Source organism: Camelus ferus, chromosome 27 (genome assembly GCF_009834535.1).
Source record: "Camelus ferus isolate YT-003-E chromosome 27, BCGSAC_Cfer_1.0, whole genome shotgun sequence".
Lineage (NCBI taxonomy): Eukaryota > Metazoa > Chordata > Mammalia > Artiodactyla > Camelidae > Camelus > Camelus ferus.
The window spans coordinates 20,593,125-20,881,482 of NC_045722.1; the positions used below are offsets into that span (position 1 = coordinate 20,593,125).

Below are 288,358 nucleotides of genomic sequence, written 5' to 3' on the forward strand. Positions count from 1 at the left end.
GTGGGACAGCAGAGCCCCTGGTAGAGGGAGGAGTTGAAGAATTGAAAACAAATGGCTGCAGGCTGAGTCCAAGTAACCGTGGCAACCCGCCCCACAGTGCCCCGGTGCCCCGGTGTGGCCCAGGAGAGACGCTGGTACTGATCGGACTTCCAGACAGATCTGGGAGCTGACATCACAGCAGCTATGTGTCCTGACAAGCAAGGGCCAGGTGGCGATGTGCACCTAGGTGAATGGGAGAAGGGCGGACAATAACGGAGAGACTTCCTCGGCATCCCTTCTGCGAACCCTGTCCAGCGAGCTAGCCACCCGCCCGTTATCCGACAGCCGGCCACCAGGACTCGCGACCGCCCGGGCCCTTGGAGGGACAGCCGCTCGGAGCCGCGGTCATGCCGGCAGGGGGCGCTGTCCGGCCGCAGAGGCCGCGCTGGGCCGCGCTCTGATTGGCTGGAGGACGCAACCCGCGCCAACTCCCGCCCGCCCCGTCCGCTAAGTGCTGCAGCTCGCCAGCTCCCGCCCCAGTCTGCGGGCCTCCGGAGCGGCGGTGGGGCCGGGCCGGCGCAGCGGAGGGGACAAGACCAGGGCAGGAGGGAACCAGCCGGCTAGCAGAGCTCCGCACACTATCAAGATGCTGTCCTGGCGGCTGCACACGGGCTCCGAGAAGGCCGAGCTGCAGGAGCTCAACGCCCGTCTCTACGACTATGTGTGCCGGGTGCGGGACCTGGAGCGCGAAAACCTGCTCCTTGAGGAGGAGCTGCGCAGCCGGCGCGGGCACGAGGGCCTGTGGGCCGAGGCGCAGGCCCGCTTCGCCGAGGAGGCGCGCGGCTTGCGGCAGCAGTTGGACGAGCTGAGCTGGGCCACGGCACTGGCCGAGGGCGAGCGCGAGGCGCTGCGGCGCGAGCTGAGTGAGCTGCGGCTGCTGGGCGAGGACGCGCGCGCCGCCCGCGGCCGCCTGGACGCCGAGCTGGACGCGCAGCGGCGGGCGCTGCAGGAGGAGCTGGGTGCGCGCGCCGCCCTCGAGGCACTGCTGGGCCGGCTGCAGGCGGAGCGCTCAGGCCTCGACGCGGCCCACGAACGCGACGTGCGGGAGCTGCGCGCGCGCGCCGCCGGCCCGACCCTGCACTACCGAGCCCGCGCCGCCGGCCCCGCCGCGCCTCCGCTGCGCCTGCGGGAGGTGCACGACGGCTACGCGCTGCTGGTGGCCGAGTCGTGGCGGGAGACCGTGCAGCTGTACGAGGACGAGGTGCGCGAGCTGGAGGAGGTGCTGCGGCGCGGCCAGGAGAGCCAGCGCGAGGCCGAGGAGGAGACGCGGCTGTGCGCGCAGGAGGCCGAGGGGCTGCGGCGAGAGGCGCTGGAGCTGGAGCAGCTGCAGGCGCTGCTGGAGGACGAGCTGCTGCGGATGCGCGAGGAGTACGAGCTGCAGGCCGAGGAGGGGCAGGTCCGTGCTTGGGGACGGCCCCACCCCGCCCAGGCGGCCGTGGGGGAGTAGTGGGGCTTCCCCGACCGCCCCGCGCTCACCCGCGGCGCGGCGTCGCAGGCGGGCAGGACCCGCCCCGTCCCGCGGCGGGGCCTCAGGGGCCCGGCATCTCGCCAACCCTGGAAGAAGAGCGTGGGTCCATCAGCTCAGCGGGCAAGTGCCAAGTGGCAGGTCCCGGTGAATGGCCCCTGTCCTCTTGTTAGGTTGTCATCTTTTTTAGACCTTGACATGACTGGGAGCATCCCGACAAATGACCCCCTCAGTTCTAGGTTCTCTTTCCATTTCCTGTGCTTCGAAGACCGAGTTCACATAAAAGTCAGACAAGAAGCCCCAGAAGTGACTTGCAGAGTTGACAGCTCCCTCCTCCTCAGGTCCCTGTGTGGGCGGTTCCTAGGCAATGCCAAGCCCTTAGCGGGAGCCTAGCCCTTCAAAATGGCAGCCCCATTGGCACGAGGGCTCCCCTGGGGAAAACTTAAATTGTTTTCCAAAGCGGTTTTTATTTTGCCGGGATGACTTCTCAGTTAGAGGCAGCTGGTTGTGGCTCCGTGGGTCACTGCCTTGTTTATTCTTGGGAGGGGCAGCGGCCTTAATGCAGAAAAGAGTTTGATCAGAGATGTTTTTCTCACAGGACAAGCTGATGTCAGATCTCTGGGTATTGTAAAAGTTGTGGGAACACAGGTCCCTGTGGAAGGGTGTTTCTATACGTGCAGATGATATGAACAGTTCCTGTTTCAGAGAAGCAAAGCTCAAACCTCCGACACTGACAGGCTGACACCCGTTGCTGATTTCTTGTCTGTACACCCCGTCCAGGCCTAGGTTGGCCTCGGTCCTGCGTGGTCTAGGCTAGAATTGGAAATATTCCCAACCCTACTCTCAATAGTTGTCAGGATGACATTTTAAAACAACAAATTCAAGAACATTTTGAAGGGAACAGTTTGCACCTTTGAGTTAAATTTTGTGTTAGAGTAATTTTGTGTCTTTTAAAAATTAGAAGTAAAGAGAACATGGCCGTTGTGGTCGAGAAGACTGTGGGGATGTGACAGGCAGCCACAGTAATCAGCAGATTATCTGTTAACCACACCTGGTCCTTAGCACTACCCTGGGGTTTCACTCTTCTAAGAGCTGGAGTCTGGGTGGGAAATCATAGAAAGAATACAGTACTAAATTATTTGGAATCTAATCTTTTGGATCATGGGTTTTGTTGAGACTGCCTCATAATTTTCAAAAGTGCTCTGCCAGGCTTGTAGGTGGGCAAGGACAGGGACCGTCAAAGTGTGTGCCGATGGCTATAGTTTACTCTGGACTTGAGTGCCTCCCTTTGCAGTGATGGTAGCCAGGGACACTAGTTCCACGGGGCCCCACGCTCTTGTTGAGTGAAAGTTAAAAAGTGTCTTTAATGTAGGCTTTCACAGAGCTTTTAACCAAAAAGAACTGCCTGCCAACTCACTGCCCACTGAACCCCTTTGTAGGGAACCCCTGCTGCCACCCCAAGGGTCCCTGCTATGCAAACAGGTTTGGAAAAGGCTTCTTTGAGGTGTGTTTTGTGGGCTAAGTCCTCACCATTCATGTGCAGTCATAGCTCACTTGGCTCATTTCAGACCTGGAAGCTCTGGTTTCAGTGTTCATTTTTAGCAGCAGAACCCTCTCCCCTCACCCCCATCCTCACCCCCCTACCTAGATACGAAACCGATAAAAGTAGACTTCCTCTGTTTGGAGGAGAGGTGGGAACTTGAGCAGTGTGGTTAGAAACCTTTGGCACAGGGACCACAGGACCCTTACCTGGTATCACACCTGACCTGAAACCAGGACCCTGCCCTCAACTTCCTGTCCAGTGATACCTCTCCTGTTGGAATTTGCTTCTCTCTCCTAAAAGTAAAGAGTAAGGAAAATGTCATTAAGGACTTGGATTTTTTTTTTCAGCTCCAATTTGTGGAGATTTCTTTGTACTAATAATTTCCTCATCCAGATCCTGAATCTTTCCCCATTGCGCTTAAAATAACCATATTTCAGATTGCATTCCAAAAGACTCAACACCAAGCATTAGTATTTTTTAAAGAAGTATAAAAATGCTAAAATTTTGTTAAAGAGTAAGTATTGGTTATTTAACCCCAAGCCCGTGGCGTTTTCAAATTCTATAGACGCTAACTTTGAGGAGACTGAAACTGTCATAAAACCTGATTTAACTGATACACTGGAATAAAAGTTTCATTACACAGAGTTAGCCTTTAATAAGAACTTCTCATGTGCCAGGTACCACAGGTACCCAGTCCTTCACATGTGTATTCACTCTCAGTCCTCACTCCAGTCTTAAGAGGTGGGTGCTAATATTTACCCCATTTTACAGATGACGAAACTGAGGCTCATGGGTCACTTAGTAAGTAGCTAAGCCTGGGTTAGCTACTTACACATTGCCTGAACAGCTAACCACTGGGCCATATTCCCTGTCTTCCATTTTATTAAAGATTAACTTTTAACCAGTATTCACTTTGCTTTCTTAGAATAATGACCAGTGTTCTTTCTAAGGATGAGCACAGAGGTGCCCATTAATCTTAAAATCCTTAAGTGCTTTCAGACCCTGCCTGCTTGCTGGCTGTTGTCAGAATGGTTTCAGTGTTGTTTTTCATTTAGTTTTTCCTGTGTTCCATATGGTTTAATGGGACCTCCCCACCCCCATCTGGAGGCAGGAAACCCCACCCAGTACCCAGCGTTTCCCTGGCTCCCCCTCTGCAGCTCAAGGGGGAAGGATGCTGGCTAGGGCTCTGGGAAAAACGGTCCTTCCCAGATGGCGTACGTGCCTTAGGTCTCTCTGTGAGGCCCCTTGCCTCAGATTTGCCAGAGGAAATTTGCTGAGCTGATGTCCAAGGCCCCAGCATTCTATATGTATTTTAGACCACTTGAAGCCTGACTGATACACCCTGTTGCCCAGGCTGCAGGAAGGGGCTTTGAGCCAAAGCTGTAAGACATTTGTGATTTATACCGGCCTTACCCCGTAAACATGGAGATTTTGGCTTGTGAAACTGAGCTTTTAGCCTGGAGGCTGGCTATTTTTGGGTAGCTTCTATGCCCCCAAGACCTGATTGAATAGGAACACGTTTCTCTTTCTTTCCCTCCCTCCTTCCCTCCCTCCCTTCCTTCCTTTGTTTGTTGTTGTTGAAGTATAGCTGATTTACAGTGTTGTGTTAGTTTCAGGTGTACAACATAGTGATTCAGTTATACATATGTATGTATTCTTTTTCAGATTCTTTTCCATTATGTTATTACAAGATATTGAATATAGTTCCCTGTGCTATATAGTAGGTCCTTGTTGTTTATCTATATATTTTATATGTGGCAGTGTGTATCTGTTAATCCCATATATATGGAATATATATAATCCATATATATATGGAGAGAGAGAGAGAGAGGTCAATTCAACTCCAGGGCTGGGGGCTGAGAACTGGAGGAAGGGGGTTGTTGCAAGAGGGTAGGCTTGAGTCCAGGAGATCAGAGTTCAGTTTGAAATGCCTCTGAAATATCCACCTGATGTTGTAACATAAAATGGTGAGCCTGGAGTTCAGGGTGTTGTCCGGGCTAGAGCTATAAACACGTAGTTAGCATCTAATCATTACTTGTTATTATTTACACATTTGGTTTTTGTGTCTAAATAAGGTTATCACAGCATTTAAATTCCCTCAAACTCTTAATGTTCGAGATTCTGAGTGCCGTGGCCGTGACATCTGCAAGCGCTTCCCGTTGTGTCTGGCTGCCTCGCGCAGCAAGGAGCTGCTCATATTCGGTCAAGAGAAAGTGAATTCCTTGGATACTGACGGCAGTGTGCTTTCCCTGGTGTAGGCCCACGTTTCATCATCACGGGTTGTGATGCTGCCCAGAGTTTCTCTAAATAGCATCTGAGAAAGGTGACCTCTCTCTCCCCGGCTTTTATAACGTCAGGCGAAACTGCTTCTGCCCGGATTAGAATTAGCTGCTGGGTCTCACGCCTCAGTGCCTCGGCCTGGCCCACGGTTTGAAAACTTCGGGAGAAGTGGAGGCCAAGCCTGAAGCTTTATATTCAAGCAGCAGGATCGGTTACAGTTTCTGTGGAGACTGTTGGGAGCCCATCAGTCTTACGTTCCTGCTTCCAAAAGTCAACTAATTTTCCTTTGACAGCTTAGGAAGAGTTGACGCACATGGAAATGTGGTTGAACTGTTCTTATTTTAACTCAAGTACAGTTAGATTTTTCTCTTCCCATATTGTGGGGCACAGAAATGTTCTTTGTCCCCTGGGAGGAGAGAGAATCTTCGTGCTGCCTCTTTGGTATGGCGAGGAGGTCTTGACCTGTTCAGGTGGTTTGTGGTTGGAGAGTTGAATGTGTCTGATCATTTTTTCTGAGCATTTTAATAATAACTGAACTTCTTTGTGAAGAAGACATGACTACAAATTTTCAAATTTTAATATTTAGGTCAAATTTCGTATAGTAGGAAGGAATCAATATATTTATGTTGATAGAACATGTCTATAACCTTGTACCTGTGTTTATACTCCCTTTAAAATGCTACTTAACTGTAGAATGTGAGCATGTCGTGACTAAATTCTGGCAACTCAGTTACTTAAATCAGGACCGACCAATGGTCTGCTTTAGTGAGCCTCTTTATCTACTCACAGTACCAGTTTTGGAGGGGGTTAACACGTCCCCACTGGGATACTGGCTCGCAATTCTTAAATTTATTCCTTTGCTTTAAAAGCTAAGTGGTTTCAGTCTTTGTACCTAGCATACTTTATATATACAAAAAGAACCTCACTACAATTCGCTTAAATATGTAGAACAGTTATTGGGAGCAGAATAATTTACACGCTGATCACGCATCTTTTTAGATAGTAAATCCACAGTGAGATCTTAGTTAAGTTCATTCCTTGGTTTCACAGACATTACATGTTAATTGTGGGCCATCAGCATTCTGTCAGGTGCCTTTGGTGGAGGGATTACACCAGGAATGAAAACATTCCTTTATCTGACTGTCTTCCAAGTTCTAAATTCCATACAGATAAATGTCTAAAAATGTAGCCTGTTTAGTTAATTGTGTTCAGAAAAAATGCTGTTTTTCCATTCAAACCATAAGTTAAAGTATATGAACTTACTCAATGTTTAAATATTTTCTCAATTATTTCCCAGTGTAACTATAAAAAATTACATGAAACTGACATAGAGTAGTGCAAAACTGTAAAATGGTACAAATGAAGCTGTTGTGTTTATTAACGTTGAAATATATTGTCAATTTTAAATGGTACATTTTGAGGATGGTAATATTATCTTGATCATTTCATTTTTAAAAAACTAACTTATTTTTTTGGTGGGGGGAGGTAATTAGGTTTATTTATTTATTTTTAGAGGAGGTACCAGGGATTGAACCCAGGACCTTGTGCTTGCTAAGCATGCACTCTACCGCTTGAGCTGTATCCTTGCCCCTTGATCATTTCATCTTAAGTCCAGTTCGCCAAATGTGTGCTGTGTGATTTGTCTGTAAGGGGGATTTTTCTAGAGACGGGGGATACATGAGGCGGCCGGCCGTGCCCTGCAGTGTCTCCCAGCCAGGGAGCAACAGGGACAGGGGTCATTGACCAGGCGGGAGTGGAACTGCTCACGCTGGCGATGGGAGCGGTGTGAGCCCAGGGTACTAACTACATCCTACAAGTACAATCAAAAAAGACTTATCCAGGTCTGAATTTTGACATTTATGCCTGGAATGCATTCCTGTCTCATCAGCATAGCTTTTCTCCCCAGATGATTTTGAAGTATCTTTTCTAGGTGAAACAGAGAACTCTGCTTACTTGCTTATAATTGGAGAAATTGTGACTATGGGGGAAATTCTATTTCAGATTTGAGTGACTTCTGTTTTAAATATTAAAAACCCCTGCTTTATAATCTTGGCTTATTTTCAGTAGCGTCTTACTTGACCAGTGGGATGTATTGACTCTCGTAAGCTGACTGATGTCTGAACTGCAGACTGATGTCTGTTTACAAGCACTCATTATGATTAGGGAGTAGGAACAGAGGAGCCAGAGTCCCACCCACATCTTCCATATGCAGTGAAAGAAATCTCGCAAGTGGGAAAAATGCAGTATTTAAAATCATCCTTGCAATGACTTCATTTTTAATCAACCTTGACTTTATCTCTTTTTGTGTCCCGAACTGTTGATATCTTAAGTTTGACTCAGCGAAGCTCTAGTTCTCTGATCCCCAAACCCTCTGTTCTCTTTAGAGAGTGATTGCCAGCATGGAGGATGAGAAGGCAGCCCTCACCTTGGCCATGGCTGACCGGCTGCGAGACTACCAGGAGCTCCTACAGGTGAAGACTAGCCTCAGCCTGGAGGTGGCCACCTACCGGTAAGGACGCTGTGGCAACGCACCAGATCGGAGGGATTAGGTACCCTGTTCACACATGAACGGACTTTACTCAGAGAAGTTACAGAGCTAGAAAGGGGAGAACCGGGACTCGAACCTGGGAAGTCCGAGTCCCTCTGCTCAGACATCTGTTGTCCTGACTCCATCTCCAGGGGTTTGGCCTTGAAGAACTGTCTCTCTGCCCAAAGGTCAGCATGGCGCCCCAGGTGACTGGCTTTGTGTATCAAGATGTTGACTTGAATTCAGGGTGACCAACCTAGATGAGAGAGTCACAGAGCACTCAAAGGGGCAGAGGACATGTCCTTGGAGTGGCTCATGGGTCGCAGAGCAGTGCCGAAGTGGGGGCCCTCAGTGCCCCCTTCCTGCCCCTGGGGGTACAGGGTCTCTGGTTGGGTGGCCCCTCATCTCCTGCAGCTTTTGTGACTGGTGAGGACAGCATTTTAGGGATGCAGGCTTAGAGCTTTCTCCTTAGAAATCTCATGGGGTAAACAACTGCAAAATTAAATTGGTAGGGTATTCAAACAAATGCTGAGTGAGATGAGCTAAACTTGACTAATAAGGAAAACTTCAAAATAGTTGGGTTTTATTTGGGGGAAGGAAGCATTAATTAGGATTTTTTTTCTCACTTGCAAGTGACAGAAGCTCTCTTACACTGGCTTAAGTTAAAAAAAAAAGGCATTTATTACTCATATCTCTATAAAAGTCCTTAGTTTCAGGCACAGTAGGTCCTTGTACCTGGATGAGGTTATAGGCGGGCGGTCTGTCCCTGCCACCTCTGGTCCCTTCATTCCTGGCTCTGCCCTTGCTGTGGCAGGAGGGACCCCAAGCAGCCACAGGCTTTGGCCCTTGCAGCCCCACTCCCCTGGTCAGAGGAGGGGGCTCTTTCCCACCATCCCAGCAGAACTCAGCCCCCCTCTCTACCGCCTCTGGCTCTGTTGGGTCATGTGCTGTCCTTGGCCAGGGGACAGAGTGCTCTAGAAATTGGAAGGTTCGGCCTCCCATGGGTTACAGGGGCTGAGACTGGGGTGGGAGGCACCCCAAACCAGGCACCATTCTAGAGCCCAGAAAACCCACACCTGCGCCATGTTAGGTGACACCTGGTGAGTCTTTTTCCCTCCAGACATTTGTATCTTCTGTCTCCTTTTTGTAAAAGTTCTCTCTCTGGGCTGGAATCAGGGGACTTTGATTTTCTGCCTTGCCTTTCTGGGGTTTTGAGCCCTTTCCTTCCTCGCTTTGTCCTGCCCCCAGTTCTGTGTCATGAAAAGTCAGAGGGCACAGGTGGGCATCCTGCCCAAGGGGCTGGGGCCTTACCTCTCTGGTAGGTGCTCACAGCCCGGGCAGCTTGCTTCCCTCTAGGCCCCTGGTTGTGAGCCTTTCTCGCTCATGTCAGTGGAGTGACTGTCAGCAAGGACAGTTTGCTCCTGTCTGCGGCTGGGCATTTCTCTAACCCAATTAGGGACTGGCTCGGCCATCTCCTCGGAATTTAGGAGGCGTCAGTGCTTTTGGGGCAGTGGGATTGACGTCACTGCACGTCTTCCTGAAGTCCAGGTTTGTGTAGGGAAGAGTGGAGCTCGGCCCTGCCAGCCACAGATCCCAGCCTCCGTGGTCAGAGCTGCGGCCGGACACCCCTCCCCTCCCACCCCCCAGTGCTCAGGATTTGGTCTGAGAGGTGCCCATAGGCCTACAAGACATACAGGTGGTTGAAATAACCCATTTCTTTGGACAAGCCAAAAGCCTAGCATTTTTATCACTGATTAGTGTCCCGAAGATAAGCCCTATGGTCCTCCGTGACTCTTTCAGTACTTGGTGCTGCTGCCCAAATTCCGAGGCCAGGGATGAAAATTCCTCTTCACATGTGCCCATGTGATCTTATTGACCTCGACCCATCATCTCTGTGATGTTGACCTTCCTCCCACACCCTGTCTCTCCAAGGGCGGCAGGGACAGTCAGCCTGGTGGGGACGCTGTTCCAGGGCTGCGGTGGCTGCCACCATGGTGGGCATGGCTCCCCCCTCATGGCCGGGATCACGTGGCTCAGCCCCAGGTTTGCCCTGCAGCCGCCGAGCCCCTGGCATGCTTAGCTGACAGCCAACTCCTGACCGCACTCTCACACATGGGAGAAGGGCCGTGGTTCCTGAAGGTTGAAAGCACTTTCCAGTATAGCAAGACTTTGTCGGTTGTGCTGAGGCCAGACCTCAAGTGTCGTCACCACTTCCAAACCCAGATATCTGGCCCTTTCTGGTAACCTTCCTGGTGAAGAAGAAATATTAAAGTAATAATAACAGAGCATAACTCATAATTTATAGATACAGGTATATAGTGGATAAGTAAATATATAATTTAGTAAAATAATAAAATTTTAAAAAAGCAAATGCAGAGTCTAAGACTGGAGAATTTCACCAAACCTAGTTGGCAGCTGGAAGGCCCTGGTGCCTGGCCTGGCAGGTGAATGTGACCACGAGCCCTTTCCTGCCATGTTGCAGGTGATGGTTGGCAGGAGCCATGGGGCTGGGCTGCAGCCGAGGATGCCAAGAGGAAGGGAGAGTGTGGGAGAAGGCGTCTGCCTATCACCAGTGGAGTCACGTGGGGCTGGAGAGGCTTATCTGCCTGATTCGTAACTGCGAGGTTTTTCCTGGGGTGCAGGTGTTTGTTACTTGAGGCACTGGGTGATGAGGAGAGAGGCTCAGAAACAGGATGGGGCGTGGTTCCCAGCCACACCTGCATGTGAGCATCATCCGGAGAACCTGATGAAGCATCAGCCCCTGGGCGCAGTCCTAGATACCTGGACTTGATTAGCGCAGGGTGGGCCCAGTTGTGGAGTTAGAGCTCTGAGGATGATTGTCAGGTGTATCCAGGGCAGAGAAGCACTGGTCCAGGGCCTTGCTTATGAGGGACCCGTAGACCATAGTGTCAACATTACAAGGCATGTCAAGCTTGAGAAATCTCGGGCCCACCCCAAACCTCCTGATCAGAGTTGCCTCGTCACAAGATCCCAGGTGGTTTGTGTGCTAACTGCTACTTTGCAGAGCAGCCTGGGCATCCAGAAAGCTCTAACCCTGTCTCACAGCAGCCTTGCAAAGGATGGGCAGGCTCAGTGAGGTGCTGGGTGCTATGGGGGAGTGGAGGGAGTGTGCTGTGCAGGCTTCCTGAAGGAGGCAGTGTTGAGTCTTGCAGGAAGGGAGTCCAGGAGGAGACCATGTGGGAAGGTTTTCCCAGGCAGAGAGGGCAGCCTGGGTGAGGACTTGCCAACCGAGCTAGCACGGCATCTGTGGCGGTGCCGAGCTTTTGGGTGTCCCTGGGCAGCTGGGTTTTGGGGGCCTGTGATGGAGGCCACGTGTGATGGATGGGTAAGAGCCACACCCGTGAAGCCATGTTTTGTGAGCTGAGGGCTGTGCTCTCAGGCTGCTCCACAATGCTTGGCATGCAGCGGTGATGCCGGCTCAGAGGGACTTAGAGGTGTGACCACGTGCTGAGGACCACATGCCGTGGATAAGGCTGCGTGGACCTAGGGAGCCCCCTATGCAGGGAACAAGTCCCGTCCCAAAAGACACACAAGTGCAAGGTTTCTGAAATCAGAAGAGTTGTGAGAATCAGGGGAGGCTTCTAGAGGGAGGTGAGATTGATCTGGATCTTGAAGGATGGCAGAGATTGGAACAGATGTAGGAGAAGGGGAGGGAGAAGTAGAGGGTATCGTGGGCGGAGGGAGGGACACAGTGTGCTTAGGTGAAAAGTCAAGCAAGATGTTAAAATAATAGAACGCGTGTTCCAGGAAAATACGTGGTTTACTGTCAGCTGACAGGATCAGCTGAAGATGGTTCTGAGAAGGAACCGAGAGCTTCCAGGCAGAGGTGATTAGGAGAGATTTTCAAGGGATGTGGGATTTCAGTTGGGCCTTGGAAGGGCGGGGAAAGTTGGGGGGTGGGTAGGAACTGGACCAGCAGAAAGGTGTCGGGAAGGAGCTCCAGGTGCACAAGGCAGGATTAAAAAATAAGTGGGGAAAGGAAAGTGCAGGGTGAGTGAGCAGGGCCCGGGAAGGAGGCAGACTGCGGGCCCAGATTGCCAGGAGGCAGAGGCCGCAGGGGGCTGTCCCAGGGCCGGCACCAGGGGGCGGGGAGGCGGCCGCTGGCCGGTGGAGTGTAGAGGGTCTGAGCCTGGAGTGGGAGCGGTATGTGTGTTTGGGGCGAGTGGGGCAGGGAGGCTCCTGCAGTCGCTGGAGATTTGGGTGGTGAGGACCTGAGTGTGGGCAGGGAGGGAGGGAGGGGCTGGAAGCAGGACGGCTCTGGGAGATGGGTCCTGCCCGGCACTGGAGCTTGCAGACTGGACCACCCTACACTGAGCCCTCTCCACAAGGCAGGTGCTTTTTCAGACTTAATTGGTGACCTGAAGACGGCGACTGGCAGTGTCCCGAACCCCTCCACTGCTGACATAAAGATCTGGCCCAAAGCTGTTGACTGAGAACTTGTAAAAAGCATGGTTAGAAAATAAATAGCCCCCTGCCCCCTCCCAAAAAAAAGAACAGAACCCAGTCATCAGGAGAGTAAGCTGTTAGAAAATATAATAGGAAAAAAAGATATTCACAATTGAAACAAAAAAATGCAAAAATATGGAGGAATAAACTGAGTCCAGAAACCACAAAACTGACGGTAAAGAGAAGCCCACTTTGGATTTCTGGTCTGGGGGACGGATGGTCTCCATTAAGAGTTTAAAAGCGGCTTTGTTACGTTTTTTGGGGGGTTGGGCGGGTGGAGGCTGTTAACATTTGTTCTCAGTTTCGCCTGGCAAAATGAAAAGCAGCCTCGAAGGATCTCTCAAAAAATAAAAACAAAAAAACCTGAAAGTGTAGTCTTGCTTGGCTGAATATGAAAGTGTACTGCAGAAACTTCCCACCTGGGGACCGTAAGGCAAGCCCTTTTAAAAGGTGAGACTCTGCATGTCTGTGCGGGCGGGGGACATGCAGGGCACCTGTTTCCTCTTTCTGATGGCAGTGGGTTTTAACTGAGAACATTCAGTCTCTGGGTTTAGACTGCTTATGAAGCAACACAGATAACTCCCGACGTTGGTAATTTCATCATTTTAGTGATATTTCTGGTTGCTCCATTAGTTTTTAGACCACCGGTGCCTTTTAATGTGTCTGTTCAAAGGAAAGCATTTCTTGGGAAATTCTCAAGGTCTTGGAGAAACAACACTTTGTTTTTCTTGAGTCCTACTTTTTGGAAAACTTATAAAATGTGTTAACGCTGAGACTTATCTGGTTATTGGGTGAAATATTTGAAGTTAATAAAATCTTGTAGTTTTAAGGATAGGTAATTAGGATCAACGGATACCCTTGGTTGCTAGCCTTCTCCATATGACTACATAAAGGAATTAACCCTCAGTTAACCATGCTTTTAGTTAATCCAGAATCTCTTCCTTTCATGAACTCCTCTAGTTAATGGAAAATCAGCTTTCTTCTGAGGTCAGTAGGAGGTGATGTCGACGATGAGGATGAAGATGGTGATGAAGATGATGACTGACATTTACTGAGCACATGTTCTCAGCAGCCTTTGTTGCCAGAACTTCCCAGTCACTTTATCCATTCCCACTGCCAACCTGTGGGTGCTCCCTGTTTCAGAAATGGGGAAACTGAGCCACAGAGGGCTTGAGCAGCTCACCCAGGGTCGTAGGACTAGGAAGTAGCAGGTCCAGGATTTGAATCCAGACCACCTGATTCTGGAGGTTTCTCTGTTAACCACTCCCTGTGCTTCCTCTCTCTGCTTTATCAGCAATGTTGTTCTTTCTGTCAATGGGTTTTTTTTTTTTTTTTCAGTCTCTGGAATTGACCATTGGGCTTTCTGTAGGTGGTTGCATCTGAGCACAGAGGGAGTGACCGGAGCCTCATGGCACCCGCATCTCCTTATTGTCTCTCATGGGCCAGTGGTTGGGACAGACCCTTTCTAGTTCCAGTGGTGACGCTGGTCCTGTGAATAAAATTCTACCCATCTCTCCTCCCTTCCCCCTCCAGTCTAGAGTGACAGGTGTTCCCCCACCTTCTCCTAGCCCCTTCCCTTTTTCCTCCCACAGCCCCCTACCTGTGTTTTGCCAGGAAGCACCACATAAACCCTCCCTCAACCCAGGACCAGGCAGGCTTCCCCGCTGGCGCTGCTTCTGGAAACATCCTCTGGCTCTCCACCATCCCTGACGCTGGTCCACACTTCTGGTGGGCGTGCAGGGTGGCGGCCTCGTGCCCGTGGTGCGGGGTGGCAGGGGCTGTGCCCTGAGAGTGCATCAGGATGATCTGGCCCAGCTGGGAGTCTGCTGCCTGGTGAGGCCTGTGGGGTCTATCAGGGCCTGGAGCCCGGCCAGAGGCCACATTAGCGCTTCCTTCTGCCCTCTGGGTTTGTCTGGCTGCCTTAATGAGGCTGGGGCCTGGTTTTCCCGCACTTGTTTGCTTGTTTTCCTGCCTCCTGAGAGAGGCCGCAGCCCATGGGGCTGTGTGAAGCATTGCTAATAGCCCGTGATTCAGGAGGTTGGCATTTCTCACCGGGCACCGTGGCTCAGAGGCAGCTTTCCTCCAACGCTCTCAAAATAACCAGAGTGCGCTCGACCCTGTTCTTAAAGTGGTACAAGGCTAGGCCTTCAAAACGTCCCTCCGAGAGCTTTTGAGGGAATCACCACCTTTGAATGAGTGGACATAGGACTTGGCGCTGGTCTGCCTGGCCCGCAAGTCCCCCCGTGGGCCTGGCGTCCCCCCTGTTTTCCTGCCCAGCTCTCGGCGGCCGTGTCAGCATTTCCAAGTGGGCCCGGCTTCTGGTTGCCCTTTGCCATTTACAGTGTGTTTCTTGGAACTGAAGTTGGTGACTTCACCTGTCGCTCTAGCAACCGAACAACTGTTGTGCCCGCGTCCCAGGGTCTCCGAGTGGCGGACACATGGTGCTGACCTGGTGCAGCGTGCGGGCCGTGGGCCCGACTTGTGTGCTCTCTCCTCAGGGGTCTGAGCCAGGGGCGTGAATAACAACTTAATGGAGATCCACAGTCATACACATGGCAGGTAGACAGGGCCGGAGAGACCACCTCGTTGAGTGCATTGTGCTGCTTTCTTAGAGAAGTGAGGCTCTGGGGGCGTGGTGGTGGAGTGGCGGTCTGCACCCTGTCTGCCTGCCAGCACGACTGTTTTTCATCTCTTAAGGTGTCTCCATGGAACCCAATTTGAAAACCACCATCTGCCTGCCTTATTTACAATCAAATGTCAGTCCTTGCTCTGCCCCTAGTCACCCCCTGACCTATGACTCCAGAAAGACTCCGGAGGGGTTAATACTAATTGTCCTGGGGCTCTCGCCCAGGGTGGCCTGCCAGGCATGGGCCTCTCCCCGCTTCAGGGAAGCCAGACCCCTGACCGCCCTTCCTGGGCCCACATCCTTCTGTCTCCTCCTTCTCCTTGCCCTGGGTTTGGAAGGGCTTTCTAGAAGGCCTTGGCTCTCCAGTCCTTCTGAAGCCCTGGCGCCCTCATTCTGTTCATTCGGCTGATCGATGCTCTCCCCAGCCAGGTCTGCTGGGCAGGCTGGCCTCACTGTGGTGTGGCCTCTTCAGACGCGTGACACTGACAGTGTGGCCGTTGACCAGACACATGGCCTACAGAGGCACTCCTCGTCTTTTACTTCTTAATGACTTTTAAAAATAACTATTTTTACAGAGCCTTACTGGAAGGAGAAAGTAACCCGGAGATCTTGATCTTGACTGAGCGCATTGAAAACGTGCCGCAAGGTAAATATGAGGAAAGCTCTTTGTTTCACATTAAGATGCTGTCCGTCTGGACGGGTTCATTCCATGGACAAAGAGTAAAGCATCGTTTATCTGGAATAGTCTTGGTAGATATGAATTTTTAGATAACCATCGTTCATCCCTCTCTTAAGTACCAAATAGATTTTATTTAATTGGCCATAGTTTAAATAATACTGCAAATGAGATTGTGGGAAAGGGCTTGATAAGCTCATTTGTTCATCTAGCCAGTGTTTGGGGGGTGCGTCCTGTCCCACGTGATGAGGAAGGGAAGGGCTGATGGGACGAGACCTGGGGGGTGTGAAGGGTGAGAAGGTGGACAGGGACTTGTTCGTCACACCCTTTGGAGGAAACACCCTTTACAGACCAAAGACCTACAGTCTTAACACAAGCCTGGGGAGGTATTACTCTGTGTGGCAGGCAGTCAGCAGCCTGGAACTCGAGACCCCACCAGGGCACAGGTGGGAAGGATCACACAGTTCTCACCACCCTAGGTTGGCGGGGGCAGCTCAGGGTCGGCCTCCATTCAGGCCAAAAGCTGCAGAACAAACTCGTACTTCTGTGGCTGCAGAACTGACATTAGAGTGGTCATTAGAAAGTCCCAAAGAACCTGTAAGATAACTTAAAAAAACAAAAACAAAAATAACTTCCATAGGGCTTTCTGGCCGAGCCAGGGCAGGTCACACTGCACGTGGTGTGTTCCTTGTACACCCTCCTCCGCATAGTCGCAGGCTCCGTGGGGGTTGCTGTATTCAAAATCGTGGTGTGTTGGGAACACGTGGTTGGCTGCCACGAGGGGAGACCCAGGGGTGAGAAGGCTCTGCCCAGCTCAGCAGGACGGGTGTCGCTGGGGAAGAGGGCAGCTGGTGCTCCTGGCTGCATTCCTTCCACGAGCTGCCACCCCTAAGAGCTGGTACCCAGGAGGTTTTGGACACTCCCACGGGTAGCTCTCTCTGTGCATGGTCCAGAGCAAAGCAGGAAGCCCCGTGGACCATGACATTAAAACAAATTGTAGTGTTGGTGATTGTCTTCCTGTGTTGGCAACTTCTCAAATGAGAAGTTTGGGTTTTTTTTTTAAAAAAAGTATAGAAATAGAAGAAATCAGAAAGTTTAAAAAGTTACGTTCTTCAATATTTGTTGGCTCACCATGGAAATCAAGGACGAATAAGAGCATTGTAAAGGGTGGAAGGGTAATGCCATTTAGTGTTTAGTAATTATGTCCTTTGTAGTAATTACGAAGCTCTTCTCTGCTGGAATAAGTAGAATAAAGTTACCGCAGCAGAGTGGAAATGAATGACTCCAAATGATCATCATGTTTTGAAATTTCTGCCACAAAAACTAGCACCCCTAACCTCTCTGGCACATGCGCTGTGCTTTACAGCCACATGTTTGATATATTTAAGATGGATATTTTAAGATCAGTAACTGGAGGAAAGTGTTGTGTGGAAGCTTTGTCCTGCTTTAATTTGTCATGGGATTTTTTTTTTAACTATTGGAAAAAAATAATTCAGAGGTTGAAACAATCTCATGATGACCCTTCTGTGGTCATAGTAGGTATTTATCATGATGGGACGGGACTGGACCTGTGGTGATGCTTTTAAGATGAAAACAGGTAATGATAAGTATCGTTCTAATGAACTGTTCAATTTCTACAGAATTCAGAAAAACTCCCTATCAATACAGCACCTCAGTGTTACAGAGGGAAAACGAGAGAAATCTGTTTCCAAGGCAGAAGGCACCCTCCACGACCTTCCATCACAGTGTGGCACCGCGTTCTGACCTGCTGGCTCGGCCGGGATCTCCGAAGGCCGTGGGAAGCGCTTCCAGAAGAGGCCTCCTGAGCTCCGGAGCCGCCTCCTTTACAACCACTCGCCTGGAAAACGCCTATGAAAAAACTGCCAGCCGTCAAAGCAACCTCAGAACTTTCTCTCCAACCCCTGATCTTTTAAGAAATACTGAAGCTCAAGTGAGAACCGAAGGGACAAAGGATGCCCCCGCCAGCTCAGCCAGAGAGTCCCCTCTTGCCCGAAAGCCCTACCAGGAGCGCTGGGACCACGTGACGGCAGGGGCTTCCAAAAGCACTTGGTCGAATGAGAGGACCGTCTTTTTGGGAAAGGAAACAGAAGCTGAAGCCACGAGGGGGCAGGAGAGAGGCAGACCGGGAACCATCCAAACAAAGCGAGAAGAGAAAATGTTTGATTCCAAAGAGAAGGCTTCAGAGGAAAGAAACCTAAGGTGGGAAGAACTGACAAAGTTAGATAAAGAAGCCAGAAAGCGAGAAAGCCAGCAAATGAGGGAAAGGGCCAAAGAGAAGGAGTCACTGAAGGAGAAAAGTGTGAGGGAGGGAGAGATACCGATCAGTCTGGAAGCCTCCCCGGGCGGCAGCCCGGAGGTGGCCCCGCAAGGTCCCCAGGTGCCCCTGCAGAAGGACGCTGGTGAAGGGACAGGTAGACGGGTGGAAACAAGGGAGGCTGGGTTCAGGCTGAGCACCAGCGACACCACAGGCTCTCTGAAAGGCGACTCCATGACCGAGACCATAGCCGAAAACATCGTGTCCAGTATCCTGAAGCAGTTCACCCACTCCCCCGAGACAGAAGCATCAGCCAGTGCTTTTCCAGACACAAAAGTCACTTACGTGGACCGGCAAGAGCTCCCCGGAGACGGAAAAACAAAGACTGAGATAGTCGTGGAGTCGAAACTGACTGAGGAGGTTGATGTTTTGGATGAAACGGGCCTGGACTACCTCTTAAACCAGGGTACTAAGGAGGTGGGGCTGAAAGGGAAGTCAGCTGAGCGGGTGATCGGAGATATAATCAATCTCGGGCTGAAAGGGAGAGAGGGGAGGGCGAAGGTCGTCAACGTGGAGATCATTGAAGAGCCCATGAGCTATGTCGGGGGCGAGAAGGCGGCTGAGTTTTCTACCCCATTCCAGGTGGAGGAGGTGGAAGATGCGTCTCCGGGCTCCAAGGGGCTTGTTGAGGAGGAGGAAGGTTATGAAGAAGCAGATGTCACGTTCTCAGGGAGTCGACATAAAAAGGCTCGGCCGCCCCAAGAGGACATAACTCACGTTGAAGAAGTGATGGAGGCAGGTGACTCAGAGGGAGAGCAGAGTTATTTCGTGTCGACCCCGGATGAACAGCCCGCGGGGCGCGATGGAGACGAAGGCTCCGTGTATGGGCAGATCCACATTGAAGAGGAATCCACCATCAGGTACTCCTGGCAGGATGAAATTGTACCGGGGTCTTGGAGAAGAGGCAATAAGGACGAAGCGCTGGGAGAGAAGGTTGTGAAGCCACCGGATGTTCCAGAACCATTTCTGGAGGGGGACCTGGGTTCTACTCACTGGAAAGAGCAGACTAGGAGTGGTGAATTTCATACCGAACCCATAGTCATTGAAAAGGAAATTAAGATACCACAGGAATTCCACACATCCATTAAGGAAGGCTTCAAGGAGCCCAGACACCAGCTGGTGGAGGTCATCGAGCAGCTGGAAGAAAGCCTCCCGGAGCGCATGAAGGAGGAGCTGTCTGCCCTGACCAGAGAGGACCAGGGCGGGCCCGAGGGCGTTTCAGTGGACGTAAAGAAAGTCCAGACCGCAGGTGGTGGGTCTGTGACCTTAGTTGCCGAAGTCAACCTCTTGCAGACTGTCGATGCCGACCAGTTAGACCTGGAGGAGCTGAGCAAGGATGAGGCGGGTGAGATAGAGAAGGCGGTGGAGGCGGTGGTACGGGACAGCTTGGCCAAGCGGCACAGCCCGGCACCTGGGAGCCCAGACGAGGAGGCCGGAGCGGAGGCCCCGGCTGCCGGCTTCCGCTTCAAGCGCTGGGCCACCCGGGAGCTGTACAGCCCCTCTGGTGAGGATGCCCACGCCGGCCCCGCCTCTCCTGGCCCAGAGCAGGTCGCTTCCCAGGGCCCGGTGTCGGCCACCGTGGAAGTCACCAGCCCAAGGGGCTTTGCCCAGTCACAGGTGCTAGAGGACGTCACTCAGTCTGTAAGGCACGTTAAAATAGCGCCCCCTGGAATTTGGAGGACTGAGCAAGTCTCACCCGAAGGACCCACTGCACAAGTGGTGGAGGTAAGTGGGGAAAGCGACCTGAGTCGGGCAGCGAGCTCGGCGGGAGCCAGCTGGTCTGCGAGGCACTTTCCTTTGGGTCCCGATCAAAGTCAAGTGTCCACAGAAGTCGTCTTCCAGGGGCCTGTCCCTGCCTGTCCCGAGGCAGAGGATGCAGAAGAGCCTGGCCCGTCAGAGCTTTCCACTGACGCCGACAGATCGGGGAGGCACAGCTCATTTAACTCCAAACAGTTTCATGCTAAGAGGGAGATAATTTTTCAGGCCCCCATTTCTGGGACAGGGAAGGCTGGTGATCATTTTCAAACAGAAGAGTCAGCGGGTACCCAGACCTCTGTAACGCACCTTCAGTTAGGCCCTAGAGAGGGGTTCAGTGAGCAAATCCAGCTCACAGCCCCCCTTTCAGAGCAGGTGGAGTTGGAGGTCAGAGAAGCTTCTGTGGACACTGAAGCGTGGACAGGGAGTGGCACATCCACCATGCATGTCAGAGTCGGGTCTCAGAGGCACCAAACCACCGAGCAGATAGTTCCCCCGCCCTGGGAATTTAGTGACTCAGAAAGCAGTGCCCACAGCGAGGGCGGGGCGGATGTGAGCCAGGCCACCCGCAGTTACACCGTGGGGAGGAAAATCCTGATGACTGAAAGGAGCACCTTCCAAGGGGCTGGGTCTCCTCAGGAGACCAGCGTGGGAGACACGTCTGGGGTGGAAGTGACATCGGGCATGAGCAGGTCCTTTAGGCACATTCAGCTGGGCCCCACAGAAACCCAAACCTCTGAGCACATTGTCTTCCACGGACCCGTCTCCACAGCATTTGCCCTTGCTGGCTCGGGAGACTCCCCTGAGCTAGGCGAGGTGGCAGATGGCAGCAGAACAGTAAGGCACGTTGCACTGGGGCCCAAAGAAACCTCATTTACCTTTCAGATGGACGTGAGTAATGTAGAGGCGACCCCCCGCTGGACACAAGAGGCCACGGTCCTCTTCCCCCAAGGGACGGAAGCAGAAGCTCATAGCGAGTCTGACCGTGGTACTTGGAGAGATGCTGGCAGTAGGAATGACCTGGCAGCCGGCGCGAGCTTTCAGGGCTCTGCTGGGGACAGACACCAGGCCCCTGGGGAAAAGGGCAAGGAGCAGGCTGAGTTTGATAAGACGGTGCAGCTACAGAGGATGGTAGACCAGAGGTCTGTGATTTCGGATGAAAAGAAGGTTGCCCTCCTGTATCTAGACAGTCAGGACGAGGAGAATGAGGGACACTGGTTCTGATGAACAGATGCTGTGTTTTACATGCTGTCTTACTTGGTAGCAACCAACACACAAAGGCCTTTACTTCTTTTGAGGGAAGGAGGTTCACTCTTTATTAAAACCTCCCCGTTTTTACTTTCTTCAAAGAGTGCTCCAGGCAATGTCAATTTGCTTTATAATCTGTAAAGTTTTCAAACTAATTCATGCCTTAAAAGGTGTTGGAATTTTATTGAGTTGGGACTTTGACAAAAAAAATTTTTTTTAATCTTTTTAGTCTTAAAAGTTCCTTTCTCTGGAGTCTTCTTTCTACTCCTAGAGACGATTTCTACCCCTTTTGCACCTGGTCACAGAAATGCCTCGCATTCTGTTTGAAACTATATTTAACTATCTAGGTAAGATGCCTACATGGTAACTAACGAGATTAAAGTAAAATATACATTAAATATATAAGAGTAAATTTTTTTTGCATGTGCCAATATGAAATAGTTAACTAACATCTTAAGGGAAAAATGAACACATTTTTCTCTGTCTGAAGTCTTCAAAAAGAAATTATAGGAAATAAGCAGATTAAAGAAAAAAAATCTAAGTGATTTCATCTTTAGGAAAAAGTTACTTGTCACAGAGTTAAATTCATTTTAAGACTTGAGTGAATTGCTTTCTACGTGCAGAACTTTAAAAAGTACATATAGTATTTTATTTATGGAGAGGATAGCTCCAGCCTAGCACAGGGTTTCCAGTCAGCACACTTGCTGTGTTTACACGGGCTCTTGGAAACCTATAGTGGGTCCGGAAGGGGCCAGGAGGTGGTCATTATGGAGAATCGCTTACAGTACCAGTTTTTTATGGAACTAGGTCATTAAGTAGTGCACAGTCTAAATAAATAGTTTTCTTCATTATAACCTTTAGAGTAGCCAGCTCTCGTCAGAGTATATTTGAGCTTTCCTGCACCTTAGCCCTTAGCATCGAAACAGGCAGTTGTACTGATGGGAGGCAGACCCTGAAGACAGTAAGAAGGACGTTGATGCTCAGACCACGGCTGGACTCGAGGGACGCTCACGCACAGTCAGGTTGGAAGCCCAGGAAGATGGGATGGAGGCCTTTCTGAGCTTGAAGAGTCAAGAGATGAAACAAGGCAACCAGCATCACGAAGGTTTTTACACTTTTGACAGAAGTCATTAGAGTTGGGGTGTTTTGTCCAGGAACACAAATAATACGTTAAATAGAATAAGATGTTTTGGGGAGGGAACTGGGTGCCCCTCCTGCCCCCCAGCCCTGAAGCCCCCAGGGAGGGCCCCGGGGGAGGGCAGAGGACCTCCTCTCCTGGGCTGCAGAGTGTGGACCTGCAGACACGCACCACTGAGTCTATGATAGGACAATGAGTGGCTCTGTTGGACACAAGGGTATTGTTTTTAAAGCTTCCATCTTTAAAGGTGTAGCATCACATAAAAATAGTACTTATAGCAGCACAGTGTTATTCTAACCCAGACGAGTTCCTTTCACATGTTGTCTAAACCATACTTCCTCTAACACAGTGTTGTAGAACTGCCTGGCTAGGGCACTGAGGGGTAACGATCGAGGGGTGCTGTCCTCAGGTAGGTTATGATGCTGGGCGGCGCGGCGGGTCGGGGGGAGGTATGGAATTTGAGGGTCTTCCCTCTGCGTTTCACACGATGGCCCTCACGCCTCCCCCAAGATGCGTATCTCCTCAGCGGCCAGGAGTGGTGACAGCGGGTAGTTTAGGGAGAGTGCGTTTTCCTAATCGAACGTGGAGGTTAAATGCAGCACAGCTTTCAGGATGATCTATTTTAAAAACACCGTGAAGCAGGGTAGAGAAAGAAAGTTGATCTGAACTGCGAGCGGGAACCTTTGTTACCTGCCAAATGAACTCGCTGGTGATTGTGACAAGTTGGTACAGAGGTGACGGCTTTGCCAACAAAGACTTCTCGTTTCTAATAGAAAGGTGAGCTGATTTTATGTTAGTGGTAGGTGGTGAATGGTATTTGTATAAGTGATTTATTGGTGAGAATTTGGTCAAGGTGACAGCCTACTGTTTTGATGACAAGACTGATGACGGAGAGGAGTCCGTTATGTGTGTCTAAGTGGGCTTCATTTAATGTCACTTAACGAGTGCTAATGTGAATAGGTTGTTTATTTCACGGCTCACCTCCTTTGGAAAATAAATATCTTAGATCTTAACTTTTATGTCTGTGTTGGAACTCGTATCTTCAGAAGCATCCTGCCAGGAGTACCAGTACCGAGTCATGAGCTGCCATGTTACTCAGTCCCTGGATCCCCCAGAGCAGGGTGCCCTGTGACAGTCACCCCATGGCTCCGGTTCCTTTAAAACCAGTCACTCCGGAGACAACATAGTCAGCTTGGTGGGACAGGGTGAGGACACAGCCAGTCTTCTCACGTTTATTGCTGTGTAGACGAGATGGTACTAATGGACTGTTTTTCACCTTCCCGCTGGTTGTTTTGATATTGTTTGTTTTAAAATGTATATTTAGAATGGAATCATCTAAAGAGCTGATCTTGCTAACCTCCTGTTCCCTACAAAGGGAAATGTCATATGAATGTGTAAAAATAAAACTCTAAGAAAAAAAAAAAAAACACTCCACTTGTTCCTAAAGAGAATGAATGTTTTCCAGTAGATGTTTTTGTGGTTTCTATTTAAATCCTAATGAAAGCATCTGTGTGTGTACGTGCACATTTTTATTATGGCACAGAATCACTGGGGGGCATAGAAGTGAAAAGTTCAAGTTCTTTGATTCCTCATTTGAATCAGGACTTGATATTATTAGCACAGAACTAGAAAGCAGGGCAGAGTGTAAACCCAACTGGCTTGTATTCAAATTCAGACTGCACGGTTTGTGGTAAGAATGTCATCACGACAGTCTGGAAGGCTGGTGGCAATGGGGTGACCAACCATCCTGTTTTGCCTTGAGTGGAGGGGTCTCCTGAGACATGGGACTTCCCATTGCTAAAACCAGAACAGTCCTGAGCACACCAAGATGGTTCACTACTAACCTTCGGTGCAGACTGGATGGAATGGTTCATCATGGCTGTTCCTTAGGAGCTTGAAAAAATTGCACTAGTTTGAGACAAAGGAGTCAATACCCTTACCTGTTTGTAGCCTTTTACCAAAAACAAAAACAACAACAAAAAAACGTGAACAGCTTGAGTCTTCCTTTCATTTTGAAGTTAACACATTTAATAGATGGGAGACTTTCGGTGGGACATTCCTAAATCCATTCTTTCCCAGGGTAGGGGCTAAATTTTTTTTAAAAAGTGTTCTAGTTTCTGTGCTGTCAAGGTGTTATCCTACAAGATACAGAAAAGGGAGAAGTAACATCACAAATCACATTTTGTTTTTTTTCAAAAACCCAGCATGGACTCTCTTGGTCTGCGCAGGCTGCTACAACAGAATGCCATGGGCTGGGACGCTTAAACAGTGGACGTTTATTTCTTGCAGTTCTGGAGGCTGGAAGTCCAAGATCAAGGTGTTGGTGGGTTCGTTCCTGGTGGGGGCACGCTCCCTGGCTTGCAGACGGCTGCCTTCGTGCTGTGCCCGCACATGGTGGAAAGAGATTGTTTCTCTTGTGTCTCTTCTTATACGGGCACTAATCCCGTTCGTGGGACTTCACCCTCATGTACTAATTACCTCCCAGAGGCCCCACCTTAAACACTTGGGGTTTAGGGCTTCAGCATAGGAACTTTGAAGGTACATAGAAAGCCCCTGGCAGGCTCGAGTGTGGTATGTATTTAAAACATTTATTCTACCACCCACGTCAAAACCCGTGTCTTCAACCAGATAGTCACTTGGTGAGTAGTGACCCGGTCTGACACCTTTGAATGCTGCCTTCATCCCACAGACCTGTCTGGGATGTTTGAGTACCAGCAGGAGTGGCCTGTGTGGTCAGCTGTCACACTGTTAAGGAGGACTAGGGACCCAGCCCTTCCCCACCCTGTCACGAAACTTTTTGGTTTATTTCCATCAGTTGTCAAGGTGGCGCCCAGCACAAATGGAGCCAGAGTGGTTTTGGTGTTCCTACTGGGTGTTGGAGCGGAAAGGAGCCATCTTCACACCAGCCTGCAGCCCTCCTGGGCCACAGGCCATGGGATGAGGTGGGGAGAAGAAACTGCTCCCACCCCCACCCCACCCTGTGTGTGCTCACCCCCCTCCTTCCAGCCCTGGATCTCATCGCTGACTGCATGGGCACAGGTGCTCAGACATGCCACTCTGGTCTTCTGTACTTGAATGCTGATGGCCTCTCCCCCAGGGGACTGAAGACCACTGTGGACATGAGCGCTCACTCCACCCCACCCTCCCCGCTACATGCTGAACCCAGAACACAGCTGGGAGAGCAGGGGGCCAAGGGCTGTGCCAATTCAAAAAAAAAAAAAAAAAAAGCTTCAGAGCAGCAGCCATGTTTCTGCCTGGAGTGGAGGCCACAGGAGGCAGCAGCAGGGAGTCAGCCTTCCTCCTGCTCATCTCTCGCCACTCCCTGCACCGGCCTCCTCTGACCTCTAGGCAAAGTCAGGTCTGTTCATCACCTGCCCCATCGTACCTGGTTCTTTCCCTCTGTTGTCTCCACCAGCTCCACCATCATGTGTTTAGTGACTAGCGTCTGCATTCAACAGCAAGTTCTCAGAGGATGGGGATACTGTGCCTTGTTTATTGTTGTGTCCCCAGTTCTTAGCACATGCCTGGTACATCCTGGGTGCTCCACCAGATTCAGTGAGTGAGTGACACGAGTGAGGGGGATCCTCTGTGCCCCTTGTGGGGCTCTGCGGGGCTCTGCGGGGCTCTGTGGGGCTCTGCGGGGCTCTGACACAGGCTTCATTTTAAAAGCACATACTGACCCCAGCACTCCCAGCGGTTTCCCTTTATTAGCATTTTCTTCTCAATCCCTGTTAACTTCCTAGAAGAAGGAGCTTTTTCCAGGACTTTATTGCTCCAAATCTAACTCCAGACCTGCCTGAGGGGCTACATAATATATAGAAATAAATATATAATACCAGGTGTTGGGTCTAGCCTCCTGCACAGGAAGTTTTGAACTTTTGAAGAGAAGCTTTTCGGCCACAATAGTGCTGATGGGTGAAAATTCTTACTGTCAGGAAAAACCACGAAAGTGGTAAAAAGAAAAATGTCTGATAGAAGCACCAGGTCACCCTGAAGGGCACCCATGGCCAGAATGGGGTCCACGGGAGGGGCACGGTCTCGCTGTTGCGTTTGGAGCAGAGTCAGCCTTGAAAATCTGTGCGGTGGCTGTTCCATCCTCTAGTTGGACAGACTGATACAGCACCCGAAACCCCGGCACCCAGGCCTGCCCAGCTTTCTGGGGGCGAGTCGGGGGGGGTCTCAGTCGGCTGCGCCGGGCCTGGCCTTCCCCAGCATGGTGGGCTGCGGCCCACTGGTGCAGAAGGCCGGCTTGGCTTTTGGGGCCTGCCTGGGCTTCACGGCCACCTCGGGGGCCCTGCAAACAAGCAGAGGGTGGGGTGAGTGGGCGCCCCTCGGACCTCGGCTGCTGGGAAGACGAGCCTAGCAGTTGCCAAGGTACGTTCATGAAGGTGCCTCAGGAGGGATGTAAATGGGAGGGGAATCGTGGTACAGGAGCACAAAACTCGAGGCTTTCTCTCCCACTTTCTGATTTCTCGGGGACCATTCTCGCTGAGCTGACACATCAACCCTCAGCTGCTAAAGAGCTGGGGCCCACAGGGCAGGCTCCGAGATGGTGGCCCTGCCACCGCACCCGCCCGCGGGCCTTCCCCAGCGAGGACTCGGCCGTCAGCCCACAGGCCCGGCGAGGCGGGCCTCTGCTCCGGGGCTGAGACAGCCGTAGGCCCGCCTTCACGGTGAAGTCAGGGGGCTCGCAATCTCCGCCTGGGAGGCATGGGAGGACTGAGGCCAGGCCCCAGCAGGCCGAGCTGGGCTCTATGCCCTCGCCCTCCAGCAGGTGAGATGACCTGCAGGAGAATGAATCCCAGCGTGTGTTTCGGACATTATTCAAGAGCTAATTTCTTCCTAGTATCTGGCAAGGAGATATTTTCCAGCTGGGTTTTCAAAGGAACTGGTCTGGCCTAGTGTATGAGTTAGGGGAAATCAGTTAGTGAAACTCTCCGTGGGAAGTGCCACAGACCCTTAGAGAACCGGCTCCCTCTGAGATTCTGACGTCAAAGGGCAGCGTGAGGGGAGGCCAACTCACCTGGACAGGACGTCGATGGTCTGCTGGGTGGCCAGAGTCCTCTTGTCCTGCGGTCCATACAGGAGGGTCTGAATCTGAAGACACTGCAGAAAACCAAGTAGTAATCATGAGGTTATGGAAATGTCACCAAGAGCATTTTGCAGGAAAATCAAGTCTCCCCCGAACAAGAGAAGGAATGCTTCATTCATAGACCCATGCGAGTCATGACGGAATTAGTGCATTCTCAGGGTCTCTCCTAGGGGCGGTCTGACCTTCAACTTAGAGACGCTGGGGGATCCAGGAAACAAATGGACAGTTCTAGCACTATTTTATAGAACTCTCTGTGACTACCTGTATGCAAGACTATGTTTAAAACTTGTATGTCTAGAAAATAAAGGCAAGAGGGTTTGGGGACTTCCTACTGAAGTCTATGTATTCATTCCGATCCGCCAACCATTTTTAGGTCTTTGGGAAAATTAAACAGCAGGCAGCCAAAATGTAAGCTGTGGAAAATATCAAAACCATCTGAATGTCTGGTTCAGTTGGAGGAATTGAGAATGTGGTTCTGGAATCTGAGAATGTGGTTGCCTTTTGGAGGAAAGAAATAGTATTAGACAGGAGGATGGCAGGATTTTTTTTTTAAATAACAGAAAATATTCACTGTTTCTTAGCTGAATGATATAACACAAAGAAATAGGAGACCTTTTCTGCTATTCTAGTTAATGTACAACCCAAGTTCTGTAAAGGCAGGGGTCCCAGCCACCTCCACCAGGCGAGTCCCAGGCGTTCTGAATCTGCACTGGGGCCCTGGCCTGGCTGCTGGTTCCCTGGGTTTGAGCTAGTGTTGCTTTAATCCAGAGAGATTGTTGTGACCTTGGAAGTGTAGGAACCTCGAGGAAGTTCTGTGCTGCTTTGAGGGGACGTAGAAGGGGACAGACACCCGTGACACGTGATGTAACCTCTTCCTGCGCTCCGCCTGGTCTGGCTCACAGCCGCAGGAAGCCCGGGTGCTGGCCGCACAGGGCCCGGCAGAGGAGGGCTCAGACCGGGACAGCAAGCAGGAAGCAAGAGAGCTCTCCCTTCACTTGTGTTTGTCAGGGGGCGGCCTCTCTCCAGGGCTCGCACATCTTGCCAGAACAGACTGCATTTTCTCCAGCTCGGCCAGGAATACCTTCACTCAGTGTGAAAGATCAGGTCTAATTGTAAGCCCACCCAAACTTCCCACTGACGTATGTACGCGTGCCTCCCGTGCAGCTCATTTTGAGAGGAGTTGATGTCAACATGCCTTGGTGTTGATTCACTCACTGAGGATTCAGAATTTGACCGACATTGCAATGATTATTAGAGGCACCCTGAGGTCTCAGTTCACTCTGCCTTAGGAGGTGGCCTCCAAAATCTAAAACTCAGGAGGAATTTCCATCCTGCCCCTTTGGTTACTGAAGCTCCTTCTCCTGGGCTCATCCTCTAGGGAAAGAGATATTATTAACTGAATATGCAACAGATTTCTGGGAAGAATGACGCGGCAACTGACAGTACTTAGGCGGATTCTCACTGGTTCTCGGCTAACCACCTCCAGCCCAGACCTGGGGTGTTGATGGCTTTCACAGGGCGTGTGATGTTAGTAGAGACAGTAGTTAGGAGAGAGGGTCGTGGTTGGGTAAAGCGACCCTTTTCAGTAACCAGCCCCAGAGAGAGGTGAGCCCACTCGCATCCTACCCACTTGACCCCAGCAGTCAAGGCTCTTCTCTTCCTGCTGTCACAGGTTTTGTTAAGGCTACTTAATTCTCACTCAGGAAACTTGCCCAAAACTAGAGCTGAAGTGACAAGAGATGTAAAGGGATGTTGACTAGGAGGGGGGAACAGGTCTTCAGCCCCTACCCAACCCCCTTTCTGCTGACAGTGCCCAGGGAGGCCACGCCGGGCACCGAGACGGAAAAAAACGGTTCATCCAGGAACTGAAATGGCCTTCACTCAAACAGCGAAATAATCCACTACTGACTCTTACTAGGAAATGCTTTACGTAGCTGTATGCTTATCTAAGAAACATAAATTGAATTTTTCAACGTTCCGTGGCTCTTAGCTAAATTCGCTTAAGCATTTTTTTTGTGTGAAGTAGATATTTCAATTCTTTTGCTAAAAACAGAGGCGTTGACAGAGACAAAGTCAATGAATGTTAATTGAACCTACTGGGAACCAGGCTTTGTAAACATCTCACTGAACTAGGTAAAGAGCTCCCCAGACCTCGACAGGACAACATTCTCCACCAGAAATTAAGGCATTTTGTGCTCTCCAGGTTCTTCCAAGGAGGCCACTGCACTCCGGTCTGAAATCGGCCTCCAAAGGGTGTTTCTCACTTTTCTTTGAAGTGAGCAAAAAAACTGAAATTTCGAGTATCCAGGTGAATTTTAGGAAGTTGTTACACTGCGTGTGTTCTTTTTGATTTTATCTGCAGGGGTTGGGAGGAGTCATTTCTGTTTTTATTATTCCTTAAATACCAAACAAGGAGCTTTCCTCCCCCTGCAGGAAGACAAAAGGGAGCTTTTACACCAGCCTGCGAGCTGTCCCCAAAGGGGCCATGTTTGTTTTGCTCACCTTTGTGTCCCCGGCACATAAGTAGATGCAGCATTTGCTAAATGAATGAATAACTAAATAAGTGAAGCAAAAGATCAACTGATCGACCAAATTCTTATATGCAGCCTTAAGACATGACTGGACCACAGGGCTCCTGTGATACATCAGCCACTGAAACCCCTGGTAAGGAAGCCCTGTTGTGGGTCAGGGTTCCCAGCCTCCACCATAATCCAGGCAAGTCCAATAAGAAAGAGCGCCGACCACCAGGCTGTTTTTTCCCAGGAGTAACGCATGAAGCCTGGGGAACTGACACATCCTTAAGCATTTGATGAGAATCTTAAAAATTATACGTGATACGACTTTGGGTTTTGAAAGTTAGGTTTCTAAGGCTCCCAGGAGCCAAGCAAGCTGGGATAGGAGGCATCCATTTGCTGTCCTAGCTCCGGCCTCCTCTGTGCCCCAGCTCTCACCTTCCCCGCGGGGACAGTCAGGTGGTTCAGGGGCAGCTCTGGCTGGAGGTTAGCTGACTCTACTCTGGCTTTGGAGAACCACAACAGTTAAAGACTCAAGTCATGAGGAAGCATATTTTCTGATGTGAGGGGATCTCTGAATATCAGCAGTTGGTACGCAGGGCCGTTTATTTTCACAGCAGCGCCTCTGCAGAAGTGGGTTGGGGGCCCTGAGCCCTCCTCTTCTGCCTCAACCTCCAGCCTTAAGTCCTGAAACCACATCGTCATTTCTATTGGGAAATTTCACACAATGAAGGTGCTGCCAGGACACGTCCTATTTATTAACAGAAGCCAGGGCTGCAAGCAAAGAGCCATTTCACTTGCAAGGCTATGCGACTCCATGATGGAAAATGGAGACAGACACGTTTTCATGCCTGGTAAGGGTCGGCGCCAAGCCTGTCATGCTAGTGTGTGTATTTTGTCTTTACATGAAATGAAAAACAAAGCCAGAGAAAGGAAAAGGTTTTTAAGCAACTCTAATGCTCAGGAGCTGAAATCACTCCTCTTTCTTTACACATCTTGTCTGATGCTAGAGTATTTCTTCTGGGAGGAGAAATTACCCAGGACCTCACGAGCTGTGCTTCTATTTTCATGTCAATTCTCAAGGCTACTCTTAAGACACCAGAAACCAAAATACATGGAAGTGTGAAATATCTTAAAAGTTTAGAAAAACACAAATATGCTTTCATTTACCTATCTTTACCAGGCAAGCAGAAATGATTACTTAGATGATGAACTCGGGGGAATTGAAAGGACGAAGCAAGACACAATTCACCAGACAGCATCTTCCTCTAAAAACGGGTCACACGTGTGGGGCTTGGTTTCCCCGAGCCCGTCAGCGCCAGCCTTGTGCGCTGGGCCTGCGTCTTCCACTGCCGCCACCACGCCTTTCTGCAGGTGTTTGCCAAGCACCCGCCATAGGCCAACCCTGTGTCCACCTCAGTGATGGAGCAAGGGGTGGGGGCTTTTCTGGAGTGGGGGAACCAGGTATTTAAAAATATGTAAACAAACACGTCATCACAGCTCCTGATGAGAGCTGTGGAAAAGAAAAGAGAATGTAGGCTGTGAAAGAATAAAGGAGGAGAGGGGGCAGGTTTAGTTCAAGTGGTAGAGTGTGTGCTTAGTGTGCACGAGGTCCTGGGTTCAATTCCCCAGAACCTTTGTTAAAAAAATTAAGTAAATAACCCTAATTAACTAGCACCCCCACACACAAAGGAGGGGTTTCAGTGGTGGTAGACGGTTCTTGGGTCAGTGAAGGCCTCTCTGAGGTGACCTCGGAGTTGAGACCTGCAGGATGGGGACTCAAGCACGTGAAGAGCACCAGGTAGGGGTGGGGGTGGGGTCCCAGGCAGAAGCGGGAAGTGTTTGAGGGAGCATACCCTGTTTCTCTCTTCTCTCTCTCTCTCTCACACACACACACACACACACACACACACACACACACACACACACACACGCCAGCAGCTTCCTTACCTGGAGGGCCACTAATTCTGAGACCCGATGATTACTGCACAGGTGGGTAGGAAGCCTCCCACGAGAAATGCAGGTAGGGTGGGACCCGGGGCCCTAGGACAAGGGAAACAGGAGAGGAGAACAGAACGGAGGGGGCCCAGGCACTGCCCCTCACACGGCTGCTCAGAGCGGCCCGTCTGAAAAGCTCTCCCTGAGTGTCTGAGTGCCAGTCTTGGAGGTGTGGACGTCACCCTCGCTGTCTCCCTGACGCCTCACCTCAAGTGCCGTGGGGTCTCTGTCCTCATCGACATCCCTCAACTCCCCCACGGCTTTCCTCCATCCCCTGGCCCCTGTCTTGGAGCAAGCTACTGTCATTTCTCTCCAGGACAACTGCAACACAAATATTTAGAAAACAAATGCAGCAGCAGGACTTGCTCCAGGGGACGCCCGCCGTGTGCCCACAGAGGAACGTAGCTTTTCTTTTTAAAGTGGACAGCTTGCCTATTTCTGAGCCAGACAGACAAGAAATCCAGACCTTCTTAAAACTAAGCCTTTCGAGCTACCTTTCCCTGGCCCATTTCGCTTGCCCAGCTTTCCTGAGTCAGTGCAGCAGCACCAGCCTTGCTGGCATCACTCTTTCCACGTGTTTAAGGTCACACTGAATTTATGGAGGAGGAGGTTTTGCCTTTCCCTCCATCCCTGGCCATCCACCCATAAACTCACGGTTCTCCTGCATCCAGTGAGGTTTTGACAAGTCACCAGACAGTCTCAGGCCAGGATGGTCTGCCCGGAGCCACAGTTCTGCACCCTCCACATACTGATGCTAATTTTGGAGCTTCTAAGACATCGTGCACTCACCAAGCCACGGTAAGAGTTCTGATACTGGAAGAGCTTTCCGCAGCAAATGCAGCTTATCATGGTCAGTCCCTGTACAGTGCCCATGTGTGTTCTCCAAGGAGGGCAGCAAAGGTAGGGGGCACTGTGCCTGGACTGCTATGGTGAGGGGGCCTGACCCGGAGGAGAGCACCTCTTCCTGGCAGCAGACAATGCCAGGGCGGCCTGTGGCCAAGAGACCTGGAATTCTGATTTCCATCCAGCCCGCAGCCAGCAAGGGAGGCTCCACACTTTCCCCACCGAAGGTGAGGAATGGATGACCTTGACCCCCCTCAACCATCAGCTCCCATTCTCATACCGTATCAACCAGTTTACAAACATCTCTCAGGAACTAATGAGTGCCTGAAGTGTCTCTCAGCATGCCTCTCAAACCAAGAACAGGATTTCATACATAAAATCAGTGTCATTATGACCTTTCTCTCTTTCAAAAAGGATTTGAGGGGGAGGGCTGTGGTCCAACAGTGGGTTAAGTCAAAGACGATTAGAAAAATAAGAATCAAGGACGAATGAGACTCTACCCATGCGAACAGTGTGGGCTAACACGGGGCTCCGTAGGGACTCCAAACTTGCCTCTGGGCTTCCCGGTGTCCAGGGCGACAAGGAAAACACCACCTATGTGAAAGGGAAAGTAAAACTAAGTGGGCCACTGATGGAATGATGGGACGTGAACGGTGTATGAAACATGGCCGTCCACAAGAAGGCCCTGTGTGTTTGGCTGGTGGAAGGAATGGCTGGAATAGACAGGACCTGACGGCTTGTTCAAGAGTCTTGACCCAGGACCACGTAGGACCCTTCCAGGGCTGGCTTTGTCACATACAACCTATGAATGAAAACCATTTTCCTTCGTCTTTTTTCAAATGGCTCATTACAGTGGGCTTTGAACTTCTTGGAGCAAGAGGTCACATACAGTTGTTGTTCTTTTGTGGAGATGTTTAATGTTCATGGCTGTAAAGTAATCAGGCCGTGGAATGAACCCTGATGAGGACAGCACCTAAGAGGGAGGCCAGATTCAGGTGGTACCCAACCTCGACTTCACACTGTAATCAGTGGGCCCAGGGTTAGTCCTGAGATACTTCTGACCCAGGAAACAGTCTGTGAATTCTTTTTTGTAGCCTTTCACGTGGATGAAAATCCAGGTCTCCATGTTGCAAAAACGTCAATTTTTGCTGTGGAAATTTCCATTTGGAGCCAACAGAGTTCTCCAATTTTCCCCTGCAGGCAGATGCGTTGAAAGGCAGATCAGTAGTGTGGTTTTCTTTTCAGTGATTTAATCCTGCTTTGTTTCTCATGCTTCCTGTTTTCCATGCCCACAGGACCCTGCCTGGGCCATTCAGCCCAGGAGGGCACATCTGGAAAGGCCAGTATTCAATGGATTCCTGCTCCAGAGTTGAAAACGTGGAGGAATGCAGCTGTTGCTGTGATAAAAACAAGAGAAACCCTGGGCCAGGAGCTTCAGAGAGCTGCTGCTGGCTCTGCCGAGCCCAGGGCTAAATATGGCATTTGAGAAAGCCCAGCTCAGCAGCAGATGCGACAGGCACGTTTAAAGGCCTGTGGGTGCCCTGGGGTTCCGGGAGCGGCCAGCCCCTGTCCTCAGGTGGGGACAAGGGGACAAGTGGGCATGAGGACCGCGTGTACCATGGCGGGCACAGCCCTCAGAGATACACATTTCAACCGTTTCCTCTCTGACTCTGGCAAGTGGCCAGATAGCTTTAAAATGTCAAAGTCATTGTTTTCAGGGCTGACGGTTAATGAGGCCAAACTAAGGGGGAAAAAGTCACCAACCTGTACTGCAGGCGCTGGGAGGGATGAAACCTGAGAGTTTCCTGAAGCTGAGCTGACTTTCAGTCCTGCTGGTGGGTCTGGGGCCCAGCGCAGTGATTCTCAGGCTTCCTGCAGAAGCTAAAATGCAGGTGCCTGGGCCCCTGGGCCCCTGCCCGAGACTCTGGTTCAGAAGGTGACCGTGATGCAGGAGGTTTAAGACCCATACTTGGCGAACCACTGGCATTAAGGAAAGTCTGGGCTTTACTTAACAGTAAATTGCCCACAGACAATTGACTTAACTTCTAGGAGCTTCAGGCCCCTTGTCTGCAAATCAGAGCTGCTGAGGTCGGACCTGGAGCGTTGCCGTGAGGCTTAGGAACTCGCAGGAGCCACCCCAACACCAGCCCGCCCGGCGAGCTGGCAGCAGTGGAGTGAACTGGTCCCCACTGGAGCCAGCAGGGCCGCAGGAAGGTTTGTGTGGCCCGAGTCAGATGGCTCGCGCAGCTGCTAGCATTCGCCGTCCTCTGCTATTCCTGGCTCCCTCCCCTGCCTGCAGTGAAGTGTGTGGGCAGAGCCTTGAGAGGAGTTTTTCCACATTGCAGCTCCCCTCCTCAGGGGAGAGAGGAGGCGGGAGATTCTCGAGGGTGGGTGGCACTCAGTCAGGCCAGCCCCCCACCCTGCCCCCGGGGCTCTGCACCCGGGCAGCCCCCGGAAGCCTCCAAGCCTCGCAGTATCCCAGCCTGAGAACAAATCGGGAGGGGAGGAGGGCTCAGGGCTGCTGTTATCCCCACTTTTCAGATGAGAAAACTGAGGCCTCTTGCCTCAATTCTTGGGCCACTCCATTCCATTCTCTACACTGTCCTCACTGTGATTAAAAAAAAATCCAAAGAACAAATCCTATTGTGCCCTGCTTCGAACTCCCTCAATGGCTCCCAGCCACTTAGAGCCAGGTTCAGAAAGCTTTTCCTGCAAAGGGCAGGTGGTAAATATTATCTAGACCTTGTGCGCCAAGAGATAAAAATCGTACCTATTGTGTAGGTATTTAGGGAGGAAGGGAGGAAACAAATTGCCACAAACTTTTGCCAATGAAATTTAAAATACAATAATAATGTAATCTAGTTGTACTAATGAAAAGAATGGGTTTCCTTTTTGGGGGATAACATTTCACTCAGCTGGGGTTCAAAGTCAGTCTTCTATACCATCAAGTCAATTGACGATCACCTGTAAAATGACTGCAGGTTTTATAATCACCTGTAAAAACTATTTTTAACTTAGGGGCCACACAGAAACAGGTAGTGAGCTGGATTCGACCTGCAAGCCAACATTTGGGATCCTTGTTTAAAGGACCAAGTCTCAGCCCCTTCACCTGCAAACAAGACAGCAAGGTCTTTCCCAGCTGCTCCTCGGCAGTTACCCGACGGCTTTTTGCTTCTTAAACAGGCTCCACTCTCTCGCCCCTGGGCCTCCTCTCCCACCCCATCTCCCACTTGGTAATCCCTGTCTCTGCTAGGCTGTGCTCTTTTTCAGGACTACTTATTTGGACGCCTTCCCTAAACTCCTTCCTCACACTGATCACAGGATGGACCTGTAGCAGAACTAAACACATAATGTCAGAGTTAGGGGCTTACAGTCTGTAAGTCCCTCGCCGGCCTGGGACGCTCTTAAGGGAAGGGGCTGTGGCACGCCTATTATACTCAATGCACACACCCCCAAGGAGGGAGCGGCCCTAGTGACCCTGTCCCAGGTCTGCTGACTATGGGATTGTGTTTCCTGCACCACCTCCACCGCGGGCACCATGTCCTTCCACCCCACCACGCCGCTGGTGGCTGATTTGGGGTGGGCGCTGGATTCAAGCCAGGCCTCTCAGACTTGGCCCTGAGATCCTCCAAGCTGTGCCTGAGAAACATCCCTGGCGAAAGGAAGCAAAACTCTGGTGGGCTGGCAGCCCTGATCTCCATCTTGAGGGAAGAAGCTGCCGTGAGAGAGGAGGAGGATGTGCAGAGAGAAGCAGGCAGGACTCCTAGGGAGGGAGAGCCCTGGTGGCCGGAGAATCTGGCCTTGTCACTATCTCCTGAGGCTCCGAGGTGTCCCTGCCCCGCGAATCATGCGCCTGTCAGCGCTTCCTGGGAAACCACAAGACAACAGTCGTTCTTTATACCTGAGCTAGTTGAGTTGTATTCTGTCAGTGGCAACCCAAAGGCTCCTACTTATCCTTATTTTGGCATGCTCCCCACTGTGCCACTGGTTTCCAAACTTTTTTTTTTTTTTTAAAGTATAAGAAGACCTTGTTCAAACAAAACCTTACTTGGAAGCCCAAGCTGTGAAGTAGATGACGGCGTAGAAGAGACCGCCTGGTGTTGAACCCCCACTCTGACAACCCCTCGCTTTGCAACCAAGGCTGAGACATGCTTTCAGCCTGTGTCCTTCTTTGTAAAAACTGAGAGTGGAGGCCTCCAACTCTTAGGGTTGCTCTAAGGGCTTAAGGTAATAGATCTCAATCATTTAGTGCAGTGCCAGGGGCACAATCACTCACTAAGCATGAGCTTAAAAGTGGAGGATGGAGCTTAAAACCTAGAGCAACTGCCACCCTCAGCTTCCCTTCTCACCTCTTCCCTCACCATAACGTCTTTGGCATATGCGTAATTTTTAAATTCTCTGAAATGATTTGTTTAATGTATCTTCCTGCCGAGACTAGAAAGTCTCACAAGGACAAGAAGCGTATTTGTCTTGGTTATTCATGGTCTTTCCCCAGGTCTGCCTAGCACAGTCACTGGCCCATAGAAGGTATCCAATGACTAAGCTGACTAGTTGATAATAGATACATGTGTTATCTCATTAAAAAAATGGGCACCACACATGTTACCAAGTCTGGTGCCTTGTGTAGCAGAATCAGAAGTCACAAAAAGAGAAAAGGCTTGACTTATAGAACTGCCCACTCAGAACTAAAGTTAATTCTTTTGGTTTGGGCAGTTATGATACTTAAAGGTTCCCAGGTTTTCACCATTTTAAAATGAATTAATATAATGTAAACATAACATGACAGAACTTATGAGATGCATTTAAAGCAATAATGAGGAAAATTCATAGCCTAAAACACTTACATCAATAAAAATGAAAACCCAAATGAATCAAATTGCCAATTTAAAAAGAAAGGAAAAACTCCAACAGGGTAAAACAAATCACAAGGAAAGAAAGAATAAAGATAAAATCAGAAATTAATGAAATAGAGAGTAGGAAGGCAAGTGACCTATGGAATTCAAATCCTGTTTCTTAGAAAAATTAACAAAATGGACAAACCACTAATTCAGTCAAGAAAAAAGTAAGAAAATCCAAATACAAAACTAAGAATTACAATGAGAAAATAACTATTAAAAAAGTAGAAATTTTAAAATTCATGAGACTACTTGGTAAATCTCTGTGCAAATCCATCTGAAAATGTAAGTAAAATAGATAAATTACCTAGAAAAAATAGTTTACCAAAATGACCCCATTAGAGATGGAAGAAATAGAGAAAATTGTCAAGAAAATTTCCCCCCTAGAAGCTCCATGTCTAAGGAGTTTCACAGATGGTACAAACTTTCAAAGATTAGATAGTTTTAATGTGGCACAAAATCCTTCAGTGCTTAGAAAATAAAGGTAAAATTCCAAATTATTTTTAGGAAGGAAAATAACATTGATACTTAAACAAATATCACTTACAAATATTGTTGCAAAAAGCCTAAAATAAATATTAGCAAACAGAATCAAATCATATTGAGAAAATAATTCCTCATGACTAAGGCAATTTATTCCAGGAATGCAAAGTTGGTTCAATATTATAATAAAATATACCATATTAAATGATCTAAGAAGAATCATGATCATCTCCATTGATGCTGACAAAGCCTTTGATGAAATCTAGCAATTATTTCTACTTAAAAAATATGAAAATAGAGACTGATGGATACTTCCTTATCATGATAAAATATATAAACCTTAGTACAAAGGCAGCATATATTAAATGAGGAATCACTAGAGGCATTTCCACTAAGATCAGGAGCAAGGCAAGGATGCCAATTATCTTGACCATTATTTACGATTGTACTGGAAGTATGAGCCAATACAATTAGACAAAATAAATCAACTGGATGCATAAAAAATGGAAAACAAAAAGTAAAACTATTTGCGGATGATGTAATAGTGTACCTGGAAAACTTGAGCGAACCAATGCTCAAATTAACTCAGGCAAGAAAAGAAGAAGATAAAATTAACATAGAGGAAACTATAGTCTTTGTATGCACAAAAATAACTTGTCAAAAGGTATAATAGTGGATAAAACTCCATTTCTAACAGCAGTAATGACAAAAAATGCTTAGGAATCACCTTAGTAAGAAATGTACAAAACCTATGTAAGGAACACTTTAAAATGTGCCCAAATGATACAAAGTAGACATGAACCCACATAAAGACATCCCTTGTTCTTTGGTAGAATGATTAAGCAGCATAAAGATGTCAGTTCTCCCAAAGTTCATTTACAAATAACGTAATTCTCCAAATTCTCCAACAAATACCACCAAACTTTTTATGGAGCTAGACAAGCTGATACCAAAATTCATGTGGAAAAATTAACTTGCAAGGATATCTAGAACACCTGATATTTGAGGAGGATTAAAAAACAAAAAACCGCAAAAAATCACAAGGGAAGTCTAACCCTACCAAGTGTTATATCATGCTATGAAATCTCTTTAATTAAGGCAATGAGGTCCTAGAATTCAAATAAACAATGAGGAAAGTGGAATAGAAAGAAATCCAGAAATAGACTCAAGTACATATGGAAATGTAGTATATGATGGAGGTGTTAGTTCAACTCACTGGAGTAGAGACGGGCTGTTTAATAAAATGGTGCTGGACAACTGAGCTGTCATTTGGGAAGAAGATAAAATTAGATCCATACCTCACACCATCCACACAAACTCCAAATTTAAAAAGAAATAGACACAGAAGTGCCAGAACACATAGGAGACTTACTCTATAAACTGGGCATTACAGAAAGAGTGTAATAAAATAAGATTGATCAATTACACTAGGTACAAATTTTAAATGATTTGCATAGTAAAAAAAAACTTGAAAATTCACTTAAAAATCTTTGTGCATAAAAGGATTACTATATCTTTTAACCAAAAAGTGTTAGCTGAGATCAACTGCGAAAGTGACATCATCTTCCCTTAACAAGCCACCCGTAAAGTCTCATTTGAAGAGTGTGGTGGAGGGAGAGAAAGCCACCTGCGGGGAAGGCAGGGCGGGTTTTTCTCCGCTTTCATACCTTCTTCAGTTTCTTGTGGGCACCGCTCTGGTTCCCCTGTGCCAGGTCGGCCCTGCCCAGGAGCCGGTATGTCTCGGCCACCTCGGGACTGAGATCTCCAAACACTCCCACTTTGGCTTCCAGGGACTCTCTCAGGAGGGAGGCTGCTCTCTGTGAAAGGAACAAAAATCTGTCTGGTTAAAAAGTTCAAAGGCAGATTGGGATCAGCGCCTCCTGAGAAAGTGATGTAACTGATGTGTATTTTCACTTTTTAGGGGGATGAGTTTGGCTGGAGTGTCTCATGAACTAAGCCTACTTTCCCCATAAAAAGGAGTCAGGAAATAACCTACACGGGGTGGGGGGAGGGAATGGTGCGAACTGTGAAGAGAGAAGGCATAAAGGACCCCTGGAGAAAAGGGCCACCTGGGATGCTGCAGGAATCCCTTGCAGTTGGGTAGTAGGAACAAAAGCTAACGCGTACTGTACTGTGTCCTTCACGCGTCAAAAACTGTGCTAAGAGCTTACGTGTGTGAGCTCATTTAATTCACACTGCCTCCTTCAGGCAAGTACAATTTCAATCCTTGTTTGACAGAGGAGGAAACTGAGGCACAGAGCAGTCAAGAAATTTGCTCAGAGCCAAACAGCTCATCAACCGCAGACTTAGGATCTGAGTTTGGCCGGTAATTTTAATCCTTTCCAGTTGCAGGCCCTCCTCCCTCTGTGCAGGGATGTTCTTATGTAAGTGAAAAACTACAGAGTTTCCTGGCAGTGGATCTAGTTACAGAACATCCAGAACATGTTCCAGGGTTTTCTCTTTCTCACAAGAAACAGTCCAGGAAACCAAAAGCAAAAATTCCAACATGGTGAAAATATTAAATAGATTTGACATGTTGTTTGGTTTATCTGATTGATTTATGGAATAAAAAGCATGAGCTGGTCAGAAACCACTATCTTCTCGTATTAATCTCTTCAGTCAGACACCAAGACACACAGAGGGGAAAATCCTGTTTTTCGGTCTCCCACATTTCTCCTGAAATTCTTCCACGGTCTTCTCCATGAAAGCATGATTACAGTTAGAGAACACAAGTGCCAAATTTAAGAGCCCAATAAAGCAGGAGTCAGTGAAGGAACCTTGCCCACCACAGAGCCGTGAAGCCGTCCTGCTAGCACTGCCCAGACAGAGGCACTAGCAAGGCCTTCACTCATTTGATTGGCAGGAAGATGAATTAGGTGCTGGGGGTGGGACCAGTGAACCACAGTAAAGGCACTGATAAGGCAAGAAACGATTTCTGAGGTCGAAAGATAAATCACTGCAGGGAAGAGGAACTGTGTACATTGTGAAGCATGTGGTCCAGCTCGCTACATGAGGGACCTGCCTGATGCTAAAGCCTGTCATGTCCCTGGTACCATGTCCCCTTCCAGCATCTGTGATGCAAGTGTCGGGTTTTGGCAGCTTTTCCAAGAACACTGGTTGTTGGGCTTGGAGGAGCCAGTGATGGGAAAAACAGCCAGATTCCTTTTCCTAAATGAAGCTCTCGATGCCATTTACAGCCTGACTGGGGAAACTGGACATAGATGTGCATGAACTTGAATGGTACGTCGAGATGGTTACGGAAGAGATGGACGGGGTTTACAGGAGACAGAGACCATCAGTCTCTGAAGTTGCAAAAGCTTAATGGAGAGGAGTGAAGAATAAAGAGGATTTCGGTGGGCTGAGAAGAGGGCCCGGGGACCTGGGAGCACAAGTGTGAGATGGGAGAAGCACATGGCAGGTGTGGGGCCAGGGAGGGGACTCATTTGACAGCAGCAGAGAAAGTAGGAAGGGGGCAGAGGGAGATGGGACAGGAGGCACAGCTCAGCAGGGGGTGGAAGGCCTTCAAGGAGGAGGCTGAGGAGTTTGGATTGTCTTATGGGGAAATAAGAAAGTCAGAGAAGGTTCTCGAGCAGCAGAGTAGCACAACTAGAAAAGTATCTTTACACAGAGCACCTTAACCTGTGGGACAGTGACCTTCATTTACATTTTACTGTAAAAGTCATTTTCATCCCCCAAAGGTCACCTTCCCGTTGGCAAAGGGGTCGAGCCACATGTAGGCTGTGACCACATCTGGGTGGTCTGAGCCCAGCCCTGCCGGCCGACTCGTGCCTGGGACTGTCCGTGGGCCCAGCCCTGCCGGCCGACTCCAGCTAGAACCCACAGGGAGAGGTCTGCAACCAAGGGCGAGCATAGAGCAAGGCTGCCACGTCTGGCTGGACAGGTTGTGTCACACACAAGGAGGCCTGGCAGGAGGACGAGGAGGGCCCTGCACGGGCTGCATCCACCTGAGGTAGAGGCAGCTTTGCCTGTTCTTACAGGGGCACCAGAAGGGCTGGCAGGGGCTGTAGAATGAAAAGAGCCAGTTTGCTAAAATCTCAAAGGAGTCTGCAGGGAGTGAGGTGCATCTTTAGATCCATGCCACTGGTTTGGGTGACCCGGCAAGGGCAGTGAGGTGTAGCATCGGTGACCACAGACACCAGGGCAGGAAGTTGGACAGGAATGGGGAGAGGGCGGATGCCCTGTGGCAGCCTGAGCAGTCAGACGGCCCATCGCCAAGCATCCATCTACCCATCTGCTCATCGCTCCCCTGCCACGAGTAAGAGGGTCCCTGCTCTAGACGGAATTTGGTCTAGTTTGGGGAGAGACAGCAAACGTCCACATATATACTTCCAATGCATTACTGTACTACATTACTATGCTGTATTATTATATCAAGCAGGGTTCTATGATGAAGAATCCTGGGGAGAATGTAATGAAGACTGGGAGAGAGGAGGCAGGCACGCTGGTGAGTCCTGAAGGATGGCTCTGCACCAGCCAGGAGATCAGTGAAGAAGAACCTTCCAAGAGCAGAAAACAAAAGCTAGCACTGCCCAGAAGTGGAGATTAGAAAAGGCCAGTGTGGCCAGAATAGGAGAGGGGGGCAAAAATGAGACTGAAAATGTCAGCAGAATCCAGATCGTGCAAGATACTGGGGGCCATATGGGATTCTAGTTTATCTTAAGGGCATTGAGGAGCTAGAGGAATATTTTACAAATGGAAGTCCACTGATCGGATCAACTTTTTGAAAAGATGACCAGGGCTTCCTTATTCAGGATGGATTAGAAAAGGGCGAGGGTGGAAGAGCAGCTGGAGGACCAGAGTGTGCTGGAGTGGTCCAGGCCAGAGATGACGATGGCAGAGGTGGAGCTGGCAACCAGTGGATGGATTCAAGGTGCATTTTGGAGGTAAAAGTGACTGATGAGCTGCAAGCACCGAGGTGTGATGAGGGCAGGCTTCTGCTCAGACTACTGACCTCCCCATAGAACGCCTGGAGATGTTCCAGAATCTAAGGTCCCTGGAAGGCCTCTCTCTACTTGGTTGGGTGATCCAGGAAAATAGGGAAACTCCATTTGTTACGGTTATGACAGCCCTACTTTGGCTTGAGGAACATGGGTGCATCTAGATGAAAAAATTTGTTCCTTAAGCTCCATCAGTTGAGTGAAGGGTGAAGGATTAAGGGCTAGGAGAGAGCGATCAGGGAGAAGGTCTACACAACATCAGAGAAGATGAAGTTTTTCATCTCAAAGATTCGCTTTGATAGGTGAGAACGGGGGTCGGGGGGAAGCGTACATCTGTACAAATCGAGCCACAGCGTGTGACTTTCTGGTAGCTGTTAGGCTTTGTATGGATCATGTTCCCAAGGGTTTAACTACCAATGAATGTAAACTCTGGGTCTTGTTCCATGTTTACAAGCCACGGAAAACAAGCCTGTAGGATTCCACAGGCACTGAGTGAGCTGTAACTTCTGCAAAGTGCAGTTCTTATTATGTATGTAAATTCCATCCATTACCCAAAATAAGAAGAGAGAATTAGACACACTAACTGCCACCCTCTAGGCCAGCCAGAACCACAGACTGAGATAAGCAGGGTCTGTCCACTGGGTTCTCAAGGTTCTAGTTCTTCAGGATCCTTTGCTGGTGGACATGGCATCTAAGTTCTCATAAGCTTTTTCATTTCCCAAGAGGGAGTATCTGGGAGCTGCCCAAGTGTGCCACCTGGCCTTAATTACCCCTTTCCCTGTGGAGCCTGGCACATGCCTTGCACAGAGTAGATGCTTAAAGGATGCTTGCAGAGTGAAGGGGTAACCCCATGGATATTAACCAGGTAGCTCATGTAAATAACTGGTCAACCGTGGTCTAAACTCACCTCTTGCTGTCCAGTGACTTGTAAAAAATGGCAATAATCATCTTGAATTGAAAGAAATTTGGCTTTTTCCATTCCTTCGGCATCCTTAAGATTAGCCATGCTCTCCTGAAAATACTGCTCAGCCACATCTGAAGAAAAGCATCGTAACAACATCGTAAAAGAAAAATATCGCAGATTTAAAATGGAAACAGAATAACTATGCCTTTAGTGATGGTGAATGACTTGCAAATAAGAAGTATTTGGACAAGAGAACCCAGTGAAGGAAACTCTCTTTTGTTCATCGATCTTACTGTTTTATCAGAAAAGATTTAGTTCTCAGAAAGATATGGCAATTTATTTTCCTTGGTTTTCACACAACTCAGCTCTTGCGGTGATACGGTCAGCAAAGATAACACAAACAGGGAATCTGCTGCCCAGACACGACACATCAGCAAGTTTCAGGCTGATTAACCATTAATTCTTTGTAAAATTCTGGTTGTTCCTCACTGGGGTTAGGACTCTGAGGGTCCACTGACTTTAATGGACTCAGTAATCTTGGAACGTAGAGTGTTAATACTGAAACTCTGGAAAATACGGCTGACGTGCTACTGAGGGAAAAAAAAAAAAAAACCACATTGCAAACACTTAAACATACTGTTATAACATAACAAAATTATTTTTAAATGTTTGCCCATCTTGGAAGCAAGAAAAGGAAAATCTCCGGTATGGAAAATGAGGAAGGAACTAAAAGCCAGAGCAGGAAGTGGAGCAGCAAGCTGAAGCCGAATGGCCCATGAGGGGATAAGAAAAAAGGGGTATTCCACAAGGCATGGGGTTTTATAAGCCTGAGCAGGACAGGAGATGAGGCCTGAGGCCCGTGTGTGGTAGGAAGCTGGAATGGGGCTCCCTACAAAAATCTGGGGTGATGGGCTGATTTCCAGGATGACCCCAAAGGACCTCATCCTTGTATAATGCTCTTCTCTCTGCTGGTGGGTGTAACTCGTAAATACGCTGAGATACTCCTCCCATGATAAGGCTACGTAATACGGCACCGTAGACTGTGAGAAAGTGAGATTATCATTTGATCCTAACCTAATGACATGAGCCCTTTAAAAGCAGAGTTTTCTTCAGTTGGTGGCAGAAAAAGAAAGGTGAGAGATTCAAAGCACAAGAGCGATTTGAAAAGGAGGCTCTCCATTGCTGGGATGTGAGGACCCTGGTATAAGGACCTAAGAGCGGCCCATAGGAGCTGAGAGAGGTCCCTGGCCAGTAGCCAGCAAAAAAATTGGGGACTTTAGTCCTATAACCTCAAAGAACTGAAATCTGCTAATAACAGGAATGAGCTTAGAAAAGGATCGCATGCTCCAGATGAGAATGTCAAGTTGGCTGACAACCTGATTGTAGCCTAAGCAGAGAAGCCAGCCTTACTATGCTGGACTTCTGACCAACAGCACTGTGAATGTAAACTGGGTGTTTAAACAACCATCATTTGTTAAGCTGCAAAAGAAAACCCACATATCCAGGAATTTCTCAAACTGAGGTAAGAGCAACTGCCCTGGTCCAAGGAGAGGCCTCAAGGTTGTCCCTCCACAGGCCGTGGCTAGAAAAAGAGCATCTGAAAGAAACTGGGACACCATACATGGGGCATATGCATGAGTGAGGTCTGAATTTGCACCACCTACTTAGCTTGGAAATTTTGGACCAATTAATTAACGTGGAAACTAGTCTGACACTGGAGAAATTATAGGGTTCCAGCATAGGGGTCACAAACTTATTCTGTGAAAGACTAGATGGTAAGTATTTTTGGCTTTGGGGGCCAAATGGTCTCTGTTGAAGCACGAAAGTAGCCAGAGATGATGTGTGAATGAAGGAGCCTGACTGTGTGCTGAGAAAACTATTTCCAGAAATGGGTCGAGGAACTGGGTTTGGCGCGAGGGTCGTAAGTTTGTTGACCCTGCTGTAGCAGAGGAAGATGTGATGTCTTCCTCCCCCAGAGATGTGGGACTCCTACAGTAGCGCCTGCTGGAGACCACCTCATGGTGACACACCTCAAGCACATAAAGTCTGCTGGGGAAGATTAGGACCCATGTATGGTCTCCCTGCATTTCCACTTGGACATCTCACATGTCCTATGTAGCCCAAATACATATAAGCAAAAAGATACAGTGTTATCTTTTGCTTCTTTGGACATCCTCTGCATTTGGTTACTTCCCCTGCATCCCTTCTAATCTTGTGTCTGGGTTTTCTCCCCATTTTCTTGATTGGGCAGAACAGAGTCTTATCTATTTCAGTATTTTTCCAAAGAGTGGGCCCTAGAGTTAATTTTTCTAATACTGTGATGCGAATGCCTGGTGTTTCCAAAGAGGCCTCCATGAACCCAGTGCTCCAGAATTCAGGGAAAAGCAAGAACGGGGCCAGCCTGTGCGGCAAGGGAGGTGGGGTGTCCCTGGAGGCAGAAGAGTGAGTGGTCAGGAGGGCAGGCTCCAGAGGTCAGCGGCTGCCTGGGCTCGGCTTCCAGCTGTGTGCCTCCCATCATTGGGCTCGGTTTCCTCATCTGAAAGGGGGACCATCATACCAGCTCCTCCACTACAGGGTCGTAGTAAGGAGTAAACGGGTTAACGCACACAAATATCGATGACGTGCCTGACACCTTGTCAGTGCTCAGTACACATGAAACGTTTTAGTTTTAGTTTTGATCAGTGTGGTCCTGGGCCTCCGTCATCCATTCTAGACCCTGGAGCAGGCTCACCGGAAGCAGGGATGGACACAGAGAGGACAGAAACACTATGGAAACAGACAGAGTGGTCAAAAGGTACAGAAGTCTGGGATTACGTGCAGGTAAACAGCTCCACATGCCTCAAAAGCTCTGAGAACACTCCTGAAATTCACAATGAGAAGGATGGGTCTCTAGAATTGACTCAAGTGCATCCCATGTGATCTGTTTTAGGAAGGAGAGCAGGAAACACTGGAGAAACATGTCTGTCAGACCTAGCCAACCTAAAGAAAACTCAGGTCTGAAAATAAGTAAGTTTCATTTATTTGCAACATTTACTTTGCTTAGGATCTAGGCAGTTGTCAGAAGGAAGCAAGAATTCAACTGGAAGGTCTTGGCACTGGCTGGCCCCAGAGCTTGTAGCTAGACAGAAGTCTATTGAACTGGAGTCCCTGTTCCTCTCTTTCAATGGGGGTCTGTCTACTGCCAGACCAGCAGATGGATTTCTAGAGTATTACTCAAATTTTTCTCTTGGTAGGAGAAAATTCTACCACATGGAAAGTGTTACATCTCTTTAACCATAGCTAGGAGAAAACATTACAGATTAAATGTTCAAACTAAGCATTAACTTTGGCTACTTTGATAATCTGATAACAGCAAATGTGGGGATGATGTGGCATTTATTTTGTTGACTCTAAAAGCATTACAGAGATGCACGTTCCATCTCTAAAAATTAACGAGGATATTCAGGAATGGAGTACTGTTGATAGTTTAATCAGCTGTCAAATTGAGGATTAACCAAAGAATGTAACTGAGCCCTTCTTGAAGAGTAGAAATCTTTCCAAGTCTCAGCCCTGTTCCCTTGGAGATGAGCCCTGACTTTATAGACCGGTGGATGTAAGACATGGAAGCAACTTAAATGTCCATCGACAGATGATTGGATAAAGAAGATGTGGTATATATATACAATGGAATACTACTCGGCTGTAAAAAAAAATAGTAAAATAATGCCATTTGCAGCAACATGGATGGACCCTGAAATCATCATTCTAAGTGTAGTAAGCCAGAAAGAGAAAGAAAAATACCATATGATATCACTTTAACGTGGAATCTAAAAAAAAAAAAGACATAAATGAACTTATTTACAAAACAGACTCACAGACATAAAAAACAAACCTATGGTTACCAGGGGAGAAAAGGGGTGGTAAGGGATAAATTGGGAATTCCAGATTTTCAGGTACTAACTACTATATATAAAATAGATAAACAACAAAATCCTACTGTACAGCACAGGGAACTATATTCAGTCTGTTGTAGTAACCTATAATGAAAAAGAATATGAAAAGGAATAGATGTAAGTACATGTATGACTGAAACATTATGCTGCACATCAGAAATTGATACAACATTATAAACTGAATATACTTCAACTAAAAAAAATTTTTTTTAAATTAAAATTAAAGACAGCAGATGTAACAGCTGCCTAGGAAGGGTGTTGGGGACAAGAAGGCAGGGCCTGAGTTTCTGACCCTGGGCTTTGGCAGAAGAAGTGGTGCCATGCTCAGAAAAAGGAGGAGGTCAAAAGGGATGGGGAGCATTTCCCTTCCTTCCTGGATAAGGAGCTGGTCTCCCAGACACAGGTGGACACAGAGGTGCTTCGTATCTTTCAAGCCCCTTTCTTGTAAAGTTCTGCCATCTCTTAGTATTCTTTTCCCTGGCAGTTCCATGCTGACCAACTGCCCCCCACCCCAGTCATCCCATTTAGGCTGGTCCCCTAGACCTGAGTGCCCCATGCTCCTTTCCTTAGTATGGCTGATCTCACAGGGTGCTGGGAGAAAGCAAGCTACTTGGCCTAATTCATACTAGTGTGTAAATGACTCACAACCTCTATCTCAGGGAGGCCTATTCACATTTTCCCAAGAGGATGCTTGTTAGCACAAATGGAAGTGAGGGAGGAAGGAAGAGAGTGGAGGAGGAAGGAATTTGTTACTCAAACTAAGGCTGCATGGCTACTGACCTGGAAGAAAGTTAGGCTTTGTGGTGAGACATCAGAGACGAGCCTTGCCTGGGAATTTGCCCTCTGGGGTCAGCATCTCCTAAAGATGCTGCTTCCCTTCTCCCATTTCAGCATCCTCAGCTTCTCAAAAGGGCCTGGTTTCTCACATTTCTGTTCCTGGGAGGTCTGTAGTCAGTGTGAGGCAAGGCCAGGTAGGGGAGGGCTCTCTGACAGCCGTCGTCATGGGCAAGTTGACCAGAAGTCAGGTATCATGTCAGGACCCTTGTGGGTGAGGACCTAGAGCTTGGAAACAGCAGGCAGTCTAGGGCGTCCACTATGGACACCTTCTCTATGAATTTGAAACCACTTTGATTTTAACTGGGGATATAGGAATACTCCTTTATTCCAAGACCCTGACTTATTTCCCCCCGTCTCTTCAACCCCCTAAATTAGCGTTCTGAACTGTGAACCACATGCTGAGCCTTTGAGGGGAGAGCGAATTTGTTCTAACACCACAGCTGAGAAGCGACCCACTAGTAAGCAGATTCTCTGGGACAAGTGACAACAGGATTTCCAGAAGGACAGGAGGTCACAACCCCTGAGGTGTGATGCCACTTCTTGGCACAGACCTTGTGCCTGAAGCTGTGTGTGAGCTCACCCAGAGCCACCAGTTTCAGGGGTCTTACCAGTGGCGATTACTAACTTAAAAAATCTCTTCTAGAATCCTCAGCAACCTGATGCTGGTGGCCTTGGCAAAAGATGAGGTCATTTACTAAAGCACAAGAGCATGATTGAGCTTGTACGTCTGAGCCCCAGTGGCACAGGTGTCCCAAGGCCATGAATCTCCACTCCCGCAGAATATTGGGGCTGTCTGCAAGCCAGGGTGACCGGGGAGCGTAGCCCCGGGGGCAGGGCAGCTTAACGTCTCTGCGAGGCCCCTTCAAACTCTTTTCCATCTGTATGTTCATATACAGGCAAAAGAAAACAGCACCCCACTCAAAGAGCAAGAGGAATCTGGGGTTATGATTTGCTACCCTGGAGGTCAGGAAGCTTTTCATTAAAATAAATTCCAGTAACCCTGGGCTCATTTTCTTGAGGCTGTGCTCAAGCCAGAGTTGCAACAGTGAGGACAGCTTCCATTATGAGGGAGGCCTGCATGTACAATGTGACAATTATCCTTTGTAACAGTCTTGGGAAACTGTACTCTGTACTAAGTGCAAACACATTAAGGACCCCAGGGAATTTGAAAATGGGAAGTCTCAAATCCCAGCCTCACATTAACCCAGAGGCATGCTATCACCCAGCAGACAAATAGATTGAACCTATTTAGGCCCTGCTGGGAGCTCCCTGAGGCTCTGCATGGGCAGCTGCCCTGAGGCCACCTGCCAGCCTTGGGGAGAGGGGCTGGTTGGGATGGGGAACAGGGTAGTTTAAGGACAGATGAAGCCCAGGACAGGCTGTCTCCTCGCCTCAGTGGTGTGGACCACCTTCAAGAGGAATGCTTTCACAGGGTCCGGGCAAGGCTTCCAGGAGCAGCAGACCTGCTGTTCACTAGCTGTGTGGTCCCCCAGAAGTCCACGGCCATGTCTCGTGGGTAGCTTTGGATCAGTAGGGTGAGGTGAACAAGATGGTGGCAGGCCCGGTGAGGCTCACGGGGAAAGCACACAAGAAGTGCCTGCTCAGTGCCTGGCGCTCACAGGCCCGGGCAGGTCTGTCTCCATGGGGAACAACTTGCTCATAGGTCCTCCCTACTGGGAAGCTGGCCAGGGCCCACCCCACCCCCCATCACTCAGAGTCCCCCAGTAGTGGTCAGGCGTCCAGCGGCCTCGGGCCTGCTGCCACAGTTGGTTGTCTTGGTGAAGTGTATATGATTTCCATAAGCTGCCCTAAAAATATGTTTTGAAGCCAAGTCAGGGTATAAATAACATAGGCTTTTCTGAGAAGTTCTGAATATAAGTTATTAGTCAGCACAAAAGTGAAAAACCAGAGCCTCATAAACGTGGTTACCACAGAGCGCATGCCCGTCACCCCTCCAGGAGAGGAATGAAGATACAGACTGTTCTCAGACACAAAGATGAAAGGCCTTTGTGAACACAGCTCCACAAGGTTTCAGCTCTGCCCCAGGTTGTCCCTCTGTGAAGAGGGACCCACAGCACAGACTCGTGGAGGGAAAGTCCGCCCCTTCTACTCCTCTGCGGGGCCCGAGAGCTGCCAAGCCTGCAGCTCCGAGCTGCCCCCTCCTTCAGGGCTTCCGGGCTCCCTGGAACTCTGGGGGCAGGGCACCCACAGTGCCACCCACTCTCCGGTTCTGGAATGTGGCAAGTGGGCAGCGCCTGGCTTCTGTCTAAGGCCTTGCTTTGCCTCTAATGGGCAGAGTGACCCTGGACACACCTTGGAACCCAGTCCTCTAGGTGGGATATGCCCTAAGGTGCCTTCCAGAGGTTTCTGAGGCAGGGTCCCACTAACTAACAATGGTGGGAAACAGGGTAAGAGGCTGCCCTTTTCTCCTCTGGCCTCACCCTCCGCTCACTCTCCGCAGCTTCCCCTTTCCTATCTGGCCTGTGGGCACAGAGCAGGCATGGATGCCAACCTCTCCGGGGGGAGCTCAGAGGCACCAGGCCCAGGCTGGCTGAGGAAGGGTCTCTCAGGGCTTAGCAGGGTGGGAAGGCTGAGGAGGAAGGAAGATGGAGAGGGAGGAGTGACAGGGAAGGGAGAGAGGCAGTGGATGTGGCCAGCAGTGCTCACCCTCATTTCCACTGCAGGCCTGCACCACACACAGGCCCCACCTGGAGGTCTCAGGTTGGAGGTGGGGCGAGGGAGGCAGCAGGGGCTGCCAAGGAGGGCCCTGGGGAAGGTGACAGCCACCCCGGCGGCCACGTTACCTGTCAGGGGCCCACAGGAGTCGGGTGCGGGTGTGCGCCAGAGGCTGTCTGATTTCCGGTCTCCCTGGGACACACAGGGCCCAAGGAGCAACAGTAACCCCATGAGTGGGGACTGGGCTGGGTGGGGTGGGGCAGGGCTCAGCACGGGGGCAAGCTGAGAAGCAGGCCACAGGAGGGAGAGTCGAGGAGAGGGATGATGTGTAGGGTGAAGAGGAGGCTGCATCCAGATACAGTGCCTACGTTCAGAAACTCACGAATCTCATATCTACTGCGTAAAACATAGGGAAGAGGCCGGGACAAGTGGGGGCCTTAGAGACAAACATTTGTGCAGAGGGGATTATATCTTAGGAGTACGTCCCTCGCCTGTGAGTCTGTCTGTAGAGCCAGGGATCCCACCCCCTGCCCTCAAGGTGAAGGCCTGTTTTCTCCTGCTGTCTCCAGAGCTGCAGGGCTCCCTGGCCTAATGGAGCCCAGGCCACACGGGGCCACTTCCAAACAAGGCCGCCCATGCTCAGTGGGCTCTGCCTCTCAAAGGTTTACACTGAAATGTACTTGGCTTCAGCCCATTGCATTTTCATATCCTTTAGGAGAAGAGTTATAAACACAAGGCCAGTGTCCTGACACTTAGCGGGGTTGGGAGAGCTGTTAATACCAAGTTTGTCTATGGCTGCTCTGGGAAGCTGGCCAGGCTCAGGTTAGTGACATTCCGCAAGCCTGAATCGGGAGTCCTTATGCAATCACAATCCTTCGTGACTTCTAGGGCAGTTTTGTCTGCATAAGGAATGCAGGAAGGCACAGAGCGAAGGGATTAGCTTGAGTGTGGAGCCTGAAACATACTGGCTTCTTGGCCAGTAGCGTTGTGTTTGTCAGAGGGCAATGCCTTCAATGGGCATCCAGCAGGCAGGCTATGGAGAATCCCCTAATGAGAAATTTTTCTCATTAACGATTCTTTAAAACGAACAAACAAACAAACAAAACAACTAACTGTACTTGGCACAGACAGGTTTAAGCACAGGAGAGCAGAGATTCCCATGCATGTGGATTTTCTTGGCGCGCAGTGGAACATACAGATTTGCTCCCAGGGGATCTGGCTGGGGCTCCTGAACCAGAAGTGATCAAAGTCCAGGCTATAGAGTCCTGCCTGGGTGAGAGCTGTGGGAATGCCAGTCCCTCCTTAGTTATCAGACAAAGACAAATTCCAGATTACCCCCCTTTCCTTTCCCCTTGATGGAGGTAGCAGAGGTCTGGAGAACCCTCAGCCCTGGGCGAGATTCTTTTGTTCCCGCATGGGCCATGCTTGAGGGGTTAGCAGAGACGTGAAAACCAGGATCCCTCAAAGATGGTGGGGACGCGCCTGCCAGCTGCCACTGCAGCTCTGGCTACAGGACTGGCTCATTTGTGCTTTGGGGGGAAGCTGATTCCACCCCCTTGGACCACACCACTCTTAGGCACTTGCGGGTAAGAGCAGAACAAACTCAGCCTCAAAACACCAGCCGGCCAGCTTGTCATCCACAGCCTTTCCCATGTTTGCCACCAAGGGAACAAAGGTTCCCATGGCAGCATTTTCAAGCCAGATAACACAGTAGAACAGTCTGCGGTTTCTCTTTGCTCTTCATTCGTTTCTTCGACGGTTTGATTGTGCTCCAGGGCTTCGTGCTGCGGCTGGACAGGCACTGATCCTACAGCATCTCTGCCCGGCCTCCTCCCTTTGGGTCCACTCGCCTTCAAGCCTTCAGTAAACTCTTCTTATCGGCGTCATCGGCATCAGGGCGATAAACATTTCAAGTGTCTTCTGACTAGGAGAAGTTGAGTCTGGGAAGGGAGCATCCTAGACGGACCAGGGCTTTGTCCTGGGTAGAGCACTGAGTAGAGAGGACACAGACTGGTAGTACTTGTGGTACGGAGAGCTGGCGGTGCTAGCGCACACGACAGATGGGAGGTCGGGTCCTGCCTCCAAGGCGTGTTAGGAGTAAACGGGCACGTTTGTGAAGGTGCTGGCACCTGCACACACACGACAGGCGTGCCTGCCCTGCTGCTGCTGTCACTGTTGTTCATGGTACTGTGACTGTGATGCCCGCTGGCTCCCAGTTCCTGAGTCCACAGTTCTGATGTTTCAAGCAACCGAGCCTGCAGGCCTCAGGCAGAAGGGACCCCCTTCCTAGCCTATTAGCAAAGCCAGTTGCAGCTGCCCAACTCCCTGCTCGGGGGAAGCTTTCTTCTTATCCTTCCCTCTTCACACTCCTCCTGTATTTCAGATGCTTCTGGCAAGCCAGCTTTTTGGGTGTAGGTCACCGAACAGCCTGGGCCGCCATGAGACATGGGGCAGAGGGTGGGCTGAGAGCCTGGGCGCACTCCTGGGCTGGCCCCTCCCCACTGGCATGTGAAAGCGGCTTCCTTGGGCTGCCTTGGCTCTTATTCATGTCCCTTTCTCTCCCAAAAGCCACAGACTCTTTGGCAGACGTAAGCAGGGAGACGTAAGCAAGGAAGGGAAAAGGGCTTGTGCAGCACCAGGCCTTACAGGATAGCATGGAGGCCACGAGCCTAGATTCAAATGTACCACTCCCTGGCTCTGGGCTCTTGGTGAAATTTCCTATCCCTCTGGGCCTCAGTGTCTCTATCTGGAAACTGAGAATACTTGAACCAGCCTCACAGATCTGCTGTGAGGATTAAGTGAGTTAACAAACGTAACGCAGTTAGAACCATGCCAGTTTACACTGTGTGAGAATTAGCTATTACTGTGTGAGGTCATTAAATTCTCACAGACCACATTATCTGTAACAAGTAGGTCTCAGTGACATCCTCAATTTTCAGGGGAGGCTATACCAACACCATATTTAGACTGGAAAACTTAGAAAAAAAATTTACATAAATATGTAACTGGATTGTTTCTGAGTTGATAATTACATGAATCAGAGTGGCCTAACTTGGCAGCGACAGGAAAAACCTCATGTAGGACACGATTTCTGTTGGTCCCCATCTAATCCATTAGGTGTGAACACTGAACATTAGCTGAGGTGGTGACAAGCCGGAACCCCTCTAGGCAAAGACGGTCTTTGGCCTTGGCCTCCTCTAGCTGTTTGGTCTTCTCTGGGGAACAGACCCCCTCCCTGACATCCCACCAGTTTAAATGCTCAGAACCCTCCAGTTCTCAACCCAAGAGCCCCTGAGAAAAACAGGAAGGAGCTGACAACCACTCGTTCTTCTCCTGCTCCCCAGCTCAGAAGTTAGGGGTCTGGCCCCCAACTTGTTTTGCCTCACTCAGAGCCTGAAACATATCTGACTGAGTTACCAGCAATTATACATTGATTTCACATAAAAATCTACATTTCCGCCTTCTCTTGAAAAGGCAGTTCTGCCAGTGTAAGCCTGCTTTGACGTGGCAGTCATGGGCTGGAGTGGAGGAACACTGGTCACTTCCGCCGGGGGATGGTCTCCTCCAGTTTGCCCGTGCGCACCGCCCCATGTTGTACCTCTCGTATCACAGCCAACACATGCATCCACGCCTCCTGCTGTGGCAGTTTCCCAATGACCACCCGCTTTACTCACATTGCTTACTTGGTTCCTATAGACATTCAGATTTGTGACTCCTGCCAGTTAGGGGTTTCCGTCATATTTGCATTTTAAGTATCCTATTAATAGCTGCGGCATAAAAGTTCTTTTCCCCTACCAAGGGAATTTTAGCCACCGATAAGTTGGTTAAAATGTTGGCTCTCTGAAGGTTTTGAAGTGGACTATTGTGTATGGAGTGTTCTAGGGAGTGAGGGTAAGAAAGGTCGCCTGTCTTCTCTCTCCTCCAGTTCTGGAAAGGTGCTCAAAGCTACAGTAAAGCAGAATGAAGGATCCGCAAGATGGGATGGACAGATGGATAAACACTGGTATCTCGTTCCCCAGCTCCTCCCTAGACTGGAGCCCCTGCCTGGCCCAGGGACCTCTGCAGACCAGGCTGCTCACTGGCATATCCCCTTCCTCTTCTCCGCCACTGGCCTCCTCATCTTAGCCCAACTCCTGCTCCCTGAACACTGACCCCACACCTTCCAGACATTGATTTTCAGCTTGATGGCACCTTGGTCCTTATTTTACTATAATGCATAACTATTTTTACCTGACAGCTTGCAGTATACCTCTAGGTCTTCTTTCTGAGTTATGCTCTGTTTCTAATATTCTGACCAACAACAGCAACAAAAAAGTCATGAGGATGTATGTTCTCCATCAACAGAGGCAGCTCTGTATGCTCTGAGCCCCAGATGGAGGATTACAGAACTCCCAAGCTCACTGCTCTACCTATTACGTGGGGCTAAGAAAAACTATCTGACTCATAAATGGCAACTTCCTTTTGGAATCCTGACGCCGTGTAAGTTCATCCTGATTGAAAGCTCAGTGCTGTGAGAGTCTGGAGGCTGGAGTTCCAGCAGGTCAGATCTGTTGCCACAGTAGCTCCACAACATTCTTTAAAAATAGATCGCCTTTGAAAGCAGAACAGATTTCCCTGTAAGCCCAGCACGAGTTCTCTGGCACTCTTATAGCTATGTTTGGACGAAGTTTTGCTGTATTTGAAAGGAGAAGATTAGAGGAAGGCTGAACAGGGATAGAAACCAAAGGACTCTGGTGAAACTAACAGAGAAGGCTCCGTCCACCTGTTCCCCATTCCAGAGGCAGTCAGCCCACAGACCCGGATGCGTATGGGACAGGCAGGGAGCAGGCAGGGCCTGTCCCCCATGGAAGGCTCGCTCTCACCATGGTGCTCTGGCTTCCCGGAAGCCACGGCAGCGCGGGCGACAAAGTGTGCAGAGACGGCTGCCTCCTCTTGAGAGGGGTTTCTGCTCAGGATGATGAGATGCGCCTGTCACCATGGAAAGAAGAAACACGTTTGTTTACATGCTTGGCAGCGGCCATGGAGAACTAACTGTTCTTGCAGCAATAAGCAGAAAGCCAAGGAAATTTCTAGCAAGCTGGACAATATGATTTATGCAGAAGCAAATCAACTCTTGGGAGGGCTGGATTTTAAAAGCATTGTGTAGTGGAGAGAGAGCACCAAGCACCGGACGTTGAGTCCAGATGGCCTGATGCTGTGGCCAGGGCCTATCGCTAAGTGAATCATTTAAAAGCCTCCACTCCCATGAGTGCAGTGTCAGTGGAAGAGGCGAGGAGGGTTTCCAGAAGGCAGGAGATGGGTTAAAAGTGCCAGTGCTGTGCCGGGCAAGTGGACAAGCACAACCCCCTCCCCACCAGTCAGCCCAGAGAAGGGGACCCACCCCCCAGTGTCACAGCCTCACCCACAGAAACCCAGACCCCTCCCCCATGCCTGGTCCACCAAGCCCATCTGCCTACATCCTCAGCGAACTGACCCCTGAGAGCTGCCTGAGCACGATAACAGCTCAGTTTCTTGAAAATATAGCCTTGAAAATTTTAAAAATTCCTTAAGGGAAAAAAACAAACACCCACCATGACCCTATGAAAATAAAATAATAATAATCCTTTCAAATAAAATACAAAATACATACCTTCAAATAAAAAGATATTAAACAAACAAACAAACAAGTAAATAAATAAATAAAAAGATAAAGTTACGACTCAGCCGCCTGTCACCATTTGGAATTTAAAACTGCTTTAGTATTATGTTTACAGTCGCCCAATTAACAGGTACTGTCACAGCACCTACTACTGGAGGGGCATGGGCTGGAAGGTGTGGGCAGCACAGAAAGCAACAGGAAGTCACACAATGCAATGATGTGAGGTGGTAGGTAGCTTGCAATTAATTGCCAGAAGAGTGACAAAAATACTAAAATATGGGGAGTTTCAAGGAGAGAAGCACTAGGTTGGGATATAGGCCAAAAAACCAAACCAAAACAAAACACTCCTAAGATTTAAGCTGCATTTTAATTCTTCTTCATTTGTGACACCAGTCTTAATATTTTTTGACAAGTTTCATTACCCTCATTTTACAGATGGGAAAACTGAGGTTGCTTGAATAGGTGATTTGCCTGAGATCTCTCACAGCTAATAGGGGTGGAGATAGGCCTCTGAGCTCGATGCTCTGTCTTCAAATTTGCTGCTTCTACCCTGTCCTGAATGCTGACCCTCCTCACGCCCTGGCCTGTGGCGGCGGCAGACATCACTAATTGATGCCCGCACACTGCCCAGAGCACCCTGATGCATTCAGCCTCCAGGAGCTATGACTAATCCACGGGAACTGGCCTAGATAAATCCATACCACTAGAACCCTCTAGTCCAGCCCAAGCAGAGAGACGGCAAGGACAGAGGCTTGCTCCTCTTGATGACCAGCTAAATGTGTTTCTGAGATGATAATCAGGGTAGACTCTAGACCATCGCCTCATTTGTCATATGTTAAAATCCACTGAATTACTAGCTCTAGACTTTTCATGATAGGGGCTATTCCAAATCAAGACTGCTGGTAATAATTTTGATTGCTGTTGTCAGAACAATCGGGATTTCATATTTGTAAATGCTAACAATTTCCTTTGTTTTAAAACTATTTTTCTTATTACAGGATATACATAAATGGGGTAAGTGATTTTGGCAACCCCCAAGTGAGTCATTATCCTCAATTTGGCCTGAAGTTCTGGCTTGAAATGCTTTTCAACAAGGAGCCACCGGGACAGAGTGGATCAGTGCTTGGGGAAAGAGAAAAGAGAGAAGGGAAAAGGCCTGCCCCACCCCAAGTGCAAATGAATCATGTTTGCTTTGTGCCCCCTTCCCCCCCCCCCCGCCCCCAGCTCCCCGGGGTTAATTGTCTCCACAATGCACTATTGAGGTGAGCACCCTCTGATGCCAGAAGAGATTTAACTCATATTGTTACAAAGATTTTTTTACATGCAGTATTAATTTAGATTGATTAAAACTCAAATTCAAATTGAAAAAGATTTCATATTTGGTTCCCCTCAATAAAGGCAATGTAATTCAAGGCAATGTAAAAAGCTACATGTCTACCAAAATTACTTTCAAATGAATAATTACGTGTTCTGAGAGTTCTTTAAGTTGCCTCTTGTCTTGGAGACAGGAAGCAAAGTTTTCCATGAGCAGAAATGCTCACAATATCAGGAAAGTGGATCCTGAAATCTTAAGGGAATCTGAATTTATCACAAAATCTTCATAACCTCAACATTTTTCTGTGTAAGATGCTACCAGAAGCAAACATTTATTATTCATTATTCACTTCAGAAACTCAGTCTCTGATCTAATTTGTTATTTGATGTTCATGAAGCTTCTAAAAGCCATACGCTGGAGGAGGGGTAGTGGTGAGGGTGGTGGAGAAGGGAACCTAGGATGTTTAAAATGTGCAAGATTAGCATCTCATTTATTCAGAAAAATTCAATTCAGTATAATTTAATTCAGTCCTATTCAATTTATCTTAATTTTTAAATGCTTTCTGCATGCCAGATATTATTAAAACACTAGGAATGCACAGCAAAATTAGGCAGGGCTTTTGTTTTTAAAGGAGCTCACAGACGAACTACAAAAATGTGGGGTAGTCTGACTCTATCTAAGCTCACAGACACTGCCTGTCACTGGGTTTTAGCACCCCTGCTCACCACGTTCCTCTCCACTCCACCTCCTGTCCATTTTCAGTGATTTCAGTATCCCTAGGATTGGTCTACACCTCGTGGGCAAGAAAGAGATGGCACAGTTTAACAGAATAATAGAGGAAAAGAAGTCAATAAAAATGATCCTTTGCATGGAGGAAACCCAAGGAGGAGCGTGCAGGACCCCCAAACAGGGTGCTTTACCATCAGAGGCAGAGTGAGAGTGGCAGTACTCGCTGGAATTGGAAAGATGAATTATAGGGGAGGAAGCTGTGGCTTTCAGTAGAGGGATGCAGACGCCCTGCGGTGACCCTGCAGGGAAGTGCAGAGGGGATAAATAAGCTGTCCTCTCTCTCTTTCCAAGGACAAGGCTGTGTGCCTGCCAGCCAGAGGGCAAGGCGGCCCACTGACATTGTACTTAAGCCAATCAGAGAGGGATGCAGAGTGGAGTTGAAAGAACAAACAAAAATATCTAGCAAATGGCCCAGCCCCTTGGGCTCTCGGGTTTGGACAGGCTCATGTTCCTCCCCACCTTCAGCTACCCAGTCCCCATCACGTTCTGGGCTTTATCATGGCTTGTCTGTGCCACCTCTGGATCCTGCAGCTCTCAGACCCTGTTTGGCTGGTCGGGTGTCCTGGCTCTTTAATGTCCATGCAGCTTCCAGTCCTCTGTCCACTCTCCACATCTCACCCTCCATCCACCCCTCCTGATGTCCCTTCCCTTCTTGTCCAGCTTAGATGGCACTGTCCATCAGTGTCTATATCAAAAATGACCTGAACCCCTCTGAAGCATTATTTGAGATGATGAAAAATGGGGAACCATCTAAACACCCAGTAGCAGGGGAATGGATATATTGTGGTTTATTCAAACAAGGATTGAACACTATCTATGTACATTATCATAGTTACATTTCAAACACATATCGCTGAGTGGAAAAGCAACTTACAAAAGGATGCGAACATCATGACACCACTGATTTTAGAGCTTCTATTTTTAAGTCAACAGAAGCCCTTTTATTCCAAACAGAATCTTCTCTGGTTCTCTCCTATACAAAGCATGTAAGAGTGGAGCTGCTCTCACTGAAGCAGGTGGAGAGGGCCTGGAAGCCCACCCAGCTGCCCCTCAAAAGACCCTCCTCGGAACATGAGTGTTCAGAGTGACATGGTGTGATAACCACAGCACCACACTGTGCAGGAGGCCTCCTTAGGGACTGAGTACAAAGGAAGTTGGCAAAGCCAGCGATGAGATTGCCCAATCTTTCCAAACGAAACCACCGTTCATAATTCTGGAACAACACTTTGTTTGCTAAGATAATATAAATATCCCTGTTGCATACATCTGAGAGCATTTAAGGGCTCGTTAGAGTTAAGAGAGTTACAGGAGTCGAGCTGGCCTCTTTGGTTTCAGGCAGCAACCCCAAGTAATGGGCCCTGCTGGGGATTCATGGCTTGATTGCACTCACTCCTCCTTATTTATTCATCTCCCCAGGGCTTGCATTTCTCCTCCCACCCTTTGATGTGTTTCCTATTTCATGGTTACATGTTTATCAACTGTCATCTTGAAGCTGAGGAGGAACGTTCAGTATTCCTAAATCTCTTCAGCTGCTAGCATGCTGCACTGGATTTAAAACAAAAACAGAAACACCTTTAATATCCCACATTGAGCAAGGGCATTAATTGCAAAAACTCATTCATAAGACCAATCACCTCAAGCCTTGGCAAGGCACAGAGCAGCTGCTGCAGTCTGGTCCTCGTGTGTGTTTCTGAGGGAAACCACGGATTCCTCAGCGCCAATCCAGCTGTCAGTAGACAAGGTCAGAGCCAGGGCTGGCAGACTCTTATCTAACTGAGCCTGTCCCCTTGGATTTGTAAAATGTGTAATAGTTCCTGAAGAGAAAACTTGATGACTAGTAAAAAGGATGTTTCTATTTATGCAGGCAGACCTCATCCTATGATCATTCAACTTAAAACCAGGGGGTGAGTTTTGAGTGTGGAACCCAGCTCCTGGAGGGGAAGGGAGAGAGAGTTTTTTTCCCCGTTTGGTAATGATTTAGGGGGATCACTGACTCAGACGGCAACTGCTCCCATAGCAAAGTGAAGAGTACGCAAGTGCATCAAGGTACATTTGTGGACTTAAACTGGATCTATTTACCCTGGAGATGAGAACACTCACAGAGAAGGCAATAGCGATTGCTGGGATCTCTTTGTGAAGCCGAGGGCTAGGACGGGGAGGGACCGAGGGAATGAGGGTGCTAACAGTGATATGTATCAGCTTGCTTACTCTCAAAATGACCAGTGAGGGCGATGTTAACTGCCTAATTTACATATGGGGAGATGAGCCTTGAGATTAGGGGACTGTCTGAAGGTCACATGGTAGAACAGGGATTCCAACTAAAGCCTGTGATTCTAAATCGCATGCTTTTCTCGTCTAACACCTAGTTATCAAGAGGGTAGAAGTGACAGAGAGGTGATTTTCAAGTCAATGGAATGGAGAACTATTTAAGAGTCAGAGAAGCAGTTGCTAAGTGGTAAACTCAGCCCAGACTGCATAGATTGGCCAGGGGAAGAGTGAGCTGCCAGTATAAGGAATCCCGAGAACTAACTGTCGAGGGACACCACAGAGGGGGTCAGGCAGCGGACGGTGGATGGAGCCAACACTGAAGTGCCTTCTACCCAGGGTCTCTGTTTCGCTTTGATTCAACGTTGTGCCTTAATTCCACAGCAGCTCAAGTCCACTTGTCACTGGGAGGTGCGAGTTTGCTGGGCTTGCTGGGTTCCTTTTATAACTGACCAGCTGTGAAGCTGCATGGCTTTCTCTCCCAGCTCTGCCAGAGCTGGCCATTCCACCCTGCAGTTTTGAGCAAACATCCCTGTGCCAAACAGGGTCTCATGTTGCAGCCCAAGGCTGCCACTTCCTTTCCACTTCCATCTCTGCCCGGTAGGGAAGTCTCCCATGGCCACGCACACCACAGGGGACTGGGGCGGCCGGAGGGCTGTGGCTAAGAAAAAGATGGAGCTGGGAATCCCTGGGGAGAGTAGATGGTAGGGAAGTAACTGAGGGCGGAGGGCATGCAAAAAATGAGTTCTGAGGGCCCCAGACTAAGCCAGTTTCTTTAAATAGTCAGAGAAAGTCTCAGTGGCAGCTTTCCAGTTGTCAATTTTAGCTCCTCCAAAGGGCTGGGGGGAGAAGGCCCTGCTCTCTGTAAGAGTTAGTACCAAAATAGACGTGTCAGGGTATATTTTTGTCTTTTGGCTGTGTGTGTTTTCTTAAAGCTTAATTAGATTTTTAGATTATAAGAGCAGTACTTGCATACAATTTTTCAAAAATCCTAAGTGGTAGGAAAGATTAAACAATTAAAAATGTTAACGCCCCCTCCTTTGTGTCTATAAGCCCTCTTTCCCCAATTTCCAGGCTGAATTCTTATGATTACCACAATCAACAGTTTCCTGTGTATCGTCTCAGAAACACTGATATGCTATACATACACACTTAGGCACATGTTCTTAAACACACAGCACGTACACACACACACACACACACACACACACACACACACACACAGATACACACACGAGATCATAGCCTGGCCCTGCCCCGGTCTCAGCTCAGCTTCTCCTGCGCCTAATGTAGTTTCACATTCAACTGTGTGATTCTTCCCTGAGGACTACCTCACTTGTTAGGATGCAGCTTGAGGACCTTTGGCATCTGAACCCTCCATCATCACATTTAATTAGTCACTGACTGAAAGAACTTGCTGGCTTTTTATTACACTTTGGACACCCTTCATGTCAGAACTTATAAATCCATCTCATTCTCTTTAGTGGCTCTACAACACTCTATCACATGGATAGATCACAGCTTTATGATCATAGATCTATACCATAGTCCCCTACTAACAGATTTCTAAGGATATTTCTAAATTTTTTCTATTGCCAACAACATTGTTTCTTTGCACACTGGTGCACATCAATCTGTTAGGTAAGTGTCTAGAAGTGAAATTTCTGGGTCAAAGGGTCGTATGTTATAAAAAGAGGGAAGGCCAGTTGCTTTCCCCAAACGTGGTGCCAATTCCCACTCCAACTGGCAGTGCACGAGGGTGCCTGCCTCCCTGCACCCTTGCCAACGGGGACTGTCACCGAACTTTTTTGGCATCTTCTTGGTTAAACTGCATCTTAAAAATAATAGGTGAGGCTGGGGATTATTTTTGGATGGTTATTGGCCATTGGTATTCCCTCTTTTGTAACTGCTTTGTTCCTGTCTTTTGTCTACATGTCTGTTCAGTTGTCTTTTTCATCTAGATTTTATAAGAACTCTTTCTATACTGTCCCTTCCTTATTTCTTGACTTTATGATATGTTGTCACAGAGAGGTTTTTCATCTTTATGCTGTTAAGTTTATCAATCTTTCCTTCTCTTTTTTCCCCTTGTCCCTCTGTTTCTCAAGCTACACTCACCTATCTATGTATATACAGAGGAAAAAACACTCAGCAAGTATCAACACTGGGTACTTTTTTGGGGAGTGGGTGGGATAACTTGTAGCCCATTCCTCTGTATTTTTCTGTATGGCCGGATTTTTTTAAAAAATAAAAAGCATTATCGTTTTTATAAAAAACAGTTCTTATTTAAAAAGAAGCAGTATGGTACCTGGATTTATGTCATTCTTAGAAAAGATTTATAATGTATAAAATTATAATTAAATTCTGCACATCTTTTCTGATTTTAAACAAAATAGGCTAGTGTTGTCAGAGGTTTTTAAAATGAAAAATAGCCCTCGTCTGACTGTTTATAATAAATGAATTGCACTTCATAGCAAATACGAAGCAAGTAACAAGAGCCTGTAAGAAGCCCTGCCATTTGCTGAGAAGTCTGCACCTGCCAGGAGCCACGTGTGAGTTCCTACCAGACATCACCCAGGCCAGACTGAGGCCAATAACGGGCCCAGAGCAGGACCCCGGACCCAGATTTTCTGATCTCAAAGTCTTTGGTAGAGTAACCGATAAATTTTTTCATTCTACTTTGAAAACCCAACTTCTCTAAACATGGGGACTATGAGCGGCAGAGCTGCCTTGCAAACTGAAGAGACAGATGCAGTTCAAGGGTCAGGCGATGTGAAAAAGCAATTCAAGCCAGGGCCGTGTTAATTTTTTTTTGGAACTGAAAGGTCTGTAATTAATTAATTAATTATGACTGAAGTACAGTCAGTTACAATGTGTCAATTCTGGCATATAGAACAATGTCCCAGTCTTGCTGGGCCATGTTAATTTATACATCTGGAAAACACACACCCACCAAACACTCTCTTGCTCACATAAATGAAATCCTGTGATTTTTCTTCTGGAAAGGAAAATAGGGTTCTACTGCCAAAATCTGCCACGAGGAATTTCAGAAACAACCACGTTTTCGTGGTTTTCCCCCAGAACCCCGCTGCAGAGGAGCCACGGGGCCGTCCCTGGGACTGCTGCCTTCCCTGGGTGGTGGCTCCGTGAGGCTTGCTCTATTTTTCTCCATTTTAATGGGTTTGTTCCTAAAGCACGTTGGAACTTCTCTACATTCTACAGAAAATAAAGGGTCTTTCTCCCTGGGTGTTTCTCTCACTCCAAAGGAATGAAGAGTGAAAACACAAAAGGGGAAATAACAAAATCCCTTTTCTTTGTGTGTAATTAATAAATGGCTTTTAGACATGGTCTCCCTTGGAGAGCTGTGGCCACAAGGTACCTTTCTGTATTTTAGGTAAAGTTGCTAAAGAAAAGGGGAGCCTTGATAAATGTTTAACTGTTTTATTTATTCAACTACTGTTAATAAATAAAAGTAGCTTATACTGGCAACATGCCAAATAGTTCAACAAAGCATTTTCCATTTTGAATCTTTGAGAAGTTCTGTGAAGTGGATAAGGGCTTTTGTAGTTGTGTTTCTTTTCCTTTCTTTCTCTCTTTCTTTCTCCCTTTCTTTCTCCCTTTCTTCCTTCCTTTCTTCCTTCCTTTCTTCCTTCCTTCCTTCCTTCCTTCCTTCCTTCCTTCCTTCCTTCCTTCCTTTCTTTCTTTCTTTCTTCTTTCTTTCTTTCTTTCTTTCTTTCTTTCTTTCTTTCTTTCTTTCCTTCCTTCCCCTTCCTTCCTTCCTTCCTTCCTTCCTTCCTTCCTTCTTTTTTTTTTTTGAGAAGTTAAATGACCTGTATAATCAAACAACTGGTAATCAGACCAGTCTGGACTCTAACTCAGGTCTTCTGATTTCAAATCCAATGCTATTTTGATGTTACAAAGCTTTCTCTTTAATAATCTTAGTTGAATATTTATTTAAACACTGTCTAATCTTTATTAACGTCAAGTACATAACAATAAAAGTCACTTATCAAACTTCGGGAGTATTACAAAAATGAGTGAATTCCTCCATAACCTGGATATAGAGAAATCCTCCCTAGACATAAAATGTAAGTATAATAAAAGACTGAACACTTGAAACCAAATTCATTAATCAGCTGAAGGTCAAAAGAGCAAATGCCTGAGGTTTCTGGAGAAGGAGTTCTGTTTCAAGACTGGAAAATAGAGATCTTACCTGTTTTTAGCTGGCCTGCTTACCCAATGGATTTTGGATTTGTCAGGCCCCACAATTGTGTGAGCCAGTTGATCTCTTTCTACGTATGTATATATCCTATTGTTTCTGCTTCTCTGGAGAACACTGACTGACACATTCACAGAGGAATCTTTTAATGATAAAGTAGAACAGCAGCTAATGGATGCCAACTCTAGGTGACTTCAGGTAAAGACGGTAGAGTGTGCAATGGTGAAAAGCTGAAAGCATCTCCTCCAAGATCAGGAAGGAGACAAAAATGCCACTTTTATTCAACATAGTTTCAGAAGTCCTAGCCACAGCAATCAGAGAAGAAAAAGAAATAAAAGGAATCCAAATTGGAAACGAAGAACTAAAAGTGTCACTGTTTGCAGATGATATGATACTATACATAGAAAATCCTAAGGACGCCACCAGAAAACTACTAGAGCTCATCGATGAATTGGTAAAGTTGTAAGATACAATATTAATATACAGAAATCTTACATTTCTATTCACTAACAAAGAAATATCATAAAGAGAAATTAAGGAAACAATCCCATTTACCATCGCATCAGAGAGAATAAAGTTCCTAGGAACAAATCTACCTAGGGAGGCAAAAGACCTGTACTCCAAAAACTACAAGACACTGATGAAAGAAATTGAAGATGACATAAATAGACGGAAAGATATATTATGTTCCTGAACTGGACAAATTAGTATCATTAAAATGGCCATACTATCCGAGGCAATATACAGATTCAATGCAATTCTTATCAAGTTACCAATGGCATTTTTCACAGAACAGGAACAAAAAAACCTTTTAATCTGTGTGGAAACGCAAAAGACCCTGAATAGCCAAAACAATCTGGAGAAAGAATAACGAAGCTGGAGCAATCATGCTCCCTGACTTCAGATTATACCACAAAGCTACAGTAATCAAAACAGTATGGTACTGGCACAAAAAGAGACACACAGATCATTGGGACAGGATTGAAAGCCCAGAAATAAACCCATGCACTTAAGGTCAATTAATCTACAACAAAGACAGTAAAGCTATATAATGGAGAAAAGATAGTTGCTGCAATAAGTGGTGCTAGAAAAACTAGACAGTTACATGTAAAAGAATGAAATTAGAACATTCTCTAACCATATACAAAAATAAACTTAAAATGGATTAAAGACCTAAATATAAGACCAGATATTATAAAATTCCTAGAGGAAAACATAGGCAGAACACTCTTTGACATGAATCACAGCAATATTTTTTGGCTCCATCTCCTAGAGTAAAGGAAATAAAAGCAAAAATAAGCAAATGGGACCTGATTAGACTTTTAAAGCTTTTGCACAGAAAAGGAAACCATAAACAAAATGAAAAGACAACCTACAGGATGGGAGAAAATATTTGCAAATGAAAAGACCAACAAGGGATTAATTTCCAAAATATATAAACAGTTCATATAGCTCAATTTAAACAAACAAACAAACAATTTAAAAATGGGAAGAAGACCTAAAATTTCATTTCTCCAAAGAAGACACAGATAGCCAACTGGCACGTTGAAAGATGCTCAGCATTGCTAGTTATTAGAGAAATGCAAATCAAAACTACAATGAGGTATCACCTCACACCAGTCAGAATGGCCATCATTAAAAAGTCTACAAATAACAAATGCTGGAGAGGGTATGGAGAAAAGGGAACCCTTCTACACTGTTTGTGGGAGTGTAAATTGGTGCAGCCACTATGGAGAACAGTAGGGAGGTTCTTTAAAAAAACTAAAAATAGAGTTACCCTATGATCCAACAATCCCACTTCTGGTATATATCCATACAACTATAAGTTGAAAAGATACATGAACCCCAATGTTCATAGCAGCCAATTTACAATAGCCAAGACATGGAAGCAACCTAAATGTCCATCAAAAGATGAATGGATAAATAAGATATGGTATATATACCCAATGGAATATTACTCAACTATAAAGAAGAATGAAATAATGGCATTTGCAGCAACATGGATGTGCTTAGAGGTCATCATATGAAGTGAAGTAAGTCAGACAGAGAAAGACATATATCATATGATATCATTTATATGTGGGATCTTAAAAAATGATACAAATGAACTTATTTGCAAACAGAAATAGACTCACAGACATAGAAAACAAACCTATAGTTAGCAGAGGGAAAGAGGGGGGAGGGATAAATCAGAGGAGTTTGGGATTAACATATACACACTATTATATATAAAATAGATAAACAACAAGGACCTAACTGTATAGAACAGGGAACTATTTTCAATATCTTGTAATAACCTATAATGGAAAAGAATCTGAAAAAGAATATTTATATATATGTATATGTATAATTGAAACACTTTGCTGTACACTTAAAACTAACAGAATGTTGTAAGTCAACTATACTCCAGTTTTAAAAAAACAATAAAACAAAACCAAAAACTAGTTTTAAAAAAAAGATTGTCGAGTGTGATAGAAAAGAACCCTAATCAATTTGATAACATAAACTCTAAACAGATAAACATTAAAGAATAAAGAAATATTGTCTGGGAAACAAGACTTAAATTATGAACCTCCTATGAGAAAAGCTACCCTCAGGGAATCTTAGCTGTCTGTGGAACATGCACCAGTAACAGGGACCAGTATCCCGCACTCACCCACCTTGGCCAGCTATATGGAGATATCTGCTGACCTTCTACTCCAGGCCAAGGGTCCCACTTACCTAAAGCAAATAACAAAGCCAGGTATTCTCAGAGCTGCTATTCCACTTGTATCTGTGAAAAGCAGTGGCTCACAACAGCTTTGGTGGCCAGTACGTTGCCAGCTTACCTGTACAAAGTGGTTGATGGCTGCTTCGTGAAATCCCAGGGCTTGTTCTACGCCTGCCAGTTCCCTCAATACTGGTACACACTCAAGACTTTTTTTGCCTTTACTGATCTCAGTATATTCTAAAGCTTCTTGGTAGTGGGGCAGAGCTTCTTTGGATTTCTTCTGACCTTGATATACCCTAAAAAAACCAAGGGGATTATTTTAAAAATAATTAAAATAGAAAATACTCAAAATATAGATGGTCTGGTAGTTAGGCCAGTTGTGCAGTTTCGTTTCCTAGTCAGCTAAGCCTTTCTTTCCTCCAAGGAGCAGCAGGGCACAGTGGTCAAGAGGATAGATTTTGGGATAATCAAGAAGGTTCAAATCCTGGCTCCACCACTTACTAGATGTATGATCTTCAAGTCGCTTGACAGCTTTTCCACTTGTAAGTTAAAAGTAATAACAGTGCCTAGTTCACTGGGTTATTATAAAGATTTAAATTCGTTAATATTCATAAAAAGCACCTAGAACCGTCTCTGATTCATAGTAAGTGCTGCATAGGTGTTGGTTCAAAAAATATAAAATACTGAAACAACAGTAATAAGAAAAGAGGCCAAGATGCTGATAACTGATCTGTTGAGAAATTATAGAAATTTCCCAGTTTGGTGAGGGTGTGACGCACTCTCCTTAACTGTTGGGAAAAGTATAATTTGGGCACAAACTTTTCTATATCAAAATTATATGTATATATGTACACACATATTTTTGCTAATTGTAATTTTAGTAGTTTATCTTGAAGAAATACTCTGGCAAGGAAATAAGATAAAATATATATATAAGAATGTTTACCTTAGCATGCTTTGTATTAGTGGAGAATATAAAGCACCAATATGTGATCATCCAAGCCGGTTACAGTAAGTATGTCTACACTTGTGGAAGGCCGTGTAGCCATTAAGGTGAATGTTGATTTGTATTTATCAACATAGAAGCATATCCACTATATTTTCTTCAGCAAAAAAAGGCAGACTACAAAAATACTTTGTATAATCTTATGTATATGAAAATTTTATAACCTAATCTATATGTACACATATGCATACTGAGATATCTAAATGTCACTAAAATGTTAGCAATAGTTAACAACAGCAATAGTTAAGGAGTTGGTTCTGAATGATTTTACTCTTCTTGTTCATGCTTTATAAATTGCCCAAACTTTCTTCTATAAAAATATACTACTTTTACCTTAGAAAAATGTTAATTTAAAAATTATAAGTGAAGGTGGCCATGGGAAAATATTCTTGTATCTTCTTGGAATAAGACTCTCTCATATAGAAAAAGTATCTCTATATATTATTCAGCAAACACAAAGCAGACATGTAAAAACAATTTTCTCCAAAATACTTGTGAAGACTATTAGAAACTTTTTTTGCATGGAAAATTTTTATGTACAAAATTCATGATGGAAGATATCAACCCTTCCTAAGTTGCCCTCCACCTCAGAATCTTTACTACAAAAAGCCCTTACAATCCCCAAATTACCCAAAAGCTGAGACACAAATTACCCAATAACTGGGACACCACAAAAATAGGTCTTGTTTTCAACTCAATTGTAAAAAACGAATAAGCAGACACTTCAATTAGGTAGAGTCGGAAGACCAGAAGGGGGCACTCTCCTGCCCTGCGATGACAACAGAGCCCAACAGGAAGAAGAAAGACTCCTCTTCTTTCCTGTAACTCAGCCAATGAAAAGCCAGGGACTCTGTGTACTATTGCTCTCCCAAATCCTTTTCCCCTCTATAAAAGCATTCTCTTTCCCTTGCTGTGTGGGCACTTGCACGTGGCTCACCTTGGTTGCAGACCCCAAGCTGAAATTTTCTGCTGACCTGAAATGAACCTATTTATTTACTCGTCTGGAGAAATAACTGGCAGCCTATTTGTTTTAGGTCAACATAATCATTGGATATTTTTCACAACCATCTTTGCTCTCTAATAAATTTCAAAGGAATTGACTGATAGAAGTAGACATACTTTTCAGAACTGTGGTTCAGATGGTCATAATGAAATAAAATGCTCACTTAGATGAATAGGTTATGAACTGGGACATCTTCTATAATTGTAAAGAGGTTTAAAAACACAAGAAGAGGTCAGGGATATGTTCCTGGATCAAGCAGGATCCAGGCTGTAACTTACAGCAACTCTAATCTTAGAAAGGAAGAGAATTATTAGGTGACCTAGTAATACCAAACTTGCCTTCTAACTCTTAATGAACTTAGAATGCAGTGGGCAATGGTCAGCTTTGTATGATAATATGTTTTTTTTGAAGAGAAAACCCACTAGCATCTTTAGTGATAGAAAGAAGGTTTGAAACGTCTGGTTAGTAGCAAATCACTTTGACAAAGAATTAGATTCCTGGTAGACAAAGATTACATAATTGAACAAAGGCCTATGGCCTGTGGGCCAAATCTACTCACTGTCTGTTTTTGTAAATAAAGTTTTATTGACCCAGGCAGGGCCACTTGTTTACACATTGTCTCTGGCTGCTTTTGCACTACAATGGCAGACCTGCAACAGATCCTACAGAGCCTGAAATATTTACTGTCTGGATGTTTACAGAAAAAGTTTGTAAACCAACGTCTTGTCTAGGATCTAGAGGCAGTCACATACTTTCAAAATGACTTCAGATTTTTTTCTACCTAATTTAGCCTAGAGAACACAGATAGTACCATAGACATTTGAGCAAAGGAAAAAAGAATTCATCTTCTTCCTTTCTCATGTTCATAATGATGAAGAGTGTGCCAAGGAAGCTAAAGAAAAGGTCCTTTGTTTCCCAGGCTGCTTGAAAAAGTCATAGAAGAGTAATAAAGCCAATACAAATGCCAAGATGATTTCATTTGGGCAATAACTTTAAAAGAAAGCAATATTCAAAGCTTAGTAATCAAGTTCATAAATGAGAAAAAATAGAAAAGTAAACAACAACAGGCATAAGTGAATTCATCTATCAACAGTGCTTCCTTTCCTGAGACAGGACACTAAAGGAAAGAATTTGGGGGTGGGGGGTGGGTTGTGATGATGGATACGAGGGCTAACCTGTAACCATCTACCAACCATCTTAGCCAGAAGCACAGCATCTCTCTCCAAGCTAAGACCACAGCATCTTTTTAGGTGTCAAAAAGTCATCCTTCAAATACCTGACTCTCAGAGAAAATTTTATAGGAAAGACGACAGTATGAGAGGCAAGGCACTCAGTTACAAGAACTACAACAGAAGTAGAAAACCCAAACTGTGGCTTGAGCATCCTTACTTATTAGGCCACACAACCTTGGGCAAGAACAAAATGTCTCTGAACCTTGGTTTCCTCATCTGAAAACTGGTGTCCAATAGGGTTGCTGTGAGAACCAATTAAGATGTCTGAAAGTGCTTTGCAAACTGAAGTGAGCCACACAGATTGATGTTAAACGCCTATACAGTCATAACTTTTACTCCTTCCCCTCCCAGCCTGTAGTCCCTCTGGAACTGAGCAGCACCGTTTCAGGCTGTTCTCATGTTGAAATGGGCTCAGCTGTGGTTTCAGCTTCTTCCCACCCACCCACATAAGATTTTGGCAAATCCAAATAATAGGCAGAATCAGTCAAACTCATGTGCAGTTGAGGTAGGCATTTTCTTATACTACTGGGCTTTTTAAAGAACTGAGAATAATTTATTATAAGATCAATACATATTCATCATTAAAAGTAAGAAAAGATAGATATAAAAAAGTTAAAATATATAATTACAATATCCAAAGATGACTGCTATACACCTTGATATGTACCCTTCCAGATGATTTTCTGTGCAGGTTTTAAAATGATCATAATGTTGTTTTTTTTTTAAAATAATGTTTTAGAACCTGCTACTTCCAGTTAATCATATGTTCAAATGTGGCAGTGAATGCTATAATATCACTTTTAGTGACTGAGTGGTGTCATATAAGGTTTGATTGACCACTCGTCTTCAAAAATATTATTTAGGATGCATAAAAAATGGTTTGTGGAAAATTTTGACAAACCATTTCTGATGAGGGACTTGTATCCAGAATACATAAAGAACTACAACAATAATAAAAAGATAAATAACACAATTTAAAAATGAGCAAAGGATCTGATCAGTCATTTCTCTGAAGAGGACGCACAAGTGGTTGATAAGGACGTAGAGACATTCATCAGCTTAGTCATCGAGGAAACGCAAATCAAAACTGCAGTGAGATACTACTTCACAGCCACTAGGATGGTGGCTAAAACAATAATGATTTTTAAAAAGATAATGAAAGGGTTGGCAAGGATGTGGAGAAACTGGAACCCTTATACACTGCTGGTGGGAATGTAAAATGGTGCAGCTACTTTGGAAAACAGTGTCAGTTTCTCAGAATTTTAAACATAGAATTACTAAGTGACCTAGCAATTCCACTCTTAGGTGTATACCTGAAAGAAATGACAACGTACATCCACATAAAGCCTTGTGCATGTTCATAACAGCACTATTCATAAGAGCCAAAAAGTGGAAAGAATCCAAATGTCCACCAACCGAAAAGTGAACGAATAAAATGTGGTATACCCGCACAATACAATGCTATTCAGTCATAAAAAAGAAGGAAGGATTGATAAATGTTGCAACATGGATGAATCTTGAAAAAGGTATGTTAAGTGAAAGAGGCCAGCCACAAAAGACCACACATTCTATGGTTCCATTTACACGAAGTGTCTCTAACAGGCAAATCCACACAGACAGAAAGTAGACTAGTAGTTGTTAGGGGCTGGGAGAACTTGAGAGTGGGGAGAGATTGTTAATGGAATGAAAATGGTGTAAAATCTATTGTGGTGATAGTTGCATACTAAAACCCATCAAACTGTATAATTTAATGGGTGAACCGTATGGTATGTGAATTATATACCTAAATAAATCTGTTATTTATATATATATACAAATATATACATATTTACAGACTTTTATATATATATATTTAACTCTGTAAACATTTAGAAGCAAAAGTAAATATAGATGAGACTAAGTAATAGCCATTAACTTAATCGTTTTTGTTTAAACACATAACTGCAATAATAATTATTAAACAAAAATCAAAATATTTTTAATGTCAATATCATCTGCGAGCCAATTATACTTCCTAACTTACTCATTTAAAGCAGGTCAGAAAAAGACGTGTGCTTTGGCTCTAAATTGGTCCTGCATCATTGGATGATCCCACTCATCTGTTTTAGGGAAGGAGCTTAGGAGAGCAGAAAACGTTGTGGGTCCTCCTGCATCTGACACTCAACACAGTGGGCATTCCCAACAGGGTGTCATAAATCAGGCTGGGACACTGAGCCACTGGTCTCTCACCTCCCAGAGCTGTGGGGATGTCTCCTGATGAGCTCTGAGGCCTGCAACTCTCCCAGGGAATGCCTAGGTCTATGAAAAGTGTAATCTGAATGAGAAAGCAGGAAATTCATAGCGCGAAAAGCCATCCAAAGATACTTTCAATGGAATATTCAGGCAAATCATCTACACTATAAATTTAAATGTTGATATATCTCGTATCATGACCCCTGGAGAACACAGATGTGGAAGCACCTAGAAATGGGCAATAAACCCAGTCTTTTCCCTTCAGCTGATTAATTCAAGTCAATACACTGTGGTTAAGGAAATTAGCCCGAGGACTAGTGAGTTACAGAAGAAAGGTAAATTCAGTGCAGTTCCCAATTTTACCCAGACTGACAGAATTAACAGTGTGACAAAGAGGGGCTGGAACAGAAGGGCCAACCCTCCAGCCCAGAGCTGAGTGACACACACGAGGCCATCTGGGGGATGGTTTCGGAGTCCTGGTCCAACACTAAACACCTCAAACTCTTGCCTGCAGGACCTGACTCTGTACCAGACGTCTGCTCCTTCCTCGGTGCCTAAATCCTGGTGGACACCTGCCCAAGGGGCAAGTGGAAGTTTCAGTCCAGCCCATGCTCTGCTGATCGAACTCTGACTGGATACAAGGCTGTGTCCACCTGGAGGAAGGGAGCCATCTTTCTAATTCTCACAAAGGATCCGTCCACTCACCCAGCTGTGTGCAAGGTGAGAGGTGGCAGTGGCCCTGCTGGGACCCTAGTTTCCCTGGACTTGATGATTTCAGATGGAAACCTTCCCATTTGGCTCCTCTGATACCAATTCCCCTTCAGCCCAATTGTGTCACGTCTACCTTTCCTCTGGTCCTTCGATCAGGAATGTTCTTTCTCTCTTCCATCTCTGCCTGGCAAACTGCCATTTATCGTTCTAGCATTCCTCTTCTAGTTTTAACTTAGCCAGCTCCTCCTTTATGGAGCCTTCCCTAAGAGGGCTGGGACTAGAGTGGGACCAGTGAGACATCCAGGACACACCATTTAAGGAGGCACTCACTCTCAGGCAAGTGCAGGGTTGGCACCCAAGAGGAAGCACCTCCTTAAATGGGGTGGCCTGGGCACCTGGTGTCTTCATCCTAATGCTGGCTCTGTTCCCTGACATCCCAGGCTGGGATGAACACCTGACTATGCTCCCACAGAACTGTGAACCTCCCTGCTCAGGAAGCATCTCTCATATTGACTATAACTGTCTGGGGACTTGGCACCAATCCCTCCAGTATGGGGCTCAGGGAAGGCAGGGTCCAAGGCTACTGCATTCACTGTGGCATCTCCAGCGCCGTGCAGTGTCCGACACATAGTGGGAGCTTGGTGTCTTATGGAAGGAGGGAGATGGGGGAGGTGAGGAGGGAGGAAGGAAGGGACGACCTGCAGATCCATCGGCCTTAAGACTTTGAAGCTATGGTTTATACCTTAATTTTCATAGATTGCAGAATAAATTTTAGGGAAAGAAATTCTTTAAGAGAGGAACATATTTTCACATTGATTTGGTAGCAAAGAAATTACAGACTACTGCTCTAAGGGTTGGAGAAATTATTGAAATTTTATAAAAGGTGGAATAAAAGAAACCTTGTTAGAATCTTTTAGAGGTTGAATTGTGTCCACCCCCCATCCCAAATTCATAAGTTCTCCCACTCAGTACCTCAACAAGTGACTTTATTTGGAAATAGCATTACAGATGTAATTAGTAATATTAAGAAAATGTCATACTGGACAATATGACTGGTATCCTTAGGAGAAATTTGGACACAGAGACACACATGGGGAGAATGTCACATGAACATCAAGGCAGAGGTTGGGGTGATGCAGCTATAGGACAAGGAACACCCAAGGTTGCCAGTACACCACCGGAAGCTAGGAGAGAGGCTGTGGGACATTGTCCCCTCATTGCCCCCAGAAGGGACCAACACCGCCTGCACATTCACCTCAGACATCCAGCCTCCAGAACTGTGAGAGAATAACTCTGTTGTTTAAGCTGCCCAATTGGTAGTACTTTGTTAGGGCAGCCCTAAAAAACTAGGGCACAACTCCTGCTCGCTGACTCTGGGCTCAGAGATTTTCCATCCATCAGCACCCTACCAGAGGAACACTGGCTGTATTCACCCAGGACAGCTATTCAGATATAGAAGCACCGATTTTTCTTTTTTAAATCACACTTGGTAGCTGTCCATTACTTCCCTGCCTGGAAATTTAATTGGAGTATCTGCTAAGACGGAGCCCTGGAAGCAGACAAGTTTAGCAGGAACAAACACGTGGCTTTCACGGACCATAGTTTTGCCCTTGCTACAAAAATGGCTGCTTGAGGGCATAGACCTCATGAAACCAGTGATACCCAACAAGCTGTCGGCAGGAAGCCCAGCCCCGAAGGGAGGCAGTCACACGGAAAGCATCCATACATGATGGTGACCTGGTACCGTTCTGAACTCTCTAAATTTAAAAAATTTTTGTCAGCCTATTATTGGCCTCACCTTTCAAACCCTACTGAATTCTTCAGACTGAGTCTTTCCCCTGTGGCTGAAACTATTTACTTCTTCATTTAAGTTATCCAAAGGAAAAAAAAATTAGATCTCTTACACTCTGTACACAAAATTTGCAAGTGACTCAGAGACCTAAATTTAAAAAGCAAAACTTTGATATGTTTGAGAGAAAATGTAAGGAAAAATAACTGTTGGGATAGGGAGGAACTTCTTAAATAAGATATAAAAAGTACAAATCAGAATGAAAGAGGCAGGTTAATTTGGGTCACATTAGAAATAAAAACTCCTGTGCATCAAAATTCATCATAAAGAAAGTGAAAAGGCAAACTACACATTGGGGATACATATGATATATGTAACCAGACATAACCTGTTGCCAGAAATACCAAAAATGTCTATAAGTTAGTAAGAGAAATACAAACAGCCCAGTTAAAAAATAAGTAAAAGATATGAATAGACATTTCACAGAACAGGATTTCCGAATGTCCAGCAGATGGATGAAAAGATGTCAAACTTCAGTATCAAGGAAATGCAATTATAGAAACTATACGATTGGCAAAGATAAAAAATTTGACAACATTGGGTATTGACAAGGGAGTGGAGTAATGGGAATTTACATATCCTGCTGGTGAGAGTATAAACTGGTGGAAAGCATTTGGCCAGCCCAGTAAAGCTGACGATGTGGATACTTGTCAATCAAGCAATTCTGCTCCTGGGCATATGCCTCAGAGATAATCTTGCACATGTGCCTGAAGAGACAGTACCAAAATGATCATGCAGTGTTTATAATAGTGAAAAATTGGAAGCGATTTACAAGTTCACCCTCATGAGAATATAATTAAATAAAATTAAAGTCAGGCAGATTAAACATAATTTGGAGGTTTAAAATGCAGAGACTAGAGCTACATGTATCAGCTGACGTGGATACATCTCAAAAATAGAAAGGCAATGGGGGAAAAAGCAAGCTAAGGAAACATACATATGGGATTAAAAAATGAAAAATAATACTGTGTATTTTTAAACGGCTACATATGTATACATTCAGAGGAATGAAAACCGTTAAACTCAAGACAACAATTGCTTGTAACATGCGGAGAAGAAAACAGGATTGGGAAGAATGCATTAACAGGCTTCCATTGGTCTGAAATGCTCTGTTTTGAAGCCTGGTAGTGTGTCTGCATAACAGTATCTACAGTTTCATGTGAGATAGTTGGTTAAAGAGATGAACAAACACACCACCCTATTGTTTAGTGTGGGCAGAGAATGGGGAGCTTCCCCCCTCATCCTTTGAAGCTGCTGTTGCGTGCTATTCCAGGGTCCTGGCACTAACCAGCCAGAAATGGAGACGGTGAAGCTAACACAATCTACAGCGAGACTCCCAGAGCTCAATGAGGGTACACGGTTCACATAAAAGAAGAGCCAAAACAGAAAATACGATTACTTTAGCTTCACAATATATTTAATAAAAAGGGAACCGAGGGAGAACTACATCAGGAAATAACTCAATTACAGCCTTACCTCCATTTCCAACTCATTTCGAGCATCACTCAATTTCAGGCAATCTTGTCTGTCTCCATTTGCTCGTAAGTAATATGTGGGAGAGCAGCGTTTTCTCTGTTCCCCTCCCACCCACCTGCCGGGGACGCTCTGAGGATTGATTATCTAGTGTGCCCATAATGTGTTCGCGTAGCTCTAGGAAACACACTAGACAGATGAAAAGATAAGAGAATTCTGAACAACACAATGTGGCAGTACGTTGATTTGGCAGGTCCACAGCTTAAACCACAGCATATTTTATTGAATGAAAATACATCCACAGTAATTCTACAGAGCACAAGACAAGAAACTATCTCATTTCAGATGAGCTTCAGAAGATCCCGCAGGGATGGAGACTCATTCTAACCTGCAACAAACAAATGCAGTCTCCCCCGGCATCACTAAGGCAGTAGAGGGCTTCCTTTTGAAAGCTCTAGAATTTGGCATGAATATTGAGAACCAGTAAAAAAAAGCAGAGGCTTTGTGGGAATGTTGCTGGTGAGACATCAAAACCTGAAAGGTGACAAGTAGGATTGTCTAGAGTCAAAGTGAGAAAAGGTTTACATCTGGGCGTGTCTCCACCACGCAGCACAGACAGGTAAAGGCTGCGCTCTGCAGAGTGAGCGCTCGATTCCGCCCTAGCCAGTGCGATCCGTGCCACGCTGAGGAGCGTGGGCACCAGAGGGTGACAGACCTGGCTCTGCTCTGTCACTTCCCAGCTGTGCGACCCTGGGAAACGACCTCACTTCTCTCAGCCTCAGTTGCTTTGTTTGAAAACGGGAATACAAAGTCCTCCCCACCTCACAGGGAGGACTGCAGATTAAATGGTGAGATGAGGTCTGAAAAACACGTAGCAAGAGCCTGACACAGAAGGGGTCAAGGATTGCTAGCTAGTGCGGTTGTTTAAAATCACTATTATTATGGACAGCTGTTCAAGGGAAATGTGTATTATAAGGATAGAGCGCTAAAAAAGGGAAAGACAAAAACGCAGTGTTCTAAAATAGTAAATCTCTATGAAGAAAATGAAAACACTAATTCAGAATGACACATGCACCCCAACGTTCTTAGCAGCACTATTTACAACAGCCAAGACATGGAAACAACCTAAGGGCCCATGAACAGATAAACGGATAAAGAAGATGTGGTGTACGTATATGATGGGATATTACTCAGCCATAAAAAGAATGAAATTCTGCCATTTGTAAGAACGTGGATGTACCTAGAGATTATTGCACTTAGTGAAATAAGTCAGACAGAGCAAGACGAATGCTCTGTGTTATCACTTACATGTGGAATCTAAAAAAATAAAATAATCGAATGACTATAATAAAACAGAAAAGAGTCACAGATACAGAGATCAGACTAGTGATTACCAGTGGAGAGAGGGAAGTGGGGAGGAGAAAGATAGGGGTATGGGATTAAGAGCTACATGTGTATAAAATAAATAAGCAACAAAGACATATTGTACAGCACAGGGAAAGATAGCCATTATTTTGCAATAACTTTAAATGGAGTACAATCTACAAAAATATTGAATCACTACATTGTACACTTGAAACTAATATAATGTTGTAAATCAACTATATTTCAATAAAAATAAAACAAAAATAGTAAAGCTTTAGAGGATTCAAGCAATAGAAAGCAAAGTATATGGAAGTTATCTGTGCCATGTGGTTTTCTGCTTCCCTGCATTAAAAAAAATTATTTAAAAAATCCAACTTTGTATAAGTTAAGGGAAGCTCTTCAATCACAGGAGGCTGAGATGAGGAAGAGTGTCAGGAAGAAACCACATGATCTCCTTCTTCTTTTAATAAGCATAAAGCCCTGCAGGCACCCCATGGGAGGAGCTGACATCTCCTCTGGAGAGCAGGGGGGCCTTTCCTGGGAACAGGAAAGGAAGAAGCTGGGCTTTGAGCACAGGAGCATCTGTCAGAGCCTTTACGCCCAAAGGAGAAAGGCAGAGAAAGGGATTCTTTAAAGAAACACGTCCACAGAGGTGCGACTAAGACACCAAGGACCTCCAGGTGATGGCATGAACTAGACAAATAAAATCTGAGTAGGGCAAGCAAAAGTTAGATTTATAGATTACCGACTGGACCAATTTAGGAAGAACTGGGGTAAAAGCAAAGGCTATTACTGAAGTATCAGAAATTCATAGTAAAAGCCACTGGGAATGCTGTATGGGGGAGCATACCAACTACGTAGAATTCCACCACCCTGATGTGGGGATGGCAGATGGATACAGACACTGTCCCACTTGCCACAGCTTTCTCCACTGTCTCTAGCCTCATCCACGAAATATGGGCTAAGAGACAAACCTCCCCCGTGTTCTTTCCTCTTTAGAAATCTTGCATTAGAATCACTTTCCAAGTCTTGTGAGTATAATGAATCTAGAGAAAGCAAGACAAAGAAACAAACTCAAGTTTAAAACATACATGTATATGTATTCATATACACATATATTCACATGCAGATAGGGATACACACATATCTACATACAGATACACATATATCTGATTTTTAGCTTAGGTGGCTCATAAGAGCAAAGACAGAAAACAAGACAAAACAAAACAGCCTTCTCAGGTCATAGGAAAAAAAAGGATAGGAAAGAATATTGCAAGCCAGGGACAGCCTTGAAGTAGAGAATCTTAATCTGTGATGTAGGTATTACATGCTTGAAAAATCAAACCATTTCCAGCATGAAATGGCAGAAAGGAAAATGCTCAATTAGATAGTAACAGTACTAACAGTCACTTTTTTATAGGCCTACCACGTACCCAGATGCTTTAATGTAGGGTCCACTGCATCATCACAATAGCCCTCTGGGGGCTGACTGTCCCGACCTTAACAGGAGAGGAGAGTGTGGGCCAGGCCCCAGGTCCTGCAGCTGGGAAGACTGGCTGCTGACGTGAACCCGGGGCTACCTAACTCTAAGGCCATATTGTCATATTCCTTAGAGATACCTGAAAGGTGTCCTGTTGCTGCTCCGAGGAGATTTTCCATGTCACAGGTGCACTCTAGAGTTAGTTCAGCAGAGCAAGTAAGGCCAGGCAAAGAGCTCTCTGGACAAGCTGTGGAGGACTCCAAAGATGACAAATCAAGCAGTTACAGAGAAAGCAGGGGCCCGGTCACATGTTCCAAAGCTGCAGTCTCCATAAGCCAACATCACATGCCCCATAGAAAGATTATTTTTTAAAATGTGTGTGTTCACGTGTGTGTGTGTGTGTATGTATACAATGGTGTACACCTGCATATAAGGAAAAAGACACCACCTGGCTCTGGTAATCTATTAGTAACCAAGCTAGAAAATAATCCTTAATACTAGAAAAAATTCACAGTGACTTTCTTGGCTACATTATTAAAAAAAAACAACTGCGCACATAGGAACACATGATTTGGACTCACTCTCCAAAGTTAATAAATAATTACTGAATGAAGTAGTGCTGGAACAAAGAAGGGCAGGTAGAAGGAATGAAACTTCAGGCCACAGTCAGGGATGGAAGGCACAGAGCATGAGTCACCCTGCAGCCGAAGGAGAAAAGAACTGGCCTGGCCTGATGGGCACCATAAAAGGCGAGGCAGGAGGAGGAAGAGGATGCAGTGAAAGATACCCTTTTAAGAGAAACATAAGCCCCGCGAGAGCTGCCTGAGAAATTATTCTGGCCTTCCACTTCCAAGACTTGGCAAAAGAAAAAGCCCTTGTGGTTGTGAGCATAACTGAAGAAAGGTACAAAACCAGAGCCTTGTTGCTTTCTAAAGCAGGTTGGTTTGGGCAACACAGTCACACTTCAACGAGGAAACAAAGTGACCGAATGAAAACCATGCAGTTTAAACATGAACGTTCCAATGACTATGTGACAGTGAAGAATCAGGATGGAAAGAAGCAGTAAAGTTTAAAGCAACTCCCTTAAACACAAAAGTAACTTTGTAGGACAGCTTGGAACATTTAACTTAAAGGCTTCTTAGATAGTCAGCGCATACGTGTACAAGGCCCGCCATCTGCTGGCAAGGCTTGGTACTGCTAATTTGGAAAGCACTCAGAGGAGGTGCTGGATTTTGGCAGAGGATAATTTACTCAATTTTGCAGCAAGTGCTCAACATTAAGAACTAGTAACATTAGTCAGGTCTCAACATATGCAACAAATATTAGATCCTGGACTTCATCTTTGTATATTTTCTGTTTTACAATATAAGATAGAATACCTACTTCTGGGCAGGAAGAAATTCTGGACTTGGTAGGCCCTGCCAGTCACTACTCTCTTCCTCCTCTGTTACATAAATGGGATTCTACAGTATGAATTCTTTTCAGCCTGGCTTCTTTCACAAACATTATATTTGTAGGAGTCATCCACCATGTTAAGCATAGGAGTAGTCTGATCATTTTGTTTGTGTGAACAGATCACAATTTTATCTACTCTACCTCTGAACAGTTGGATTGTTTCCATTCCTTGGCTATCAGAAATAATGTAGCTTTAGACACTCTTGGCTGTGTCTTTTGGTGAATATATGTATGCATTTCTGTTGAGTGTATATTTGGGAGCCATACTGCTAGGTCACAGAGTACTCAAACATTCAAACTTAGTAATTAAGCCAAACAATTTTCTAAAGTAGTTATACCAAATATATTCTAAACAACCACATACGAGAGTACTATATCCTTGCCAACTTGATATTATCAGTCTTTTAAAACCTTTTAGCAATATTAGTGGAAATTCAGTAGTATCTCACGATTTTAATTTTCATTTCCCTGATGACTGACGGGTGGAACACCATTTGATATGTTTATTAGCTATGTGGGTCTCCTTTTTTGTGAAAAGTCTCTTACCCACTTTTCTATTCAGTTGTTTGTATTTGTTTTGTTGATATATAGGAGTTCTTTACAGATTCTATTTATTTATTAGAAAAAATTTTTTTACTGATGTGCAGTCAGTTACAATGTGTCAATTTCTGGTGTGCAGCACAAAGACCGATTTATGCATATACATTCATATATTCGTTTTCATTTTTTTTCATTAAAGGTTCTTTACAGATTCTAGACATGAACCCTTTGTCAGCTATATATATTATAAATATCTTCCTCTCCTCTTCGCTTGTCTGTGGCATGAAACATATGGTGATTTAAATACAGAACAACATAGCACCAAGCAGAAGGGGATAAAGAGAATCAACATACTCAAAGGTCCTTTCATCGTCTGGGAAGTGATTAACTGACTAGTTACACTAGAGCATAATAAGTCAGAGATATGAGTGACAAACTCTATGGTAATCACCAGAAGAAAAATAAAATAACGCATAACTTACCAGTTAATAGATGAGAAAATGGAGTGATTAAAATATCTGACTAAAGGAAGGCAAGAAAGGAGAAAGAAAAGAACATAAAACTGGTAGAATAAGAGGAAATTTAAACTCAAATATACCAGTAATTAATACCAAAAAAAAAGATTGAAATTCAAGAGACATAAAAACATATTATAGGAAAATTGATACCAAGAGAGCTAAAGCATCAATTTAAATATCAGGCAAAATAGATGCAGGGGACAAAGAACAATATATACTGACAAGGAGAATTAGACAGCAAAAAGATACACTGTTTAACTCTCCTTTGACCCAACAGGACTCACCAGAATGTATGAAACAATGACTGGCAGAACAATGGGAGGCTATAGATGGATCAATAATTGTAGTTTAAAGTTTAAGCACACTCATTTAAAAAATTAATATATCAAATTGGCAAAAAAGTATATATATATATAAAGTTGAATAACATAATAAAGTCACCCTAATACAGATTTATTAGAACCTTAAGCACAACAAGTAAAGAACACAATTTCCTTTTGGAGCATACTTGGAACACTCACAAAAAACTGACCATGGACTAAGTCACAAAGGGAGCTTCAGTCAATCCCAAAGAGTTGATACTATATAAATATGTTTCAGCCCATAATGCAGCAAAATTAGAAATCAATAACATCAGAATACATTGAAAAAAATCCCTACGTGTGTAAACTAGAACATGTATCACCTGAATAATCTATGGATTAAAGAGTAATTTACAAACTAAGTTATGAACTTACTAAGAACTTCACATGGTGGATTCAGGTATCTTTAAGATCTTTCTCCTTTGAGGACACACTCATGAGAGAAATGTATTGAAATATTACAGACTAGAGCATTTAGGGGTTGGTGCAGAGGAGGAAGAGAGCCAGGAAGGGAAGGGAACAGAGGCAGGAGGAATGGGGCAGAGAGAGCAGACAAGGGATAGAAAGCCAAGAGAATGTCATCAGAACTCTAGGGCCCAGGGGTGGACATGAGCCCGCTACACATTTAGCGAAGTGTCACTGATGTACGTGTCTCGGTTGTGGCTGCTCTGACATGACCACGATCCTCCCTCTTTTCCTTTGGGACAATGGCCATGGAGAAGCCCTGGACGCAGCATCATGGAGAAGCTCTTCCTGCCCAAAGACAGATTCTTGTAGGAAAGAACCTCCAGCCATCACATACACAAAAAGTCCTAAACTGGAAACTTACTGTGCAAATGACAATTTGATCCGCGATTGAATTTCCATCCATTCTTCCTTTATAATCCTTCCACATTGCAGCAGCTCCTTTGAGAGCCTCTCTGCTTTTGTCAGGTTCTCTGATGCTTCCTTAAATCTGAGTTGCATTCAGGAAACTTGACACTTGGTGCTACATTCTGGGGCTCCAGTTCCTGGACAGCCTTGGCTGTCATACTTCCCCCCACCCTTGGCTTGGGAGTCACCTTTCGGCTTTCGATTTGGCCTTGAAAATTAAATATAAGTATTATGAATCATATTACTATTTGTAAAGATTAGAGGCAAAAGGATACTTTTGAAGGGAGAGTAAGGCTCTCCCCATGGTGTGGAACAGCTCCACCGAACACTTGAAAACGTCTGTGTTGTCATTGTAAGGGGGCACGATGGAGCTGGTGAGGATTTCTTTGGCTTTTTCTGCATGTTGTTTTGCTTGCAGTGACAGTCCTGTGGACGAGGAAAAAGGAGCCTCAGTTTCTCTTTCATTTCAGCTGGACAAGAATATAGTTATCTATGGCCAGGAGATCTGAGGTCTCCTTCGTCTATTGTTAAGTGGCACAGGGAGATACAGTGGGGCAGTATGAGATACTGTCATGACTGTAAGAAACAAAGAAGAGTTTTGCACCTAGTACTCAAGATAAATTTTATCCCCAAATGGTCTTTTTAGGGATAAGATACACAGAATGAGCAGGAATTGAACAGCTTTGAAATCTCACCAATATCAGACGTAAAACATGTTATAAATAATTATGAAATACAAATGGAATACAAGGACTATAGCATTCTGGGCAGGAAATGAAATATTCATGAATTGTAATCCTGGCTTTGTGACAGCAATCTTAATGAAATACTAAAAATTCTGAATCTTGTGCTCAACCACCCGTAGTCATAACTCTAAAGGGTTATTTTAACATAATACAAATATGATGATATCTACAAAAGCTGACAATCACAATTCCAAAGAGGTAAGGAGCTAGTGTGCTATAATCTCTTATTTCTACGTGGTAATAGATGAATATGAAACAAATGGAGCTAAAAGAAAAGTTACTACCAGGAACTAATTCCCAGTGCATTCCGGTGTTCTTCCAGTGGTGTGTTCATTTGTGGTAAGGGTGCAACTGGGGATCACTATTCAGGTCTCAGGGCTTTTCATTTCCCCAGAATGACACCCCTCTTCCACACATATCCATAGACTCCTGGTCTTATGTTGTTCATTATGTGGAATTGTATCTCAAATCTCTAAAAAAAAAAAAAGCTGTCAAAATACAAAATTCATTCTGTTCCTCTGCCTATTAAGACAGAAAGAATATATTTTCTTCTGGAGAAAATCCAAGGTAAGCTATTCTTTTAGGAACCCTTACAGAATCCTGTCTTATTTTTTTAAAGCATACAATCGACCTACTAGAAATTTGTTAGTGCCAACAATGTATGCAATATTATAAAAGGCATGATGAACGCTGGCCCATTTCCTCAAGGAGCCTGAACACAATCTACTGGAGGCAGCATGGGTTGAGGTTCACGAACACCAGCTCTGAAATCAGGCTGCCCAGAATGAATTCTGTGCACCACCACTTACCCTGAAATGTTAGCTTCAGCTTCTTCCACCGTAAATAGGGGTAATGACGTTACGCACCTCCTAGTATTATACTGAAGACTGAATGAAATTATTCATGGAAAAACAGCATGGTGCCTGGCACTCAATAAGGCTTTAATAAATAGTAGGTGTTGCTTTTACTTTAAATTGAGAAAGACTGTCATGCAGAAAGGTAGCAAGGTAGACTGTGGAAGCAAAGCATCATTTGAAATCCCAGATGCCAGGACCCTGGTACTGGCATCCAAAATCCTGGGTCTTAGTCTCAGATCAGCAATCTATTAACTGTGTTACCTGGGGCAAGCTGTTTCAACTCAAACTAGTTGTTTCCTCTGAATCCAGAAAATGGGGGGTTGCAGGGGTGAGGGTTTGAACTAGATGACCTCCAAGGCCCCTCTGGCTCTAACAGTCTGCAATCTAACAGGCAGGACCAGTCTGCAACCAGATTTGGCTAAATTTATTGGGTAGCTATTACACACCTAGCATGTGGTGTTTTCCACTTCTATGCATTTATTCCACTGGACCAATCCTGGGAAGTCAGAACTATCATCATCATCATTATTCAGTTGAAGAAACAGAGTACAGAGATGTGCTGTTCTTGTACATCTTGTCCTGGGTTACCAGTCCATGTTTTTGCCTTCTCTGCATCCATTCTCCCTTTCTCTGTTCTTTATTGTTTGTTTGGTTTTGGGTGTGTGTTTGTTTTCTTGAGGACACAGGGCCACTGCACACCCAATCCATGTGATTTAGCCAAGGCCAGCCTCTCCCCCAGCATCCACTGGAGCCAGAAGGCAGGTCTAGTCAGACTATTTCTTGTCTTTGGCACACAACCCAAGTCAGCCCAATAAGAATCCCCAAGTCCTGAGATTTTGATATAGGGACATTCTTCTTTTCCAGGGAATGCTGAGGAGGCAAACTTAATGCTGCTGGCAACCTTGCTGCCACCATGTGTGCGATGTTTGGCTAAGAATGGAGCCAATACAGAGAAAAACAGAGCCAAGAGGTGGGAGAAGAGAGGAATGGAAATCTGATCATGTTGTTTGAACACGTGGATCTGGCTAAGCCTACAGTAAGTTTTACCCTTGGATTTTTAAATAGTATGAGCAGATAAATTACCTCTTATTTATTGTCAGCTTGATTTAGCCTTCGATTTATTTTTTGGGAGTGGGGGTGTCACTTTACAGGCAAGAGACTTTCCATTAAAACAAATGTGAATGGATCCTCTTTTAGGCCCCTACTCTATGGGCTGCTTCTACGATGCCTTCCTTCAAAGCTAACTAATTATCTCCTAAGAATCCTTCTTTTAAGATCATAAAGACAAGGCTCTGAAAGGGCTAAAAATCTTCCTTCTCTTTTCTATGTATTATATAAAAAATCTTATTGACTCTTTGTGAAAGGAAATGGCTTTCAATGTGTGGAGAGGACAATACCCAAGGAAACTCACTCCTTCTAGTTAAGTTGAGTCAGATTTAGGGGGAAAGAGCAGAGACCGCCCGACCGGTGCTCCTCATTCTGAGATGAACTCACCCTTCAGCTGGAGGTAGCCCTGAGCCAGGTTAACGTGTGCCTCGGCTAGTTTCCAGTGTGAGTCACCGTAGCAGATCCTTGTCAGGGCCACGCAGCGCACAAGCTCATGGATCGCCTGCTTATACTGGAGGAAGGGGAAATGGGCTTAACAGGTAGGCAACGGAAAACTTCAAGTCACAAAGGACAAAATCAACTTGCACTTTTACCCAGTCAATATATATTTATTGAGTGCCTACTATGTGCCAGGCATGGTCTTAAGCACTTGTGATGTATCAGAGAACAAAACAAAGATCTGTTTTGGGTGGCAGGGTATTCATCTGGTAGGGTGAGATGGACAATATACATAAAAAAAAAAAACAAACAAGTAACAGTGATAGCACATTGAAATTTATAGTATGTCGTGGAAAATGTCATAGAATAAAGAGGTTGCCCATCAATAAACAGCTACGACATAGTCCAGGGCAAGTGGTGGTAGTTTTCAAACAACACTCTCTAGTTCTCAGTTCAAACACCTTCGTCAGCAGCCTAGGATACTAGCATAACAAGTGAGGGCAGCATTTACACATAGATTTCATTAAAAGACTAAGAAACACATTTTCATTCAATGCCAAGACAAAGAGAAAAGCGAACTGTGGGTTCCAGCTCCAGGACAGCTTGGAGCAGCAATACACTCAAAGCGAGGCTGGTAGTTTTAAAACACAGCTCCACAATTCTTTGACACTCCTTCCAACCAGAGATGGGGGTCTATGGGTCCTTCTCTTTGAATCTGGGTTTTGTAACTGTTTGGCCAAAAGAATACGGAGGAAGTGATGCAGTGCCATTTTTCGGGCCCAGGTCTTAAAGAATGAGCCGCTTCCACTTTCTGTCTCTTCTTAGGTACTCACTCTCTGAACTTGTTATGGGATGAATTGTCCCCCACCCCCACATTCATAAGTTGAAGTCCTGAGTACCTCGGAGTAAAACTGTGTTTGGAGAGACGGTCTTTAAAGAGATGAATAAGTTAAAATGAGGCTGTCAGAATGGGGCCCTAATTGAACAAGACTGATGTTCTTATAGGAAGAGGAAGGGACACTGGGAGTGGGCACACACAGAGAAACACCTTGTGAGGGCATCGCAAGAGGGCAGGCATCTGCAAGCCAGGGAGAGAGGCCTCTCAAGGCCAGCACCACTTGACCTTAGACTTCTGGGCTACAGAACCGTGAGAAAATAAACTTCTGTTGTTTAAGCCACTCAGTCTGAGGCATTCTGCCACGTCAGCCCTAGTGGCCTAATAATCACTGTTCCACACCCCCTGGTAGTTCACTTGTGCCTCTCCATCCCCCGAGCCCTCTCAGTTACCAGGTTTCACTGACTTATATATCCAAATTCTTATCAAAAGATCTCAGCATTTCTACTGACTCCGTCATAATGCAGGCTCTCATAATCTCTCACCAGGATTATTGCAAATATCTTCTGAACTGGGCCCCCTCCTCCAGTTCCCCTCCCTTCTTTTCCTCCTCTACCAGCTATGTGACGTCTGAGTGATGATTCCAGAAACTCAGACATGCTCATGGCACTCTCCTGCTTATAATCCTATGATAATCACCAGCACCCTACGGAGAAAATCTAAACTTTTCCTGGGTGTTGAACCCCCTCTGGGCCCCAGCTCCTGTCCATAAACCAGTCTCAATTCCTGCCCTATGTAATGACTGAAATAAAATCACACAACGTGAGAGTTGTAGTTTAGGTTTTATTTGGGGGCAAAATGAGGACTATAGCCCAGGAGACAGCATCCCAGAAAGCTCTGAGGAACTGCTCCAAAAAGGCAGGGGAAACTCAGTATTATATATGATTTTAGCAAAGTGGGGGGGACATGCAGTCAAGCACACATTTAGGCAGAGGCTGCTGCGAGTCATGAGGAGCAGATGTCACCATTAATGATTTCAGTGCTTCTTTAGATGTGAGGAGACACAAGAATTTGGGTCATAAAATCTTCCTCTGAAAACATCTAACTATCTGGAGGCCTGTTCTGCCAGTTTTCTCAGGACACAGAGCGCCTCATTCCTGATCTCCACCCTGAACTCCTATCAGGGAGGGTTGGAAGTCAGTGGCTACAGCGGCTCGTGATTTAATCCAAGCAGAATTAGATGGCAAGTGCCAACGTGATTCAACCCTTGTAGAGGCAGGCGGCAAGTGTCAATTTTTAGTTGGCAGTAACTAAAGCCTACATCCCAGATAGCTCGCCATAGTTCCCCAAATCGGCTTCATGCCCTCAGACCCTCAGCTCTTGCCCAACTGCTAAGCCGTCCCGGAACACCGCTGTCCTCTCTCTCACCCCGCAAACTCCTAAGCACTGTTATCAGTGGCGTCCAAGGAACTCCCACCCAAGAAGCAGGCCTTAATTGCTGTCGCTACACCAGCTCCAGGCTCCCCTCACTCTCTACGTTTTGCATCTATATCCCCGGAGCGTGTGTCTGTCATGGAACTTATTATGCTGGCTACCATTCTTTGTCCCCCTGTCTGTCCTCCCAGCCTGACCCTGAGTCCCTCTGAGGCTGAGGCTGGAGCTTTCCCAGCTCCTGCACAGGCACCTGGCACTACTAGGTGTCCAGGAAATCTTTGTGAAATAAATAGACAAATGGGGCCTGACACATAGGAGGTGGTAGAGAAATGCATAAGGAATGAATGAGTAATATATAAAAGTTTGAAGAGAGATGGGAAAGAAGTACACGGAGAACAAGAAGATTAAGAACCTAAGACATGTAAGCTCCCTGAGAGCTCCATCTGCTTTGTGTTGTATCCCAGGGCCCAGACCTGGCACGAGGAGGAGCTCGGTAAATAGTCACTGATTGATGGAAAGTGACTGTAGTAGGTCAAAGCAACAACCAGTCAGTCTAGTACACATTTGTCAGAGGTCAGGGCAGGCCTGTCTGTTCCTTTGTGCATTCACTCAGCAAGCACAATGCTGACCGTGCCCAGCACTGGGCTTGGACCCCTGAGGCACTACACCCACTCATGCTATGATAAAGGCACTCTCTTATATACTCTCTTGTACCAAGCTTCTGAGAGTAGGAACGTAACCTAAAATAGCCTACTTCTCAATTGCCAGAGCACATGTATAAAAAGAAAGGTTCCTTACCTCGTGACTGCTGGAATAGGACCTTGCTTTCTCTTCGCAGAGGTGCAGTTTCTCTCGAGGAGGCTGGAAGAGCGCTGTCTGAGGCAGCTTGTTTTGGATCTTCTTTCCAGGTGTCACGCTGACAGCAGCAACAATCTCATCCAGGTGGTTGGGTATGTGGGTTTCCTGTGATTCTTGCATATTCTTATATATATTATCCTCTAATTTTTAAATAAGAAAACAAAGGCATTAAGTGACAATTTCCATAGTTACTTTTAGAAATACACATTTTTCCTAGAAATTGAAGCTAGACACTAAGAAAATTTCAACACTCCCTATGACTTCTTTGAAATGAGTTACATTCTATCCAAAAAGATTCTAGTGGCTAGTACTGACCTCTTTCAGGCTGATTTCGAGTTTTAAGCAAATCAGACATTCTTTATTTAATATATATATGTGTGTATGTGTGTGTGTATATACACACATACACACATACACACACTGACACATTTTATATATGATATATATAACATATATACGTATATATCAGAAGAAATCAGTTAAGCCCAAACGACTCTCAAAAAGCCCAGATTAGGTCACATGTACCCCCAAATGACCTTCAAGCAAGAAAAAAATGACATGTTAAACTTTCACTTCCAGTCAAGATGGAGTAAATAGGGATGAGATTTACCCTCTTGCCTGAAATAACCAACAAATCAACAAAAGAAACAAACAAGAAAGCCTCACAGGCAAAAAAGGTTTTCAGAGACAGGACTTCAGACTTGAGAGATGGAAAAAAGATACAAAGCAAGATCCCCGATTGTCTCAGCTTACTGCTTTGAGAAAGTTCCTAGAACATGCAGAACATGAAGGGAGGGGGCACCTAGAAGTTACCCTGTGGACTATCTGAGCTGAGGATACAGAATTGAGGGCTTGGGGAGACCAAGGTGCCTGGAGTTCACAGGACAGATTACTAGAGAGGATGGAGCTGCAGACAGGACCCCAGAGATTAGCACCCCTCAAGCATGGGGAGAGAACACTGATCAGTATATGCATAAGAAAACCACTTGAGTCTGGAGAAAGACTCCTCTAATAAGACTGAAAGGAACCGTGTCTAGTGCTCACCAAAGCTGGCAGTGCCTGTTCCCACTGACCAGACTGGAAAAACTCACAATTCATGAGGCACAGGGTGAAGTACTCAGAAGAGTTTTGTCTCAGGAGTTGGGAATAATTAGCTCCAGAGTGAGCACTGCTCAGCTCCACTTAATAAATCATAAAAGTAAGACCTAAAATGTTAAAACTGTTTCCAAGTAAATTGTAAAACTCAAGGATATTCATAGGAATACAAAAATAGCCAGCACCCAACAGGGTGAAATTCACAAAGTTTGACATCCAATCGAAGATCACCAGGCATGCAAATGGGCAAGAAAACATGGCCCATAAAGAGAAAAATAATCAATCAAAACTGATCCAGAACTGACCCAAATATTAAAATAGCAGAGAATAATATTTAAAGTTATTTTAATTGTATTCCATGTGTTTAAAAAGTTAAGCAAAGACATGGAATAGAAAAAGACCCAAGTTGAACTTCTAGATATGAAAATTATGTGTGAGATGAAAAATACACTGGATGGGATTAATGGCAGATTAGATATTACAGATAAAAAGATGAATGAACTTGCAGACATAGCCATAGAAAGCTCTCCCCCTCCTCTGCCTGCCTTGGATTGGAATCTCTGACAAATACAAGCAGTGGTGGGGGTGGCAGACTGACTCTCTTCTCATGGGAGTGATCTTTATAGAGGTGATGAGTTCAGAAAACACATAAAAACACTCAGAATAATACCCATGCGTATTAATATGGAAGGGAAAAAAGCACATGAGAAGAGAGTGAAGCAACATATTTAAAGTATGGAAAGAAAAAGTGGTCAAGATAAAATCCTGTACCAGTGGAAATTATCTTTCAAAAACAAAATCTGAAAGAATTCATCACCAACAGATTTGCATTCCAGCGACCTCAAAGAACGATTAAGGGAAATCTTTCAAAAGGAAAAAAAAAATAACAAATGGAAATCTAGATCCACACAAAGGAAGTAAGAGCAATGGAAATGATACACGGGGAACTATTTTTATATTATCTGAATCTCTTTCAAAGATAATAAACCATTAACAAAAAATAATGGACTGTGAGGGTTATAACATATGTGTAAGTAAAATATATGGCAATAGTTGCATAAAGACTAGGAGGTGAGAATGGAATTGTGAAGTTCTTATACTGTAGGGGGAGCGGTATAATATATTACTCGAGGGTAGACTGAGATAAGTTAAAAATGTATAGTATAAACCCTACAGCAACTATTAAAATGAAAAAAAAAAAAACAAATAAAGTGTTACAGGAAACAAGCCAATAAAGGAGATAAAAATAATCCAACAGAAAAAAAGAGGGAAAAGGGAACAAAGAACAGCTGGGACAAATAGGAAATAAATAACAAGGTGATAAACTTAAATATAACTATATCAATAATAACATTAAATGTAAATGATCTCAACACCCCAGGTAAGAGACAGATATTCAGACTAGGTGAAAGTGCAAAACCCAATCATATGTTGCCTATAAGAAATTCAAAGGCAATCAGATCAAAAGTGAAAAGATGGAAAATAATATCCTAAAATTAGTCAAAAACAAACATGGAATATCCATATTAGTATCAAAGTAGATTGTACAGCAAAGAATATTAACATAAGGAATGTCATTTCATAATGATAAAGGATCAACTATTCAAGAAGACATAACCATCTTAGTGTTTATATATCTAATAACAGGTTCAAATATAAGAACCCAAACTGATGAAATATCAAGGAGAAATAAACAGATCCTCAATTATATATAGTCAGAGATTTAAATATCTTGTTGTCAATAATTGATACACCAAGTAGGCAGAAAATCGGTAAAGGATGTAGAAGACTTGAATTAAATCATCAACCAACTTGATTTGGCATATACCAGGACACTCTACCCAAAAAGCACAGAATATTCATTCTTTTCAAGTGCACGTATACATTAAGACAGAGTCTATCCTGGGTTATAAAACAAGTTTCAATAAATTTATAAGGATTCAAGTCATACAAAGTATATTCTCTGATCACAAAGGGATTAAGTTATAAATCAACAACAGAAAGAAAATGGAAAATGTCCAAATATTTGGAAACTAAATAACATATTTCTAAAACAAAACAAAACAAAACAAAACAAAAAAACCCATAAAACAACAAACCACAGGTCAAAACAGAAATCAAAAAGGATATTTGAAAGTAGTTTTAACTGAGTGAATATAAAAACGTAACATACAAGAAACTGAGAATGTCACTAAAGCAGTCCTTATGGGGAAATACACGGCATTAAATGCCTGTATCAGAAAAGTAAAAAGGTCTCAAAATCATGGTTAACCTTTACCTTCAGCAACTAGAAAAGGAAGGGCAAATTAAACTCAAAGTAAGCAGAAGAAAATAATTAATAAAATAAATAATAAAGCTAAATTCACAAATCAATTAAATAAAAATAGAAAAACAGTAGAGAGAAATCAATGAAGTTAAAATTTGGTTCTTTGAGACCAATAACCTCTAACTTGACTAATCAGTAAAAAAGGAGAGAAGACACAAATCACCGGTATCAGCAATGAGAGAGATGACATCACTATAGATTTTACAAATACTAAAAGATAAGTATGAGAATGTTATGAACACCTGTGCCAATAAATTTGAAAACTTAGATAAATGGAAAAATTCACTCAAGAAGAAAGATACCTGAATAGCCCTATACCTATGAAAGAAACTGAATTTGTATTTTTAAAACCTTACCAAGAAAACCCCCAAACAAGCAAGCAAACAAACAAAACCTCCAGGCCTAGATGGCTTCAATAATGAATTCTACCACATATTTAAAGAAGATATAATACCACTTCATCCAAAAAATTCAAAAAGAGAACATTTCTTAAACTCATTCAATGAGATCTTGATACCAAAACAAGATAAATACATTATAAGAAAAGAAAATTTCAGATCAATACGCCTCAGGAACATAGATGCAAAAATTTAAAACAGAATTTTAGCAAATTAAATACAGTAATCCATAAAAGGGAAACCATATCATGACCAAGTAGAGTTTACCTGAGGAATGCAAGACTGGTTTAACATTCACAAAGCAGTGAATATAATTCATAACATCAATAAATTAAAAAAGAAAAGCTGTACGATCATCTTGATCAATATACAAGAAGAATTTGCCAAAATCTAATATAATTTCTGACTTTTAAAAATCTTAACAAAGTAGGAATAGAATTGTACTTCCTCAGTCTGAAAGGGCATCTAGGAAAAACTCACAGCCAAATTAGTAAAAGACTGAATGCTCTTCCTCTAAGATCAGAGACAAGACAAAAGAGGTTTACTCTCAATTTCTATTTAACATTGTACTGGAGGTTCTAGTCAGTGCAATCAACTAAGAAAAAGAAATAAAAGGCAATCAGATCAGAAAGGAAGAAGTAAAACTGCCTTTAGTCACAGGAAGTATATCTCTAGCATCATCTATGCTGAAAATCTGATGCAACATGCAGGAAAATCTCCTAGAATAAGTGAGTTGAACATGGTTGTAGAATATAAAAGCACCATACAAAAATTATACTTCTATACATTAGCCGACAATCAAATTGAAATTAAAATACAATATTATGTTCAGTAGCATCAAAATATGAAATAAAGAATAAATCTGCATTATTTATTTCAAGATGAACATGACTTATCTAATTAAAACAGCAAAACATAGATGACAGAAATTAAAGAAGACCTAAACATTCACCTTGTTCATAAGTTGGAAGACTCAACATTGTTAAGATAATTCTCCACAAATTGATTTATAGAGTCAAAGCCTTACCAATTCAAATCCTTGCATGTTTTTCTTTTTAAATAGGAATCAACAAACTGTTTTTAGTGTTCATATAAAGATGCAAAGGACCTAGAACATCCAAAACAACTTTGTAAAAGAAAAACAGGACAAACCCAACTTTTTAATCAAGATTTATTATAAAGCTACAGTAACCACGGCAATTTGGTATTGCTGTCAAGATAGACAAATGGATGAATGCAACAGAATGGAGAGCCCAGAAATGGACACTGACATGTAAAAACAACTGATTGTTGACAAAGCTGCAAAGGCAATTCATTGGAGAAAGAATAATCTGTTCAATGAATGGTACTATAACAACTGGATGTTCTACATGTAAAACCAAACCAAAACAAAATAAAAATCTTTGATCCATACCTCACAGCATGTACAAGAACTAACTCAAAATGGAACATAGACCTCTATAAGAATAACTTTGTGACCTTGGATTAGGAAATTATTTCATAGCTATGGCATAAAAAAAGATTCATAGAAAGAATAAAATGACAAATTGGACTTCATCAAAATTAAAAATGTCTGCTCTTCATAAGAAATAGTGAAGAGTATGAAAAGACAAGCCACATGTTAGGAGAAAATACTTGCAAAATATGTATCTAATACAGAACTTGTACCTTGAATATATAAAGAATTCTCAAAACTCAACAATACGAAAGCAAACAGCTCACTATAAAAATAGGCAAAATATTTTAACAGACATATCAAAGAAGCTATATCGATGACAAATAGGCACATGAAAAAATGCTCAACATCATTAGTCACTAGGGAAATGCTAGTTAGAACCCCAATGAGATGTCACTCATAACAATTAGAATAACTAAAATGTAAAAGACTGACTATACTAAGTATTGATGTGAAGGTGGAGCAACTGGACACTGTTGGTAGGAATATAAAATGGTACAACCACTTTGGTAAACAGCTTGGCAGTTTCTTTATAAGTTAAACATACACCTAACATATGATCTGCCAATTTCACTCCTAGGAATTTACACAAAAGAAGCAAGCATATATCCATACAAAGACATGTGTACAAATGTTCATAGGAAATTTATTCTAATAGCCCAAAACTGGAAACATCCCAAATTCCCATCAATATAGTTAAGTGGATAAACAAACTGTGGTACAGCTATATAATGAAATACTACTTAGCAATACAAAGGAATGGATATGCTACAACATGAAAGTATCTCAAAATAGTTATGCTAATTGCAAGAAGCCAGTTCAAAAAGAGTACACACTGTATGAGTCTATTTATATAAATTCTAGGAAATGAAAATCAATACTTAGTGACCAGATCAGTGGTTGTCTCAACCTGGAGGGGGTGGGATGGGGGAGCTGTGGGCCAAGGAGGAGATGTGGGAGGGGTGGGGTGAAGAGATTACCAAGGTACATGAGGATATTTTGGGGGGTGATGGGTATGTTTCATTATCTTGACTGTGGCAGTAGTTTCATGTCAGTATAAATTCATGCGTGTTTATCAGATTGTACACTTGTATGTCAATTAATAAAGATGTTTTTTAAAAAAAATGTATATGTATCAGGCTTTCAGAGATCCCTCTCCATCCATTCCACTCCCCATATGGATCTTTCAAACTCCAATTCTATTATTTACTATAGACAACTTATTTTACATTTCACCCTGTTGTCATTCATTTATTTATTCATTCAACAAATTATCTATTGCACTCCTATTCTAAGCAACGCATGAGACTGCTATGAGGAAAACAGTTACTCCAAGAAACAGAAAAGCTAGCAGGAGAAAAGATCAAGTATGCAATTACCACAGTACTGGGTGGTACAAATGCTGGGAAAGTGGGAAGTGGTAAGACTCCAGAAACATGAACCTTTTCTGTTGTGGCAACTGAGCCTGTTTGATTGAAAAGATTTCAGAGAGCAAGGACAGAGAAGGGAAAGCATACCAAGTAGAGTGAATAATTAGTGAAGGCTCAGAAGTGTTACGTGAATGGGTATACGACTCACTGCTGGTGGTTCAGTTTGGCTGGTATGTTCGGGGCTTAGAGGACATGGACGTAGAAGAGTGTTTTTCCAAACCAACCTCTGTGGTTCACTAGAGTCACAACACATTAGTGCATAATCTGTGAGGGAAGGTTACTGACAAAGATGATCAAATAAACTGGGAAACACAAATACTGGTTCCACAAAAGGAGGATTCTAGGATCAAGTAAACAGATAACCATGACCAGATTTCTTTACATTTTCTCAAAAGCTTTAACGTGGTATAATTCCTTGAGAATATACCACAGAGGGACATGGTATGCAATAGTCTCCCAAACTTTATGACCATGAAATCCTCTTTCTCTTGAGCATCTATTAAATCTTATGTGACTACATTTTTGAGTATCGCTTGGGAGACCTTTGAGGTAGAGAAAAAGTCGAAGGCTGAAGCTACATTGAGAAGAAGACATTGATTTCAGGCTAAGAGTCTGATTGACTATTTGGCAGGTAGTGGTGAGTCCCTGAAGGTTTTCATTAGGGAAAAAGAAAATGAAAATGCTCCTATGAGATGATCTGTAATTAGTAGACAAATATTATTATAACGGAAACCACATGAGACAAAGTGATTTTCAAACTTCAGGTATTCTAGTACCATCTTGACTTTTATCACACCTGTATTCTGCCTGCAATATTGTTAACTTTGTCTTTAAATCCACACACTTTTTAAAAACCTACTTACTTACTTCAGCTTCATCCTAATAAACAATAAATGACAGCATAAGTTTGATGTTATATTGTCTCCTAATACACATTAAAATAAAAACATATGTGCTAATATTTAAAGAGTTTGTGTTCCAGCTAATATCACAAAGTGCAAGGCTGACATAAAAGGATGTGATTTTCCTGGCCCATGCCACTTGCCACTCATTTCCTGAATTTAAATTAATCTAAAACATCTGATTATAAGACAACCACTAAGACACAACACTGCCATTAAACAATTACTTATCATCGGTTGTAACATGCATTTCAATTTCAGAGATGTTTAAATGCCAAAAGAAATGTGTATCTCTGAATCAATGAAATGAGGACTGTTACTTGCCTGACCTTTGGAAGCATTTGAATCAGTGACCTTGCTTTAAATATGTGCCTGTTTCAATGTGTGTGGCACCATATAGTAATACCTTCAGCACAAAGACACATTCTTCAGTTCACTTACTTTGAGCTACATGCTTGTCATCAGACACTTTATTTTTCTTTGTAATAGCCATAGCTGGAATCAGCCCAGGCCCTACACACTATCCTCTTGGTTTCAGCTTCCCAGCCTCTCAGTCAGTGCCCACAACTGCCAGTCAGACATACCAATCAATTGATGCTATTCCTTCTGCCAGACCTGCCCAGTAGAATGCTGAAGCACATGATCAGCACCAGATTAAAGCGGGAGGAAGTTGAGGTTTGAAGTGGGGTCTCAGTCTTCCATATTCAAGAGTTGATGTTCAAAAATGTAATAACTGGTATAGCAGGAGGGTCAACCAATCTGTATGGATGGCAACTATGCTGGGGTTGGATTCTGAAGGTCCCCTGCTGTTCCAGGTGTTAGCTTTTGGGTGCTGACGTGTGGGGAGCTGTAGTGAGGCTTGAGGAGGGGCAGGAACCCTCAGAATACTGGATCCTAGGAAATCACAACCATTATGACTGTATGAGAGTGTACTAGTTAAAAACCAACTTTGCCCATCGGTAAGCTGAGGCATCAAAAAGCTGTGAAATGGAAAAACATCCTAGAAAGACACAAAACACCAAAACTGAACAAAAAGGAAATAGAAAATCTGAAATCACTTAAATAAGTTAGTTTTGAAGATCAAAAACAAAAAAAATTATAAAATCAATTATAACTACAATAATCAGTAAAGGGATAAAAATAAAGATGTAAAATATGACACCAAAACCCCCAAATTTGGGGGGGGGGTGAAGTAAAAAATGTAAATCTTGTAGAATGAATTTGAACTTCGAGGACTAACTATTTAAAACAAGTAGACATAGTTATAGGACAACATATATGAACACCATGGTAACCACAAATTAAAAACCTATGATAGATACACAAAAACTAGAGAGAAAGGAACACAAGCATACCTTTAAGGAAAATCATCACACCACAAGGAAAGAAACAAAAAAGAAGAAGAAATGAACAGAGAAGAACTACAAAAGCAACTGGAAAACAAGTAATAAAAGGGGAATAAGTACAATGATTACTTTAAAATGTCAATGGACTAAATGCTCCAATCAAAATACATAGGGTGGCTGACTGGATAATAAAATAAGATCCACCTATACACTGCTCACAAGAGACTCACTTCAGAAATGAAATCAAATTAACAATTAAAAAAAAAAAAACCTCCCTAAAAATGAAAGTCCAGGAACGGGTGGCTTCACCAGGGAATTCTACCAAACATACAAAGAAGAACTCATACCAGTCCTTCTCAAACTCTTCCAGAAGATTGAAAAGGAGGGAATACTCTCAAACTCATTCTATGAAGCCACCATCACCCTGATACCAAAACCAGGCAAAGATACTACCAAAAAAGAGAATTACAGACCAGTATCACTGATGAACATAGATGCAAAAATCCTTACCAGAATATTAGCAAATAGAATCCAACAGCACATAAAAAGGATCATACACCATGATCATGTGGGATTTATTCCAGGGGCATAAGGATGGTTCAGTATTTACATACCAATCAGTCTGATACACCACATTAATAAAAGAAAGGATAAAAATCACACAATCATCTCAACAGACATAGAAAAAAGCATGTGAAAATTCAATATCCATTCATGGTAAAAACTCTCATCAAGGTTGTTACAGCAAAGGGGAGGGTGTAGCTCAAGTGGAAGAGCGCATGCTTAGCATGCAGGAAGTCCTGGGTTCAATCCCCAGTACCTCCTCTAAAGATAAATAACCTCCCCCCACCACCGGAAAAAAAAAAAGGCTGTTATGGGGGAACATGATCTCAACAAAATAAAGGTCATATATATGACAAACTCATAGCTAACATTGTACTCACTGGTGAAGAGCTAAAAGCCTTTCCTCTAAAATCAGGAACAAGACAAAGATGCCCACTCATACCTCTTCTACTTAACATAGTATTGGAAGTCCTAGGCACAGTAGTCAGAGAGGAAAAAGAAATAAAAGGCCTCTAACTTGGAAGGGAAGAAGTAAAACTGTCACTATTTGCAGATGATATGATACTATATACAGAAAACTCTAAAGTCTCCACCAAAAAACTTTTAGAACTAATAAAGGAATTCAGCAGAGTTGCAGATACATAATTAATAAATGAAATATGTTGCTTTACTATATGCTAATAATGAAATATCAGAAAGAGAAAGCAAAAAAAAAAAAATCCCATTTACAGTCACATCAAAAAGAACAAAATACCTAGGAATAAACTTAACCAAAGAGGTGAAAAATTTAAATCCTGAAAACTATAAAACATTGATGAAAGAATTTAAACATGATACAATGAAATGGAAAGATATCTTGTGCTCCTGGATTCCAAGGATTAATATTGTTAAAATGTCCATACTACCCAAACCAATCTCCATATTTAATGTAATCCCTAACAAAATAGCCATGAAATTTTTCACAGAACTAGAACAAATAAACTTAAACTTCACATGGAACCACAAAATACCCTGAACTGTCAAAGCAATCTTGAGAAAAAAGAAGAATGAAGGTGGAGGTATCACACTTCAGACTACTACAAAACTACAGTAATCAAAATAGCACGGCACTGGCACAAAAACAGAGACATAGATTAACAGAATAAAATAGGGAGCCCAGAAATAAACCCACACTCTTATGGTCAATTAATCTACAACAAAGGAGACAAGAATATACAGTGGAGAAAAGACAGTCTCTTCAATAAGTGGTACTGGGAAAACTGGACAGTTACATGTAAACAAATGAGATTAGAACATTTCCTCACACCATATACAAAACTAAACTTATAATGGATTGAAGACCTAAATATAAGACCAGAAACCATATAACTCCTAAAAGAGAACATAGGCAGAACACTCTTTGACATAAATCATAGCAATATTTTTTGGATCTGTCTCCCCAGGTAAAAGAAATAAAAATAAAAATAAAAATAAAAATAAATAAATGGGGCCTGATTAAACTTAAAAGCTTTTGTACAGCAAAGAAAACCACTGACAAAATGAAAACAACCTACTGAATGGGAGAAAATATTTGCAAATTATATGATCAATAACTGGTTAATACCCAAAATATATAATTAGCTCATACTCAGTATCAAAAAACCCCAAACAACTGAACTAAGAAATAGGCAGAAGACCTGAATAGATATTTTTCCAAAGAAGATACCAGATGGCCAACAGACACAAGAAAAGATGCTCAACATTGGTAATGTTATTGGTAATAAAATGTTATTGGTAATTGGTTATCAGAGAAATGCAAATCAAATCCACAATGAGATATTACCTCACATGTCAGAATGGCTATCATCAAAAAAGACCACAAATAATAAATGTTGGCAAGGATGCAGAGAAAAAGGAACCCTTGCACAATGTTGGTGAGAATATAAATTTGTGCAGCAATTATGAAGAATGGTATGGAGATCCTCTAATTAAAACACTAAAAATATAACTACCATATGATCTAGCAATCCCACTCTTACATATTGAAAGAAAATAAAGCAAAAGATATATGCACCTGTTGTTCATAGCAGCAATATTTACAATAGCCAAGATTTAGAAGCAACCATCAGCAGATGAACAGATGAAGAATATGTGGTATATATACACAGTGGAGTATTACTCGGCCATAAAAAATAATGAAATTCTGCCATTTGCAACAACATGGATGGACCTAGAGGGTACTATGCTTAGTGTAATAAGTCAGACAGAGAAAGACAAATACTGTATGTCATCACTTACACGTGGAATCTAAAAATTAAAAGAATCAAATGACTATAACAAAACGGAAACAGACTCACAGATATGGAAAACAAACTAGTGGTTACCAGTGGAGAGGGGGAAGTGGGGAGGGGTGAGATAGGGGTAGGAAATTAAGAGATACAAACTACTATGTATAAAATAAGCACAGAGAAATATAGCCATTACTTTATAATAACTTTAAGTGTAGAACAATTTATCAAAATATTGAATCATTATGTTGTATGCCTGAAATTAATAATATTCTAAATCAACTGTACTTCAAAAAAGAGGAATGAAGTACTAACACACACTATAACATGGATAAACCTGAAAAACATTATGCTAAGTGAAAGCCAGATGCAAAATACCATACATTGTATGTTTCCACTTATATTAAATGTCCAGAAAAGGCAAATCTACAGAGACAGAAAATTTATTATTTATTTCCCAGGCTGAGAGTGCTTATAAATGGCACATGGTATCCTTTTACAGTGATGGACATTTTCTAAAATTGGAATGTGGTGACAGTTATACAACTCTGTACACTTTCTTAAAAAATCAATGAGTTGTATGCTTAAAATGAGTGAATTTTATAGCATATAAATTATACCTCTCTAAAGCTGTCGAAAAATAGCTATGAAACCACAATGCAGTTTGATATGTAATTCTGGCTTTTATACATCTTATAACTACAGGACTTTTATAAGATAAGACAGCTCTGATTCCCAAGAACAATGTGGCAGAGGCCCCCAAAATTTTGAAAACCAATCTTAAGTTAATATTCTGGCCCTACAAATAGATAGGTCACATGTCATTAGTGTCCGGCACTAATAGGCCTCAATAAATGTTACTGGTTGAACAACTAAACCATCTTCATAGTGTGATTTCCCCCCAAATATCTCATCTACCTGATATATGAAACTCAGTTGATTAGGGCATTTTTTTTTAATTAAAAAAACTTAAATGAAATGCCAATATCCCCAGGAGAAAAGCAGTTAACAGATGAGATAGTTGGGATCAGATAGGCTATGATGAGGTAAAAAACTAACTCTTAGATGCTTTACGCCCACCTGGTTTAGGAGTAGGGGCTGGAGATGGGGGTGGGGAGTGGGAATGTCTGATTCACAGTCTTTCAGAGACTCAGGTGGACCAAGGTTTAACTGTACATCAACAGGAGTCACAGTTGACTAACAGAGACTGAACAACTGTGGATGGACTTTTCACTAACACCGCCCATGGGTGACACACCTCACGTCCGCTAACATTTCATCTGCTCCCTAACTGCAAAATTAGCTGGGTATCCAGGGCAGTAAATGGAATATCTGGTGAGCGCTGCAGGCTGCCATGTTTGTCATCAGGGGCCCTGGTCTCTGGATTCTTTTCCACAGCTAGAGATAGCCTCCTTCTCCATCTATCTGATTAAAAATCACTTAACAAGAATTTAGGATAGATGACCTTCAGATTCTTTGAAGCAAGTTTTGAAGCAGGGCAAACAAACACTCTGCTTGTATCCCTGAAACACTTGCTTTTTTGGGAAGAGATGGTTCTTGATTCAGCTCTGTTTGCCCAATACTGAGGATAGTACCTGATACATGGTAGCAGATCACTGAGTGTATGGAATTGAGTTTTGTTTGAGATAAACAAGTCAGATGAAAGCCTATAGTCTCAGAAAGAATATCTCTCGTCTCCACATGCTGTTCTTTCATTTTTTAAAATTTTTCGGGGGGAGGTAATTAGGTTGATTTATATTTATATTTTTTAAAATGGAGGTACTGAGGATTGAACCCAGGACCTCACATGTGCTAAGCATGTGCTCAACCACTGAGCTATACCCTTTCCCCCCATGGTGTTCTTCAGTCACAGCTTTTTTGTTGTTGTTGTTGAAATTTCTTCAGTTCAGTTAAATACAACTAAGAAACACACTTAAATTCTGAGGGAAAAGAAGCAAGAACCGATGCAATGTAAACAACAATCACTTTTACTATTTTATTGCACTATTGTCACATCTAATAAAATTTATATCTGTAGTGCTGCACAAAAAAAATAAGCTCAATGCTTTAGAAGAATAGAAAGAAATGCATCAAGATTTATGCTATTCAACCATGTGAAGGTATTTGGATAAAATGTCTTAAGAGGCTGCTACCAACATGCACTCCATTACTTACAGTATTTAGACCCTTAGCTTCCAGTCTTTTCCTTGGAGTTATCTTAAGTTGCAATGTCAGCTTTATCCTTTTCAAATATTACTTTTAAAACCTAGGAACAAACTCCATAATTCTGGGAATTCTGACTCTTCTCTAACTTTTCATGCTTTTTTTTTTTTTAAACCAAGGTCACCAAATGAACCTTTGCTATGTGAGAGCTAATTATTCTTTAGTCGCACATATTTGCTAACAACTCACCCACTACCCTGGGATGCGGTTTCCTTATTTTCCACCTGCAGAAATTCTGCCCATTGCTCAAGCCCAGAATGGATCTTAACCTTATGAAACTCTCCTTGAATGTTCCTGCCATACTGATCTGAGTATCTGAAGCACCTATGGTCTATTAACAGTCATCTATTCACCAAAAACCATCCAGAGGTTTTCATTTAAATCTTTTGAGTCTCATTCTTCTAGCTAGAGTATGAACTTCTTCAGAGACTGTTTTATTTTTTTATATCCCCATATATGGATCAACAGAGAATCCTCAAGAAATATTTATTGCATACCTACTCTTAGGCCTTGTAGAGGTACAGACGTGCCATTAAGTATTATATTTATTAGTTGAATTAACATTTGAAGAATCTTTAAGATGCTATATTTTGGAATTACATATTGGACTTTGATCCTTAATCAATGTTGCTATTTCAAATATAAGTTTTAAAATACATTATTCTCATTTGTCAGTATTTTCCTAAACTTATATTTTAGTTTTAGTGAAAATATCATTTTTGAAAATATAAATGCTGGAATTCATTTTTTGAGAATTTATCCTTACATTCATTACTTACTGATTGTTTCATATACCAATATTATGTTGCCCTTGGTCATTAGCAGATCTGTCCCTGGATCTCCAAATTTATAGATACACACAAAACATGGGGCTAAAGGTGATAATAATTTTCCATTATATCTTTTAATAGATGGCTTGTCAATTATGCTAGGTATGATAATACACATAAAAAATCCTTTTCACTTGATAATTACAATAACATAGTAAGTGTTCCTTTAAAACCATATTAAAGCAACAACAAACCACAGCTTCTTGGAGTATAAAATAATCTATAATTAATCTTGTAAGTGTGCTCTCTTTACCATTCAAAAATCCACTGCTAATCTGGGAATAATGTTCTTCCTAAAGAGAAAAACACCCTCTGAAAATCTCTCTTTCTGCCACTCTTATGTTATGCTTGAATTTTGTCTGCTTTTCCTTTGACACTTACTCCTTTAAAACTAGCAAAAAAAATCAGAAAAGTCTAACTCTCACATCTCTCACTGTGTCGTAAAATCTTTTTGTCAGTTACCCTGCGTGCTTGAGAGGTGGTCCGTTTCTTTTTCCATCGAATTACACAGTTGTCTCCGCAGCCTGATTTGCCAGTTTGGTCCACGCTGTATCGGTTTGGTGATTCTTTGTACCGACTGATGACCATGAAAAAGTCGAAAGCGGAGCAGTTCCAGACTAAATTGGATCAGCCTTTTCCCGTAAAGCAACCTGGTACCTCACAGAATTCCAGGGAGAAAGAATGATAGAGCATGCACCAATAAGGAGTGGAGAAGAGGATTTTGTCGAAGTTTGCAACCCAATCCTTGGGAGCCAGAGGCGGGAATTTTAAAATGGGGTTGTCCTTTCCTTGGAATTTTCTTAAAGTGGTATCGCTGACTGTTGATGTTAAAGTTTGCCAAAGATTGCCAATCGCTAATTTAAACCAGAGGACTTTCCCCCTTTGCTCCGAGTGAGGAAAAATCTGAAAGTGATGCTAGACAAATTGAGAGAAGAGTGGTCGTAAGATAATACACTAATACAAAGAATCACATGGCTACTTTTGTGTCAATTTTAGAAGGCAGAAGTTATTTTAAGATGATTTATTTTTCATGATCAAATATCGGACGTTAAATTAATACATTAAAGTATTTCCTTTTTTAAGAAATGAAAACTAAGAGGCTAACGTTGATTACTTTTTAAGAAATTGTCCTGTCTATAGTTAATTCTTTTTTTGTGTGACTATTCAACATTAGGAGCGAATCGTATTGTTTGGGTTGATCTATAATACCGTAGTGATTTTTGTTTTTACACAAACTGTAGGTTTCCTCGTTTTAAGTCTAGCAAAAAAGTTCTAAGTACCACAAAATTTTAAGTATTTAGAAACCTGTATAAAAGGTCTTAGAAGTACATGACATACATCATGCCATATACTTCAGTAACTTCTGAAGACCAGGTTTACTGGATAATTGGTAAGTATTCTATTACAATTCATACCTTGTTTTGGGGTATTATTTTTATTTAATGTAACTCTGCTTTCTAGGTTATTTATCTCTAACAGTAATTAAATAACCAACATAGATCTATAAAGGTTGCGTGACAATGAACCCCTGGATTAATCAACATCAAGTTTTTCAAAGAGCAATAAACATTAGTTTCACGAGGAATTTTTTTTAAACTTCACTTCAGAAGAAAAGTTGTCACATTAACAAAGCATTATATATGTATTATGTATTATTTATGCTGTTCCCTAGCAATACTTGGCTTTTTTTTTTAACATAAAGATGTTTTTCTTTGATGACTCTTTCTGCTGACGTAGGAATTTTGGTCTTGAAGAAAGATTTATTGACGGCTTACTCAGTCATGCCAGGAACTGACAGAATATTTAATTTATTAAGTTGTTATTGTCCTTTTAACGCTCGTTTCTCACAGCAGACCTTCCCGAATGTCAAGAACAGACGAGGGTACCGCCTTACGTTTGGACCTAACCTGCCAGCGCACAGCGACCGCTTTTACATCGTGCTTAATAACTAACCTACCAGATAACTAACCTTGGCATACTATATAAACCCACCGGACCTCAGTTTTTCATCCGTCAAACGAGTATAATAGTAGTAGTACCTGTGTCATAGGATTTCTGTGAGGGTTAAGCGAGATAATCTATGCACAGCTCTTAGAACGCTGCATGGTACACAGTAAGTGGCTGGGTGCTATTGTTGTAACTCCTCAGCGTATGCACTGAATGAGCGGACGAGTGCAACGGCGAACATATGAATGAAAGAACAGATCAATTACTGGAGGTCTCTGAGGCTGGAGCCTGCTAAATTTCCGCCTCAAAACTCTTAAGCAAAAAGCCACTCTGGACAACAAACTCCGAAGTCGGAGCCGGAAGCAAGAGCTGAGCATAAGGCGGGGCCAGTCGCGGCGAAGCCTCATTCTCGGCCAATAGGCACGTCGCTTGGAAAACGAGCATCTCATCCGACCTATCGTATAACCGCGAGAACAGAGGCACATTATCGCGAGGTTCGATCTTCCTCTCCTCGGCTTCGTCCTCCCCCAACTCCCTCAAGTGAGGGTTCCGCCCCGCTCCGCCCCGCGTCGCCCGCGCCCCTCCCCGTCCCCCGCCCGGCGCCCCGCCCCATTCGCCGAGCCTCGGCTTGCCGTCCAGCGCCCCTGCACTCGGGAGCGCTGGCTCTGCCGGCGCCGAGGTGAGTGTGGCACTTCGCCTCGTCGGGTGGCTCACTTAGCAGGGCGCTCTGGCCCGGGCCCGGGCCCGGGCCCCAGACCGGATCTGGCAAAAGCGTCCGGCCTGCGGCGAGTGGACCCCGGCCCGAGCGGGCCCGTCCGGGCCTCGGGTCGCCACAGCGGCAGGGACCACCTCGCCCTCCTCGCCCTCCTCGCCCTCCTCGCCCTCCTCGCCCTCCTCGCCCGGAGAATCCCAATACGGGGTCTGTGAAATCCTTGCCATTGGGCTCGCTGCTTCCAGACTCTAACGACCTTAGTGTTTGGTTAACTCGGGCTGTGTTTTGCCTAAGACTGCTGCCAACCTTTTTAGTACTGAGAAAATAATCTTTACAAACGCTTTTAATGTACAGTTTTTAATTCCCTAATCGCCAATATTAGGAAATTGGAGTGGGTATTCTACTGAATTAAGTACGGAAGTCAACCTAAGGGACTCCTTTCCTTTAAAACACATCTGCTTAAAAATGTGTGGAATTTTCTTAAGATGGAAAGGTTTATTTGCTTTAAATAATAATAAAGTGGGTTGGTGTTTACCTGTGAGAAAACTATTGTGGAGGTGCAGTTGTATACAGCTAATATTAAGTGTCCTATTTGCTCTTAACTACAGTTAAGAGGCAGTGAAGGGAATATATGTAAGAAGATGATCCTGGTAAAGGCTGTGTGTTGCTTAAGAATGCATATTAGAAAACCATTGCCATTATTTATTATTGGCAGCTTTTAGTTTTCATTTGTGTAGGTTTTATCTCCCGAACTGCCTTCCTAGCAAGATGCATTTTAACAGGGTGTAATGACGTTTTAAAGGCAGCCAGTCCCACACATCAGGATTCAGCGGGATTAGAAGGAAACTTACCAGGTTACACTGTATTTTCTTATTGGATCTTCCATCAGTGAGTGTGGGTTTTGCTTTGTAGTCTTAGATTTATATAAGCTTTGCCTACCACTTAATAGGAAATTGACGTTCAAGAAAGGCCACATTGTAGAGCAGTGTACAGGCTTTGGAGCCAGTCCACCTGGGTTGGAATTCTGGCAAGTTATCCCCCGAGAAACTCAGCTTCCTCATCTATAAAATGGACTAAATAATGTCTGTTGCAATGCAGAGTTTTAAGGATTAGAAATCTTTGTGGCACATAGCAAGCACTCAGCATATAGTATCTACAAGTCAACCTTAGATCAGAGAATAAAAAAAAATACCTTACAATATTACTGACATGCCCTACTTTCACCCTTTCATCAGCTATTTGAGGGCCTGCTTTGTGCTAGATACTGATCTAGAGACAGGTATACAACAGTGAAGAAAACAGCAAAGCTCTCTGCCCTCAGGAGCTTACAGTGCAGTCTCTTGGCCAGATTGACAATAAACACATACACCAATAAATATGTAGATTACAAATTGAGAGAGTCCTACGAAGAAAGAGTAAGAGATAATACTTTAGTTTGGGACAAGGAAGAGATTTTTTCCATTGAAACCTGAAGAGTGTTGGGACAGTGCTTTTAAGGCTAAGACAAGAGCAGCAAGGGGTGTGAAGATTTTGGTACTTTCAAGCACTCGAAAAGTCCAGGAGTTTGATGAGAAGCCAGAGATGGTGCTGCCAGGCTGGAGAGGTGGATGGGACCAGAGCCTTCAAGACTTGTAGGTCTGCTTTTCTAAATAAAGTTTTGAGGGGTTTATTTGGAATGCATGTGACTAGGGAGCCAGTTTACCTGAGAAAGAGGGGGAGACATAATTGGATTCACTTTTTATAAAGATTCCCCGCTAAGTGATTAATGTATTGCAAAGTGACTAGAATGACACAGGGAGAGCAGTAATACAGATGGCCAGGCAGGAGATGACAGTGGCTTTCGTCTTGGCAGATGGAGAGATATGGATAGATTTGAGGTATATTTTGGAGACGGCAACCATAGTCCTTGTGATAGATTGTTAGAGGGGTGGATGAATGACTGGATGGAATAATTCATGACTTCCGGCTTTCTGGGTGGCTGGAAAGGGTGCGGAAGATTTGAATTGGTAATGAAAATCAAAAGCTCTCTTTTGAATGTGAAGTTTGAGATACTTGTGAGACATCTAAACTGCTTCCAGTTTACCACTTAAGTGAATAATCAAATTACCCAGAAAGCCTCCCTTTCCACATAGCATCATCAATATTTCTAGTCTAGTTCACCTTGCTTTACAGAGAGAGAATTAAGTTGTGGAAAGATTGAATATCTTGTTCAGAGCCACATAATAATGTCTCATAAAAATAGGTAAGTAGGTAGAATAAATATGGGGAGGTATTGGACTCATGATGCATTGGAATATTATTGAATATTCCATACTCTCTGCCCTTTTGTATAAAATGGCAGGTGCTTTCTTATTAGGAATTAGAGTTTGGAAATAACAGAAAATAACCAAAAAGTTACAAAACTGGTTATTGAAAGCTTATGTTGCTACATTTTGCACTAAGTTGGTGTTAATTGCCAGGGAAAATAGTTTTTCTTAAGAAAAACAGTTTTCTTTGAAAGGTACGTTCCTTTGGAGAGTTTGAGAAAGGGTGCCCAGGAAAAACAGAGTAGAATCTTTAAACAAAGCTCAACTTCTTTTTAGTGTTTCAGCATTTCCTTAGTATCCTGTGGGACCTTGTGAGACTGTATGTAAAGACTTCAGGCTTTGAAATCCACTGGGCACCCTTCCCCAGCCCAAGAAAAAAATCCTTGTTCCCTTTTGAGCTGTTTGACCTTGGACAAATTATGGAAGCTCAGGGTTTGTTTCTTCTTACAGCAAGTGATTGTGAAGTTAGTTTCTGCTCTGTGCCTAGTGGATAAGATGACCAGCGTTATTTCTCTTCATATCCTTGTCAATTCAGAGCTAGAAGGGAAGTTAATCTGTTCTGGGTTCTGGCCCTTCTGTCTCCATTTTGTATGTTAGGCAACTAAGGCCAAGGGAGATTGTAGTAGAAAAGAACAGGATTCTAATTTCCTGGTATAGTATTTCTCTGAAAGAATAAAGTAAAACTGTATGTTCCCAGGCCTGTTTCATTGCTACTTCTGATCATCTGCAGAGCTAAGGAGAAAGAAAGAAAATATTAGAATATAGGACAATATTTAGAAAGTAAGAAGTGAAGGAAATGAAGTTGTAAGTGATCTAGTTATATTTTATGTGTATTTAAATATTTTTGAAATATCTTAAGCGAAAGACAAGATGAAGTAGTTCAAGAAGGAAATGGGTTTATTGTGTCTGATTTTTAAGCTCTTCCTTTGGTTGCATGTTATGAAACTGGTCTCTTCTCTTAGATAGGAATTCATATCTCAAGTTCAAGAACTGTTTTTTCAAATAGGACTATTCCTACTAAGTAGTAAATATTGCTTAAATAGCGAGAGTATTTTTATTAAATAATTACTCATTTTAATCTCCTCAATATGTGTGAAAATATAGTTGTTATGAGAGAAAAATACAGAAATTGATGTATAACTCTCTTTCGAATGTCTGCAGATAGCTGTATATGCTAACTGGTTTCTTTCGCAGCATTTGTTAGCAATATTATAATTTTAAGTTCTTTTGTTTTGTTTAGAAATTAATCAAGTGGATTTTAAGAAGATGTAGTGCCGCAGCTTGCCTGATGGGATATTTTCAGTCATGGCATCCGAACTTTGTAAGACGATCTCTGTGGCAAGGCTGGAAAAGCACAAGAATTTGTTCTTAAATTATAGGAATCTGCAGCATTTCCCATTGGAGTTACTGAAAGATGAGGGACTACAGTACTTGGAGAGACTCTATATGAAAAGGAACTCCCTTACAACCTTGGTACAGTATTATATTGCATTTTTTTAAAAAGCCATTTATAATGTGATCCTGACCAAGATACATTTTACATATGCTAAGGTATTCAGATCAAGATATATATTACCTCTTGTTGTGTGTAAACAGGTAATAAAAATACACATAAAGGGCATTCTCATTAGGTGAGAATTCACTACCCAAGTTCCTGCAGTTATGAGGTTGCAGGAGTTGTGTAGGAAAGCAAAATACTCAGTAGTGTGCCACTTACAAAATTTGTTCCCATTCAGAAACCTCTCTTCACTTAGCCTGTGCATCTGTCTGGGCCTGTGCTTTCTTTGTATGTTGGATTCCTAGATGGTTTATGGATGTTAACAATACCCAGTAAACCAGTTAAAAAGTAAAGAAGAGAAAGACCAATAAGGATGATTTAGAGGTATTTAAAAAGAGGATGATTTAAAGATTAAAATATTAAGACAGGCATTAGGATGCTTGATGTAGCTTTTGAGTGTTTTGAAAAAAACCCCAAACCAAAAACCAGAAAACCTTCTTTATAATTGTACTTTGAAAATCAAATGACTTTGAATTGAGCTGTCATCCAATTTGTTGGAAAAGTTTTTGCCAAAAAAAGCCAACATTTGATTCACTTTTTAATATTCTAAGAATAAGCACATAGTTACCATTGTAACCTAAATTTTATTACATATAGATTAAAAAAACAAATATTTTTCAAGAGACTGTCCCTATAAAACTTTTTATTCCCACTATTTACTGTGAAATTTGGTCTCTGTTTTAAATGGATTTGCTTTATGTGGCCTTTTTTGGTTATCACTTAGTTTCATTTGAGTCTTACACTGAATTCTAGTTTTTACTCATTTAGATGATTTATAATATCTTGTTTCTTTGTGAATGGACCCATTCTTCTCTCCCTTCTCTATAATGGACTTGCTAAATATCTGAATATATACCTTTCTGGCTTCATTTTATATATGGAGTATTTTCCTGGAAAATTTTATTTAATCTGTGTAAAATACCTGCAATCGGTAGAAGGCATTATAAAATTTGTTTATCTTTGCTGTGTCTGAAAGTAAGCGGAAGTATATCTTTCATTTTTACTGTTTGGCATATTGGTATATATGTTATTTTGCAAGCCTAGTTAGATTTTTAAATTAGATTTTTCACTTTTCAAACTTTAATAGTCTGTATACAGTTATATTAATCTTTTTGCAAAATCATCATTGCATGAGGTGAAACCGTATTTATCTAATGTTTTCCCCACCTTTGGAGAAGAAGTGGTGTAAGAAATAATTTATCTAGGACTATTGCCCAGGTTTTCTCGTGCTTGTTTTTGACATACAAAGAAAAAGCTGTGAATGAATTACTTCTTAACTATCAGTCATAGTCCACTGTGTAGACTTTGCTCAGAGAAATTGACCTTTGCTTTTAAAAGTTACAATAAACTTTTGGTTTTGTGGCAGTTTCTCAGCTGCAGTTTTCTCTTTATGAAAATATTTAAGTATCTACTACACAATTTTAACTGCTATAATGGTATACTTTTTAAGTTCATAGTTTGCCATCTTTTTCACTGAAGATTAAATTGTTGCATATGTTTATAATGATAGGTGTATGTATTTTATTTTAATGCTTTCTTTTAGCTGGAACATTTGATGCATGTGTATCAAGGAGCTTTATAAACTGTAAAATGCCATACAGATATTGGGATGGTGGGAATGGTAGCAGTCATCCCATTCTCTGACTATACCGAGTATAAGACAGCTTACTTTTAATGAGTATATTCAGGGAATGGCTTACTGCACAGGTTTTGAAAGCAGATGAAATAGTACTTGCCCTAGAGTGCTGTAAACCAGTGACTTCAGGCTTTTAAATGTTGCTGGTGTTACTGATAAAGTACATTTCCTATAGCAATATAGAGATTTAGTATGTGAAGTTTGTATTTTAAGAAACTGCAATACTGTCCAAAGGGAAAAAATACATTATTGGAAGCATATAGTACCTCAAACTCAAACATATTATAGGTTAATTGACCTTTTTTTTTTTTTTTTTTTCGAAAAGAAGCTTGGGAACCTGCCAACCATTTCCATTTCCACATTGTTTAATTATTTCTTATTAACATTGTTTTATTTGTTTAAATGCCCTCTCTTAACATTCCTCTTCTTTCTTTCCTGCCCCTCATCATATGAAGCCTCTTGGCGAGAAGAGAAGTCACTAATGCCTGACCTCTGTCCTTCCTTTTTCCTTTCAAGTTGCTTGGTGTTGCACGGTGGTTTGTATTTGTAGGATGATTGTATGTCAGATACTCAGAACTTGGGGAAAGCCCGTATCAAAACTAAAGCAGAGGGAAAAACCTTTTTTAAATACTAATAGGAATAAACTTTTCATATTTTACATACAAAAGTGATATAAAATTTTACAATGATATATACGTGTAAAAATGATACATACAAGAATGATGCCCTTATATCAAACAACATAGAAGAATATATGGAAAATAGGAGTCTCATTTCTGTTTATTCTGTTCTGTACTTTGGAATAACAGTGTTAGCAGTTTGGTTGTGTCCTTTTTCATTCCTTTGCTGTATTTATGTAATTATATACTGTATATTTTTTCCCTTTTTAAACAACAGAAGAAAATCATCCTGTACATATTTCTCTGCATATTTCTCTCTTCACTCTCATTGTACAAGGGTTCCAATTTCTCCACATCCTGGTCAACACTTGTTACTTTACATTTTGCAAAAACTATGGCCATCCTGGTGGTTTTGAAGTGGTATCTCATTATGCTTTTGATTTACATTTCCCTAATGCTAGTGAAGTTGAGTGTCTTTGTTGAAATATCCTTTTATGCATAAAAAATTTTAATTTTGAAGGAGTCTAATTTACCATTTTTTTTCTATTGTTGCTCCTGCTTTTGGTTTCATATCTATGAATCCATTGCCAAATCTATGATCATGAAGATTTACCCATATGTTTTCTTCTATGAATTTTATGGTTTTAGCTCTTAGGTATAAGTCATTGATCCATTTTTAGTTAATTTTTAGTTAACTTTTGTATATGGTGTGAGGTAGAGGTCTGACTTCATTCTGCTTTTTATAATTGCTATAAGAACTCTGCATTTAATTTGTGACTTCTTTGAAATGTGTTGTTAGAGGTAGGATGCAGCAGGGTTTGCTGAACCCTGCATCCTAGTGGTTTGTAACAGTACAATGATTTCTAGCTCACACTGCACTACTCTGTTAGATCTCTTGGGGACTTCAGTTCATAGTATCTTTACTCAGGGATAAAGACTGACAAAGGTCACTGCAGACCTCTTGTGCTCAGTTTCTCTAAGGCCTCCACTTTGACATATTTCCACTGGCCAAAGCAAGTTGCATAGCTATGTCCAGCTTGAAGAGAGAAATGTAATCCTACCAGGTGCCCAGAGGAGAAGGAAAGAAAGTAAGTGGTGCAGAGTGACTACAAGAGAACACAATTGAACATTTGTTTGCAAAGTATTTGAAATATTTCTTTCAAGATACATAATTCTAAAATATCCCCATTTAAGGGAATTGAAAGTTTCTGTAAAAGGATACAGGAGACCATGATTGATTCAAGATTTGAGGCAAGTTTTATACTAACTGTGCTTGCTTAAGTTTACTTTTACATTATTTGTAAAGAAAAATTGTTTAAGTGATAGTGTGAAATTTAATGAAGAGAATTTTGGCTTAATTCATAAAACAATTTTCAAGTAGTTTACTAGGAAGTATTCATACTCAAGGAGTTTAGGTACAGGTTGTTTACTAAAATTTTTGTAAGTCAAAGTTGTGAAAAAGAAGGAAATAAAAAGAGCAGTTTTGCAAGGCATTTTAATATTATTGCTTTCATCTATCAGGATTTTAAAATTTAAAAACATTTGAAAACTTAGTGGACTAAATTCTGTGGATCAAGATAAACTAGTTTGTGTGGCATCTGTAATCCCGCATTAGGGCTTAGTTACGCACAGAATAACAAAAATGTTGGTGTTAACATATCGTTGTCCAGTCTTGTACTCACTTCACATAAACTATGGAAGTAAAAAAATTAAAATGTATGAAGTTTCTCTTACATTATTTAGTTACATTGCTAAAATATGATGCCGGAAAGCAGAGCGTGATACTATAGAACACCAGTAGGTGTCAGCCACAGCCTGTGCAGCAAGCTGATGATTTGCCAGGCTTTGGGGGCAGGTGCCAACAAGCGTGTGTTTTTTAAAAAAAAACCCAGTGTTGAAATGAACTGCAATCTTCTCAAGGTTGGTGTGCTTATTTTTAAATTAAAACACAGTGTACTTACTCATTAATAAGGAAGTATTGGCACACTATTGGCAGCCGAAACATTATTTAGTGCTTAATAGTGTGTATAGCTAAATAGCTCAAAAGAGCTAACTAGTTTGTCATGGAAAAATTATAATACTTTCTGAGAGAGCCAAGTGGGCATCTGGAAAGAGTGACCATGGGACCTTTAGCTGGCCAGATATATTGATACTGTAACAGATAAAACTAAAGAGAGTCTAAAATCATTTCTTTTCTGGACAAGTCTTTCCTTTTTTAGAAGAAAAGCTATTAAGCCTCTTACCTCTCCTCCCCCCACCCCACCAGAGTGCTTTAGTTTGCCTGGGATGCTTTGTAAGTATGCCCGTAAGTGGGAGTGTTTATTCCTCTTACTCAGGAAGATACTGCTACTAAAAGAAACATTTTGGGGATTTGGACAGATACAAGAGCAATATTTGAGGAAAGACTTGTCATGAAGGACCTCATTGCAGATACTGATGTGAAAACATGGAGGAAAAGGAATCACAGCTTTCAGCATTTGAAAACTAAAAATGGTTTTATCAAAAGTGGCATCTCAATAAATGCTTCAGTGACTTTATAACAATATTCATATTCAATGCTAGTTGGTTATTATAAAAGGGCAAGGATATTATATATGTCAGTAGCTTCGGATACTGTTGCTAAGTATTTAAATACATCAATATGCCAATAAAATTTCATTTCCTTGTTTGAAATAAACCAGTGGATTTCCATTGTGTTCAAGATTTTTTAAAAAAGTTTTTCCTTAGCATATTATATAAGCCCTCAGTGATCTGTTCCTTGCTACTCTCTGCAAAATCATGTACTTTCATATCCTATGGCTCAGGAATACCAAACTAATGGCATTTTTCTTATTCAGCGTTTAGAACCCCAATTGCATGTAATTGATTACTCAATTATGTAGCAATTTATCCTGTGCATTGTATATTACATTTTAAAACTTAATTTTTTTTTAATTATAGAGGACATAACATGCTCATTGTTAAAAATTCAAATGATACAACTGTTGATGGCAAATCACAACATTAGTCCTTTTCTTAATGATAATCGCTGTTTCTAAGTTTCTGTGTAAAAAATTACTTATTACAAACCCAAAACTTTATACTCCCCCAAACTTTTTTCTACTTACACAATTGTTTTTATAACGGATTTTTGAAACTACAACATTTCATCATGAGTACTGTTGGGGAGTTAGAGCAGAACAGATTCTATTTGCAGTTTCCCAAGCATCCCTGTTTCTCTTTTGCGTTTTCACATGTTGCTTCTTGTGCCTAGAAAGCTAACCAGGGATGTCCTCCTCCCCGCTCCATGGCAACCTCTGCTAGTTTATATTTGTCTTTCAGGACTCAAGTCAAACCTAACTTCTTTTAAAAAGCCATTCTTGATTCTTTGTAACTGATACCTAGCCTACTCTGCAGTATGTTTTTAATGTAGAATAAAAAAAAAATTACTCCTGATTCAGTGTGCTTCTTCAGTTTTAACAACTCCTGTCTTTGTGTTTGTATAAATTTGAACCCTGTGTGTGTGTGTGTGTGTGTGTGCATATGTCTGTGTGAGCTATGCAGGCTGGCTTTCAGTTATTAACAGGCTTTTCCTCCTACCCAGTGCCTCCAGCAGAAAGCAGTCTGCTTTCAATCTGTGAATGGAATTTTTCTAGGATTCTTCTCATGGAATAGCCAAGTCTTTCAGGGCTGTGACTCTGCAAGGGACTTAGATCCGTAAGGGAGCTTCCTCTCCTCCCAATAGCCAGTTTCCTGTCCCTGCCGCACTGCGCCCCTCCTGTGAACTTGGAACCTGGGCCTGATGTGACACCCACCCCCTTAGACCACCTGAGCTCCAGCCTAATCTGTTTGTCCTGAGCTAGGTGAGGTCTTGGTTTCTGGCCCCTCAGGTTTTCCACTACTTTCTTCTGAGGAGCAGAGTTTGGGATTTTGGTGAGGTAGGGGGTAGGTATTAGTTTCCTAGGGCTGCTGTAATAAATTACATGGGCTAGGTGGCCTTAAGACAACAGAAGTTTATTCTCTCACAGTTCTGAAGGCAAGATGCTCAAAATCAGCGTGTTGGCAGGGCTGGTTCCTTCTCGTGGCTCTGAAGAAGAAGCTGTCCCTTTCCCTGAGCTTCTGTGGGTTGCCAGTGGTATTTTTTGGCTCTGCAATTGCATGACTCCAATCTCTGGCTCTGGCATCACACGGTGTTATTCCCTCTGTTAGAAACAGTTTCATTTCTTCTGTCACCGTGGAATATGAGGTCTGGTTTCTCCAAGGGACATAGATTTTAAGTGTTCAAATATATAAATTTAAATTGTAGTATGGTCTGTGTAAACATTAACCCAGACCTACTGACATAGTATTTTCACATTTTCTCACATAGTATTTTCGTATTTTCCCAAACTTTACACCCTTCAAAAAGGTAGTTTTTTTTTTGTGTTTAAGCTATTTAGAAATGTTTATACATTTTTCAAAAATAAAATTTAATTCTGAGTTTTTAATTTTCAGCCAGAAAACCTTGCTCAGAAGCTCCCAAACCTTGTGGAACTGTGAGTCTGTTTATTCATTTTTTTTAAACAAGAATGAGATAATTTTAAGTTATTTGAAATAATAGGAAATATAATTTTAATGTGTTAATTATTTTTTATTATCATGATCATGCTGTTCATGTAGGCAGACCTATGGCCACAGGGTGGGAAGACAGTTGCTTGAGGTCAGTTGAAGTTGTTTATAGAAGTACATTGTTGGATGGGTAGAGTGTGGCCTGAGGGTAGCAGCCAGAGCTGCTTCAAAAGTGCCTTCTGCGCGGGGAGTTCATAGTTTTAAGCATGTGGCTTAAGGTTGTTCAAAAGGGCTGCTGAGATGAGTGCCACTGGACTTTGGCTCTTTGCTGAATAAAGATTTGAAAGGGGACTGGATGCAGAAGGGGAGTGCCGTCCTCCTACTATCATCTTGCACAGTCACTCCAGTACCCTCTTTTGATAACATTAGGCCTAACATTAGAACAGTTGGCAAAGGAGAAGTTTTCATAGGGTCCATTTCCAGTATGGCATAGCTGGTAGGTTTGGAGCTGAGAGACAAAATTGATAACTGGCAAAATGCACTATTACAATTTTGCATTTAAATTGTTAATTTAAAGGCTAGAAAATGTCTTTTATATTAGTTCCTCTATTATTCTCTCAGATTTCCCTGAATAAAGTCTTTATTTCTCGTTTTTTAAAGATTAAGCTTTTTACTTGAGATAATGGTAGATTCACATGTAATTGTAAGGAATAATACAGAAGCATCCCTGTGTACTCTTCGAGAGTCCATCAGTGTTCATGTCTTGCTTAACTATAGTATAAGATCACCACCAGGAAATTGATGTTGCTACAATCCATTGATCTTACTCAGTTTTCATCATAGTCTACCCTTTTATAATCACACTCCCCCTTTTACAATCACAGTCCCCTTGTCTCCCAAATCCTGGCAACTACTACTCTGTTCTCCATCTCTGTAATTTTGTTGTTTTAACTTGTGTTATATAAATCATATAGTATGTAACCTTTCAGGACTGGCTTTTTCTTCATTCAGCATAAATCCCTTGAAATCTATTTAAGTTGTTGCATGTACCAATAGTTCCTTTTTGTTGCTGAGTTATATTTCATGATATGGATGTAATAGAGTTTGTTTGTCCATTCAACCGTTGAAGGACATATTGGTTATTTCCAATTTTTAGCTATTATGAATAAAGCTGCTATGAACATTCGTGTACATGGTTTTGTTGGGTTTTTGTGTATGTGAATAAGTTTTCATTTTTCTGAGATAAATGCCTAAGAGTGCAATTGCTGAGTCATATGGTAATTGCATGTTTCATTTTTTAAATTGAGATATAACTTACCTACCATAAAATTCACCCTTTTAAAGTGTATGATTCAATGATTTTGAAATATTCATAAGGTGGAACAACCATTACTGCTGTCTAATCCAGAACATTTTCAACACTCCAAAAGAAACCCATTAGCAGTCATTCCCCCTTCCCCAATCCCTAGTAACTCCCTGGTGACCAACAATCTACTTTCTATTTCTATGAATGTACCTATTCTGGACATTTGATATAAATGGAATCCTACAATATGTGAACATTTATGCCTGGCTGCTTTAACACAGCATGTGACATCTATGTTGTAGAATGTTTCCAAATTCACTCCTTTTTATGACTGAATAATACTCCACCGTGTATATACACCACATTTTGTTTATCCATTCTTCAGTCGATGGACATTTGGGTTATTTCCACATTTTGGCTATGCTGAATAATGCAACTGTTAATGTTTATGTAGGAGTTTGTGTATGAACATATGTTCTCAGTTCTCTGGAGTTTATACCCAGGAATGGAATATTGCAGTGGTAACCCTATGTTTAACCTTTTGATGAACTGCCACCCTGTTTTCCACAGAGGCTGCACCACTTTACAATTCCACCAACAATGTGGGAGGATTCAGATTTCTCCACATTGTCATCAGCACTTGTTGTTTTCTGTCCTTTCGGTTATAGCTATCCTAGTAGATGTGAATTGGTATCTTGTGTAGTTTTCTTTTGTATTTTTTTAATGACTAATGATGTCTTTTCATTTGCTTATTGGTCATTTGTTTATATTCTTTGGAGAAATGTCTGTTCAAATCTGTTGTCCATTTTAAAATTATTTGTCTTTTATTGTTTAGTTCTAAGAGTGTTTTCTATATTTGGGGTAATAGACCCTTATCATATAGGTGATTTGCAGATAGTTTCCCCCATTCTGTGATTTATCTTTCACTTTCTTGATAATTTTTTCTTTGGTTGCTTGTGTTTCATTATCATATCTGAGAAACTGTTTCTAATCCAATGTCATGAAGATTTACCTGTTTTCTTATTTGAGTTGTATAGTTTTACCTCTTACATTTAGGTCTTTGATCCATTCTGAGTTAATTTTTGCATAGGATGTGATACAGAGGAAATGACATGGGCACATTACTATTAAGTAAATTCTATATTTCATTTTGATGATAAACTGCCAAACTATTTTCCAAAGTGAATGTACTACCTTGTGTTCCCACCAGCAATGAATGAGAATTCCTGCATTCTTTGAGTAGAAGTACAACGTGACGAAAACCAGTTACACTGAACACCAACATTGTAACTACTCTGATATTATAAAAATTAAGTAAAGAGAAGTGGCTTAAAATTGCTGAGCCTTTGATTACAAATGACTCATGATAACAGTAATGGTTATAACAATAACAGTGGCATTCACGGAGCTCTGACTGTTCAAAGGGCTTTACACTTACTGATTCACTTAATCCTCACAACATCCCTGTGTTGTTGGTGCTGTTATCCTCCACTTCTGTAGAATAAGAAAGTGAGAAGTTTAGTCATTTTCCCTGAGTCACGTGGCTGTTAAAGTACAGGCGGCCTGGCTCCAGAGCACGCTTTCTGATATGCTCTAGCAGTGATGATTCTCCATCGGCCGCGTGTCAGAATAACTTGAGTTGATGTTTCACTTGGTGTGGGATGGCTGTGGACACCTACATTTTGAAGACAACTGGTGATTCTAACGTTTAGTCAGGATTGAGAACATTGTATACTACTGTCTATTACTGCTTCTTTACTATAGTGTAGATACATTTAATGTGTTGAAATATACCTTTTGATTTTAATGATAATTTTAATGAGTACTTTAGTTTGTATTTTGACTTGGACATTTTAAGATCCTTTTTTATGGGTAGAATTTGAGTTGAGGCAATTATTTTGTGGATTACTGAAAAATCAGTTATCTTTATTTTGGTATCTAGACACTGCCTTTTGTTTAACAGGTGCAAATGTGTGCATATGTCTATGTCTATGTGTGTATACTTATTTATGTGTGTGTGTGTGTGTGTATATATATATATATATATATATTTGTGTATAGTGTTTGACATAAAGAATTTGGTAAAGTAGGCATTCCTTCCTAAAAGTAATGTTTAAAGAATATTGATTTTAAAATATGGAACCATTTCATGTACACAAAGCAAGGAATAAAATATATCATAGAATGGTATGATTATTTAAATTTCATCAGGCCCAGCGTTAATACCTACACCAAATTGATTTAATCCAGCATAGGAAAATCTTAAATTTATTAACTTTGTACCTTTTTTATTCTATGTCATTGTTATTTTAACACTTGACATTAGGCTTAGAAATATAGAAGGACAAATTCTATTTAAAAAGTACTGTATTGATTATAAGATATAGTAAATAAGACAATAGGTTTGAAAATAGTTTATCAAAATCTAGTTCTTTGGTCTCAAAATAAATGATACAAATTTAATTTTTAAACTTTTTACTATATGATTTTCATTGGTCGCAATTTTACTCTGAAAGAGTTGCTGCTGATTGCATGAAGTCTCCACCAGAGAGTGCTAAAGACGCTTCAGTGGAAAAAGTGTTATTTACTTAGGCTTGCCTGGACTTGTCAGCCGGGTAGACTTCCCCTTCCCCCAACCCCGAAAGAATTTGTTTTTTTATTTACAGAATTCCTTTTGCTGTGAAATAAATTCTGTTCCTTGACAGTTGAGTATTTCTACAAATTCTATAAATGATGAGTATTTAATCTCTCCATTCTTGGTTCTCCATGCTGGCTTGAAATATCTTCGATTTGATTATTTTTTAAAGTTATCCTTTAGAAACGAAAAGTTGCACTTTCCTTTACACAATATTTATTTTTTGGAAAACCCAAAATAACTAAAAATTAACTAGAGAAACTAGTAATTTGTTTTACAAGGTTGAAAAAATATCTAATAATTTATTTACTGTACATGCTTTTATTTTAAAATGGCAACTAAATCCGCAAATAGTTTTAGTATTTGCAATTCCATCACACAGTATTATTCTCAAAGTATTATTAATTATCTGTGACGACCATATATTTTGTGTTATGCATTAAGAGTAGGGTATGAAAGAAATTCTGGTCCCCGTATATTTGATCAATCACTAAGTAAGCATTTTACAAAGTGATTATGTAGCAGAAGTATTGAATGAAAATAGCTATTTTTTCCCTTCTTTTCCTCTAGGTATCTTCACTCAAATAACATAGTTGTTGTTCCAGAAGGTAAGTGTACTTCCAGTTTTTAGTTAGGAGTTGCTATAGTTTAATAATAGTAGGACAAATTGTCTCTTTAAACCTTTTTTTGTTTGGTGTATTAGCGAATTTTAATTATAAAGCATCTTTATTAGTTTCAAAGCTTTTTCCCCTCTAATTAGTAAATTCAGTTAACAATTACGATTAAATAATAAGTCTAAAATGGTTATAATACTTACCTGATAAATTATTATCAGATAAATTGTCATTAGGTAAATAATGATAACAACTTAAGTTTCATAAGTTCAGTTAAGCATTTTGGTTAGATAAAAAAGACCTTGTGTATCATTTCATGAATTATTTATTCAAGCAAATTTTTTTACATTGTTTTAACATTTTTATTTGTGCTCTTTTAGAGTTGCTATATATTATATCGAAGTAGAAGTGTTATCACTTTACAAAATTTAGTTTGGTATATGTTTTTACTATTGTGTGAGCACTTAATAGGGATATTAAGTATTAAAATATTTAAACTTTGAATACTTAAATTAAAGATTTCTCTTAACACTTGCATCGAATTAATTTTGCCTTCATCCTTCTTTTCTCTTTGAAGCCATTGGGTCCCTTGTAAAACTGCAGTGTTTGGATCTTAGTGACAATGCCTTAGAAATTGTTTGCCCAGAAATCGGTCGTCTGAGAGCTTTACGTCATCTTCGATTAGCTAATAACCAACTGCAATTCCTACCTCCAGGTAATCAAAGTCTGTAGCACACAAGTTTCTAGTCTACTGCAAATCTGCTTTTATTAATATTTTCACTTTGTGTCTAGGCAGTGGGCTTTGGATACATTTCTAAGTTTTTGTCTATTTGTTTGAAGATGACACTAAGGAATGTGGATAAAACATGACTAAGAAGAGTCTTTTCCCTGATGCAAACATAAGAAGGTGGCATTTATGTTTTTGAGCTACAATTACTGCAGTTGTGCTTTGCAGTCAGTGCCCCTTCAAATCACTGCTCTGGTGAAATATTTGTACAAAAATCTACTTCTGTTCTGAATTTCACATAAGAAAATTTATATGAACTTTGCATGATGTAATCATTTTAGTATCCAAAAAGCAGATACATACAGTGTTTTCTCTCATTCTTTAGTAAGGTAACTGATGTACATTAACTTTGATTTAATGTGAAATCATACTAGAATTTAGTAGCAGAATTTAAGTTTGAGTCCTAGAATTGTCAGTTTTGCCTACTGATGATCCTATTAGATTATAATGTACCTATAGACAGTACCAAAACCCTGCATTCTCCTGAGCTGGCATCAAACCCTTTGACTTTCTTACCAGGGTTATTCAGAGATGTTCCTTTGTGACCCACACATTTGCAGATTACAGATTCCACTGCCCTGTGTCATTTCCCATATTAAAAAAAAAAGTGGAGAATGATTTTTAAAAAGCACAACAACTTGTGCTTCACGTATTCCATAAAAGTTACTCTGCATTCAAAAATGAGCAGGAAAAAATGTCACTCACATTGGTTGGGTTATTTCTACCTAGTAACTCAGGAAAACCAACTAGTCTTTCAGTGTATCTAAGTGAAATATGTGACTCAACCAAAATTACAAATTACTACCTGTCCTAGAACTTCAGAGTCACATGAAAATGTTAAAAAACTATTCATGTTAAATCCATGAATGAATTTATGCTTTAAAAAAAACTTTCTCCAAAGTTTTTCAAGTACAGAAATTTCTAAATGAAGCATAGTAGCTGGTTAATTTTTAGACTTTATGTGCTAACTTTAACATATAGGTTCAATATTATTTACAAAAATGGTACTAGTATAGCAGTTGGCTCAGCTTAAAAATATTTTTCAGTCTCATATAATAAGTGTATTACTTTTTCTGACTATTCTTAATACAAAAATTTTCAATATGGCTAGGAACATGATCTTTCTTTTAAATTTTATTGGATGTAATCAGGCTCAATGGTATTTTATCATCCTAGCTTTCATCAAGTTTATATATTTACATACTCAGGAAATTAGATTCTCTTTCAGAGATTGTCTAAAAATGTATCAGCAAACATAATACTTTACAGTTCCATAGTATTTGCATATATGAAACTTATACACGAGATATTGTAGAATCAAAATGCTTGGCTATAATACTGTATTCATAAGCCCCTTTATCTATACAGTTAAAAAACATATGAGTAATACAACTTTCTATTAAAACATTGTTCTTTGTGTTCTGTTATTCTGTCTTTGCCTGTAATGTAAGAATATTTTGTGGTAAAATGTGGCCATTTCCTTCCATTAAATACTCTCGAATGTTTAAGGGATGTACTACTAATGTCATTGACTGCTTCTGAATAACCAGTGAAGGGCACAGGTTTCCTGACTACTTTCATATAATTTTTAATTTATTTATCACCTGTTTCATAATAGATTTGAGGCATTTACATCCGATTTTATTCCCCTAGCTTGTTTCTGTTGTCTGTGTTTGGTTTTACTTGTTTTGAGTAAAATTACATACAGTAATAGTGATTATATATTTTAAGTAGAAACTTTTGATTAAGCTGAGTATTGATTTTTTTTCTAGGCCATCATGAGTAGCAATGAATAGATCTTATTAATTTTTTGATTTACTTTATATCTCTCTTTTTGAGGTTATTTCAAGTGTTATGATTTGAATGGGAGAGGGCTAGCTACACATCCCCCAAATGTTTGACTGTGTTTGGGGACATACTATGGAAAAATATTCTAACTGTAGTAAAAAATGTGAAGGACTGTCATTTTGTCTCCATTTGATGACTGTGGACACCAGCTGATATCTGACTGTTAGCATCTTCTAAGTAGTCGATGCTATCAGTATAGACTTCTTACGTGTTATATTCCTGTGAAAGATGTAACATTTTATGTGCATTAAAAACCTTTGAATGTAATTTCACATTCAATATTTAAAATTTGAAAATTTAAGAGCAATATTTGAAAATTTTGAAGCACTTAAAATACCTAGATGGATAATAGAGAGTTTAAAAATTAGGATCTAAGAATGGATTTCAGGGGTTTCCTGAACACCCTCAAATTGTACCAACAGTCTGTTGTTTGTGAGTATGTACATATGGCTGTGAAGAAGGTCCAGTGTTTTTGTCCAATTCTTAAACAGATCCATGACTCATGGTTGATTCTCTTGGGTTGTTTGTCAATACCCATTGTTTGGGAATGTCCCTTCCCTCATTCTGTTGGGTTGCGGAGTACTGCCATCTTCCTACCTTGTGACATTGCTTTTTCTTTCTCTCTCCATTGATTGGTCCAAGTGTTGGTACCTGACCCAAGCAGGACCAGTCCTCTTCCTGGGAATTTTGAAGGACGCTGGTAGGGGAGAAGGAGAGAGAGCAGAGGAGGCCGAAACACAAAATCAGGCTCTCTTTCTCTCGAGGCTTCTGCACAGTACTATGTAATCTTGTGAGGTCTGGTAGTAACCATATGGACTGGGAAACAAAGAGAAAAAGGTGAAGCAGATACATAGAAAGAAGATGGAAGCAGAGACTTTCTAAGTTTTCTGTCATTTCCCAATCACTGATTCTGTTCCGAAGGCCCTTAGACTCTGCTTAAGCCAGCTCTAGTTGGCTTCTACGAACTGTCACTGAAAGATATCCATGTAACATAGCTGCTCCAAAGGCTTAAAACAGCTGTCTAGGGTACAGGATTAATTTATATTGAATCTCCTATCTATTTAACTGTTACTCTTTGAAATTGCAAAAGCTCTTATTAATAGTAAGAAGTCTGGGGTAAGCAACAGTGTGATCAGCAGTATGTCTGTGAAGTGGATACATTAAAAGTGGTCTCTTTGTCTTGGGTGTTAGCATTTGTCTATGATGTGCCACAGTGTCAGATTTTTATGTTTATCCTGTGTGGGCTTTTCCTGATTCCCAAATTGGGAAGTTTTCTGCCATTATTTCTTTATATATTTTTCCACTCTGGTTACACACATTAGATCATTTGATAAAGTTTCGCAGATCACTGAGGCTTTGTTCTTTTTTTTTTTTTAAATCTTTATTTCCTCCTCATCTGAAGCTTGAATGATATCCATCTGTCTTCTGCTCCAGTAACAGCTTTTGTACTCCTGTGTGCTCTCCAGTATGTTGTTTATTTAGCCGCTCTTTACAACTCTCAGCTTTTTCCTCTTTGGTACCTTGTCCTGCATTTTCCAGCTGTTTCAGCCACCCACACTGTGATCACTGGCTCTTCAGCACTGTGAGACTGCAGGGTTCTGCTTAGGTTCCACTTCCCTGTGCTGTGGCCCAGAAAGCTTTGTCCAACTCGGGATACAATGGGTGTTTCCCTTATTTCAGTGATAAAAGTTCTTTGTTTCCTGTCCATTGCTTGAAAACAGTTGCCTCATACATTTTTAACTAGTTTTATTGCTGTATTTTGGTGGGAGGCAAGTCTGGTGTCAGTAAGCCTGTCATAACTGAAAGTGCTTTGATTTATCATCTGATTGCTTACCTGCATTCTTTTATATACATAACTTACATACCGCTTAAACATTTGTATGTTGCCTTCTGTGTCCAGTATCAAAACTATAGCATTATTTGTTACAGAATAAATTTAAACTCATTTTCTTCCAAAGGCTTTTTCTAACTTGATTAAGTAGTATTACGTGATCTATTATGGTGAGAAATGCCAGGCACGTACAAATAAAGGATTACTGAAGAAAGATTTCCCTCAGCACAGAGCTACTTGCCAAACACTTTGTGATTCACCCTTAGTGAAGACCAAAAGCACCAATGGATATTAGAACAATCAGAAAAACCAGCTAACCCTGATAGTTTAGAATCCTGATACTTTTGTGATTCACTATAAACTCTCTATGAACTCCAATGAGAGAAGGTTTATGGTAACAAACAACAAAATGTAACTAGGAGAGAAGCAGTGTTGCTTACATCTGGCATATAAATCAGCCTGTTTTTTGGAAATGCTTTTATCCTTAAAAAGTTGTTTTGCGTACCAAAAAAGGAAAGGTTTTTAGCCCAAACTGACGGCATTAAAGCACTCCATGTTGTACTTTAATGGATAAAAGCACGCACAAACCAAAATAGAAATACATATGTATGTAACTAGCACGAACTGTTTCTAAAACTCAAGCTTCAAGTATGGCCAAGTCTATTGTTTTTTTCTTAAAATTTATTTTTCTTCCGTTTGAGCCTCTGTTGCTTTATTGAAATGAAATCTAATATCTCTCCTTCGAGCTGTCCTTTTGCCCTCTGAATTATTCTGAAATCTCTGCGCTCATGGGTCTAATGTGGAGGTAGGGAGGTGCAGGTCAGCGCTCTGTCTACAGAGGACGGGCTTCCTCTGGGGCCTGATCACTCTGGAGCTTCTGCTGTTGCTTACTGTCCCATCTGTTGAGACGTCATTGGCGTAATCTGACAGTATTGGAAGCTGCTGTGACTCTTCAGAGGTGCTGACCCTGCTCCTGTAGGTTCAAGCCTGGTATGAAGTGCTCCACATTTGCATTTTGTGGGTTTCAGTTTCTAGGATGGTAAGTGGCCCCAGCAACACTGGGTCAGCCCTGGCTTCATTGTTCTCTCTTCTACTGTGCCTGTGTTATCCCTTCCTTCCTAGTGATCAACTCAAAGGGAGGCTACAGCAGCTCTCCTTTTGAATCCTCAAAGCACAGTGGGTCTTACTGTGCCACCTGCCACCAAATAATCAAGGCTGTTCATCCCCGTAGTACCTTCCTTGGGTGGATACCATAGTAATTCAGGTGATTTACCCTCCTAGGGGGACAGCTTTTCACTGATTCCACGTCAGTACTGGTAAAATAGCTAGCTAGCTCTTTTCTCACTAAAAAATATAAGTAATTTCTGCCAGAGTCCCCTCTGGTGTCACCAGGCTATGTATGTATAGTCAACAATATACGTAGATAGACTTTCTTTATTTTGGGGGGTTATCTACATGACCCGGGCCACTTAGTATTTCATTTGCTTAACAAAAAAGTGTTTGTTGGTTCAAAATACCATGCTATGTACTAGAGAAAGTAGGGACAATGATGGTGAACAAAATCTAAATCCAGGCTTCAAAGGAGCTTCTGATATTTTATTGTCTAATAGTTTAAACTGTGAACTTCCAAAGAAGAGACTAGGCAGAGAAGAGAGAAAGGAGAATTGGGTGTCTTAGTCATTATCTTGGTATAGTGCCAAGTGGTTAAGATAGTCAGTTGACAACTAATGGATAGAAATATAAAATCTGACAGTCCGCCTGCCCTCAGCTTGCTAGGTGACCACTGAATAAGTGAATAAACTGCTGACCAGAATCCTAAACTAATGCACAGAACCTGTCCTTTCAGTGTCTCTCATAGACCTAAAAGCCACTTTTTTAGTCTCTTTGTAGCACATTTAGTACTTCATTTTTAAAGTAACTTTACATTATATAGTTAAAAACATATTAGTAATTTTATAGTAACAGATTTTTAAGTCGTATTTCTATATAAAATTATCTTGGTATGCTAGATTAGATAAAACATTTCTCAGAAAAAACTTTTCTGTCAGTACTATTACATATTGTAAAATCTGGTTACAAATAGAGCTAAAACTTTAAAATTGTACTTAAAAACTTCTACAAGTTTTGAAAATTGGGCAAAAGCCTTAGAATAAGAAAGACCATTAAAATTCTTCTAAAGGAAAAAAATTTGTTTTCTGGGCTATGCATCCTTCTCAGTGCAAATAAATACAGAAGATTCTCCTTTTTAGGAAAGATGTGAGGGAAACTGGTGGAAAACTGGCTAAATATCTGAAAAACAACAGTTCATTGTGATTATAATTTTTAAAAAAAGCAAAAGGAGAAAAGGTGGTCCCTCAGACTTGGAAAGTCTCTCCCATCAATCATATTACTGGCTACGGCATGTTGAATTCCTCTCCATGGACTATTTCTTTGTGAAAAGATTTCAAAGCAGCTAACATCATAACAGCAGTCATCTAACTTGAAATCTTAAGAGGCATACTTCAAAGTTCTCTTCACATGTAATGTTGCTTCTCTTCCCTTTTTGTACATAATTTTGTACACCATAGTCTTTTACAAGCTTGGTGCTGTGTGGGAACCTTGAAGATGGTACTCAGGTCAGTGAAGAGAATTTAGAGAAGTAATGCATGATGTGAGGGACTGAGCTGATATTTAAGTGGTGTGCAGGAGCAAATGATTTGGAGTTGGATATTTTCCATTATTTTATCTTTGAAATGTGTCTGTCTCATAGTCTACCATACACACTGCTTCCAGGATTATCTTTCTGAAATGAAATAAAATAAAATAAATAAAATAAGCTACTTCCCCAATTAAAATCTTTTATTGAAATAATTTGTCAAAAGTGTGTGGTTGCCGGGATAGAATCCCATGTTGGATTCATAATCATTTGTTTATTATGAATACCAGGAATTAAGAATATTAAAAGAAAAAAATATGAATATAGAAGTCTTCTTAATCTTTTGGAATAAACTTTCTTTAGAACTTATAAAATGTATTTTCTTAGATACAAAGTATTAATGGGAATTCAGAGACTTAATTGTTATTTTTTAAAATTTATATCAACTTGCAGTACTTTTAAGGTGGCATGGAGTAATTTCTATTATACTTTTTGATATCTTGGCAAAATTGGGCTCATAGTTCATTTTTACTAAAGAGCTTTCAAGTATTAAGCATTTTTTCCTTGTATTAATAGAATGATCTGGTATATTGCATTTATTAAGCAGTCTTTAGGAAAGGCAAGTATTAAATAGATACAGAAACAAAAATTATATTTTCATAGTTATTTTATGGCTTTAGTTGATTTTTCTACCTTGATTTAAGTATATTATTTTGTGACATAATCAGAAAATTGTTTCATGTCAGTGTAATTGTGGAGGAAATTTACTGGCAGAATATAAGTGATCTGCTGAAATAGGTACTTCTTAAACAGTAATGTCTTCAATATGTTAAATATTTTGTTTTATTTTTTCATGTATTATTTGAACATGCTTATTGCTTACTTCATCTGTAAATTATGTTTTATCTTGTTAAAGATTTTGATTAAATCAGATTATAAGTTAATGATTGTTTTAATGAATGAAAAGCTTTATGATTTGCCAAGATTTGGTGTAATGAGACGTAATTGAATGAAATTTAGTTTGTTGCCAGACTCCCCCTGCCCTTCCACAATTGGCATCACAGTTCTTTGTTTAATCCTTTTTACTGTTTCTTTTTTTAAAAAAAATCAACATTTTGAGCACATACATTGATATTTTTAAGCAGTTCCTTTTAGTTTTCATTGGGTATTTATTTATAAGGTGTTGAGAAAACTTGAAGTAAAAATATGGCTGTGGAAGTGATGAAGGGTTGAGAAAAATGAATGTCCTTATATGCTTATAACCTATGTCATTAGTTGGTTGTGTGTCTCCTCTACTTCTTGGCTGGTTCTGCTGACATTCCTGCTCCTGACAAAGTTTGGCACGTCTGTTTTGATGATTTGTTTCTTTTTAATTTTTAAAGTTTGGTATTCATCACTTTAGTGTGAACTTACACCAAGTACAAATGTTAGTGTCTTATTGATTTTTTTTAGGAATAGCAGCAGGTTTTGTAGAAGTCATATTATTTACTTATACATGTAGGTCCTAACACAAATCCATTTTCCTTAAATGAGTTAGCTTTTACTGTAGTTTTATAGTCACTATCAAAAGTTTGTTGGGAAAAATAGCTGAAAGATATGTAGATGTTTAGAGTAATAGATCTCAGAATTTTTCTTTTCTTTGTCCATTTTTGTCTTTTTGAAATATAAATAAACATTTTTATGAAGGAAAATATAAATTTATTACTCGTAAGAAAAATAAGATTAAAATTCTAACTATTAAATCTTTAGTCAAGTAACCAAAGAAATAATCTTAAAAATTTCTCTTCATATGCTTTGAAAAAGATATTTTTCAAATATCTAAAGCAAAGCAAATAGATACTGAAAAACATTTTTAAAAATACGCACAATCATGCATGTTGTATATATCCCAAACCCAAATTGTGATTTTTGTGGTACAGTTCTTCTGTTACCTAATGTCACTAGGAGGCTGCATACACTTGAAAATGCGGGACAATTTTTCTGTACCAGTGAATAACCAATGAAGGAGTAATCATTAACATTAGCTTGTGTTCATGGAGTGCTGTCTAGCAGTCTTTATATTATCCACAAGAAGGGTCTACAGAGATAAATTTCCATGACTTATTCACTTAAAGTGAACTGATCCAGTGGCATAATTGAATGTATATTTCACACATATCAAATCCCTAAATTATTTAGCAATTTAAGAAACAAATAATTTATTTTTTTATTTATTGAGTGATATATTAAATATAGGCTATAGAATACTGTTAATTTTAAATAGAAAAATGAAAGTTTTAATCTGTTTGTCTTTTGAGATTCTTAATACAGTAGATCAAATCAGATAGATCCATAAATCAGCAATTAGTAATAAATTTACCTATTCTGTACTTTTTAATAATTTTTTTCTAAAGTGCCAATCACTGTATATATTTTATTTGAATGTTCTTGTTTTGCCTGTGGTATCCTGTGAAATTGCTTTTGAACTTAATAGATGAAGCTATTTAAGTCTTCCACACCTAGAATTCTATGGAACTTTAAGAACTATGACTTTCAATAAAACAAAAGCCTGTAAAGTTAATGTTATTTGATCCCTATTTCTCCATTTTCTTATCCAATTTAGTAGATAGGTTTTAACTTGATGGGTTCTGATATTCCTTCTCTCACTAACACCCAACATTCTTAATTTACACTGACTCTGACAGGTTTGATTTTATAAAAGATGTAGAATGACAGTCTTGAAAATTTGTTCCTACTGCTGAAAGACACAGCATAATAGGGTATAAGGATTTATATACTAAGTCTGTTTATTTCCTATCCTAATACCATCACTTTGGGAGTCAGGATTTTAATATACGAATTTTGTTAGGAAACAAACAGATGCTTAATCTTTAGATATGAGGGAAAATCAAAATAAAACCACAATGAGCTGTCTAGAGAAGCCACAATAAAAAGAGTGAGTATACCAAGTGTTGGCAAGGACATGGAGGAACTGGAACTCTCATACATTGCCAGTGGTAACATAAACGGTTCAGCCACTTTGGAAAACAGTTTAGCAGTTTCTCTCAAAGTTAAAAATATAGTTACCATGCAGTCCAGCAATTCTACTTGTAGTTATTTACCTAAGAGAAAGGAAAACATAAGCCCACAAAAAGCTTGTATGCAAACCATAGCAATATTATTCATAATAGCCCAAGCTGTTACAAAACAATCTAAATGGCCAATTAACTAGTGAATAGACAAAATATGGCATACCCATACTATAAAATATTACTCAACAATAAAAAGAAACAACTTACTAAAACATAAAACAACATACATGCAAAAAAAAATGCTCAGTATAAAATAAGCCAGTCAGAAAAGGCTGCATAGTACATGATTCCATTTATATGAAACTTCTAGAAAAGGGAAAACTAGTTATAGAAATAGAAACAAGATTAATGGTTGGATGAGGGTGAGAACGGGCTGGCAACAAGCAGACACTAGAGAATTTTCTAGGATGATGGACATATTCTAACACTAGATTGTAATAAGAGTTCCTCTACTGTGTACATTTAATAAAATTCATCAAACTGTACATGTAAAATAATAAATTTTATGCTATGTAAATTGTACCTCAATAAAGCTATTTTTTAAAAAATCAGTGGAAAGTAGTTAAAATAAATTATTAACTCATGCCTGCCAGGAACAAAATTACTGACACTGTCATAAAGTTTCAAAAGATATTGTTTAGAAGACTTTAAAAAGTGATACGGAGGGAAACAAATTACGTATACATCACACTTTGTAAATCTGTTATAGATAATGCCCTGGCGATTAGGAAATCAAAGTTCTGTTCCTTGTTTTACCATTTATATATCATAACTTAACATGTGTTTCTGACTTAGAAGTAGAAATATGTATTTGTAAATAATGATTATTTTACACTGCTATCAGATTGTAATCTGGAACTTACAGAGTTGTGAAATAGCTCTCATAGGTGAGAATCAGATCACCAGCAGGACTCAGCAAACTGACCTGTGGGTCAAATCTGGCCCTCCACCTGATTTTATAAATAAAGTTTTATTGGAAGACAGCCACCCCGTTCATTTACAGATTGCCTGTGGCTGCTTTTGTGCCACAGTGGCAGAGCTGAGTAGTTGTGACAGAGACTGTATGGCTTGCAAGACCTATTTACTAAATGACCTTTTACAGCAAGGTTGCTGACCCCTGCTCTTGCCTGGATACAAGTTCTTTATCAGATATGTTATTTATAAATATGTTCCCCTAGTCTGTAACTTGTCTTTTCATTTCTTAAAGTTATCTCTTGAGGAGCAAAAGTTTTACATTTTGATGAAGCCCAATTAATCAGTTTTATATTTTATGGATTGTGCTGTCAATGTCATATTTAAGAACTATTTTTCCAAACCTAGGGTTATACTTTCTTGTATAAATTGTATACAAAATTTTCTGTTACATTTATGTGTATGTCTAATTCAAGGTAATTATTGTGTATGATGTGAGGTAAGGGTTGAGATATTTTTACATGTGAGATACTCACTTGTTTGAGCACAATTTGTTGAAAAGACTATCCTTTCTTTGTTGAAGTTACCTTGGTATCTTTGTTAAAAATCAATTGACCATAGAATTATGGGTTTATTTCTGGAGACTCAGTTCTGTTCTTCTTTATGTTTGTCCTTATGGCAATGCCACATTGTCTTGATTACTGTAGCTTTATAGGAAGCTTTGAAATTAGGCCATTCAAGTTCTCTAGCTTTTTTCTTCTTTTTCAAATTCCTTTCAAAAAAATTAAATTTTAATGATTTATTTTAAACCAAAGAAAATTCATTTTTCCTCTTTTTTGGGCATTTCATCTGTATACTTATTTTTTTATGTATATACAGATAGCAATACAAAGATAAAGATGGGGCTCTGGAGGATGTTTTATCCAAGTGATCTATGGGGGTCATTGTACTATTCAGTATAATTTCTAATCACCAGTCTATTTCTTGCTTTCATTTTTATTTATGCAACTTGTGACTTTCAGCTTGCTTCCCTAATTTGATAGTGCCTCTAACAACAGTATGCCTCTTATTAATAGCATAGGGACAGCACAGGGCCAGACAGGTGGGCCAGATGATGTGGTCTGCATTGTGACTCCAGTAGGATGGATAGTTGAAGGACAGACAGTCTTGAGACTAAGGGAAACTGTTTCTCCTTGTCCCCTCACCCCCTGTAGACCTGCTTCTGCTCTTCACTGATGACCGAATCTTGGTGATGGGAGTTGGGCAAGAGAAGACAAAGGCTCTGGGTTTTGACTCACACTTGATCACCAAAATGCATTTTGTCATCCTATAGAGATTGTGTAAATATATATAAAGAGATTAGATGAAAGGACACCAGATGATTAGGATGGTTACTAGAAGAGTTCTTCTCTCTGTGGCTTCTTTATAAATATGAATGAATTTCTGTATTGCTACAGGTTGAGAAGTAAATAATTGTGAAATCTTTTTTTTAATGCCATATCTGAGAAACCATTCTGGGCCTATCATAACACTCAAACTTTGTTATTTAATTTTTCTATAATTTCTAAAGTGTGGTATTTAAATAGCTTTCATCCATATAAAAATACAGATTTTGCAGCAAAGAAATACATTTTAAAATTCTTTCATAGAAATAAAGCAAAATAAATACTACTTTGAAATTTATCAGTAGTTAACAAAATGTTTAGAAGAAAAAAGCTCAGCTGTTTTTAGAACTGAAATTCTCCCAACACCTTTAGGTTTCAAGCTTTAGCTCTTGGTAAAGTAGTAGGTATATTTAAAATACTTTATATAATATTAATTAACGACTCCTTTTTAAACCCCTTTGATATGCCAATTAGAAGCAAATTAGGATTTGGAAAGTGGAAAATTATGTATTTTTCCTTTTATATTTTTATGCCATTTAAAAATTACTTTGCAAATAAACACAGTGGCTTTGTTCTCTTCAAATCCTTCTTTTTGATTCTCCATTTAAGTCTCTGAATGCTTTTCACTAAACAGTGCTCTAATGAAGTATGTTAGTAAAATCTTTGTAAAAAATTGTGATAAATAACTTCCCATTTCTTCCTCACTGCTTAGAAAAAGATAGCAGTATTTTAGTATCAGTCATTGAGACATAAAGCTTTGAGTGGTAGTAGTTAATTTATTTTCAACATCATGATTAAGGCTATTCAGAAGAATGCTTTTGTTAAATGTTTGTATTTCTCCCTTTGTCTTCATTTAATTATTTCTTAGTATTGCTCCTTATTAGGCTAAGTTACTTTAGTATCTCTAATTAGAAATTTAATATCTTATAATGAGCTGGCTTTTAAGAAGACATGCAGACTAATGATGCTGAGCCTCTTCTCTTTGCTGTTGGCCCAGACATTGCCCGTTTTGGTTTCCTAATTTAGTAACAGAAATAAAACTATGCACGACTGGGCAGGTTTGGTATGCTGGCCAGCAGCCAGGAAGCATGGGTTTCTTAAGTAAATGGACCAGTGGGGATTTGCAGAAAACACAGATTAAGTTACATGAGCTTTGCACTTAGCAAATCCCTAACTATTTAAAGGAACTTGGCTAACCCACTGCCACCTAAATAAAAGTCACTTTTGTTTAAATACGCAGATGCACGAAATGATGTACTGTTTCCTTTTCCAAAATTACCCTTCATCTTTGTGCATTTAATTTCATATTTTTGTAAACTTTTAAAAAGCACTTTCTCTTTTAATAAATAATGCATCAAAATTAGTTGTTAAGTCTATTCAATTATTTTGTGCATTTGTAATACCTTTCAAAATAGCATAAAAGAGTCGATAATATACATATATAACGTGTGTTTCTGTGTTTGGAAATGAAAGAGAGTTCTGACAGAGATAAAGAAAAATAAAAAGCCTGGTTTTACACACTGCCTCTGGCACCTGCCTGACTGGGGAGTGTTGAGTCCTACTGTCTCTTCCTCCACCGCGAGCATTGTTAGTGCCCTACATCGTGCAGCACCCACTGGGCTCGTGGGTTTGCAGTGGTTGCTTCCCTGGAATGTCTGAGCACAGGCTGCCTTCCTGTCTGCTGATGCTGTTCCTTTTTGTTGCTGCTTCTTGTCTGGCATATTCCTGGTCTTCTTTCCTTTTTCTCCCTCCTTAGTCTTGTTAAGATCTATCGCCTCTAAATTTGGGGAAGAGCCTTGAGGCCCAAGGATTAAGTCCACTTCTTTTCTCCTTCAATTCTATATGTATTTCTTCTGGGCTCTGCTTTTCATTATCAGATGAGGGCCAGCTGCCACCCTGGTGATCTTTTTTTTTTTTAATTGCTTTTTAGACTGTATGTAAACACTGGAGGCATATTCTGAAGTGTAATTTCATTGAGAGAGAATATGAATGAATGAGATTCTCTCATTTCTTACAAGATTTTGACAAATGGAAACAGTTAATTCCAATACTTTGGCTAGTATAGGTGCCGTATAGAGGAGAATACAAGGTGTGTTGTAATCATACTTAGAGCAGTATTACTTCACAATTAAAACAAAATGGATTTAATATAAACTTAAATAGTCAAATTATATTGACCTTAGGATTAATATGATTTCCCATTGTACAAATGCAATCCAAAACTGGGAGTTCGAATTTGTAGATACTGACAGGCATATGTAGAATAGATAAACAAGATTATACTGTATAGCACAGGGAAATATATACAAGATCTTGTGGTAGCTCACAGTGAAAAAGAATGTGGCAATGAATATATGTATGTTCATGTATAACTGAAAAATTGTGCTCTACACTGGAAATTGACACAACATTGTAAAATGATTATAACTCAATAAAAAACATTTTTTTTAATTTAAAAAAAAATGTAAGAAAGAATACCAAACCCAAAATTCTTGACCAGTAGTTGTCAGAAGGTTACTTACCTGTAAAAATAGTCAGTTTTTAAAATGATATTCCTTAACTCATGAGCATCTGAGTAAGGCTGATAGGCGCCTGTTCCTAGCATCAGGATTCCTCCCTCTTGACTCCCTTCCTTACCTCATTCCTCTCCCTTCCTGTGCTCTTAGAATTCACACCCAAGGGAAACAGGCTCATAGTTCCTCTGCCGTTGGCCTTTCCTTTGCTATCCTGAGAGAGAGAAGGCACTGTTCTAACAAGGTTTCCCTGACTAAGGGATGGGCAGAGGGGAGGTCTCTGTTATCAGAGACTTAAAGTGACATCTCTTGGTTACTGTGTAATTCTGAGCATTAGTGAAGAATCTAGTATTTAGATATTTTTGCTGTGTCTTAAAACTTTAATTTCTTAAGTGTATTATATTCATGCTGTTTTTATTGCTAGCAATAATAATCGTATCTTAACAGTTACTCTAAAAAGTGGTAACTCTCCAGATAATTATTATTTTTGTTAGTACATTTATTGTTTGAAGTAGGCCAAGCATGCTAAATGCTTAACTCTTTTTTCCTCTAATAATTGTCACAATAATGAGATGGAATAGGTATTATTGTTTTTCACTTTTTTTTTTTTTAAAGATGAGGAACTTAAAGCTTGGGAAGAGTAACTGTCTTGCCAGGGGTTATGTACCTATTAAATGGGGGATCAAAGATTTTAATCCTGTTCATTCATGTTTTTAAAATATAAAAGTTGTTACATGTAGGAAAGTACACAGATTTAAAGTAGTACTTAATGAACTCTCACAAAATAAATACACTCTGTAACCAGAACCCTAGAAGCCTCCTTGTTCTTCTTTCTCGTCACTCTCACCCCTCTTCTAAGGGTAACCACTATCCTAACCTCCATCACCCATTCAGTTTTAAAAGTAAAGATACTACAATTGAGATTTTTGCTAAGGTACATTATGCAGATTTTTCTCAATGGGGTTAACCCTAATAAACCCATTGTAAGTTGAAAATATCCTAAGTCGAAAATGCATTTAATACACCTAACCTACTGAACATCAGAACTTAGCCTCCCATGTCAGACATGCTCAGAACACTTATGCTGGCCTGTAGTTGGGCAGACATAAAGCCTGTTTTATAAGAAAGAGTTGAATATCTCACGTGATGTGTTGAATACTGTACTAAAAGTGAGAAGCAGAATGTTTGTAGAGGTACAGAATGGTTGTAAGTATACCAGTTATCTACCCTCAAGATTGCGTGGCTGACTGAGAGCTGCAGCTCTCTGCCACTGCCCAGCATGACAAGAGGCTGTTCCGGAAAAGATCAAAATTCAAAATTTGAGGTATAGTTTCTACTAAATGAATCTTGCTTTTGAGCATGTAAAGTTGAAATATTGTAAGTTGAATTGTCATAAATTGGGGACCAGATATCTATACTGTACAGTTGGCCCTCTGTATCCATGGGCTCCTCAACTAACCGTGGGTTGAAACTACTTGGGAAAAAAAAAATTTCAGAAAGTTCCAGAAAGCAAAACTTGAATTTGAAGCACTGGCAACTATTTACATTGCATTTACATTGTATTGGGTATTGTAAGTCATCTGGAGGTCGGTCTATTAAAGTATGTGGGAGGTTATGTATAGGTTATCTGCCAATTCTAGTCCATTTTACATAAGGGACTTAAGCATCCAAAGATTTTGTTGTCTGTGGGGGTCCTGGAAGCAGTCCCTCCGGTAAACCAAAACATGACTGTACTGGTTAAAGACTTGGTCATTATGGACTTTATTCCAGATGTGATGGAGCATTTTGAGCAGAAGAGTGATACAGTCTGGCTTAGGTTTAAATGGATCACCCAGGCAGCAGGGGAAAGAAGGAGCCAAGGACAACAACCAGGAGATGAGTCAGGAATCTACTGAAATAACCCAGGCAAGAGCCGATGCGGGCTTACACTAGAGTGGTAGCAGAACTCTTGATGAGAAGCAGTTGGATTTTGTTTTATTTAGTGCTTTGTAACTCTCACAATGTTGCACTCATCTTCTTTTATCCTCAGAGCCAGTTTTGTCCCTGATTATAAATAAGGAATCTTGAGGCTCTGAGAGGTTATGAACCTTACCCAAGGTTACTTAGTAAGGTGGAATCATGACTTCACATGTCTTTTGAGTCTCAGTCCATTGCTTTTGCTAAACAGTTACCAGAAATACATAGTCTTTTTGAAAAAGATCTAATTCAAATATTTTATATGATTGAGGAAATTAAAATCATATACTAGCTTTTGATTCTCTATTAATTACCTCTTGCTGGATAACAAATTACCACAAACATAGCAGCTTTCAAAAACATATCTCAATGTCTATGGATCAGGAGTCTAGGCACAGCTTAGCTAGATCATCTGCATAGGGTCGCACAAGGTTGCAGCCAGGGTTGGGTTGGCCCAGGGCTGTGGTCTCATCTGAGGCCTGACTCATTGTTACTGTCAAGATCTTTCTGTTTTGTTTTGTTTTGTTTTTGTTTTTTAAATAGTGCTGCTATGAACATTGGGGTGCATGTATCTTTTTCTTTGTGTTATTGAAGTATAGTTGATTTACAATGTTGTGTTAGTTTCTGGTATACAGCACATATATACATATATATTCCTTTTCATATTCTTTTTCATTATAGGCTATTACAAGGTATTGAATATAGTTCCCTGTTTTATACAATAGGACCTTGAGACAAAAATAGTTAAAGTCCTGTAATGAAACTTAGTATGTTTTAGTATGTTGGCCATCTAACAAAAGGAATTTTTGACTATGTTTGCTGCCCAAAGGAAAGAATTCTATTAAAGAATGGTGCCCTTGTCTTTTTTTTCCCTTTAGGATCTCTCCCTTTTAACCTCAACTTTGGATATATATGCTTAGCATTTGGAGTGTTAAAAACATGTTCATTCCATTCTATAAGAATCTTGATATCCAGACTGTGTGTTGGTGGGTGTTATCTGGCTTCTCATCTGCCACTGGTAAACATGATAATTAAGCCTGTTAATGGTTAGTTTCCATTTAACTTTTACTTTTACTCTTAGTCTAGTGCCAGTGTGATATTTTGCAGGTTCTTTGGCTGCTGAATTAAGAGAATTAGTTTTGGAACCAACCTCTGAGTTCAGGAACAGAACCACTCTGAACCATGATCTGAATCTCCAGCCCTGTAGCTTTCTGAATTCTACCACAATTTAGTTGATTATTCTGAACTGGTCTTCCATTTTATAATAGACAGCCGAGGGAAGCTGTCTTTAAAATGCTGTTTTTGGTACTCTCTTGCACTACTTTTCTGTTAGTCTGTTTCCTTGTGCTTTCTGCTTTACTTATTTAGGACTTCTGCTTAAATTGGCAGACTGGATAATTCCCTTAAGGACAGTTAGAAAAACTGAAGGGAAAAAAAAAATCTGTTTTGTAGGCACGGGTGAGCTAACAAGGTAGTGAAGAATTCCCAGGCCAAAGAGAATACAGTCATTACACACCATTTTCCACTAAAACAAATCTGAGTTGCTTGGTTGAGGTACAGCATGTAAGAGATGCACCTGGGGCATCTTGTGCCAGAGGACAGAAAACCAAAGACTACTGTGGTCATGTGAGAATAATAGAAGAGTCAGTGTGGATGATTTGACCCTCAAAAAGAATAATGATTGAGATGGATTAAAAATATATCAGATATATAAACTTCTATGAGATCATAGTGATACTCTTTAAAAAAAAAGTATTGGTAAATTCTGGAGGTTGATAGGGTAACAACTTGTTCTTTGAAAAAATTATTGTGAAAATTATAATGAAAATATTATTATGCCTTTTCTAAACCAGTTATATTTCAGGGTAACTAAATAATGGATGAAGGGCAGTTTTTCTATATGGAATTATTATAGCTAATAAATATAGAAGGAATGATGCAATTAGAAAAATCAACACTTTTTAGTATCTAATGAAATAATGGATTGCAGCAAAGTTTATTAATAGGTTCTTGAACAATTAGGTAAAAAATTGATAGGGAACTTTGCACTGGATGGGTCAGCCTGATAACACTGAATCCACTGATTTATCTTAACATTACTAAAAGTGGGTCAAGCAGACATTGTATCCTTCCCAGTGTGATGCAATCAGAAGCCCTACCCATAAGATATAATCTTACCAAAGAGAATTGAACCTGAAACTATTTAAGCTTTTCTAACCCAGTTTATAAGGAATACAAGGGATAAATAAACATTTTAAATGACCATGAAGATACAATAAGTCAAATTTAGAATGCTGGAAATTCTGCAACAAATATCCACTTTTTAAAATAAATGAAAATGTGAAAAAAGGGAGGGGGAACCGTTACAATTTTTAAAGACATAAGAATCCTATCAGGCAAATGTAGTTGTTGGACCTTTAGATTTTAACTCAGGTAAACTGGTTATAAAAACACAATTTTTATGAATATCTGGGAAAATTGAACATGGATAGGGTTTTAGATAGTATTAAGTTCTTGATTTTATTAGGTATAATAATGGTATGGTGGATTTGTTTTAAAAGTCCTTATCTGTAAGGGTATGTATACTGAAGTATTTTGGCATGTAAAATACTTCATAAGGTGAATGTGAAATAAAGCCACCCTTGCATAAATTACAGGCTTTCAGTCATGTGGGCAGCCAAAACCATGAAAATTTCTGACATTGCATTTTAGGTTGCTTATGTCCCAGGTGCCTGGAAGAAGCAAATAGAAATGTTCTCAAGCAGAAGATAACATTATTCTAGGTCTCAAATTATCTGTATAACCTGTTTTTCAAATGTAGTTAACCTGATGAAATTTACAGAATAACATACTCTACAACTGAACCATATGCCAACAAACTGGGCAACCTAGAAGAAATGGAAAAATTCTTAGACACATTCAACTTTCCAAGACTGAGTCAGGAAGAAATAGAAAATGTGAATGGACCAATTACTAGTAAGGAGACTAAATCAGTAATCAAAAATCTCCCAATAAAGAAAAGCCCAGGACTAGATGGCTTCCCTGGTGAATTTTACCAAATGTGTGAAGAAGAATTAACACCAATCCTTCTCAAACTCTCCCAAAATATCAAAGAGGTGGGAGGACTCTCAAACTTATTTTATGGGGCTAGCATCATCCTTGATGCCAAAACCAGAAAAGGACACTATTAGAGAAGAAAACTATCCTTGATGAATATAGATGCAAAAATTCTCAGCAAAATACTAGCAAACCAAGTTCAGCAGCACATTGAAAGGATCATTCACTATGATCAAGTGGGATTTATCCCTGGGATGCAAGGATGTTTCAACATACCCAAATCAATCAATGTGATACATCACTTTACTAAAATGAAAGAAAAGAAAAATCGTATGATCATCTCAACAGACACAGAAAAAGCATTTGAGAAAATTCAAAATCCATTCATGATAAAAAAAAAAACAACTCTTAACATATTAGGCATAAAAGAAACATTTTAACATAATAAGGGCTTTGCAAGCCCACAGCTAAAATCATATCCAGTGGTGAAAGATTGAAAAACTTTTCCTCTAAGATTAGGAACAAGCCAAGGTTGCTCACTCTCACCACTCATATTCACATTGTATGAGAAGTCCTAGTTAGAGCAACCAGGCAAGAAAAAGAAAATCAGAATTGGAAAAAGAAAAGTAAAATTGTATTTGCAGATGACATGAATTTATATGTGAAAAATCCTAAACACTCAACTAAGAAACTGTTAGATATAATCAATGAATTCAGTAATGTTGCAGGATACCAAATTAACATATAAAAAATCGATGCCTTCATATACACCAACAACAAAATTTCTGGGAGAAAAATAAATTGATCTTATTTACAATAGCATCAGAAAAATACCTAAGAATAAGTTAAACTAAGGAGGTGAAAGATTTCTACACTGAAAACTAGAAGCCTTTGATTAAAATAATCTAAGAAGACACATATAAATGGAAAGGTATCCTGAATTCATAGATTGGAGATTTAATATTGTTAAAATGTCAGTACTACCAAAAGCCATCTATAGATTCAGTGCAATCTTTGTTAAGATTCCAGTGGCATTCTTTTACAGAAGTAGAAAACAAAAACACTCCTAAAATTTATATGAAACCACAGAAGACCCTGAACAGCTGAAGTAATCCTGAGGAACAACAAAACAAAGGTCACCACCCTTCCTGATTTCAAGCTATACTAAAAAGCTATAGCCATCAAAACAGTATAAAGTCAGAGAAATAGACCAAGCCCAGAAATAAACTCAAGCTTACATGGTCAACTAATATTTGACAAGGAAGCCAAGAACACTCAATAGATATTGAAGATAGTCTCTTCAATAAATGGTGCTGGGGTAATTGGATATTCACATGTAAAAGAATGAAACTGAACTCATATGTTAACTTGAAGTGGGTTAAAGCCTTAAATGTAAACCAGAAACTGTGAAACTCCTAGATGAAAACATAGGAATAAAACTTTTTGAGATGGGTCCTGGTAATGATTTTTTAAGATAACAACAAAAGCACAAGCAACATAATAAAAAATCACCAAGTGAAACTACATTAAACTAAGAAGCTTCTGCACGGTCAAAGAAACCATTAACAAAGTGAAAAGACAACCTATGGAATGGGAAAAAATATTTGCAAACCATATACTGATAAAGGGTTATATCCAAAATACATGAAGAACTCATGTAACTCAATAGCAAAAAAAAAAAAAAAAAAAAACCCAAAAAACAAATATCTTAATTTTTACAAATGGGCGAACAATCTGAATAGGCATTTCTCCAAAGAAGATAATGTGAAAAGTCAACAAGTACGTTAAAAGATGTTAAATGGGGAAATGAAAATTAAAACACAGTGAGATACCTCAAACTTGTCAAAATGGCCATCATGAAAAAGACAAGGGATAACAAATGCTGGCAGGGATGTGGAGAAAAGGGAATCCCTCTGCACTCTTGGTGTAGTTATAAATTGGTACAGTCACTATGGAAAGCAGTATGAAAGATCCTCAAAAAATTGAAATTAGAACTACGATATGATCCAGCAGTTTCACTTCTGACAATATATCCAAAGGAAAGGTCAACAGTAACTTAAAAAGATATCTGCACCCCCATGTTTATATTGGCATTATTTACAATAGCCAAAACGTGGAAATAGCCTAAGTGTACATTGATGGATGAATGGATAAAGAAGTTGTAATGTATATAAATTCAGCCATAGAAAATGAGGAATTAGTAATATTTTAAACAACATGGATGGAACTGAGGCATTATGCTATGTGATATTAAGTCAAACAGAGAAAGACAAATACTGTATGATTTCAATTATACGTGGAATATAGGAGAAAAAAAAGAGTAAACTCATAGAAGCAGAGATCAGACTTGTGTTTAACAGAGGCAGAGTGTGGTAGGAGAGGGAAATAAAGAAAGGTGGCCAAAAGGTACAAAATTCTTTTTATAAGTTAAATAAGTACTAAGGATGGAATGTACAACATGATGACTATAGCTAACATTGCTATACAATATATGGGAAAATTATTAAGAGAGTAAATCACACAAGGGATATTTCCCCCTTTTTCTTCTTTCTTTTCTCTTTATTGTATCTGTGTGAGATGATGGATGTTAGTTGAACTTACTGTGGTAATCATTTTACAATATATGTAAGTCAAACCATCATGGTGTATGCCTTAAACGCATACAATAATGTATGTCAATTATTTTTCAGTGAAACTAGGGGGAAAAAGAAACAAGAATATGCAACAGAGACTGTATGTGATCTGTAGAGCCTAAAATATTTACTCTCTGACCCTTTACCAAAATGGTTTTCCAAACCCTTCCCTAATAGACATGTTAATTGCATGGGAAATATGAAAAGCTTGATGTATATTTCTTAATTTCTTTAGGAAAACATGAAGTTTACTTAAAGCAGTAATCATAACAGGGAGAAAGGTGGGAATGGAGCTGTATTGGAACAAAATTGCTGTATTTTACCAAAATTAAGTATAACCTGAAATATATTGTTATTAGTGATATATATTGTAGAACAACCACTAAGAAAATAACTCAAGAAGTACAGTTAAAAAATTAACAAACGAAATTAAAATAGTATATAAAAATAACTTTATATAAGACAGCGATATTAACAAAAGAAAAAAATAAGGTATGAGACATAATAAAAATAGTAAAATCACAGATATAAAAGTAACCTTATCAATAATTGCATTAAATGTGAATGGTCTAAACAGCATAATCAAAAGACAGAAATTTTCCAACTTGATAAAAAAGTAAGATCCAACTATATCCTGTCAAAAAAGACACACTTTAGAGCCAAAGAGGTTGAAAGAGGTTGAATAGGTTCAAATAAGTTGAAAATAAAAAAGAAAAAGATGTATCTTGCTAACAGTATTAGCTGCATTAGCTATTTAGAGAATATACAAAATAGACTTTAAGACAAAAAGTGTTATTGGAGTTAAAGAGGGAAAATTCATAATGATAAAAAGATCAATACATCAAGAAGATGTAACATATAAGTGTATATCTCCTTAATTGCTGAGGCCCAAAATACATGAAGCGGAAAATGAAACAATTAAAAGGGGAGATAGACACCAATTATAGTTGAGGATTTTAGTACTCCTCTCTACCTCTGATTAGAAGAAATAAGGATATAGAAAACTTGTAACACTGATGACCAACTTGAGCTAACTAAATATATTTATCTCTCTACTCAACAAGAGCAGAATATACACTCTTTTCTAGCACACATAGATCATCCTCCAGTACAGATCATATGATGTCCCATAAAAGGAGTCTCAATCCATTTAAAAGAGCTTTCCTTCCTATTGATCTGAGTTAACCATCTGGTATCATTTCCTTTCAGCCCTACAAAATTCCTTTAATATTTATTACACGGTAGGTCTACTAGCAACTTATTTTCTCATTTCTTGTTCACCTGGGAATGTCTTTACTGTGACTTTATTTCTGAAGGGTAGTTTTGCCCCACATATAATTCTTGATTAACATTTTTTTTCTTTTAGCATTTTAAACATGTCATTTCAGTGTCTTCTGACTTCTGTGATTGCTGATGAGAAGTTAGGTTTTCAATGTATTGTTATTCTCCTCTGTGAATGAGTCATTTTTCTCTGATGGCTTTCAAGATTTTTTGTTTGTATATATCTTTCAGCAGTTTGCCTGTGGTATGTCTAGGTGCTGATCTCTGTGTTTATCCTACTTGGAATTTATTTAACTTCTTAGATCTGTAGATTAATGTTTCTCATCAAATATGAGACATCTTTGGTCATTGTTTTTTCTCGTATTTTTCCTGCCACTTTCTTTCCTCTTCTAGTACTCCTATTATGCATATGATGGTATCCCACGTGCTCTCAGGCGCTGTTCATTTTCCCTTGATTTTTTTTTTTCTTTTACTCTTCAAATTTGATGATTTCTGTTGATATGTCTTTGAGTTTACTGATTCTTTTCTTTACCACCTCAAATCTGTTCCTGAGTCCATCTAATAAATATTTCATTTCAATTATTGTATTCTCTGCTTTAGAATTATTCTTTGGTTCTTTTTATGGCTTGTATTTTTCTGTTTAGATTCTCTATTTGTTGAGTCGTTGTCATCATATTTTTGTTTAATTTTTTAACATAGTTTCCTTAGCTTCTTTAAACACATTTATGACAGCTTCTTTGAAATCTTTGCCAAGTTCAACATCTGGACCTATTCAGAGTCAGTTTCTGTTGACTGCTTTTTCTCTCCACCTCTCCTGGCTGTGGGTCACACTTTTCTGTTTCTTTGCATGTCTTGTGTTTTTTGTCATTTTTGAAAACTGTAAATTTAGGTAATATATTGTGGCAACTTTGGATTTTGATTTATTTTTATGAGAATTATTTTTATTTGTTTTTTGTTACTTTTCTGGGCTTAAAATGGAGAATCTTCCCTGGCTGTGGTGTGTAGCCTCTGATGGCTCTGCTCAGATTTTATTCTTATTTTTGTTTTTTTACCTGGCTTCCTAGTGGTTGTCACTGTGTCTGTATAGCTTGGGTAGCCATTGATTTGAAAAGAGATTTGCTCAAACACGTCAAGCCTGTAAGGCTTCTGTCGTCTGCTGTTTGAAATGTGTTTGCATTGAGTAGTGCGTTCAACATCAGTCAGTTACTACGTCTGCCTTGGCTTTTTCCATGGACTCCCTTGGGTCTCCCCTGCACATCCACATGGTTTCCCAGTTGTCTGAGGATTTGTGGAGAGCATATCTAGCACTTATTTGGCTCTCTCATTCCCGTAATCTCCCAGTTACTTTCTGACTATTCAACTTCTCATTCCAACTGGATCTGCAGTCCCAGGCTAGCAAGCAGATGCCGTGTATTTTTTTCATTCTTTTCCTACAGAGTTTGCCACTTTTAGCTGAAAAAGATGTGGGGTTTTGTCCCGTCACAAATCAAGGATGCCCTCTCTGAATGCCACGCCTGCCTTGGTAAACTTAACATTCTTGAGTTTGAACTTGGAGATAAGATGGAAAAGGGACCACCCCAAGCCAGAAAAGGTTGTAGACTCCCACTGTGAGTGAAACTTTAACAGGTTTTCAAGAATATACATTTCTGAACTTACTGTCTTCCCTTGATTGATTTCTACAGCTCTGAGTTGTGTTTTTTCAGTTTTGTCCAATGTTATGCTTACTTTTGGTGGAGAAACTTCACCAAGCTCTTCACACCACCTCAGGCCCCCACTCTTAAAATATTCTCAAGCCATTTATTTAATTAACTATTTAAAATGTTGAAGGGACTCATAGAGCTTCAGAATCCCTATTTTTATCATAATTTTTTTGAACAGTATTTTCCTATTCCTGGTTCTCAGGCACTTCTAAAGTTTTTGGACAAGGTCCTGTGTCCATAGTTTTTGATTAAAAGCACTGAGAATATGCTTGTTAGGTTATTTCAGTATCTTGGGATGCTATTTCTCTGGGTTTGTAAAGTACTTTAAAGTGTGTGAAAGTCTTTTTAGTCATTTCACCTAATCTGGGCTTTAAGTTCCTATCTAAGATGTTTGAAAATCATTTTCTTTGACAGAGAAATTGGAAGCGTTTTGTTTGTCTTTTGTTAGCTAATTAATCTTGCTTTAAGCATAGCTTGAGAAATCTTTTTGGTATCCTTAGCATTTTTCTGAAGATGGCTCATTCAGGACAGCAGAGTTACCTCCATTCTTGCAGATTCATTTCTAAAACTTTAATCAAAACCAAATGTAAATCTTTTATTATAGTTTTCTCAGAAAGCAATAATATGTATATGTAAATCAGACCTTGGATTTTATTTACTGAAAGCATTGTTTAACATGTTTTTATTTTCTTTACTCTAAAGGAATAAAATAACAAAAGCTAGAAAATGGTTTTTATAGATTTTCAACTCCTCAGACAATGAAAAATTGAGATTTTATCATAAGATGGATTTAAACAATAAGTATGCAATTCATGTGATAATTCTCAGAAGAGCACAGTATGATTTCAATATTGACTATTTATTTAAAATATTAAACATTATTGAGTTATCAAGAACAAGAGCAGATCAACAGACAATAATATCCTGACAACAGAAAAGTAAATTTGTTCATTTTACTCTTTTAGGTGCTACTGTTTCTGTATTAATTTTTTTTGTGATGTCAAGGATGTCTTGGTGTTTTGAATCAGTAATCTTAATAACTTTCTTACTGTCTTAATTATAGACTTAAAATGAACTTCCAGTGGAAAGTTGCTACTACCCTAAAATTTTTATAGTGGGAAATAGAATTCCAGGATCACATGCCAGCAGTGCCATTGGCAGTCCATGTGTTTGTTTATTAAACTTTTAATTTTGAGGTAATTATAGATTCCCATGCAGTTATGTGTCCATATAATTTGACCCAATCATAGTTTTTTTTTTCTTTTTGATCTTTTCCAACCATTACCTAGTTTTACAAAAATTAGCTATTGCTACTTTGTGGATAATGAAAGGAGCCATGTAGAAAGGCTTGAAGTTTTCTGAAACTCTGTGACACTAATTTGGCTAAGTACCAACTATGACAGTGATCATGATTAAGATAAAGTTTTAGAAACACAAGTAGTTACTAGTCTGCTAGTAACCTGTCTCTCACTCATGAAACATTTATTTTAAAATATAAATTTGTAACAAAAAGTATTTCATTTGGAAAAATTAAGTAGAACATCGTCAAATTTTCAACTTTCCTGTGCCATTAAAGCAATAAGCTCATGCGTTCTGCAAATTTTAACACCATATAAATGTAATCAGTTCTAATGCCATATTTGCTCAACCTGTAAGCCTTTTATAAAGTTTGTGGTGACTGTGTTTAGTCACTCATAAAATATAATTTATGTCATAAACAGTGTTGTTGTCTGTTAATGAAAGTGAATACAAAGAAATATCAATAATTGAACAGTAATTGTACCCATATTTTTGTTGAGTCATTTCAAACCAGAGTGGCCTTTTTTCCTATTTAGTATCATTTCTGAGTTTTCTGTTTGGTACCTTTCTCTGAAAAATTTCCATGGTAGACACCATTTGTCTGGCAATAATGAAAGTCATATCTTTTGGAAGGATTTGAAGGGATTATGGATATGGCTTGTTCCATATATTATAAGAAACTTAAAAAATACTAGTGCTGAATTGGCAGCATGGGACTTAAGGGGCTGAATGCCTGTTTACCTGGAAGAAAGAAAGTGTGAAGTTGATAGGTGATGGGACAAGGTCATAAAGATAGATCAGGCAAGATTTAATTTAAAAATTCCCTGAGCATTCTTCAGAAGGGCTGCAAGAATAAAATTAAAATATTTACAAAATTATGTTGAAAAGACCATGGCTGATACAAGCTTGGACCTCAGGGAAGCTTTTCATTTCATTTTGTTTTTTTGTTTTAACTTTTTTTATTGAGTTATAGTCAGTTTACAATGTTGTGTCAAATTCCAGTGTAGAGCACAATTTTTCATTTACACATGAACATACATACATTCATTGTCACATTTTTTTTCGCTGTGAGCTACCACAAGATCTTGTGTATATTTTCCTGTGCTACACAGTATAATCTTGTTTATCTATTCTGCATATGCCTGTCAGTATCTACACATTTTGAAATCCCAGTCTGCCCCTTCCCACCCCCTGCCCCCTTGGCAACCACAAGTTTGTTTCTGTTTCTGTTTTGTATTTATGTTCTTTTTTTTTTTTAGATTCCACATATGAGCAATCTCATATGGTATTTTTCTTTCTCTTTTTGGCTTACTTCACTTAGAATGACATTCTCCAGGGACATCCATGTTGCTGCAAATGGCGTCATGTTGTCATTTTTATGGCTGAATAGTATTCTATTGTATAAATATACCACATCTTCTTTATCCAGTCATCTGTTGATGGACATTTAGGCTGTTTCCATGTCTTGGCTATTGTAAATAGTGCTGCTATGAACACTGGGGTGCAGATGTCTTTTTGAAGTAGGATTCCTTCTGGACATATGCCCAGGAGCGGGATTCCTGGGTCATACGGTTAGTCTATTCCTAGTCTTTTGAGGAATCTCCATACTGTTTTCCACAGTGACTGCACCAAACTGCATTCCCACCAGCAGTGTAGGAGGGTTCCCTTTTCTCCACAGCCTCTCCAGCATTTGTCATTTGTGGACTTTTGAATGATAGCCATTCTGACTGGTGTGAGGTGATACCTCATTGTAGTTTTGATTTGCATTTCTCTGATAATTAGTGATATTGAGCATTTTTTCATGTGCCTATTGATCATTTATATTTCTTCCTTGGAGAATTGCTTGTTTAGGTCTTCTGCCCATTTTTGGATTGAGTTGTTTGTTTTTTTCTTATTATGTCATATGAGCTGCTTATATATTCTGGAGATCAAGCCTTTGTCGGTTTCATCATTTGCAAAAATTTTCTCCCATTCCATAGGTTGTCTTTTTGTTTTACTTATGGTTTCCTTTGCTGTGCAGAAGCTTGTAAGTTAATTAGGTCCCATTTGTTTATTCTTGCTTTTATTTCTATCGCTTGGGTAGACTGCCCTAGGAGAACATTTTTGAGATGTATGTGAGATAATGTTTTGCCTAAATTTTCTTCTAGGAGGTTTATTGTATCTTGTCTTATGTTTAAGTCTTTGATCCATTTTGAGTTGATTTTTGTATATGGTGTAAGGGAGTGTTCTAGCTTCATTGATTTACATGCTGCTGTCCAGTTTAGGGAAGCTTTTTTTAAGTTGACAGCCTAAATTTATGGTAATCAGGGTCTCACAAATGTCATATATACACGTGTTACAATGACCACAAGTACTAAGCCAGAATTTAGTATCACATTTTAATTTTCTTTCTCATGAGCAGAGTTCAACATAATTATTTTTTGCTTTTCCTATACAAAAGTTAAAAAAAAAAAGCTTACTACTACCGTTTAGACTATTGGACCTTTCTAATGGAGTCCATAGGGGCAATCATGCCTTAAATGTTGATTATTAGCATTTTCCAAACTTTATATGCTCTGTGAATAAAGTATAGCATGGCCAGGTGATTGGGAATCACAATTAAATGAGTTTCCTGGCTGGGTAACTGTTCTTTAACTAGCTAATGTGTATTATGGTAATCAGTATAGCGTAGTGTTTTTTTCTAAGCATATTTGACCATAGGAATGTGGCTCCAAACTAGTGTTCTTGTGAACATAGTTGGACTAAACACTGCCCTCGGTGGGTGGTGTTCTAAAGCTCTGTCACAGCTGTTATTGCAAACATGTGTTTTTGATAAAATTAATATAAAAATTAAATATGGGATTTTTTTTAGTTTTTTTTTTTTTTTGAGTTGCCCCTGTTTGATTCCTATCCTTGTTATAAATCACTATTGAGTACTTTTTGCTTTCATTCTGCTGGTGTTTTACTCTATAACTTTAAACAGTAGCAAGTAATAAATCCAGAGACCTATTGCTTTTATATTAATATCGAGAATCAATATGTACAAATTAAAATTTCTATAATGTAAAATTTCTTATGTTAATAATGGTAATGTGAGTTTCTTTTAAATAGTACATATTTATAAATTATAGTTGTATTTTTAATTTAATGTGTAATTCTTTTAATTAATGGAGAGTTTTTTAAAAACTATGGTTCATATGTTAAGAATGGTATGTTTCTCCATTGGTTTCTGACTGTTCTGTTAGGGGAGGTCATTCTGTTATCATCCACTTTCTATTTTTCAAGATGATTAATTTTCTTATGGGAATTTCAAAGAAATAAAATAGAATGGATCACTTTGAAATGTATAACTGAAAGTGTAACTAAAAATTATCTCTTTAAAATTTCTCCTTGTTTTGAGTTTAGAAAGTGAGGTGAAAGCAATCATTATAAAGATATTATTCTTTTCAGATAGTGAATATGGATTGCTTGTAGCTATTCTCTGCAAAGTCGTAAAATTTAAAAAATAATTTTTTATTCTGGGCTATGGTATTTCTTGAGGCAGTGATTATAATAGTTTTATCCAACAATGGACACCTGGTGGTCTCGTTCAGGTTAAAGCTAAAAAATCCATTGTGCTACCTTAGTAAAGAGGGAAAAAGCCCACCTAGAGGAAATCTGTGAAATAGACAATCACTAAAATATAACATAAAATGAAAATCTGCGTTTGTTGTCTCCATAAATCATACAGAATGAGGAAGATAAAGGACTTTTCCAAGTAGTAATCCATGTACTGACACAAAGCAATAATAAAGATACAGAGTTTTAGAATAAAGGCTTTTACATTTCTAAGACGGAATATATCTAAAGACAAGATGTATGTCATTGCTCTCTGGCAGTAGTTATATTGTAACTGCCACTTAGCAAGAATACTTTCTTAGATACTTTTTTCTTATTTTCTGCAATATTCTCAGTGGCATTTTGCTAGGTATGGTACCTCAAATGTCATATTGACTATTTGGTTAGATAAGTAATAAACACCGGGTAAATAACTTATTTTGGAGGACTTTCGGTGAGAGTCTAATGCGTAATTTAATCATATACAAAGCACCAGGTAAAATGTCAAAACAATGTGATTTTATTCTTTAAAGCAATGTCTTTAACATTTTAAAATCTCTGTTGGGAACCAATTGGCAAGCTTGATAACCCAGACATAAATATTTAAGTCAAATCAGTTTCTGTTGTTTCTTGATGTCAAATGTTTTGGAGCATTTTATTTTAAAGTTACCAAATAATATTTAATTATCTTTCATAATTAAGAGGACCTCTTAATTGCTAGTTTGATGTTCTTTAAAAACTTCTTTTTGTATGTTGCTTATGATAGACAAATGCATAAATAGATTTTCTCAGTGAGTTTTCTTGTATTGTCAGTTTTATTCTCCATTGTGATTATCTGTTATTAAACATAACCTGCCACACATTCAGTTATGAATATATAGCAAGCCCCCCTTATGATTGTGAACAGTTTTGTCTTATACTAGAAGACTCTGCATAGTTTATTACTAAGGGTATTAAAATTTTTATTTGTGAGTCCATGTTTCATTCACAAACCATTATCCCTTGGAAACAGTATAATTGGTGAATAAATTCCAGAGCAAGTCTCCTAATACCCATTTAATTCATGGTGCCCTTGAAATACGTTATGGTCCTGCTATCATAGCAGGATACAGGTGCAAGTAAGTATGAAACTGCAATGGAATATGGTAAGAGTGAAGGTGGGAGAAGTATGCTGGCACTGTTTGAGCCCCACAAATTATCAGTCCTTATTGTGTCATGATGTGAACCAAATTCAAGCTATTTCTGAACCATCAGTTGGACCAATTAAAGAAAGGATTTGTTTTTTCCAAACTGGATAGACATGGTTATACCTTCCCAGATATGAAAAGGCTGTAATACCTAAACAAATATACCCAGATTCTAAAATCATTAAGTCAAATCATTGTTAATTTCTTCAAAATTATAAGCATATCTTAAAGGCATACTTATTCCAACAGTACTCTGTGGTTTATCTCCTGATAGAGTTTATAAATAGTCCCAAAACCAAGAAAGCATCATTGCTTTACGAGTGCCCCTGAACTGTCATCGAACATATTCAACATATGTTATTCTGAGGATGCCAATCTTGTTTAAACCTTTACAAATTTTTCTCTTTTTGACTTGCCTTCAGAGTTTGAGACATGTTGTTCTCAATAAAATTGGTGGTGGCAAATCCTTATCCTTTTTAGGGTGGATATAATTTCTAGTATCCATGAAGTACTTCTGTATCAAGATCTTAAGGCAATTCCAAAACAGGAATTTCAGATAATATGAAGGAAAACATATCACTGGATTTGCTTTGCTGGATGACAACCTTGAAGGACAGTATTTATTTGCTTGTCTAACTTCTGAATTTCTTGCTGAAATTTTAGGCACATTATTTTATAGTCATTCTTTGTAAGTTATGTATATTGTATATATTTCTCTGAAATTTTATCAACTCTAGCAAATCATACACAAGAGTTTGAAAATAGTAACAGACAGGGGCCTATTAAGTGTGTGACTAGCTGGTCTTCTGTCAGTAATCTCTTTTATCTCATAGAATACTCTCATCAGGTTTACAGAGATAATTGTAAGGATGCGGGGAAACTTAAATTACTTTCAGTATGCAACAAACTTCTGGCAGTCTTGGATTTCACATTTCCTTTTTCAGCAATTTGTGAGTTGTCTCAATGTTCCACGACAGATTTGAGTCATAAATTGTGAGGCTTTTGTGCAGCTGCAAGTCCGGTCTGTGGTTGCTTAACAAGTGAGACAATTTAAGAGTTTAAGGGGTTAATTAATTAATTCAAAGAGTATTTACTGAGCACCTACCATGAGTCAGACGCTGCTCGGTGCTAGGGGTATAGCAGTAAGGAAGACAGTTGAAGCCCCTGCTCTTATTGACATTTATTTTCTAGTGGGAGGCACAGGCTATGCTTCAAAGGTCAATAAATTTAAAAAATAATTAAAGATTGCAATAAATGCAGGGAAGTAAATAAAGGAGATGCTATCATAGAGAAAGAAGGATCCTGTTTAATTAGAAAGTCCGAAAAGGTAATTGTGAAAATGTGATAGTGAATTTCTGGAAGACAAGAACGAGCGCACAGTCTGAGGAACTAGGCAGAGAACATTGCTGGCAGAGGCAACAGCAGCTTCAAAGGCTCTGCAGGAAGGAGTTACTTGACACTTTCTTGGGCCAGAAAGGAGGACGGAGTAACTGGATTGCAGTGAGTGGATCAGCAGGCCAGGGCTGATCAGGGGACCTTGTCTGCTAGTAAGATGATGTTTAAGATTTTATTCATGTGCAGAGTTTGGTACAGGAAAGGAATACGATCTGTGTTTTAGTATCACTTTGGCCTGTGTGTAGGAAATGGACTGGAGGGGGCCAGAATGGAAGTAAGAAGACCTGTTAGAGAGGCTATTGAGTGAGTTCAGGCAGGAGAGGATAGTGGTGCTTAGCTCAGTGTGGTAACAGTGGAGGAGAGAGAAGACAGATTTGGTACGTATTTTGCAGTGTGGCCTGTCATGGGGCACTCAACAGCCTTTGTTCTCTGTTTGTCTCTACCTGTAGAGGAAATGACAAGTTACAGTGGTGTTGTCAGCTTTGATCATTACCCAGTCCAAAAAATATCATTCATAAAATAAGAGGGTTTATTACATACTTTTTTTAATTTAATAGAAAATTATTTTAAAGGTTTTGAGGGGTGAACTTTCCTCACCTGCTCTGTGAGCGTGTTTCAACCCACATGTGGAAACCATACCATTTCTTGGCAGGCTGTTTATTTGCAGAGTGTAGTTTGGATTGAAAAAGACAAGTAAATAATTCAGTGTTACAGGATTTTAATTCTCACATCAGATAAACAGGATAAACTGCTTCTTAAGGAGATATTAATTTAGCTGTTTTTTTATTAGTTTAGCTAGGATTTGAGCCCGGTTGTCACAAGTAGTACCTTAGAGGTTGCATTGTTTGATAATTGCAGTTAACTCAAGGGTACGAGACATCTGTGTGCTGCTGTGGTCTCGTCTTCAAAATGGACTGATTCAGTTGAATCTGAGTTGGTTTTAATTTTTTATTTGACCAAGAAAGGTAGTCCTTATTTTTTGAAAGATACCTGTCTCGTAAGAACACCTTTTTCTATGTTAGACATATATGTAATGTGTTCTTAATTGTTTGTGATAAAAACTACATCAAGTAAAAAGATACTTATATTTAGAATTTATGTTTAGAATATTATATAGTATGATGAGCTGAAAAATTAGAAATAAATACTTACTGATTTTCTGCCATGTACTGTTGAATGATATGAGGTATTTCATTTAATCACTTGAGACGTGTTATTCTGTTTTTTTTACAGATGATTTTTTAATTAACATCAAACCAACGATCTTAATATTTGAGTAAATAACCCAGAGTTGCACAGCTGATGGTTTGAACCTATTTCTACATATACCAGAATATGTACCTTCCACAGCCCAATCAAGAGAAAGAGAATGAATATAGAGACACTTACTGTATATAGAATGGGACTTGTCTGGCATTGAAACAGTGTCTTTTATTTCTCTATATGCTCTCCCTAACCCAGTGTGCTTTGGAGCTCAAATTAGAGCTGTTTTTAGCGGTACCGGAAAAAGCCAGTACTTGAAAATATCAAGCCTTGTTATTGACTCTCTGTGGTCACTGGCTTGGCATGGAGTGGGTGGCTTCCTTCCCATTCCCATTTAAATTCTAGGTTAGGTCAGTGTGCATCAGCAGAGAATGATGATTTAAAGGGGACTTACTGTTTTTTCATTTGAAATTGGCACTCTACTGTTATTTTTATGCTTAGTCTAAGTACTTGCTATGTGGCAGTAATGAAATCATTTTCAGGATATTCTATAAGTAGCTGAAAAGTTAAGGTATTGTATATTTAGCATAAAAGTAAACGATGCAAACAGCTGGAAGTTAGGATTATTCTAGGCACAGTAAGGAAATAAAGCATCCCAGCTGATGTTTACTCCCTGGGAAGTAGTGTGGTGACCCAGAGACCAGCTGAAAAGAGTAGGATTCTACTAGTATTCCAAAAAGAATGCATTGTAACTTTACATCAGTTACATTAATTTTAAGATGGCATAACAATAAATATTTTTTGAAGGTGTCAGTAAGCTAATTAATAAAATTAATTATAAATAATTTTATTAAAAAGAAACATAATACCATCTTGAAAAAGACTTCAAAAATGCAAGTAACACATTATTAGAATTAAAAACAATTAAGAACTGATTAAATTATATGAATTTATACCAAGAATAATTATTCAGATTTACAATGTTCAGATAATCAGTATATGGAGGTTTTAAATATACATGTTTAATTTATATGTTATATTTAATAGAAATGTTATTTTTAGCTTTTAGAAAGAATTTTTTTGGAAATAATTTTTGTGCTACTGCTTTTATTTTTTAACATACAGGACAGTTCATCCTTTCAAGTTACGTAACCTCCATCACAATCAAATATAGAAGAGTTCCAGCACCCCCCACAATTCCTTTATGCCCTTACGCCAGCCTTCGTACACACCCTGCCAGGCCCTGAAACTATTATTCTATTTTCTTTCTATAGTTTTGCCTTTTCCAGAATAGCATATAAATGGAACCATACATTTGAGTCTGGCTTCTTCCACTTAGCATAATGCATTTGAGATTAAACTGTGTTGTTATGTGCGTATATAGTTTATTCCTTTTTATTACTCAGTCACAGTTGTTGTGAATTCCTTAGGATTTTCTACTAAGGAATATGTCATCCGTGAATAAAGAAAGCTTTACTTCTTTTCCAATCTTGATGCTTTTTGTTAGTTTGTTTTGCCTTACTGCATTTGCTAGAACCTCGAGTAGAGAGAGTGGACCTTCCTGTCATGTTCCTGATCTAACAGGGAAAGCAGTCAGTCAGTCACCATTAAATATGATCTCAGCTCTAGGTATTTTGTAGATGCTCATTATTGGATTGAGGAAGCTACCTTTTGTTCCTAGTTTATTGAAATTTTTTATCATTAGTGGGTTTTTGGATTTTTGTGAAATGGTTTTTCTGATCTGTTGAGATGATCGTGTAGTTTTCGTCCTTCTTCTGCAACCATGTATACTGCATTGATTTTTCAGATTTTAAACAAGCCTTAATAACAAGCATGCATCCCACTTGTTCATGTTGTATAATTACTTTTATATGTTACTACCTTTTGTTTGCTAATATTTTAAGAATTTTTACATTTATGTTCATGATGAATACTGGTTTATAGAATTCTTTATATTGTGATGTTTTTTTGTGTGACTTTAGTATCAGGGTAGTATTGCCTCAGAGAATGAGTTGGGATGTTTCCCCTCCTGTTTTCTAAAAGAGCTTATGAAGAACTGGTATATTATTGTTTCTTTAAATATATAATGGAATTCACCAGTAAAGCCATTTGGGCCTGGGCTTTTCTTTGTGGGAAGCTTTTAAATTTCTAATTAAATTTTTCTACTTCTAATACATTTATTCAGATTTTTAATGACTGTGAATTAGGTTTGGTAATTTTGTGTCTTTCTAAGAATATGTTCATTTCATCTAAGTTGCTAATTTGTTGGAATAAATTTGTTCATAGTACACCCTTATAGTCTTCTAAATTTCTGTATAGTTGATGGTGATGTCCCACCTTTTTATTCCCAATTTTGGTAATTTATGTCTTCATTCTCTGATTGTGTGTAAATGAAAGAATGAATGTGTATATGTATGTATATATGTACATATTTAGGTCAGTCTAGCCAAAGTCTTATAAATTTTCTTGATCTCTTTAAAGAACCAAGTTTTGTTTTTCCTTTTTTTCTGTTCTTTTTCTGGTTTCTGTTTCATTGATCTCCACTATACTTTTTATTATTTCTTTTCTTGTGCTTACTTTGGATTTAATTTTTGCTACTTTTTCTCATTTCTTAAGGTGGAAGCTTAGGTAAGGAATTGGAGAACTTTCTTTTCTTATATAGATATTTAAAGCTTTAAATTTTGCATTACATACTTTCTTACCTATTTCTCATAAATAAATTTTGATATATTGTACAATTGTTTTCATTTGATCTTATATAAATCTTTGACTCTATTGTTTTCTAAAAATGTACTTTCCATCAGCTGAACTTAACAAGTATATTTTTAAATTTTGTTGGAATAAAGATACCATATATAGTCTTATATTTGTGGCCTGTTATAAAATGGTCATGAAAATTATGTTTAATTCACTACACCTGAGAAGCTATTTAATTTTATTTCTCTTTCCCAAGTACTTTCATAGGATGACAAAATCATTAATTTTCCAACCATATTATATATAGTATTCCATTCAGTATTGTAACTAGAATAATAATTAGCTCAGATTTTTTTCTAACAAATGAAAAGGCCTATATATTAAGCTACTTAGGCAAAATGTCCTTTTGTTACTTTTGTTCATTTAATATATGCAGTCCTACATGTTTCAGATTTAATAAAATGGTTTTTTATTCATCACATATAAGAAATAAGAAATGTCAGCTGTTCTTTCCTCTTCCCATTCCTTAGTACTTTGGCCTTTGGTACTGACAATATGTGTTCTCCTTTTCTTTGTCAAAAGTGTTATTAATTTTAATATCTGAAAATGTGTATGTATCTGTCAAAGCACAGTGTGAATATCGATCTGTTAAAAAGTAAATCATCAAGTTATAGAAAGTTCAAATTCATAACATGTTATTTCCCCATTTCATAATACAATGATGCAATACGGAATTAAAATGGTGGTCAATGCATTAGTAATTTTTGCAGCCAAGTCAAAACACTTCTTTACACATTTAATTATTTTTGAAATAAAGATGAAAATAATTTATTTTGCTTACTCCCATGAGATTTTGATGGATTTTTCAAATTCCTTTAAGTAAGTGGCTTATAGATACTATAATTCAGAAGTATTGATGTAATTTAAATTTTTTTCTACAAATAGATACGTGCTTAGCACTGACGTCACCATACTTAGAGTATAAGGGTGTAGAAACTTTTAAGTTATCTTTGATTGTTTTCCTCTTTCACCATTTTCCATTTTCAATCAAACATACCCTCTTTTTTTCTTAAAATATCTCTGGAATTTACCGTCAAACTGTCACACCTCACACTGGCTCTGTTTTCATCAAATGTCTACTTGTTTTTCCAGCCTACAGTCTCTTTCCATTTCATTGCTTTCTGCACATTTACCATTCTGATATTTCCAAAAAGAGTCCTTTCATTCTTTGAGAATCTTCAGGAAGTGTTACACTCTCACTGTAGTGATCCCAGACTTCTCTACCCAGTGTTCTCATACCCAGACATCCATGTCTCCACCAGACCCTCTGTATTGAACTTATTTTCTGCTCTTTCCCATCAGTATCTTTGGTACTTGTTGGGTCTCAAATAGTCCATTGTGCATGCTGTATTTATTTTTTCACTTACATACCTTTCCTCATGCTTTCAACTGCATCCCCAGGCCTGGCTTGAAATGCTATATCCATTTTCCTTTTGACCTATTTGAGTTCTCATCTCCTTCAATAAATTTTGCGAAAGCTTCTCCAGCTCTTCATCTTACTCTTCTTTTTCTAAGCTCCTATCACTCAATGTCTCTTATATGTAATTCTCAACGACAGAGACCTTGCCACATTCTTCTCTCAACACCTGACCCCATGGTGTGTAAGCTGATTGGCTGCATTTCTGTCCCATTTTACTCCCATAATAACTTTACAGAGTGAGATCAGAAAGATTTCTTGTTTCTTTTTATTCAATTCTAAAACATGGTTTTTCTCTCAGCTCCCTTACCCTGACACACTCCAAATCAGAAGCAATTTTTTATCTAAAATAGATAGGCAGGCAGTCTTAGCTAGAGGAAATACTGTGCTAATAGAGCCAAGAGAGAGACCGACTCCCATGTACATCACTAGGCGCGCACAGAACAAAACTTCTTTGCAGAGTCACATACTGTTCACTGAATCCTGCCTACTGTCTTCAAATATATATTTGCTCAGTATTGGGGAAATTAGAAAATACAGTGTGAGCTTCCTACCACAAATCCCTTCTAAATATTAGACAAATAACTAAAAATTAATATATTTTTGCACTTATATTACTTTTATTGAAAATTGTTATTAAAAATGCTTCTGTTAAGAGTAAGTCTATAACAAAGACTGGCAAACTTTTTCTGTAAATTGTGAGATACTAAATATTTTTAGGCTTTGCAGGCCACATATGGTCTCTGTCACATATATATCTTTTTGCTCTAATTGTTGTTGTTGGGTTTTACCACCCTTTCAAAATAAAAAACTAGTCTTAGCTTGTGGTTAGTACAAAAGTGGGCCATCAGCCAGATTTTGCCTGTAAGCCATAGTTTGCCAAGCCGTTTGCTCTTAAGAAAAGCTAATCTGTGTAATTGGATATCCAAGAGGGCAGATTTTCTCTCCAGTAGGGAAGACATTGCTCATGCTCATTCTAATTCAAAGCCTGAACAAACTGGAATGTGCCCAGCAGGGTGCGTTCATGTGGCAGGAGTATGAAAAACCCTAATCTAAGAGGAGTGGCTTGTGGAGTAGGGTCAGGTTAGAGAAGGCTGAGAGATGACATTACAGTGGGCTTCAACACGGAAGGTCTGTGATATGAGAGAAGTCGACTTGTCCTACAGAGTGCTCCCTGTAGAGCCTTGAGTGCAGTGTGCTGTCCTGGGACAGAGTAATGGCCTCCTCTAGAGACTGGTTAGCAGGACTTCCTCTGCTCTGAGAGGCTTCATGGTGATTTTCCTTTAGAAGAATAGAGTACCTTATAAAGAACTTCCCCACCTTCAGACTTGGTGATTTGGTGTATGAGACAGGGACATAATTGTACTCACCGTGGAACAGTTTACAACTATGGACATCAACAATGGGGGAATATTGGAGTAAATGGAAGGATTTCATTTGGGTGGAATTAAAGTAAATCTTCACAGGATATGTACAGTTTGAGTGGGTTTTTAAAGAAGGAACCACATGGCTGGACAACATCTAAAAATACTACCTTACCATAATTTTATTTTATTATTATGATCTTTACCATGGTGAGAATTCCAAAAGACATCCTAATTCTTCATCCAGAGATTTCCTATTTAGTTCACATGAATAAAGTATGCTTACCTTGATACTATAATTTATATTTTCAAGTCTCCTACCATCTACTTAGAAAGTAAAACCACCAAAGTAGCAAGAACTAGGTGCCATGAAGTGACTGTAATTGTTCTTCTGTCACCTTTGCAACAACTTTCAGTTCATCAGACAGCAGAAGCCATAATAACAGACCTCTAGCTCAGAGTCACTGCTTGATGTTTCTCCTTTTTCCAGGCCAGCACTTTTCTTCTTTTAAAAAAATTCAGGCAGGCTAATTTAAAGATACCTACCTAGATTGCATTATTTGCATATTAGACTTGAATTTTGCACTTCAGCATTCATGTCTATGGAAAGAGCTGCAGCTACTATTTTTATTTGGTTGAACTGTTACAGTATTGATTAATTTTATTTAATTTATTTAATTAATTCATTTAATCAGGATGCAATTTATCTTAATTTTGATTTTGGTTGTAGAGGTTGGCGATTTGAAGGAGCTGCAGACACTAGACATTTCTACCAATCGTTTGCTAACTTTACCCGAGAGGCTTCACCTGTGCCTTTCTCTGCAGTACCTCACCGTGGACCGAAATCGTCTATGGTGTGTGCCCCGCCATCTTTGCCAGCTGCCCAGCCTCAATGAGCTCTCCATGGCTGGAAACCGTCTTGCATTTTTGCCACTTGGTAAGTAATCATGTGTAAATGGTAAAGCAAAACAGCTAGAGAACAAGATGGGAAGCCTTTCTTTCCTTGACTAGGAAGGATTAGTTTCCTTCATTCTCTTTATCTTGATGCTTCTCTAAATCCATTTTTGCAGTCAACAAAGCATCATTCCCAGTTAACAAAGTTTGTTTCAGTTAGGGATTTCATATTTTAAAAAAGAAATCTGTGCTAAAAGTTTGTTTAGAGACATGAGATACATAAGCGATATGAGGTGATTTACTCAGAGAAAGGAATTAAAATATATGTATATATAATATATAAGCATATATTAACATATATATAACTGTAAAATTGACAGTGGGTATTGAGCAATATGAAAGAATAGCTACTGTACAAACATATCTGCTTAGATGTTGACTTCCGTGTAGAAACAATTTTATTCGGTATCCTAATGATTAGTATTGCCAGATAACCAGAGTAGAAAATTTGAAGACTTTAAAATTGGCTGAACTGCCTCCTGAGCTAGAAACGTCACTCTGGACAATAAATAACATACTATGCACTATAGATTTCTGTAGCTGGCCCATTTTAATATAAGATGTTAAAGAACATAGGCCTGTGATAAAACAATGCATTTATTTGCACTGAGATTGAATTATTTTGTTAACTTATAAGAAACAAAACTGCCATTAAAAAAAAATAAAATTGAAGCCCCACAGAACTCTAAACTGTCCAAAAAAGCATATATGCTTTTATTCATAAAAGCATTTTTATAATGAATAATTTATCTCTGAGGGCAATGAAGTGAATAATTTACTAGTCCCTGAAAGGAAACATTTTCCAACATAATACAGTTCACATATTATTTGCAGTTAAAAATCTCTTCAAGAAAACTTGAAAATCCTGGGAGGCATGAAAATCAATTTGATCAATAATAAATAATTATCCAGTTTAAGAAGATTACTTTTCTATAAATATAATTAAATTCTATACTTAAAAAATCAAGAAAATAAAGTAAAACCATTTCAGAAGCAAGCTACATTTCTAAGAAATCAGAGCTTTCTTTCAAGTGAGGAAATGATCAAATAAAAATAGATTTTAGAAAATAAATATACCTGCTGCATTAACCACAGGTTGTAGAACAATCAGCGTGGACAAGCGTCAGGTTACAGGTCTGAAGATACAGGTTCTAGACTGATTCCACCACTTTATAGAGCATTACCTGGAGTAAATCACCAAAACGTCTCTGAGCTTCATTTTCCTTATCTGTAAACTGGAAATAAGAACATTTATCCTGCTTACTTTAGAGTCATTTTGAAGTTGAATAAGATAGCTTTTTTTTTTTTTCAGTCTTGGGCCGTCTCACTCCCCTGGTCATTTGCCGCTCATCCCTACCTGTTGTTTCGCCAGTGACATAGCCAAGCTCGTGCTGTTGTGGCAGTAGTGTTGGGGGAAGAGGGGTAGCCGTTCCAGTAGGAGCCTGACCACTGTTCACATTTGGGGTGTCCAGGAGTGACATCATGTGTCACGCCTGATGATTACAGCAGCAGATGGCCTGAGTGGCAGTGGTGGTCCTGGTGGTAGCAGTGGCTGTTGGGTAGAGGGTGGATCCACCACACCTCGCCTGGCTGCCCCTCTTCTTTGGGCCCTCACTTACGCAGTGGAGAGTCTTCTCTGCGCACTGTGCTAAGTGCTGGTGTGCCTGGGAGGTGGGCTTCTCTTCTAAAGCACTCAGTGTTCAATGGTGAGGAGAGCCTTAGAGATTAGTTTCTGTCTCCAGGTCTCTTGTCAGCCACAAAGTCTTGCCTCTGTGTTAGGAGAGGCTTTCCTTTGTGAACTGGTTAATATATTATCAAAGGGTGTGAGAGGCAAGAGGGCCTGTGCTGGGCTCTGAGGAGGGTCCCTCCCACCATTCAAGGTGACCACAGCTCTCAAGCCTGAGGCCATGGGCCGCCCAGGATATGGAAACAGCTCCCACACACCCCTTGGTGCCACCTCAGCTCACAAGGTTCACAACCCTGGCAGGACGCAGGCCTGTGGGCAGGTTTTACTTCACTACAGAAAGACACACGAACAAGAGGATGCCGAGGCCGATCATGCAGTGAGAAGGAGACAGGCTGCCTGAAGCAGTGCTTGGCTCTGGTCTCGGACTAGATTCCTTGAGAAGAGCAGGAGCAAAGACAAGCGCTGGTGGCTTAGCTGAGCTTTGTAAAGAAATGGATAAGACAAGCAGAGGGCTGCAGTGTGAGGTTGCCCAAAGAGGGCTTCAGGAGATCAGAGACAGCATTTTCTGTGGAGACAAAGAAATTGAAGCTGACAGAAATATCAACAATCTTCCCAGTCTCATTTTGGTTTATGATTTTTGGATTTTGATGCCACCGAAGGTGGATTTGGAAAGGGAATTCAGTTAAGTCTTTAGGAAGAAAATAATTAAATCCATAGCTCTCCTTCCGTGGAGTTTGTGTACTTGAAACCTTTCCTTGAACTCCTTTCTGATACACCACAGCCATCTAATGCTAAGAACTGTGCCGGACAGAGTCAAGTGAGGCCTGCAGCTGCTGGCACAGCCTTTCCTCAGAGAAGTGAACTGTTCTTGGAAACTTAGCAAGTAGGGATGTCTCTTGACAGCAGTTAGGAGATGCGATGTATATACACATACACACAGCTGAAGTTTTCAAATAGAAGGTTCCTGTGTTTAACCATGATTCTACCGCACGATGTAGGAACTTGAAAGTTTATGAAATGGATGCTTTAATATCTCTGCCTGTGATTGGGAGGTAGGAATCTTATTTTAGGGAGCTACTTACTGAATTCAGTTTCTTGCTAGGGAAGTTTGACTTAGGAGAGAAGCAGCTTTTAATGGGGCTCCTTAAAGGAATGTCAGATTACAGCCTCTTCAGAAATCAACTGCAGAAGCTATAGTAAGGATGACTTAAATCACCTGTAATGCTATCTAAATCATCAACAGTCTTGAAGTGTGTTCTTTTTAAGATGAAAAGATGTATCAAGAAAGGAGGATGCTCCTTTTACAGCTGTACCATGACAGCTGAGTGACAGATTAGTCTACACACAGAAATTTGTTCCCACCAGTGACTATCAGTGAGGAGGAGGGGAAATTAATCGCTTGAGCCTCGTGCTGTGAGATTTAATAGAGGCCTTAAAATGTGAGTATTTGTTGTCGATTCAGTATAGCTCTGTGGACTGAATAGCTCATAGAGCTGTGACTCACCTCTGGGCTTCTGAAAATTTGGAAAATACAAAGAAAAGGTTTTTCTTTAAGGCTTTTTTACTAGGTATTCCTGGTTTCCCTTGCATAGTTAGTTAATAAGCCATTATTCACTACTGTTTGCAACTTATTTAATGTTAAATAATAGATGTAAGTCCTATGAGGCTGCCCATCTACAAGTTGACTATGAAAGCATTCTTTAGCCCCCAGGAAGTGCTGTGTCAGCTAAACTCAGTGTCAGTAACTTCTGTAGTTTAAGAGAATGAGAAAACAAAAGTTGTCCCCACGTTAACAGGGGGATTTTTTGAGTGTTCATTCAGAAAACAGTGAATGAATTCTTGGCATATGACTTTGAGATTTACAGAATCTCCTGGTGCGTAAACTACCACGTAGTAAATCCAGGGGTTAGTGAGAAAATAGCTTCCTACTAATGGGAAATTATTTTGTTTCTAAATCAGTCCCAGAGTTGTTGTTCCTTGGACATTCTAGTAGTAAAGTATTTATTTTCTCAGGAGGAGTTATTCTGTGTGCCAGGGACTTGTACTGTGAGTGAAATGAGAGCTCCTTTATTGCTGTGGGTTATATGCTGTAACTTTGATAAGGATTTAAAACTTTCCCTTTTGTCACTTAACAGGAGATCACTCCAGTTTTTTAGAGTAGGAATTTGATACCTTGTGTAGGAAAAATAAAGTTTATGCCAAGTATTGGTGCAGTTTTAGAAACTAGTTAGTAGGCATTTTCAAAACCCATGCTGAAATCCCCTCTCTTGATGCAAATGGCATATAAAAGACACAAATCTTTAACTGCATTTTTTTTTTCTATTGCTTCTTGTTCCTGCTTTCTCTGTATCTGCTTAGAAAGTCAGGAGAAGGATTGCTGTTTACTATTTTTTAAGAAAATATTTGTGTGCACACAGTGAAACTATTCGAACTTCAACTCCAGTAAGAAAACCAGATGGAAACCAGTTAATAATTCCTTAATCTCTGACTTAGAGATGAATGTAAACTGTATTTTACTGAACCATGGAATGTGTTTGATCTGCAGTTGGAAGGAGTACTGCCTTGAGGTCATTGTTTGATGGGAATAATTTGCAAAGTTTACAGCTTTAAATACATCTCAGTGCTAAAAAGTTTGTTCTAGTACAGACCAGAAGTCCCAGAGGCTGGAATTAGTCCTGTGTTTCCGCAGAAGGTATCTCGACTGCTTTTCAAGGAGGGACCCAAATGTGCCACTAATATCGTGTTCTGTAGGGATGGTCGGGCAGATCTCTAATCAAAGACATAATGAAAAAGGAGAAAAGAAAGGCTTGAAAACAAGGTTCAAAAGCTAGTAGTGGGAAGAAATGGGAGAGAATTACTCTGTTATTAAAGTTCATATAGACCCTGTTTCAGGAGCAAAGTTATAACTCCGGAATGCATATTTCTTCAAGAAAAATAGAGCTGCTTTCTGAGCTCTGTCTTTTTGCAAGTATTTGTAACTTGGTGCTGCTTACCCATCTAACTTTTTTCCGCTGTCTTAATGACTACCTCTGCTTGAATTTTAATCTTTTCATCATATCAGGCCTTAAGGTTTTCTTAGGGCATTAACAGGATTATTTATTATGACTGAGTTAACTGGGTTACTTAATATGGCCTGTGCAGTGTGGGCAAACATTAACCGTACCGTGCTAATGTGTGAAGAGAAAAGCTCACCTAAAGTGAGCTTTAAAGGGAGAAATACATTTTTCTCTAAGTTTTGGAGTATGATTTAGGGGTAGGGAGTGATTAATAGGAGAAAGTGAACCCTGTTTTCCTCAAATATCAGTTATTTTAGAAAAGAACTGCTGCTCATTCTTAAAAAGGTACAGATGTGAAACCTAAAAAAAATAAGTAGTGTGAGGGCTAGATTCATGAGCAGAATCTTTGCCAGCAAAGTTTTTGTTAATTTCGTTTCTTAATTTATTTATGTGACAACAATGTGCAGTGCAAGGGAAGTCTGGAAGATGTTGTCAGTTGACTTTAAAGCAAGAATCTGGAATTTCTGTCAGTCATAGTTTTTTAAAAAGCCCTTAAATTTAGGGGAAGGGAGAACAGGTCCAAGTCCAGCTGAGCAAGAGCTGAAGGTAAGATGCAGAGTGAAGACATTGTGCTGGCTGCTGTGGTGCTGGAAGGGTTGCTGCCGTAATCCCCAAGTCTGTGCCAGACAGTCAGCATGAAGCCTCCTCCTCTAGGATCTTCCCTGAAGGATTTCTTGGTATTTTTTGAAATTGCTGCCCTAAATCTGTAAGTCAGAACTACCTCACCAGTTATCTGATCTTTTAAAAGAAGCAAAAGGATATTTTGTTCATCGTTTGTCTCCTTGGCAGCATCTCCTGACATCACACCTGGATGTTTGGGCACATTATCAGTCCTCAGGTACCCACTGCACCCATGCAACCTGCTAGGTAGGATCACTTCCTACATTATGTGGGAGTGCCCTGCTTATATGGAAGTGATCTGTTAAGGGAGGTTGTCTAACTAAGATGGTGGTGAAGCAGGCAGGCATGCTTTTTAATTCCAGCTCAGCCATTTAATAGCTGGTGATCTTGGGCTTGGAAAGGCTGTTACATTCACCTAAGTCTCAGCAGTGGGGTAATACTAATTAATACCTACTTCATAGCACTATTGTAAGAATTAAATAAGAGCTGTTTAAAATACTTATATCACTCATAAATACTACATAAGTATGCAGTCAATACAAACTACTTTTATTGTTTCACTGGACTGTGAAAGAGGGTTGGGACAGAGTTTGTCTTCACTTTTGTACCTTAAGCACCTGGCACAGTGTCTAGCCCATTGCTTGTAATAATTTCTTTGTTACCTGAATTGTGCAACACAAATAGAGATGCTGATGTTTGAATATTTAAACCAGCTGTGGAGGAAGCCTTCAGCCATTCAAATTCATTAAAATCAGTTTATTTTAATTTAATAGTTGCTGATGATCTCCTTTGTGTAAAGTATCTTAATAAATTATAGTTCACTGTGAAATTTTATTTGGTAAAAGTTGAATAGATCAGAAAGAATATGCTGTAAAATATTTAATGGAGTGTGAATGTGTATATGTGTGTATTTAGAGAAGCTAGCACTTCAAAAATTTTATTTTTCTGAAAAAATAGTCTAAAAGTTTTGTTTGCTTAAAAAACTAAAAATAGACTTAACCATATGATCCAGCAATCCCACTTCTGGGCATATATCCAGAGGAAACTCTAATTTGAAAAGATATGTGCACCCCAATATTCATAGCAGCACTGTTTACAATAGCCAAAACATAGAAGCAACCAAAATGTCCATCAACAGATGAGTGGATAAAGATGTGGTTATATATACCGTGCAATGTTACTCAGCAATAAAAAAGAATGAAATAATGCCATTTGCAGCAACATGGATGGACCTGGAGATTGTCATACTAAGTGAAATAAACCAGAAAGAAAAAGAAAAATACCATATGGTACCATTTATATGTGAAATCTTAAAAAAAAAAAAAATGAGACAAGTGAACTTATTTACAAAACAGAAACACTCACAGACATAGAAAACAAAATTGTGGTTACCGGGGCGGGGGAGGGGAGGGGTAGAAGGATAAATTGGAAGTTTGGGATTTGCAGATATTAACTACTATATATAAAATAGATAAACAATAAGATTCTTCTATATAGCACAGGAAGCTATATTTAATACCTTGTAATAGCCTCTAATGAAAAAGAATATGGAAAGGGATGTATGTGTGTGTGTGTGTGTGTGTGTGTGTGTGTATGCATAATTGAATCACTATGCTGAACACCAGAAATTAATACAACATTGTAAACTGACTATACTTCAATAAAATAAATATGTAAATAAAATAAAAGTTTTCTTTATAAAGTGCATCATGTAAGTAATTTAATTAGTTTTAAACATTATTTTGGAATACATTGTAAATTATTCTGACTTCAGTGTGAAGAAACCCAGACTTTATAGTAATTAAAAATATAATTATGATTAATAATATATCAGATTTATTGAACTATGATATTGGTATAACATTGATAGAGCATTCCAAACAGCCTACTTTGGTCTGCTGCTTTCATGTTGTGGGTTCCATTGCCCTATCATTTTGTTAAAGAGAATATACATCATTCACCTTTTGGTAAAATAAATGAGTTTCGTGCTGGTCATTGTGCAGTAAACAGATCCTATCTGGTCCGGCCCATGCTATCATTCTATGCTTGCTTCTACAGTATGGTAAAAGAGCAACAGCCTAGACACACAGGAGCTTTTTGTTCCATCCTTACTGTGTGCACTGCATATGCCAGGGCCTTGAAGTTAAAAAAAAAAAAAAGAAGAAGAATTGGAGTTTGTGCAGGGCTGCTAGCTTTCACTAATTTTTAAGTAACAATACTTTGATCTGGAGTCTGGAAGGAAAAAAAAAGGGAAGCATTTTAGGCACAGTACAGCACTTTAAAAAGCCACATGAAAAAGTTTTTTGTTGCTTTAGCATCTATGCAGATGGACAACTTCCTTACTTTATAAAGTTCACATACTGAGCAATTTTTTTCACAGGAACTTTAAAAAATATTACTACATGATATATTTATTGAAAAGTATCAGTATGTTAAAATTAATAGAAGGAAGAAAAGAAACCAGCTCATTAGCTAGTAGATGAATTGTCTCTTCCAAAGTTAGTTATTGAGTGAAGATTTTCTGTTTTAAGAGTAAAAGAAATATCTCAAAGCTTTTCTCATGCAGAAAGTACTTGTATTTCAGCCTCATTGTGATTAAAAATGCCATTCCATCGTGCCTGGGGGTTTCCCAGCCAATGGCTTTTTGGCCACGAGCACACTTCAGGAGGCTGTCACAGCACTGCCTGTACAGTGTGTGACCTTGTGGGTGTTTAGGTGTGTCAGCCTGGCCAGCAGGTTGTGCTGTGTCAGCTAAAGCAAGAGTTTCCTGGTGCTCTTTAGAATCCTACACTCTCTTTTGTGATCTTCTCTTTATATTCAGAAGAGAGAAGTAAAAGACTAAGATGTATTGAGTACCAATTACTATACAACAGATCAAGCTTGGCATTATATACATTGTTAAATCTTCATAACAAGCCTATGACATTGGCATTGTTACCTTCATTTCACAGACGCAGTTAACAGGCTTGGAGCATTTAGTTCAGGGAGCCAGGATTCAGACTCACTTCTGACTCCAAAGCCCACTACATCATGTAATTTCAGTACTGCTTTTACTCTGTATGTGAAATTGTGTTATTTGCAAAGTTTAAAGGTCTGTATTAAATACTCATGTCTGTGTGGTATTTTACTAGCTAATGTATAATAGATTTGAGCATAGCCGATTCATGTTTTTTTTCAGCGTCCGTAGGAAATAGTCGATTCCATCATGGGCATATATAAAAAGTTACATTCCCCAGGGGAGAGTATAGCTCAAGTGGTAGAGTGCATGCTCAGCATGCACAAGGTCCTGGGTTCAGTCCCCATACCTCCTCTAAAAATAAAGAAACAAACCTAATTCTCTCCCTCCCCCCACAAAAAATAAATAAATAAATTTTTAGAAAATTACATTCCGCATACAAAGTAATCAGGAGGTACAGTCAGAAATCCCTGGAATATTGAAAACCAGAGATGAGATCTAAAACAAATAGCATTTTAAAATCATCAACTCTTTATTTTCTTCCCTATAAAACTCGGATAGGAAAGGAAACTAAACCAACTTTAACTTTGTATTATGATCTTTGCACGTAGCCTCATTGACTTTGCACAAGCTCTTCTGTGTATATTAGAGGAGAGAGGCGTTTCCTCTGTCATGTCCCATTTTGTGTCCTTGGCTCGAAGAGATGAATCATTGTCTCTAGAGGCTATTGCCTCCAACTCTTTTCTGTGCAATTAAAGTATAGAAAAGAGTACCTTTTGCTGCATGCCAAAGAGCAATTGGCCTTCTACTGTAGGCCACACTTCCAAAAATGTCACTAGTAATGAGAATAGTAATAACTGCCATATATTGGAGAAGGCTGTGTGCCAAGAATTGTGCTTGATAATTTATAAACTTTGTAGGTAGTTCTCACTAAAATTAAGGGACAGCATTATTTCCCCCTTTATACAGATGAGGAAACTGAGGAACACATTTAGTAAATAGAAGAACAAGAATTCAAATCCAAGTCTTCTTACTCTAAGACGGTATTCCTGCTCCATTAATTGGTATCCTACACTCCTTACTGCTGCATAAACTCAAGTAAAGAAATCTTCCCTCGAGACCCCTGTGGGCTCTGACAAGCAGACTCTGGGACGAGAGCTCATTTGTACTTTATCAATGTAGTATCCTTTTTTTTTTTTAATTCCAGACTTTTCTATATGCTTTTAAAGTCTGAAGATTTCTATATGTGATGAAAGGATTTGTCTGTATATCAAAGGAGTTGTGAGGGAGTAGGACTCCCATAGTATGAGCACATCCAGCGCTCAGATCCTGGTTTCCAAACACCGTATCCCATTAAAAGGAATTAAGGCACCTTGTAGAAGTAATTGATTTCAGGGCTAGAGCAGGGAAAAATACAAGCTGATCTTGGAATATCTTGTGGTGCCAGAAAGTAGAGAGATACTTTAAAAAGGATAAAAACTTGTTGAAAGAACATAAGGGCCAACCTTAAGTGCTCCTAATTGCCAGAACTGGGAGATTTTAACCAACACAGTAAACAATAATGGTATTGGGTTTTAGTCTTTAAAATAAAATAAATATTCATGAATGCATACTGATAAAAAGATCAAATAAATAAATGGGGAAGAAGGGATGGCTCTTCCTTACAGTAGAATTTTGTTGGAGCAGGCAGATAGATAACTAGATATGAGCAGAGAAAGGGGCATGGGCCAAATGGCAGGAAACCATACATCTTATAAACAGTGGGGGGCTTTGGGCAGATGAAAAAAAGCAGGAACCTCCAAACTGATAGGAAACTACACATTTTAGGGTGATAAATAAGGGTCCTGGAGGCAGACAAAAGTAGGAAAAGGTGGAAATCTCTCGTGTCCAAAATAAAATCTTTTGCTCATTATGCCTTCATTACAATAAAATTAGCTTTGCAGATAAGAAGTACCCATTGTGCACTGACGTCATTGACACTTCTGATCCAGACTAAATAAGGACAAAACTCCCTCCTCCCCTGGGGAAGGTGGAGCTGGGATAAAAATCAGGAAATAGGACCCCAAACCCCTCACTCCCCAGTGAATATTCTGCCCATTCATTTTTATACCCCATATAACCAGCATGCCAAATAAACTCAGGGCAGCTACTCATCTGATTCTGCCTGCTCTCCCCTTGAGAGTGTACTATCACATAATAAATTCTCACTTAGCATCCGTCTCTGAATTTTTTCTGTGATGAGACAAGAACCCACTCTCTGGTAACAATTTCAGTTAATAAGTGTAGGCAGAACGAATAAATACCATGTAATAGTTGTTGCAAACGATGCATTGGTGCATGCTAAAATTAACGGGAGGAACAGTCTTGGGCCAGTAGGGATCTGAAGACTTCACTTGGGGCTTGGAGGAGCTGCTTCCAAAATGTTTCACATGGCTGTTGGCTGGAGGCCTCATTTCCCCTCCAGTAAAGCTGCTGGAGGGCCCTCATTACAAAGGAGTTGTCTTTGGAAAGAGTAATCAAGGGAGAGAGCAAAGAGGAAGCCACAATGCCTTGTGTGACTTACTGTTTGAAATCCTAACAGCATTCCTGCCTATTCTGTTTCTTATTAGATACCTTAAAACCACCACACTGGGAAAGGGTATCTCTAGCCAGTAGCCCAGTAATTTTTTTTCTCCCTAAGAGTTGCCACTTCCCCTTCTGTTGCTTGTTCCCAGTGCTCCCAATTTTGGTTCCTCTTTTTGTAACTTGCTCCAGTGCTAGTCCTGGGCAAGATAATTGTGATAGGACTTGCAGTGGAAAAGAGGAGGTAATGTTAACCCTTCCCTACCGTCTTCTATGATGAACCCTTCCTTACCTCAGCTATGTATTACCCATCTCCCTCTTAATGTAACCAATTGTCAAAAACCCATTTGTGAAACCATACAACTTTATACAAGCCTCTCTAATAGCAGTGATCATATTGTATTACAGTTATCATTTTTCATGTCTGTCCTCAGTATCATATTCACATCTATATCCCCAGGGCCTACTGTAGTGCCTAAAAGGTTCTTAATGGGTAAATGGGTTTTCTTTTGAAATGTAGATATGCTTCAGAACCTCCTAATTTAGTTCTCTGGGCCTTTGTCTTTCCTAAACCATAGAAGGAGGGGAGAAAAGATATCTTCCAGCCTATTGCCTATTTCCTATTTTCACAAGCAGAACTATAGAAAACTGTTCAAAAATTATGTTCTTGCTTCAGGGGGCAGAGAGTTGGCAGGGCTACTGAGGACTCTGTTGTGCACCTCCGTGACAATGAAGACAAATAGTCCTACCCTGTGAATGACAGGACTGGAAAGGAAAGCTGGTCAAACATATCCTGGGCAGCACGCAGTGGACGGGAGGGGATGACCTTGACAGTTGGAAGTGTCTCTGCTGCCTGTGTCGGTCAGACATCACCTCCAGTACTTTGTGCCATTGTTTCCTTATTGAATCCTCCTCCGGTCTTTGCTCCACCTCACCACTTGCCCAGTTACTTCTGGGAAACATCTAGATTCAACCTCTTGCTAGCAGCTTGCTCCTCTTGCAGACTCTTCATTTTGGTCCCCCTTTCTCACCTCTTCCCATTCCTAGTACAAACCCATTCCAGCCCTACTCCCTGTCCTATAGGTCTTATCCATCCACTTGTACCTTCATACCTCACTGGGGACTGGGACTCGGGGTTCCCTTTGCTTCTTCCTCCTACTGCAGCCATGGGCAGTTCCATCCATTCCCACATCCACCTGGCTGCTGAGGTCCCAGCCTAACCAGGGCCTGATCCCCAGGCCTCCCTCACCTCTCCTCCCATCTTTCTGCCCAGGGGAGGTGAGACACAGTGAATCTCGATATAAGAGCAGAACTAGGCTTTTGTAGACTGAGCTGCCAACTTAGTTTGTGTAACACTTTTTCCTGGAAAAATATGAAACTAAATGACCTATAACAAACTTTATTCTTAAATAAAAATTGTTTATTAAAAGTCATAGAATATTTATGTGGTGAGGAAATTTAATAATATTCCCAATGTTCATTTTATAGTTTAAATAATCAAGGTTCAGTTGGGTTGAGTAATTCTGCAGCACTCATGTTTTCTGATGTAGAATCTCATATTGCAACTGACATAATTTCACACCTAGCGTTAAATCTACAACGTTTTTTGCTTCCAGAGCAGAAATTTTGAATTATTCTAATATTGTGTATTAATGTTTACATTTCACATTATATTGGTGCATTATAGGAGTTACAGCGCTTTTCTTTCTAATCCAGATTTAGGTCGATCTCGAGAACTACAGTATGTGTACGTGGATAACAACATTCACCTGAAAGGCTTGCCGTCCTATCTGTACAACAAAGTCATCGGGTGCAGTGGGTAAGGCTGCTTTCACATTTCACACTATCACTCAGTGCTTTTGCTGGTTTTGTTTCTGCTCCATTATTGATCCTGGTAAAGCTCATATACACTACTTTTAATAATCCTGTTCAACTTTGCCTTTCGTCTTAGTGTGCTAAACCAAATACCCTTAGAAGCCAAGAATGTTGAGCAAGCAATTGAGAGTATCGTACTTGAGTTCAGTGAGTAAGCTGTGCGTTCGGTCAGTAAGTTGTTTATTATTTTCCAGTCAAAAGAAAAATTAATCCATGCATACTGTTATAAACTCAGTAGTATCACTCACAGAAACTGGAGGAATCAGCATTAATTTCAAAGCTTTTCTTTCTCTGTGCTCCATTGCAGTGACAATTTTACTACACTGTCAGCCCTAGTATCTAGGACTTCAATGGAAATATTTAGAACTCAACATTTGAAATAATCCCTCAATACAGATCATGATTCTAGCCACCAAAACAGATGTTTCAGTTAATAGGAAATGTTAGGCTATTATTTTCAGAGCAGCGATAATCTTTCCTTCTCAGTCAGGCTTTTAGAAAGATGGCCTCAGCATCTCCTTCCACAGCAGTGAGACAGGACCACCTGAAAGAGGTTCCCAGAGTGGTGTGAGCTTCATACAGGACAACTCAGCTGCCAGAACCTGCTTTTGACGGGCCTGACTTTCCTCACTTAAGCAGCCAAAGGATACTTGTAACACCTTTGACGCTGCTTAGCCAGCATGTTGACTCTCTCCTTGTAATTTCAAACATCCTACACAACCTGGCTCATACTAGATGTAGTTCTGGCAAGAAAAGGGATGACAGCAAGCTTGTACGTAGATGCAGCCATTCCCCTGTTGGCCTGGTGCCAGGGGACGGGCACTGAGCGGTGATTGCTCCGGAGAGGGTAATCCTAGGAGTTGTGGCCATCCCCTAGGAAAAATTATGCAGTTGTTATCTTGGAAGAGCCCTGGATGAATTCAGTGCCTGTATGGGCTGATGAAATACAAGCCCAGAGATGTATTCCAGAACCTTCTGTGAAGCATAGATAATAGAGTATGTGGTGGAGTTTTTAGCTCAGTGACTTTTCTGCGGCTGATTATGTGACAGCTGTGATACTACTCACTCATTAATCCTAATGAGTTCTTAAAGCATCTATAATATAGCCTCATTTTTCCAAGTGGTAAGTAAAATGCACTCAATCACCAAGATACATGGAATGATGCAAGCAGGCTCCAAGGCTGAAGGCAGTTTTCCCCACGCCAGAGCCTTGAGAGGCTGCGTTGAAATGTGATTTAAGTCTCTACCACAACTAAGAAATAGCTTTTACTTGAGATAAAGAGCCTTCTACTTTAGATGTTTAGATGTGGATGTTACTGACTGTCAGAAAGTTCTATTTGTGCAGGGCAGAGGGACAGATATATTTTCATCGTAGACTTGGTATCTGGTAGCAGAAGTTGTGAGACTTATGAGAGCTGCGAATCTTTGAGAAAATAAATAGTAAGGCAAAATGTGCAAATTATTAGCAGATAGTGTACACTTTTTATTATTATTAGCATCTTCCTTTGGTAATCGTAGTAAGAAGATAAATAAAATTATTAAAAGGACAGTTATCAAACAATCAGTTTTCTAATATTAGTAGTTTTTGGAGTATAGGCCATCCCACATACAAATGAACTATGATACGAAGGTATTTTTCATCTGTTGGTTTAACTCAGAATGCCTTTCTTATGGATGCAGTCCTGGTGGTTATACTCCTAGCCAGCTCATTAAAAGGTTATTTAACCCATTTTACACCCCCAAAATTATGGTTACTTATACAATATTTCTATGGCAAAAATGTATTCAAAATTCCAGTTCAGTACCTGCTTTCATGGGCCTCATAATCTAGCCAGGGATCCAGTCAGTAATTAAACAAACTTGCTGCTAATTCTCTCTAAAGAGATGATATTAAGCTGAGAACCAAAGGATCAGCACATTTGGCTCTCCACTGCCATCACAGGTTCCTTCTAGCCCAGAGGTAGGCCTGGATCATAGGAACACACTAGCTTCTGCCATACTGTACTATCTGAAACACTTATATTACCCTTTTCTGATTAAGCCTAAGAGAATTAGAGCAAAATGAATACAGCTTTAGGGACCTGTGGCACAGTATTAAAAAGTCTGATATGTGTATGATTCATATCTCAGAAGGAAAATAGAGAATCGGGTATACAACATATAAATGGATATAAAAATAGCAAATAACAAATGTTGCAGTTTCAAAAAATCTCAGAAGTCTCACAAAATTATCTTTGATATTCATAGAAATGTGAAGTTAGCTCCTCCTTATTATATGTTCATTTATTTGTCAAATAATTATTGAGCATTAACTAGCAAGTCAGCACTGTGCTAAGAATTGTGGAAAAGATAATTTAGATGTTTATTCTAATGTATAAAAATAACTGTAATACAAAAAATAAATACTCTAAGAGAAAAGTAGAGTAATGAAAATTTACAGCATGGGATTATCTTTTTATGACCTGGCCTTGAAGGCACACACTGCCATTTGTATTATATCCTATTGATTACACAGGTTAACCCTATTCATTGTGGGAGGAGACTGCATAAGGGAGTGAATACCAGGAGGGGAGGATCGTGGGAGCCATCTTGGAGGATGGCTACTGTTTCCTTGCATCCATGCTCTTTGCTGACTTCTTGGAAAAGTATGGTTTTTGTTTTGTCTGGATTTTTCTTATTGTTACTATGGGAGTAAATGTCTTCAGTTCTTCTATATTTTACCCAGATAAAGAAGTCCCTCCCATGTTAGAATTTTGAAGGGTGGTAATTGGCACATTTGCTTACCCAGGAGAACTTAGTAGTAAAAGTGGTCCTGTAGCAGAGTTATTTTCTCAGTTGTCTGATTATATGAGAAAAAGAAAACCAAGCCACTGCTTTGCTTTTTCTTATGTAAATCAGCAATTATAGCTGGATTTGGGTACAAACTGGTTAAATGGTTTGTTAAGATAACCATTCAAGGTAACAAATGAGAAATGCATTCCAAGTTCTGAGTTAGATAAATATACCAAAAAATATCCTTTGAATCATAGTCCATTTGTGTGTGTGGGCTGCCCACACACCTCAAACAAGCAATACTGGATACCTGAATCACCACCATGGGGCAAGCATAAAGCAGCCTAGCTACAGATTAAAAAAAAATAATACTAAAGTGTGATTTGAGCTGTCACTCAAGAGACAGTCTGTAGTTTGATTCCAATGCAGTAATTAATTGCTTATTAAAACAAAAATATTAATACTCCTTTTAAGTTTTAGAGGAATATAACAGAATCCAGAGTGTTTACAATATACCTTTCAAAATGTCCAAGATACAACTCCAAATTATATAACATTTGAAGAATAAAGAAAATATGACCTAGTATCAAGGAAAAAGATAATCAGCAGAGACCAACCTGAGATGACCCAAAATGTTAGAATTGACAGACAAGGGTTTTAAAGCACCTACTCTCAATGAAGTAAAGAAAAGTAAGTTTTCAGTGAATGAATAGACTGGAAAAATAGGAACTCTATAAAAGAAACAAATGAAAATTCTAAAGTTGAAAAATACAGTATCTAAATAAAAACTTTACTCAATGGGCTTAACAACAGAATGGTGTAACAGAGAAAAGTCAGTGAACTTGGAGGTAGATCAAAAGAAATGATTCAGTCTGAAGAACATAGAGGAAAAAAAAGATCAAAAACAAGAATAACCGTCAGCATCATGGACCTGCCAGACAGTACAAAGAAGCCTGACGTGTGTATAATTGGCATCCCCAAACGGGAATACTAAAAGATGGGGCAACAACAAAATTGCTTGAAGAAATAATGTCCAAAAATTTCCCAAATATGGTAAAAGACATAAATTTACATTTTCAAGAAACTCAGTGAACCCTGAGCAGTATAGATTACAAAGAAAACCATACACAGGGAAAGCTGCTGAAAACCAAAGATAAATAGAAAATCTTGAAAGCAACCAGAGAAAAATGACAAACTACATGCAAAGGAATGATTCAAAAGACCGTTGCCTTCTCATCAGAAATTCTGAAGGCCAGAAAACAGTGGAACTCTATTTTTAAAGTGCCAAAGAAGAAAACAGTAACCCTAGCAACCAGCAAAAATACCTTTCAAGAATGAAAATAGAATAAATGCATTCTCAGATGGAACAAAACTAAGCCTTAAAGGAGGCCCTGCCAAGATGACAGTAAGACCCTTTGTCTAAACCAAGGCTTATTCTATCTGCATGGCATAACTTCTTTCCTTCTCCAGAACCACTTTCCTTTTCCTCCTATTTTAAGCTGAAAAAAAAATATTTTTTTTTCTTTCTGAAAAGGAGGGTTAATCTGGTAGCAGTTTCCACAGTAGTGAGCATGTGGATGACAGTTTATTATCTGAAGTTTAAAAGAGATTAATTTGGGTTCTTTTGGTAAGGGAATTTAAACATTCTTGACTTTTAACACTTTGGTAGGTGGAATGGTAAGTTTGAAAATGCATAAGAATTAATTTGCTAAATCACATACATGTTTTGGAGCATAATCTCGGTGGCAAAATGATGTCACTGTACATTTAGTTTGATTAGTATTAAATGTTGAATGGCAGCTCTGAAAACGTTGAGTTGAGAGGGAATTGTGTGATAATTGTTACGAAGTATCTGCATACCTAAGCTGACGGTCCTGACATTTGTAACAAATTTCAACTCATTTTAATAACCCATTTAAGAGTTGGAATGTTTAATCATTTCTGTAACCATTTCACCATTTATTCTAAAATAATAAAAACTATTGAGTTAGAAATCAAAGATACTAAGGCTTAATAATTGTCAACTAGATAAACAATAAGTTTCTACTGTATAGCACAGGGAACTATATTCAATATCTTTTAGTAACCTACAATGAAAAAGAATACGAAGTGGAATATATGTATATATATGTATGACTGAAACATTATGCTGTACACCAGAAATTGACACGATGTAGACTGACTATACTTCAATAAAAAAAAATAAAAATTTTTTAAAAATTTAAATTGCCAACTAATAAGCATTTCATTTTATTGCATACTGAACATATCATGGAGCTTCCGTCTCTCTTTACTGACAGTTCATTTCACGATGATGTCTTACTGAGATGAGTGACTCTAGCTTTCAAGAGACGGACCTTTCCAGCCTTCTTGCCCATTTGCTATTCTCTTCCATGTACTGACACTCTGGCCAGTGGGAACTGTTTGTTTAATCCCATCTGCCCCGTGCATTCACAGAATTGAATCCCTGTTCCCTTTCCCTGGAATATCATCATGCTAATCTTAAGTTTTGAACAGTAGATACCTTCATAGCAACATCTAGACTGGTGTTTGAGCAAATATCTGGGTACCATGGCCTAGCCAAGTTAATACAAATATTTAACTATCACATCATGTATTGTAGTGTATTATCCAAAAAAAAAAATTATTATAATGATAAAAGGAGAGCACAGCTGTGAACATTGCTTAACCTTTACTGTGGTGCCAGGCAATGTACTCATTGACTTATCTGCAAATGCACATAATCCTCCCAGCAACCCTTGTGATATCTCTGTCTTAGAAGTGAAGAAATTGAAGCTCAGAGAGATTAAGTGAAGTGTCCCAGGTCACAAAGCTTGGTGGGGGTAGAGTTATTATCTGCTTCATTGTCCATACTGCTAACCTCTGCACTGCATACACTGCCTCCCTCTTCTCCTTGGTCTAGAATCACCTCTGTATGTTTGAGCCCCTCTACTAGCTTCTTGAGAACAGGGATGGAAAATACCTTTCTCGCTCCTGCATCATTTCACATAGTGGGGTGGATATGTAGTCTCTGAGAAGGTTAAGGAAGGTTGGCCATGGCCAGCAGAAAGGTTCCTAACTCGTGTGAATTCCTCCCTTGCAACCTGCATTCTGCATAGCTGCAGCTCTTCTCCAGGGTTAAGTAGAGGAGGCATTTAATAGAAGTATCATAAAATGAATTTAATTAGCTGTTTATAGCCAGTAGAAAAGAGTGGAACTTCTGCTAAAAGAATTATCAAAGGGAAATGAGGCCTTACATAAAATGAGGATCCACTTACTTGTTAATGTGAGTCTTTTCCGTGGTTTCTCTCATAAACATATCCTTTTAATTATTGGAGATGAGGAAGGCATTAGGAAAAGTCTGACTTTCAGTTTTCTGAACCTTTATTTATTACCCAATATTGTTAACTTCTTTGGACAGTGTCCTTGTAGAGTTCATCAACAATTGTAAGGTTAAGAAGCAGCAGCTGTTAAGGCAGTAACGGTATAAAGTAAATATTCATGAATGACTTGCTTGCTTTTTACCTCGTATTTTTATTGTTTCATGGTTTTGCTCAGGAATTCTCATACTAAAGTATAGCTATAACATTTGGAAACAAATAATATTGTTTTACCACATGTATTAATCAGGCTTCTCCATAGCAACAGAACCAACAGGGTGCGTGTGTGTGTGTGTGTGTGTGTGTGTAGGTAGGGGGCCGGGGGGCACTGAGAGGGAGAGGGAGATTGATTTATTTTAAGGAATTGACTCATATGTTTGTGGGGGCTGGCAAGTCTGAAATCTGCAGAGCAGTCTGGAGACCCAGGGAAGAGCTGATGTGGCAGCATGAGTCTGAAGGCAGTCTGCAAGCAGAGCTTCTCCTTGGGGGACCTCAGTCTTTTTCTCTTAAAGGCCTTCAACTCCTTGGATAAGGCCCAATCAGCATTGTAGAAGGTAATCAGCTTTATTCAGAATGTACTGATTTAAATGTTAATCTCATCTTTAAAAATACCTTCACAGAAACATCTGGACTGGTGTTTGACCAAATATCTGGGTGCCATAGCCAAGTTGATACAAAAATTTAATCATCACACCACATACTGTAGTATATCATTCAAAAGAATCATGTGTTGTGTGTTTGCTGGTGTTTCCAGACTTAGTGGACGTACTGCATAACAGCATTTTGGATATGATCCCCTCATCCTAATTTTCTCCATATTAAGAATCAAATAATAATTATAAAGTAAAATTTAAATTTATTTCCTCATCTTCACAAAATGGTTCAAGGATGGTACCTTTCTAACCCACAGAAATACTCAAAGTCACAACCGTACTGCTACAGACTCTCACATTTATGTGATTCCTTAGGGTCAAGAAAGGTTTCGAAAGTAAGAGGGAGAAAGGCAAAGTAGCAGATCAAAGAAAAATACTGAGAAAGTTTTCGTATAAATTTTGGCACCAGTTGATAGGCCAGTGTGCAGCTGGTTTGCCCGAGTGTACCCATACTAGCTGTTAAATTATTGGCAGTTTTGAAGTATTTCTACACAAGTTAGTGGATAGCTGTTGAACTAAAAGCCCCTGAGATCCCCCACTACTGTGTCTGCTTTTCCCTTAAGATCTCCCCATAACCCAGCAACTCAAAGGGCAGAGGGCTCCAGGACTGTGCTTTAGCACCATTAATATTGACAAATGCATACAGTCATATAGCCACCATTGTAATCATGGTTTAGAATGGTCATTCACCCCCAAAACGTCCCCATCTCCCTTTGAAATGAATCTTTCCTCTCCAGGAGACACCCTCGCTCCGTGGAAACAGTGGTCCGTTTTGTACCCCTATAATTTACCTTTTCCAGAGTGTCATATAAATAAGACGATATGGGCTGCTGCAAATGTTCATGTATGGAGTTTTACGTGAACATAATTTTATTTCACTTGGGTAAATAAGAATGCATTTGTTGGATTGTGTGGTAAGTGTGTATTTAACTTTATGAAAAACTGTCAAACTTTTCCAACATGGCTGTGCTATTTAGTATTTCATGAATGTTCTTGTCAGGTTTTTTTTTTCCCTTTCAGAAATTCTAATAAGTTGGTAATACCTCTTGGTTTTAATTTGCATTTCTCTAATGACTGTTGATGTTGAACAGCTTTTCATGTGCTTATTTGCCATCCATATACAGTTGACCCTTGAACAGCACAGGGGTTTGGGGCAGACTTCCCACTCAGTCTAAAATCCGTGCATACCTTATAGTCAGTGTACCATTTTACATCCCCACCTGCAATATGAGAGATTTTTGGTTCTTACATATTTTTGTGAACACTTGGGATGATCAGTCTTTTAAATTTTATCCCAAGTATGTAGTGTATATTTCCATTAAGTTTTTAAATTTCATTTCTCTTGTAAATAAGGGTGTGTCTCTTTTTATTTCTTATTTGCCATCCATATATCTGCTTTGATATAGTGTCTTTCTCCCATTTTTCCCTTGGTTGCTTGTGTTCTTATTAATGAGTTTTGAAAGTTCTCTGTAGATCTGGATACAAGTCCTTTATCCTGTATATTCTTTGCAAATATCTTCTCCTAGACCATGGCTTACCATTTCATTCTCTTTTAACAGGGCCTTTTGACGAGCAGACATTTTTTTATTCTGATAAAGTCCAGTCTATCAATTTGTTCCAAATCACAAAGGTTTTCTCCTATGTTCTCTTCTAGAATTTTTAAGGGTTTAGGTTTACATTTAAATCTATGATTCATTTTGAGTTTATTTTTGTATATGGTACAAGGTATGATTAAAGTTCCTTTTTTTGCATATGGATATACAATTGTTCAAGCACAATTTGTTAAAAAATAATATCCTTTCTCCACTGTATTGCCTTTGTACCTTAGTTGAAAATAGTTGTCCATATATATGAGGGTCTGTTTTTAGATACTCCATCTGTTCCATTGATCTGTCTATTTTGACAATATCTTAATTATCATAATTTTACAATAAGTATTAAATTTTTTTCAAAAACTTTTGACTATTCTTGCTGTTTTCCATTTCTATATAAATTTTATAATCAGACTCTGTACAAGTTTTAGAATTGTATTTTCAATTTATATTTTTTAAAAAAACTGTGATTTTGATTGCATTGAATCTATAGATCAATTTGAGGAGAATTAACATTTTAACAATATTGAGTCTTCCAACCCATGATCACAATAAATGTCTTAATTACTTGGCTTTTTTTTGTAGGGTTCAGTGTACAGGTCTTGGACATCTTTTGCTAGATTTGTCTCTAAGTATTTTATATTTTTCGTGGTATTGTGTATGGTATTTAAAGTTTTAAAAATTTCCAATTGATTATTGCTGCCATATAGAAGTACAGATGATTCTGTATATTAATCTTGTATCCTCCAAACTTGCCAAACTCGCTTATTAGTTCCAGTAGGTTTTCTGTAGATTTTATTGGACTTTCTACATACACAGTCATATCTTTTGGGAAGAAAGACAGTTTTGCTTCTTCCTTTCAAATCTAGTCACCTTCTATTTCTTTTTCTTTCTTTATTGCACTGGTCAGAAGCTCTAGTACAATGTTAAATAGAAGTAGTGAGAGCAGACATGTTTGTTTTGCTGAACTTATGGGGAAAACAGTCTTTCAACATTAAGTATAATATTGACTGTTGTTTTTTCATACATATCCTTTATCAGATGAATAAATTCCCTTCTATTCCTAGTTTACTGAGAGTTTTTAAAAATTAGAGATAGGTATTGAATTTTGTTAGACCTTTTTTCTGCATCTTTTGATATGATTATATAGTTTTTTAGGTTTTAAAATAGTGAATTACATTGATTTTCTAAGGTTAATACAATCTTGATTAATAAGATAAACTTCATTTGGTCATAGTGACTTTATACATTGTTGAATTCAACTTGCTAAAGTTTTGTTTAGATATTTTCTATCTACATTCATGAGTGATACTGTTTTTTGTCTCTCTTTTCTTGTTATGTCTTCATCTGGCTTTGATATCAGGATGATGCTGGCTTCATAGAATGAGTTGGGAAGTATTCCAACCTTTTAACTACAATTTCAACTTCATTAGTAAATGTAGGGCTGTTGAACTTCTCTGTATCTTGAGTGAGCTTTGGTGCTTTTTGTCCTTCAAGGACTTTGTATTAGCGTAACATTACTTCTTACCTTTCTATTATCTGCAGAAACGGGGCATTTCTGATATTGGTAATTTGTGTCTTCTCTCTGATTAATCTGGTTAGAGACTTACCAATTTTATTGATCTTCTCAAATATCCAGCTGATATTTTAATTGATTTTTCTCTATCCTGTTTTCTGTGTCATTGATTTTCTTGAATCTCTTTATTATTTCTTTTATTTTACTTACTTAGGGTTTAATTCACTCTCTTATTTCTGGTGTCTTCAGGTGAGAGCTATGTATGTAACATGACCTTCTTCTATGCAGTAATTATAATCATTGTTGTAATGACCTTTTCTGCCAGTTTTAACACCTGTCAGTTCCTGGTCGGTTTCAGTTGCATGATTTTTTTTTTCTTTATTACAGGTCATATTTTCTTGCTTATTGGAAAGCCCAGTAATTTGGGGTTGTATGCCAGACAGTGTGAATTTTACGATGTTGAGTGCTGGATATTTTTATATTCATATAGCTATTCTTGATATATGTTTTGAGACACAACTAAGTTAATTGGAAATAATTGAATCTTTTCAGATATGGCTTTTAGATTTGTTAGGTGAGAATGGAATGGTGTTCAGTCTAGTGCTCATTATTCACCACTACTGAGATAAGACCCCTTCTGTGCACTCTACTCAGTGTCCCTTTAATTATGAGGTTCATGTCTGACTGTTAAGAACAGGCACTGTTTCCTACCCTGTGTGACCGCTGGGCACTGTTACCTTTAATCCTTTGAGCTCATCCTTTCTCCAGCCTCAGGTAGTTTCCTCATGTGCTTGTGCTGATCAGTACTCATCTGAATACTCAAGGGGGACCTTGTGCAGATCTCCTGAGTTCTCTCTCTCTGCATCTCCCTCCTCTGAGGTTCTCTGTCCTGTGAATTGCTGCTTTGGACTCCCTGAACTCTTAGTTCCTTGTCCTCAGTTTAAGGTGCCTGCCAGGCTGTGACTGAGCTCCGCTTCCCTGAGTGCACTCTTCTCTTCCATTAAGTCTCTGCTGAAATGTCACCTTCTCAGAAAGGCTTTCTTTGATTATGTTGTCTAAGGTGATACAGCTCTCACTCCCCTCTCACTCTATTAGCATATATTTATCTTTTAATTGTCCGTCTTTCCTCACTATAATAAGCTCGATTCTGATCTTAAGTGTGTACCTAACAGAATTTTATGCTCATATGTATCCAATAATATATACAAAACTGTTCATAATAGCCCCACACCGGAAACAGCCCATACACTTGTCAATTACTGCACAGCGATGAAAATGAATAAACTACAGTAACACACAGCAGCGTGGATGCACCATAGAAATATAATGTTAACGAAAGGAGCCAGACACAGAATACTTCATGCTGTTGAAGAAGGCAAACCAAACTCTAATGTTAGAACTTGGAAAAACTGATTCCCTTTGGGATATAGGTTTTGCCTAGGTTCGGGGGACCCAGCATGGCCGTATGAAGTTCTTTTTCTTGAGCCCAGTGGAGAAATTGATTGAGTAGAATTAATTGAGTTCTAGGTCAGATACTGTCTTCTCTGTAAAATCTTCCCTAGTTCCCTGGACAGAGTCAGTTCCTCTATTTTTTCTGATCCAATATTAGAAAAATTATATTGTAATTTTTACATTTTTCAAAGGGATCATCTTTTTTTTAACTTAAGTATTTTAACTGACTGGTGTATAGCAGTTGCTCTAGAAACATTTTCTGATGAAAGGAGTGAGCAAATGAAGGAACATCTGATAAACAAGTAAGCCAAGGACTTCTGCCTTCTAGTCCTGTTTCCAGTTGCGGGTAGAGAGATTATCTCATGTTGTGTCTGGAGAGCCAAGGTTTGTTGGCACCTGTTTATCTTTAGAGAAGAAAAGTGTTGAGACTCCTAGATAACTTCGTGGTGTCAGACAGGAGGTAGAATGAGGTCGGACACCTGAGTTTTGATAACCCTGTAGCTAAAGTAACAAGAACCTCTCTGCCTTCTGGTTAAGAGTGGCTACAGGGAATATGACGTGACTTGGCTTATTCAGTAGACTTTGCCAAGAATATTTTCTCCACAAGTTTATGGAAGGACCCAGTAAAGTTATCTGCTAAGATTAAAAATCTATTTGCTTTGCAGGGCTTTTTTCCCACACAAAAATTCTATTAAACCAAGTTACTATAACTTAACAGAGTACTCTTTTTTCCTCTTAATTTTGAAAATTTCAATAACATAAACTTGGAAAGGTTAAGAAAATGAAGATAAATACAGCTTACAAAGCAAATTGTGTAGCTCCTGTGAAGGGAAGTTCCTTCCAAGTTTGTCCTTCCTGGAAGTGCCTGGACCTCAGCAATGATTTAGGTGAGCTCCAAATGATGAGTTTAAATTTCTGTGCCAGGTTTTATTAAGGAACCCAGGATAGCATCTGTTCACTTTGAAAAGAATTCTGGTAAGTCAGCAGTGCCTTAAAATTTTAAATGTATATTTTGATTAGCACATTTTTATTGGCACGCATATTGTTTCCTCTTGGCTAATACTACTGTGAACATGTGTGTTTCTGTAGCTGCGGTGCTCCCATTCAAGTTTCCGAGGTGAAGCTGCTTTCCTTTTCATCAGGGCAACTCACCGTTTTCCTCCCTGCTGAAGTGAAGGCCATCGGGACGGAGAACGATCATGTCCTGCCTCTGCAAGAGCTGGCCATGCGGAGTCTGCATCACACCTACCACAGCTTTCTGAAAGGTACAGGGGACCTTTCTTTTCTTTTTTCATTTTTTTCTTTTTTTGTTTTTCCTGCCTTTTATTCAGTGAGCTCAGAAATGATGTTTTATGCTATTCTGGTGTTCGTTTTTTAAAATTGTGGTAAAAATATACTTGACATAAAATTGGCCATTTTAACCATTTTTAAGTATTCAGTTAGTTCAGTGGCGTTAAGTACATGAATGTTGTGGTGCAATGGGACTTTTTTTTAAAAGAGCAAACTTTTAATACTTTATCAACACTGATCTCTTCAGCATCCCCTACAGACAGAGAAGCATTCACTAAATATGGTCTTCAGTGACAAAGGACAGAGGTTAAACGTTAAACTGTGTGGTTTAAATGAAAGAAATTGGTGTTTGGGAACATATATTTGTGGAAGTGAGAAGGCTGGCAGGAGCACTTTCTTTAGTAGAAAAAAATCTGCAAAGATCTTATCCTTAAAACAAAGTTGGGTACTTCTTCTAACAGAGCAGGCTTTTGCCTTGTAGCCTCCTCACATCTGAGAAATTTATCTACCTTAGGGGAGAATAATCAGGAGCCTTAGGCAGTATTACCACAGCATTCCGGCTCTTGGTTTGGGAAGGATTTGGCAGTATGTAGATGTCGTAGGTGGTGGAGTGGATCTCTGAGCTGCTTTAAGATAGCACTAGGCAATACTAATAAGAAAATACATTTCACGTGTTTTTAAAACTGCTAAATGTTTTGTTTTGCTTAAAAAAATAGGTCCATACATAAACATCTAACGTTAACCTTCCAGGAATGTCCAGTACAAAATTAAGTTGTTTTTTTAAAACCGAACACAAAACTGAAATTATTCACCTATGAGCAAACCACATTTTTCTCAATGGTTATTGACAAGTCTTGACAGATATAAAAGATGATAAAATCATTTGTATTTCCTTCCCAAAGATGATTCAGTGATTTTTAGGTTTTACCTCATTATAACCATTTCTCTCTCTACTGGATATTAGCTATCAGAGCAACTCAGTGTTCATTTGTGCTCAAGATTGCTTGGGCCACTGGGATGTTTTGCTTGAAACATTTCTTTTTTGCAGCTCAGACTAAACTGAAAAGAAGCACGCTGTTTTTGTTTTTAATTAATGACAGCTCATCGGAGTGAGATGAGGAAAAGCTTGGTTTCATTATTTTTCATTTTCTTTGATTTTTTTGTTTCCCTTTTGCATTCTTTTCAGTAAATATAATTTAGCTTGATAGATTCTGAATGCCAGGTAGATTTAGGAAGAACTTAATGAAAGTCAGTTTTAGTCTTCATTCCCAGTCCTTTTTTTTTTATTCTCTGTCTCTTATAGAAGGTTACAGACCCTCTTGAGGTAAACAATGCCTTTTCAGCCTTTGTTCTTAAAGAATATTTGGTCTTATTCTTTACTTGCATCTACATCAGGACAGCTTCTGGTTGCTCTTCAAAGAGTAGAAGTAGGTTTTCTTTTAGTATCAAAAATGTTAAAAAAAATTCTTTCATTTCCAAATAATGTTATGTTTTTATTCAGTGCCTGTCAGATCACAGAATCTTCAGCATACAGTACTTTTAACTAACTGGACTTGCTTGGTAACAAAGAGAAATATTTTAAGAAGCCTAGTTCAAGGAAATCTCATTTTTTATTTGTGCGTGATTTTCTCTTGTGTTCCAGATTTGAACTTTCTGTCTCCAGTCTCATTACCCAGAAGTCTCCTGGAGCTGCTGCACTGCCCCCTGGGGCACTGTCACCGGTGTAGTGAGCCCATGTTCACCATCGTCTACCCTAAGCTCTTTCCCCTGAGAGAGACGCCAATGGCAGGGCTGCACCAGGGGTAATCATGCCTAAGTGGGCACCACAGCTTACATCTGGGTGAGGGGCGGGGCCGTGGGGAGGGGTGGAGGACACGCACAGAAGTGTCATTAGGTCAGTAGTTTCAAAGGGGCATGGAGTGCTTCCTGCGGCACAGCTAAGTGAAACAAATGCATTTTCAGCATCACAGGAAAGCTGGATTTCCCTTTGTTCCATTTTTGGTCACACACAGAACGGTTTTACTGTATGTATTATTTAGAGTAGCTCACTCTTTTAGGAGTATTTTCCTGCTATTCCCCTATTCACAATAGTCTTTAGGCAATAAGGAATGTAAGAGCGAAGTATTTGTTATATAACAGGTCCAGCCCAGCCCTTCCATTTAGTTCACACTGCTGGCTGAAGCTGTGTGGCTGAACATTGCATGTGTGTGTGTGCGCGTGCGCGCAAGCGTGTGTTTCTGTTCTGAGTTTCTAACCCTTCCAAATGGCATTCTCTTGCCGCTCTCTGTTTCTTGGCACAGTGCCTTGAATTTGCTAAGAATGTTCACTAAGTAAAAACCCCCATACTGGTAGTTTAAAAAAAGAATACCAGACAATTAAAAATAGGACATGAAATGAAAAATCTCCTATTAGCACAACCTCAGCTTATAGATTTTCTAAATTTAGGATCTTCTAAGTTCACATTTTTCAAAGTTGAAAAAAAAAGTACTATTATACCTCACTTATCCATCAAATGTGGTATTTTGGGTTAGTACATTTTCCAGATAACTTGTTACCCCTATTCATTGCCAAGAAGCGTTTCCTTTGTAATCATTTTTTTAGAATGAGAGCGAGCGTGGGCAGGGTGCAGAACCTCTCTGAGCCCGAAAATGGGGATAGAACAGCCTGCTGGGCAGGGCCATCTGAGGATTAGCAGATGATGAAGGCAAACGCCTGGCACATAATGGGTGTTCAGTAAATGGTAGTTACCTTTTCCATCTCTCTACCCATTCCCCCCCAAACTGCATTTATCTCTTCTTGCCCTGAATAATCCTATTTTGCTATACTTTCAGTTCCCTGTTTCAACTTTATGTATTTTTTTTTAACGTTCCTGCTTTACCATGCCTGCCTACAGAAGCCCTCCTCCAAACCTTTCTAATTTGCTACTTCCGATCATAGGTGATCAGATCACCAAGTTTAGTGAAATTCCATTTAAATTAGAGTTAAAAGGACTGAATCAGAATTTGAGTGTGTTACTGCATGAGTAAAAGTGACAAATGAAATAGACACACCAATGAGATGCAGTAGTGAGTAGAGATCAAGTGCACAGCCCCTGATCCTGACTCCTCCCCTGAGAGATCTTGGGCAAATTACTTCACATCTCTGAGCTTCATCTTTTTGTCAATAAAATGAACATAGTAATAAAATCTATTTAATAAGGTCATTGTGAGGATTAAGTGAGCTCATTCATAAAGAGCCCAGGATGGTTAAGTAAATGTTAACTACTATCTATTTTTATAGCTCAGAGTCTTTTAAAACTTCCTTTCATGTGTGTGTCTTTAGCAAATAATCTTCTTATTAGTAAGATATCGTCATAGTAAAATCTTAACTAATTCATCAAACTATAGTAAAATCCTTATGCATTGTTGTTGCACAATTTCCTACAGAAGACTTTTCCTTACTGAAAATACGAAAATGAAAACAATTCAGTATGGTCAGCATGGCTCTGCCAGTAGCTGATAAAATTCTAAATACCTGTTTAAAAAGATAAAGTTTCTTTTTATCGTGATTATTAACTTGTGAAAATAAAGTAGATCCTTCAAATGAAGTCACTTTTGTGTTATCGGTAAATGAGATTTGAGGAACTTATTGTTTACATACTCTCTTTACCGTTACTTATTCCCCTGCTTCAACCCAGAAATCAGTGTGAATATCTTACATTGTTTTAGAACATTGATATAATAGTATTAGTTTAATAAAATGAGTGTATTAGATACATAGGACTTAGGCAACACCCTTTTGTTGTGCAAAGCCAGAAGTGCCTGTGTTTATAGCAAAAATGAAAAGCCAAGATGTAAACACGGCCTTCTGTGGTGAGTTAATGCTAAGGTCTGAAACTGAGAGTTTGTGGCTTTCATCTGGTCCACCAGGCTCTGCTCCTTCCCGTGTTGCTGTGGAGACTGCATTATAAGCTTTGACTTTAGTTTCTACCATAGTCTTTAAAGTACTTTCTTTTGTAACTGAAAACCAAATACTTGAATCAGTAGTTTATTGCTGAAAATAAAATCAATATTTTAAAATCAAAAACTCTAAAAGGTCTTAATAATATTACTTTTAAATTTTCTAATACATTGAGTTTAGGGGGGAAGGTATAGCTCAGTGGTAGAGCACGTGCCCAGCATGCACTAGGTCCTGGGTTCAGTGCTCAGTACCTTTATTAAAAAAATAAACCTAATCACCTCCCCCTGCGTGTGGGTGGGTATTCAGTTTACATTGCTTGTCATAAAATAGTACATTGTATCAGCCAATAGTTAAATTAATGTGGACATGTGGCATTATTCTAGAAAAACATATTGAATATTCTTCTAAAACACCAAGTCCCATACAAGTGTTAGTTCCAACCTGAATTTAATACAGAGTAAGGTAAAAAGAAATTACAGTATTTTGCATAAACAATAAATACCCAAACCTTCAACTATCTACAGCAGAGTGGCTAGAATGTTCATGACTTTTGATAGTTATAGGCATAGCAAATGTTCATTCTCCAACATAACTGTTCATTTATTAAAATGGAGAATATCAGCTTTGAGGGTATTTATTAGTATAGCAACACATCTGGTTTTTCCCACGCAGGTATGAGTCTCACAAGTTCTGTATTTCCCAACAGGAAATCAGGCTTCCCAAGATTTTTCAGGGGTGTTTTATTAGTTTCCTAGGGATGCTGCAGCAAAATGCCACAAAACTGGGTGGTTTAAACAATAGAAATCTATTGTCCCAAAGCTCTGAAGGCTAGAAATCTGAAATCAAGATGCTGGCAGGATTGGTTCCTTCAGAGGGCTGTGGTAGAAGGATCTGTTCCAGCCCCTCTCCTTGCCTGGTAGATGGCCATCTTCTCCCTTCATCTCTTCATATCATCTGTGTGTGTGTGTCTGTCTCAGTGTCCGAATCTCCCTTTTTAATAAGGACACCAGAGACATTGCCCTTAGGACACACCCTAAGACCTCATCCTAACTTCACTAATTACACCTGCAATGATCCTGTTTCCAAATAAGATTATTGTATTACTTCACTAGGGCCACCAAAACAAAATACCATAGGCTGGGTGACTTAAACAACAGAAACTTGATCTCTCACAGTTCTAGAAGCTGGAAATCCAAGATCAGGGTGCGCTAGGGCAGGCTGCACTGAGGGCTCTCTTGCTGGTTTGAAGATGGCTGCTTTCTTGCTGCCTCACTTGGCAGAGAGAACGTGAGCACACCTGTGCACAAGCTGACTGGTGTCTCTTCTTATAAGGGCACAAATCCCATGATGAAGACCCCACCCTCATGATTTCATCTAAACCTGGTATATCTGAGAGGCCTCATCTCCAGAAACTATCACATTGAAGGTTCAGACTTAAACATATAAATTAGTGTGGACACAGTTCAGTCCATAACAGTCCCATCCTGGGGTAATGGGGATTAGAATGTCAACATATGAATTTGGAGGAGGGGATACAGTTCAACCCGTAACAGTCTGTCCTCTGACTCCAAAAATTCATGTCCTTCTCACATGCAAAATAAATTCACCCCATCTCAACACTCCCAAAATCCTAACCCATTCCAGTATCAAGTCTTAAGCTCAAAATCTCATCTTAAATATCTAAGTCAGGTATGGATAAAACTCAGGTATAACTCATCCTGGGACAAAACTCCTCTCCATCTGTGAACCTGTAAAACTGGATGAGTTTTCTGTTTTCAGTATTAATGCTGGGACAGGCATAAGATAGGCATTCCCTTTACAAAAGGGCAAATTCTGTTAGAATTAGATTTTAATGCTTGAGATTAATCCTCTGGCCAGATGCTGTGTCCTTTAGGCCCACTGGGGTGGTGACCCCACCCCCTCAGCCCTGGGTGGGGCCCTGCCCTCTAACACCAAGGAAGTTGCCCCACCCTCTGGAATTGAAGAAGTGGCCCCATCCCAGGGGTTGTTACTCTCTACCTGAGAGCCCTATTGCCTGTTCCCTGCCTGTAGAATCCCAGAAGCCTGACAGCCTTTCTCCACCCTGTCCCATCTCTGTGCAGGCTGTCAGCCTTTCTGTGGAAATGGTTAATGGGCTCCACAAGCAACATGCCTCATCTCTTCACAAATGGTTATCCAGCCACACCCTGGGAGTTCTCTCCAGAGCATGCTTTCTCATTTTTTTACAACATAAATGGGTTGAAAATTTTCCAAATCCTCAAGTTCTGGTTTCTTTTTGCCAAACAATTCCCTCAGTTGATCTCTCTCCTCTCACACTTGACTGTAAGCAGCAAAGAGAAGCCAGGCCATGCCTTCAGTGCTTTGCTTAGACATCGCCCCAGCTACATCCAGGCAAAACCTCATCTTACTGTGCTTCACTTTAAATTGCACTTTGCAGATATTGCATTTTCTTTACAAATTGAAGGTTTGTGGCAACCCTGCGTCAAGCAAGTCTGGTGCCGTCTTTTCCAGCAGCATTGGCTCACTTCATGTCTCTGTCACGTTTTGGTAATTCTCACAGTATTTCAGACTTCTTCATTATTATTGTACTTGTTATGGTGATCCATCATCAGTGATCTTTGATGTTTCTACTATGACTAACTGAAGGCTCAGGTGATACATTTTTCAGCAATAAAATATTTTTAATTAAGGTGTGTACTTTTTTCTAGACATAATGCTATTGCACACTTAAAAGGCTATAATATAGTGTAAACATAACTTTTATATGCACTGGGAAACCAAAAACTTTGTGTGACTCGCTTTATTGCCATGTTTGCTTTATTGCAGCGGTCTGGAACTGAACCCACACTATCCGAGGTATGCCTACATCCAAGTTCACCAGTTGCAATTTCTGTTTTCCACCCAACAGAACACAGTTCAGTCGACTCCTCTGTGCTTTATAACAAAGATCATCTTTCTTTCCTTTTCCAATAACACAGTCCTCATTTTTGTCTGAGATCTCACAGGAAACACCTTTAACGCTCGTATTTCCAGCAGCATTCTCTTCATGACAGTGTCTGTATTCTCTAAGGCCATAGAAGCTTTTTCCATAGCTCTCCTCTTTCCTTTGAAAGCCCTCACTAGATCCTTCTTCTACCAGCAGTCTCCTCAAGGCAGGACTCTTCCAGCCTCCACTGCTCAATTTCAAAGCCACTTGTAAGTTTTTTTTTTTAATACTTGTTACAGCAGCATCTCACTGACCAGTAGCTGAATCTGTATTAGTTATGGATCTCCAGAGAAACAGAACATATATCTGTACCTATATCTGTAAATAGTAAGTATAGAAAGAGAGAGATTGATTGATTTTAAGGAATTGGCTCACACAGTTTGGGAGCTGGGAAGTCCAAAACCACAGAGCAGACTGGAAGGCTAGAAATTCAGAAAAGAATTGATGTTGCATTATAATTGTGGGTCTGACTTTCACAGGGCAGCAGGCTGGACACTCAGGTAGGGTTTCTATGTGGCTGTCTTAAGCAAAATCCTTCTACTTCTTTGCTCTTGAGGCCTTTAGCTGATTGGGTGAGGCCCACCTACATTATGGCGAATAATCTGCTTTACTCAGAGCCTACTGATTTAAATGTTAATCACATCTTAAAAACACCTTCACAGCAACATCTAGACTGGTACTTAACCAGACAACTGGGTACCATAGTCTAGTCAAGTTGACACAAAAAATTAACTATCACAGACATTCAGAAGGTCTCTCTTAAATCACCAGGGCATTTTGAGACCGAAACTGCAAATGGCCTAGAATCCCAATGGTTCTTCCCATATCTCTGGGTTAATTTACAATGCTGTGTTAGTTTCTGGTATACAGCATAGGGATTCATATATATATGTGTGTGTGTGTGTGTGTATATATATATATATAGTCTTTTTTATATTCTTTTTCATTATAGGTCATTGCAAGCTATTGAATATAGTTCCCTGTGCTATACAGTAGTACTTTGTTGTTTATCTGTTTTGTGTATAGTGTTTGTATCTGTTAATCTTGTTGGCACACTCTTAAGGTGACTTAGGAAGAAATTTTGCACAGGTAAAATATTCTTCAACAAATTTAAATAAATTGTTCTCAACTGTTTCTTCCTCATTGTATCACTCGGCAATTATGTGCTGACCATCTGCTGTGTGCCAGACTCTGTACTAGGTGCTAGGAGTTCAGATCTAACCAAATCACCGGATACTACTTTTCCCATACATATCTCACTCCTAAAGTTCTAGGGCATGGACTGATCTAGGAGAGAAGCAAGTAAATATTTAAGCCTCCGGTTATACACACAGAATCTTTTTCCCATGAGAGATAATCACTATTAACATAAATGTAACAAGCAGACACAGTATGTTATTAGATGATTCTCCCGTAAGTAATAAGTACACAGACTTGGGATTTCATCTGATCAACTCTGTCTAATACTATTTTTCTTCTGGCTTGAATTTCTGTATGAGTCAACAATATGTTTTTGTTTCTAATCGGGAAACAGGTTTGCGAAGAAAACACCACATTTCTTATGATTTTTGTGGGCTCCAATATGTGCAACAACATTGTGATTTTTTTCTTAAGAATAGTGGTATTTTGTATCTTAAAACTAAACTGAGATGCTCTGTCTTCTGCCTTGCCTATAAATATGCTCAGAGATTCTAAAGCAACAAATGTCATGTCTGATGTTCTTTGTAGAATTTATCAGCATCTTCTTCCTAATTATAGAGTTTATTGCTTAGCTAAAAGTTTCTCTCTAAACCTATCATGTCTCTGGTGCTACAGTTCTGTAATTGTAAAGGTCTTAACCAACACAAATCCATTAAGGCTTAGGCTGTTGGTGTACTTGTAACAACTTAAATCATTCATGCAACAGTGAGATACAATATGTTGTTAAATGTCTCTTGAAAATAAATATGTACACAGAGTTGAGATTTCTTTGCACCACAAATATGACACCTCCAGGTTACCCACTGTACCCTCCTGAGCATCATAAGGGGTTAATGTTGGTCCAGTGGGCATTATGCCTCAGTGAATAACAATCCCATATCTTTATGAAATTGAGTTCTTTTGCTTAGAACCTTTATTTTAAAAATTAGTTGGTTGTGGTATGAAGTGTATCACGTCTATGCGTGATTTTCACTTAACATAATTATCTTTTTTTTTTTTAAAGGAAGAACTGAGTTTAGTTAGCTGATCCTCAAAAATGCACTTGGGCATTTAAGATCGTTTTGTATCTGAGTTTCATTCCAGTTGTTACTTATACAAATATGTACATTCTGATGTAGCAAATTATCTGAACTAGGGTTCTAACTAACTTTACTTATTTTTTTAAATTAAGGCAATACAAAGTACCTAATAACTTAAAATTTACATAACTTCCTGAGTTAAGAAAATCTCAAAAGAGATCTTTTAATTTTCTTATGAGTGTGATTTGCAAAGCAGAAGGTTTAAATTTTGATCAAGTCAAATTTATCCATTTTAATTTTATAGTTCATGTCCTAAGAAATCTTTACCTACTCCCAAGGTTATGAAGCTGTTTTCCTGTGTTTTCTTCCATTTCATTGATCTGTGTCTCTCTCAGCTGTCAAACTATGTTGATTACTATAGTTACACGGTAAGCCCTACTATCTGGTATTGTGGTGCTTTCATTTTATTCTTTTCTTTCAGGCTTGTTTTAACTATTCTAAGACCTCTGCTTTTCCATATAAGATAAGATTTAGAATAAGCTTTTCTTGGTTCCAAAAAAACTTTGTGCTGGATTTTGATCAGAATTGCATTTAATCTGTAGATCAGTTTGGAGAGTATTGACATCTGTACTATTCTGAGTTTTCCAGTGTATGAACACAGTGTATCTCTCCATTCATTTGGATATTCTTTTATTTCTTTCATCATCATTTAATAATTTTCAGCATGCAGGTCCTTAAATATTTTAAGTTTATACCCAAGTATTTCACTTCCTTTGTGTGTTTATAAATAATATATTTTAAAATTTCAATTTCCATGTGTTTATTGTTAGTATACAGGAATATGATTGATTTGTCTATTTTGATTTTATGTGCTTGCAACCATGGTGAACTTTCTTAGGAGTGTAGGAGTGATTTTGCAGATTCCTTGGCATATTCTACGTAGACATGTCATCTGAAAGTAGGAATAGTTTTTATTTCTTCCTTTCCAATATGTATGCCTTTTATTTCTTTTTCTTGCTTTATTGCAGTTTATTACTTCCAGTATGTACTGTCATGACTAAGGTGGTAAAAATGGACATCACTGTAAAATATAAAATAGCAGCAGGTTTTAACAAATCTTTATCAAATTGAGAAAGATCCTCTATTCCTGGTTTGCTGAGAGTTTTTATTATGAATGGATGTTGTATTTTGTCAAATACTTCTTGAATCCATTGATAGGCAAATTTTTCTTTGCTAACCTATTGATATACATTGGTTGACACTGATTTTCAAATATGGAACCAGCCAGTCTTACATACCCCAAATAACTCCCAATTGATTATGGTGTATAGTTCTTTTTATACATTTCTGTATTTGATTTGCTAATACTCTGTTGAGGATTTTTGTGTCTGTGTTCATGAGAAATATTGGTCTGCAGTTTTCTGGTTTTGAACTCTTTTTCTGACTTTAGAGTCACATAAAATGAGCTGGGAAGTTTTCCTCCTCTTCTATTTTTCTGAAAAAGATCATGTAAAAATTCTTCTTAGTTCTTTTTTAAGTGCTTGATAGAATTCTCCAGTGAAACCATCTGGGCCTGGAAATTTCTTTTCTTTCTTTCTTTTTTTTAATTACAGATTCAATTTCTTTAATAGTTACAGGACTATTCAGGTTGGCTATTTCTTGGTTGAGTTTTGTTAGTTTGTAGTTTCCAAGGAGTTCATTTATTTCTTCTCAGTTTGCAAATTTATAAGTGTGTAGCTGTTTACAGTATTCCCTTATATCTTTTAATGGCTGCAGGATATGTACTAAGGTCACCTCTTTCATTTCTTGTATTAGTTTGTGTTTTCTTTGTTTGTGTAAATCATGCTAAAGATTTATAAGTTTTATTGACATCCTTAATCCTAGCAAAGTTTTCAACTTCATTTATTTCTCTTCTTTATTATTTCCTTTTTTCTGTTAGCTTTGGGTTTATTTCTCTCACTCTCTCTTTTTTTTTTTTTTTTTGGTTTGGTTTGGTTTTTTTAGATTTTTTAGGGTAGAAGCTTAGATTATTGATTTGAGACCTTTCAAATTTGTGTATGTTTATTTTTATTTTCATTAAGTTCATGAAAGTGTTTATATCCTTTGAGACTATCTCTTTAATCCATGGGGAAGATTTCCACATTTGGAGATTTTCCTGTTCTGTTGTTGGTATCTAGTTTGATTCCATAATGGACAATGTAATGGACATAGAACATGCCTTATAGTTTTTACCTGCTTTAGACTTAAATTGCTTTAGTTTCTCTGACTTCCTGGTGGAAGCTTAGGTTATTGATTTTTGAGATTTCTTCTTTTCTAATATTTGTTTTTAGTGCTATAAATTCCCCTTTAGTACTTCTGCTGCTGCATCCAAGAATTTTTTGATCAGTTGTATTTCATTTTCATTCAGTCCAAAATATTTAAATTTCTCTGGAATTTGAGAAGAGTGTGTATTTTTCTGTTGTTGGATAGAATGTCTGTAAACATCAGTTGATTAATCATGTTGTTGAGTTCAACTATATTCTCTCTGATGTTCTGCTTTCTAGATCTATCAATTACTCAAAAGAGGGTGTTGGAATCGCCAACTCTCATAGCGGGTTTGTCTTTTCTCCTTGAAGGTCTATCAGTTTTTGCATCACGTGTTTTGATGCTCTGTTATTAGGTTCGTTCACCTTTCACCTTGTTATGCCTTCTTGGAGAATTGACCCCTTTATTACTATGTAATGCTCCTCTTTATGATAATTTTGCTTGTCCTGAAGTCTGCTGTATCTGTAACAAAACAACTATTCCATCTTTGTTTTGTTTAGCATTAATACAGTATATCTTTCACCATCCCTTTACTTTTAACCAATCTGCATTTATATGTTTAAAGTGGGTTTCTTGTACACAATATATAATTAGGTCTTGTTTTTCATCCATTCAGACAATCTCTGTCTTTTCCTTGCTGTTTAGACATTCACATTTAAAGTGATTATTGATTTAGCTGGATTAATAACTACTGATTTTAACTATTTTCTATTTTTTATCTCTGTTCTTTCTCCCTTCCCCCTTTTTTGTCTTCTCTGATTTTTAACTGAGCATTTTATGTAATTCCATTTTATCTCCTTTCATACCATATCAATTAAACTTCTTTTCTAAAAATTTGTAGTGGTTTCCTTAGAGTTTACAGTATACATTTTAAGTAATCTAACTCCATCTTCAAATGGCACACTATACTTCTCCACATGTAGTACAGGTACCTAGTATTCCTAACTTCTCCCTCCCAATTGTTATAACATTGCTGTCTTTCATTTCACTATTCATCTGCTGTAATCATACAATACATTGTTACTCTTATTATTTCAAACAAGGTAATTTTTAGATCAACTGAAAATTACAAAAATGAAGTATTTTATTTACCTTTATTCCTTCTCCAACAACCTTTCTATTTGATTTAATTAACTTATTTATTCTGAAAATGTTTTTATTTTAAAAATTTTTATTGAAGTGTAGTTGACTTACAATATCATATTACTTTCAGGTTTAATATTCCATTGTGTGTATATATATGCCACGTCTTCTGCATCCATTCTTCTGTTGATGTACACTTAGGTTACTTCATATCTTGGCCATTGTAAATAAGCCTGCTGTGAACATTGGGGTGTATGTATCTTTTTGAATTAGTGTTTTGTTTTCTTCAGATATATATCCAGAAGTGGAATTGCTAGATCATATGGTAGTTCTATTTTTGTTTTTTTAGGAACCTCTATACTGTTTTCCATAGTGGCTACACCAATTTACATTCCCACCAACCGTGTGCTAGAGTTCCCTTTTCTCCATATCCTTACCAACATTTCTTATTTGTAGGTTTTTTTATGATAGCCATTCTGACAGTGAGGTGACTTCTCATTGTGGTTTTCATTTGCATTTCTCTGATGATAGCACTGTTGAACATCTTTTCATATGCTTGTTGGACATCTATCTGTATGTCTTCTTTGGAAAAATATCTATTTGTGATTTCTGCCCACTTTTTTATTGGGTTGTGTGTTTTTTGATACTGAATTATATGAGCTATTTTTATATATTTTGGATATTAATCCCTTATCAGTCACATCATTTGCAAATATTTTCTCCCATTCAGTAGGTTGTCTTTTTGTTATGTTGATGGTTTCCTTTTCTGTGCAGAAGTTTTTAAGTTGTTTATTTTTGCTTTTGTTTCTTTGCCTTAGGAGACAGATCAAAAAACAATATTGCTGTGATTTACGTCAGAAAATGTTCTGCCTATGTTTACTTCTAGGAGTTTTATGGTTTCCAGTCTTACATTTAGGTCTTTAATCTGTTTTTAGTATATTTCTGTATGTGGTGTGAGAAAATGTTCTAATTTCATTCTTTTACAGGTAGCTGCCCTGTTTTCCCAGCACCACTTACTGAAGAGACCATCTTTTCTCTATTGTATATTCTTGCCTCCCTTGGCGTAGATTAATTGACCGTAACTTCATGGTTTATTTCTGGGCTCTATATTCTATTCCATTGATCTGTATGTCTGTTTTTGTGCCGGTACCATGCTGTTTTGACGACTGTAGCTTTGTAGTACAGTTTGACATCAGGGAGCATGATCCTTCCAGCTTTGTTCTTTTTTCTCAAGACTGCTTTGGCAACTCAGGGTCTTTTAGTTCCATATAAATTTTAGGATTACTTGTTAAATATGATCCTTAGGGATCACATAAATCTGTAGACTTAGGTAATATGGACATTTTAATGATATAAATTCTTCCAATCCTTGAACATCTTTCCATATATTTGTATTGTGTTCAGTTTCCTTTGTCAGTGTCTTACAGTTTTCAGAGTACAGGTTTTTCACCTCCTTGGTTAAATTTACTTCCAGGTATTTTATTCTTTTTGATGCAATAATAAGAAGTATTGTTTTGTTGAATTCTCCTTCTGATAGTTCATTATTACTGTAGAAAAGTAATATACTTCTGTATATTAATCTTGCATCTTTTAACTTTACTGAATTAATTTATTAGTTCTAATAGTTTTTGGTGGACACCTTAGGGTCATCCCTATCCCTGTTTTTATGTAGATCTGAATTTCTGGCCTCTATCCTTTTTCCTCTCCCTGAAGAACTCCTTTCAACCTGTCTCAGAAGGCAAGTCTGGTGGCAGTGAACTTCCTCAGTTCTCAGTTTCTCTGAAAAATTCTTTATACTCCTGTACTTTTGAAGGATAATTTCACTGCATTATAGAATTCTGAGTTAGTGATTTCTTTTCTTTGAGCACAGCGAGTGTTTCACTCCATTCTCTTCTCGCTTGCATGATTCTAATAAGAGGTCTACTGTAATTCTTATGATTGTTCCTCTATAGATAAAGGGGTTTTTCTCTCTGGCTTTTTTTTTTTTTTAAGATTTCCCTTTTCTTTGGTTTTCTCCAGTTTAAATATGATATGCTTATGTGTAATTTTTGGGGGGTTGTTTTTGTTTTTTATTTTTATCCTGCTTGGTACTGTTAAGCTTCTGGATTTGTCATTAATTTTGTAAAGTTCTTAACCACTAATACTTCAAATATTTCTTCTGTTCTTTTTCTCTCCTTCTCTTTCTAGCATTCTAATTATGTATATGTTGTACCTTTAAAAGTTGTCTCACAGGTCTAGATTTTCTGTTCTATTTTTTTTTTAATTCCCTGTAAGAATTCTAACATCTCTGTCACATCTGAGTCTGGTTCTGAGGTTTTCCTTGACTCTTCAGCATGTACTTTTTTGTGCCCTTTGACATCTCTTGTAATTTTTTGTTGAAAGTCAGACATATTTTACTGGGTAATAAGAACTGAAATAAATTGGCATTTAGTGTGAAATTGTACCTTAATCTCTCTAGGAGATGAGCTGTGTTTAATGTTTGCTATAGTAAGTACTAGAAGCTTAGAATTCAAATTCAGATTCTTTTAATGTCCTTTAATTCTCTTCGCTTGACTTTGGGCTTCCACATATACTCCTCCTCAGAGAGCCTGCATCTTACAGCTGTTTTATCTGCAAGCCACTGTCCTTATGCTGGAGCCCATTTACTCTGGTGGTAAGTGAGGGAGGGAAGTATTCTGAGATTTTATGATTATGTCTCAGTATTTTAATGGGCCTGTGTTTCTGGGCTGTGACCTTCACAGAGGGGGCCGCAGTGGGAAGAGTGCCCTTCCCCAGCTGGGATCAGGCTCTGGTGAACTCTCTTCCTCTGGGAGCAGCCCTTTGTTGTGGAGGGTGCTCTGGGCATGTTACACAGTGTCTACTCTTTTCTTCCTCCTGACTGAGCAGCAAGGAGGTCTTTTTTGACTTTTCACCATGACAGCCTATAGTGTTCCTACAGGAAAATTCCCAAGAATATGGGCAGGTCACCATAATTTTGCAGTCCCAGGAGTATCTCACTCTCAGGCTTGTCCACACTCAGCCCACAGCAATTCTAGCATCTTCTGTCCACATAAGCAGTTCTTAGCCATGACTCCCTGGATTCACTTGTCTCACTAAAGTTTGAGGTTGCAGTTTGCCCTACAACCTCAATTCTCTAGTTAGAGTGGAAGGAGTTACTGATTTTCAATTTATTCAGCTTGTTCTTGTAAGAACAAGAGTGAGGACTTCTAGGCTCTTCATATGTGAAAAATGAAACCAGACATGTTCTCTGTATTTCAGTTCTTTCAAATTTATGAGATTTGTTTTATGGCACAGAATATAGTCTATCTTGGTGAATGTTCCAAGGGCATTTTGGGGAAAAAAGTGTAATTTGCTGCTGTTGAGTGGAGCGTTTTGTATATATCAGTTTGATTCTCTGGCTCATTGTTTGCTTCTATACCTGTGCTGATTTCTGTCTAGTGGGTCTGTCAGCTGCTGAGAGGAAGATGTTGAAGTCCCCACTCTAACCGTGAACTTACCTACTTCTCCTTTCAGTGCTGTTGTTTTTTAACAGCTTTATTGAGATAATTTACATGACAATTCACCCATTTAAAGTATACAGTTCATTAGTTTTTACTATATTCACAGATAGGTGCAACCAGCACCACAAGTCTAGAACATGTTTCTCGTCCTAAAAGAAACCTTGGACTCTTCAGCTATTGCTTCTCTGTTCCCCCACACCCAGCCCAAGCAACTGCTTATTTACTTTCCATAGAATTTGGTAGATTTCTTTGTCCCCATTCTTTGGATAGGGAGAACAGACTTTTCTTGGCTTTTTTTTTTTTCTCTTGGTCTCTGCTTGCTGGTGGTTCGGGTTGTAAGTGTCTACAGCATCCTATCTGAATATATGAGAGATAATAAGGAAACCTAGGGCATTCACCATTACTGTGTTTATTCTCAAATCCCAGGGTCCTAGGCTGTCTACCTTCATTCTATCTTTCAGAATCTTCCAGTGCTTGTTTATTATGTTCTGACCATGGTGTTTTAGTTGTAAGAGAAAAGATCTTGGAGGACTGGGGCTACTCCATCTTGGGAGAACCAGTAGTTCCCACCAAAATGTATTTTGCTTCCAGAATCCAAAGGGACCCACCCACAAGTGTGGATCTGTTTCTTCATAGTGGGCAGTTCTGGATGCAATTCTTCTTTCTCGTTTGAAACTTTACCAATGTAGCAGATGCCTGAACTTTTGCAAGCTTTCTCTTTCGCCTCTAGTAGGCATGTGTTGTAATAAGTATTAAGTGCGCTTGCTACTTCCAGTTTGTATTCCCCTCACCAAGACATATCTTAATGTCTTAGTGAAGGGACTGTCTTCCTGACCCTCCCAGAAGTTTCCAGGAGGTGACTGAGCAAGTTACGCCACACTGGATCCATTTCAACATTTCGCTAAGCCTTTGATCTCCTCCCTCTAGACTGTGCAGTGGGAGTTCCAGCATCTCTGTTTCCTTGACTGTAAGCCTGTACTGAGTCCAGACTTCTATTAACCATTACAGGTACTCGAGCTAACACGTTGAATCCTAAGGCCTCTGTGAAGCACCCTTCTTGGCTTAATCCAATCTTAGAATTATTCTTACTGGCTAATATACTTAGAATCCATTTCCATGCTTGCTTTCCAGATTCCTGCTAATAAAACTTGGCAAGATTCTACAACTCCTTCATGTACATAATCTCTCCCAGGAGCAGGCCTTGCAATTAACTCTCTGAATCATGCTGAGATTTTACTCTCTGTGGGTCTAGAGGCAGTAAGTATTGTTGGTGTGGGTCCTGAAGAGAGTAGGTGTTTCTTTTTTCATATAACCACCCCCAGATGAAGCCAGTGATATATTTTTATTCAAACAAATGCTTATTTTCTTCGAAGGTAAGAAGGATTGATTCTGATGTGAGGAAACGTTTAGAGATATTAGACGCTCTGGGTTCTTAGATTTGTGTCTGGACAAACAAAGGTTTCCATCTCAAGTCTCCACCCCTTCCCAACCATCTTCTTTGCCTTAGCGTAAGAGACTGAGCATAAACACACCTTTAGCTGACATGTGATTCTGCAGCCTGTACATTCAGGCCTCAGGCATGTTCCTCCCACAGCTTCATAAAATAAGAATTCCTTTAAGGCCACCGTAGAAACTTTCTGATTCTCTCTCTACCTATGCCTTGAGGTGAGAATTTTGTTTTTTGGGTTTTTTTTTTGGTTTTTTTTTTTTTGGTTTTTTTTTTGGAGGGGTTTGGGATTTGGGGGAGTATCTTCAGCAGTCAAAAGAAGCCATCACCCTCCCAATCTTTGAATTCAACATGATGCCACAGCTATCAAATGCCAGAGCCACGCTATCTCCCAGTGCCTTACCCTCACTGGCAATCTCAGTGATGCTTCGAGTAATCGTGATGCTGTAACTGACTAAAGATTAGCAGTGTCCCATTTTCCCCTAGAAAGGAGACCATTCATGCGTTTACCAACCCAATCCCAGAATCCCACTTTAATGGACTGTTTCTTTAGACCACTTCCTTTAACGTATACTAAATCAGTCAGGGTACTGGCTGGAAAACACACATAAGCTGGGATTTTGAAGTGAAATTAATGGAGAGGGATGATTTACAGAAGTACAGGCAGGGTTCAGAGCACCCACAAGGGTGATGAAGTACCTGAGAACTTACAGCAGTGGGAAGCTTTACCATTCTTAATCTTTAGGCATGAAGGACAAAGGGAGATCTGGAGGCTGTTGAGAACTAGAGCCATCAGAGAGGACCTGCTTAATAGGAGTTCTGGTCAGAAGGGTAGAGATGGGCCGGGGTAGAAATAGTCAACCTTTCCATAAAAGCAATGAGAAAACTGGCAAAAAAAATGGTGAGAATAGAATTTTTCAGAACTCTGGAAATTAACAAAAGGCTTACAGTAACCCAGAGCGCCTTTATTCAAGAAAAGTGGCTGCATCTCAGTAAGAATAGAGAGCTTTGTGATATTTTAACTTACAGTCCCATTTTCTAGTCTTAACCTTGAAAACCAAGACTCTGCAATCACAGTAAAAACCAGCAGCCCAGCAGCAAGTGGAAAGGGGTAGAGGGGAGAGGGAGTGTCTTCAAAGGCCCATTGCCAGAGCACCGTCACTGTTTGGTGATTCCTTGAAAAACCCCACCTGCAGTCTGTCTTTATTTGACTTCAGTTAGACCTTACCAGTGCAAAAAGCCTCTTCTCTGAGGGTATCAAAATATTGAGAGTCAACAGTTTTGCTCGTGTGTAACTGAAAGCAAACAACCCCCCCCCCAAATCTAATAACTGAAATTGTGTTTTATTCTATTAAACTATAAATATTGCCATTAAGTTAAACAATGTTAAAAGGAATCTTGGACTTTTTAATGATGGCCACTCTGACTGGTCTGAGGTGATAACCTCATTGTAGTTGTGATTTGCATTTCTCTGATAATTAGCGATGTTGAGCATCTTTCCATGTGCCTGTTGACCATCTGTATGTCTTCATTGGACAAATGTCTGTTTAGGTCTTCTGCCCATTTTTTGAATGGGTTACTTGTTGTTTGTTGGTGGTGGTGGTGGTGAGTTGTATGAACTGTTTGTATAGTCTGGAAAAAAAAAATTGTCAAAACAATTACAGGCAATTGGTTAACTTCACAGATGCCTGAGGCAGTGGATAACTGCTGGGCAAACAGTAGGCTAACCATAAAGCTAAAGAGGAAAATTGGGGGAATGAGGTCTCCATTGGGGCTTGGAAAGCGCTAACGTCCTCCTGGGAGTATGTAAGGCTGTGTGCATGCATAAGGATGTGAGCATGCTCAGAAGAAACCCAAGAAGGCCCTGAGCTCCCACCTCTGGTTGATATTGAGACTCTGGGTGAGCAGGACGTGAAGGCTAAGGCAGAGCTGTCCACTGTCTGGTTGCGTGTTGAAAAGTGTTACCGAAGCCAAGTGAGAACTGGAGCCAGGCAGGAGGGTCCATCCAGGGAAGCTTTATCCTCACATCAGCCAAACAGCTGGAACCAGTTGGAAAGGGAATCCAAGATTAGTCCAAAAATCTAAGACAAGAGAACCTGTAGAAGCAGGTCTAGCTCTCACCTCGAGGGTTTTTATTATCCAAGATGGAATAATGACAAAGCTTCTTTTGGAGGATTTGGTGCCCAGGGGAAATAATGCCAAAGAGAAATAAATTGATCAAATGGTTGCTGGAGACTTGGCAGGGAGTTGGGGCTGGGGCGTGGGGCTACAAGTAGAATTTGTGGGGATACAAGAAATGTTTTATTACTTGACTGTGGTATTAGTTCAATAATAGTATATATCTCAAAGCCCATTCAACTGTACACTTAAAATGGGTGAATTTTATTGTATGCTTGTATGTAACTATACCTCAACTAACTAGACTTTGAAAAAAAGAAAAGAAGAAATCTGCTCAATTCTGCTGTGAACCGAAAACTGCCCTAAAAGAAGAAAGTCTATTAAAAAAAAAAAAGAAGAAGAAAAGAAATATTCAGCTTTTCTCTCTTCCTGCCCTTCAGCTTCCCTGCTATGCCTCCCGCTGGCCTAATTCTGCTAGAAACCAGCAGTCAGGCAGTTTTGGTGGTAGGGTCTGTCGAGGTCACCTCCTTGGACTACAGAGAAAGGTAAAAACTAGGGTGGGGAAAATAGAAGACAGTCGGCCCAGGGGCGTCCCATGAAAATGCCAGTGGATTGTTCTCTCCTTACCAAAGGATAGCACTTCTGGTAGGAAAACAAGGCGTCTAACAGCGGGAGCCACCCAGGGTGCGTCAGAGGGCTCATGACTCACTGCAGGAAGGTGCCGAACAGGAGTTTAAGATGGAATTTCTCTGCTTTGTGGGAAAAGACCCTCAAACCCCACTATTCAGATTCTGAAATTACCTCTATAAGCAATCTGTGGGAATGCATTTGTAGGATACATTCCTGAAAATTATGTTGTTTAAGTTCTTTGGTATATGTAAGTTTTCTAGCTAAATTGGTGACATTTTCTGTTAGATGATTTTTATAATGTATTTCAAATTCTTTCATTGCACTATTGGTTCTACTAAGCACAATTCAAACCATAAGATGCAAAAAGCTTATTTTTCCTTCACTGCTAACACAGGGATGTTATGTCATTTGAAAACGTCTAGTAAAGTAAGCATGCACATGCCTCACTGATTCCAGTGCTCAATTTTAAAAGGAATTTACATTTCTGTTGTGCACTTCATTGACCGTTCCTCATCTCATATTTTAACAAAGAAAAAGACTGTCTCTGATGGAAAGAATCCTGAGACTTTAACTTGAACTCACAGTGTCCTTGTCTCCCTTTTTCCCCTTCCAGGAGGACGACTGTGAGTTTTGTGGCTTACTGCTGCTCCACCCAGTGTCTGCAGACTTTTGACCTACTGAGCTGATAAACACTCAAGAGCCTCAGGAGTGTGGCCAGCTTGACACCGAAGTCGCCTGCACGTCGCACACCATTTGTGCAGCAGAGAGAGGGGACAGTCCAGCCAGGCCCAACTGGCCCCTCCCTACAGCCTGTCCTGTCAGACTCGGGGACTGCAGAGCTCTGGAAATGTCCTGACAGAGCTTCACAGCTGAAATGCCTTCACCCTCCCCCCAAGTTGGAATATATCCTTCCCCAAATTGAAGACCGTCTGTCTTCTGTGTTTTTCTTTTTATGTGAGTGTGTCTCATACGCAGAGTATTTACGCGGATTTATACACGCGGACTGATGCGCGTCCCCAAGTCTAATTTAGAACAGGTTTCAGTTCCCTGAAGAACTATAATTTGGTGATACAACCAAATTAACTTTTGAACACACGAACCTTCAATGATACTTGTAACCTTCTCCTTTCTCATTCTTTCCCCGGAGAATTATTTCCCTCAGAGGTTTTCCTCCATGTTTTTAACGAATTTCAGCAAACCCTATGGGCTCAGTAGTATTGAGCAGCAGTGTGTGTGTTGGTTGGGGTTGGGATTGGGGGCCTTGGGGGGTGGTGCGTGAGATGGCAGCCAAGTTAGACTCCAGTAGAGGCGTCAGAGGGGTCCTAACACACATATGTAGATATAAAGTTTTGCAATGTATTAAGAGACTTTTGTGAGGGATTTTAAAAATTAAAATGTAGATTATAAATGAAGCACACTTATTTTGAAAGGCTATTTACAGAAAAATAATTTTTGAATTCCTTTGTTTCCTGGTAAGTTTTTTTTTCTTAATATGAGAAGAGTTTGAGGGACTATTTGAGGCTTTAAAAGATCTGATCCTTATCTTCCCAGATTTAAACACTTTCTAGCTACTGAAAAGGGGAGAGAAAAAGACACATCAAAATATGACCTCTGGTGTTTCTTGTTAGATGGACTTATGGTTAAATTTATATTGACTTTGAAATATTTTTGTTATATGTGGTAAACTGGCTTTAGCTACTTCTAACTAGTTTTTACACAAGGTGATTCTAACTACAGCCTGGGCACATTCATTTAAATACCTGGTGCATTAGATAATCTTCATTTTTGACCCTAGATTTCTTATGTACTTGACACACTGTTGTCCAGATACCACTGAGAAGACACAGGAAAAGCAGGTCCAAATTCAGCCTTGGACTTTTGCAAAAAGGCCATAGATGGAAAGTGTGAGCTTGTGCTTTGACAGGAGATAAAGCTCTTAATGGAGCACTCACATATTTGCTCTTCCTTTGAAAGGATGGCATTTTAGTGCTGCTTTGCCACCAGATGTTCATCTGGTTGCTGCGAAGTGATTCTTTTTTTACTTTGTTTAAAAAAAAATTCAATTATATGGAGTTTTTTGTAAGGCAAGATTAAAAGGGAACCAAGGTTTACTTGGTAGGAAAATTTATTTTAAAAAAATTTCAGACTTGTCAAAATTTTGGTTTACGGCATTTTATTAGCTGCCCTAAATCTGTGATGCTAGGCTCTAACTGCTAAAAATCCTACATAGTTACTGACAAATGTGTGATCTTTTCACAGTCACACCACCTGCTGCCCGGAAAACAGACTATCTGTATAGAATGGTGAAGGCAGAACATCACCAACTGTATTTCCACTGTTCTCACTTCCTCTTGTCCCTTTCATAGCTGGCCTGCTCAGCCTTAACACTTCAAAGGCTTACAGGATAATAGGAACTGAAGATCTGTATCAAAATGTAACACTTCTTTCATCCTTTGGAATAATTGAAGTTTTAGCGTAACCTCTACATGTACATAAACTGCGAGGTGAAAAATGTGGAATGAAACTTCACAAATGAGGTTCAGGCCTAAGTGGATGCTGCCTATCATTTAAGTGACAGTAAATATTTTTCAGTATCTTTCCACTTAACCCTCTGTGATCATATGTCTTAAAATGGAGCTATGAAATTTGCTAACCTGATATTCAGGATTCTTGTCAGACAAGGATATGTAATACTTTTAACTTGTCTGAAATTTTACGTAGATCCTTACAATCCAAGCAGCCTCTCTGTACCTGTACCTGTTATAAACAATGTATGTTGAACTCCAGCAGAGGGCTGGGCAGGCAACCTTCGGCCAGTCTCAACTTTAATCTTTGGTGCAGCACCCAGCTTAATTAGTGAGAAGTGGAATTTTTTATTTGGCTTCTTTGGTGCTGTTCATTATAAAAATTTTATACTGGATTCACTGATGTCATTCTTAACATTTTGATATTATAAAAGAGTGTTATAGATTGGAGAAAAACATTTTAAGTATTTGAATAGTGTCCAGGGTCTTGCAGAAAATTCTGAGTTTATTATATATGTGTTTTCTTTAGCAGCAGTTATCATACAGAGAGAAATATTTCATGCAGTTATAATAATGCAAAAAATGTGAATTACTTGGAAAATATGGTCTGTTCAGGTAAGTTTACATCAATAGTCTGACATGTGGTTAACAGTAAATTTTAAAATCCAGGATACCCTGTTGGGCATAGGTCCTCTTATGATACAGTAGAAAGGGGGTCCATTTTAAGTGGATTACCTTATCTGTGTTCTTCAAAATACCTAATGGTTATCATACCAAAATCTTTAATTACATAGCATTGTGTAGATGAAATGTTGCATCTTCAATGAATAAAATATATATTTTTAGCACACTTTAACATTTTTTTAAATGATCAATACACAAAAGAGCCCTGACTAGTGGAGGATCAACTCTGGTTAATAGAAAAGAATGATGAACTCCTTTGTTATCTTGTTATCTGGCCCTCCTTTTCTGGAAAAGTGAAGTCTGCATTAAACATCTTTTGGTCAATGTACTGAATACTCACTAAAACCTTTCACATTCTGGCTTGCCTGCATGGGTTAATGTACATCGCACTTCCATTTTTAGCATTAGGAATTAAAATGTTCACAGTCTAAGAAAAAAAGGCTTCAATACCAGTTGGCTCATGAGGCTTTGCATATAGTTTTCCCTAAAATATGTATCTACTTTGTAATCTCTTTCAAAGCCAGTTTTAGAAATTATTGTAGTAAAATTAAGTTTATGTTTCCTGAATTGAAAAATCAAACATGTCTATCTTTACCGTAAAAAGCTTAAACACAATACATTGCTTCAGCAGAAAGCAAAACGTTTTTATTCAGATGATTTATGAACGTGAATTCCTAACGGCCAACGCTAATGCAACCTGATGTAATTAAATATTGAGATTAAATTCATTTCATAGGCTTGTAATCTGATTTAAAAATAAGGAATCTTATTTTTGGCCATTTTACTATGCGTTTATTATCTTTGGATTTTCCACCAACTCTTTCTTACTCCTAATGAGGCTCTTCTACATTTCCCCAGGAATCAAGTGACTATTTTGCTTTCTCTTAAACTGAGGGGATTTTTATGAAGCCTGTATTCTTGAAAATAGCCAAATGTCTGTCTAAAAATCATTCAAGTCTCACTGTCCCTACCCAGGAAGTACCTCTCTGTGCTATTAGCTGATAGATCCAAAAGTGATGCAGGTGTGTCTAGGAACAGGATTGACCATAGCTGACTGACTGTTATGCTTGGTCAGGAAAAGGGATTGCTTCACGGTCTAGGTTGTTCTCTTTAAAGCATGACTATATGGTCCCTTGTACATCAGAGACAGAAAAGTACTGGCAGCCCAATGTGGTGGCTGGGCAGAGGTGGAGCATTTGGAGGTTATTTTTATATGTAATTAAGAGACTTGGCAAGAGTTGGCCCAGTTTGTTTCTTCATTCACCTTACAGCAAAGTGTGGATTATGCTTGCTGCCTGTGATAAAAAATTTCAGATTTTGTTTCTCATAGCAATTTTGAGACTATAATATTCCAAGATTCATTCTTTCCTTCTTTCTTTCTTTCTCTTTCTTTCTTTCTTTCTTTCTTTCTTTCTTTCTTTCTTTCTTTCTTTCTTTCTTTCTTTCTTTCTTTCTTCTTTTCTTTTCTTTTCTTTTCTTTTCTTTTTCTTTCTTTCTTTATTTCTTTCTCCCTTTTTCCCTTTCTTTCTTTCATATTTATTGTATAAGGAAAAAATTTTCTAAAACTCTTTGAATCTGCATACTGAAAAATTTTGGCAACATTCATTTGGAGTGTGGACATTTTCTATAATTCATACTGTATCCAGTTTGGTTTTTGTCACAGATACGGAACCATGTGAATGCCTAGAAATGTCCATAGTGATGGCTTTATTGTTTCAACCAGATTCATCCTGTTAAGAAAAATAAAAAGACATTATACTTAAAGCCAGCCAGAATGGTGGATTAAGGACCTCCAAAAATTCTCCCCTCCATAAAAACAAGGAGAAAATTCACAGAAATTGTCAGAATTAACTTTTTTCAGAACTCTGGAAATTAACCTTGCAGTATTCCAAGGAATATTTATTTGAGAGAAATAGCTGAATCTCAGAACAGTAAGCCTTGTGGCATTTTAACTTGCTCTATTTCTATTCCCCCTGCCCATTTCCAGCTCTGCTGTATCCTTGAAAACCAACAGTCCACAATCAAGATAGAAGCAGCAGCACAGAAGCCACTGGAGGGAGCAGAATGGGGTTGGACCCCTTCAAAGTCTCATTCCCAGAGAATTATCTGGTGATTCCCTGGAAGACCTCACTTACAAGGCCTCACTGTCTTTATTTTTCCTGATCAGAGCTTGCCAGGTATGACAAGCCTTTTCCACAGGAACATCTACTGAAAAAAATTAAAGGCAGTTGTTGCTGCCTGAAGCAGTAGATAACCATTGGAGCAAACAATAGAGGAAAACTTAAACTTAAGAGGAAAAGTTGAGGAATGAGATATTCATAGGGGCTTTGAAAAGCTGTAACATTTCCTGGGAAGTTAGATGGTCATGTGCATGCGTAGGACTTTTCACAGGCCAAGGGTTGCTACTCCAGCTCAGGAAGAACCTGAGGACATCCTAAGTTCTCACTTTAGGTTAACCTTGATGATCTGCACAAGCAGAAAGTGAAGGTTAAGACAGAACTGTCAACTTTCCGACTGAGTGTTGAAGGGTATCCCAACGTTCACACAAAGTGCACAACAAAGACTGGGAGAATTTTTGGTTTCAGTTGTTTAAGGAAATCTGTCCAGTGTAGCTCACCATGAAACTACCTAATCAAGACTTCAGGATCTATGCACTACAAAGAATATAGACTTTACAGAATTAGTTCAGATGAGTCACTAAACAAACAAAAACCAGTCACAACATCAAACCTTTGGAAAAGGGTTAAATAAATCTAATTTCCAAAGTTACCCATTATTTAAAATGTCCAGTTTCCCTCAAAAAATTATGAGACATGCAAAGAAACAAGTATGTCCCATACACACTGCAAAAAGTCACTAAATTGTACTTGCGGGAGTCCAAACATTGGACTCTGCAGGCAAAGACTTGAAATCAGCTATTTTAAATAATATTCAAAGAAATGAAGTATGAAAATTATGTCTCACCAAGTAGATATAAATTATAAAAATAACCAAATATAAGTTCTAGAGTTTAAATAAAATAACTGAAATTTAAAATTTCCCAGAAGCGCTCAACATCAGACTTGAGCAGACAGAAGAAAGAATCAGCAAACTTAACTGTAGGTCAATTGAGATGATCCAGTCTGAGGAACAGAAAGAAAAGAGAGTGAAGAAAAGTTAATAGAGCCCCAGAGACCTATGGGACACCATCAGATTTACCAACATATGCATAATGGGAGTCACATAAGGGAACAAGAGAAAAAGAGTATTTGAAAAAAAACTGATGACCAAAGACTATAAAATTTGATGAAAAATATTAACTTATATACCCTAGAAGTTCAATGAAACCCAAGTAGGATAAACTCTAAGAGATCCATTCCTGGACATATAATCATACTGTCAAAAAAGTAAAGACAAGGAGAAAATCTTGAAAGCAGCAAGAGAGAAGTGACTGGTGCAAGGGATGCTCATCAGAAACCATGGAAGCCAGAAGGCAGTGAGATGACGTATTCAAAGTGCTAAAGTACATGACTATCAAACAAGAATTCTATATCTAGCAAAATAATTCTTCAAAAATGAAGGAGAAAGTAAGACATTTCCAGATAAAACAGAATTCATTATTAGCAAGCCTGCCCAACAAGAAATAATAAACAGTCCCTTTGGTCTGCAGTAAAAGGACAATAGACAGTACCTTGAATTCACATGAAGAAATAAAGAACACTGATAAGAGTAATGACATAGGTAAATATAAAAGAGCACAGACGCATTTTTGTTCATAACTTTTTTACTGCTATCTGATTTAGAGGCAACTGCATTTAAAAAAATTGTAAATCTGTATTGATGGGCACAAAGTGAAAAAACACAAAACTTATATGACAATAACAGTACAAAGGAAGGAGGAAGGAACAAACTACATGGGATCAAAATTTTTGTATACTACTGAAATTAAGTTGGTATTAATCCAAACTAGTCTCATATACATTAATATATTAATTGTAATCCTCAGTGAAATCACTAAGAAAATAACTAAAGAATATATAGTAAAAGATACAAATAGAGAATTAAAATGGCACACTAGAAAATACTAACACAACACAAGGCATGGAGGTAATGGAGGAATAGAGGAACAAAAATGTATTAGACACTGAAAACAAACAGCAGCAAAATGGCAGACCAAACCCTACCTTACCAGTAACTACATTAAATGTAAATGAATTAAACACTCCAGTTAAAAGGTAGAAATGCCAGAATGGTTATAAGTCATGATCCAACTATATGCTGCCTTATAGGTGACACACTAGTCAATGACATAAACAGGTTGAAAGTAAAAAGCTGTAAAAAGATATACCATGTGAACTTAACACAAAGAGAGCTGAGGTCGATAAACAAATCTCAAACAGAACAGACTTTAAGGCAAAATTTGTTACTGGAGACAAAGACATCACATAATGATAAAAGGATCAGTCCATCAAGAAGACATAAGTATGCACATATGCCTGACAACAGAACTCCGAAAACATGAAGCAAAAACTGATACAACTGAAGGGAGACATAGAATAGTCAATCATAGCCGTTGGAGACTTCAGTACCTCATTTGCAATCATGGGTAGAACAACTAGAGAGGTCAACAGAAGACTTAGACCTTAGACGGAAATAGAAGACTTGAACAACACTTTAAGCCAAGTAGCCCTAACAGACATGCATGGAACAGTCCACCCAACAACCATAAATGCATATTCTTTTAAAGTGCACGTAGAAACATTCTCTGGGATAAATCATATATTAGGTCATTTTTAAAGTCTTAATATTTTCAATAGGATTTAAATTATACAACATATGTTCTCTGACCACAATAGAATGAAATTAGAAATAATAACAGAAGGAAATTTGGGGGAATTCATAAATATATGGAAATTAAACACTATATTTCTAATTAACAGATGGGTGAAAGAAGAAATCACAAGGGAAATTAGAAAATTTCTTGAGATTAATGCAAATGAAGACACTATGTATCAAAACTTATGGATGCAGCTAAAGCAGTACTTAATGGGTAATATGTAGTCAAAATGCCTATGTTTTAAAAATACAGGTCTTAGACCAATTACCTAAACTTCAACCTCAAGAAACTAGGGGGAAAACCCCACAAACTAAACCTAAAGCAAGCAGAACAAAGGAACAATACAGATTAGAGTCAAAATAAATGAAAAACTAGAGGAAAATGAATAAGAAAAATTGAAAGCAAAGGTTGAGTTTTGGAGAAAAAAAAATTAACAAAATAGAAATGCCCTTAGCTAGACCAGAAAAAAGAGAGAAGATTCAAATTACTAAAATCAGAAATGAAAGGTTACTACCAGCATTATAGAAATAAAAGAATAAGGGAATGTGTATGCCAACAAGTTAGAAAACCTAGATAAAATCAACCAGTTTATAGAAAGATACAAACTACCAAGACTGACTCAAGAAGAAGTAAAAAATTTAAATAGATCTAAACAAGAAATCAAAGTAGTAATCAAAAAAAATTCCCACAAAGAAAAGTCCAGGAATGAATATCTTCACTGGTGAATTCTACACAAAATTTGAAGACTAATTAGCACCAGTCATTCACAAACTCCTCTGAAAAAAAATAATGTAATACGTTATTAGAATGAAGGATAAAAATAACATCTTAATAGATGCAGAACTTTTGATAGTTTGCAAATATTTTAAAATTAAGATATTTAACAAACTAAAAATGGAAGGAAACTTTCTCAACCTGGTAACACCTATGAAAAACCTACAGTAGCTAATATCATATTGGTAGCAAAAGATTGTAAGCTTTCCCCTGAGATCAGGATCAAAACAAAGATGTCCCCTTATCCCTTCCACTAAACTTTGTACTAGAGGTTATATCCCAGGAAATTGGCAAAAAGAATAAGAAATATAAAACATCCTGATTGGAAAAAAGAAATAAAACTATAATGTCAGATGACATGATCTTGTATATAGAAAATCCTAAGGAATACACACATACACACACACAGACACACACAGACACACACACACACTATTAGAACTAATAAAAGTTCAACAAGATTGCAAGATACAGGATTAATATACAAAAATTAATTAATTTTATACATTATCCAAGAAGAAAATTAAGGAAACAATTCCATTTACAATATCAAAAAGAATAAAATACTTTGGAATACATTTAACAAAAAAGTTTAAAATTTATACACTGAAAATTATGATCCATCCTTGAAAAAAGTCAAGATAACCTGAATAACTGTAAGAAATCCCATGTTCATAGATTGGGAGACTTAATATTGTTAAGATGGCAATACTCCCCAAATTGATATTCAGATTCAATGCAAATTCCTATCAAAATGCCAGCTCGGTTTTTTTTTACAGATATGGACAAGCTGATCCTAAAATTCATGTGGAAATGCAAGGGACAAAAACAACCAAAATAATCTTGAAGAGAGGAATAAAGTTCTAGGACTCAATGCTTCTCAATTTCAAAACTTGCTACAAAGCTACATTACTTAAGACTGTATAAGGATAGACATGTAAATCAGTAGAATAAAATTGAGAGTCTAAAAGAAATCATTACATTTATGGTTAATTTTTTTATGAGAATGCCAAAAAACTCAATGAGGGAATGAATAATAATCTTTTTAACAAATGGCACTTGAACAATTGGATATCTACATGCAGCAGAATTAAACTGGGCATCTACTTCATTCCACTTGCAAACATTAACTGAAGGATCATAGACCTAAATGTAATGACTAAAATAATAAAATTCTTAGAAGAAAATATAGATATAAATCTTCATGACTTTAGACTAAACAAAAGCACAAGCAACTAAAGAAACTATAGAAACTAAAGAAAAATAGATAAAAATACTTAATAGAAGTATACTTTATCAAAATTAACAACTTTTGTGTCCCAAAGACTTATCAATAATGAGAAAGGACAACCCACCAAATAGGAAAAATTATTTCCAATCATATATCTGATAAGGTCTAATATCCAGAATATATAAGGAACTCTTACAACACAAAAAGAAAAAGAAAAAACTCCGAATAAAAATTAGGCAAAGGATTTGAATAAGCATTTCTCCAAAGAAGATAAATGAATGTCCCATAAGCACATGAAATGCTCAGAATCATAGGTCATTAGGTAAATGCAAATCAAAATCACAGAAAGATTCACACCCTCTAGGATGGCTATAAACAAAATGGTAGACAATAACAAGTGTTGAGAAGTACATGGAGAAATTGAAACACAATTGCTGCTGGGAATGTATGAACTATACAACACTGGCTGTGCTGTTCCAAAATATTTAGTTTCAAATATATTTGGAAAACAGATTGGCAGTTCCTCAGAAGATTAAATCTAGAAAGGCCACATGACCCAGCAATTCCACTCCTAGGTACCTAAAAGAATTGAAACGATAAGTCCACAGAACAAGTTGTACACAAATGTTCATATTCATAATAGCCAAAACGTAGAAATGATTCAGATGCCCCTCAGTGGATGAACGGATGAGCACAATGTGGTGTATTCATATGAGGGAATATTGCCAACCATAAAAAGGAATGAACTACGCACACATGCTACAACCTGGATGAACCTTGAAAACATGACAGAAGCCAGACACAAGAGGCCACATGTTGTATGTTTCCATTGATATAAAATGTCTAGAATAAGCAAATCCATTGAAACAAAAAATTGGCTAATGGTTGTCAGGGGCCAGGGGGAAAGGAAAATGGGAGGGGACTACTAATGGGTGTGGAGTTTCTTTTGGGGGTGATGAAAATGTTCTGGAGTTATGGTGATGATTGCACGACCTTATTAATATGCTAACAATCACTGAACTGCACTCATCAAAGTGGTGACTGTTACAGTACGTCTCAATTTTAAACTCAAAACCACTGATGCAACTTAGTTTACATATCTGTTAAACTATTTTTGGATAGACCAACAGTCCTTCCAGAAGCCATGAATGGAACTGCAGTCACTGTGACTGTGAAGTGGATGGAAACTCAGTGTTAACAGCTCATCTGGTTTCAGAGTCTGCTCTCACTGGTCAACACCAGCGTCAGGCCAGCCAGTACTGCAGTAATTAAAAAACCCCAATTGGTGAGCATTCCAACTCACTTAATCCATTGAGCAAACAGTCACCATTCCAGTGAGGGCCCCTAAAAGACCAAAGACCACTGAAAAGAAAACACCATGAAATGAATGTGTTTGAAAATATAATCAAGTGGAAAATTCCATAAACTGCTTGGAAGTCATATTTGCTTTTTTCCTAGTTTGCAACACTATGTTTGGTACCATTCTTTATCTAGAACAAAGATTTACAGGGAAGTATTATTTACTAAAGGTCCTATCTTTTCAGCATAATTATTAAATATATGTGTTTATTTCATCAAGTATTTAAAGGTTTAGCCAATCCAAGGCTTTTTCAAATCTTAATTCAAGGCTGTTCATAATTCTTTGATACTGATCAAAGTCTCTGTTAAATTTATTGACCAATCAATTACACCCAAGTTGAGGATATGCAGATTAATTCAGTAGACCAAAACGATGTCTAGATTTTAAATTAAAAGATAGGAATTTTTAAATTGTGTGTAAGAAACAGTAGTGATATCTTGCTCTCTTCAGGTTTATGTTCTTTATTTTTAGCCGATTGGGCTGGTAAAGAATTTTAAGAGAAAAAATATAATCCAGTTGTAACATTATTAGTATGATCTTGGTATTTGAAACAATCCAGGTAAAGTGTGTTTGAGCTATGACTAACGAGTCTTGTACATTGATGGTGTAACTCAATCATGCCTGAAAGCACTTGGTAGACAACCCTAAAAGGGAAATCTGTTCTTTTTTAATTGGATCTCAGCCTGTCTGTAAGAATTCCCTATTCACGTAACTTTTTTATAGTTTATAATTCATATTAAAGTGGCCTTCTTCTGATTACTTGAGCAACACTGCAGGCTAGAGAAAAGCGTGAAGAAAAATTTATCATCCCAACAATCCCCACAGCTTTTGGTGAGTATTTGTCTATCTTTTTACTCTTTTCTATGAATATTATGTATATACTGTGGATTTACTTAAATAGCATCTTAGTATACATACTATTTTATAACTTGCTTTCTTCAACTTTAAATTGCATTTCTACCAATACTAAGTAATAAAGTCTATATATTTAACGTATTTTTAAACCAAAAAAAGTGTTTCTATTGCATTTGAAAATATCAATTTCTTTCAGTTTCTTTGTATAGTACCAATTTAGTTGGGAAGGCAGATGGGAGAGTCTTTTATAAGCAAGTATTAGATTGCTACTACTTTTATAAATATACGTCATCAGTTTAGCTCTTTTTAAGTAGAGCAATCTTGGAGAACTTTATCCTTTTATTTAATGTCGAATTCACTATGACTAGAGCCCTGAAATAGGATTTAATTCAAAATGTACTTTTACTTGTGTAACAGTCTAGCATGTCACGACCCGTTACAGTTTTCAGTTAAGAGATTTCCCCCCAAATATTTCCATTCGACGTATTTTTTTAGAACAACAACCAAAAATGAGCTGGGATTTGATCAATTAAGCTTTTGTTTAATATTAAATTCACAGCATTGATTTACATCAGATTCATGGCCAAAATATTTATGGTTAGCGTAATAATCTGGGATAACTGCAAAAATAAGATATGAAATCCAGCTTTAGTTACCACAAGCAGCTCACAGAAAGAGCTGTGTTAACGCCAACGAGAAAAAGGCATAGAAAAAGACAAGGTTTTGCAGAGGGGCAAACCACACCCTTTGGGGAAGTTTTCATGGCTCACATCCCAGTAGCCGAGGAACTCTGCAGACTTAGGAAGTGTGCAGAGCGACGAGATGGGAGTCAAGGAGAAGAGAATGAGGGGGAAATGATGAAAATACCACCACTTCAGGAAAAAGGCATTACTTAAAAATGAACGTAACTTTACCACTACCCATATTTTCTTTCTACCCTCTTTTACTTTAACAATAAGTACTTTACTTAGGGAAATAGCATCCAAATTTAAGGAAAGAAATTGAATTTGGTACTATTGGCATGATACAGGAGAATGGGGCCCGAGAGGATGGTTGTGTCCCAGGTCTTTGCCGAATCCCTGGGATGTGCCCTGCCAAGGGAGGGTCCTTGGCTCCGGGTAGGAAGGGATTCAAGATCGAGCCACAGTAGAGTGAAGCTAGATTTATTCAGAGGGATACATACTCCATAGACAGAGCGTAGGCAGTCTCAGAAGGCCAGAGAGGCCACGAGTGTGGGGGTGGGTGTTTAAAGTAAAAGTAGATACACACTCCATGGAGAGAGTGTGGGCCATCTCAAAAAGCAAGAGAAAGGCCACATGGTGCAGGATTGTTGGTTTTTATGGGGCTGGTAGCTTCATATGCTAATAAGTGGGCTACTTTGGGGAAGGGGCTGGAATTCCTAGGTACTGGGCCATCACCTACCCTTTGACCTTTTCTGGTCAGCCTTGAAACTGTCCTGCGGGAGTGCCATTTGACATGCTATTGTATTATAATGAGCATATAATGAAGTTTAAGGTCTACTGGGAGTTGAATCTTCTGCCATCTTGGTGCTAATTGCTGTGTCCTTCTTTTAATGGCTGTGCCCTGCCCTCTTCCCTCCTGTCTCAGGTGTTCTTCCCTGCCTCTAGCAAACCAGTCCTACTACAACATGATACTCAGAACCCTGATTCCGCTGGTGTGAGATTGCTCATAGGTGAGGAGGTGAGTGGCCTGCAACATGTCTTGATGGCTATGGTGGTCATGGTTCCTTCACTTAAAGATTTGAAGATGAAGGGAAGGCCTGAAGTTCTGCAGGACTTTAAAGAAGATATGATGCCTGATCTTTTACAAAAGATCCCCAGATTTGTAGTGTTTGGCAGAGGAAGAGAGGTGGGGAAATACTGAAACTCATTCTAAAGGTAAACATGGAAATGTCAGATTAAAGGGCAGAATCATCTGATACTGCAAATATCAAAAAGAAAGCAAGAAATGACTTGATTTTTGCCTGTGCCTGTGGCCACCTCAAGGAGTTGTCTTCACACGCCACCTTCCTTTGGGACAGTCCTGCCCAGTCCCATATCTTTGTGTAGATCTCACTGATGTGTCTGAATTGGCAAGCTCATCTCAGAGGATGTGGAAAATTCCTTAAATAGAATTCATCACGTCCCACCCCACCTCACCCTCAGGTTTCTCACAGGTTCCTTCTCAGCCTCTTTGCAGAGCTTGTAGACAATTTGTGCAAATGTGGATAATTTCTACTTCAGTTCAGTTACTCTGTTTCTTTTAAATGATTCCCATTATTTGTATATAAATATTTTAATGATCTTAACCGGGAGTTGTAGTGGCCATAATTTGCAAATGGCATTTTCCACGTTACTGGTATTAAAATCACCTTTATTCTACTTGTATACAAAGAACCTTCTAGAAAAGTCTGGAAGTTCATTTTGGACCATTTTTAGGTCATGTTTTTCACTGAAGTCTTAAAAGATGCAATGTAGCCAGAGCCTTCATTTAAAAACATGCCATCTAGTATGTCATCACGGTAAGTTGCTGAGACACTACACATTTCATAGTTCTAGTTAAATGGCTCTTTCTTTTTTAAACTGCAGCTTTCTCATAACAACTATTTTAATGTTATTTTTACTGTTTGAAGTAATATACAACCTCTAAGTGATATCCTGGTACCTCTCAGTAAAAGAAAAGAATCCAAATGAGATCAAAATCTAGGAAGGGAGCCCACCTAGACCAGCAACACCAGAGGGATTGGACAAAAAGACATTTAATGCCCACCAACTTTGTAAAGCATTAAAAAAAAATATTCTCCTTTCAATCCCAGCCCACCTTCTACTTAGAAGGAAAGAACGCAGGGTATAAACAATGAATGAATAGAATAAAGAGCTAAGATGGTGATGATGTGTGTAAAAACAACAAGTCATACTTTTAGACTTGTGAAGTCAATTCTTTAGCTATGTTTTGCCCTATATAGAGGTTTAAGAATATTCCGACATGTATCTGTTACACAAAATAATCACTTCAGTTCTAAAAATATTCCCCTGCTACTAACTCAATTTTTTTTAAAAAAGTGCAGCGGAAAAGCTTAATTAAACTTTCTGGTTGTTAAAACTCTGCTTCCTGAAAAAATATACTATTCTTAGAGTCCCACAGTCCAATTGCGAGAAACAACTAATACATTATCAGTCAAGAAACAGTCCCTTTCTTAATGCTTAGCCCTGAGACCATTGGATGGGATTTTAAATGAGTAAACCCGAGAACGTCCCAGGCAGCTGAAGAGAACTTTGTTCTGCTACTAACGTCAGCCTCAGGAGAAGGGAACTGACAAGAGGCCAAATTCCTCCAGGAAGTTTGGGACTAGTTGAAACCATCCTACCCTACCTTGCTTTGATGATGGCGATTGATGATAAGTTTTAATTTTTCAGCACCTGGTGTTAACAGCACATGCTTTACAGCTCCAAAACAACAACAAAGAAAGAATTAATACATCATTTACAGATTGGCAACATGTCCCACAGCCCACAGAGAAAGCAGAGAACAGCAGCGTGAGGGGAGAAACTTGATTCCCTCTTCCAGATACTATAAATGAGAAAAGTCACACAAGACAGGAAAGAAGCCTGTTATTTGGGGCTCCGAGGGGAAAGAGACTGACAGGCATGGCCCGCTGGCTTTGAGTAGATTCAAAGATTGTGCCCCTGGAGATGCAGCCTGGGGACAGCACCTTGTCCCCTAGGCACAGAGTGTGGCTAAGACACTAACAAACCCCACTGGGTTTCAGGCCCTTCCTCTGTCAGGCCCTGTGCCATGCAGGGCACAACTTGGTATAGGAATGTGCACAGGACCGCGTCTGCAGTGAGAAACAGCTCCAACGTCAGAAGAAAACCAAGCCTTTCCGGTGGTCTAAATAGCCAGCCTGAGCTACACTACAGCAAAGAACTACCGTCTGTCCTTCAGTCCTGAGAGATTGGGAGGGTGGATATTCCTGCCCACATTTGTCAAAATGGGAGAACAGTGCCAAAGGAAAATTAGGAGACAGAACTAAGTTTTCTCAGTCTACTTGTGAAAGGGGTTAAAGTTAAAACTCCACCCATTCATTCACTTGCAGGAAACACCTTCAGAGTGGCAGGTCCTGGTCTAGGCTCTGGGGATTCAAGGGTGAATGGGACAGAGCTGAGGCCTGCCTTCAGGGAGCTGATATTCCAGTGAAGAAAATAAACAGTAAACATAAGCATACCCAAATACAAAGATCAGCAAGTGCCAGGACAGGGGCCTCATGGGGCAGATGTGGCTGGGAGTCTGAAAGACTTGAAGCAGCCAGTCAGTTGTGGGAGGAGCTGAGGGCACAAGGTCCAGGCAGAAGTCCATGGGGCCCGTGGCTCTGTAGTGGGGAAGTGGAACCCTAGGATCTGGTGTCTGCAGTTAGCTGCTAAAGCCATTAGGTTTTCTCCCCAGGGACAAAGAAGCTGTGAAGCATTTGGGGCAGGTTGACATTTCATCCCGCTTCTCGCTGCGATGCCCTGGACGATGGGTTGGAGGAGGCTGGCAGTGGAGATGGACAGAGGCGCACTGTAATTGGGTGTGGCCTGGGGGACAGGTGGCTGTGGCTTGAATTCCCCCAGACTGGAGAAGGGAGAAACTGACAGAGAGCACAGAGGAGAAGGCAAACCGGACAAGACTGGAGACGAGGAGTGAGGAGGGAGAGACAAGTGCCCAAGTTTCTATGAAATCTTCCAGTTCCTGTTGTATCCATGTTGCTGTCCACACCTTTTTGGTGTTGGTCTGTCCCTTAGTTCTCTTCAGCCAAAAAGTGGTCTCCCTCACTGCTCCCACCTCTTCCTTGTCCCCGTCTCCATCTTGCTTCCACCACCTTCTGACACTGCTCTCACCGTCGGCCCTCCTCCTCCGCTGCAGCCACCCACCCTCCCATCCTTTTCTGCATCACCAGGGGTCTTCACCTCATTGACCCTCCTCTCCTAGAACTTGGCCCGACAGGCTCCTCCTCCTACCTTTCTAAGCCTTTGGCTCCTCCTTTCCTCCTACCCCTTAAGTCAGTACAGTCCCCAGGTGGCGCGTGGCTCTCACCATCACCTTGAAATAGGGGCCTCCTTAATGACAAGAGGGCATGACCACGCCCTCTAGCTGGCTTCACCACGCCCTGAAGTGGCCTGACCACGCCCCTAGCCTGGCTTGACCACGCCCCCCAGGCCTGGCATGCCGCCTCAGCGTCACGAAGGTGCCACAGCTCATTAAAACAAGATTGTGGTGATGGCCGCACAGCTGTGTAAGTACACCAATAACCACTGAATTTTACACTGAAGAGGGTGAGTTTTATGGTAAGTAAATTATACTTTCATGAAACTTTAAGAAACGGACGAAGGAACAAGCGTGACGGCACTCTTCTGCAGCCCCCAGCCCTAACCTCCACATCCGTGACTTGTCACCAGGGAGCCACCGCTGCCTCCAGCACGAGTCGTGCTTGACTCCTCCCTTTAATTTCCCAAGTCCAGAAAGTCACCAGAGTGGCCAACTCACGTCCACCAGTATTTCTCAACCCAGGCGGTGCCTCATCACCATCCTGCCTGATCCCCACCGTCACTCCACAGGGCCCTTCCAGGGCTCTCCAGCAGGGGTTCCCAGCCCAGGCACCACAACCTAGGGTGCATTTGCTCTTTGAGAGGGTGCTTTGGGCTGGCACATGGGTCCAAGGCACTTGGCACTGGTGGGTGGGGGAAAGGATGCATGGCGGCTTCATATAACAAACTGTCCCCTGTCCTACAGGACTTTACAATGAATGTCCCATCCACATTCTCCTAAGGTACAGGTAAGTCTTGCCTGCTGTTGCTTAGCCTAATACTAAGTCATTCTTGTATCCACCTGTTCTTCTGCTCTTTGTTTTCCTGGATTTTTCACCCAGAGTGGCTGCTGATTCTCTTATTTCCTTAAATTCAGAATGACTTGCTCTATCTAGAGGACAGCAGCTGGTGACCTCACTGCGCCTTTATGATTTGGGAGCAGGGCAATTTCTGCAAACCTGGGGGGTCACTCTGTGTGGCTGCAACCTGGAGTCCACTGGGACCTGGACCTCCTTCTTCCAGTAAGAGGGGCCACCCCAGGCTGGTTTATCCCAGGTCTCTGGTTGCCAGGCAGCTGGCGTTTCCAGCCTAGTCCTGCAAATAGCTGGCACCAGACTTGCTGGCACCAAGTGGTCCTGGTATTCCCCCTGTGACAGGGCTGCCTTCTCACAGGGGCCCTATAAAAAGGGAGAGTAACAGAAGCAGGGAGCCTTCACCAGGTCGTCAACCTGCCAGGCCCGCCCTGCCCTGCTCTGTGCGATGCAGGAGGGTGAGTGGTGCCTCCCCCTCTCTTGGACTCTGACTTTGTAAGAGCCCACATCCCCTGGTAAGGACAGTGACAGTGACAGTGTGGAGTCCAATCTGAGCCCTAGGACACACCCGGCCTCCCTGTCCTTACTCTTTGCTGTCTGGGTCAGATGCCTTTGGACCTCTTTACTTTCCTCTCCTTGGGGTTAGCATGCCTGCCCATCACGGCTGGTTAGCAGGCTCTTACGAGGTTTTATTAGTTCTCTGATGCTGTCAGTGACTTCCTTCTCCATGTATGAGGGTCCCATTCCTCCCAGGGCAGGACTTCCCGTGCAGTCTATGATGAGTGACCACATGAGTGACACTCAGGTCCTATCATTCTAGAAATTACTGAGTATCTGTGACATTTAAGATACTAGTCTAGCAGAGATACATACATAGCATAGCCAGGGCCTTTGAGAATTTCACAATATGTTCATTTACAGCCACTGGAATGAAAAAACATTAGTAGAAAAGGGAAATGGAGAGATGGAAGGGACCACATTTATAATCAGATAAGGATAAACATCACTCTGTTCACATCCACTGTTTGTTCCAGGTAGGGACACTGTGAGGTGGTGACTGGGGTCAGGACATTGGGCGCTGGCCACCACCATCCTCCCTGGGAGCCCGCTCCAAGCTCAACAAAGACAAAGTCCCATCCCAGAACATCCCCTCAATACTTCCCTCTGCCGCTGGACCAGTTCACTTGGGGAGGAAGGGGTGGGCTTCCTGAGAGTCTCTGGGGTCCCCACTTCCTTCTTTCTAAGACAGGGAGCTGCTTCTGGCCACGGCAGAGGTAAGCCCAACTGCCACTGTTCTGGGGACCCATATGGTCCCCATCATAATGAGGAGAAGAGAGATGCTCTTCCAGGACACAGAGCCTTGGGGAAGGGAACCCATGAGACCACACTCCTGGGAGGCTCCAAAGATCAGACAAGTCTCGTCCAGTGTGAATGAATGAATGAAAGGATTGGATGGGAACCTAAGCATAATGAGATGAAATGATGCCCTGGTGGTGGGCCTGGGCTCTGGCTTCTGGCTCTTCACCCTCCCCCTATCCCACAGGGTCACCTCTGACAGAGCAAGAGGCAGGCCCAGGAGAAGGGAGGAGATTCTCCAGGAGCCTTGTGCTCTGTTCTGCTTTGGCAAACATCACCATCCCAGCCAAGGCAGCTGGGCAGGCTGTGGCTGGAGTAATTTATCATGACATAGTCAGGGGGCACATTTCTGAGAAGTGAGCAATATAGACGTGCCTCCTGGGCCAAGTGACTCTTGCAGATATGAAATAGTGACATCAACACTTCTTCTTAAAATAAATAATTCTTGGGCCTAAAAATGTTTCAATCAAAAAATGTTTTGTTTGTTCTCAGGCATTCAATTGGCATGACAGGGAGAGGGGTTTGTGGCAAGAATGTCCATCCTTGCTCTGAAAGCAATGGCCAGCCTTCCAGGCACGGGGCAGGGCCCTCCCTGGTCTTCCCAGGCCCCTGGCCCCTCTGCGCTCAGATGTGCCGGGGTGAGCATCTTAAAAATAAAGACTCCTTCCAACTGAAGGATAGAACAGATATGGTGATATTTCTGCAGACAAGGAAGAGATTAAGAGGAGAATCTCTTAAAAAAAAGTGAGTCCTGATTCTTACCCAAACCCAAGCTAGACAGCGGGGTGAGTCTCTGAGCTCAGATTGCCCTCCTCAGCCTCTTCACTTAACCTGTAGCCTCAAATTGGGCGTATCCTCACCTTGTGCCCAGTATGTTGCTCGGAGGAAGTTCTCAGTCCCTCCAGGGGGACAGTTGGGACCAGATAGACAAAGAAACACACGCAGTCGGAGGCACAGGACTAGGAGACAAGGCACAGACCTGGGCACGTGCTGTACTCCCATCCCAGCTGTGCTGTCTGGGGCCTTGCTTGTGCTGGCCCCTTGTCACACCCCTCCCAACATCGGAGCCAGCCGGTCAGCAGGTCTGTGTGGAAGTCCATCCCTGGCTGGGATCTTGCTGGGACCTCGGGTGGCCCAAGGGCCCACAGTGAGCAGCTAGAAAGTGGGTGCTTCCAGCCACAGGTCAGCAAGAATTCAGAGAGACCCTTTGATGTTCACCCCACAAGACCCATCCTGGGCCTCACATGCCTGACAGATTTTATCTGCCCTGGAAACCTGCCTTTATTGGGTAACAGCTATTTTATTGTCCATTTTTCTTGATAATCTTCTAACAGAGTCTCAGTTCAGGCGGAGCCTCTGGGTTAATGTAAATCCCTCATAAAGCAGGTCCACATGGCCTGTGATGGGGGCGCGTGTTTGCTCCGTGTGATGCTTCCTAAGCCTCTGCCTCCCCTTTGCTGAGCTCTCCGTTCTGGACCCAGTTTAGAAGGGCTCCTCTGGGCTCCAAGGATCTGGCCCTGGAGCCCAAGAGCCGAGGAAGCCGCTAAAAGGAGGTGGAGTCATCCTGCAGGCCAGGCTGGCTCTGGAGGTGGCCGTCCCCAAGTGCTGTCCACCAGCACCTCCACCTTCTGTGGTCCCCAGCATCTAGAGGCATCCTTTGCCTTGGCTGGAGAGGACGTGGCTCTGCAGGCAGGCAGCATGTGTTCAACCAGCCCAGATGCGCCCCTCAGCCTCCCCAAGCCACCTCTCCTTGTCCAGTGAAGGGGGTGATGAAGACCTGCTCCAAGGATTTTTCCCAGGAATAATGAATTTCCCTGGTATGTCTCTGGGGCTAAAAAGGAAACCTTCTTCCCCGAACTCCTCAGCTCCGCTCTCCTCCCGCCCACTTGCTCCCTCTCTTGGGCTGAGCTCAGTGTTTATCTCTGTGTCCCTGGAGCTGAGTTAGGTTGGGAAGGGGTGGCAGAGGAAAGCCCTTCTCCTGTCTCCAGGGGGATTACACTCTTGAGGCTTGATTCCAGCCTCCACTCAGCTCACATTGGCGCCGCGCCTGCCTCCGCCTTTCCTCTCCTCTTGGCTCCAGGCCCAGTTGCAGACACTTGGCTCTGACGCACTCCTAACTGCTGACACACGTTACTTGGATGCCTTTAAACCCAAAACAAGGTCAGACATCAAACCACATCTCCCTCTGCAACCAGGCCTCCAACTCGCCAACCTCACGAAGGTCTTGGAGACGATAAAAATGTTAGTGGCGGAGTTCATATCATGCCCACTCAAGACTCGGCCCCCGCAACGGAGGCAGCTTCTCTTGGGAACGTGTTCTGGAGTTTCTTTGTTAGTTAACAACTTTTTTTCTTTCTTTTTTTAATGGAGGTACTGGGGATTGAACCTTGTGCATGTATTCTACTGCTGAGCTATACTCAACCCCCTGGAGTTTCTCTGTTTATTTGTTGTGTATTTACATACAGAGGAGTTCCACATACAGTATGGTAGGGTAAGTCTTCAATGTGTATTTCATCAAAGCTGCATTTCTGGGATGGAGCCTGTTGATCTGATTTGCACATGGTTCTGAGCTCCTGGCCCATTGCCTGCAACCCAGAAAGGACCAGCATTTGCTGACTCTAAGGCTGTGTGTCTGGCCAAGGACCCCTTCTCTTTCCACACCACAACGTGGTCACTTTGGTGATAATGTCCCTTAAAGAAATGGAAACCAAGGCACATCTGCCCAATTTCAGTTGAGAGTGGGTTCTATGTGCAGCCTTACACAGCAGAAAGGCATTTGGTGGCAGCTGACACTGAAATGACACTCTTCCCCAATCTGGGTTGTGGTGATGGCCCTGGCACCCTGAATAGCACCCCATGCCTGATCCTGGCAAGGAGCAGAGGGAGCCTGGGAGCCCAGGGTGGGCTGGAGACGGTGCTGCACCTGCCCCCCACCCCTGCTGCTGCATTGTTGTTGAGACACAGCTGTAACTTGTGCTCATCAGAATCACCACTGAGAACACAGGGGTTCCATGGCTTCGGCCTCCGGATAAGCAGGGCCCCACTTAAAGGGAAATCCTTCTATGCAGCTCTGCTGTAAATACCCCTCCAGGCTGGGAGATACTGGCAGCCAGGCCCTAGGTCCTGCCCCAGGGCTTTGTGAGAGAGGCCTCCAAAGCCACTTTCTGTCTCTCTGACCCTCTCTCTGTCTGTCTCTGGCTTTGGCCTTCAGGCTGGTGAGGACACACCACACAGGAAGGCTCTATGTCAGGACACCAGCCAGCCCAGTTGCCCAGCCTCTGAGGCAGAGGACGGACCTGTGCTGGAGAATCTGATTTTCCCTGGCATGCCCTCTTTTTGAATGACCACCACTTTTAGACTGGGGTCCGTCTGCCCATTGCTCACCAGCCTCTACCAACCCCCGTTCCCCAGGCCTGGCCCAGGCAGTCCTGCCCCAGTGCTCAGCCCAATGGATCCAAGTGTCAGCCCATTGTCTTGAGCACTGTGATTGGTTGAGGCATCCAGATCTAAGCCAATCAGCACATGGCATTAACCTGGGTCCCAGGGCTAGTCCTCACATGGCTGGGTGGTAGGCGGGTGACCCAGCTGGAGACAGTGAGATGTGAAAACCGTTCTGTCCTCTTCAGAGCCAGTAGAAAAAGAAACATCTTCCCTTTCTCTGGACACCTGGCCATGTGAGTGTGAGGCTTGGGACTACTGCCACCATGAAGGAAGCTGGACTGAGGAGGAAGCCAACACAGTTTAGGGAGGGGAGAGCAGAGAGAACCACTGACAGATGGGGCCAGAGTCCCTGGATTAAGCCAGCTCTGAAGCCCACCCTAGCACTGGGCATCTACTTGTGTGAGGACAAACTTCCTGTGGTTTGGTTTGGTATGTTAATGGAGAAAGTTTCCTTTGAACTTAAGTAAGCAAGAGCTGGGGTTTAGGGGGGACCTCCCCCACAGCTCACTTTCTGGCAAACGCACCTTCTCTGAGACTGGTCCACGTGGCTGGAGGATCACTGTTGCACAGTGATGCCACAGGATGATTTGCCTGAAATAACTGGTGTGTCAAAGATACCTTTGGCCTTGACTCTGCCCTGGATCCCTTCCCAGGTGCTCCTCTCTGGCTACTGTGAAAACCCTCAGCAGAAGGACTGAGGGCCATGGGCTTTGAGACCAGAGATGAGGGCAAAACTGCTTGGTGACCTCCAAGAACAAGATTCCACTCCCTGGTGAGAGGGATCCTGGGTTCTCCGCTTGGCAGTCCTCTGCAGGCTGTGCTTTCGAGTGCTTCTTTAGAGAGATCAGAGGGCAGAGGGGTCAAGAGAGTGCCAGGCTACCTGGGTTCAGATCCTAGGCCTGCCACTTGTTAGCTGTTTGACCTTGGGCAAATGACTAAACACTGCTGTGCCTCAGTTTCCTTATCTGTAAAATGGGAGTAATTCCAACCTCATATGGTCGTTGTGAGGATCAAGTGAGTTTATTATTAGTAAGAAACTTAGAACAATGCTGGACACATATACGCAGGCAGTCAGACTTAGCTATTATTTGTAATATGGTTTTGATGTGTGTGATATTAATTTTCTTTTTATCCTTGGGGAGAAGTGTCTGAGGGTCCTGGGCAGTAGACATCTGACCCTTCCTGGTTGCACTTGGAGATACAAGGCCTCCAGAACTCCTAGACTCGTCAAGCATCTTATGTCCACATGGCACAGAGAGGAAGGCAGGGCAGACTAGGGGCCACTCCAGGGCAAGTCAAGGATGGAAAGCCTGGGCTCCTGCTCTTTGGAAGTCCAAGTATAACTGAGGTCAAATTCCCTCCAGCCCAGTGTGATGAAGCTAAGAGCTCAAGGTAAATGAATCAACAACAACTAAATAAATGAACATTCTTTCCCCCTAAATTCCCGCCCAGCACACGTGCATGAATCCCACCACCCATAACCGTGGAGAACCTGAGTGCCCCGAGGGCCTGTGTTTGTTCCATGTCCTGTATCCCCTTGGGAGACACCCCGTGTGGCATCTGGTCTCATTCCAGCACGAAGGTGAGGAGAAGTCCCCTGAGAAGAGGAAAGCATGGCAGGGAAGGTAGGAGGGCCCTCACCCTGAAAAACATCCCAGGGAATTACCACCCGTGGGCACTGGGTTGTTTACCCCTCTGGTGTGTTCCCACACGCTGCACCGCCTCCTACCCACCAGCAGCCACGTTGGGAAAGGCCCACTGTCCCTCTCCTCCTCACGCCACCTGTGTACTCTCCCCTCCCTGGCCACGGGGTCCAGGCCAGCCCATGCAGCTGTGATCATGTCATCGTGCTGGAGTCGAGTGCCCGTCAGCTCCAAGCAGACCCCAGCCTCAGCCCACCCACACCCAGCTCCCAGGAAGTCACCTCCATTCAGGGCTAAGCAGTACCCTTCAGCATGTTCCTTGCTCTGGACTCCAGGAGGGGCACAGTGATGCTGTCATGGCCACTCTGGTCTGGCCCATGGAAGTTCTCAGGGTCCTGACTATTTGCTGTAATGTCAGAATTACGTTATGATTGTGACTCAGAGCCTCTCGGTCTGCCTTTCCTCTCCTGCTGGACAGCGTATGGGGCAGGGGGGCTGTCAGCTCTCAGCCTCCTTGCGCCGATGCCTGTCTGCCTCTGCCATCAGCCCCCTTGTAGGCCTTCCCTGTATGGCCCCGTGGCAGGCATTTGACTGCTTTGGCCAACAGGCTGTTAGCAAGTGTGATACAAGTAAATGCTTGAAAAATGCTGCCAAACAGGGCTCATTCCTCCTGCTTCTCTGCCACAGTCACGAGAACGCCCTTGACTGGCCTACTGGTCGACGAGACCCATGGAACGGAGCAAGCATCCCCAGTTCCCCAGTCAAGGCCACCCCAGACTGGCCAACAGCAAGCGACTCTCTAGGCAGGGAGTGAGCCCAGCCAACATCAGGCCACCTGCTCAGGTGAGCCCAGAGTAAGTCACCAACCTGCAGACTTGTGAGAGGGGTAAATGCTTCTGGCTTTAAGCCCCTGAGTTTGGAGGCAATCTGTCTCACACCAGCCGTGACACCAGTAACTGATACGCAGGCAAGGTGGGGCTCCTGCCGGGGCCACGAGCTGTCAGCCTTGTCAGAGAGGAGCTAGGGAGTGGCCATTGCGGAGGCAGGAAGTGGGTGGCCCTTAAAATAAGAGTCTCCGGGCACCCTCACCCCCTCCCCCGGCCCCAGGCTGATCCTCGCAAGCCCACAGGAAGGGCAGAGACATGAGCTCCAGCAGTTTTACTGAGCACCTGTGATGAGTTACTCAGTCTTGGAGCCACGGGCCCCCAGGGGTGGGTCAGACTTGAGTGGCGCTGCTTGAACTCGGCTCCCCAAGGTCCCGGCCAGGCAGTGGGGGTTGACGGGATAGTGTGCAATCCCTTCCTTCCCTCCTTGGGCCCCACACTATGAGTGTGTTCACTTGCCACCCTCCACCTCCAAGGCTGAGCCATGAGGCTTACGGTCCAAAGAAGGAAGCACTTAGGACCTCGAGGTCTGTGTCTCAGCCGCCAGCCTGCTGGGCTGCAGAGGGCTGCCTTGCCCCAGGGCACACCCATTGCCAAGGGCAGGCCACAGCCAGCAGCTGATCAGCTTGGGATGTAAGCTTCAGCATCCCCCACCCCAACTTGGGATACCCCCAGCTCCAGGGCTCCCTGAGCCCTTGTTGAGACCACCTTCCTCTGCCTAATCCCGCTCAGCCCCTTCCCTTCCTCCCACTGGGCTGACCCCCAGAGGACAGACTGACCAACTTCTGTATGCTGGGCTCCACCTCAGAGGTTGCTTCCCTGGGAACCCAATTGCAGGAGGTTTTCAGGGGAGGGAGGGACTCAGTTCCTGTCTCAGGTGCCCTGTCAGTCCCTGTAGAGTTGAGAAGAAGCCTGGCAGATCTGTGTTTCCCAGGGTCTCAGGACAGCACCCAAAGGAGGTGATCAGGGCCAAGCCTGCAGGGGAGCACCAGCACTGATGGAGCCAAAGCAGACACACCCCGAGGTCCCCAGGGCTCAGCAGAGGATGCAGAATCCTGGGTTCAGGACAGACACACCACACCTCAGCTGCCACCCTCCCAGGGGTGGGACATTTGTCTTTGCTACGGGGTATAGGAAATAAATCATCTCTGTAATCTTCATCCACCTGAGGGGACTGTTTTTCAATTGCCCCAACACCAGAATAGGACTGGGGTGAGGGCTGTCATTGTCAGAGAAAGTAGGTCTGGAATGGAGGGTGTTATAGACTGAATGTTTGTGTCCCCCCAAAATTCATATGTTGGGATCCTAACCCCTATTGTGATGGTGTTAGGAGGCAGGGGGGTACCTTTGGAAGGTGATTAAGTCATTAGGGTGCAGCCCTTATGAATGGGTTTAGTGCCTTTATATAAGGGACCTAGTGAGGTCTCTCACCACTTCTGCCAGGTGAAGGCACTGGGAGGAGACCGCCACCTGTGAGCCAGGATGCAGGCCTTCACCAGACACCGAATCTGCTGGCAACTTGATCTTGGACTTCCAGCCTCCAGAACTGTGAGAAGGCAGTTTTTGTTGTTTATAAGCAACCAGTCTCTGGCAACTCATTATAGCATCCTGGAAGAACTAAGGTGGAGGGTAAGAGGGAGATCCTGGAGAAATTCTCTGAGGTCCCTGATGGCTTGATCATGCTTAGGGAGCCATCATTTCAGATGCTGAGTTTCAAAAACCTATTATGTATTAGAGGAGACAAGATTTAGACACACCAAGTGTGATTCCATCTCTGGACACCCACTGGGGCGATGCCAGCCAGACCTGCTCCAGGAGCTCTCAGGTAGCCGAAATACGCACACATCACAGCAATGTGTTGGTGTGTGGTGTCTCAGCAACTACACACCAGTACGTGGAAGAGAAACACGAAGACTATACTGTGCAAGGGAAGGCAAGATGCCACCCAGCTGGAGGATGTGGGCAAAGCGGCACACGTGGGGGCAATCATGTAAGAACAGGTCTATAAGAATGCTCACGGAGTTCTGAGGAGGAGCCCACGTGATCACAGGCAAGGTCACAATCTTCAACACAGGCCACGCTTGCTTGTCTCTGTGAGGCAGGGACCACAGGAGCCATGTCTTCTTCTCATCTCTGTAATGTCGGCACAATATCTGTATGTGGGAGGGATGAACAGGTAAGAGGTGGACAGGTGTATTCATTACCTCTTACTGCATAACAAGTTACTCTAAATTTTAGCAGCTTTAAACAACAACCCTTCCTGAGCTCACTCAGTTTCTGTCGGTCAAGAATCTGGTGCAGCTTAGCTCAGAGCCTCTCAAGGCCACAATCAAGTCTCCCTAGGCTAGACTGGGGTGGGAGAATCTGCTTCCACACTGCCTCAGGGCCTCGCTGGCTGTTGGCTGGATACATCCTTCAGTTCTTTGCCACACAGCCTCTCCACAGGGCTGCTGCCAACATGGCAGCTGGGTTTTCCCAGAGCAGAGAAAGGAGAGATCGCTAAAAGAGAGAGAAGGCAGACACGATGGAAGTCACAGTCCTTTTGTTGTCAGATAATCTCGAAAGTGACATCCCATCACCTTTGCTCTATCGTATTTAGTAGAAGCAACTCACTAGGTCCAGCCCACAGTTAAGAGGGAAGGATTGCCCAGAGATGGGAAAACCAGGGGACAGAGATCTTTTTGGACCAGCTGAGATGGGGGACGAGGCATAGCCAAGGCTGGAAAAGGCAGAGCAAGAAAGACTAAAGTCCCATCATTCCTTCCCTGTCACTGGCGGGGGGGGGGGGGGGACCAGCAGCCAGCTGTGCCCACCTCTTCGCAGTGCTAGGTCCCCACTTCCTGGGGGCCCTCAGTCCCGGGTTTTAATCAGCCCACCCTCACCTCTTCATCCCCAGCCCTCTCCCTGCATCTGCTCTCCTACTGTGTTGCCTCAATTTCCCTTCTTCCTTTTCATGCACCGAGTTAGCAATTCTTTATGGTAAATTCCCTCTGTTTAAAGAGCTGGTGGGGTGTCTTCCTCCAGCTGGACCCTGAGTAACACAGCAAGGCTGGGGTCAGTGTGGTAGGAGAGCTGCCCGCATCCGAGCCTCACACACAGTTGAACTTCAGCCCTGGGAACCCTGGGGTAGGCGCCATCACCCCTAGGCTCTCAGGTGGCCCACAGGGCGAACCCCCTTGCTCAAGGCCCCAAACTGCAAGTGGTCCCCACTGCCCAGTGCTGCCCTGTGAGGAGGAGAAACCCAGCCCCATTTCTAGGGGAAGGCAGGGACCTGAAGCACCAGAGTCGAGTTGCTCCCACATATGAGAGGTTTTTTTTTTTTTTATTAAAGTATAATTGGTTTACAGTGTTATGTTAGTTTCTGGTGTACAGCATGATTCAGGTGGATATATATGTATATATTCCTTCTCATTATAGTTTATTACAGGAAGATATTGAATATAGTTCCCTGCGCTATACAGTAGGTCCTTGTTGTTCATCTGTTTTATATATAGTAATTAGTATCTGCTAATCCCAAACTCCTAGTTCATTCCTCTCACCCTGACTTTCCTCTTTGGTAACCCTAAATTTGTTTTCTATGTCTTTGAGTCTCTTTCTGTTTTGTAAATAAGTTCATTTTTATCATTTTTTGAGGTTCCACATATAAGTGGTATCACAGGATATTTGTCTTTGTCTGACTTACTTCACTTAGTATGATAATCTCTAGGTCTATCCATATTGCTGCAAATGGCATTATTTTAGTCTTTTTTATGGCTGAGTAATATATATATATATATGCCATGACTTCTTTACCCAGTCATCTGTCAATGGACATTTAGGCTGTTTCCATGTCTTGGCTATTGTAAATAGTGCTGCTATGAATACTGGGGTGCACGTGTCTTTTGGAATTAAGGTTCCTTCTGGATATACGCCCAGGAGTGGGATTTCTGGGTTGTATGGTTGCTCTATTTTCAGTCTGTTGCGGACTCTCCATGCTGTTTTCCATAGTGGCTGCACCAAACTGCATTCCCGCCAATGGTGTAGGAGGGTTCACACATTTGGGAGTGTTTTCTTCAATTTCTGGGGACGTGGTGCTGGGAATTATTTGAGGTGCTGAGACCTTGAACTTCTTGGCTGGGACTGGGAAGGGGCAGTAGTCTGTCCTGTGCCCTCAGGGCCCTCCGCATACCCTTGCAGGCCAGCTCCGGCCCCTTCACACGCTGCACGCGGCACCTCCTGTGAACGCCCCGCTCAGGTCACTGGCGGGAGCCCCCAGGGCCGTGAGCTGGATGCTGCAGGACACCTGTGTGGTGGAGAAGGCCCCGGACTATTCTTACATTTCAATCCACCCTGCAAATTAGGAACATGTTTACCTGCATAACACAACTTGATTATATTTACACAGTTAAACCATAGCCCCTGGGTTCACCGAACACACAGAAATGTTATGAAAGGATCGGCCGTTTCTGGGCTTTTCCGTGAGGATTAATTTGCCGCCTGTTCATTGCCTTTGTCATCTGCTAGCATTTACCAGCAGGCAAGACTCTGCTCACAGGCATTGAAGGCTTAAGAATAACTCAGCAGGGGAACTTAAATTTGAGGAAAAAGAGTCTCACGGACACTGGTTTTTCAGCCAGGTTCACTGCCCCATCCTCCATCTCGAGGACCAAGTTGTTCACTGTGACCACCCCAGTCCTCTCTCTTGTTGGAGGCCCCAGGATGAGCCCCCAGGGGCTCTGTCTTTGTTTGAGTGTCCCCCAAAGCAGAGCCCATGACAAAGACTTTTGTTGTGGGTGATGACAGGAAACACGTGGTGTGGGTGGCGGAGGAGGCAGGGAGGGAGGCGCATGAATGAGGGCTTTCCCCTGCCAGCAACGCGCTCGACCCACTGGGCCCCAGAGGGACATGGGGAACAGGCTTCCAGTGGGCATTTGTCCACAAGCCCCCGTCCTCCCGGGGTAAGAGGCCCCTGGGGGCTTGAACTCCCCTGGCACCTCCAGGCTGTGCCTGCAGGTGAGGAAGTAATTTCCCAAGATGGTAGAGAAGAAAAGGAAAGAAAAGCCAACCAGAGGTGTCTCCTGCCGGGTGGGAGAGCTGGACAGGCATCGCGGTCTCTGCTCAATCACTGAAACCTCGATTTCTTTATCTTTATAAAATGGGGCTAGTGGTACTCACATGGCAGGGCCAACGTGAGAAGCAGTAACAAATGTGCTTCCTGGCATACAGTAGGGGCTCAGTGCTGGCTCTGTAAGTGGTGGCTCCTTCAGTGAAGAACCTCTCTGCCTTATTAACTTGTGAGTGCTGGGTGCGACCTGCCTTCCTTCCTGCCACTTCCACTCCACTCCCACTCCCTGAACCCACACACAAGGTGGGGCTCGAGGCAAATCGGACTTGAACGCACAGAGTGGGCTCCAGCTGAGAGGCCAGGCCCTGTCCTGAGGTGTCCCAGCCAGGCTGGGCTGCCATCTGCTCAGACTCAGCAGCTCGGGGCCCAGGCTGATCTGCGGGGTCACTGCCACCCACCTGTGTCCCCAGGCCATGAAGCTGGCTCTCCAGCCTGAGCAGTCACCTGCTCCCAACCACGGGAGGCCCAGTGCCTTACCTTTCCCTCCCAAAGTCTTTTTCCATTCTGCTGCCTTTCTGGCCAGGCCTGAAACACTTCTCCAGGGGGAGCAGGAAGGATTGTTCTAAGGTTTGTCATTGTTTCAGCATCAGGTTGCCTGAGCCTCAAGAATCCGACAGAAACCAGAACCTCCTGTGAGTCACCGACGCCCACAATGAGGCCTTGACTGGACAGTGTGGGCCAGGCTGGAGGGCGGTGGCTCCCTTGCCTCCTTTTGGGCCCAGAATGCTTTAGCGGTGCCCTCCCCACCTTCAACGGAGCTCTGTTTTTTGTAGCTCAGGCTCAGTGCCAAACTGGCACAATGGTCTGGCCCCCAGCCTAGGCCTCACTCTGCCTTCGCCAAGTCAGAGGAGTAGGTGGCGGCCCCTCTCCGGCAGGGAGAATGCCACCTGCCCCCCAGGAGGAAGGAGGTTTCTGGGCCTGAGGTTAATGCTGCAAGGCCCACGGAAGCACTTTCAGATCTGGAAGCCTTTCAGATCTGCGCGGCCTCAGCATGAAAACAGAGGACCCAGGCCCCACTGCTGCTCCGTTCCCAGGTCTCCATCCATCATCCAAGACAGCGCAGCTCGTCACTTGGGCTGTCTCTAAACCATCTTTTTTTGGGGGGGGGGGGCGCGGGTTATTTGGTTTATTTATGTATGCATTTCTTTTAATGGAGGTTTTGGGAATTAAACCCAAGCCCTCAGGCATGCTAAGCATGTGCTCTACCACTGAGCTCTACCCTTCCCCCTAAGCCATCTTCTTGACACCTGCATCCCCCAAGTACTTTGAGGGGGGGGGAAGCCATCCACTGGAGGTTCTCAGCCCCTCATCCTCTCCACCTCCCTTGGAAGAAGTTAGCTCATGGTCAGTGGTCAACAAATGAAAGCCATTCAGTAGCCCCACATTCCCTCAGGAACCAGGTGAACAGCCACGGCTCCAGGTGTGGGCTGTCAGGGGCCCAGTCCAGTCCAGCTCAGGCTGCTTGTCTGATTATTTCACACCAAGACAGCCCCAGCGCATCACAGCCATTGGGAGGCTGAGCACCGCTTTCAGGACCCACCAGAGCCCCGCTGGCCTCCTGTCCTCTGGGAAGGGTCCTCAGGTGGGGAGTGTAGGCTATACCTCCTGGTGCTTCCGGCCTCCTCACTAAGGAGCAGGCAAAGAAGGGGCTCTGGTTTGGAGCCAAGTCCCCCGGGAGCAGGACCAGCTGTTCTGTCTCTGCCACTCCCTTGGCCTTTCCCCCAGTGCAGCCTTTTACACCTCAGCGGAATATGACTTGTCACAGCCCTGCTTCATGGTCACCTGCACTGATTAAGCACCTAATGTATGCCCAGGGCTGTTCCCATGAAACAGCAGATGGAAGAGACTTTTGGTCACAGCACTGGCATCTGAAAAGCATTTGCAGTTTGAGATCCATTCTTTTGATCCTCATAGGCCACCTCTGTGTGCACAGGGTCTACGAAGTGTCCCATTTTCCAGATGAGGAAAGGGATGCTTGTGTGAGGTCACGTCATTGTGGAATCAGAAGCTAGCTGTTTTGAAGTCATCATCTCTTTTATGACGGTGAGTGGCCTCCTTCTTTTTGAGAGGAGTTTATCACTGAGTTTTGGAGACAAAGTGGCCCAGGTAAGACCCCTCTTGAGCCATTGAAGCCAGCCAATAATTATGCAAGCATAATCATAACCACCCTTCTTAAGGACTCTTTGGGGAGGGTCCTTGTCACAGGGCCCCAAGGAGCAGCAGGTGCAACTGAGGGGACAGCAGGGGCAGGACCCCACTGTGAACAGAGCAGATGTGCCAGAGGGTCCCATCCTGCAGCAGATCAGGCTGGGCTGTGGTAGAGGCTAAGGAGTGTGGTCTGAGGGAGGGATAACGACACCACAGTGGGGTTTGACCTGGGAAGTGGCCCTCTGCACGTGTTCTGTCTGGAGTAGCCTGGGGAGGTGGTGGAGGAAAGGGTCTCAAATCAGAGCAGCTGGACTGGCCATATGGAAGGTGACAAGAGCCTGGAAATTGCATTTTAAATGAGGAGTCAACAGGTCTGAATTGTAGTCTGGCACATCTGAACTGTAGTCAACATGTTTTTTGACTGAAAGGCTGGATGGATAGGTAGATGGATGGATGAGTGGGTAGGTTGGTGGTTGGATGGATGGATACGCGGGTGAATGGGTGTGGATGTGTAAAGACGCCCTTAGGCAGAAAACCAACTGAAAGTGTCCCCTTGAGTTGGAGATGGCTGGGGAGAGGGTCTTGTTGGCTGCTTCACCTGTCCCCCCAACCCCGGTATGACTCTTTGGGTTCTCTGGGCTGTGAGTGGCAGGAAAGTAAGTTGATTAAAGTGAACACTCACAGGGCCAGGAAGTAACGTGTGGTCTGGGGCAGGGTGGTTCCAGGTGAGGCTGAGCCGGGCGTAGCAATCTCAGGGGGACCTGATGTGAAAGGTGGCTGGAGAACAAAGCCTCAGATGTCACTTTGCAGCGGCCCAAATCCCCCAAAATGGAATGGCCGTCCGTACCTCCCTGTTCTAGCTGCTGGCGCCAGACATCTTTCACCTCCTGGGACCCGACTTTGTTCTCTGATCATCTGCCTGTTGAGGCGTAAAGTGAAGCAAGATGGTTCCCAGGGCAACTTTGCGATAAACTGCCTGTCCTTAGGTCTCATGGGCTTCATTGGTGAAGGTACTTGGGACCCAGGTTTTCTCACTCAAGAGCTGCAAGCCAGCCTCCAAGGAAAGCCTCCGGAAGGTCTCACACAGCACGTATGTATATGTGTATAATCATCTCTGCAGCTGTCCTTTGAGGAAAGGACTATTTCATACATATATGTGTATAATTTCAGGTCTTTGGAGAACTATACTGTGTGTGTGTGTGTGTGTGTGTGTGTGTATAACGTATGTATACATTATATATATGCATGTATAATTTTTATACATGCATATATATATATTATTTAAAGAATAAGAAAGTGCATTCATCCCTGGAAACCTGAGTTCATGCTCAGAAGCTCAAAAGTGAATGTCTGAAACATGAAATTCACAGTGGTGGCCCAGCCAGGGGGCTTGGAGCAGGCCTGCCCCTGAGCTCCGTAAACATATCAGGTTGTGGCTGTCTCATGGCTTTGGTGGCAGGAGGGGTTTAAGCCAGTGAGGACGGGGTTTCCAGAGCAGGCCAGTGGTGGTTATCAGTGATGTTGACCCTCCAGTAATTGGACACCCAGTGGGACTCCCTTCCCGGCCCCTAGCCTTCAGGCAGGGCCATGGAATTAGTTCTGCCCAGTGAGCAGAAGTGACACTTTCAGGCTGGAGCATCCGGGTGCTGGTGTGAGGCCTTCCAGAGATCTCCCTGAAACAGAAGCTGGCAAGTTCAAGAAGGTGGCTGCCCCATCCACCTGGACCTGGGGAGACAACGACGCTCAGCTCTCTGCCCACGTGATGCGCATGTGCCATGAGCAAGAAGGAAAGCCTTGTTGGTTTTGGCCACCAAGTACTCTCAGTAATCCTAGAAAAATCACTTGCTTTTCCTTCCAGCCTCATCCAGGACATGCTGGTTCTCAGGGCCTCAATATGTGTGACCTAGGCTTTCTGGCCAATTCTTTCAGCAACACTGTGGATGGCCTGGCCCCCAACTTGGAAAGCTCCCCGACAGCCTCTCACTGTGGGAGCCAGCCCCAGCTGTAACAGTTCACTTCACAGGGCTATGATTTCCAGCCAGGCTGAGGAATTGTAGTGAGCAAGTGGCCTCCAGGGAAGGCTTCTCCTGGATGTGTGGGCCCCAGTTGGCATAAAAAGCTGTTTTCACACTTGCCTTATTTTTTTGCTGTGAGCTGATGGTCTCCTCTGGAAGTGAAGCAGGCGGGGAGAAGTCTGTCTCCCCAGGAGGGCACGTGTGACACAGGGAGCGGAGAGGCCCGTGCATAACCTTGCAGGCCCAGCCCTGTCTCCTCATCTGTCCGAGCCCCTTACGCGAGCCGCACGCACACGGTGTGGACGGGCCTTAAGTGCCCTGGGGCTGGGCAGGCCTCGGAACGGCCAGCGGCGGGCTCGGTGGGGACGTGGTTTTTAACAGCCTCCTGCTATCGATTTCCGCGCGGTGAGGTCAGCCTCAGCCACTCTCCTCTGGAGAGAGGCTGGAAACCAGCGCTGCTTTGTCCCCGTCTATTTCCTGCAGGCTCTCGGCAGTGTGACCAGCTCCCTGCTGGCTGTGTGACCTTGGACACATCACCTTGCCCGAGTCTCAATTGCTCCCATATCCCCGTCCCCTGGCAACGACAAGTACCAAATGACACTCCCTCAGCGACCAGCCTGCAGAAGCACCTGCCCTCTTCAGCCAGCCTCCCACACAGGTGCAATTCTTACCCATTTCTGTTTTTTCAAATGAGGATGTCGAGGCACAAAGGGTAAGTAACGTAACCGAGGTCACGTAGCTGGTGGCTTTGGAGCTTAGCACCGTCCCCGCCCCTGTGCTGCCTGGGCATCCGACTGCTCAGCCGAAGACGCCCCCCCCCCTTACTGGGGGCACCGCTGTTTCCTGTTTTTCATGCCCTGGGCCAGTTTGCCCTCAGCCTTTATTGTCACAGCCCCTCATCTCGTTCCCTGACGGGAAACCACACCGTGGAGACCTGCTGGGCTGGCCTTCCTGTGGGTTTCAGGACCTCACCTGGGGGTGCACAGGGGCCACCAAGGGCAGGCTGTGGCTGCAGGTGACAGGGCATGGGTAGGAAGACCTGTTGGCCCACCTGAGGAGGCACGGGACCAGACTGAGATCTAGACTTTTCTCCAATGACCACACCTATAGCCCACACCGAATCCCAGAACTGACCTGACCCCAAACAGCGGCTCCCTGGGAGTGTAGTAAACACCCACTGGGTGACACCCCCAGCTAGTGCTAGGGACAGAAGTTCAGGCCCTCCAGTAGCCTGGCTCAAGCGGGGTGACAAACTGGGAGGGTCCAGCCCTCCTGGAAGACATCAGGGAGAGGGTCTGTGGCCTGGTGGGTATGAGGAAGAGAAGCAGCCATGGGAGGCCCTGGACCCGTCCTCAGGACCCATGGAGGTGAGTGGCGCTCTGCCCAGGACAGTGTGGTGGGGATGGGGCCCTGCCCAGCTCCTCGGGGTCCGCCTCTCTTTCCCCTAGAGTCACTCTATTGGCTAATAACAGGACACAAGCAAGGATTCTGGCAGCACTGGTTTGGCGCAGGGTGGGCCATCACTGAGGGAGGGCCCTTCCAGGGTCTCTTCCCTTGGAAGTGGACTGGGGGTTGTAACTGGGAGGGTGCCAGGTAAGTGGTGGCTGCCTGGCAGAGGTTGAAGAAGGTGGGGGGGCACAGGTGTCTGACACGCCCTGCTAACCCCCCACCTGCAGGAAGGAGCCCAGCTACAGATTGGGGTGCTGAGAGTGGAACACCCCCACCGTCCCTCAACCCCAGGCTGGCTGCTCCTTGGCGGATTCCCAGGCTTTGCCTCTGCCAGCTCCGCACTCACTGTGGTCCCGGCTCCTCCAAGGCTGCCCAGCCCCCAGCCCCACTGACTGCCGCCCTGTCCACCGCGGGGTCCTCCTCCTCCAGGCCACCCAGGGTTGGGCCCCCAGCACCTCCTGCAGCCTCAGTTCATAGGGAGTCCTGTGTAGGTAGGGATGGCCCCTCGTGGGTGAGCCCAGGCCATGAAAATACCATCAAGACACAGAAGGGACACCAGAGACAGAGGTCACCTCAGCCACACTCATGCCTGCAGCTGGCTTATGCCCCATAGGTTGGGGGTGGGAGGTGATCAGACAGAGCCTGGACACTGGCTGGGGAGCCCAGGGGGACATGTGACAGGCACAGGGACACTCTGGTTAGTTTCCCCTTCTCAAAGGCCCACGGACAGCAGGACCTTGCTGTCCCCTCCCTGCTGTTAAGTGGAGAACAGCGAGAGGAAACAGAGCTGGCAGGACGGGTAAGGCATCACTGGGTGCAGCCCTGTGTCTGAGAAATCCCCTGGGCCCTGAGGGTGGAGAAACGCCACCCAGCACCCAGCGTGGTTGCTCGGCTGCAGGAGACCACGCCCTCCACCCCCGGAAGCTATTTCTGCAGCTTCCTGCTTCGGTTCCTCTCACTCCCATCCCACCTCCGTCCTGGCTTAGACCTGGCTGGGGGCAGAGGCCGCACGCAGGGCAGGGCCTGTAGGAGGGGAGGCCCCCACCTTGTGGAACAGCATGGCTGGGGAGTAGGCTCCTTTGCTACAAGATGGCCAGATTTATCCCCTAGGACTCCAGCTGAAATGGAAAGTTTGGAAAATAGCACTGTTGTGGCTCAGTCTCCCTCTTCTTCGTGAGCAGCACATGCTGGGCTCCGCCTGGCTCCTAGGTGGGCTCTGGGAGGGTTCTTGGTAACGTCTCCCACGGCAGGGACTCCACAGAACTGGGGGCAGGTGGCCATGTGCGGCTGCTCCTCCATCCTTCCCCTAGAGCAGGTGGAGAACCAGGAAGGCACCCCATTGCTAAGGGGACAGGCCTCCCCAGAATGTGGAGGGCACTAAATAACACGCAGATTCAAAGCACCCAGCCCATAGCTGGTCCCCTATCCCTGCCCCTGCCAGCATCCCGATGCCCAGTCAGCCAGCCCTGGGACAGCCTGGCCACTGCCCGCTCCACCGCACCCCACCGTGATTGCCATGCAGACCCCGGTGGCTGAGCATGGGAAGAAGGAGCTCTGTCCCAGAGGGTTCATGTTCTTAGAAGACACTCAGAAATTACTCTTTTCAATTTTTTCAGGAACTAATATCTTTGGCTCTCACAAACAATACATCTTCTAAAAGTCCACCCGGGGTCCCTGGACAGCCTCGTGGCCAGCCTGGTTGAAGGTACCACCCCCAACCCCTGCACCTGCCTGGATCCACGCGCTCTCTCTCTGCTTTGTTTTGCTTATACATTTATTGCCAGAAGCGCATGTCGTATTTTACTTATTTATCTTATTTAGCATGTCTCCTACTCACAAGAGGACAGAAGCAACACGAGAGAGTCACATGGTCTCTTCTGTTTACTTTACATCCTCAGAACTTAACCTGTGCCTGGAACACCTTAGACACTTAGTAAATATTTCTGGAAACATTTGTCAAAAGGACCTGTTTCTCAGAAGAGGTTGATACTTTCTCAGCAGGGAGGGGAGGACCTTGGGGACCCCATCACTCCTAGGAACCCTCCTGGCAGCACCTGCCCTGGGCTAGAATCAAGGGCACCCCCTTCCTGGTCCTTACTGAAACCCCGGAGGCCCGGACCCCCAGCCTGGTGGGGGGGGGGATCTGCTCCAAGCACCTGCTGGGTCCTAGCTTCCCGCCTCCCACTGTGCTCTTCCTGGCACCTTGGTCCTCACACCCAGGCCTGCAGACCATCAGCCGGCAGCTTGTCAGGTATCCAAAGTCCACATTTTAACAAAATCCCCAGGTCACACAAGTACCAGTTCCAGTTTGAGAAGTGCTGCTAGCCTGCCCACAAATGCTCCCTCCTCCCAGTCTAAGGGAAATGCTTTGCTGAAACCATCTTGGTTTCTTTTCTTCTCTGCAGCTACTGAAACAGACCGCGTGTGCACACGCGGCCGAGGGGGACGGGACTTAGCGTTGCTGTGCGGAAATGGTGAAGGGCAAACCCAGCAATTAGCTGCCGAGAGTGGGGAGGCGAGCCAGGCAGGATGAAGAGCCAGGGGAAGGCAGCCGTAATTGCAGGGTGTGCCAGCCACGGGACGTGTGGTGGGGTGGGGGAAGGCGGCATTAAGACAGCAGCCACCTATGTGTGGGGGGATGACGGGGCGAGACCCAGTGACAGGGATGCAGAGAACGTGTGAAGCCAGGAGCCCAGGCACCTCCTCACGGCTGGACCCAGCCCTCCTCAGGTTGGCCCAGGCCTGCTGGGCCTTTGTCCCCGCTATGCTGGACCCCTTACTGCCCTACCCTCTGTGGATGACACCCAAGGGACGCTGCCCTGGTTGCCTGCAGAGGCCTGTACAAGGCTTCCTGGCAGCTCGAGGGTCAGGCTTCCTGCTGAAAGCTCCGTTGGCACATCTGAATTTGTTCCAGAGAGGTCTAGCCCTTCACAGTGATATTTAAACTGGGGTCCTGGCACCCTGGGGCTCCACGGAGGGCTGTGGGCACGGCCACCAGGGTAAAGTGGAGGCCCAGTCCCCGTCCCGCACACCCCAACTTCAACCAGGCAGCTCTGCCCTTGTCTGTTTTACATATTGGAATTCTGAATGAGAAGTCACTGTGCTCTCGCTGCTTTAAAAAGAGAGAGAAGGGAAATGCATGACCCCGCATTGTCTCGTTTTACAGATTAGTGGTGAGCCCAGAACGTCTCGGGGAGAAGTACGCTCCGTTCCGGTCGTCCTCCGCATCGTGGCCTCCAAGAAGGAAGCCCACGTCCAGTCTCCACATGCAGACGACCAGGGCCTGCTCATCTCTATTGCCTGAAAGAGGACGAGGAAGCTGAGTGTCAGGGTTTTAACTCCCCCAGAAACATGCAGAGGTTGGAGGGCAAGCAAGGCTTGGCACTGAGATCTGCAAGGAGCATCAGGACACAGAAGCACCTCTGGGCCACTTAAAGTGTGACAAGTGACACCCCCCACACCTCTTCTGGTGCTTTTTCGATTCAGCTTTGCTCCATCCGCTGTGGGCAGGCACCGCACACTGGGCACTGGGGACCAGGCCCTGGGAGGCCCAGATGCTGCCCTCCTGGGACTTAGAGTCCTGCCGACGGGGGAGCCAGACAGGAAACGACAGCAGCTTTGATTTCACCCATGACCAGTGCTTCTGAAAAAAGGGAACTGGTTGGGGCCAGTAGGGGTTAATCACAGGCAGCTCAGGCTGCCCTCACTTTCTGTGGGTCTGCCCCTATCTGGGACCCCTCTGCCATCTCAAGCTGATAAAACCCGACCCATCCTTCACATCCCAGGCAAGGCCCACTGCTTCTGGGAGCACCCCCTCCCTGTGCCCCCCGCCACAGGATGCTGCCTGCCAAGAGCCCCCAGCACCGGTGCCCCTCCCACGAGGAGGGCCCAATTCCGACACCCCTTCACTTTGCAGACTCCCTCTGCCACGCACAGGGAGGGCCCCGCAGACCCTCGGCCACGTTGAGCTGCAGCAGGATGAGCCTCTGAGACCAATTTGAGTGTGACCTTGGGGAGACGTATAACTTCTCTGGGTCCCCCTTTCCTTGGGTGTAAAACAGGAAGATAGTAGCAGAAGGTCTCAGTGACCCCCAGCCTGACCTCTGTGGCCCCATGCTCTCCCTCCTGCCAAGGCCCATTAGCATTTTCTCAGTGACAAGTGGGCAGCGCTGCACTGGGCCCCGGGGAGTGGGGAGAGGGGCTGTGCTGGTGGCCTTGATTGTCGGGACTGCATACTGGGGCCTCTTTCATGGAGGTTGTCAAGTCATAGGCTGCGTGGGGACACTGGTTTTTAGGCCAGCTCAGCTCCCCTGTCTTTGGGGACTGCCTTCTGCCTCCCCAGTGTGGTTCTGTGGTTCTGCCAACCCAGGCACCCTCTCTGCCTGCAGTGTGGGTTCATGTGAACAGAGTCCTTTCCTGGTATCTTACACTTGGCACTGGGCTGGGGCAGTGGGGCTGGAGGCTGAGAGCAGTCTGCCTCTCAAGTCTCCCCTGCCCTCTGCTCCTGGGAAGGGTTACCGGCAGCAGGAGAGTGAGGTCCACACGCAGGCAGGAGTGGTGAGTCCGGGAGCCCTGTGGGGCCGAGCCAGTTCTTAGCCAAAGGGCTCTGGCCCTCCTTGCTGCCCACCAGCTAGGCTCCCCAACCCTCTGGCCCCGGCCCCTCCCTACATCTGCCTTCTCTGCATCTTCTCAGGGTGGCTGACTGCCTGGTTCTGAGACAACACCCACTGGTTTCTCGGTGTTGCCCACCTCATGTGCCCAGCCCGTGCCAGGGTTCTGCTTTGGACCCATCTGGAGTGGGGCCGGGATATCAGGCAGCAAGGTGAGACCATGGTCCATGGGAGGGGAGCATCTCAGGAAACAGAGCTGGAGGAAGAGTTCAGCTCCATTGCTGCCTGGGGAGCCCCTGGGCCCCGGACCAGGATGACCAGGGAGGGAGACGAGATCAGCACAACGGCAGGCAAGTGTCCTCAGGGGCAGAGACCCCACAGAGCCATCAGGGTGGCCCCTTCCCCTGCACCCCTCTGTGCACCACCTCTGGTCGCTGGTGCCCGGGCCCCTCCGGATGTACCCACTCTGATCACACGTTCTGCCTCCTGTCCCCCGTGGCATCTGCTCCATGCTGGTGGAGCAGGACGCAGCCAGCCTGGAGGCCGGGCTCTCACCACGCCGGGGCTTGCCCGCCTCCTCCAGCTGCGATGACTTTCTGCAGGGAAGGTTTCCCAAGGTCTGGAGTCAGGAGGTGAGGAGGCCTGGATGAGGAGTGGGCTGAGCACTGGGTCCCGGAGGCCAGGGGCCACAATGGTCTGTCCATCCATCCTTGGTTACAAAGGCTTGTTCCCAAGGACACAGCAACATTGTACCAGAAACCTGGACTTGGCTTCCTGTCGCCTCTCAGAACACATTTAGCTGAGTGTGAGCGCTTTCCAGTGGCTGGGGTGACCAGCATCATCTGACCCTGAACCCCCGAGCCTCTCCCTGAGTCATCCTGGGCCTCTGGGTCGCCAGGAAGGGCTGAGGAGCTGATATAGCCTTCACTGCCACCCTCCTGCTGCATCTGCTCCACACGCTGTGCAGGGACCCAGAGTCGCTGCATGACAGCTTTTTACTTTACCATCCAGATTTCCACCCAGCTGCGCCAGCTGTGTGATGACCCTCCCTGTGAACATACATTGCAAAGTAGATGGCAGGGTGGCTCCCCGCTCTGGGGATGGAGAGGGTCTCCACACTATTATCTCCCTGGACTTACTCCCGACTGCCCAGCTATAAAGGCAGACCCGTCATTATCCCCCCAGACCTGAGCTGGCCCAAAACCAAGTGTCCCCAGACCCAGGCCATGGGTCCCCACCTGGGGCGGGTTGCAGGCTCCTGTCCACCTCCCCCGCCCCCACCTCAGCCTCTAAGAAGTTCTGAAATAAAAAAAGGAGGTAAGTGGTGGGAGGTACCCAAAATAAAGGCCTCTGAGGATGAAAGCTCAAATCCAGTCTTTCCACTGAAAAAAGACTTCCATTTGTTCTTGGGTAGAGTTTAAAGAAGAACAGAGTATTGTCCCTGTGAAATGGTTTCATTTTAAGCCTTTACTTTGGGGGGGTTTGTTCTGATTTTGTGCTTTCTCTCCTCCCTGTGGCTGCCATGCATGAAAGGCTGGGGTCAGGCCAGGCTTGTCGGGGGCAGGAGCTGCCCAGTTCTCTTTGATTTACCCACGAACAGCAGGAAGCTCGTTCTACCTGGAGATGTCTGGCTGTCTCCTTCGGGCCAATCCCAGACTTTGCTGAGAATAATTCCTCCTTGAAAAAAAAATATAACAATTCCCATTAAACGTTTCACATCGTCCACGCCAAACTCAAAGCTCAGAGAGAGCGCTTTGAAGACTTTTCACCGAACAAAAATAAAGCCCTTCGCAGACGCTGGAGAAACGTTGCTGAAATAACTCCCAGGTCTGGGAAAGAGATGAGGTATGCGAGCGGCGGGACCACAGCCCGGGTGCCCGAGGTGGGGAAGGTTTGATGAACAGATGGAAGAAATGAGGAATGTGGTGGGAGAGAGGCTGCTTTCTGGGAGATTTGGGGGATTTTTTGTGATTCCAACCAACACTGGGCTGGTGTTGTCACTGCTGATGATCCCTGCTGGTGATGGAAGTAGATAATCCCAAATGATGTGTAATTGTCACACTGGGGGCACCTTCCACCCCCATCCCAACAAGATGGCCGGGGAAGGAGGGGTCCCAGCCATGGCAGAAACCCCGTGGCAATACAGGGGAAGGTCTTAGAGGTAGCTCTAAGCCTGGAACCTAAACCTGACGTATCCAAATTCAGCTCATTCATTCATTCATTCATTCACTCAGGAAACATTTACTGAGTGTCTACTATACATGCCAGACATTGTTCTCGGTAGGAAATACAGCAAATACAGCATTAAGCACAAAGACTTCCTGCCAGCTGTGCTCCTGACATTGGCTAAATGATCCAATAAACCCAGACGGAACCTATGACAGTTCTCTGGGGCGCACTTCTCAAACTGAAATGTGCAGGCAAACCACCTGGGACTTTGTTAGAAGCAGAAGGTGATCAAGGAGTCAAGGAGGGGCCCGAAGCTCTGCATTTCTGACAGGCTCCCAGGTGGTGGCATGGCTGCCGGCCGGTGAGCAGAGCGCCAAGCCGGCTGGGTTCTACCCCAGCTCTTCCATCTGCTGGTGAGCTTGGGCAAGCATTTCAACCACATTCTGCCTCAATTTTCTCATCTATAAAAGAGAAGTTGAAATAGTCCCCAGTGCATAGAAATGTATTATGGAAATAAATTTTCCCTTTTTTTTCCCTGAAGTCTGCTCCAAGTGGATTTTTCCATCACTTGCACAGCATCTCAGCAATGCATCTTTATAGCTTGCTCTTATTCTGAATCCCTCTGTCTTTCCTGCCATACAGCCATATCTGCTTGGTTCAGAAGGCTCCTTCCAGACCTGAGAAAGTGGAAGGGTGCACAGCTTTGTCCCGCCACTTGGGACAGCTGGGCATGGGGAGGGAAAGGTTTCTCCACAACACTGCTGCGGGGAATCGCATCCGGGGCAGCTGGGAGACCAGAGCAGTCAGCCATGCACTGCGGCATCACATGGGGGCCATTGGGATCATCCAGAAAGACGGAAGAGCAAAGAGTTACTCAGCACCCAAGACCTGGAGTCAGACTGCCTCTGTGCAACTCGTGGCTCCCGGGTGACCTTAGGCAGGAGGCAGGGTACTTAACGTCTCAATGGCTCCTTTTACTCATGGGTAAAATGGAGTCATCCTGGTGCCCAGTCCCAGGCTTGGTTCTTCCTCCATTTCTCTGCTTTCTTGAGACCCAATTTGGAAGCAGGCCCCTAAGGGATATGTCAGGCAGCATCTGTCCTGCAGGTGGCATGTTGACTTGGGGTTTTGTTTCCTTGAGCAAAATGAGGACATTGGGATGGTGGTTTCTAATGCCAGGGAAGTCCACCTCCTATGAACAAGGGTCTAGAACATCATTGCAGCTGGGAGGTGGAGGACCACCTTGGTCTAGTCCCACACAACCTGTGTGGAGGCTTCCTTGTCTGCAGCAACACCATGCAACATTTGAAACATACTTGTACTTAAGTATTCATCGTCTATCTGAAATTCAGTTTTAACCAGCTTCCTATATTTTATCCAGTGACCCTACCTCAGATCCCCTGCTTCTTCTCCATTCTTGGTCCCCTGTCCCCAGCCACCCCGAAACCTCCTGCAGCCTGCTCCACCCTCTCCCCCAGCCCACATGCCCCTTCTCTTTAGGGGAAGGGGATGTTCTGTCTCCCCTCTATGCAAGTATTAAAACACAAACTCTGTGCTTATCTTGGGCTTCCTTTTTGATTGCAAAAAGCGATCTTGGATTTTTTTTTAAAGCCAGTTGCCTGTATCTTGCTTTTTTCATTCCCACTGTCACTTTCCTTCTTCTAAAAGCAATGAGGGGGCGGCAGCCTCTGACCAACCACTGGGAAAAAGGTTGGGTGTGAGGACTTGCGAAAAGGAAAAGTTCAGGGACAAATCTTTTGAGACACTGTCTGCCCGTGCAATGAAGCATGGATGGATGGAGCTGCCATTACTGCGGTGGCTGGGGTGGGGGTGAGGGTGGGGGGAGTGGTGTGGAAAGGAATCAGGCTGGGAACCCAAGGCAGGTGGATGAGGTGTAAACGTTCTAAGGGCATCGTGTTTGGAGTCTGGCTGTGTACACTGACAAGGCCCATTTAAATATTTAAAATAATAAGTTCGTTTTGGGGATCAGAAATGCTGGCATGTGTTTTTTTTCTCAAGCTGTACAAAGTAGATTTGGGTGAAGCCTCACTCCCACCCTATCTGGATCCAAGCCCTTTGTTTACTCCCTGGAGGTCAACATGAAGGCTGGTGCCTTTTGTCCAGGTCGAGGGCACAGGTTGTGTACCCTTGGGCATATTTGTCCCCTCCACTTGGGTGTGTCTGTGCACTGGTTGTAGCTTACATCGTGCCCTGTTCTGCTTCGTTCTCTCACCCTCCTATCTTGGAGAGCATTCCAAACTCACATCATCTGTGGTCACTTTCAGATGGCTCACTGAAGACAGGAGGGAAGGTGGCCTCTGTGTCTGTCCTGGGAGAGAGTCTGGCAACAGAAGTCCATGAAACACTTGGATAGCCCTTGAGAATGCCACCCTCTTCCTGGAACTATGGGTCCAGATCACTAATTAATATTCACAAGAGCAATTTAAAACTTAACTTTGCATTCAGAAGAGAGTCCAGCCAGTGGCATAAATTTGAGATTCTGTCTGATCCTTGTTGATGTACTTAGAGCCGTTTCTACCCACTTTTAATCAGTGTATACATGCCAACTTTTGGTTTGCACCCCCCCTTAATATCACTGCTCAAAAACATTTCCCTGTACTAACATAAGATCATATCTTTTTGATTTGCAATGGAAAAACTGTGTCACTATTTTTTCCATCACTCAAGCATCTATGGCGTTGATCTTTTTGCCAGGAGTTCTCTCACTGGTGTTTGAATACAAAAAGGAATGTGAAATATGTCATCTGAATCTGCTGATTAACTATTAAAATGGCTCAGCTCTCACATGTAAAGATGAAAATCCCTAAGAGTTATGTGTCCCCTCTTCTGCCAAAAATGGCAAGTGGAGGAACAAACCACCCCCCACCCCAGCTTCATCACACATGCCCTTCCTCCCAGGCTCCTGGCGTGGAAAGGATTCATAAACTATGTCAAAGGCCAGGAGCCAAAAATCACGCCCCATGCTAGCCAGGAAAACATTCTCCTCCACAGGCAGTGCCTTCATCCCACAGGCTCCAGTAACCCAGGTGCCTGAAATCAGAAGCAGGATGGCGGGTCCTTTGGTGGCTAAGTCTCCCCTTCATGATGTTTGCTTAAATATTTACTGGATCAAGTTGGAAGAGAGTGCATCTGGTTCTTTCTTGGAGGAAAATGAGGCTGAATCTCCTCCAAGACAGATGTCATCAGAAATTTTACTTTAAAGATGAATCTTGAGCTTGGTGCAGACGTAGGCAATAAGAGATGTGATATCACCTGGGGGCTGGAGGGGCATCACCCAATCAGAAGACATGGCAGAGGTGGGCTGGTGTTGGATCCTGGAGCCCACCCCCTAGGAATGGCAGATGTTAATCTTTCAGATGTTGGGTACCCAGGAGGGGCCCTGGAAAAGGGCTGGGGCGGCCAACAGTGGGAGAACCAGCAGTGGTTACTGGGTCGTGGTTTGGAAGGATGACTGCATGTTAACGCCCAGAACAGCCATCACTGGGGGTACTAACTGAACATGAGGTGCAGGTGTAACCAAAGGGGTGGGCTCCCTCATCTTCCATCCACATCCCCTCCCTGGGGCCATCCTCAGCCATCCTCTTATCCACAGCAGGTTAATAAAAGAAGGGTAACCTACTGAAGACTTTGAAGGGGTTCAGGGAGATCGCCACCCATCATTCAGCAGAAACGTAACCTGGTACCTCAGGAACCATTTCCCCTTCTCTCCCCATCAGCAGCCTCTCTTATCCTGTCCTTCTCTCCCAGACAGGCTTTAAGGACTCTCAGGTGTCCTGAGCAACTCAGCCCCAACACAGTGACTGTATATGGTTCAAACTGGGGTGCTCCAGGAGTGAAAAGGGGGCTGTCAGCACACCAGTTTCCAACCCAGTGAACCACTAGCTCCGACTTATGCACCCCACTTGGTGCAACACAAGCCAGCGGTGTGCTAAGGAGCTTTGCCACTTCCCCTACTCTCCTTGGAGACAAGAACAGATTTCTCCCTGTGGGTCAATTTTGCTGCTAAGAAAAGATTTTTTCCCTAGTCTTCCATGTAGGTTGTCAGAGGGAAGAAAGGAAATTTTTAAATGAACATTTTATGTGCAGTTTGGGTACCAGGAGCTCCGTGTTCAGTCTGATTTAACCTAAGCCTCACAGGCCTCTGGGGAAGGTGGGATTTCCCCCCATTTTATAGATGAGGAGATTGAGACCCCAGGAGGTCCCAGCTGCTTGGTGGCAGAGCCAGGATCCTAACCAGCTGACCAGTATTTCTAAACAGGAAGACGTGAGGTCTATTCAGAGGGCCATTTGCCCCTAAAATGAGTGTTCTTCATAAAGGACTCAAGTTCACACTGGGAACACTTAACCTTTCCCTTCACAGGCACCTTCCTTTTTCACGTGGAACCCTTTTGAGATTTTTCATCAGTGGGCTGTTTCTGGCTGGTTTTGATAACCACATTTTTATTTACATGCAAATTCACAGCGAGCAGCTCGCATTGTAAATACTATACTAATTATTAAACATCTTTGGCTCATCAGAATGCTGTATCCTAATTGGTGGCAAGATTGCCGATAACTCCAATAGCCTGATTTGGAGCCGGACTGGTTTTTGCATCTGCATAATAAAAGGAAACAGGAGGCTGGGAGAGTGTACACCTATTTTATATGTGTTTCTTCAAGGTCACGTAGTCTTTTATTCCCTTCCCAATCTACATATTCATAAAGACCTTTGTACAACTGAGACAGAAGATTAAATGGTTGCAGATTAAGAACAAACTCTACTGTTCTAATTAGAGTAAAAGTTACCTAGTCAATCAGATTAGAATTCCAAATTCAAACTAGCTAATACAGATTAGAATTCCAAATTCAAACTAGCTAATACAGAGGCATAATAATGCCCACACACACTCTCCCAACTGGCAGCTTGCTGTGTAGCCTCTGGATCCTGGGCGGGAAAGCCAGGAGCCCTGGTCATAATTTCTACCTGGAGATGGACCGTGGCGGCCCAGCGCCCCCAGTGGTAGAAGAAGGGAGGACAGAGGATGAAACCCTGTCATACCACAACTAGGTAATGTTTCTTGACCCCATTGGTGATAGAAGAAGAAACAGAGTCTCCCCACATTGAATGAGTTGTAGATTTCCCCAGAATCCTCCTTGGGGAACCTTAAGGAGTTTTGACAATCAATGAGACCCTAACCAATGCGCTCTCAGGGCACTGGGGCTGGATGCAGAGAGATTTAAGACGCTGTCCCTTCTGTCAGGGGGCTTGCAGCTTCCTTTGGGTTGTCAAGATCTGTGCATCTGGAACGGCAGCCAGTGGAGATGGGTTTGGAGCAAGGTCCTCACCTGGGGTCCCCGGACTCTCCCAGCAGTATTTTTCAAACTGCAGTTCTAGAACCTGCATCCAAACAACCTGGGACCAGGGCCAAAGTGTAGATTCCTCACTCATGCCCCAGCTGAGCAGTTAGGACCTGGACGTCTGCATTTCTGACATGCCCCACACGATTCTGATGTTCACTATGGAAACCACTGGCTTGGAAGATCCACAAGTAGGCTTCAGAGAAGCCATGAACCCAGAGATACTGAAAACAACATTTCATTTGCATATATATGTAGGAAGAGGTCCATAGCTTCCACCAGGTTCTCAAAAACGGCCATGCTTCAGAAAAAAAGGGTAGTAAACCCAGGAATAAAGGAAAGAGATTAGGAGAGCAGAATTCAGCCAAGCAGCAGATGCTGGCCACAGTATAACCTGGGACAGACCACAAAACCCAGTTTGGAGGCTTCCCCCTGCCGTGAGTTATCGGCAGTTCTTTCCTTCCCACCCCAGTGGTGCAGGCGACTGCCCCACAGGAGCTCAGGGGAAAGAGAAAGGGTGATGAGATGGCCTGGATGAGCGCTCTGCCTGGCAGAGGAGGGCATTGCTGGTGGGGGCGCAGTCTGAGTGCTGGCACACAGGTGGAAGTAAGCATGGCTGGGGAGGAGCCAGTCTCCTCCTTTCTTGTGAAGCAGGCTGTCTCCTCGCCAACCTTTCCATCACTTCCCTGAAACTTGGAGGTTGGTCCCATTTGCACCTGGAGCAGATGGTGTTTCTTCTCTGACTTTGAGCACCTCCCCCAGCCCCAGGGAGCACGGAGCCCTCCCCCAACCCACTGTATGATTGCTAATGAGATCACGTCTGCCTCCCGAGAAGAAGCGTTTACGCCGCTGCACTGGGTTATTACCCTTTACAAGTGGCGCTCAGTCCAGCTGTCTGCCCGCCCCGGGCCACACACACCTGGCCAGGCCAGGGAAGCTGCTGGGAGCCACTTGTTGGCAGCTGGCTCCTTAGCAGATGTGGCCTCCACGGCGGGCAGAGCTGGGTGGGGGACAGCATCCTGCCTGGGCCTCAGGGCCAAATCATAGGAATGGTGCATTCGGGCGGGCACTCTGCAGGCCCTCGAGGCCAGGGGAGGATTCCTACCTGTGCTGAGGTCCAGGTGTCTCAGAGGAGAAGGGCCCTCATGCTGTGGAAGCCCATGACCATCCCACACAGGGCTGTCTCCTGCCTTGACCAGCAGGTCTGTGCTCTGCTCTGGTCTGTCACTCCTCCAGCATGGGGACTCCAGTCACCATTCCCCAAGCCACAACCCAGTCTTCCCAGATTCCCCTGCCAGTCCCTGCCTTTCCCTGGAGTTGGTTCTCTCCCAGTCTGGGGTCAGGGTGGGAGACAGAGGAAGGGGAGCCCAGGACACACCCAACGTCTACAGGAGCCCGCAGGCCCGAAGGACTGGAAATCTCAGTGCCAGGGACCAGGCTGTCTCTTCCCCATTACCCCTTCCCCATGTGAACCTCTGTCCACCCTTCCACGCTGTCCACCCAGCACGGGGCCCGAGGGGCTGCTAGCTTCCTGCACCTGCACGCCTGTTTTTGTGCAGCTGTCCTCAGGCCTCTGGGGGTCTGTGGGGCCTTTTGGGAGGTCCATGTGGATGTCCCCATCCTGCTCAGAGAAGGACGGGCCTTCACACTATGCCAGAGCACCTGTCCTTTGGCTTTGATCTTAGTCCAAATCCATAGCCTCACATACTGTCTTTCAGATTATCCAGTAGGGGGACGAGAGAGCAGAGAGGACAGTTGTCTACATCTGGGTCCTGGTCTTTAGCAGCAGGTAAGCGGTAATAAAGAGTCCCAGGTGACCCCCCCCCCCACGTGTGGCCCAGAGAGTCAGAGGCCTGAACTGGGCTGCCCAGAGCATGCCTTTCATGGCCCCTGCATTCACGGGCTGGGGCTGCCGTCACCACACACCTCTGGGGTCTCAAACAGCATAAGTCTGTCTTCTGACAGCTCAAGAGCCTAAAAGTCCCTGCTCAAAGTATCAGCAGGGTTGGCTCCTTCTGAGGGCTGTGAGGGAAGGATCTGCTCCAGGCCTCTCTCCTTGGCTTATAGACGGCTGTCTTCTCCTTGTGTCTTCACCTTGTCTCCCTTTTGTCTGTGTCTGTGTCCAAATTTCCTCTTCTGAGAAGGACACCAGCCATATCAGATTAGGAACCACTTGACGACCTCATTTAAATTTAATTACCTCTTTAAAGAGTCTACCTCCAAATATGGTTACATTCAGAGGTCCTGGGGGTTAGGACTTCAACATATGAATTTTGAAGGGGACACAGTTTAGCCCCTCGCAGGATCCCAGGGGCTCACAGTTCCTCTGGGGCTCGCCCACAGAGGAGAAGGTGGGGCTCTCACCTTCTTTGGGTTGAGAATGCGAGGAGGTACCCGAGAGGGAAGCACACCCCTGGCCTGACTCTATGAAGCAGGCGCCCTTACCCCTACTTTACGGAGTAGACAAGTGAGGCACAAGGTCACCCAGGAAGCAGGAATGCTGGGATTTGAGCCCAGGTGGTCATGTCCTGGAGCTCATGCCTTTATCCAAGAACTAGAAGAAAACATAGGGGATATTTTCAAATCTCAAAATAAGAAAGGCTTTTTAAAGCATGACACAAATCCAGAAGTATTAAAGGAAAAGACTGATATATTTAACATCCTACAAAGAAATTCCTTCATGGCCAACAATAATAATAATAATAATAGTAACAATAACCACAAAAACTCAGACAAAAGACAAAGGAAATACCAGGGAAAACCATGTGTAATATAGACAGTTACCACTTTCCTTAACATATAATGAGCTCTTCCAAATCAATAAGAAAAAGTCCAATACCCAAAGGAAAATTGTGGGCGGCGGGGAAAGAAAAGCTGCAAGTAGATAATTCACAGAAAAAAACAGAAGTGACTACTAACACATGAAGAATCATCCAAGGAAACTAACAGTTAAGAAAGGCAAATCAGACTCTGAATCTTCATTTTTTCACCTGTCAGAGTGGCAAAATGGAAAAGTCTTCTATGTCCAGTACTGATGAAAGAGTAGGGGAGGGAAATTCTTCTGTATTTTGGAAGGGGGCATAAACTGATGGAACCTGTTTTATAGGCATCTAGGATCTGGAAGGATCTAAGAAAATTGGCATTGCAAATCTCATTCCGCACAGCAATGCCACCACTAGGTATCTGCCCACAGATTCCCCAAGAGATCCCATGGTACCAGCCTTTGAAATAGTGAAAACCTAGAAACAGCCTAAATGCCTCTGATAGGGCAATGATTGAATGAATGACACCCACTCTCCTGCAACAGAGTTATACACCACCGTTAAAAGGAACGAGTTTGATTCATAAGTTCTAGCATTGGGTTTGGAGGGAAAAGGTGAAGTCCTGGGATGGTGTGGAGGAAGATGTGCTCCCATTTGTGTGAGAACATAGACTGAGAAAGATTCCCAGGGGAAGGAGCATGGAGATGGAGAAGTTTTCCTTCCACGGTCTCCTTCTCTGTGCCTTGGGATCCCCTAGAGGGTCTTGTTTAAACAGAGGCTGCGGGCCTGCTCCCAGAGTTTCTGATTCAGCAGGTCTGGGGCGGGCCCTGAATTTCCAACAAGTTTGCAGGTACCGCTGCTGCTGGCCCAGGGACCACATGCACATACTACTACAGTGTTTAAATTGTGGTACCACGTAGGGTATTGGTTTTATGATTTTTAGAAATGCTTTATAAAAATAATCCTTGTTCCAGGACAGGCTAGCCCAGTTCCTTGTCTCTGCATCCCGTGCCAATGGTTAGTCATTTTCACCTTGTGGTCAGAAACGACCCTCTGTGTCTAAACCCAGTCTCTGCTGCTGTAGTCTGCACGTCCCCTCCCCCAATGAGGTCAGCAGCTCACAGGAAGGACAAGCCACATTCAGAACAAACCTGCCACCACCTGCTGGATGACAAGGAGCAGTTGCTGCCCCTTGAGCCGTCTCCTCTCTAAGATCAAAGCCCTGAAGCCCCTCATAGTTGAAGCAGCCCTTTTTTGGTTGTGTGATCGTAGATCACAGGCTTAGCTTGCCCTTGCATCCCATGTTGGAGGTATGCAAAGAAGGAAGGTTGACCCCTGTCCTTGCGGTATTGTGCTGACTTCCCTGTGACAAGTGGGAAAATTTTAGAGAGAATTGGTGTAAAACCCACAGGCTGGGAAGAGAGGTAGGTGCTTGCTAGGGAGATGGGGTCCTCCTTCAGAAGGTTTGTTCTGTCTGATGAATGCCATCTGGAACATCTCTGCTGCACTGGTGAGGTCAGGGTCCCCAGGACGGCCCCCAAGTCACCCCCAGGAGTGGGTGCCAGCAGCGGTGACCCAGATTCCCTGCCCAGATGTTGTGGGTGCCCTTTGCCCTCCTGGCAGCTAAGCAAGTGGGATCACATCTCGCCCATAGCCTCTCCCTTCATGCACCCCTTTGAGGCTGGCGGCCACTGAGCAGGGATGCCCTGAAGAGCTCTGGGGACACTCGCTCGACCACACACCCATTGAATGGAGTGGCCGGGTCCCTCAGCCACCCCTTCCCCTCGGACGTCCCCCGCAGGCCCCGCCCACATGCCTTTAGGGACCGCCCTCCTTTCCTCCTCACCGCCCCTCCCCCCTGCCCCCAAGCTATGACCTTGTTCCCTCCCTTGGCCTTTCCATCCTGGCTCCATTCTTGTTTTCAAATTGGGGGAATTATGAAAGCATTTTGATTATGAAGCATTTCGAGGGCTGGTGAGGTTTGCCGAGCGCTGGGCCTTTTGTTTGCCTTCCCTCCGCTACTATCTCCTCCTGACAGGTGAGGAAGTGCTGACGGAGGAGCAAAGCCCGCCCCTGGCCAAGGTCAGAGCCAGGGTCCCAGGGCACGGCCGCCACCGGGAGGCTGGGGCGAGGCTGCAGCGACAAGACCCCCGGCCAGGGGCCAGGCTGCCAGGCTCCAGAGCCAGGACTGTGACAGGGAGACCCCCGCAGCTGCTAGGAGCCAGGATGAGGTGAGGAGGATGTGAGAGCAGGTCCCACCTGAGCAGGGAACTGAGAGACGATGAGAAAGTCTGGAGGAGGGAAGTGATGAGTTAGGGTTTGTTTACCAGACTTTTCACCCTATCACTGATCCTACAATCATGTCCTCATGTGATTCTTAGAAGCACCAATGGCCTGTCAGGGAACGTCATGGAAATCCAGGCTCCAGGACACAGAGACCTGTCCCAGGACACGCAGCTCATCCTCCATGGCCCGAGGGAGCTGTTCCCATTCGGTGTCTTTCTCCCTATTCCTCGGGATGTGTCCTGGGCTTTAGGGGGCCAGGCATGGGGTAGGGAGGAGCAGGAAGCCCCGCTGTGCCTGTGGGGGTCTGAGGGACCCCCCTCTGTGGAGTGGCTAAGGAGAGGCAGACCTGGCAAGTGTCAGAGTCCACAGTGACCAGCCAAGAGCCCACACTCTTCCCTCTCCAGCCTCACCCCTGGATTTTGTTCCCGGCAGCCCCTCTCCCCAGCTTCCCAGGCAGCTGGGCCCCCACCTGTGAGCAAGTTCACCAATGAGTTGCACGTGGCCGCGGGCTGGCAGGCGGGGGAAGGTCTGGTTCCAGACACAGTCACCACTCTGTCTCCCGGCTGCTTCCGGCTCTTCCTGTCTGAATGCAGAAGCAAAGTCCGGCTGGGGGCGGCTGTCTGGTGACCCTGAGGATGGCAGAGCCCTGATTTCAAAGGAGCCTGGATCCCAGTGCCCCCTCACCCAGCTCCACCAGCCCTATCTGCTTCTGGCCTTGTGCTGGGAGAAAACGAAAGTCCTATCAGGCTGAGTGGACAGCTGAACACAAGAGCCCCAAGTCCCAGTGGTGGTGGAGCCCATCAGAAAAGAGGGAACCCCTGGTCACCCATGGCCTTTTGGTTTTAACTCTGGCTCCCAGAACCTCAGGACCTGCCTACTACACCCCCCAAAGCCTGGTTCTGACCCACCACCCATTCTGAGGCTGCTGGGAGCTGGGAGTGACACCCACCCACCCTGATTCTGCTCTTCCAGCCACGGCTCCATCCACCCCTGTTGGGCACCCTGACTGAGCTCAATTATCACCCACACTAGCTCAATTATCAGGCAGATGGGGTGACAATCCAGTGATTCTTCCCTTGTCCTGCCACCCACAAAGGTCAGTCTTGACCATCTCTGTGTGGTCTCAGAACCACCCTGAGTTGACCAGGGCAGTCATAGGTGAGGCAACAATTGATGAAGTGACCTGCTGGGGACATGTGGCTGGTGAACGGTGGAGATGGAAATAGAACCAGGTGTTTTCCTGAGCTGTGGTTCTCAGAGGGGGATTCCTCAACCCCACATCCAAATCGCCAGGGACAGACCTGCTGAACTGGGGTCTCCGGGGAAGGTGCCCAGGGAATCTGCATCATCCAGCATCCCCCACAACCCTGGCGGGATTCTGATGCACCCCAAAGCCCAAGGACCTCTCCCTCAGCTGAGTAGCACCCACAGTTGTGAGGGTCAGACCTGTGAAACATCAGATGCAGCCTCCACCCACGGACTGACCTCTGGTGTCAGACAGTGACACCGAGCCAAGTGCTTCAGAAAACAGGTGCTCAGCTGGCAAGCAGTTGAAAATCCTGATCCCTAGGCTGAACTTCAGGCTGGTGAAATCCGAATATCTTAGGGCGGGACACAGGCACAGGCATGTTTAAAGTTCCCCCGGTGATTCTAAGGTGGAGAACCACCTGTTCCTGTGCTGTGAGGGTCCCCCTCAAATTAGCAGGCACCAGAATCCCCTGGAGAACTATTAAACACAGATGGCTGGGCCCCAACCCCAGAATTTCTGATTCAGCAGATCTTGGGAGGGCCCAAGAATTTCTGTTTTCAAGCTCCCAGGTGGTGTCGCTGTTGCTGGACTGGAGACCACAGTGTGAGAACCACGGGAGTAGAAGAAAGGAGGGGCAGAAGAAAAGCAAAGAGTGGTTCCATTTGGTCATTGTCAGGGAGTGACTTGGTTTCGTGAGTGGGGCCCACATGGTCCTCTTAAATGTTATATGTGCTCCCCAGGGATGGGTTCTCCCAAATGCACCTGCTGAGGATGAGAACCTATCTCCTGTAACATAATTACAACCATATAGATGGAGAGTTGGGATCTTGCATCCAAGGCCCCCAGGGATGGTTGGGCGGGTTGTGCACTACACAAATCCAGGGGCTGCCGTACACATGGATGTGAGCTGTGCTTCCCTGTATTGTCAGACCTAGAGGACTTCCCACTGAAAGCTCAGAGTGTCACCATGGAGATTTTCACACAGTGCCTCAGAAATTCTGTGCCTATATTTGCTTTACCTTGTCTCCCCTCTGCCCCTCAGTATTTCCACAGGAGTCCCCCATTCTTCATGGCCACTAACCGCAGGCCAACTCAAGCTGGGACTGATCTGGCTTTTGAGGTGTGGGGGCCTCTCCCCTACATGGAGCCACCCGAGGCCTCCATCCTGGGAGCAGGTGCTCCTGGACCCCCTGGGACCCTGGCACAGGCCGCTGGGCTGAGGCAGGAACGCATGGCCTCCCTTCTCTGCCACTTCATGCTGCTGATTATTCCTCCTCCACAGGAGATAAACCTGCGTGAGGAATTTGTTTTCTCTGGCAACACACGCTGCGCTTCCAACAGAACTGCAGGCTGAGTCACCAGCGCTGGTTTCCTCTGAGCCCACCCATCCCCCACCCCACCCTGTCCCTCCCCCACCCTCCCCTCCCCCACCCCACCCCCACACCCCACGGCCTATCCAGGCTTCTCCCTTTCAGGAAGCACTTCCTGGCCTGACATACGTGTCCTGGGTGTTTCTGTCTTGTGATTCGGCCCCAGCTGCCACCACATTCCTTCCGTGACACTTGGCCGGTGTGGGTGGGCACCCGGGAGTGGGCTGGGGGATCTTATCAGAGGGTATTGTGTTTGGGGCCCAAACTCAGAGCTTGTCAGCCCAGGAGCCCGGCTGGTAGGAGCCAAGTTCCACATCCTGCCCACCAGCTTGCTTCTCTGCAGGGAGAGAGGGCAGGTGGCTGGGGACCCAGAGAGAGAGCCTCCAGCACACCAGGGGGGAGCGGGGCCTCTGCCAGGTATGAAGTAGTTGGGGAAAGAATGTCTGAACCAGCTGATGCCTCCCACATTTGTATCTTCAGCCTGGCCCTCTCCCCCGAACTCCAGGCTCGTAAATCCAGCTGCCTCCTCCCCAAACTATCACTCCTGATTTCCACTCCCAAAAGTTAATACCTCAGCAACTCCATCCTGTCTTAGCTCAGGCCCAAACCCATGATGACAGCCTTGGCTTCTTTATTTTTCTCACAGCTTATACCTAAAGCTTCAACAAATGTAACCTGCCTAATTTTTGCACACCTGAGTTTGTCCACGAGGCTGTGAAATGTCACCAGTGACACTGGCCAGGGCCACATGGGCGCCGTGAGAAACCCTCTCTCCTGTTTACCTTCTCCCTGGAGGCAGAGAGAAGAACATAGAGTCAATAGGTTTTCTCAGCCCCATCCACCAGGGTGGAGGCAGCTCACGGGGGCTCTCGGGGTCCTGCTGGGACAGAGGGCTGGCACCATTCTTCTCCAAGCCCTGCACTCAGGGCAAGGCCTGGGGAAGCCCCTGGCTGGGCCAGTGCCAGAAAAGGCGGCTCTGGGAGCTGTGCTCTGGCTGGGAGGACCTTGTCTGGAGAGGCCAGACCCCATCATGGCCTGGCCTGGGCAAGGCTACAGCGGGACGGCTCACTCGGCCTTAGCTAACCCACCTAGCCAAGCACTGACAGTGATGTCAGTCTCATTTTTGTGAAAAAGCCAAGTCCCACAATTTGCTCAATCCCAGGATGGGAGGAGGGAGTGACAGAGGGGAGGTGGCACACAGACCGGGTTCCCTGGCAGCAGCTGAAGCTTGTGAGCTGCCACCAACTTCAATTACTTGCTGCTGCCTTTAATTTCATGTGGAACAGCCACGGGTGATGGAAAAAGAAATTGGTCCCCATGGGCAGAATGCTTTTCCGATATGCATTTATTAGCAGAGCTTCTGAAGGTGTCATGAACTGAACGTGAGGCAGCTGCCTCTGGAAGTGAGACCCACGTGCAGGGTGGGAACGGTGGATGGAGGGGGTCAGGAGGAGAGATGCCTAGGAAAAAACTTCTGCTAACAAGGGAAATTTCTTCGAAAGTTTTGAATATTTTTGCAACTATCTTCCTCCCCTGGCAACCTCCTGACCTGTCCCTCCTTTCAAATCTATCAGCGCTGTTTGAGAACCCATCCAAACAGCTGTTAACCTCCAAACTTGTGAGCCTGGGAATTTAGGTGCACCTCGCCTCACAGAATTGATGTGTGTCTAAAGAATTTTGTGTTAAATTAGCCTTGTTATCAATCAGATGCTGTTTTAAATGCACCAAGATGATTTGCATTTTGAGATCATTCTACAGTCTGTTCTTTGTTTTAAAAGGCCCTCATTGCCAGTTATACTCAAGCTCATGTCTCCTTTCCTGAATAGCCTTGAAAACATGGCTGGGAAAAAACAAACCCTCCCATGGGTGCCTCATTTTGCAAGCATCACTCTCATAGTGCCATGAACATCCCTCCTACCTGCAGTTCTGCCTCCAAGACTCTAAATACTCCTATTTGAGCACAAATGTTCGGTACTTTATGACAGCAATTTTTTAAAAAGGAAAATAATTTTGCTCCCTGCCCCCTGCATTGTCAGTGGAGAATGTAGGGAGAACCTAGATTTTTCACCCCTACTTGGCAGTAATGGGGCTTTCTCATTGTATTTCTAATATAATATAAGAAAGTAGTATTGTATTAGAATTCAGAATATAAAATAAATATCTTTGAGTCTGTATTGCTATAAAAATGATTGAATACATAAATAAATGGAGAACACAGACAAATCTCCCATGCAGAAGAATTCCAAATAATTTATATAGATACTCTGCCCTCAAGGAGATGGAACATAGCTCCCCATCTTGTTGGTGTAGGCTATGCGTAGTGACTTCCTTTCCACAGAGAACAATATGGAAGAGGAGAGGTTTGGGGAGGGTAACTTCAGAGTGGAGAAAGCTGACAAACACCATCTCATCCGGGTGATCAAGGTTAACATCAACAATGATACATCGTGCTGCTAGTATGTACTATTGATATGATGCGATGAGAATGGCACTTTGCCTTTGTGTTCTTCCTCCCCAAAACCCATAACCCCAGGGGGTTATAACCCCAGGTTAATTATAAGAAAAAACATCAGGCAAATCTCATTTGAGGGACATCCTACAAAATGTTTTACCTGTACTCCTCAAAATTGTCAAAGTCCTCAAAAACAAAGAAAGTCTGAGAAATTGTCACATCTAAGAGAATTCTAAGGAGATAGTATGACTAAATGTAATGTGGTAACCTGAATGGCATCTCAGACAGAAAAAAGACATTAGGTAAAAACTAAGGAAATCTGAATAAAGTGTAGATTTGAGTTACTAATAGTATATCAATATCAGTTCATTATCTGTGACAAACATAGCATGCTAATGTAAGGTGTTGATAATAAGGGAACCTGGGCATGGGGTACATGAGAATTCTCTTCACAACTTTTCTGTAACTGTAAATCTATCCTAAAATGAAAGGTTTATTTTAAAAGAAGAAAACAGCAATGGTTATATTAATATCAGATGGAGGATACCACAAAGAAAAGAAAACTACCAGACACACAGAGGGACATTATGTAATGACAAAAATGTCAATCTGCCAAAAAGACATAACAGTCCTAAATGTGTATGCACCAAACAACAGAGCTACAGACATGTGAAGCAAAAATGGACAGAACTGAGTGGAAAAACAGACAAATCTGTAGTTATAGTTGGGGACTTTAGCACTCCTCTCTCAACAATTGATTGAGCAACTAGCCAGAAATCCAGCAAGAATATGAAAGAACTCACCAGCATCAACCAACAGGATCTCATTGACACTTAGAAAGCATTCAATTCCAACAGAATATGCATTCTTTATTTCAGTGGCATCGGGTGAGCTCTCGCTGGCCCTTGAAAATCCGGGGGAGAGGGTGTAAATCTCGCGCCGGGCCGTACCCATATCCGCAGCAGGTCTCCAAGGTGAACAGAATATACATTCTTTACAATAGCCCAAGGGACATATACCAAGATGGGCTATATTCTGGGCCATAAAATAAACCCCAACAAAATTCAAAGAACTGAACCTATACAGAGCGTGCATTCTGACCATAATGGAGCTGAACTCTAAACCAACAACAGAAAGATAACAGGAAAATTACTGAACACTTGAAAATTAAACACACTTTTAAGTAATCCATGTGTTAAAGCAGAAGTCTTAAGGAAAATTTAAAAACATATTAAACTAAATAAAATAAAAATACAATGTGTCAAAATCTGTGGGATATAGCTAAGGCAATGCTGAGAGGGAAATTTATAGCATTAAATACTTATATTAGAGAAAATGAAAAGTCTCAAATCAATAATCTAACTTTTTTCCTAGAAAGAATATATAAGAAGTATAAAAATAAACAAAAAGAATAGCAGATCAAACCCAAGCCAAGCAGAAGAAAGGAAATAGGTTAAGAGCACTGATCAATGACATTGAAAACAGAAAAACAAAAGAGAAAATACAATAAAATAAAAAAGCTGATTCTTTGAAAAGATAAATGAAATTGACCAATTTCTAGCAAGACAGAAAAAGGAAAAAAAGACAAGACACAAATTAACAATACAAAGAACAAAACAGGGAACATCACTACAGACGCTGCAGACATCAAAAGGATAAGAAGGATACCACAAAAAACTCAACAGACATAAATTTGACAACTTAGATGAAAAGGACCAATTTCTTGAAAAGTACAAATGACAACAATTCATCCAGTGTGAAATGAATCACTTTAATAACCCTGTAACTATTAAGAAAAATGAACTCATAGTTTTAAAATTCTCAAAAGAAATCTCCATGACCAGATGGTTTCACATGGAATTTTGTCAGACCTTTAAAGAAGCATTAACACTAATTCAACACAATCTCTTCCAGAAAACAGAAGAGGGAACACTTCCCAATTCATTTTGTGAGGCCAGGATTACCCTACTACCAAAATTAGACCAAAACAGCATAAAAATAAAACTGCAAACTACATCACTCATGAAAAAAGATGCAAAAATTCCTAACAAAATTTTAGCATACAGAATTCAGTAATATAGGAATAGAATTATATCCCATGACTGAGGGAAATTTATTCTAGATATGTAAGGCTGGCTCAATAATTCAAATATCAATCAATGTAATTCATCATGTCATCAGGTTAAAGGAGAAAAATCACAATCATATCAATGGACTCATAAAAAGTATTTGACCTAATAAAATATTCATTCACTCTATCTAAGAATAGAGGAAACCGCCTGAGTTTGATAAAAAAAAAAATCTACGGAAAACCTAGAACTAACATTAATACTTAATTGTGAAAGAATTAATGCTTTCTCTCTAAGATTGGGAACAAAGTAAGGATGTCCACTCTCATCACTCTTATTCAGCTTAGTACTGGAAGTTCTATCCACTGCAATAAGGCAAGAAAAGGAAATAAATGGCATATAGTTTATAAAAGGAGAAATGAAAGTGTCCCTGATCTGAGTATGAAATAAAAATGACACAGCTTAATAATCACAAGAAAAAAGAACTTAAAATGTCCCTATTTGCAAATGACATAATTTACTACATAGAAAAATCTCAAGGAACCTACAAAGAAATCTTCCTGGAACTAATAAGTGAGTTTGGCAAGGTTGCAGGGTCCAAGATAATCCTACAAAAATTAGTTGTATTTCTATATACTAGCAATGATCACTAGCAATTAAAAATAAAATACAATTTACAAGTGCTCAAAAAATGAGATACTTACAGGTAAATTTAACAAAACATAAGGACTTATTTACCAAAAACTACAAAACTCTAATGAAAGAAATGAACGATCTAAAAAATGGAGAGAAAGACTACATCTGTGGATTAAAAGATTCAAAAAAGTAAAGATGTCAGTTCTCCCCAATGTGATATACAAGTTGAACAAAATTTCTACCAAACCCTTGTCACGATTTTTTGCAGATACTGACAAAATTATTCTAAAATTTATATGGAAAAGCAAATTAACTAGAATAGCTAAAGCAATTATGAAAAAGAAGACTAAGGTGGGAAGATCAATCTACCTGATTTCCAGACTCATTATATACCTATGGTAATCAAGACTGTGCTGGATTGGCAGACAGATAGACACAGATCAACAGAACAGAGAACCCAGAAATAGACTCACACTAAAGTGCCCAACTGGTTTCTGACAAATGTGCAAAGGCAATTCAGTGGACAGCCTTTTCAACAAAGGTGCTGGAGTGACTGGACATTTACAGGCAAAAAGTGAATCTGGACCTAAACTTCACACCTAATTTAAAGTGGATCATGGACTTAAATGTAAAATGTAAAACTATAAGTCTTTCAGGGAAAAAAAAAAAAACCAGGAAGAAATTCTCAGGATTTAGGGTTAAGGCAAGAGTTTCTTAACTTGACACCAAAAGCACAATCTATGTAAAAGGAAAAACTGTTAAGTTAGACTTAGTCAAAATTTAAAATTTTGCTATGTTAAAGACTCTGTTAAGAGGATGAAAAGGTAAGTTAAAGACTGGGGAAAAATATCTACAAACCACATAGCTGAGAAAGAATTTGTATCTAGAATAATACATAAAGAACTCTTAACACAGCAGTAAAACAAAACAAAGCAAAAGCCAGATAGGAAGAGGCAGGATGAGGCATTTCAGCAAAGATGTCCGGCATCATTAGGCATTAGGGAAATGTGAATTAAAACTACTGTGAGATGTTACTACATACCTGATAAAATGACTGAAATAAAAAGTAGGTACAGCACTAAATGTTAATAGAAAAGGGGTATCACGCACATGTTGTTGGTAGGAATGGAAAACAGCATAGCCCTTCTGGAAATCAGTTTGGCAGTTTCTTATAAAACTAAACATACAACCGCTATATGACATTTGCATTCCAGGGCATTTATCCTAAAGAAGTTAAATTTATATTCCCACAAAAAACAAACAAACAAACAAAAAAAAAAACTGTGCAGAAATGTTTACAACAACTTTATTGGTAAAATCCCCAAACTGCAGATGTCCTTCAATGGTGAACGATTAAACAAACAGTAGCAGATACATCCCACGGAACGGTACTCAGCAATAAAAAGGAGCGAACTACTGATACCGCCGAGAACCTGAATGAATCTTCAGAGAATTATGCTAAATGGGGGAAAACAAAATCCCAAAGGCTATGTTCTGTATGCTTCCATTTATATTACATTCTTGAAGTGACAAAATTATAGAAATGGAGAATAGATTAGCGATTGCCAGGGGTAAAGGATGGGGCAGGGGAAGGGAGTGGTGGGGAGGATGGGCGGGAAGTGGGCGTGGCTTAAAAGCGCCACATGGGGGACCCTTGAGGTGATGGAAACGCTCTGCATCTTGGTTATAAGGATGCCAATATCCTGGTAGTGATATTGTACTGACTGTAGTTTTGAAAGACGTCACCCATTGGGAAAACTGGGTAGAGGGTACATGGTATTTCTCTGTATTATTTCTACAACTGCACGTGACTCTACAATTATCACAAAATAGAAGCTTTAATAACACATTTTTTTAAGGAGAGCAATTTAAATGTCTCATTAAATGAACTATAGATAATTCATATGCTGTAAGGTAAGCAGCTAGTTACAAAGAATAAGGGAGTTCTGACAAAGGGACGTCGGATTAGTTAGTTAAAAACAACAGGGCACAGAAGTGTGTGTATATGGGAATCTTTTTCTAAAAAACACGATAAAATTTCAGTACATGTATAAAGGCACAGAAAAAAGTTAGGGCAGGTAAGCTATAAAGTGTTAACTGTGATTCTTCATGGGGAAAGGGATCGGTTGGGAGACTCACTTTTACTTTTGACAAACACTTCGTGCTAAACAAACAAGAAAACACTTCATTTTATAAACAAAGAGACCAGGGCTTGGCAGAGGTGAAAGCAATGGCCAAGGTCACCAAGCTGGGAAGAGGTGGAGAGCTTGGCTCCAAACTCAGACTTCTGACTCAAATCCAGAGTGGCCAAGGCAGGAAGTCAGCAGGACGGCTCCTCCAAGCCTGCCGCTGTGCACTGGACTGTCCTCAGATAAGGAGCTCTCTGGAGAGGAAGAACCTGGGACAAGGAAGATCTGTGAGGATGTGAGAACAGGAAATGGCGCCAGTTGGGATTTTCCCTGCCTCTTGGGGCAGGCAGCACCAGGAACCCAGCAGAGGGGGCAAGAGGAGCCAGCGAGCCTCTGGATTTCAGGAGACGCCCGGCCACTGTGCCAGGCTCTGGAATGGGCACTGGGCAGCCAAAGTCCCTGCGTGCCTGGATCTCACCATCCTGGCTGGAGACTGATGGCAGTCAAGTCATCAGGGTGCAGTGAGATCCTGCAATCATAGCTGCTGGAGGCCTGAGGGAGCCTCAGAGAAGAGACCATATTGGACCAGGGCCCTGAGAAAGGATGAGTAAGAAGGAGCTGGGGAAAGCTGGAACAGGTGGTTTTCTCAGTGAAAGAATAGGCACGGACCACGGCGTGGAGGCAGGTGGTAACCTGTGGCTGAAACCGCAAGTAGGGGCATGAAGCCAGGCAGCAAGCATGGGGTCCGTGGTGACATTCTCTTGTTTTGAAGGCAGTTGGGAGCCATGCAAAGTTTGTGCATGGGAGAGTTTGTGCAACAGGTTGGTGTGCGTTTCCAGAAGTGAGTTCTGGCAGCTGGGGGGAGGGGAAAGAGAAAAGTTGGGGGATGTTACTGCTGCAGCTAAGGCACCATGTGATAAGGTAGAGGCCAGGGAATCAGAAAGGCACAAGTGGTTTTGAGAAATATATTTGAAATATATCTGAAAAACCTTTGTAGGCAGAATGAACAGCATGTGGCGTGGGGTGCATTTGTTGATTTTTGGTTACGTAGCATCCTTGGCCCCCTTTCTGGTCACAGGACCAGGATTTCCTTTGGTGACATCTTGGAGAGGTTCTCAGTCAAGAGGCCCTGCCCACAACCCAGGTTCCACCATCTTTACTTTGTGTCCTGAGACTTTGAATCTTGAGAAGGGCAGACAAACATGAACAGAGCTGGCGGAATCTACCGTCCATCCTCCAACTCCCTTACAGGAGCCCTAAGTGTTTCTCCAGTCCTCCCGTCAAGCCCATGGCTTTCCCTCTCTCTGCAGCCCCTTCCCAAAGGCTTGGTGCTGGGTGGGCTGGGGCCATGTTGGAGACAGGATGGAATCCCCTTTGCTCTCAGTTCTAAACACTCTTAGAAGATTCTTTAGAAACTCCCCTGGGCCTTGTGGGCTTCTTTCTTCATTCTCTCTGTGTGGTCTGATTTCTGCTAGGTTCAAATTATCTATTTGATGCTTTCACTCAACACACATAACTCAAAAATTAAAGAATTTCCATGGTCCAACCTCCCAGAATCTGTCTCAGATGGTGGTTTCCAGGGAAGTGTTGTATCCATTCCACTCTCTGAGGCACTGGGTCAAGGTGTCCTTGTGACTATAAATGAGTGGGCCTGGGTAAATATTTATGACACTCAGTTCTCCCCAGGTATCCCACCTGAGTGGTAATGCCTTGGTCTACATGTGGGTGGCAGTAACTGCTATTAGGATTTGGGCTCAAAGTTGCCCTGGTCGGGAAGGGGTTAGGAAGAACACACTGTTGCCCTTGGAGGACCTCACGTGGGTGGGAGAGGATCTAAGGGGACTGAGCTGTGTTGAGCTCCTTCTACAAGCCAGGAATGGAGCTAAGTGAACTAAGGCTCTGACATACATGATCTCAAGTTTTACAACCACCTTGAGGGATACACGTCACTTACTATCCCCATTTTACAGACGAGAAGACCAAGATTTAAAAAGGTCAGGTGTTAGGAAGTGGCAGAGTGTGGGTAAGAATCCAGGAAAGTTCATCAAATTATGGGCCACATAGATCCCCAATGAAGGGAGGATTCAAGAGGAGAGAGGGTGATCTCAGGGCTCCAAGTCCTGCTGCCCAGCCCAGGCAGTGGATATCTGAAGCCCAAGTGGGAGAACCAAGCTTTGCATTGCATGAGAAAATGATTAGGCTGAAAACGGCCACATCCAGATGGTTTACTAAAGCAAGCTATAATAAAGAGAGAGAGAGAGAGAACCTGAGAGTGTGGGGGTGGGCAAGCCAGGCCTCCTGCCTCCCCGGATTCCGTCACGCTGTTCCTGGCATCAGGAAAGCCTGGGAGTGCCATTTAGGTCTCTAGAACAGGGCTGTCTCCTTTCAGAGTGTCTTCCCTGTTCACAATGATGCTGTTTTCTGAACACTAAGCCCTTCCCCCCAACCCACCTACAGACGAGGGCCCCTGGCACCTGTATCCACACACACAACCCTGTCCGCCTGACGCCAGATGGCTGGACCAATTAGTGCTTGGGTGAATCTGGCCTGTCCTGTAAAGAGAGGGAATATAAACTTAGAAGCTGTGCAACAACCGTCTTCCACCCACCACATGCACAGGGCATCACAGAGGACGGGTTGGTAGAAAGAAGCAGAGGCAAGTGAGACAGAGACAGAGCAGCTTCCTGCCTTCTTGGCACCTTCTAGGCCTGGTGCTCATCTCTCTTGAGGCCCAGTTGTTCAGTTTCATCTTGGATTCCAAGACAGTGGAATTTCCTCCCAATAAATTTCATAGGCTTCTGTCAATACATTTCATAACCTGGGCTTCTGTCACTTTCAATCCAAAGTGTCCTGATGATCCCAAGTGAGGGAGATGTATCTTTTTGAAATACTAGACCTTTAGTCCTCAAGGATCCCAGAGGGGCTGGGAAGAGAAAGGACCAGGCTTCTTCCACCCAGTTGAGGTTGAGACCCTCACTCCAACTAGATGTAAGTGAAATGAAAGAGTTAAACTGCAAGGATGTTTATCACAATAATTAAGCCCTATCAGAATGAAGCAGGCATCATTTTTCCCGTGAGAACTGAAACTTTCAATGTCAACTCCAAGGACTCGCACACAGCTTCTGGGCATAATTCATCTGCCAGGACTGTTCTGTATTACCCCATAATCTACGTCTGGCTAATGACTCAGGGCTGTGTGTTGACCTTGAGCTCACATAAAGGTTTTCCTCATGCTGCCCTCCCAAACGGAGCAAGGACTGCAGGTGAGTGCCTTGTCATCACACATTTCCCTCCACAGCTTGACTCAAGTAGGTAAAGCCTTCTGTGTCATCTTTGGCCAGTTTCCACCATCCTTCCTGGGATCTTTCCCCCAACTCAGGGAACCCACTGTCTCTAGCGCCAGCCCTGTCAAGCCCTCCTCTGTGAGAGCACGGCACATCTTACCGTCCTCCTACAGGGTCACCGACTCTCCACGGCCCCATCACTTCTAGAACCGAGTGCCCAGCAAGGAGACAGCAAACCAGCCTTCACCAGGCTTCATGGAGAGGAGGCCTCCCAGGAGCCTTGACTCCCCAGCACTGTCAGACCTCTGCTGTGTAAAGAGGGAAGACTCGGGAAGACCATGGCAGCAAAAATCCAAGGGTGGAGGGTTAGGAGGGAGGACAGGGTTGTTCTGCGTCACCCTCCCCTGCCCTTTTTTCTGGAGGATTGATCAAGGGGGCACATACAGTGATGGCTGCAGCAAGGAGCTTCCCCCTTTCTTGCCAAGTCCCAGAGGCGGCCATGGCGCAAATGGCCCCAACAGCTGTAAGCGCCAGGCCACACCAGCGCTTCCCAGGCTGTGACCAGAGGACCACCCCTGGTTCAGTGTGTGTAACCTCGAAGCAGAGACCTTGTCTTTTATTGGAAGCCCCATGCAAATCACAAGCCTCCAAAGGCATTTATCAAGTGCCTCTTTCTTCTTCGTCCACTTCAATGCGAGACCAAAGAGGTCGGTTTTAAAATTTCCCGGACTGGTTGATACCCTGCCCATTTCCAAAGCAGATGACGAGAAAACCAGAGGGACGAGTACAGCCAGGAACATTTACCCAAGACAAAGCAGGGGGACAAAGGCAGAGAATTAGGCTGAGCCTCAGGCTCTCAGGAAGGTAAATTCTAAGATTTCATTCTCTGGGTGTCTTTAGACTTCCCCAAGATGTAATGGCTACTTTCATTTCTTTCTGTAAAACTCAGTCCACCCCCATCAGAGAGGCAGCCCCCGCTTCGTGGCTGTGCTCCAGTCCCACTTAGAGGAATTGCTCTGTGGCAGGGGGCCGGCGGCCACCGCAGAGGCCAAGCAGGCCTTCTGCCTGTCATGTGCCAGCCTTCTGCACGGCTGCCTCTGCCCTCTTGGCCAGGGCAGCTGAAAGCCTGGATAGACTTGTGTTTCTCATCTGAGTCTCCACGCTGCTGACAGGTCTTCTAAGCTGTGCCCTGGCCTGGTTTGCAGTGCATTCCGATTTCACTAATGGAAATAAAGGTGAAGAGATGAGAGGGGCCCCACCCACCCAGCACCACCACCCACCCCTGGCATTTCACGGTGCTGGGTGCCGGGCGCCGTGGGATGAGTGCCACGTGCTGTGCCCTTGGGGGAGGCAGATGTAGACCAGAGAGTGTCTGGAAAGTGAAAGGGGAAGAGGAAGGCGGTGGAAAGCACTGAGTGTGGGCTTTGGATGGAGCCCACCCCCAACTGCAGAGCTCCTGCGGGAGCCTGAGTGTGAGGTCACACTGGCCAGGGCTGTGCCGGCCTCACTGATGCAGGCAGTGAGACCAGAAGGGGCCTCGTTTAAATTTCATTCCCTTCTGTTGACTTTCAACTTCCTTTTGTGTCTCTCCATGGAACGTAATGGAATCCGTGATCAGAAGAGGGGCCAGTGTAATCAAGAGATGGCCAGTTTCGTGGCCATCACCTGAAGGCACACAGAACATGGGGTTTGAACTTCTGTCCTGCTGCCTGCTTATTGGGCCTCCCTGAGTCTCGGACTTATCAAATGGAGACAGACAATAACCACCAACCAGGATCTTAAAAAATTAAACTAAATAAAATTTTTTTAAATATATAAGTAAAATAAAGCACATATATATATATATGTATATTCATGCATATAATTTGTATATACACATATATGCACTCAGCGTCCCCTCCGTGCAGGGACTGGAGAGTCCCTGAGTGGGGCTCCCCGGCCCCACGTGTCTCAGGTTCTGATGGTGAGGACAGCTGCCCTGGGGCCGGCTTCTCCCTCCCTCGCCCACCCCACCCCTGCCTGGCAGCAGCTGCCTCAGCACCCCTGAGGCCAACTGGGATGGGTCAAAACTCCGGCAGCTGGTCCTGGACGGGAACTTGGAGGCCTGACCGTGGGCAGACTGCTCCCTGCGCGGGCCCCAGGCCTGGAATGCCTGCCTGTGAAACCCTAGCCAGCTGACCTTTGGGGCAGGGTGTGAAGTGAAGCCCGCCTGTGCTTTGGAGGCTGGAACTGAGGGAGTGTGGCGTGGCGGGAAATGACAGTACGCCCAGCGCCGTGCGCCAGTGTTACCTGGCTTTGAATCCATCGTCCTCCCGGTTTTCTGCATCCTCCCTTCAGCATCTTCACCCCAAGCACATTGCTGTGCTAACTGCCAGCTGTCGAATAACAATACCGACAGCAGTGACATTTACCGAGCTCCCACTGTGTGCAGCAATCAGTTCGCTTCTGACTCACGGTCACTCACTCTGGTCCCTCCTGCCTCGCTACCTGCACCTTCTCAGGCTCCTCAGCTGGACACCCTCACCTTCTCAGCCTCAGCCCAACACAACAGTGCCCGAGGGCTCAATGACCTGCATCTCACTCATCTTTTGCTTAGTATTTATCACCACCTGACATGGTACCTATGCACGTGGTTGTGTAGTGTCTAGAATGTAAGTGACAGGGCGGTGGGCTCTGCCTGACGTAGAGAGAGCGCTCAGGAAATAGTCATTGAATGAATAGATGGAGGAGGAAACAGGCTCAGAGAGGGCAAGTAACTTGCCCAAAGCCACAGAGCTGGAAAGAAAGTTTGAATTCCATTGTCTCTGACTACTGGAGACCCCAGTGTCTGAACTGCCATCCCCACTCCTCCCCACTATATAGAGGCCCCCTTCCTTTGCCCCACACACCTCCGCAGGGGATGCCTTACCTGTGCTTTCAGCTGCCCCTCCCCCACTCCTGTCCCCAGGTAGCGTCACCCAGGGGGTGGCAGCTCACGGCCCCATCAGCCCAGCTTGTGGCCTTTCTAAGAGGACAAACCTGCTAAAGGAGAAAATGACCTTGTCATGCAATAAAAGGAGATGGTCCAAGCAGGTGCCGAGGTGAGAGCATCGCTCTGCTGGCTCCTTCCGAAACCCTGGGACTTGTGCATGGCAGCATTTGGAAGACAGGCGAGCTGGCTCTACCTGTCTCAGATTTGGAATCTAGGTCATTCTGCTGCCTCCCCTCCCCCTCTGGAAGACAAGCCGGATTTCTCCTAGGGTCTTGGATGGAGAGAGGGGACGACAGGAGAAAATGTTCCAGTGGGACCCATACCTCACCTACTGCTGTCAGGAACATTTCATTTTGAAGCCAGTATAATTTATGAGATGCAAATGGATTTAGCATTTTAAAAAAAAAGACTTGGAAAAGGTACAAAGTGCGCCTCACACCCTTGCGCTGAGGCGTGTCTGGGGCTCCATTAATCATCTCAGACAAAAGAGATATAATCTGAGACTCGGCTGTCTAGGGAGCCCGGCATTGCTCCCCAAGCCCAGGGGCGGGCCGGGAGCAGCAGGCACTGGCTGCGGGCCTGGCCTCCGAGCGGCTCCGGCCTCTGGTGCTCCGCACTTGTGCTGAGCTCCGGTCTGAGTCACGCAGTAGATGAAATTACAGAGGTTCTTGCACATGATGAATCAGAAAGCAGGATCAAGCCAAATATTTGGACAAGCCTTGCCCCGCATGGTGGAGCAGGAGGGAGACTGAGCAGCCTGCCAGCAGCCTGCCCGGGGATGGTTTCTCACAAAGTGCTGCCATGGGGCAGGCTGCTACTTAGAAGAGAATTAGCTCCCATCCCTCAGGCACCCTGCAGTCGGATCTCTCCGCCAGGCCAGGGCTGGGAAAGGGGCCCGAGAGCATCCCAGAGCCCTGGGCCCTAATTCAGTCTCACCCTCGGACGAGGGGCCTTATGTGGGTGCAGAGTGCGGGGTCAGGGGAGGAGATGGTTCACTTTGAGTCACCCCATCCGCCTTTTCTGGGAGTCATCAGGGCGGCAGGCAGCGTTTCCTGCAGCAGTGAGCTGGGGAGACCACGTGGCCCTCCCACCGCTCCATCTTGGGCCGTGGTGGGGACGCAGGCAGACAGGGTGGCCACAAAATGGGGAAGGAAGTAAAGGCCTGTGCCCCATGCCAAGGATTTACTGCTATGAGGACTTTCACAAGAGGCCAATTGCCACCTTTTGCAGCTTCAAAGTCAGGAGTTTTCAAGGCTGTTCAGAACAAACAAATGAACAGGAAAACCCAGTAATAATGCTATCTGAGGTTTGTCTGGACTCTTGATTAATTTTTTTTAAATTAACATCTGAAAGAGCTCCACGCGTTTTAAGCTGCCTTCTCTTTGCAGGGAAGCTCCCAGGAACTAAACAGCGTCTGCCTGGGAGAGAGCAGACAATTTCCTCCAAGCAGAAGGCTGATGCTAATGAATGGATGGCAGCTCCCATGTGCTGTGGGCTGACTATGTGCGAGGCCCCAGCCCCACGCTTCCTACAAGGTGGGTGCTGTGACTTTCCCATCATGAAGATGAAGAGACAGCCTGGGGGAGGTTATATAACTTCCCCAGACCCTCCAGCTAGTAGGTTGCACAACCAGAATTTAAACCCAAGCAGTCAGACACCCAGATTATATTCTGCCTCCCAGCAGCATTCCAGGGTACAAACCCATCTGCAAAAAGACCACAGGAACAGGTTCAAGTGACACTTACAGTTCTAGTGCTCAAGTCATCAGAGCTGGAAGAGACCAGACTTGATGGCTGCCTTTGGGAGCCTGACCTGCCCTCGAAACTTGAAAAAGGCTGAGGGGAGATGGCGTCCTCAGAAGCCAGACAGTCCTCAGGGGTCACCCCAAGTCTAGCCCAAGTGGGCCAGCCCTGCTTGCTTGGAGACAAGGCTCAGCACAGACCCTCCTACCCAGACGCCGTCTGAGACAGCAAGACTGCTGAGCTGGCATCAGGAGGAGGTCAGCACGCTGAAGTCAGGGAGCCCCAGTTCTGGCCTCACCAGCTGTGAGACTCTTCCTGTTCCCATTCCCGCATGCAACCTCAAAACCTGTGGCCCGAGAGACCTGTTTTAATGATGCACATAGATCCTGTGGGTTGAGAATTCAGACCAGGGAACTTCAGACAGAATTTAGTTACCAGTAAGAGGGATCTGCTTGCTTCTGATGTCAGGCCTTGTCTGGGAACACCCAAGACGTGGGTAGATGGGGTGAATCATCTGGAGATGTCTTTGCCCTCGCGTCTGCTGGTTGATGCGGGCTGTGAGCTGGAACCTCAGCTGGGGATGTCACTGGAATACATGCACGTGGCCTCCCTCTGTGGCCTGGGCTTCCTAACAGCACGGAGGCCTCGGGGGAGTCAGCCTCCTTAGGTAACAACTGTGTTTGTTTGCTAGAGCTGTTGTAATAAGGAGCTGCAATGTGAGTAGCTTAGGACAACAGAAATGGATGGTCTCGCTGCCTGCAGGCTGGAAGTCCAAATTCAAGGTGTTGGCAGGTTCCTTTTGAGGACTGTGAGGAAAGGATCTGTTCCAGGGCTCTCTCCCCGGCTTGTAGGTGGCTGTCATCCCCCTGTGTCTTCATACTGTCTTCCCTCTTGTGTGTTGCTGTGTCCAAATTTCCCCTTTTTATAAAGACACCAGTCATATTGGATTATGAGTCACTCTACTGACTTCATTTTAATTTGATTACCTCTGTAAAGACCCTGTTTCCAAAGAAGGTCACATTCAGAGGTACTGAGCATTAGTGCTCCAACATATGAATTTTGGGGGGTTCAATTTAACCCATAACAACTCAGGGTTCCAAAGGCAAGTGTCCCAAGGGAACCAGGCAGAAACCACATGGCCTCTTCTGAGTAGTCCTGGAGGCTGAGCTGCATGCTGCTGGTCACAAGGAGGTCACTAAAGTCAACCCAGGTTCAAGGGGAGGGGGAGAGAGAGACCCCACCTCCTAGCTGGAGGAGAGTCGAGGAATATGTGAACTTTTTATCCCCCTGAAGTAGGCAGGCTTTTAAAGGCAGAGAAAGTGAGTCTTAGAGCCTTGAGATTACTTGCCCAGGGTTGGACAGTCAGTGCAGAGCAGAGCCAGGGTCGATCGCAATGTGGTATGTTCTAAAACTCCCCCGCGTCCTTGCACAGGTCACTCAATCCCTGTAAGCACTGGTGGCCTCATCTATGAAATGGCAATCATGATACTCAATTCACACAGTTGTTTCAAAGATTTTTTTATTATTTTTATTGACGTATAGTTAGTTACAATGTGTCAACTTCTGGTGTGCAGCATAATGTCCCAGTCATGCATATATATACATATATTCCTTTTCATATTCTTTTTCACTAAAGGTTAAAACAAGGTATCGAATATAGTTCCCTGTGCTATACAGAAAATTTTGTTTTTTATCTGTTTTTATAGATAGTAGTTAATACTTGCAAATTTCGAATGAGGTGAGTTATGTAAAATGCCAGGCACACATTGCAGGAGCTCAATTCGTGGTAGTTCTTTGTCTTCATCTCCATCTCCGTCTGCTCCTCCTCTTTCTTTTTTAAAAAATATAATTGACACATAACATTATATTAGTTTAAGGTGTATAACAGGATTTGATATACATGTATATTGTAAAATGATCAGCACGGTAAGACTTACCAGACATCCGTCACTGCACACAGTCACAATTCTTTTCTCTTGTGATGAGAACTTTGAAGATATTCTTCTTATTCTTCTCAATATCATTATCATTAGCCCCAGCAGTGGAAACATGATGTCAGGAACTTCTAGGGGTAGGAGTAATGGAAGAGCATCAGATAGGAAGTTAAAATCTCCCGACCTTAATTTTAGCCATGGATATTTGCAACTGCTAACCTTTATTGTGGGCTCATGATGTATCCAGCCCAGAACTGAGCATTTCCCCACTGATCCCATTTAACCTGCCCATCAGCTGGCGACGTGCGGAGCTCAGATGTGAACCCACGAGCCAATGCACTGAATCTCTATGCTGCTCCACCTCTGACCAACAATCTGTAAGATTTTTCCAACTATAAACATATGTAGCCTGTAGTAATGTCATGACTCACGTAATAACATAATGACCCATGTTCTCATGTGGGCAAAGGTGACTTCATTTATTTTTCTACACCTGAACCTATTTCCTATCTTTAGTCCCTATTTCTCTTTGATGACAAAAACTAAAACCTAGTCATTTTCACGACAACCCAGTAGAATTCAGTAATTTCTAAATTTAGATGAAAACTCGTTGCAATTTCAGGTTTTCTCCCTGAGATGACATCTCGGTTCCACAGGAGATTTTCAGACCATCATGTCCAGAATATGCCTGGTTCACAAAGACAGTAGAGACAAAACTAGGTCTTCCTAAATCTCTGGACGGTATATTCCAGCCTCCCTTGCAGTTAGGTTGGGGTCATGTGATTAGTTCTGGTCAAAGAGCTGTAGGGGGAGATAAAGTATGTTATTTATTTGCTAAGGCAATGAAAAGCCGTCTGTGTGACTTTCCAGTCCTCTCTTCTCCTGCTGAGGCCACCCTAAGGTCACAGCTAAGCATATTGGATCCCTGAGTCATCACTTGGAAGGGAGCTTCTGAGGAGGAGCTGCAATGGATCAGAACCAGATGAAGAAGAAACAAACTTTCATGTTTCAAGCTACTCTGTTTTGGGGTCTGTTTGTTATTACAGCATAGCCTACCCTATCCTGACCATAACAAACGTCATCCTGTGCTGGCCCCCTTTGAGATATGCACTGTTTAATGTTGACAGTCAACACCGATTTCTGCTGGTGTCTGTTGAAGCATCCAGCACTTCCTCATGCCAATGTCTATGGGGTTAAACATACCTTTATCTGGCCTCTGGTTTGCGTGGCCCGAACTGTCACTGATGACTGTTCTTATCTCTCCCCCAGCATCCCCCAGGCCACCAGCTTCCATTCTCTTTTTCCTGCCATATTCATCTCAGGGCCATACAAGGTTTTGGCTACTCTCCTAGTCTCTGTAGGACTGCAGGAGACCCAACCAAAAGGCTCTTTCTCTCAAATGTCGTCCCCACATCCATCTGTTCTTAACTGCTCTCCTACCAGGAAGCTGGTGCAAGATATCCCCACCCTTAGATTTCCCCAAATTCATCAATGGTGTTTTTGTTTGTTTTTCAATCTTCCCCTGAGCCTGAGCTATCTTGGAAGGATGGGGGCAGTCACAGGCTTCTCCCTTGACCTTGGCAATCTGAATCTAGTCTGCATGGCAGGTGGCTCGTTCAGATTCTTTTCCTCTCCTCTTCCTCTGTTATTTCAGGCAATAAACTTTGTGCTACAATTTTTTCAGAGTTCTTTAGTTTCTCTTTGAAACTCAGCAAACTTTCCTTTTCCAAAAGCCTCCCTCTTTGTGATGGTTAATGTCACGTGCCAACTTGACTGGGCCACAGGGTGCCCAGACTCTTGGTCAAGCATTATTCTGGGCGTGTCTGTAAGAATGTCTTGGATGATTAACATTTGAATTGGTAGATTGAGTTAATTGCCGTCCCAAAGGTGGGTGACCCTCATCCAATCAGATGAAGACCTGAATAGAACAACCTGCCCCCACTACCACCGAGGAAGATGGATCTCCTCCAGCCTGACTGTTGGGCTGGGCCATTAGCCTTGTTCTGCCCTCGAACTGGAAGTTACACCATTGGTTCTCCTGGTTTTCAGGCTTCAGACTCAGTCTAGAATTACACCATTGACCCTTTTGGGTCTCCAGCTCAGTGACGGCAGATCTGGGGACTTAGCCTTCATAATCACGTGAGCCAATTTCTCATGTAATTAGTAATTAAGTAATTATAATGCATTATATTATATTACATTATATTATATTATATTATATTATATTATATTATATTATATTATATTATATTAGCTATTGGTCTGTTTCTTTGGAGAAACCTAACAAACAATCTTACATAGCAAAAGCCTAAGGTTCACACAATTATTTTCTCTTTTATAAGTTTTAAAAGTCAATTTTCAAACTCCAAAGCCAAGAATATGATCCCTTGGTATTTGTATTCTGTTGCATCTTCTCTTTCTCAGGGAAAGGAGACCTCTGGAAGAATCAGGGCAGTAAGAAAATGCTGGGGGTAGGGGTGGGTATAGTTCAGTGGTAGAGTGCGTACTTAGCATGCACGAGGTCCTGGGTTCAATCCCCAGTACCTCCATTAAAAAAAAAGAAAGAAAGAAAATGCTGGTGAATGGAAGGAGACTCCTTCACTATCATCTCCGAACATAATTGTGTTCCAGGAATAAGGGGCATTTGCATCATGCTGACTCATTTTACTCCCCTTACAGCCCACACCAGCCTGCCATGAAGAAATTACGTCTTTGACAGGTGAGCAAAGTGGCTTCAAATGTTCAAGTGTCTACACCTGGGCCTGGGGAGGGTGGTCTTTTTTGCAGGGCAGGTTTCAACACAGCTAGAAAAAGAAGCCTCCACAAGGAGAAACCATAGGCAAGTGCGCACAGCTAGTGCAAGCTGGGGCAAGCTCAAAGTGTGTGGCTGTGCCCAGTGGAACCTCAGGACCAGCGTGCTCACGGGCATCCACTGCTACAGGAGTCGAAGAGAGAAAGGTGAGCTTCAAGAGCGTGGACACTGTTCTGGTCAGTGCTGTATCCCTGGGTCCTAACAGCGTCTGCCCGCAGCATGCACTCAAATGATATTTGTCCAATGAGCGAATGAAGAAAGAGAAACGATTAGGATCTGCTCTCAGGCCCCTCGTCACTTGGCTGAGAAAACCAGTTTCAGGAAGAGGGGAAAGAGCCGAGGCAATGAAGCGCTGAGCCAGGCAAAAGACGCCTGGAGCAAATACGAATGCAGTGAAGGAATGTAATCGGGATGTGGGTACGGCCACCTGGATATCATGAAGGTCACACCTGTGTCGTACAACCGAAGGGGCTCCAGCGTTGTCTCCGCCTGACTTTACAGAAGTCGCGATGACCGGGAGTTCTGCTTTCTGTGTCACTAGGATTAGAACTTCTCTGCAGGAGAGGCTCAATTTTGGGGAGGGAGAGTTTGTTGGTAAGCAAATTGGGAAAAGAGCAAGTCTAAAGGGGATCCTCAAGCCACAAAGGACGTCTGCTTCAGAAAGGGGTAAGGATCGGGAACGTCTATGAGAAAAATGTCCCGAGGGAAGAGCAAGTAGGGTCAGAGCCTGAAGGGAGAGAGGAGGTGCTTGTCAGAGGAGGGAGGCACTCCCGAGAAGAGTTTTGTCTTCTGGGGATATTTTTCAAGGGAAAATGATGTGCTCTGTGTGATATTCCTTCACCAAGAACCACTGAAGCCTCAGTGAGATCACCAAGGGCCTGGATAGGTGGGATTTCTGGTGGCAACGTAGGACTTCTAGTTCCTGGCTGGAATGGAGCTGAAACAGTCAGATGCACGTGCTCACACCTCTCTCACAAGACTGGTGTGAGGGTTAATAATATAAGTACTCTGTACCAGGAACATTTACCACCAAATACTTAATGAATCTGAAGGTGTTCTGGGCCAGGGTAAGGTGGGGTGGGCGGACTTAAATGATTAGGTCCTATAGAAACAGGAACTGAACATTAGTTCATGCTGTACAGCGTCTAACCCAGTCAAGGAAAACTCATGACACAGATGCTGTCATTCTTTCAGGCTGTGCCCATGGCAGACATCACTAATAGCCTGCAGCACTCTTTCTCGTCAAGGCTAGACTCACACAGTGCCGTCTCAAGGCTGCCCTCCAGAGAGCCACTACTAATGGAATGTTGATTGAGGAGATTAAGTCAAACCGCCTTCCTTGGCCTGAGCCAGAAGGCCACGGACAAGCAGGCGGCCAGTGAGCTGGATGTGGGCTGGAGAATGATAGATTCATTTCCCCTCCCCCCACCACATAAGATTTGAATTAGCTGATGACATTTTTTAAGTGGGAAATTTCACATAAGTATCCAGATGTCTGGCTTCTCTTGAAATTGGAATGTCTTGCAACACTGAACTGGTCTCCCACATGGTAACAAGGGGCCAAGGCTGAGGAGCAGCTGCCCCCTGTGAAGGGCTGTGTGCTGTTTGTAGGTCCTTCCTGGCCCCTGTTGGCCTTTTGGATTGCCCCCATCCCTGCCTCTCAGTTGAGCATGGGCGAGAGAGTGGACTCTGGAGACAGCCTGAGTTCATTCAGGTCCCACCTCTGCCATGTATGCATCGTGTGACTTGGACAAGTCCCTCATCTTTACTGGGGCTTTGCTTTCTCATCTGTGAAATGGGGGTACCACTAGTACTTGCCTCATGAGGTGGTTGTGAAGATCAGATTAATTAGAATAGTGCCTTGCATGTGGGAACCACTTAAATAAGTTTAGCTGTCATTGTTAAGCGTTGAAGTTTCTGTAAACGCTCGAGAGCCTGTCTCTTAAGTCCTGAGGAGCTGAGGCACAGAAAGGCCAGACAAGGTCCAGAGAAGATTTGGGGTCCTTGCTGGGCGGGGGCGGGTCTCTGCCGCCCACCCCAGGGCTTTGAAGCAGCTTTCTGTATTGACAACACTTGGACACACTCGTGGTGTGGGGATATGTATTTAAGCTCAGGAAAAGGAAAGAAAATGCTTGTTATTTGACCTCACTGCTTCAAGGGTGGGCCTGGAGGGTCCTATCTGGGAGGAGTTACAAGATGAAGCTAATTAGAGAAGAAATACTGGCTGGAATGTACACTCAGAGCCAGGGAAGTGGAGCCCGGGCTTCTCTAATGGCATACTTTAATGGGGCGGGGATTCAAAAATACAGGCAAACAAACAAAAAAAGGCAAAAATAAACATGCAAACAAAACCCAGCAGCACACGGCAAATGTGAGAGGAAAACATCATCCGCCTTGTAGTTGGCAGGGGTCCTCTTCACTCTTCTGCTCCGTCTTCCGACCCTCCCCGAAAGACCCTTCTGCTCCACACCCCTCCTCCTGGGAACACCCCACTGCGACTTCTGAGGACCCAGAGCATCCACATTGGCCTTTAAGGGCACAGGGGAGACTGTAGGCGAGGATGTGCCGGGAGCTGGGGCCAGGGCGGTGCGCGGTGCGGTGAACAGGCAGCTGGGGGACACATACGGGTCGGGCAAAGAGAGCCGTGTTTTAGGGAGAGGAACAAATCTCCCCTCTCTGGGGAGACTGAGAGCAGACTGCTTTTGAACTGCATTCCTTGTTTTCTTTCTCC

At 42.5% G+C, this 288,358-nt stretch overlaps 3 protein-coding genes and 2 long non-coding RNA genes across 11 annotated transcripts; 3 read left to right on the top strand and 2 right to left on the bottom strand.

The window, feature by feature from the left end:
- Positions 1 to 505: 505 nt before the first annotated feature.
- On the top strand, positions 506 to 37,616 carry SYNM (synemin). 3 transcript variants are annotated; one of them, XM_032469396.1, is made up of 5 exons: positions 506 to 1,435; positions 7,712 to 7,836; positions 15,523 to 15,593; positions 17,264 to 19,683; positions 33,841 to 37,616. In XM_032469396.1, the coding sequence occupies exons 1-5, from the start codon at positions 626 to 628 to the stop codon at positions 33,916 to 33,918; spliced, it is 3,504 nt and encodes a 1,167-aa protein (XP_032325287.1). In that variant the 5' UTR covers positions 506 to 625; the 3' UTR covers positions 33,919 to 37,616. The 3 variants fall into 3 exon arrangements, with proteins under 3 accessions (XP_032325287.1, XP_032325285.1, XP_032325286.1); XM_032469395.1 differs by lacking the exon at positions 33,841 to 37,616 and adding an exon at positions 20,599 to 23,605 and having other exon boundaries at positions 507 to 1,435; XM_032469394.1 differs by lacking the exon at positions 33,841 to 37,616 and having other exon boundaries at positions 17,264 to 23,605.
- On the bottom strand, positions 24,110 to 107,431 carry TTC23 (tetratricopeptide repeat domain 23). 3 transcript variants are annotated; one of them, XM_032469397.1, is made up of 11 exons: positions 107,414 to 107,431; positions 90,478 to 90,677; positions 87,360 to 87,483; positions 84,538 to 84,688; positions 84,219 to 84,344; positions 68,282 to 68,459; positions 56,093 to 56,198; positions 43,789 to 43,916; positions 39,591 to 39,740; positions 27,123 to 27,205; positions 24,110 to 26,393 (listed from the first exon to the last, which is right to left on the bottom strand). In XM_032469397.1, the coding sequence occupies exons 2-11, from the start codon at positions 90,655 to 90,657 to the stop codon at positions 26,279 to 26,281; spliced, it is 1,341 nt and encodes a 446-aa protein (XP_032325288.1). In that variant the 5' UTR covers positions 90,658 to 90,677; positions 107,414 to 107,431; the 3' UTR covers positions 24,110 to 26,278. The 3 variants fall into 3 exon arrangements, with proteins under 3 accessions (XP_032325288.1, XP_006181731.2, XP_014412182.2); XM_006181669.3 differs by lacking the exon at positions 107,414 to 107,431 and adding an exon at positions 105,800 to 106,197; XM_014556696.2 differs by lacking the exon at positions 107,414 to 107,431 and adding an exon at positions 105,837 to 106,178.
- A 412-nt stretch (positions 107,432 to 107,843) lies between these two features.
- Positions 107,844 to 213,171, top strand: LRRC28 (leucine rich repeat containing 28). 3 transcript variants are annotated; one of them, XM_032469399.1, is made up of 10 exons: positions 107,844 to 108,000; positions 111,580 to 111,812; positions 118,627 to 118,667; positions 123,192 to 123,229; positions 123,813 to 123,950; positions 163,773 to 163,979; positions 176,595 to 176,697; positions 189,208 to 189,383; positions 191,051 to 191,248; positions 210,248 to 213,171. In XM_032469399.1, the coding sequence occupies exons 2-9, from the start codon at positions 111,645 to 111,647 to the stop codon at positions 191,212 to 191,214; spliced, it is 1,035 nt and encodes a 344-aa protein (XP_032325290.1). In that variant the 5' UTR covers positions 107,844 to 108,000; positions 111,580 to 111,644; the 3' UTR covers positions 191,215 to 191,248; positions 210,248 to 213,171. The 3 variants fall into 3 exon arrangements, with proteins under 3 accessions (XP_032325290.1, XP_032325289.1, XP_032325291.1); XM_032469398.1 differs by having other exon boundaries at positions 191,051 to 191,210; positions 210,248 to 210,557; XM_032469400.1 differs by lacking the exon at positions 163,773 to 163,979 and having other exon boundaries at positions 191,051 to 191,210; positions 210,248 to 210,557.
- LOC116660289 lies at positions 156,471 to 160,038 on the top strand. The gene is made up of 3 exons (XR_004315742.1): positions 156,471 to 156,481; positions 159,266 to 159,270; positions 159,449 to 160,038. It is a non-coding gene; the product is annotated as an uncharacterized LOC116660289 (long non-coding RNA).
- Positions 213,172 to 282,534: 69,363 nt separating the features above from the next.
- On the bottom strand, positions 282,535 to 283,177 carry LOC116660242. The gene is made up of 3 exons (XR_004315665.1): positions 283,035 to 283,177; positions 282,819 to 282,946; positions 282,535 to 282,712 (listed from the first exon to the last, which is right to left on the bottom strand). It is a non-coding gene; the product is annotated as an uncharacterized LOC116660242 (long non-coding RNA).
- Positions 283,178 to 288,358: the final 5,181 nt, after the last annotated feature.

Coding starts and splice junctions, on each gene's coding strand:
- SYNM (XM_032469394.1), top strand. CDS start 626: ATGCTGTCCTGGCGGCTGCACACGGGCTCCGAGAAGGCCGAGCTGCAG. Junction 7,837..15,522: donor CTGGAGGTGGCCACCTACCG/GTAAGGACGCTG, acceptor CTATTTTTACAG/AGCCTTACTGGAAGGAGAAA. Junction 15,594..17,263: donor CATTGAAAACGTGCCGCAAG/GTAAATATGAGG, acceptor CAATTTCTACAG/AATTCAGAAAAACTCCCTAT.
- TTC23 (XM_014556696.2), bottom strand. CDS start 105,873: ATGGAAAAAGAAACGGACCACCTCTCAAGCACGCAGG. Junction 43,917..56,092: donor CGGGAAGCCAGAGCACCATG/GTGAGAGCGAGC, acceptor GCTTTTCTTCAG/ATGTGGCTGAGCAGTATTTT. Junction 27,206..39,590: donor CCCACAAGAAACTGAAGAAG/GTATGAAAGCGG, acceptor GGTTTTCTGCAG/TGTCTTCAGATTCAGACCCT.
- LRRC28 (XM_032469398.1), top strand. CDS start 111,645: ATGGCATCCGAACTTTGTAAGACGATCTCTGTGGCAAGGCTGGAAAAG. Junction 189,384..191,050: donor CTACCACAGCTTTCTGAAAG/GTACAGGGGACC, acceptor CTTGTGTTCCAG/ATTTGAACTTTCTGTCTCCA. Junction 191,211..210,247: donor ATGGCAGGGCTGCACCAGGG/GTAATCATGCCT, acceptor TTCCCCTTCCAG/GAGGACGACTGTGAGTTTTG.